This window comes from Trachypithecus francoisi, unplaced genomic scaffold, assembly GCF_009764315.1.
Source record: "Trachypithecus francoisi isolate TF-2019V2 unplaced genomic scaffold, Tfra_2.0 Lachesis_group5, whole genome shotgun sequence".
NCBI lineage: Eukaryota > Metazoa > Chordata > Mammalia > Primates > Cercopithecidae > Trachypithecus > Trachypithecus francoisi.
This window is the reverse complement of record NW_022681470.1, coordinates 69,702,582-69,965,407: the sequence shown is the minus strand read 5'-3', so window position 1 is coordinate 69,965,407 and position 262,826 is coordinate 69,702,582. Positions and strand designations below refer to the sequence as shown.

At 42.3% G+C, this 262,826-nt stretch overlaps 6 protein-coding genes, 1 long non-coding RNA gene, 1 other non-coding gene and 1 pseudogene across 15 annotated transcripts; 5 read left to right on the top strand and 4 right to left on the bottom strand.

The window, feature by feature from the left end:
* Positions 1–28,014: 28,014 nt before the first annotated feature.
* Positions 28,015–61,305, bottom strand: FLVCR1 (FLVCR heme transporter 1). Of its 2 annotated transcripts, XR_004433733.1 has the most exons (11): positions 60,343–61,305; positions 56,033–56,177; positions 46,822–46,962; positions 41,205–41,272; positions 39,221–39,324; positions 36,934–37,044; positions 36,335–36,440; positions 35,669–35,780; positions 29,821–29,888; positions 29,499–29,654; positions 28,015–29,258 (listed from the first exon to the last, which is right to left on the bottom strand). XR_004433733.1 is itself a non-coding variant. In XM_033196732.1 (10 exons), exons 1-10 carry the CDS (start codon positions 61,078–61,080, stop codon positions 29,580–29,582), a joined length of 1,668 nt encoding a protein of 555 aa, XP_033052623.1. In that variant the 5' UTR covers positions 61,081–61,305; the 3' UTR covers positions 29,455–29,579. The 2 variants fall into 2 exon arrangements, 1 of the variants encoding a protein (XP_033052623.1); XM_033196732.1 differs by lacking the exon at positions 28,015–29,258 and having other exon boundaries at positions 29,455–29,654.
* A 91-nt stretch (positions 61,306–61,396) lies between these two features.
* On the top strand, positions 61,397–62,997 carry LOC117075216. The gene is made up of 2 exons (XR_004433881.1): positions 61,397–61,768; positions 62,351–62,997. It is a non-coding gene; the product is annotated as an uncharacterized LOC117075216 (long non-coding RNA).
* Positions 62,998–63,681: 684 nt separating this feature from the next.
* LOC117075215 lies at positions 63,682–64,679 on the top strand (annotated as a pseudogene).
* A 9,999-nt stretch (positions 64,680–74,678) lies between these two features.
* On the top strand, positions 74,679–92,922 carry SPATA45 (spermatogenesis associated 45). Its single transcript, XM_033197370.1, has 3 exons — positions 74,679–74,935; positions 86,526–86,840; positions 92,798–92,922. Exons 2-3 carry the CDS (start codon positions 86,564–86,566, stop codon positions 92,815–92,817), a joined length of 297 nt encoding a protein of 98 aa, XP_033053261.1. The 5' UTR covers positions 74,679–74,935; positions 86,526–86,563; the 3' UTR covers positions 92,818–92,922.
* Positions 92,923–98,322: 5,400 nt separating this feature from the next.
* On the bottom strand, positions 98,323–99,565 carry LOC117074978 (40S ribosomal protein S5-like). Its single transcript, XM_033196946.1, has one exon. It carries the CDS (start codon positions 99,059–99,061, stop codon positions 98,633–98,635), a length of 429 nt encoding a protein of 142 aa, XP_033052837.1. The 5' UTR covers positions 99,062–99,565; the 3' UTR covers positions 98,323–98,632.
* A 7,447-nt stretch (positions 99,566–107,012) lies between these two features.
* TATDN3 (TatD DNase domain containing 3) lies at positions 107,013–134,394 on the bottom strand. 5 transcript variants are annotated; one of them, XM_033195572.1, is made up of 10 exons: positions 134,235–134,394; positions 131,383–131,415; positions 129,938–130,011; positions 129,331–129,415; positions 122,219–122,281; positions 120,558–120,667; positions 120,336–120,391; positions 117,346–117,458; positions 113,634–113,714; positions 107,013–108,640 (listed from the first exon to the last, which is right to left on the bottom strand). In XM_033195572.1, exons 1-10 carry the CDS (start codon positions 134,298–134,300, stop codon positions 108,497–108,499), a joined length of 825 nt encoding a protein of 274 aa, XP_033051463.1. In that variant the 5' UTR covers positions 134,301–134,394; the 3' UTR covers positions 107,013–108,496. The 5 variants fall into 5 exon arrangements, with proteins under 5 accessions (XP_033051463.1, XP_033051464.1, XP_033051466.1 ...); XM_033195573.1 differs by having other exon boundaries at positions 113,634–113,711; XM_033195575.1 differs by lacking the exon at positions 117,346–117,458.
* A 19-nt stretch (positions 134,395–134,413) lies between these two features.
* Positions 134,414–179,135, top strand: NSL1 (NSL1 component of MIS12 kinetochore complex). The gene is made up of 6 exons (XM_033195571.1): positions 134,414–134,692; positions 138,540–138,618; positions 142,542–142,672; positions 144,627–144,681; positions 176,736–176,803; positions 177,622–179,135. Exons 1-6 carry the CDS (start codon positions 134,459–134,461, stop codon positions 177,898–177,900), a joined length of 846 nt encoding a protein of 281 aa, XP_033051462.1. The 5' UTR covers positions 134,414–134,458; the 3' UTR covers positions 177,901–179,135.
* A 36,706-nt stretch (positions 179,136–215,841) lies between these two features.
* Positions 215,842–230,181, top strand: BATF3 (basic leucine zipper ATF-like transcription factor 3). 3 transcript variants are annotated; one of them, XM_033197237.1, is made up of 3 exons: positions 215,842–216,319; positions 219,313–219,417; positions 229,619–230,181. In XM_033197237.1, exons 1-3 carry the CDS (start codon positions 216,170–216,172, stop codon positions 229,805–229,807), a joined length of 444 nt encoding a protein of 147 aa, XP_033053128.1. In that variant the 5' UTR covers positions 215,842–216,169; the 3' UTR covers positions 229,808–230,181. The 3 variants fall into 3 exon arrangements, with proteins under 3 accessions (XP_033053128.1, XP_033053129.1, XP_033053130.1); XM_033197238.1 differs by lacking the exon at positions 215,842–216,319 and adding an exon at positions 216,369–216,678; XM_033197239.1 differs by lacking the exon at positions 215,842–216,319 and adding an exon at positions 216,370–216,669 and having other exon boundaries at positions 219,310–219,417.
* Positions 223,992–224,095, bottom strand: LOC117076966. The gene has a single exon (XR_004434575.1). It is a non-coding gene; the product is annotated as a U6 spliceosomal RNA (small nuclear RNA).
* Positions 230,182–262,826: the final 32,645 nt, after the last annotated feature.

Genomic DNA, 262,826 nt, shown 5'->3' with positions numbered 1-262,826 from the left:
AAACAAATTGGGAAGAAGGGAAGAACCTTGTGTAGAGTACAATGCCAGTGTGGAGAGAGTGCTAGAGTTAAAAAAATCATCATTTGGCAACCATTGCAATAAAGATTAGTTCAGGCAAGAATCAGGAACGGATCCTAAATCTAGGGGGGATATTCAGATGAAGAGCAGGCTACTCATGATATTAAAGTGTCTTCCTCCAGATTTCTTATTAGTTGCAAGGGGAAAAATAGTAACTATTCAGTTGAGTAGTAATACAACAGGTGTAACTTTTGACCGTGTAATCAAAATTAACATCACTGTTGATGGACAGATGGACATCGTACACAGAAGTGATGTCCTGAGAAGAACACAACACTCCCCATGCAATATTCTGGCTGAGAATCCATAGCAGGAATCTAACCATGAAAAAACATCAGACCAATCCAAAATAAGGACTTTCTATATTTTTTAAAAAGTGCGTATTTTAAAACTATCAATGCAATAAAAGACAAAAGCTGTCGAAATGTTTCAAACTGAAGAAGACTGAAGAAAGATAACTGAATGTAATAGATAACCGTAGACTGGATCCTGACCCGCAGGAAAAAATATAAATGATATCATTTGACCAGTTGACAAAAATTGAAATATACATATTAGATTAGATAAAAAGTACTGTGTCCATGTTAACTAGTAACTATCCATTTATTAATGACAGTAGTGATATAAGAGAATATTCTTAGTTGTAGGAAATACACACTGAAATATGTAGAGAAAAAGGAGCATGACATTTGCAACTGAGTAAAGGATATATGGGGTGTTCTTTGTACTATTCTTATTCTTGCCTCTTTTCTGTAAGTTTTAAATTATTTCAAAATGAAAAGTTTTAAAGGGTGGGGACTGAAAATACATAATAAATATCCACTATAATAACCCTGTGAGATACATATTATTCCTGTTTTACAAAAGAAGAAACTGAGGTTTAAAAATTTGTGTAACTTGCAATGTAATGTAACTAGTAAGTGTCAGAACTGGGAATTAGACCGAATCATTTTAATATAATTATTTCCTGTTTCCTTGTCTTTCTTTTCCTTTTTAATAGCAGGAAGAACATAGATTTAAATGGTAATAACAGACACTTCCCAGACATCCTGATGATCAAAGAGTTTGTACTGCCCTGTTGCTTCAAACTTTTGCTTCCAAGGGAAGTGCCTGGAATTTCAGATTCATCTACATCTCTCGTCTATCTCTTGGAGGGGGGATACCAGAGGAGGGGGGAAATGGTAGAGAATTAGAAACTAAATGACCACGGGCCAGGGGAAAGAGCCAAACTAGGATCTGAGTAATCCACTGGAGAGCCTCGGGCCTGGGTAATGGTCCTTCCTGCAGGTTTAGGGTTCTAGGGTGCTTTGAGGACATTTGGCGAGAGGGAGCAGAAATTTAAGCCTTTCTTGGATGACAGCTCCTCTTTGTCCAGAGAAGAGGATCATCTGCTGTAAAATGACTGCCTTCTCTTACAATGGCAGCCTTCAGGGAGAAACCTGCTGTCACCTTTTTAACAGTGCAGCCGCAGGCTCTGTGCCTGCCCTTCCTAGGAAAGCGGCCATCCTGCAGCTGCTCCAGGCTGGCCTCTGCGGGGGTTTCCTGGACAGAGTTATACAGAGAGGAGCTGTTGCCGGATACCTTGGGACAGCAGGGCTGGTGTGGGGAAGTTCCCCCTTTGGGCTCCCTGCCACTTCAGAAAGACAAAAATGAAATGAGCTTAATAAGATAGCATCTTTATTCCAAGGGAAATGAGAACACACTGCTACAGGCCTGTCTAGTCAGATGAGCAAGACCTCAAGCAGTTAAGCTGGAGGCATGGCATTGGGATTGTACAGGAGCCACACTGGGGAGTTTCTGAAGGGTCGGGAACCTGTGTGCTGTGAAGGGAGCTATACTTACTTGTCTCAGCTCAGCCTGCAATGTCCTGGGCAAGGCAGGTAGCAGTCCCTACCTATTTAGTGAATGCCAGAGGATTTGTATTATGAATAGGCAACAAAATTAGAGTCAGAAACTCTTCCCTGAGCACAATGGGTGCACCCCCTTCATGTCTGGCCACTGAACAGCATTATCTGAATTCAGACTTCTCCACTATTCCCCAGAAAACTATATACAGCTCAGATTCCTCCTGTATCAGTCAGGGGGCAAGCAGGGTGCAGGTGGAACTCTGAAAAGGGTGTAAGTGAAATAACTTTGTGAACGGAATGTTAACAGAGGTATAGGCAGGATGAAGGGAAACACCAAGGATGGGGAAGCATCCAGGACTGGAAACATCTGGAAAGCTCTCCCACCCAGGCCTAGAGGAGCCAGCAAGGGCAGGAGCCCCAGGAGCCCAGCCCGCTGAGGGCAGCCTCCTGTGCACAGAGCAGGGAAGAAAGTGGATTTGGGGAACAGACAGAGACTATCTCATGCATCCCCAATCTTCAGGACACTGGCACATATCCCATGCCTTCTGGGGGTGTTTTACACACAGAGATAAAAGGGAAAAACAGATCAGACGTCACAGGGCTGAATAATACATGAGGGACAACAAGGCATTGGTGTGTTCAGACTGTCAGCGCCAGCACATTCAGAGGTTGAATCTGCTCCTTGGTGTACTGGGTTGAGACTATGAGCCCATGGCTCTATAAGAAGGGCATCCAACCTTCTTTCTTGATCCTCCCTGAGCATCCGGTTTGAGGAACAGGTTCAGCAGTAGAAATGTGCCAACAGGCTGGGCACAGTGGCTCATGCCTGTAATCCCAGCACTTCAGGAGGCCAAAGGTGGGCAGATTACTTGAGGTCAGAAGTTTGAGACCAGCTTAGCCAACATAGTGAAACCCTGTCTTTACTAAAAATACAAAAATTAGCCTGGTGTGGTGGTGGGCGCCTATAATCCCAACTACTCAGGAGGCTGAGGGGGGAGGATCACATGAGCCTAGGAGGTGGAGGTTACAGTGAGCCGAGATCGTGCCACTGCACTCCAGTCTGGCTGACAGAGGGAAAATCTGTCTAAAAACAAAAGGAAAGAAATGTGCCAACAGGTCTTTCTTAATCGTAACACTTTTCTAGGCCTCATGAAAGATGGCAGCTATTTGGGGAGCAGAGTGAGCACCCAGGACAAATACATCTTTTGACAGAAGAGGTGCTGCAAAAGGCTCAGGAGAAAACCATTCCCCTCGATATGACCAGCATGTATTATTGCTGACATTCACCAAGAACGTACTGCATGCCAGACATGGTTCCCGTGCTTCTCACGGACTCACTCTATTCTCACACAACCTCCCTAGGAAAGGGTGCTGTTGTGTGCCCTCCCCTACCCCACATTCATGTGTTGAAGCATTAACCCCAGAGCAACTATATTTGGAGATGGACCCTCTAAGGGAGTAATTACGGTTAAGTGAGGTCATAAGGGTGGAGCCCTGATCCAATAGTATTGGTGTCCTTATAAGAAGAGACACCATAAAGCTCTTTCTCTCCTCTCACTGTGCCTCTCTTTCTATCTCTCCCTCACATTCTTTCTCTCTCTGTCTCTCCACACACATGCCATGTGAGGACATAGTGAGAAGGTGGCCATCTACGAGACAGGAAGAGAGCCCTTAACAGAAGCCAAACCTGCCAACACCTTGATTGTGGATTTCTAGCCTCCAGAACTGCGAGAAAGTAAAAGTCTGTAGTTTAAACCACTCAGCCTGTGGCACTTTGTTATGGCAGCCTAATACAAGCACTATCAATATTCCCCATTTATTAACGAAGAAATTGCAGCATAGTGAAGCTAAGTAGCTTTCTCAAACTCACCCGTTTGCCTTAGATTTTGGTCTCTTCGTCTCTCAGGGTCCTGCTTTTCTTACAGAAAAGGGTTGGGTGGAAACAGTTCAGGGGTCATAGCCCCAGATGTCAACAGGCAGGCAACGGATAAAGAAACAAGCAAAGTTGTCTGCACAGGGGTGTGGCAAACTGGAGAGGGGAGGCCCCCTTAGAAAGAGACGGTCTTTGGCCAGGCGCTGTGGCTCATGCCTGTAATCCCAGCACTTTGGGAGGCCGAGGCAGGCAGATCAACTTGGGGCCAGGAGTTCAAGACCAGCCTGGCCAACATAGTGAAACCCCGTCTCTACTAAAAATACAAAAAAAAAAAAAACAACAAAAAAAACCAGGCTGGATGTGGTGGTGCACGCCTGTAGTCCTAGCTACTCAGGAGGCTGAGATATGAGAATCACTTGAGCCTGGGAGCTGGAGGTTGCAGTGAGCCGAGATCGTACCACTGCACTCCAGCCTGAGCAACAGCACGAGACCCCGTCTCAAAAAAAAAAAAAAAAAAGAGAGAGAGAGAGAGGCAGCCTCTGGTCAGCGTCAACCAATCGCGGGCCAAGTGCGTCCTGTTCTCAGAGCTACACTTTTTCAAGACATCTGGATCTTTTTAGGAATTGTTCTGGTTTTTCAACTGTTAGCAAGGAATTCCACCACAAAACAGCGTACAGGCCAATGAAGACACATCTATGGGACTTCTCAGTGTGCAGTGGCCAGTTTGTCCTTTCTGGGCTAGATTATTTTTCTATACACCTTTCTCTTATTGCCTCTCCCCTTGGCCATCATTCTCTGCTTTCAGCATTATTCTTTTTTTCTTTCTTGCTTTTTTTTTTTTTTTTGAGATGGAGTCTTACTCTGTCGCCCAGTCTAGAGTGCAGTGGCACCATCTCGGCTCACTGCAGCCTCCACCTCCCAGGTTCAAGTGATTCTCCTGCCTCAGCCTCCTAGGTAGCTGAGATTACAGGCACCTGCCACCACGCCCAGCTAATTTTTGTATTTTTAGTAGAGACGGGGTTTCACCATGTTGGCCAGGCTGGTCTTGAACGTCTGACCTCAGGTGACTTGCCCCCCTCAGCCTCTCAAAATGTTGGGATTACAGGTGTGAGCCACTGCGCCCGGCCTCAGCATTATTCTTGCATGCAGATGCTAAGTCCCTGCCTTTGGGGAAATGAGAACCAAAATGATGCAGACTTGTTTTAAGGCATAATCAGTGCAAGCAGTAGACTTGGCCATGCCAAATGTCTTTGAGTCTGCTTCCTCTTTTAAAAGTTGGTGCAGTAACACCCACTTCACAGGAGTTCCATAAAGATTAAATAAGGTGCTGCAGAGGGAAGCAACTGGTGAACAATGAATTCTCCACAATACATAGACATTGCGCCTGCTGTATATCAGAGACATTGCGCCTATGCTTTCCATACATCATTAGGTGTCTGAGCTACGTACGTACAGTTGACTCCTGGTTTTTTTTTGGCTGTAATATGCTTGAAATAGACATGACTGACAAAGTTGTTTTTTTCTTTTTTTCTTTTTTCTGTTTTTGAGATGGAGTCTCACTCTGTTGCCCAGGCTGGAGTGGAGTGGTATGATCTCAGCTCACTGCAACCTCTCCCTCCTGGGTTCAAGTGATTCTCCTGCCTCAGCCTTCCAAGTAGCTGAGATTACAGGCACCCACCACCATGCCCAGCTAATTTTTGCATTTTTAATAGACATGGGGTTTCGCCATGTTGGCCAGACTGGTCTTGAACTCTTGACCTCAGGTGATCCTCCTGCCTCAGCCTCCCAAAGTGCTGGGATTACAGCCGTGAGCCACCATGCCCAGCCATGATTGGCAAAGTTCTAAAAGGCAGCAGGAGGTGTTCTACCAAGCACAGGGGCATGGTTGGGAGGTGAAGAAATTGTCAGGAAGGGGTGAGAGCAGCAGTGATCTCACCCATGGAAGGCAGGCACAAAACAGCCTCCTCCTCTGCTCATGAGGGATTGGGAGGCAAAATCAGTAAGAGCGTTTGTAATAACACACTCAAAGTCCTACTCAATGCTTAATAGCTGGGTGCAGAAATTCCAGTGGGTCCATTTTTAGTTGGGGCTAATGAGGGTTAAAAACTGTCCAGGCTGCCCAAAATACCCTCAGCAAGGCTCCCCAAGAGGGGTTTTATTTACCGCACTGCTGATTAAGGAACAGTTTATCTGCTCTGGATAATCTTTCACCAAAGCCTTTATCGGTGTGTTGTTTTGGCTGCTGATGGTTTGTTTTATTTTTTAAATAAATGAGAACAGATTATTTGTGTTCCAAGGCCATGACTCAAGTTAGCTGTTTGCCAGCTGTGAGGGAGACAGAGCCGGATCCTCTGGGGCCAGCCCTCCCTTTGCAGAGCCAGAGGGAAGTCAAAAGGATGAAGGAGTGAAAAATGAGGAGGCAAAAATTCACTTATTTCCAGGTCTTGCTGGGGAGCAGCTCAGTGGGGCAGTGATGATCTGGGGGGGACTAGCTCAAAGAAGAACGAATGGGTTAGAGGCCAGGTGGAGGAAGGAAGGCCAGAAACAAAGTGGCAAGGGACAAAGAGGTAGAGCAGAGGGAGGCATCCAAGGAGGCACATCATCGGAGACTTCTCCGAGAAACTGAATACATCAATGCACAGGATTTTATTTTATTTTATTTTTGAAATGGAGTCTCGCTCTCTCACCCGGCTAGAATGGAGTGGCGCAATTTCGGCTCACTGCAAGCTCCGCCTTCCAGGTTCAAGCAATTCTCCTGCCTCAGCTTCCTGAGTAGCTGGGACTACAGGCGCCCGCCACCATGCCCGGCTAATTTTTTGTATTTTAAGTAGAGACGGGATTTCACCGTGTTAGCCAGGATGGTCTTGATCTCTTGACCTCATGATCCACCCACCTCGGCCTCCCAAAGTGCTGGGATTACAGGCGTGAGCCAACGCACCCAGCTATGCACAGGATTTTAAAGGGAGGACAGCACTGAGCAGCGGGGAGGACCTGAGTGAAGCTGCACTCTCTGCTGGATTCAAACTAAATCTACTCTGGGCAGATCAAGGAAAAGCTTGAAGGCTGTGACTTAAAGAAGAACCTTCTACGGAAAGAGCCAGGAGACCCTAAAATGCATTTTCTGGACAGATAATGGAGATGCCTTTTGGGTAGAGAGCAGCATTTGCTGGATTTGGAGTCAGCCCCGTCAATAATCCGTGGATAATCCTGGGCATGCCCCTCCCCTCTCTGAAGTTTGGTCCAGAAAAGGAGGGGGCTGAACGACATCCCTTTTTCTAAAGCTTGGCTGCACATTAGAATCACCTGGGAGCTGCTAAAAAACTCTCGATGCTTAGGCTGCAACCCAGACCGTTTTGATCAGAATCTTTATGAGTGGAGTCCACAGCAGAGCTGGATGGTATCTAAAGGTCTCCATCAGCCCTGACATTCATTAAGTCTTTTTTTTTTTTTGAGATGGAGTTTCGCTCATGTCACCCAGACTGGAATGCAGTGATGTGATCTCAGCTCACTGCAACCTCTGCCTTCTGGATTCAAGCAATTCTCCTGCTTCAGCCTCCCACGTAGCTGGAATTACAGGCACCCACCACCATGCCCAGCTAATTTTTGTATTTTTAGTAGAGATGGGGTTTCACCAGGCTGGTCTCAAACTCCTGACCTTGGGTGATCCACCTGCCTCGGCTTCCCATAATGCTTGGATTAGAGGCGTGAGCCACCGCACCCGGCCTCATTAAGTCTTTAAGAAAAGGAAAGAGGGGGTGGCTGGCAGGCAGTCCTCAGTAGAAGCAAAGCATGGACCAAATGGCTTCTTGAGTGTTCCACAGTCCATAAGGTTCAATGATTTGAGACTCTGAGTGGATGGGAACTAGCTGACAAGTTCCAGCCAACTGTTTCTCCCCATTGATTCACTCCACAAATATTTACTGAGCATCTACTGTGCCTGGCACTGTCGTAGGCTCCAGGGATACAACAGGACTCTCTCCTGTGTTCAACTACTGGGAGAGACCTGAAACCATAAACTTAAAGAAGTGTGCAGGGTGGTGCAGAGAATGGAAGGGAAAGGGAAATTTGGGGATGTGAGTCACACGGACTTTTTCAAACTTGTACATTATTTTCTCAAATCCCTAAGGTTACTACGGACCTGTCCTCGTCCCATTAATCTCATTTTCCTTTCCTCCTTCAACTCTAGGGTCATATACATCTGAATTTAGCAAGCAACAGTAGGGTCAGAAAAATTCTGCTCCCTGATCCCAAATTCACGCTCCCAGGTATGTATCAGGTCTTCCCAATTGAAACATAAGCTCCTCACAGTTGAGGACTGGGCCTTGTGTCTTTGGGGAGCAGATGGTGTAGTTTAGCACGTGAGGGCTACAGACAGATGGCCTCTTACTAGAGACTATCGCTGTGTGACCTTGGGCACAATATCTAACAGCACCCAGCCACCTAACTCAGCTTGCATCTGCGAAACAGGGATTGTGATAGCACCACCTTTAACTAACTTTTAGACTGTTGTGAAGAGAATTGCCTGAATTAATACAGGCAAAACAGTTACTAAGAAAGGCTGACACATGATCAACACTCAGTTCGTGGTGACTGTTATTATCCTGGAGCAGAAGATGTTAAATGTGCTTGTGATGAAGCTAATGAAGTATGTCATGGTGGTATCTGCTCTTTCTCATTTCCCATCAGAGCATGGGGCTGATAATGTTGGTTAAGGTAATGGCAGATGCTGTAAGAGGTAGGCCATGAAATCCCAGTGGCTTCATTCAACAGGAGTTCACTCTTCTCTCATCTAAAGTCTGATGTGCCTGGGGAGGGGGTGCTGGGCTTCATGCAACCATTTAGGGTGCTGAGGTACCATCATCTTCAAGGCATGAATCCTGATGCATCGCAGGGCTTTGACATCCCAGTGACACACCACATGAGGGAGTGAGTACAGAGTCACACGGAAGGCCTTGGCAGGCCAGGGAGTGGCATCGTTTCCACTCACATCCCACCAGCCAGAACTCAGTCGTATGCCACAGGTGCCTGGGAAAGGTACCCAGGAGGAAGTGCAGGAGGGGCCGCTGTGGTCTGAATTTTACATTCCCCCAAAATTCACATGTTCAGATCTTACCCCCAATGTGAAAGTAGGGAGAGGTGGGTGTCTTACGGGGTCATGAGGGATTAGTGCCCTTATAAAAGTGATCCCAGAGAGCTGGCTCACCCCTTTTACCATGTGAGGATGCAGCAAGAAGCCTCTACGAGGAATGGGCTGTCATCATGCACCAAAGCTGCCAGCAACTTGATCTTGGACTTCTCAGTCTCCAGAACTGTGAGAGAGAAATGGCTGGTGTTTATAAGCCACTCAGTTGGCGGTATTTTTGTTACAGCAGTCCAAACAGACTAAGACAGGGGCCTCTAGGACTCGACCTCCAGGGTCTTCTTCGTGGGCCAGACTGTCTCCCATCTCAGGCGCCCAGACTCATGGTGGCTGTGCTGTCTGCAACTTGCTCTAGGGCCACTGTCCATGTGTGGGGCTCACTGCTCCAGTCTCCTTCTCTGGCCTTCTCCAGTTACTTTTCTCCTCTTCCTATTCTCTCTCCAAGGGCATCTACCCTCTATTGAGCTCCTGTGGTTGGAGAAAGGTTCATTGTTTGGCCATGGAGGCCTTTGGTGGAGAGGCGCCCTAGGGATTTAGCAACAAGGGATGTTGAAGGGTGGAGCTGGTAGAGGAACCTTCCAGGGAGGAGAGCCATAGCCACCTCCACCTGCTTCCTGTGAGACCAGGAGAGCACAATCCCAGGCTGCCAGGCTCCCAGGAGCCTGCAAGGGGCTCTTAGCCTCTGATGCCCTCCCTGATCCGCAGCAGCCGTATCACCAAGGAACTTAAGAATGCAAACTCTCAGCCCCCTCCCACACCAGCTAACTCAGAAACTCAGCTCAGAAAAGTCAGTAACCTGCCCAAAGTCACACGGCAAGTAAGAGACAGGACAAAAGCATTTGAGCAAGACTTTCAGGTGATTATGGTACACGCAGATCTGACAGTTCCTGCTGTGGGGATGGATGAGGCCCACGGGAAGGGTGCAAATGGAGAAGTGCTTCTTACTGCCCTCCAGTGGCCTTTAAGTGAACAACAGTCAAGCCTCCAGCTCTGGGGACAAACTTGGGGTTGAGGTGGCAACAATGATAACACGTAGATTAGGAAGTAGATTCTGGAAGGCACTGGAAACCCCACAGTACACAGCATGGGGCTAACCTGGGTCTGCCTCTTGGACAGTTTTTAAGATTTGAACTAGAGTCCAGCCCAGAGCCAGACCCAAAGTCTGTTTCCAGAAGGGTGAACCCACCTATACATTTACATTTCACAGGGACCAGGCACAGCTGGGTGGAAGAGGCATCTGTGGTTGGACCGATGAACCCATCAGGGGCCAGGCTTCAAAATGCTGCCGTCATCCTCGGGGGTACCAGGGCAGGCAGAGTCCTCTCTTCTCTGGGAGAGCACAGAACTCCAAGCTGGGGATGCAGAGTAGAGCCTGGGATGGGAAGCAGAAAGAGCAGAAAAGCTGCTGCCCAGCTCATCCAGAGGAAGGATGGATGGGGCCCCTGTAGCAGCATTCGGCAGCTCGGCCATCACAAGCCCCAGATGCCGGTGCCCATCCCCTGTGAGCCTGGGATGGTGGTCCTCGGATGCCCTACTGTTCTGGGTGCACCACGTGGGCCACAGCCCCTCAGAGTAGAGATCACTCAAAAGTAAGGTGGTTTTTAAAGATACATTTCCAGCCGCAGACTTGAAAGTATTTAACAGTTGTTAAAATAAACATGAGAAAGCATGAATGGATCTGTGCTTTAAACTTTATCCAACACAAAATTGTCATCAAAGAGCTTGACATAGATAACCTCAGGTTCTTTCCGGGTATCTGACTCAGGAGTTAGTAGGTATGGCATGCTGGCTTTTTGCCTTGCCAGAAGATCCCAAGGACCCTCCAGCTTGGGAATCACCAGTCTGGCTATTGTCATCATCATAACCAGAAGCCCGAAGTGTCCACCTCTCTACCCTGGTGTGTCTTCCCCAGCCCCTGTCACTGGCCAGATCCTCACTGTGAGTCCCCAAAGATGAGGTAGGCACAGAAAAGGGGGCACTTTGAGGGCACCAGGGTGGCTGCCCAACAGGTTGGGTGCAAAAGACCTCTCTTAAGGGTCTACACAGGCCCCTGCTCCATGGAGTAATCCAGGCAATCGTGTCTCAGGTCTTGGGAGGCAGAAGAGCCAGCAGCAGTTCCTTGCCAGGTGGAAGACAGCATACATCTGATGCCCTCAGATTGGTCATCGGCGCAGACTCCTCCTTGAAGACATCCCTCTGTGTCGTGGGTATTGACTGGCACCTGCCTGAGGCTAAGGCTGCTGCCAGCCACTCCCTGCTCAAGGTTGATCCAACCTTCCCTTTCCCAAGGAAGCCAAATGGGACAGGAAAGTCCTCCCCTGGGAATCTCAAGAGTGGGGCCCTTGTTCCGACTCAATTCTTTTCTAGTCATGCATCTTTTGGTAAGCCTGGGTCTGAGTTTACTTTTCTGCAAAATGGTTGTTTGAGTGAGGCTCCAGGCTTCTTTATAGGAGGCACTTATGAACACCAATGTACCCTAAAGAAGGGGAGTGGGGTGCTAGAAAATGATTTGGAAGCACAGGCACACTCTTTTGCTTAGTTTTTTTTTTTTTTTTTTTGGCTTTGCCATTTCTTTTTATTACAGATTGTTTATTATTTTTACACCAATACATCTGGTACAGGTGAGTCTTCAGTTCTTCAGAGAAACAGTATGAACATCAAATGCAAACAACATTATTCTATTTATGATTTGTTTTCATAATTGAATTCTAGATCATCATAACATTGCTGACATTTAGGCACACTCAGTATAAAATAGACATTCCAAACATTTAGGTATAGCCCAACAAGATATCTCAGTAGACTTATCTTTTGCTTAGATTATAGGCTAACTAGAGATGGCTCGGGAGCCTTGGTGACTGGGAACCAGGGCAATACTGAGCCCCTTCCACACATCTCTTGGTGCTGCCACTGTTTACATGACTCAAAGCCTGCCTCCCTATGGTCAAAAGAGATCATGCAGATGAAGATGAAGCCCTTCAGGCACTGTCATGCTCTCCACAGACAGAGAATATGCTTAGCCCCTCCTACAAAAGGATCCCAACCCTCTAGCCAAGAGCCTGACCAGCATTGCTTACTGATGGCACAGTGAATGATGTCCCCTGGGACCCCTTCTGCAGAAGAGTCACCAATGAGCACTTTCCCAGCCCTGGACCACACACCAGCTTGTTGCCTGGGGGCTTCTTCCCAAGCCAGGGACTTCATCAGATCTGCCAAGCCCCCAGAGCACTATTTTCAGGAGGAAACTCCCTACTCATCAACAGCCCAGGCGGTCCTCCAAATAGGTGACCAGAGCCTTCAAAAGCTTGAGGGCTTTATTCTAATGAGTCAGTAGTCCTCAAAAGGTGACCACTGCCCAATTATTGCAGGAACATGGATGCTGGTGAAAAATGAAATTCCAGGACCCCATCCTCGGTCTAAGGAATCCATTTTTGGGAATGAGCTTGAGCGATCTGTGTCTTTTTTTTTTTTTTTAATTATAAGCACTCCTGTTTATTGTTGTGCACACTTGGAAAGGAACTGTCATGAGATCTGGTCCCCTGCCCAGAAGAGACTTCTTGTGAACCATTCAAATTCCAGAGAATTTTTCCCATTTCTAAAGAGCCCACCTTATTTTGGAGGATAAGGAAGCGACGGGAATGCATAAAACTTATCAGCCAAGAGTCCCTTTGGGAAGTCAACTGAGACAGTGCAGGAAGAAAACATGAGATAAAAAGGAGGACTAGGGAGGTCAGATTTTAAATGCACTTGCAGCTTTTGTTAAGGGCAGAAACTCCTGTCTGTGGTAAAAGATAGAAAACTAGAAGAGGTCTCACTAGGGGGACAGGTGGGTGCCCCATCAGACTCAGACCAAACTTCAGCTCCGCCATGCCATTTTCTCCATCACTCCCTCCCCAGCACACTCACCCTTCCACAGAGCCGTCCTCGCTAATGTGCCACAGCGGGCCGTGTGGCCCCTCCTTACCACTTTCTCACCTTTGAAGTTCTCCACATGTCTGTCCTCACTAGGCTAAAAGATCTAGCGGCCGGGCGCGGTGGCTCAAGCCTGTAATCCCAGCACTTTGGGAGGCCGAGACGGGCGGATCAAGAGGTCAGGAGATCGAGACTATCCTGGCTAACACGGTGAAACCCCGTCTCTACTAAAAAATACAAAAAACTAGCCGGGCGAGGTGGCGGGCGCCTGTAGTCCCAGCTACTTGGGAGGCTGAGGCAGGAGAAGGGCGTAAACCTGGGAGGCAGAGCATGCAGTGAGCTGAGATCCGGCCACTGCACTCCAGCCTGGGTGACAGAGCAAGACTCCGTCTCAAAAAAAAAAAAAAAAAAAAAAAAAAAAAAAAAAAAAAAAGATCTAGCATGAGGTCTTGCTTGGCTCTGCAACCCCAACCCCTGGCCCAAAGTGCTATTAGATGTGTGTTGAAAGAACAAATGAACCAATTCCATAATCAACTTGTAGGATGAACACCCAAAGGAGAGAATCAATTTTAAGAGATAATTTAAAGAGAGAAAGAAGGTTGGGCGCAGGCGCTCACACCTGTAATCCCAGCACTTTGGGAGGCCGAAGTGGGTGGATCACCTGAGGTCAGGAGTTCAAGACCAGCCTGGCCAACATGGTGAAACCTCGTCTCTATTAAAACTACAAAAATTAGCCAGTCGTAGTGGTGGGTACCTGTAATCCAAGCTACATGGGAAGCTGAAGCAGGAGAATTATTTGAATCCAGGAGGCAGAGGCTGCTGTGAGCCGAGAATCATATCACTGTACTCCAGCCTGGGCGACAGAGCGAGATTCCTTCCCAAAAAAAGAAGAGAGAAGAATAAAAAAGAAGTCTTTATCATACAACCCATTATCTTTATAAATAGCATAATGGAAACAAACAAATCAAGGAAGGGTTAGACGAACCCATCATCAATAGTTCTAGAAGCAAATAATTCAGGGAAGTAGTGTCCTGTGAGTCTGGCCCAGTATGGCAGTCCTGGGGATCTCTAGGTAATTTGTGGAGGAAAAAAAAAAAAAAAATCAAGACTATGAACGTCTGTCTTTCCTGCCTCTACTCTCTCAGAAGAACGAGGGCTGTGGTTGAAGCGTAGGAATGCTCTCTGTTGGAGGCGGTGGATCTCCTTTGCAGTCTGGGAGGCAGAGGCTCTTCTCTCCTTCCCTGCGTCTTCTCCTTTTTGCTGCTCCCTCACTTGGTGGCCATCCCGGGACTGCATGGAGCGGATGTCAGTGCTGCCTTCACTAGGTGGGAAATCACTTTTATTACCTGGAGGCCAGGTTTTCCAACCTGCCTTTCCCCATCCTCCACTCCCTTCTCATATCCACTGTACCATTTCTGAATTGCCCCAGAGGATAGGGGAGGGGAGGAAGGTAAGGGTAGGGTAGGGGAGAGTGCTGGGCAGGCCCAGCGCCAGCCACTCTCGAGGAATCAGCCCGGCCCATGCGGGGGCGCCCGTGGGTGGCTGAAGTTTGTTTCTCCACAGAAACAGACGCCAGTGGCTTGTGGCTTCCACAGTCTGGAGACCGCCTGGCAGCACCATCTGTGTTCTTTCCCCACCACAGTCACAGATATACCCACGGCTTTGGAACAGCAGGGCTGCCTGGAAACTGAATCTCTATATTGTTCCTCTTCATGGGGGAAATACAAAAGCTTTCCGTAAAGAAAAGAACAGCCCGGTCATCTTTCCAATCAGGCCAGAGGGAATGTTTCTGGGACAGCCTGGGAGCCACGGTGGGGAGAGGCAGTGGCTGTTCTTGGCTGCCTGGGGCAGCTACTGCAGGAGGAGGCTTTCAAGGTGTGGTCCCAAATCAACAGCTCCAGCAAGATCCCAGGGTTCTTTGGGACCTTGTTAGGAATACAAAGTTGGGTCCCGCCTCAGACCTACTGTGTTCCTACAGGCCTTCCGGGTGATTCCAAGGCAGCTACAACTTTGGGAACCTCTGGGTTAAGGGATGCCATGTAGCGAGCCCTCGGCCCTGGGGTGGGAGGCAGGAGGTGGGGTACTGGAGATCATGCTAGGGCTCCACTCACAGGCCTCATCCGTTTACCCCAGTGTTGCAGAAATACACAGTACTCGTGTGTGTGTGTGTGTGTGTGTGTGAGAAAATCGTGTCCTTTTCTCCCTGAGAAGCATACAAAGGGGGAGAAACACTGAGCTGAGGAATGGTGCTTTCACTCTTCCAGGCACAGGAGAGCATCTCTCCAGACTTGGAGAGCTTGTTTTCACAGATTCCCAAGTAACCTGGCTCCAAGGCTAACACCGTGTCCAAATCCTGTTGCCCCACGTGCATCTGCTGTTTCAGCGCAGGGCCTCCATTTCTTGCTTGTTCATCCCGGGGACCGGGAATGGAGAAAGCATGCGGGTGTGACTGAGGGGTTCCTGTGGAAGGGAGCCGCTCACTGGGCCACTGGGTGGGGCCTGGAGCAGCACAGCCCAAGGGCACCCAAGGGATTACACAAAGGAGCAGCCTTTGGTGAAAAACAGCATGCTGTCTCCCGTTTCACAGAAGTGGTGTCCTGGACAACTTCTACCTCCAGTTAAGCTGAGTCACTGGGCTGTTCTCGCATAGACCATCCCATGATTTGGCTTCATGCGTCACTAGAAAGGTCATTGATGGCTAATGTTTCACCACTGCCCCATGCAATGTGACCTTCCATCCAGGCAGTGGCAGGTCTCTGTGTGCGTGCGTGTGCGTGTCTGTGTTTGGGGCAAGTGACTGCTACAGGTTTCATGATATGGCTGAAATGAACTGGCACATCCCTGTGCCTTATCCTCAACACCCCCCAACCCCCTCACCACAATCCAGTGAAATTTCAGCAATGAATCTGTAACAGTTCATGAAATGACCAGTAGAGAGGGTGCTTTCCCCATCTGTGGAATGGAAATGGCTCTCTCCAGGCACAGTGCCAGGTGAGGGTCTAGCTGCCAGATTTTCAGGGCTTAGAAAAAGTCAGATGTACTTGCAAGCCAAAGAGGCACTGGTCTAAGGCAGAGTAATTTTAAGGACACAAGGAGAGCCAAAACCTCACCCCGTTTGTCTTACTGGACAATGGAGGCTGGCTGAGCTGTATCTGTTCAGCCTAGATCACATTAAAATGCAAATACAACTGGGATTATATTTGAGGTTGTTGCCTGTCTTTTGTATCTGAGATGAAAGGAAATGAGAGAGTATTTTGACAAACTAGAAGGTGAGAATGAGTTCTGGGATGGACAGAGGAGCATAAGGAGCATAAAACAGTCAAACTGGGGCCTCCTGAGCAGCGCAATCCTCTGCTCAAATGATCAGAAAAGCCTTGCCTGATTCCAACACTGAAAACTGAGTCTGCTCCTGCATGTCTGTGTCTAGCAGGAGGGGCTGCTGTCCCCTGGGGCTCCCGTTTCATTTGCACGTGTATGTCCTCTTGGCAAGTGCTGTGGACTGAAATGATTTCTTTTCTTGTCTTTGAGCATCTTGAAAGAGGAACACTGTCTTTGCATTTCCAGCTCCTATCACAAACTGACAAAATTCTAAATGCTCAGTGTTGAATAAGTAAATGAATAAATGTCCACGAGTAGACAAGCATTAGGTAATGATGTTATGTCAGCTTATTGCAATACTATGTAGTTATGTAAAATAACGGTTCAAAAGGACAATTGGAAAATGCTTATGGTCTTATGTTAAATATAGAAATTGCTTTATTCTTATGTAAAATTATGCATGCATATAAACTAAAAAAGAACAAAAATTGAGTTGTGTATGGGTAGTGGGCTTGCTGGCACATCCCTGTCCCTTATCCTCAACACCCCCAACCCCCTCATCACAAAAAGTTTGTTTTTTAATTTCCTTTGTTGAGGATTGCACAATAAATATAGGAACCATTTTTCCTGCTCACAAAAGCAACTCAGTTTTGTTCTTTTGGTGCCCAAATCCCTTGGCTACTGTATCATTTGCCCATATCTCCCCTGAATTCAGGTATCTTCTGAATTCATTTTGTTTCACCATCTTTGCACAGTGCTCAGCACTGTACCCACATGCACATGCAAATGACAATATTTTGGGATAACAATAATTGTATTGGCAGCTGCTTATAAATAACGTCAAGTTTAGGCCTGGGGCGGTGGCTCACACCTGTAATCCCAGCACTTTGGGAGGCCAAGACGGGCGGATCATGAGGTCAGGAGTTTGAGACCAGCCTGACCAACATGGTGAAACCCTGTCTGTACTGAAAAAAAAATACAAAAATTAGCCGGGTGTGGTGGCATTCTGTCACTCAGGCTGGAGTGCAGTGGTGCAATCTCGGCTTACTGCAGCTTCAACCTTCTAGGCTCAAGTGATCCTCCCAACTTAGCTTTCCTGAGTAGCTGAGACTACAGGCGCATGCCACCACACCTGGCTAATTTTTAAATTTTTTTTGGTAGAGGTGAGGTCTTACTATGTTGCCCAAGCTGTTCTCAAACTCCCAGCTCAAGTGATCCTTCCACCTCGGCATCCCAAAGTGCTGGGATTACAGGCAGGAGCCCCTGCACCTGCCCTGTCTTTAATCCATTTGAGTTGATTTTTCTGTATGATGTAAGAATCCAATTTCATTTTTTTCTTTTTTGCATGTAGTTATCCAGGTTTCCCAACAGTATCTATTGAGGACTATCCCTTCCACATTGTGTATTCTTGTCACAGATTACTTGACAGTATATGTATGAGTTTATTTCTAGGCTTTCTGTTCCACTGGCCTATATGTTTGTTTTTATGAGAGTACCATGATCATGCTGTTTTGATTACAGTAACTTTGTAATATAATTTGAAATCAGGAAGTGTGAATCAGCTTTGATCTTTTCTCAAGATTGCTTTAACTATTCAAGTTCTCTTGAGATTCCACACAAATTTTAAGATTGTTCTATTTTTATGAAAAATGCCATTGGAATTTTGAGAGAGACTGTGTTTAATCTTAAGGTTGCTTTGGGTAGTACAATATTGATTCTTCTGATCCATGTACTTGGGATATCTTCCCATTAATTTGTCTTCAATTTCTTGCATCAATGCATTATAGTTTTCATTGTACAGATTTTTCACCTCCTTGATTAAACTTATTTCTGAGTACTTTATTCTTTTTGATCTTAGTGTAAATGAAATTTTTTGCTTAGTCTTTCAGATAGTTCATTAGATAATAGAAATGCAACAGTTTTCATATGTTGATTTTGTATCCAGCAACTTTCCTGAATTTATTATTTTTAAATGTTTTTTCATAGAATCTCTACAGTTTTTTATACATAAGATCATGTTATCTGCACACAGAGACAATTTTAATTATTCCTTTCAGATCTGGATGCCTTTTATTTCTTTTTCTTGTTTAATTACTCATGTTAGAATTTCCAATCCTACTAAATAGAGTGGTAAGAGGGGAACTCCTTGCCTTGTTCTGTATCTCAGAGAAAGAGATTTCAGCTTTTTCATCATTGAATATAATGTTAGCTGTGGGCTTTTCATAAATGGTCTTTATTGTGTTGAGGTAAGTTCCTTCTATGTCTATTTTTTTTTGAGGTTTTATCATGAAAGGGTGTTGAATTTTGTTAAATACTTTTTCTGCATCTATTGAGGTGACCATATAATTTTTACCCTTATGGTATATCACATTGATTGAATTGCATATGTTGAACCATTCTTATATCCCAGGGATAAATCCCATTTGATCATAGTGTATGATCCTTTTAATGTGTTGTTAAATTTGGTTTGCCAGTATTTTGTTGAGGATCAGGGATACCGGCCTGTAGTTTTGTTTTCTTACAGTGTCCTTGACTGGTTTTTGTGTCAGGGTAATGCTGACCATTAGTTTGGAGTGTTCATCTTCTGAAATTTTATGGAAAACTTTGAGAAGGACTGGTATTATTTTCTTTCAATGTGTGGTAGAATTCACCAGTGAAGCCACTGGGACCTAGGTTTTACTTCTACGGACAATTTTTGACTACTGATACAATCTGCTTACTTGTTATTGGTCTACTCAGATTTTCTCTCTCTTCATAACTCAGTCTTGGTAGGTTGTATGTTTCTAGAAATTTATCAATTTCTAGGTTATCCAGTTTGTTGAAGTACAATTGTTTCTAATAGTCTCTTATGATTCTTTGTATTTCTGTGGTATCAGTTGTAATATCTCCTCTTTCATTTACAATTTCAATTATTTGAGACTTCTCTTTTTCTTACTCTAAGGTTCATCAATTTTGTTTTTCTTTTCAAAAAATAAAACTCCTAGTTTCACTGATCTTTTATATTATTTTTCTAGTCTACATTTCATTTATTTCTGTTCTCATCTTTGTTATTTCCTTCCTTCTACTAATTTTGGGCTTCGTTTGTTCTTCTTTGTCTACTTCCTTCAGGTGTAAAGTTAGGTGATTTATTTAAGATATTTCTTCACGTAGGCATTTATTATTATAATTTCCCTCCTTGAACTGTTTTTGCTGCTTTCCATCAGTTTTGATATGGTAATGGAAATAGAAAGTATTTCTATTTTCATTTGTCTCAAAATATTTTTTGATTTCCTGTTTGATTTCTTCTTTGATTCATTGGTTGTTCAGAATCTGTTGTTTAATTTCTACGTATTTTTGAATTTTCCAATTTTCCTTCTGTTGGTGGGTAATTTCATATCATTGTGAAATAATATGTAGTTGTGTAATTTCCTATCATTGTAAGCATCAGAAAAGTTGCTTAATATGATATTATGTCTTAAGGAATATATGATTATTTCAATTGTATTTCTTATTTAAATGTATTTTAAAGACATTCTTTTGGGCCTAACATATGATCCATCCTGGAGAATGTTCCATATGTACTTGAGGAAAATGTGTATTCTGTGCTATTAAATGGAATATTTGATGCATGTCCATTAAGTCCATTTGGTCTAAGGTGTAATTCAAATCCAATGTTTCCTTATTGATTTTGGCTGGATGTTCTATCCATTGTTGAAAGTGGGGTACTGAAATCCCCTATTAATTCTACTGCTATCTACTTCTCCTTTCAGATCTGTTAATATTTGCTTTGCATAATTTTAGGTAGTCCATTGTTGGCACACACACACACATGCACATGCAACTTGTTAGATCCTCATAAAGAATTGACCCCATTAAGGCCAGCTGCGGTGGCTCATGCCTGTGATCCCAGCACTTTGGGAGGCCAAGGTGGGCAGATCACGAGGTCAGGAGATAGAGACCATCCTGGCCAATGTGGTGAAACCCTGTCTCTACTAAAATACAAAAAATTAGCTAGGCATGGTGGTGCAGGCCTATAGTACTGGCTGCTTGGGAGGCTGAGGCAGGGGAATTGTTTGAACATGGGAGGCAGAGGTTGCAATGACCTGAGATCACACCACTGCACTCCAGCATGGCGACAGAGTGAGACTCCATTTCAAAAAAAAAAAAAAAATTGACTCCATTATCATTATATGATAGTCTTCTTTGTCCTTTGTTAAAATTTTGTGGGGTTTTTTTTTTTTTTTGACAGAGTCTTGCTCTGTTGGCCAGGTTGGAGTGCAGTAGCATAGTCTTAGCTCACTGCAATCTCTGTCTCCCAGGCTCAAGTAATTCTCCTGCCTCAGCCTCCTGAGTAGCTGGGATTACAGGCATCTGCCACCATGACCAGCTAATTTTTGTATTTTTAGTAGAGACGGGGTTTCACCATATTGGTCAGGCTGGTCTCGAACTCCTGACCTCAGGCAACCCACCTGCCTTGGCCTCCCAAAGTGCTGGGATTATAGGCGTGAGCCACCATGACTGGCCAAAGTTTTTACTTAAAGTCCGTTTTGTCTGATTTAAATATAGCTACCTTGCCCAGGTGCATTGGTTCACAACTGTAATCCCAGCACTTTGGGAGGCCAAGGTGGGCGGATCACCTGAGGTCAGGCATTCAAGACCAGCCTGGCCAACACAGTGAAACTCTGTTTCCTAAAAATATAAAAATTAGATGAGTGTGGTGGTACACACCTGTAATCCCAGCTACTTGGGAGGCTGAGGCATGAGAATCATTTCAACCCAGGAGATGGAGTTTGCAGTGAGCAGAGATTGCACCACTACACTCCAACCTGGGTGACAGAATGAGACTCTGTCTCAAAAATAAATAAATAAAGCTACCCTGCTCTATGTCTGTTTCCATTTGCATGGATTCTCTCTTTCCATCCCTTTATGGCCTATGTATATCTTTAAAGCTAAAGTGACTCTGGTAAGCAGCATACAGTTTGGTTTTTAAATCCTTTTAGCCAATCTATGTCTATGATTGGATAATTTAACCCATTTACATTTAAAGTAATTATTGACAGGCAAGAACTTATAGGTGTTTTGTTAATTGTTTTCTGGCTGTTTTAAAGATCCTTTGTTCTTTTCTTCCTCTCTTGCTGTCTTTTGCGATTTGATGATTTTTCCTTAGTAGTATACTTAGATCCCTTTCTTTCTTTTTTTCTTTTTTGAGACAGAGTCTCGCTCTGTTGCCCAGGCTGGAGTGCAGTGGTGCGATCTCGGCTCACTGCAAGCTCCACCTCCTGGGTTCAAGTTCACACCATTCTCCTGCCTCAGCCTCTCGAGTAGCTGGGACTACAGGCGCCCGCCACCATGCCTGGCTAATTTTTTTGTCTTTTTTAGTAGAGATGGGGTTTCACTGTGTTAGCCAGGATGGTCTTGATCTCCTGGCCTCCCAAAGTGCTGGGATTACAGGTGTGAGCCAACGCACCCAGCCAGATCCCTTTCTCTTTAGCTGTGTGTGTCTACTACAGGTTTCTGCTTTGTGGTTAAAATAGGCTTACATAAACATCTTATTGTCTATTTTAAGCTGATAACAACTTAACTTTGTTCACATACAAAAACTCTACACTTTTATATGCCCCCATTTTATGCTTTTGCTGTCACAATACTCATCCTTTTATATTGTGTATCAATTAATGAATTACCAAAGCTAGTTATTTTTAATATTTTTGTCTTTTAGCCTATACATGAGTTAAAATGATTTACACATAACCACTGCAATATTAGAATATTCTGATTTTGACTATATATGTATCTTTACCAGAGAGTTTTATATCTTTTTATGTTTTCATATTAGCATTAGAATTAGCATACTTTTGTTTCCGCTTGAAGAACTCCATTTAGCATTTCTCGCAAGGTAGGTCTGGTGGTGATTTAACTCCCTCAGTTTTTGTTTGTCTGGGAAAGTTAATCTTTCCTTTTCTGAAGGACAGATTTATCAGGTAATGTATTCTTGGTTAGCAGTTTTTTTGTTGTTGTTATTTTTATCTTATTTAATTTAATTAATTTATTTTTTATGAGATGGAGTCTTGTTCTGTCACCCAGGCTGGAGTGCAGTGGCACGATCTTGGCTCACTGAAAGCTCCGCCTCCCAGGTTCACACCATTCTCCTGCCTCAGCCTCCCTAGTAGCTGGGACTACAGGCACCCGCCACCACATTCAGCTAATTTTTTGTATTTTTTAGTAGAGACAGGGTTTCACTCTGTTAGCCAGGATGGTCTCGATCTCCTGACCTTGTGATCTGCCCACCTCGGCCTCCCAAAGTGCTGGGATTACAGGTGTGAGCCACCATGCCTGACCCTATTTTTTTTTTTTAATTTCAGCATTTTGAATATATCATCCTACTCTTTCTTGGCCTGCAAGGTTTCTGCTGAGAAATCTGATAGCCTATGGGGTCTCCCTTGTATGTGGTAAGCTTCTTTTTCCTTGTGCTGCATTAAAAATTCTCTTTGATCTCTATACATTTGTCTATTTTAAAAATTTTTATTTATATATTTTTTCAATATATAAATTTTTATTTATATATATATTTAAAAATTATACTTTAAGTTCTAGGGTACATGTGCACAACGTGCAGGTTTGTTACATATGTTGTTACATATGTTACAACATGCATGTGCCATGTTGGTGTGCTGCACTCATTAATTTGTCATTTACATTAGGTAAATCTCCTAATACTATCCCTCTCCCCTCCCCCTAACTCCATGACAGGCCCCAGTGTGTGATGTTTCCCACCCTGTGTCCAAGTGTTCTCATTGTTCAATTCCTACCTCTGAGTAAGAACATGCAGTGTTTGGTTTTCTGTCCTTGCAATAGTTTGCTCAGAATGATGGTTTCTGGCTTCAACCATCTCCCTAAAAGGACATGAACGCATCCTTTTTTATGGCTGCATAGTATTCCATGGTGTATATGTGCCATATTTTCTTAATCCAGCCTATCATTGATGGACATTTGGGTTGGTTCCAAGTCTTTGCTATTATGAATAGGGCCACAATAAACATATGTGTACATGTGTCTTTATAGCAGCATGATTTATAATCCTTTGGGTATATACCCAGTAGTGGGATGGCTGGGTCAAATGGTATTTCTAGTTCTAGATCCTTGAGGAATCAATGAGGTGGTAGATGAAGGCATAGGGGAGTGATAGCTATGGGGTAAGGGATTTCTTTTTGAAGTGATGAAAATGCTCTGAAGTTGACTGTGGTAATGGTTGCATACATCTGTGACTATACTATAAACAAAGTTTTTAAAAAGTATAAAATTAACATATGCTTTAAATAGGTAAATTGTATGGTATGTGAATTATATCTTCATAAAGCTGTTAAAAATCAAAAAAATAAAAAATAAAAATAAATAAATAAATAAAAATTCTCTTTGATTTTTGGCTGGGCACAGTGGCTCATATCTGTAATCCCAGCACTTTGAGAGGCCAAGGCAGGTGGATCACTTAACGCTGGGAGTTTGAGACCAGCCTGGCCAACATGGTGAAATCTTATCTCTATTAAAAACACCAAAAAATCAGCCAGGCATGGTGGTGCATGCCTGTAATCCCAGCTACTTGGGAGGCTAAGGCATGAGAATTGCTTGAGCCTCGGAGGAGGTGGTTGCAGTGAGCCAAGATCATGCCACTGCACTCCAGCCTGGGGACAAGAGTGAGACTCTGTCTCAAAAAAGAGAAAAAAAAAAAAAAAGGAAAAATTTTAATTCTTTTACTTTTGACTGTTTGAGTGCAATGTGTCTTGGCAAAGTCTTTTTTGGGTTGAACCACATTGCAGACCTTTGAGCGTCATATACCTTAATGTCTGTGTCTCTCCCACATTTGAGAAGCTTTCAGCCATTTTTTATTAAATAAGCTTTCTGCTCCTTCTTTCTCTTCTCCTTTATTATTTCCATAATGCAAATGTTAGCTCTTAATGTTGTTTCATAAATCTCATAAGCTCTCTTTAATCCTTTCATTCTTTTTCTCTCCTCTAGCTGGATATTTTCAAATGACCTATCTTGGAATTCAGATTCTTTCTTCTGCTTGATCAAATCTGCTGCTGACTATTGCATTTTTCCTTTCTGATTGTATTCTTCAGCAGCAGAATTTGTTTTTTATTTCTATCTCTTTGCTGAACTTCCATTTTGTTCATGCATTGTTTTTCTGATTTCACAGAGCTGTGTATCAGTTCTCTTATAGCTCAGTGAATTTTCTTAAAACAATTTAAATTTATTGTCAAGCAATTCATAGATCTCAATTTCTTTGGATTTGTTACTGTAATATTACTGTGCTTCTTAGGTGATATCATGTTTCCATTTTTTGTTTGTTTTCTTGAAGTCTTCCATTTCTATCCTTGCATTTGAAGAAAATCACTTCTTCCAGTCTTAATTGACTAGCTTCAGGAGAGAAATGCCTTCATCAATCTGCCTGGCGAGGAATTCTGAGGCTCTCTCCTACCTTTCCTGTGGATTCACCTGCTCCACAACCCGTTCCCACTTGCAGCAGGGGATTCTTAGAAGTTATATACCTTCTCTCAATCCCACAAAGCCAGGCCAGGTCCTGACAGCCTACTATTTGTTTCCCCTAGGGGGGTGCCCTTAAGTACTCAAGTTTGTGTACCTTGCTCCAGTTCCACAATCAAGCCATCTGTCTCTATATTTGATGCTTGCAGTTGCCATCCAATGTGGCATGCTTGGGAAGCCAGCCTCACGGAGATGGGGGTGAGGTGCACAGAGCATTTGGGGTGGCCATAGGTCATGTGGGAGGTCCATATGCAAGGTATCCCAGTGGCTGGTGGGTATGCTTCCTGATGGAGTCTGTGGAGTGCTGAGCATGTTTCAGAGCCTTTCTTCCCTCCTCCCCGCCTTTCCCAACACTTAGCTATGCCAATCACCTCAGTATTTTAATTGGGGCAAGAAAGAGGTAGGGTTCTTAGGCAGCATCCCACACAGCTAGGGGCTGAGCACTCACTCACTATGCCATCACCTTCTCCTATGGGAGAAATCGTGGACTGAGGGGAGTCTCTCTTGCCACTAAGCTGTGCTAACTTCAAGGAGGAGTGATGCAGATAAAGTGAAAATGTTCTTTTTCCTTTCTTTAATGCATTTATTCTCAGATATTTCTGCTCCAAGGGTGTGCTGGAACTTCTACATTGGACTTCTGGATTCCTACAAAAGAACTATCATCTGAAAGTACTGGTAAAAATCAATGCTTCTGTGGAAGAATGATGATACAAAGCTCCTATTCTGCCATTGTGCTAACATCACTCTCTAAAGTTACTTTTAAAGGAATAAAATAGTTTAGTATCTATTTTAGCCCTGACCCTGGTAGACTTTGTTTCCCTATTTTATGTTCCATGCACTACCTCATTCCCTCATTCCCATTCTGAAATTTTGTAATCCCTTTAAACTCCCCATGTGTACCTAAGCATCAGAATTTTTCAAAAAGTCATAGCAAATTAACATAAAAAAATAAATTTATTTTGAGTCTGAAATATTGAAGAACAAGCATACAGATAAACAGTACAAAGAGCAAAAATTAGAACATGAGTAATGACTTACGACACAGGCATTTTTCGAGCTATTGCATACAGACACATTTTTACATATAAATTTTTTTACAGACATCTCTCCAACATTCTCAATAGGCAAGAGCTGTATTTGTGACATTTATAATAAATGCAACAGCTTTTAAAACATCCAGTTTCTTTCCTAAATCATTTGATTAACATTCACACAAGTGATGATTACCTATTCCATTTTCTGAAAATATGACATACAGTCATGTGCCACATAATGATGTTTCGCTCAACAATGGACCACATATGACAGAGATCCTATAAGATTATAATGGAGCTGAAAAATTCCTATCACCTAGTGATGCCACAGCCATTGTTACATTGTAGCACAATGTATTATCTGTTCTGTGTTTAGATTACACAAATACCATTGTGTTACAATTGCCTAAGGTATTCAATACATGAACATGCTGTACAGGTTTGTAGCCTAGTAGTGACAGGCTTTGCCATATAGCCTAGGTATGTAGTAGGCTCTACCACCTAGGTTTGTGTAGGTACACTTCATGATGTTCACACAATGATGAAATCACCTAACGACAAATTTCTCAGAATATAGCTGTCATTAAGCCACACATTACTGTAGAATTATAATTCTTGTTTGATATATTACAGACAACTTTCACTCAAAATACAGAAAAATTATCAATTCATTTTGCATTCTGTCACATATTTCACCTCCTTTCTAACAAGGAAAAATACACAAACATATATGTATATGCTTTTCAGAAATAAAGTATTCTAAATTTCATTTGTAATTTGTTCAAAACCTCAGGAACTCAAGTACATGATTAGTTTAAACAACACTGATAGTTTAAAAACAAAAACAATTATTTGGGGAGAGACCTTAAAATATATTTTTGGCTGTTTTTACCTGTAACGTAAATGTCAAAAGAAGTAATGATTGGACATACTCTGCTTGAGTTACCCTCAACTGACTGTTGTCCAGGGAATTTTTCTCTGGCTGGATTCAAGTTCCTGTGATATAATAATTTGGTCTATTCCATGATTAACAGCATTTAATATTTTGAAAAGATCTTTGAGATCAAACTGAACACATCCATTTCATGGATGAGGAAAATGCTGCCCAGAGAGGTTTAATGACTTGTCCAGAGTTATAGGAACGTACAAAAACACATTCAGGACATGGACACAGAGTTCCTGATTCTTAGTCAAATTCTTAAGGTAACACATTCCCCAGGGTCAGATTCTACATAATTTACAGTAACTTGATTATAAAGAATGTTATAATTTCAATATATATCAATGCATATATTCTGCCTGATATAGTTGGGATACTTGTCCCTCCAATCTCATGTTGAAATGTAATCCTCAATGTTGCAGGGTGGCCCTAATGGAAGGTGTTTGGGTCCTGGGAGTGAATCCCTCATGGCTTGGTGCTATTCTTGCAGTAGTGAGTGAGTTTTCACAAAATCTGGTTGTTTGAAGGTGTATGGCACCTCCCTGCTCTCTTGCTCCTGCTTCGCCGTGACATCTCTGCTCCCACTTAGCCTTCCACCATGAGTAAATCTCCCTGAGGGCTCCCCAGAAGCCGAGCAGACACTGGTGCCATGCTTACACAGCCTGCAGAACCGTAAGCTACTTAAACCTTTTTTATTTGTAAATTACACAGTCTAAAGTATTTCTGTTCTTTTTTTCCTGAAACAGAGTCTTGCTCTGTCACCCAGGCTGGAATGCAGAAGTGCAATCCCAGCCCACTGTGGCCTCCGCCTTCCAGGTTCAGGCAATTCTCATGCCTCAGCTTCCCAAGGTGGGACTACAGGCGTGTGCCACCATGCCCGGCTAATTTGTGTGTGTGTGTGTATTTTTAGTAGCGATGGGGTTTCACCATGTTGGCCAGACTGGTCTTCAACTCCTGACCTCAAGTAATCCACTCACCTCAGCCTCCCAAAGTGCTGAGATTATAGGTGTAAGCCATCGTGCTCGTGCTCAACCTCAGGTATTATTTATTTATTTGAGACAGTCTCACTTTATCTCCCAGGCTGGAGTGCAGTGGCGTGATTTCAGCTCACTGCAACCTCTGCCACCCGCATTCAAGTGATTCTCCTGCCTCAGCCTCCTGAGCAGCTGGGATTACAGGCGCCTGCCACTGTGCCCGGCTAATTTTTGTATTTTTAGTAGACACAGGGTTTCACCATCTTGGTCAGGCTGGTTTTGAACTCTTGACCTCATGATCCACCTGCCTTGGCTTCCTAAAGTACTGGGATTACGGGCATGAGCCACAGCCACAGCGCCTGGTTTATTTTATTTTATTCATTTTTTTTTTTAGTAGAGATGGGGTTTTACCATGTTGGCCAGGCTGGTCTTGAACTCCTGACCTCAGGTGATCCACCCACTTCGGTCTCCCAAAGTGCTGGGATTATACGCGTGAGCCACCACGCCTGGCCCAAGTATTTCTTTATAGCAATGCAAGGATGGCCTAACACACTGCCTAAATCAAAACTGCTATTCACTTCAAGGGTATTCGTTACCTGACTAGCTTTTTTGGGTGCATATGAACATAATGTAAATTCTATGGCTGATCAAATGTCATTACTATAAAGATACTCCCCATGAGCTCAGAGTCAGGACATCAACAATACTTAATCTCTCACTGTAAACATGACACAGTGGTAGGCACTGTGGAAATATATTTGGTCCTATTTTCCCTACCTGAGCATGTAAAAGAGCAGACAACTCCAACAGTGTGATGACGCTGCAGTGAAGAAAAGAATCCACTCCCTGGCACACTGATGGAGCATGTACCTGGAAATAGTATTCCTCAAAGGAGAATGGTCATAAAAATGATACGGCAGAATTCAAACAGCATTCAAGAGATCTCCACTAAATGGAGACATGTAGGCTATCTGAAGTTATTACAGATTTCCTTATTTCAGGAATCTTCAAAGCAAAATATAGGATGTGATACAAGAAATCATGAAATAGCCAGTAACATATATGATGAAATTGTCTTACTAGAAAGTTACACATCAGGAAAAAAAAAGAAGCAAGTTTAAGATAAAAAGGCAATGGGTACAAAACTATCTCAAGTTGGATGAAAAAAATACAGTGTTAGCATTTATCCATGATAGAAAGGCAGCACAGAAAAGAACTCAAGACAGAACGAGCCTATAATCAGGCTCCTTAATGAGAACATAATTCTAATACCAAAGTCTGGGTAGAATCTGTACACAGAATAGTTTTTGTAGCCATTGACTGCATGTGTTAAGAAGTACTTTGTAACAAGAGTACAATAAATGGGAAAAATCGTAGAGGTCATCTGAAAGCCTGATCCCAATGCTGTCCTTTGTGGGTGAGTAGTGTCATGTTGGTATGTTGTACTCATATGAAGTGGCTTGAACAGTTGGTCAGCACAGTGAAAAGGCAGCCAATTAGGAATATATTGTACATTTAGTTCCACTGGATATTTTAATATATAAACTGCATGAACAATTATATCTTATGGGGACTGAACACCCCATATTATCACTTTAAAAAGTCTTCTAAGCTTCCATTTTCTACAAAAAAGAAAAACATCGACTTTTAAAAAGCAAATGTCAAGAAGCTTACTTTCAGATACAATATAAGACTAAAAACTGGACACTGATTAGATAAACAATAGTGTTAACATGATGTAAACAGAAGAATTTTAAGAAAATTTCCCTTAAATTAACAATTAAGCAAAATAATAATGACGCATTTAGAGTCCATATGGTAATTTTCAAGTAAGTGTGTCTATTCCCCCACCACATACAAACCCAGTCTTGGTGCTCATATATCTCTCCAAGGATGATCACATTGTCCCCAATTACTACAGGATAGTAACTTTTCCTTTCTCTTCAAATTGCTGATTCTGACTGCGTGGACAACATAACCGTTTTTGATTCTTGGTCTGTGGGACTGTCAGCTGGTACCTATAAAAATAATCAGAAGATTAAAAATGTATAGCATCTGGCATATCCTATTATAACAGATCAACAGTTGACTCGGGGGAAAAATAGCTAAATAAAAAAACATGGTTTTACATTTATTCTATACATATTTCTCAACAGTATAATCATAAAAATATTCATTACTTACAGCTTTAACATCAACATTTGTAATTCCTATATTTATGTTGTGTCTTCGCAGATCCGACTTGATTAACGCTGAAACAGAGAGGCATCAATGGAGTTACTATAAACTGTTATGTGAAGATTTTTTCTAAAAGCAGCTCAAAGTCTTTCTTGGTATTGTCAAATTTAAAACACTGTAGTGTCATGATATTTAATAGCATCCCAATAGCCTGAAAAATAATAGTACCTCTCTAAAGTTGTTAACAATTAGTAAGTCATTCATTATTGAACAAACATGGGAATGCTAGCAACCAATGATACAAAAATAAAAAGTAATTCTTTTTTTGAAAGGACTCTCCAATCTAGGGAAACTTTGACATGTAAATAAGTATAACAGTGTATGATAATTGCAAGGTATGGTGGGGAAGTGGGAGCAAAAAAGTCTATGTCAGCCAAAGGAAATTAGAGAAGGTTTTCCAGAGAAGACATATTTGATACTGGAAAAAACTGAGTAATAACTTGTCAAGCAGACAAGAGGAGAGGAAGACATTGTAGGCAGAAGGGAATGCAGGTATATCTCAGAGATATTGTGGGTTCAGCTCCAGATCACCACAAAAGAGTGAATATTGCTGGGCACGGTGGCTCACGCCTGTAATCCCAGCACTGGGAGGCCGAGGTGGGTGGATCACAAGGTCAGGAGAGTGAAACCCCATCTCTACTAAAAACAAAAAGTTAGCTGGACATGGCGGCACGTGCCTGTAGTCCCAGCAACTAGGGAGGCTGAGGCAGGAGAATCGCTTGAACCTGGGAGATGCAGTTTGCAGTGAGCCGAGATCACGAAACTGCACACATTTTTTGGTTTTCCAGTGCATAAAAAGTTATGTTTATACTATACTGTAGTCTATTTAAAGTTTGCAATAGCATTATGTCTTTAAAAAAATCAATCTACATGCCTTAATTTAAAAACACTTCACTGGCCAGGCACGGTGGCTCATGCCTATAATACTAGCACTTTGGGAGGCCAAGGCAGGAGGATCACCTGAGGTCAGGAGTTCGAGACCAGCCTAATCAACATAGTGAAACCCCCATCTCTACTAAAAATACAAAAATTAGCCGGTATGGTGGTGGGCATCTGTAATCCCAGCTATTCAGGAGGCTGAGGCAGGAGAATCACTTGAACCCAGGAGGCAGAGGTTGCAGTGAGCTGGGATGGCACTATTCCACTCCAGCCTGGGCAACAAGAGCGAAACTCCATCTAAAACAAAACAAAACAAAAAACACTTTACTGCTAAAAAATGCTAATTATTATCCAAGCCTTCTGCAAGTTCTCTTTTTGCTGGTGGAGGGTCTTGCCTTGATGGTGATGGCTGCTGACAGATCAGGGTGGTGGTTGCTAAAAGGTGGGAGTGGCTGTGACAATTTCTCAAAGTAAGACAGTGACGAAGTTTGCCATATTAATCAACTCTTCCTTTCACGAAAGATCTCTCTGTGTGCAATACTTTTTTGATAACATTTTACCCACAAAACTTCCTCAAAATAGGAGTCAATTTTCTCAAACCCTGCCACTGCTTCATCAACTAAGTTTATATAATATTCTAAATCCTTTGTTGTCGTTTCAACATTTACAGCATCTTTACTAGTAGATTCCAACTCAAGAAAACACTTTCTTTGCTTATCCATAAGAAGCAACCCTTCATTTGTTCAAGTTTTACTATGAGATGCAGCAATTCAGTTACCTCTTCATATTCCACTTCTAATTCCAGTTCTCGTTATTCCCACCACATCTGCAGCTATTTCCTCCACTGAAGTCTTGAACCCCTCAAAATCATCCATGAGAATGGAATTAACTTCCTCCAAACTCCTGTTAATGTTTAGTTTGACCTCCTCCCATGAATCAAGAATGTTCTTAATGGCATCTAGGATGGTGCATCCTTTCCAGAAAGTTCTCAATTTACTTTGCCCAGATCCAAGAGAGGAATAATTATTTCTGGCAGCTACAGCCTTTTGAAATGTATTTCTTAAAGAACAAGACTTGAAAGTTGAAACTACTCCTTGATCCATGGGCTGCAGAAGGGATGCTGTATTTCCAGGCATGAAAACAACATTGATTTCCTTGTACATCTTCATCAGAGCTCTTGGGTAAACAGGTGAATTCGTCAAAGAGCAGTACTATTTTGAAAGGAATGTTTTTCTGAGTAGCAGGCTTCAACAATGGGTTTAAAATATTCAGCAAACCATGCTATTAACAGATGTACTATCAACTACAGGTTTCAGGTTCATTGTTCCATTGATAGAGCTTAGGCAGAGCAAATTTAGCCTAATTCTTAAGGGCCCTAGGATTTTCAGAATGGTCAACAAGCATTAGTTTCAATTTAAAGTCACCAGCTGCATCAACCCCTCACAGGAGAGTCAGCTTGTCCTTTGAAGCCAGACATTGATTCCTCCTCTATAGCTATGGTAGTCCTAGAAGGCATCTTCTTCCAATATAAGCCTGTTTCATCTACATGGAAAATTTGTTGTTTATTGTAGCCACCTTCATCAACAATCTTAGCTAGATCTTCTGGATAATTTATTTCAGTATCTACATCAGCACTTGCTGCTTCGCCTTGCACTTTTATGTTATAAAGACAACTTCTTTCCTTACCTCATGAACTGACCTCTGCTAGCTTCCAGCTTTTCTTCTGCAACTTTCTCACCTCTTTCAGCTTTCACAGAATTGGACAGTTAGGGCCTTGCTCTAGATTAGGCTTTGGTTTCCGGGGATGTTGTGGCTGGTATGATCTTCTAACAAGACCACTCAAACTTTCTCCGTATCAATAGGATGTTGTGCTTTATCATTTGTGTGTTCAATGGAGTAGCATTCTTAATTTCCCTTAAGAATTTTTCCTTTGCATTAGCAACTTGGCTAATTGTTTGGTGCAAAAGGCCTAGCTTTTGGGCTCTCTGGGCTTTTGACATGACTTCCTCACTAAGCTTAATCATTTTTAGCTTCTGATTTAAGATGAGAGATTTACTATTCTTCCTTTCGCTTAAACATTTAGAAGCCATTGTAGGGGTATTAATTCAGGGGTATTAATCAGGACCCTGATGTCAATATTGTTGTGCTTCAGAGAATAGGGAAGCCCAACAAGGGGAAAAGAGATACGGGAATGGCTGGTCAGTGGAGCAGTCAGAACACACAAAACCTTTATTAAGTTCACCATCTTTTATGGGTGTAGTTCATGATGTCCCCAAACAATTACAATAGTAACACCAAAGATCACTATCACAGACGACCATAACAGATACAATAATAACAAAGCTCTGTAGTAAAATACTCAACATATGAGAGAAATTAATTAGCATTTGAGATGGTAAAAGCATCAATGTAAAACTAATTTTAAAGACTTATTCTCACTTCTTAATTTTCAAGACTTGATTTGTTTGAATTAGAATTCATGAATCTCTTGTAAAAGTAATTTGAAAGGGGATTACAAAACTGCTCCCTTCTTTGGTATAACAATAATACTTTTTTTTGAGACAGAGTCTCGCCTTTGTTGCGCAGGCTGGAGTGCAGTGGTGTGATCTTCACTCATTGCAACCTCCGCCTCCCAGGTTCAAGCAATTCTTCTGCCTCAGCCTCCCAGGTAGCTGAGATTACAGGTGTGTGCCCCCACACCTGGCTGAATTTTTTTGTATTTTTAGTAGACACGAGGTTTCACTATGTTGGTCAGGCTGGTCTCGAACTCCTGACCTCAAATGATCCGCCTGTCTCAGCCTCCCAAAGTGCTGGGAATATAAGCGTGAGCTACCACGTCCAGCCAATAGTAATAGTCTTAGATAAGATATAGTACTTGCCTGGAAATTAAGAACCAACATGGAATTACTTATGAAAGAACAATAGTTAAATATTACATATTTATTTAATATATTGTTAATATATTACATATTTCACAGTTTTGTATGTTTTATTGTACTAATTGGATGGGGGAAAAACTCCCTTGTGATAAGATGCTTTTCTTTGAGGAAACAGACTGCACTCACTTTCTTTTAGCTTAATGAATGAATGCTCAGGTTCCTATCATTCATACAATAATGAGTGAGCAACCTTAGGTAGTTGTGTATATCCAAAATCTTTATCACTGGTGAGATTTCATATTGAAGGTTTCACAAAGAATGATCAGGTATTCAACAAACAGTAAAAGAAATTCTGATTCACATCTTTCTGATAGATTCTGTCCTCCAACTAAGTTATAACCAGATCAAAGAAGCACAATCTTTCTTGGTATCTGCAAGGGACTGATTCCAAGACCCCGCCTCAGATACCAAAATCCATGAATGCTCAATTCCTTTATATGAAATGGTGTAGTATAAGCTTGTTCAGTCTGTGGTCTGCAGGCCATATGTGGCCCAGGACAGTTTTAAATGTGGCCCAACACAAACTCATAAATTTTTTTAAAAACATTATGAGATATTTTGCAATTTTTTTTTTTAGTTCATTAGCTATCATTAGTATTAGAGTAGTTCATGTGTGACCCAAGATAATTCTTGTTCCAATGTGGTCCAGAGAAGGCAAAAGATTGGACACCCCCGGGTAGTATTTATATATAACGTACACACATCGTCCTACATACTTAAACCATCTCTAGATTACTAATATCAAATACAATGTAAATAGTTGTTATACTATAATGTTTAGGGAATGATGACATTTTAAATGTCTGTACATGTTCAGTGCAGATGCAACCATTCATTTTTTTTCCAATTAATTTCAACCCACAGTTGAATCCACAGATGAAGAACCCACGGGATACACAAAGGGCTGACTATAATCTCTCCTGAATATCCAAAGCTTCTGTCCCTCACGATGGTAAAGGGATACAGAAGGAAATTCACAAAGTAAAATAATACTACAAGCCAACATGCACCTGGAAATACTTCTGAACATAAGTCTTGCTTCCAAATCTATTGTATACCCATGTGCATGGGCAAACTATGGATAAAAATTCTTTGACATTCTCTTTCTCTGGAGATTGAGCACTATTTTCTTTCCTGCCCATGTCTATGATGACTATACCTAAGAAGTATAAGCACTAGCTAAGGATTCCACATACTATTTCCACCACTACCACTTGACTGCTTACCACCTCTACCACATTGTAACAGTAGAAACACGTGTTAGGCACCTCCCAGGTGCCAGACACTAGGAACTTTTCATGAACCATTTCAATTAATCCTCACGGTAACCCTATAAAGGAGGCTTTAACGCTCTATTATATAAATGAGGAAAGGAGGATGTGAGAGGTTAAGCAACCTGCTAAAGTCACACTCCTAGTGTGCAGCAGAATCGCAATTTGAGGCCAGGTCTTCCCAACTCCGCGTCTTTACTACTCTTTTTCTTGAGACAGAGTCTTGCTGTTGCCCAGGCTAGAGTGCACTGGTGTGATCTTGACTCACTGCAACCTCTGTCTCCTGGGTTCAAGCGATTTTCCTGCCTCAGCCTCCCAAGTAGCTGGGACTACAGGTGCGCGCTACCACACCTGGCAAATTTTAGTAGAGATGGGGTTTTGCCATGTTGGCCAGGTTGGTCTCAAACACCTCACCTCAAGTAATCTGCCCGCCTCTGTCTCCCAAAGTGCTGGGATTATAGGCGTGAGCCAACGCACCCGGCCTTTACTCCTCTTTTTACAACAGTTTTGCTTGCTATGCAGAGTAACTGTATTGAATTTGAAATCTGCAAAATGAATAGATTCATGTCCTTAGAAGAAAACAAATAATGTCCTGCTTTTTACCTCATTTTTTCCCCTTGAGTTCTGCCAAGCTATTGAGAAGCAATATACATGAAAATTAACACATGACACAAATCCTTTTGCCAGGCAAACGCCCTAATTTACCTGTTAAAATGATGCCTATAAACATCCAGACACAGAGAAAAATGTTTCCTGCCTTAGGACCATAGTCTGATGTGAGCTTTCCTTGAGCCAATGTGAACAAAATTCCAAATATCTAAAATACAATAAGAAAAATAATTTATTATTAAGTTTACTTATTTAAAACAAGTATAAAGTTTTCACCAGAACTTTTCTTAACTTATTGTTTATATGATTTGTTTTCTAGAAACATTCATTGAAAAGTTGAATTATTAAACAAAAACCATGGTCAGGCTGGGCACAGTGGCTCACACCTGTAATCCTAGCACTTTGGGAGGTTGAGGTAGGCGAATTGCTTGAGCCCAGGAGTCCAAGACCAGGCTGGACAACAAGGCGAAACCCCCTCTCTACAAAAAATAACAAAAAACATTTAGCTGGGCATGCTGGTGTGCACCTGTCATCCCAAATACTCTGGAGGCAGAGGGGGGAGGATTGCTTGAGCCTAGGAGTTTGAAGCTGCAGTGAGCCATGACTGCACTACTGCACTCCAGCTTGGGTAGCAAAGCAAGACCCTGTTTCCAAAAAACAAAATAACAACAACAACAACAAATAAAACCATAGTCAAACTCATTACTCACTAGAATATCTGGTATAATAATCATCTCAGGTTTAGAGAAATCAGAGGTTTACCTGTGCAGAAGCATTAAGAAGACCAGATGAAGTACCTTCAGATTCAGGGTAAGTGATTTCAACAGCAAATTCAAAACCCAAAGGGAGGTAACCAGTCATGAAGAAGCTAGGAAAATAAATCCAGAATTACAGAAAGAATTATCAGAAGGTCACAATCACATACTGATGCAATCATTTTGCATCTTAGGCTTATTCTAATGACCAAATAAGTGAATATTTTGAAGTTGTTACGTCAAAGTAAGGAACTATTATTATTGACCAATCAGCTCAAGATTACAGAACTGGAAGCAACTAATACCAAATTTTTTTCTGAGAAAAATTTACTTCCAGTTTTATAAGTCAACTGTCTTTGTAACCAAATAAAGTTACACAGATTAAGTAAGGCTTATCCATTTTTTTAACCTATGGTATACCAAAAACCAATTTAAAGAATTTTAATAGTTCTTAAGAATTACACGTTTATATGCACAGAATGAATCCTTAAAGTTTAAAATATTGAAGAACCTTTGGATGAACTTAAAAAATTAGAGACCAGAGTAATAATACTTCAGAATTATAACAGCATGCTATCACTCCTCCTAAACACATCTGATACTTACCCAAGCACCCCTCCAGTAACAAACACGATGATAATGTATCCAAGGTCCAATGTGAAAGTAAAGATAACCATTCCAATAAAAGACAAAATATAAACTATCAGAGTAGTCTGTCTAAAACAAAAACAACAAAGCTGTTAGTATTTTGTCTAATTCTCCTAGACATAAAAATCATCACTCTTATCTGTTCAGTAATGAATCTTTGTTTTTCAAATTTCACCCCTTCTTGTCTATGGAAAATGTATCCACCAAAGCATAAATTTTAAAGCATTTTTAATTTAAGATTCAGCAGCATCAGGAAACAAAACCACACCATATCGAATGCTCAGATGGGGATACTTTTTTATGAATAAAATCATTTTTATGCCACCAAATGGGATAGTTCCCTATTCACATTTCAAGATTCAGATCAAATTCTACCTCTTCCAAATGCCTTCTGTAACCACACCAGCTTATTAGGGTCTCTCTTTCTTCCAAATTCCTTTGTCATTTTGGTACTATAAAACTGATGACATCTATTTTAGTTTGTTCTGTTATTTAACTTTTCACATGTGAATGCCTTATTTGCTCCATTTAGACTACAAACATGTTAACAACAGGGATCATATACTGCTTGCCATAATTGTCATCTAAGAGAGATGCACACAACAGGAGTTTGGCAAATGAATGGCAGTTACCCTGAGAAGAAAGACACAGTGGCAAAGAACACACGTCTATGCCTATCAAGTTTTCTAAATGTAAAATGGATGAAAAACTTAAGGAATTTAATCCTTTACATATGCTTCCTTCATCTATAAATCAAGTAGGTTTCACTCTAAGCTATCAGTTTACAATAATGCTAACTAAAGCTAAGGTAAGTGTTATCTTAATTTATGGAAAAATTATCTTGGAGAATTTCAAGATTAGGGAGAATTTCAAGATTAGAGATATTTTTGGTAGGGTTTAGACTAATAATATCAAATATATCTTGAGCCTTGAAAGGTGCATGGGACACAGTTCCATATTTCATTCATTTATTCATTAATAGTTTCATTCATTCATTTCCAAGTACAGTGGGAAGTTTTGGCCTGTTAAAAAATGTGGTGATTCTTTTAACTCCCAGAGCAAAATATGCTGCCTCTGAAACCCTTTCTTAGTCTCCCAGTTGGTATCATTTATTTTCTTTGGTATTAGCATTTTGGTGGCTCCATATAATGTACAATTAACAGAATATATTCTTGCTTTCTTTTCTTTTTTTTTTTTTTTAGACAGTGTCCATGCTATCTCAGCTCACTGCAACCTCTGCCTCCTGGGTTCAAGCAATTCTCCTTCCTTAGCCTCCTGAGTAGCTGTTATTACAGATGCTCACCACCACACTCAGCTATTTTTTGTATTTTCAGTAGAGATGGAGTTTCGCCATGTTGCCCAAGCTGGTCTCCAACTCCTGGCCTTAAGCAATCGACCCACCTTGGCCTCCCAAAGTGCTGGGATTACAGGGGTAAGACATTTTATCAAGCCAGCACTTTCACATTATGCATTATATTACAGTTAACTGGTACTATAGTCTGGGGGTACTTTAGCCAAAAAGTTCTTAGCAAAATAAAGCCTTATGCTCAACGATAATTTTTTATCGGAAAGAATTACTTTTTTGTTTTTGTATTTAAGCCCACAACATAAGAAAAGAACAAGATAGGCCAGGCATGGTAGCTCCTGCCTGTAATCGCAGCACTTTGGGAGGCTGAGGTGGGTGGACTGCCTGACCTCAGGAGCTCAAAACCAACCTGGGCAACATGGTGAAACCCTGTCTCCAAAAAGTTAAAAAATTAGCTGAGTGTGGTGCTGCACACCTGTGGTCACAGCTACTGAGGAGGCTGAGGCGGGAGAATCACTTGAGCCTGGAAAGCAGAAGCTGCAGTGAGCCAAGATGGTACCACTGCACTCTAGCCCGGGTGACAGAGTGAGACCCCACCTCAAAAAAAAAAAAAAAGACAAAGTCTATCAAAAGTCAAATATTTCTCAGAAATGGCTCTTTTTAGAATAGAAATAATTCCTTCTGAAGTGGTAGGTATAAGTATTGTTAGAAAGAAGGGGTTCATAAGGTATCCAAGTTCTCAAAACTGAAATAAATGTGACCAATAAAATAATATAATACACAGAGTATTGAAACACTTAAGTGAAGAGAACCTACTAGTGTTTAGAATCCATATCTAAGTGATAATATGTTTTAAATTTCTTAAAATAAAAAGCAAATTGTCTTTTAAAATCAAAATACCTTTGGTTACACACCATACATGTATTTACTTTCACTTACTTGTATGTTTTGGTATAATCCAGCCATAAGCCACAAAGAATAGAGCCCACCATTCCAGCTACTACTAGTGTTAGCCCAGTCCTTCCAGCATTGACTTCTTCTCCCTGAAAACAATTTGCATCAGAAGTTGATCAAATAAATGGATTAACTGATTCAGACTCTTCACATTCCCACACCTTTTCACAGTTAATGAAAATAATTAGATAAAACTAAGCACACAGTAGGAAGATTTAGTACACGTGTTAGGGTGGGAGGGGAGAGCAGGTAAAGAATATACATAAGCATTACATTTTAAAACCAGAAAAGAAGCCTAAAATAATAGAAGAAATAAAAAAGGAAAATTTTCCTTAATCCTCTGTGGTTAGAAGTACAATGATTTTTGTGAGGATTCTTAAGTATAGATAGTCATGTGTTCCATAATGACATCTAGGTCAACACTGACTCATATATACAGTAGTGATCCCGTAAGATTATAATACCATATTTTTATTCTACCTTCTCTGTTTAGATATATTTAGATACACAATACTTACCATTGTATTACAACTGCCTACAATATTCAGTAAAGTAACATGCTATACAGGTTTGTAACCTAGGAGCAACAAGCTATACTACACAGCCTAGGTATGTAGTAGGCTACACCATCAGGTTTGCCTACTACACTGTATTATACTCACACAACAATGAAGTACACTGTATTATATTCACAACAATGAAACTGCCTAGTGAATTTCTCAGAAGGTATCCCTGTCACTAAGCAAGGTATAACACTGTATATATGTCTCAAAAGGAGGTTAATCGATAGCTTTTACATAGTACAACTGCTTTACCCTTTCAAAAGCAAAGACACGTCAATCGGAACTTGATATTTATTTATCTATATTTATGCTGAGTTCCCTTAAAATGTTTTGTCTTTTTCCATATAACCAAACATATTATTTCCTAAAAATAAACTTAGGTATCGTCACAGGGATAGTAACTTCTGCTTTCCACATTGTGTGGGTTTTTTTGTTTGTTTTTTTGAGATGGAGTCTCACTCTGTCGCTAGGCTGGAGTGCAGTGGTGCTATCTTGGCTGAGATTACAGGTGTGGGCCACAGTGTCTGGCGTGTTTTTTGTTTTTTTTTTTGAGACAGGGATTCGCTCTTATTGCCCAGGCTGGAATGCAATGGCACGATCTCGGCTCACCGCCACCTCCACCTCCCAGACTCAAGCGTTTCTCCTGACTCAGCCTCCCGAATAGCTGGGATTACAGGCATGCGCCACCATGCCCAGCTAATTTTGTATTTTTAGTAGAGACGGGGTTTCTCCATGTTGGTCATGCTGGTCTCAAACTTCCGACCTCAGGTGCTCCTCCTCGGCCTCCCAAAGTGCTGGGTTTACAGGCGTGAGCCACCGCGCCTGGCCATACTGTGTGTTTTATAAACTGGATTAAATATGTTAAATTAAAATGATAGGAGGCCATTGTTTTGGAGTGAGCTCCCACACTAGACCCAACAGACCAGACCACACAGAACAGTGTCACTAGTGCTAGGTGCCACATAATCAAACTGAACTTTAAAATGGGCCACTTTTCCAAACAAAAAGAGATACATAAGCAACCTGTCAGATGGGGCCTAGTCCCCTTTGTTTTAATCCTATAAGGAAAGTAACTTTGTAACAACGAATCTGCTCTTTGCTCCTTGTTTCTGCTTTCTTCAGTCTTTTTCTGTCTATAAAGCCCATCTCCTCCACTCAGCTCATCAGTACCTTTCCAAATTTAGATGGGATGCTGTCCAATAAAGGAATTGATAATAAAAGCCAATCAGATCTCTAAAGTTGTGGAAATTTCATTTTTTAACAAATATATTCTCAATTAAAACAAACGTAAATATTTGATAGCAACAATGTCATAATCCTTAATCTCATGACCCTGCTAACGACAGTTATATTGCTAAAGAAAAATTCTTGGCCAGGCATGCAATCTGACACAAGCAGAAGCTTACCTCATAATATGTCAATATCATTTGATTTAATAATGTTGAGACTGAATAAAAGGCACCAGTCATGATACCTACAATAATAAAGATGATGTTAAATCATGATATCTACAATAATAAAGAGAATACTAAAAGTGTGTCATTTACCAGTTCATGAAGTGACATGGAATATTATATGACAATTGTGGAAATATATTTCTTTTCTTTTTTTTTTGAGATGGAGTCTCACTCTGTCGCCCAGGCTGGAGTGCAGCAGCACAAACACAGCCCACTGCATCCTTGATCTCCTGGGCTCAAACGATTCTCCTACCTCAGCCCCACAAGTAGCTGGGACTAGAGGCACAGGCCACCCTGCCTGGATAATTTTTGTATTTTTTGTAGAGATGAGGTTTTGCCACATTGTCTAGGATGTGGGTCTCCTTTTATACCTTTCAATGTTTTATAATTTTCTCTATGAAGTTCTTTTGGTATATTTATTCTAAGATATCTTTATAGTTTTAGTTGCTATTATAAAAGATATCTTTCATAGGAATACAATACTTATAAATACATAGGAATGCAATTGATATTTTCACATTGTCAGCTATTTAGTAACTTTGCTAACTCATTCTTACTAGTTTTAATAGCTGTCTCTAGGTTCTTTCGTATTATTTTAATAGATGGATGATCACCAAACATTTTCTGTAAAGGACCAGGTAGCAAACCTTTGTTAGCTTTGTAGGACATATAGGTCTCTAATGTAACTAATGTAACTACTCAACTCTGCCCTAGTAGTTCAAAAGCAGCTATAGACAATATGTAGACAAACAAAACTTTAATATAAAAACAGGCAATGGCCAGATTTGGCTCATGGGTCACGGTTTGCTGACCTCTGATATGCATAATTATAGTATGAGCAGTAACATCTGTTTTCTGTTTCATATGCCTTTTATTTCTTTTTTCTTGTGTTATTGAGCCAGCCAGGACCTCCAGTTAGATGTTGAATGGAAGTGATGAGAGTAAATATCCTTAAGGATACTTCTTATTGATTCTTAGGGAGAATGGCTCTAACGTTTGCCTTTAGTATAATACTTGCTATAGGGTCTTTGTAGATAAGCTTTATCAGGTTCAGAAAGTTCATTTGTTGGCACCTAATTAAACTGAAGAGCCTCTGCACAGCAAAAAACAAAACAAAACAAAACAAAAACTATCATCAGAGTGAATAGACGACTTACAGAATGGGAGAAAAGTTTTGCAATTTATCCATCTGACAAAGATCTAATATCCAGAGTCTACAGGAATTTAAATTTACAAGAAAAAGACAACCTCACTAAAAAGTGGGCAAAGGACATGAACAAACACTTGTCAAAAGACATTCATGTGGCCAAACATGAAAAAAAGCTCAACGTCACTGGTAATTACAGAAATGCAAATCAAAACCACAATGAGATAGCATTTCATGCCAGTCAGAATGGCGATTATTAAAATGTCAAGAAACAACAGATGCTGGCGAGGCTGTGGAGAAAAAAGAACACTTTTACACTGCTGGAAGGAGTATAAATTAATTCAACCACTGTAGAAGACAGTGTGACAATTCTCAAGATATAGAAGCAGAAATATCATTTGACCCATCAATCCCATTACTGGGTATATACCCAAAGGAACATAAAGCATTCTGTTATAAAGATATATGCACATGTATGTTTACTGCAGCACTATTCACAATAGCAAAGACATGGAATCAACCCAAATGCCCATCAATAATAGACTGGATAAAGAAAACGCAGTATGTTTACACCATGGAATACTATACAGCCAAAAAGAAATGAGATCAGGCTGGGTGTGGTGGCTCATGCCTGTAATCCTGACACTTTGGGAGGCTGAGGTAGGTGGATCACCTGAGATCAGGAGTTCGAGACCAGCCTGACCACCATGGTGAAACCCTGTCTCTACTAAAAATACAAAAATTAGCTGGACATGTTGGCACATGCCTGAGGCAGGAGAATCACCCGAACCTGGGGGGCGGAGGTTGCAGTGAGCCGTGATTGTGTGCACTCCAGCCTGGGCAATAAGAGTGAAACTCTGTCTCAAAAAAAAAAAAAAGAAATGAGATCATGTCCTTTGCAGGGACATGGATGGAGCTGGAAGCAGTTATTCTCAGCAAACTAAGGCAATAACAGAAAACTAAATACAACACGTTCTCACTTATAAGTGGGAGCGGAATGATGGACTCATGGTGCACGAGGGTGGAAACAACAAACACTGGGGCATTTTGGGTTTGCGGGAGGAAGAGCATCAGGAACAATAGCTAATGGATGCTAGGTTTAATACCTAGATGATGCCTGAGGTCAGGAATTCGAGACCAACCTGGCTAACATGGCAAAACCCCATCTCTACTAAAAACACAAAAATTAGCCAAGTGTGGTGGCACTTGCCTGTAGTCCCAGCTACTCGGGAAGCTGAGGCAAAATAACCGCTTGAACCTGGGAAGTGGAAGTTGCAGTGAGCCAAGATCACACCACTGCACTCCAGCCTGGGTGACAGAGTGAGAAACCAACAAGACCAAGATTGCAATTAACTTAATCATTTATGTATAGTCAAGGTTTTTGTTTTTTTGTTTTTTTCTCAGATAGAGTCTCGATCCATCACCCAGGCTGGAGTGCAGTGGCACGATCTCAGCATACTGCAACCTCTGCCTGTCGGGTTCAAGTGATTCTCCTGCCTCAGTCTCCCGAGTAGCTGGAATTACAGATGCACACCACCATGCCCAGCTAATTTTTGTATTTTCAGTAGACACGGGGTTTTGCCATATTCGCCAGGCTGGTCTTGAACTGGCCTCAAGTGATCCACCCACCTTGGCCTCCCAAAGTGTTAGGATTACAGGTGTGAGCCACTGTGCCCAGCCCCAGTAAGTATTAAGCGATATGGTACAAAGACACCAAAACTCCACAGATACCTGAGTGTTCACTGAAGGCACAATCTAACACCTTCGCTGGTGCTATTTTCTTCCTCCCCTTTGTCTGTTCAAATCCAACCCACTCTTCAAGGCCCAGCTCAACCACTCCCTTCTGTGAGACACTCCCTGCCATCCCTAGGCCTTCCTTTCATTTATCCTTTCTCAACAATAGGCCTCAATGAAGGCCTTCAGCATGCACTTGCCATACAACTTATCTTGTGTTGTTATCCTTTTGATAAATATCGACTATATTGTTGCTTGCTTTTCAGACGTTTATATTATCTCCCCAGTTAGATGATCAATTTCCTATGGGCAGAAATCATATATCATGCCTCTTTCTAGCCACAAAACATCTAGAGCACTACTATACATTTAGTTGGTATTTGATAGCTATTGATGGAATAAATAAACAAAAGAATGAACACCAAAATGAACAATAAGTGAGGCAAAGATTAAGCTAGCTCTTGCAGGATTGCTTACAGAAAAAAGCACATTTCCGGTAAAAGAAATATTGGCACAAAATTACAGAGACTAGAATTAACAGTGTATATGCATGTGGAGATGTGTCTGTGTGTGTGTGCTTGTGTATGTCTGTGACAGGGGGTTGGTTATAAGTGTGGTTAAAGAGAATTTTGTATTGGGAAAGTGAGTGATAAAAGAGTGATAACAAAAAGCCAGGCCAGATGCGGTGGCTCACACCTGTAATCCCAGCATTTTGGGAGGCAAAGGTGGGCAGATTACGAGGTCAGGAGTTTGAGACCAGCCTGGTCAACATGGTAAAACCCCGCCTCTACTAAAAATACAAAAATTAGCCAGGCATGGTGGCATGCGCCTGTAATCTCAGCTACTAGGGAGGTTGAGGCAGGAGAATTGCTTGAACCTGAGAGGTAGAGGTTGCAGTGAGCCGAGATTATGCTACTGTCCTCCAGCCCGGGTGACAGAGCGAGACTCTGTCTCAAAAAAAAAAAAAAAAGAAAAGAAAAAAGCCACCTTAAATGACAGGCAAAAGAAATTAATTTGCTCTACTATTTAACAATAAGTCACTATATTTTCTCTGTATCTAATTAGGAATTTTAGGTTTAACCTAAACAAGGAGGTAACCAGCAAAATTAAGAAAACGAACTATGTCATGCAAAAGTATTAATATGTAAGGATGAGATGATACGGCATCTGGGATTTGCTTTAAAATATTCCAGGAAAGGCTGGGTGTGGTGGCTCACGTCTGTAATCCCAGCACTTTCGGAGGCCAAGGCGGGCAGATCACCTGAGGTCAGGTGTTTGAGACCAGCCTGGCCAACATGGTGAAACCCTATCTCTACTAAAAATATGAAAAATTAGCCAGGTGTGGTTGCGGGCACCTGTAATCCCAGCTACTCAGGAGGCTGAGGCAGGAGAAGTGCTTGAACCTGTGAGGTGGAGGATACGATGAGCTGAGATCGTACCACTGCACTCCAGTCTGGGCAACAAGAGTGAAACTCCACCTCAAAAAAATATATTCCAGGAAAAAAATGGAGGAAATAGATGAAGCAAGAATGGCAAAATGTTGATAACTGTTGAAGCTGGGTGATGGCATACACAGGACATAGGTATATAGGAATTTATTAGATTAAATGTTCAACTTTGGTGATGAGCAATTTCTACTAAAAAAAAAAAAAAAAGAACTAATCCTGGTAAAAATAGTTTAGGTCAGGACTTAATCTGCTATAACTTGTAAAACATTTATGTACCAGGGTTTGTATCCCCAAAAAATGTGAAACAGAGAATAGCAGTGAGTGATTTCTGGAGGCAAGTAAGACAGAAATAGGGAGTGCTGGTGTTCATGTAAATGGTGTTAACACAAGAAACAAAAATGAACTGTCAGGAAACTCTGAAGAAAACCAAGTGTGTTGGTGTCTGCAGTCAAACCTACAGTGTCAGGATGAATACCTGTCAGCTATCCCGAAATCTGGAGAGAGAGAATTTTCTTAGATGTCAGAACTGGTTAAGGTGAGTTCCTTAATGTCTAGTTTTGACTGAGTCGTCAAAACAGATGCCAGCTTGCAGTGTCAAAGAAAGGTATTGCTGACAGCATTTCCCACATGCTTACACCAGTATAACTATAGTTCACAAATGGCCTAAAACACTCCATGAGAACTTACAAAAGAAGACTGAGTTTCTCTATTTGAGAACTACTTTTCTTTCTTTCTTTTTTTTTTGAGATAGTCTCACTCTGTTGCCCAGGCTGGAGTGCAGTGGTGCAATCTTGGCTCACTGCAACCTCTGCCTTCCAGGTTCAAGCGATTCTCCTGCCTCAGCCACCCGAGTAGCTGGGATTACAGGTGTGTGCCATCACGCCCAGCTAATTTTTGTATTTTTAGTAAAGATGGGGTTTCACCGTGTTCACCAGGCTGGTCCCAAACTCCTGACATCAAGTGATCCACACACCTTGGCCAACCCGAGTGCTGGGATTACCAGCGTGAGCCATCATGCCTGGCCAAAAACTACTTTTTAAAAATTATTATTTTTAAAAACATGTAAGAAGATCCATCCTGGATTTTCTGCTTTTAGTTTAAAATTTAAATTCATGATTATGCTATCGAGTTAACAGGCCAATCTCATTGAAGTTCAGACCACTAGGTTAAATGAAAAGAATTCACAACGCTGAAAGGCTCACACAGACATTAAAGAAAGTACAAGAAAACCACTTACCATAAGTGATCAACAGAAGGACAAAAGGAATGTTTTTAAACAGGTTTGTTATTGATTTCTTATAGGAGTACTCTTCAGGGGGACTGTCTTGAAGAGCTGCTTGAGCCTGACTTGGTGGATACCGAGGTTTTTCTTTGAAGGCTGAGAATATACATAAAAAGGATTATGTATATTTAATATATGTACAATATGTTGTTACATATTACAATAAGTAATTAATTACATGTATCTTCCTTAGTGAGCAGACAGAACACAGTCTAAGTTTAAAGAGGTAGTATAAGTCTTTTATGGTGAGGGTTTTCATTTTCACTGATTTCTAAGTGAAGAACAGTTTAACACTGTCATCTCAGTTCTCTGAAACTGACTAAAACTCAGAGATATGGCCAATTTCACATAATGAACTGCAAAACCATCAATAACATGCCACGACCTTGCTGACTGATTATTCTATTTACCTAAGAAAGACTAATTTTTACTACATCAAACATTCAACAACTCTACTTTTAAATTCAGTTCAATTTGTAATTAGAGATAAACATGAAGGCTGGGCACAGTGGCTCATGCCTGTAATCCCAGCTCTTTGGGAGGCTGAAGCGGGAAGAACCCTTGAGCCTGGGAGGTCAAGGCTGCAGTAAGCTGTGATTGCGCCATTGCACTCCAGCCTGGGCAACAGAGCAGGATCGTCTCTCTCAAAAAAAAAAAAGGAAAATAGAAGAGAGAAATAAAAAATCAGATATGAGGAAGCCAATATACTACTGAACTTTTAAAGGACTTGAGTTAGTAACCATTTTCTTCTGAAATTTGATATAAAGTGTATCATCTGATCCAATTGCACCTCTGGGATTGAAAAACTTCAGGTGGATTCATGGAAGCAGAGCTAGGTCTTGCTAACTCACTTGAGCTGCATATGGAAAGGACAGGGGTACAGCTAAGAGACATAAAAGTGTAGTATATGGTGTCTGATACTGTAAGTTTTAGCACTGTCCATTTCTAGTTAGAAATTTCACAGCCATCCCAGGCAGACGTCTAGAGACCACCTTTTAGCTGTGCAGGAAAGGATCAACCAACTTTCCACAAAAGATGGCTAGAGAGAGATTTCTTTAGGATTAGACTAACCAGAAGTCAAGACTAATTCATAGGCCAGGCATGGTGCTCACTTTGGGAGGTCAAAGTGGAAGCATCACTTGAACAAGACTGTTGCTAGAAAAAAATTGTTTAAACTAGCTAGGCATGGCAGCATGCACCTGTAATCCTAGCTACTTGTGAGGCTGAAGTGAGAGGATTGCTTCAGTATCGCTTCACTGAGCCCAGGAGTAAAGGCTGCAGTGAGCTGGGATCATCATATCACTACACTCTAGCCTAGGTGATAAAGCAAGACCTTGTCTGTAAAAAACAAACAAAAAAACACAAAAAACTATTTACAGAAGGGCTGAACTGCTAAAATATGGTACAGCAGAAATTAAAATCTAGTCTTTGTATTGACTCCAAACTTTAAAGTGTCTCAAAATTGTTAACTACAATAGAAGGAAAATACTGTACTTCATTGAATCTAAAATACTCTAATGCTTGCAGTCAATGATCTTGCCAGGTATCAATAGAAGGTTTTCACATAACCATGTCTCAATTACCACAAATGTTAGATGCCACTGATCATTAAAGGCATCTTGATTTCAGAGATTTCATGAAAAAAGTATACCTCAGGATTGATGAAACAGGGTAAATTCAAAAAGAAAAAAGAAGGCCGGCACAGTGGCTCACACTTGTAATCCCAGCACTTTGGGAGGCCGAGGTAGGTGGATCATTTGAGGTCAGGAGTTCGAGACCAGCCTGGCCAACATGGTGAAACCCCATCTCTACAAAAAAAATACAAAAATTAGCCAGGCATTAATGGTGGCACATGCCTGTAGTCCCAGCTACTCAGGAGGCTGAGGCAGGAATTGCTAGAACCCAGGAGGCAGAGGTTGCAGTGAGCCAAGATTGTGCCACTGCACTCCAGCCTGGGCAACGGAGTGAGACTGTCTCAAAAAACAAAACAAAACAAAAAAAGAAACAGAAAGAAAAAAGAAGGTAAATGGATTCAGAAAATAATATTGTTTAGGGATATTTTTTAGAAATTAGGATTTTTCTGCCATCCTCAGCCAGACAGTAAGAAAAAACAATTTTTTAATAGAAATTAGGATTTCTTTTTTTTTTAAATTGGCTATTTCTTTCTTCCAACAAGGAAGACCTACTTTGTAGTTTGAAAGAGGGTTAGATCTGATGGACCTATCAACTGGAATCATTTGGAAATTTAAAAATAATAAAGATTTTGAGATTCTACCCAAGGCTCAATGAATCAGAAACTCCAGGATGAAGCCAAAGACACTGTTTTAAACACAAAACTCCCCAAATGCTTTTGAAAACCAACCAGGGAGAAACAATCACTGGGAAAGTAAGAAATGACCCTTAAAATTTCCATGAAATACTATAATTCTCTAATTTTCCTGTTTGCTGCTAAAAAAGTTTTTAAATTACATTTCATTGCTGACCAACACATTAACTGTGATATAACTAAAACTTACCAAACTAAAATATACTTCTATTTTTACAGATCTCACAACTAATTAAAGTGGAGATATAACTCATAAATATTTACTTTTTAATATCCTTACATTGGAAGGCTGGTACACATAAAAGGTTTAAGTTGCAAATCCTCCTCTTCCTTTCATTCTATCTGATCTTGTACTGTTAGGATGTCTGTTGTCCTTTCCTGAGTCTCTTTGTATCCTAATCAGATAGGAAATATCTCTTTTTACTAAGATTGGTAATGCAGAACTCACATAGTTATAAAACGAAGTTTCAGAAAGTAAAAACTATGCTTACTAAGTAGTCATGGGTACTTAATGAATCTTAAGTCTCTTACTTTCTTATTTACCATGGCAAAATAAATCTAAATGGCTCAAATCTGAACTGAAATGTAAAAATGAAAATACTTCTGACTTCTGGCTGGGCGCAGTGGCTCACGCCTGTAATTCCAGCACTTTGGGAGGTCTGAGGCGGGCGAATCACCTGAGGTCAGGAGTTGGAGACCAGCCTGGCCAACATGGCAAAAACCTGTCTCTACTTAAAACACAAAAATTAGCCAGGGGTGGTGGGCGCCTTAATCTCAGCTACTTGGGAGGCTGAGGCAGGAGAATCGCTTGAACCCAGGAGGCGGAGGTTGCTGTGAGCTGAGGTCGCACCACTGCACTCCAGGCTGGTTGACAGAGTGAAACTGTGTCTCAAAAACGAAAAGAAAAGAAAATACTTCTTACCAGTCTTTTTTTTTTTTTTTTTTTTTTTTGAGGCGGAGTCTCGCTCTGTCGCCTGGACTGGAGTGCAGTGGCCGGATCTCAGCTCACTGCAAGCTCCATCTCCCAGGTTTACGCCATTCTCCTGCCTCAGCCTCCCGAGTAGCTGGGACTACAGGCGCCGCCACCTCGCCCGGCTAGTTTTTGTAGTTTTAGTAGAGGCGGGGTTTCACCGTGTTAGCCAGGATGGTCTCGATCTCCTGACCTCGTGATCCGCCCGTCTCGGCCTCCCAAAGTGCTGGGATTACAGGCTTGAGCCACCGCGCCCGGCCTTACCAGTCTTTAAATCCACTACACTTATTTTTTTTGAATACAAGAGTTATCTTTTAGTTTCAGGAAGTCAAACTATCTTTCGGCAAAAATCAAGCCTGTATTTACCAGCTACATGTTGTAGGAAAGTCGAACTTAAGTCTACTTGAAGAAAGAGAAACAAAAGCCATGGATCTATGACCTTGTTTACGCCTAGCTGCTACTTTTAAAGGATGAAATATGGCTTCTTCTTTCTCCTTTGAAACAGAAAAATAATAGCTTTCTATTGTCTTCTCCCAACCAAAAATTTGCACCAATAAAACAATTGATTATTTGAAGCAGTTATTCTCCACTTCTGGCATTAGTCTTATAAAGTAGCCAAAATATTCTCGAGCACCACATTCAAACTTTTCCTCCTGTGATGAATATGTTGTAAATCTATTGCTGTTTAGGGCCACTTTTACTTCTTAAAATCATATTTTAACATGTTTTAAATTTCATTATTTGTCCCTGTGTGATTCAGGCATATATTACATATATTAGGTTATTAAAAGACAAATAAATGTTTGAATCCTGGCTCTGCCTCAGCTCACTGTATGACTCTGAGGAAGTAAATCCCTGTCTCTCGCCTTTACAGCTTTCTCATCCATAAAATGTAAATAACAATAACAAGCTGTTATGAAGATTACATGATACAATATATGTAAAATAATTCTGTAATTATCAAGTGCAACACAAAATATATTGTCTTTTTGGACGAATATTTATTTTAAAAAAATCAGAGACTGCCTCAGGAGCTTGAAATTCTTACAGACTAAGTTAAATTTATTTCTGTTAAAAGTATGCAGCCGGGCCAGGCATGGTGGCTCACGCCTATAATCCCAGCACTTTGGGAGGCCAAGACAGGCGGATCACCTGAGGTCAGGAGTTTGAGACCAGCCTGACCAACATGGAGAAACCCTGTCTCTACTAAAAACACAAAATTAGCCATGTGTGGTGGCACACTCCTGTAATTCCAGCTACTCAGGAGGCTGAGGCAGAATGGCTTGAATCCAGGAGGCAGAGGTTGTGGTGAGCCGAGATCGTGTCACTGCACTCCAGCCAGGGCAACAAGAGCTAAACTCTGTCTCAAAATAAAATAAAATAAAGTTTATTTGTTTTTTTTTTTGGGGGGGGGGAAGGGGACAGAGTCTCACTCTGTCGCCCAGGCTGGAGGGCAGTGGTGTGATCACGGCTCACTGCAAGCTCTGCCTCCTGGGTTCAGGCCATTCTCCTGCCTCAGCCTCCTGAGTAGCTGGGACTACAGGCACCCGCCACCACGCCCGGCTAATTTTTTGTATTTTTAGTAGAGACGGGGTTTCACCGTGTCAGCCAGGGTGGTCTCGATCTCCTGACCTCGTGATCCGCCCGCCTCAACCTTCCAAAGTGCTGGGATTACAGGGGTGAGCCACTGCGCCCGGCCAAAATAAAGTTTATAGATATCTTGAATTAAGAATCAAAAGCAGCTGGGCATGGTGACTCATGCCTGTAATCCCTGCACTTTGGGAGCCCAAGGCAAGCTGGGAACAGCCTGGGCAACATGGTGAAACCATGTTTACAAAAAATATAAAAATTAGCCAGGCATGGTGGCGCACACCTGTAGTCCCAGCTACTCAGAGGGCTGAGGTAGGAAGATTGCTTGAGTCTGGTCAGGAGATCGAGGGTGCAGTGAGCTGAGATTGTGCCACTGCACTCCAGCCTGGGTGACAGGGTGAGACCCCATCTCTTAAAAAAGAATCAAAAGTAAAATTATACACACATTATATGCTTATGTGTTTAAGTACATTAATATTAAATATTTTTATTGTGATTACTTTTGGCTTCTGTCATCCACTCAATTTAGTGAATCAGAAAAGTTTTTTTTTTTTATTTTTTTTGAGACAGAGTCTCACTCAGTCGCCCAGGCTGGAGTGCAGTGGCCCGATCTCGGCTCACTGCAAGCTCCCCCTCCCGGGTTCATGCCATTCTCCTGCCTCAGCCTCCCGAGTAGCTGGGACTACAGGCGCCCACCACCACGCCCAGCTAATTTTTTGCATTTTCAGCAGAGATGGGGTTTCACCCTGTTAGCCAGGATGGTCTCGATCTCCTGACCTCGTGATCCACCCGCCTCGGCCTCCCAAAGTGCTGGGATTACAGGTGTGAGCCACCACGCCCGGCCTGACAGGAAAGTATTTTAATTGACACATGAGTTAAATAACATAGTTTACTGCTCTGCTGCACAAGAACAGCTTTTAAATACAACAGCATTACCGCTAATGCAAGAATCTGAATTCGAACAAAAAATAGGCTCAGTAAAAATTAAAATGATATATTTTTATCTGTAACTTTTATATATGGAGTTAAATTGTCTAGGCTTAAATCTGACCTTCAGTGTTTACTATGACCTTGGACAAATTAGATTTAACTAAATTCTGTGTCTCAGTTTCCTCGTCTATAAAATGGGAATAATATTGGTACCTTTCTCATGGAGTCATGAGGATTAAATGATATACAGCATGTAGTAAGCCTCTAAACATGTTAGGCTATAATAGAGTTCTCCTAATAGGAATAGTATTAGTGTGAAATTCAGTGGAATACTTGGGTTAATTCCTGGAAACACTAGATGGATTATACTCAATATAAGCTCCATGAGGGAGAAGAACAGAATTACATGGCATGAACCTTTGAGACAACATTTTAAGTAGACTGCTGAGTATCAATTTAGTACATGTCACATTGCTGAAAAACCTTAACAAAATTAAATTATTTTGTAAGAATTTGGTGGGACTTCCAAAGTAACTATGGGTAGAATTTAGAGAGAAGTAAAATCACCTTTTAGTAATTAAGGAACTTTGTTTGGTATGGATTTTTTAAATAATCCAAAGTTTGTTCAACAGCAAATATTTGGGAACGAGGAAAACAAGCACATGTTCTATTTAAATGTCACAATTTTCAACTTAAGACTTTCATATCACAACTATATATTATCTTGCTTTTATAATATGTTTTGATCATAAAATTAAAATTAGAGTCCTCCAAGCAAAAATTGACCAAGAGCCTTTTTTAAAAGGCATTTTTCCCATTATTTTCCCCTCATTTCTATTTCCATTCTCTACCTGTAGGCCATGAGTACATAATTAGTTAAGTACATAATTAGCTCTCTCTTTTAATTTCTCAAATAACAAAGGGTAATATGCCAATAGTCATACCTATTATTATAATAACATTCTTGGTCTCCCTCCTTCAACAAGTAAAAATCTTATATTTGTAGTAGTTTAAACATACACACATCACATGTATGATTTTGTGATATCTTACATGCAATCTCTTACTTTCTCACTTCTTTCTGAGACAAGCAATTGAAGAGGATTAAAAAAAAAAAAGGAAAACTGGAATTTATGTGAAGACACAAAAGCAATCAAAAGAAAGAGAATTTTGGCCGGGTGCAGTGGCTCACACCAGTAATCCCAGCACTTTGGGAGGTCGAGGCAGGCGGATCGTTTGAGGTCAGGAGTTCGAGACCAGACTGGCCAACATGGTGAAACCCTGTCTCTACTAAAAATACAAAAATTAGCCAGGCATGGTGGCATGCGTCTGTAATCTCAGCTACTTGGGAGGTTGAGGCATGAGAATTCCTTGAACCTGGGAGGCAGCGGTTGCAGTGAGTTGAAATTGTGCCCCTGCACTCCAGCCTGGCTGACAGAGCAAGACTCTGTCTCAAAAAAAAAAAAAAAAAACCCCACAAAAAATTAGCCAGGTGCGGTGGCAAACGCCTGTAATTCCAGGGAGGGAGGCTGAGGCATGAAAACTGCTTGAACCCAGGAGGCAGAGATTGCAGTGAATCCAGATAGCGCCACTGCCCTCCAGCCTGGGTGACAGAGCAAGACTCCGTCTCGATTAAAAAAAAAAAAAAAAAGAGAGAGAATTCTATACTTTAAAAATCCCTATTGCTGGCCGGGCACAGTGGCTCATGCCTATAATCCCAGCACTCTGGGAGGCTGAGGCAGGTGGATCATTTGAGGTCAGAAATTCAAGACCAACCTGACCAACATGGTGAAACCCTGTCTCTACTGAAAATACAAAAATTAGTTGGGCATGGTGGTACATGCCTGTAAGCCCAGCTACTCGAAGGCTGAGGCAGGAGAATCACTTGAACCCGGCAGGTAGTGGCTTCAGTGAGCTGAAATCATGCCACTGCACTCTGGCCTGGGTGACAAAGGGAGACTCTGTATCCAAAAAAAAAAAAAAAAAATCCCTATTGCAAATGGAAGGTCCATTTATGCAAAATGTATTTCCTATTTTACCTAGCAAATCAAACATGGCTACCAGAAAAGTAGACTTAATAATTTTGGTGTTTTTTTTTTTTTTTTTAAGAATACAAATTTCTTTTAAAACTTTGCTAAACTGCTAAAATAGGATAGGAATAATGTGTCCTTTTTAGTAGTCTGCATATCACAAATATGCCATTCCCTAACTAACTGAAAACAAAAACCAACAAATGGATAAGACATGTTGGAATACTTCATATGATACCAAGAGAACATTCTGCTCATTATATTAAGGGAAATTAAGTACGTGGGCTGACCTTCCTGTACCTGGATCCTGTAGTTCATCTACCAAGGCAGTCTCTATTCAAACACTCTAGAATGTTCAGCATACATTTCTTTGAAAACTAAGGATTTTATATCTGGAGATCATAAAATATGAATTTTCCATTACTATTAGAGCCATTGTAAAAACGAGTATATAAATTTTGAAACTCCAGCTATAATGAAATTATAAATTTGAATGATTAAAAGATAGCATTTCAACTTTATTAGTTCTTTTCCTCTTCAAATCAATTTCAGATATGAGTGCCTAAAGGGCAATATTATAGTTATGCTAGCAGCTATATTACTTATATAAACCTTACCTATCCTTTTCCCTGAAATCAAAAGTTTCCCATTAAAAATAAACTTTAAAAAGCAGACCTTCCCAAAGCTTCTTCCAAACTGATGATGGCTGCTTGCAGCTGATTTTGACTGACTGCTTCAAGAGACAGGCCCAGACGAGAGGACTCAGTGACGGGTGGTGGCAGCCGTGCTTTGCTGGAGTGGCCTAACAAGTAGATAGTTGCCACAGTTTGAAATTCTGCTGAACAGCTGCTGCCCAGGACCATTCACTAGTCAACATTTTCAGATCCAGTTAATTGTTAAATTGGAAATCCTTGGGAGAATTTAGTATTACCAGAAAGACCATAGCCTACGGGCATCACTTCAAAGCATGGCAAGAACTTTTTCCTGGCTAGGTAGGCATAAAAGGCATAAAATGCAGATCATGTAGGCGAATATGGGAAGAGGAGGCAGGTAATATATTTGAAACCAACAGTTACCAAGAAGAAAAGTTAGTAGAGAGATAAATGAATTAGTCTTCAAACCCTTTACTATGTGAAAACAGATGTAGTGGGCCATAACATCCCTAGGGCTGTAGCATTCATTACCTGAGCAAGACAGGGCATGGAAGAATGAAACAAGCACATGACACTTGAGATATTATCAACAAAAATTTCCAGAGTTAGTTATCCTCAAATTTCTATCATGCATTCATTTAAGCTTTAGGGAAAGTAATTCACTTACCAATTGCTGTTAAAATAAATAAAAGTGTGGCAACAGCTGATGTTCCATAAAACATGGTGCTGATATTATAAGCCAGGAGATTTGTGTCATTCTGTGTGTTGGGTACTAAAACTGGTGGTAGCAAAAAGCCAACTGCAGTTCCAAGCTGAAAAACACATAGTCCTGTTAACAGCTATTATCATTAGAGAAAAAAGTAAATGCTGGCAATTAACAGAACATAAAGAGGACAGCAGGTGTTTATAAAGGTGCTTTGAAAATTAAACTATTATGTTCTCTTTTTTTTTGAGACAAAGGCTCACTCTGTCACCCAGGCTGGAGTGCAGTGATGCAATCTCGGTTCACTGCAACCTGTCCCTCCCAGGTTCAAGCGATTCTCCTGCCTCAGCCTCCTGAGTAGCTGGGATTACAGGCGCACACCACCATGCCCAGCTAATTTTGTATTTTTAGGCTGGTGTCGAACTCCTGACCTCATGATCTGCCTGCCTTGGCCTCCCAAAGTGCTGGGATTACAGGTGTGAGCCACTGCACCCAGCCTAAACTACTATGTTCCAATGTCTTTTTTACTATTGTATTGTTAAAGAGAAATTGCTGACCAATAGCTTTCCTATTCAAAAAACATTTACTGAGTTCCTACCATGTGAGTGATGCTGCTCTCAAGCTGTGTAATATACAGTCCTTGCCCTGTAGATGCTTACAAAAGGGGAATAAGAATACGCAAAATAAGGCTGACAAAAGATGACCTACAGAATGAGAAAGTATTTGTAAATTATATATCTGATCAGGGTATAGCTTCCAGAATCTATAAATAACTATTACAACTCAACAACAAAAAAGCAATATCCCAATTTAAAAATTGGCAAAAAACTTGAAGAGACATTTCTCCAAAGAAGATATACAAATGGTCAATAAGCATTTGAAAACATGCCCAAATCAAAACTATAATAAGATACTACTCCTCACCAGGTAGCATGGCTACTATAATAATAATAATAGCAATAGAAAAGTGTTGGCAAGAATGTGGACAAATTGGAACCCTTGAATACTGCTGGTGAGACTATAAAATGGTGCAGCCACTGCAGACAACAGTTTGGCAGTTCCTTAATAAGTTTAACATAGAATTACCATATGACCTAGCAATTCTACCCCTAGGTATATGTCCCAAAAACTGAAAACAGAAATTCAAACAAATAATTCTATATGAATGTTCACAGCAGCCCTATTCACATTACCACAAGAACCAAAAGGTGTAAATAACACAAACATTTATCAACAGATAAGTGGGTAAACAAAATGCTGTATATTCATACAATGAAATTATTCAGCTATTAAAAAGGAATGAAGTACTGATACAGTGCTACAACATGGATGAACTTTGCAAATAAGCTAAGTGACAGAAGCCAGACACAAAAGGTCACCTACTGTATGATTCCATTTATATGAAATATCCAGAACAAAACAGGTCAATCCACAGAAAGAGAAGGGAGATTAGTACTTGCCATAGGCTAGGGGAGGGGGCAATGGTGGCGAAGTGACTGTTCAGTAGGTATCGGGTCTTCTTTGGGGGTGGATAAAAATGTTTTGAAACTAGATAGAAGTAACAGTTGCACAACACTGTAAATGCACTAAATGCCACTGAATTGTACACATTAAAATGGTTAGTTTCATGTTACGTGAATTTTACCTTAACAAAAAATATGGCTAAATATCATAATCACAACAAGAATTAAAATCAAACTATTAGGAAGTTCAATGAAGGAAGGTTTTTAGGAGGAAGATTTTTAGGAGGAAGGGCGTGAAGAGGAAGGGCCCAAGAAAGGAGTCTGAGGCACAGAGAGTCACAATTATCATATATTTCATTTGCTGCCTTACAAAAAGCTGGATAGAGAGAATACAACTGGTAATTACAAGACAGTGTGGTAATACAGAACTGTGATTGAGACATAAAGAGTGCCAAGACTGGGAAGACCACGTAATTTACTATCCATCTAGAGCACTCTTCAGAATGAAAGGGACTTCATTAGTAATTATACCAGACAACAGGTGTACCACCTGGACTATCCCAGGCAAACTGGGACATATGATCATGGTAGCTAAGAGAGTACTTTGGGGGAGCACCTTACATAGAAATATTATTCAGCTATCAAAAAGAATGAAGTAAAAGAAATGGGGTTCAGAAAAAGTTCCTGGAAGAGCAAAGATCTGAATAAGAAATTGGAGTTAGTCAAGTGAAGAAATATTCCAAGCCAATAGGACATTACATACAAGGCCAGGAGGGAAAGGGCATGACTTTGTGAGAAACTGTAAGTATGCATAGTTCTGCATAGAGCAGAGAAAGCACACGTCTGTGGGGACAGGGGTTGTGGAGACAGATAAAGCGGAAGGGCTGGCAGGAGACAGATCTGGAGGGTACCATATGTTGCATTAGTGTTTGAATTTTATCCTAAGGACAACGGAAGCCACTGCAGGGAGTAAGGATGTGCCCTGAACAGATTCACACATTGTAAAAGACCACACTGGATGAATGTGGAGAACAGAGGGAATAGGGCAAGGGCTACAGATAGGGAGGACAATTAGCAAGCTCCGGCCCAAACCAAGACAGTGGCATTAGAGATAAAGGGAAATGAGCAAGGAGAAAGCAATTTTGAGTGATGTGTTCCCATGAGATATCCAAGTAGACTACCCAGCTGGCCAGTATCCGTATGAGTCTGAAGCTCCTTTATTTATTCAACATGGTTTTAAGGAGAGTAATAAATGCCGGTGATACAGTTGTGTACATTCAGACCACATGCCTATTTTCATGAAACTTACAATCTAATGGTGGGGATGAGAGAAGAGTAATAGGTAAGTGACATAAACATGTAAACAATAACATATAAGACAGGGATGAGTGCTATCAGGAGAATTAAAATAATGTAAAGAGAGTGACTGGGCAACTCTAAATGGGATCAAGAAATGCTACTGAATATTTAAAATGAATTTAAACTGAGAGATGTGTGACAAAAAGAATGTAATCATGGCCAGGCGTGGTGGCTCACATCTGTAATCCCAGCACTTCGGGAGGCAGAGGTGGGCAGAGAGCTTGAGCTCAGGAGTTCGAGACCAGCATGAGCAACATGGAGAAACCCCATTTCTACAAAAAAACAACAACAACAACAAAAAAACTTTATAATAGCTTCTGTCCAAACCTGCAGATGCAACCAACTCAAGTATCAGTCATAAATTGTTTTGGACACACAAACAACCATAGTTCAACCTACTCCATCTTCTGTACTTTTAGATAAGGGAAATGACCATAAAGCAATAAGCATGTAGATTCTCGTGCTTCGGCCACCTGAGTAGCTAGGATTACAGGCATGCACCACCATGCGCCGCTAATTTTTGTGTATTTGGTTTTGCCATGTTGGCCAGGCCAGTCTCAAACTCCTGGCCTTGGTCAAGTGATCCACCTGCCTCAGCCTCCCAAAGTGCTGAGATTACAGGCATGAGCCACCACGCCCAGCCCAGAACTGTTAGTTAGCAGTCATTTATGTGTTTCGTATGTGCCAGGCACTGTGTTGACTGCTAATATATGACATTAAAAGGGAGCTGTTCACAATGACCTCTCAAAATGGAAACAATCTTCCCAGAATCCAATACCTTCCTTTCACAAAGAATACACTGGTGACAAAAATAATACCTACCCAAGTCTTGGTCATTACTGCATTGACAAGTTCTCTATGTTAGGCATAAACAAGCCAATACAGTTAATTATTATTATTATTATGGTTACAGTTTATTATTATTATTATTTGAGACACAGTCTCACTCTGTCACCCAAGCTGGAATGCAAAGGTGCAATCTCCACTCACTGTAACCTCCACCTCCCGGATTCAAGAGATTCTCCTGCCTCAGCCTTCTGAGTAGGTGGGACTACAGGTGCCTGCGAGCAGGCCCGGCTAATTTTTGTATTTTTAATAGAGACGGGGTTTCCCCATGTTGCCCAGGCTGGTCTGGTACTCCTAACTTCAAGTGATCCACCCACCTCGGCCTCCCAAAGTGGTGGGATTACAGGTGTGTGCCACCGCACCCGGCCCAGTTAATTATTTTATAGGTAATTTTCTAAGCAAGATGACAAGGTGGTTTGGAAAATTATGTCCTTACAAAGAAATTTATAGCCCTCTTCAATCCAAGACCGTCCGGAAGTCTATTTAACGGCCTTATCTCCTCTTTTATGGCCTCCTGGGGCAGTTCATCCATACAGGCCATAGTTCTCACGGCCTATGACATTTTCTGTCTTCTAAGGATCTTTCATCTACCACTCCAGTCCTTACCTGATTGCCCAGCACGGCGGTGGCACAAGCTGTGGACACCTCTTTGGGCCCAAACCACACTGAGGCGATGCGGGAGGGCAAGCCCAGGATGAATACCTGGGCCACGGAGCACAGGCACTGGCCCAACATGGTGACCCAGAAGAGATGCTGCTGCACACTGCCGCACTTGATCCAGGCACCCAGGCAGTTGAGGCCGGAGCCCAGCAGGGCGGTGAGCCGCAGGCCTCTGGTGTCCAGCAGCCAGGTGGCCGGGAAGATGAGGGGCACGTAGGCCAGCATGTACACCATGGACAGCCAGTCGATGCGCACCAAGGTGACACCGTAGAAGCCCCCGAAGACGTTGCTGATGATGCTGTACTGGATCCACTGAAAGGCGTTTACCAGCGAGTACAGGCTGAAGATCAGGAGCACCACGAAGCGCTGCGGGGAGAGCGCCGTCCGGGGCAGCGGGGTGCTCTCCGCCCCCGGGGTCTCCGCTCCCGCGCCCGCAGGCAGCAGCCGGGCCTGGGTCTCCTCTTCTGGAGCCAGCGGAGTCTGAGGCCCGCCCAGAATTCCCGAGGCGGCAGCGAGGCTGTCCCGGGGGCCCCCGTTCACCGGGAAGGTGCCCGCTTTGGGCCCGTTCTGCGGCTCCACGCTCTCCTTCCCAGCGGGCGCGCCCCTCGGCAACGGGAGGTATCCTTTCGCGAGCGGGTGTCCGGGCGCCACCGCCGCCCCCTCCTCATCGTCTGGCCGCGCCATATCCCTGGCTCCCGGGCGCCACCTCGCTCCCCCGCCCCACTCCCCGACTCCGCTCCCCGGGTCCACAGCCCGCGGTCCTCCTGGGACCCCACCTCCACCCCCTCGGCCCACCGCTCCTTCCCCGGTAGCGCGCGCCACGAACCGCAATCCGCGCTGCCGCGTGAACAGGTGAAGGTGTCCTCCCCGGCACCGCGCAGCAGTCACCCCTTGTCTGGTCCCGCCCCTAGAGTCGCGCGTCCCGCATGACGACGGCCCTCCGGCCAGTCAGCGCACACCTTTGCCCGGCGCGAGAGCCAATCGGGGAGCTGCCGGGCGCGAACTGAGGGAGGCGGGGGAGGAAAGCGGGCTGGGAGCATTTGCTGACGTTTCCCTGCCCGGAAGAATGCGTGGCCCGGGGTCCCTTGCACCTGAGGGTGGGCGGGAGGTGGCCCCGCGGGTTGTGTTGCTGGAAGAAGGGGTCTCGATCCAGACCCCAAGAGAGGATTTTTGGGTCTACCGCAGGGAAGAATTGGAGGCGAGTCACAAGGCGCAGTAAAGGAAGCAAGTTTATTGGCATCTACTCCGTTACAGAGTCGCAAGTCCTCAGACTGCAAGAGGAGGAATTCCCGTCCTTCCGTAGTGTCACTACTTAGAGGCAACTGTGAGGTGCTGTGATTAAACGTGGAATGTGCTGATGTGCCCACTAAAGGTAGGGGCTGTTGGTGCACTAATGACCATTAATCCTTCAACCTAAGCCTGCGCATTGACGTTGTCTCTGAGTAGAGGGCTGGGTCGGGCTCAGTGGCCACTTCTGTAATCTCAGCACTATGGAAGGCCGGACAGGAGGCTCCCTTGAGCCCAGGAGTTCGAGACTAGCCTGGGCAACATACTGAGATGCCATCTATTTGGGAAAAAAAAAAAAAAAAAAAACCCAGCCAGGCGTGGTGATGCATGCCTGTAGTCCCAGCTACTCGGGAGGCTGAGGCAGGAGAATTACGTGAACCTGGGAGGCGGAGGTTGCAGTGAGCTGAGATAGCAACACACTGCCCTCCAGCCTGGGTGACAGAGTGAGACCTTGTCAAAAAAAAAAAAAAAAATTAGGACATCTGGACATTTCACAGACTTGGTGGGAGAAGTCCTGTATGGTCATAAATATTGTGTAATTATAATTGCTGGTCAGCTTAGAATGCGGCTATTTTCAGACTTTTAGCATTAACCTTATAGGTGTCCTGTGAGTGCCTAGTTATTCACTTTAATATGCAGTCGCTCTGGCTGTGTTTTATTAAACCAGATGCCTGGTAAGCAGTGGCTTCTCTAACAAGTGGGCAGCTTGGAACTGGGAACGAGAGAGCCACCGAAACAGAATGAGGGAGACAAAGAAGTGGGCATCACCCTCAGCTCCACAAGGGCTTCCCAAGGTCGCTGTACCGTACGCAGGCCCAGGACGAATTTTATTCTTGCCCCAGCATCGTTGTCCATCTCAGTGAGACCCTGGCTTTAGGGCAGACAGGACCACGTTTCATAAATTCATACTGTCCCAGCAGAGGAATAATGCCAGAAAGCGTTCCAGTACAACCAGAGAGAGAATCCATGAGAAATCTGCCCTTGTGAAGTTGGAATCCCCTCAACCTCACCCCACTGACTTGAATGAAGTGACTGAGACGGGCTGTGATGGAGCAGATCTGTTTGCTCGAGCTTCTCCCTTGGACCAACACATGTAGTTAATAGTTATTGGACATGCACATTCAGTGGGTCCAGTGGGTTCCAGGTACCAAACTTGTGTTGAATGGTATGTGCCAGACACTGTCTTGAGATCTGGGGAACAAAAAAATAAAAATGAGACATCCAGAGCACAGTAGCCTTGCGGTCTTCCTGGACTAGAGAAAATTCAGCCCTTCTGCTTCTTAGGAAGCTTTGTTCGGGAAAAGAAAAAAGAAAGAAAGAAAGAAAGAAAGAGACCCCAAAGAATTTGTTATTAAATTGAAGTTGAAACTAGGTGTATATAGTACAAGAGTTCTTACCATGCATGCATTTAATCTTAAAAAGTGCTGATATCTAGAACCCTAAAACCCTGCACTTTTTTATTGCCTCTTACATTATTATTTTGGTCATGTATGAAATATTTCAGGCATCTCTCGGTACAGGTGAAATGCTACATGTTCTAAACTAAGGAATAAGTGCATTATAATGTCTTCCTTGGCCAAACTGTATAAATTGCCACCCCCGACCCCCGCCCCGCCAACATCCCTTCCCTGCTTTTTTTCTTTCTTTCCTAGTGCTTACCTTCACCTAAAATGTCCTATATTTTTACTTATTTTTTTCTAGTTATCTTCCTTCCTTCCTTCCTTCCTTCCTTCCTTCCTTCCTTCCTTCCTTCCTTCCTTCCTTCCTTTTCTTTCTTTCGTCTTGCTCTGTCACCCAGGCTGAAGTACAGTGATGTGATCTCGGCTCATTACAACCTCCGCTCACTGCAGCCTCTGCCTCCCAGGTGCAAGTGATTCTTCTGCCTCAGCCTCCCGAGTAGCTGGAATTAAAGGCCTGCACCATCATGCCTGTCTAATTTTTGTATTTTTTTTAGTAGAGATGGGGTTTCACCACATTGGCCAGGCTGGTCTTGAACTCCTGACCTCGTGATCCGCCCGCCTTGGCCTCCCAAAGTGCTGGGATTACAGGCCCGAGCCACCATACCCGGCCTCTTTCTCTCTCTCTCTCTCTCTCTCTCTCTCTCTCTCTCTTCTCGGCTGACCACCAAGCCTGAGTGCTTTTTGTATTTTTTGTAGAGATGGGGTTTTGCCACATTGCTCAGATTGGTCTCAAGTGATCAGCTCACTTTGGCCTCCCAAAGTGCTAGGATTACAGGCATGAGCCATTGTGCCAGTCCTTTTTCCGGTTATTTTCTCCCTGTCCACTAGAATGTGAGTTCCATAAGGGCAGAGCTGAAAGTTTTGTTGCTTTTTGCTACCGCTACTATTTTTCAAGAATTTGTAACCAGTGTACTTTGTGCGAGTACCTAGCACATAGTAGGTGTTCAATAAATATTTACTGAGTACAGCTAATGAGCACTGAATTACCGTGAATATTTTAAATAATTACTTCCTTTGTAAAGAAATGTATTTCATCTCTCCTCCCAACTGCTGCTGCATTGTCATCATGGACACCAGCCATGTGCAGCCTGTCTAGCTGACCAGGGTCATCACGGTCCTGGGCAGAACCAGCTCTCAGGGACAGTACACGCAGGAATTTGTGGACGACACAAGCCACTCCATCATCCACAGTTTAAAAGGCTCCGTGCGCAAGGGCTGTGTGCTCACCCTGTTGGAGTCAGAGCAAGAGGCCTGGAGGTTGCACTGAGCTTGGCTGCTCACTGGGTCTTGAATATTGGGTTCGACCACTTGGTCCATGAGAGTGCTGTGCCATGACCTGCTCCTTTATTTATTTTTTGCCAGCCACACAGGAATTGAGATATGCATTTAAATAAAGTGTTTGTGTTCCAAATTAAAAAGAAAAGAGAAAGAGAGAGAGAAAGAGAGAAAGAAAGAAAGAGAGAGAGAGAGAAAGAGAGAGAGAGGGAGGAAGGAAGGAAGGAAAAAAGGAGGGAGGAGAGAAGGAAGGAAATCTTTTTTTTTCTTATTTTTTATTTATTTATTTTTTTGACACGGAGTTTCGCTCTTGTCACCCAGGCTGGAGTGCAGTGACATGATCTCAGCTCACTGCAACCTCTGTCTCCTGGGTTCAAGTGATTCTCTCTCCTTAGCCTCCCAAGTAGCTGGGATTACAGATGCCCACCACCATGTGCAATCTATTTCTTAAAAAAAAAAATATCTTGGCCGGGCGCGGTGGCTCACACCTGTAATCCCAGCACGTTGGGAGGCTGAGGCAGGTGGATCATGAGGTCAGGAGTTCGAGACCATCCTGGCTAACGTGGTGAAACGCCGTCTCTACTAAAAATACAAAAAATTAGCCAGGTGTGGGGGTGGGTGCCTGTAATCCCAGCTATTTGGGAGGCTGAGACAGAATAGTGACTTGAACCTGGGAGGCAGAGCTTGCAGTGAGCTGAGATTGCACCACTGCACTCCAGCCTGGGTGACAGAGCGCGACTCCGTCTCAAAAAAAAAAAAAAAAAAAAAAAGTCTTGCAAACTTCCAGAAGGAAGGGAAGGAGGAGGGAAATATCTTTCTTTCTCTTTTTCTTTCTTTCTTTTTTTTGACAGAGTTTTGCTCTTGGAGTCCAGGCTGGAGTGCAATGGCGAAATCTCAGCTCACTGCAACCTCTGCCTCCAGGGTTCAAGTGATTCTCCTGCCTCAGCCTCCCAAGTAGCTGGGATTACAGGTGCCCGCCACCACACCCGGCTAATTTTTGTATTTTTAGTAGAGACAGGGTTTCTCCATGCTGGTCAGGCTGGTCTCAAACTCCCAACCTCAGGTGATCCACCTGCCTCAGCCTCCCAAAGTGCTGGAGTTACAGGCGTGAGCCACCGTGACCGGCCGCCATTCTAATTTCTTAATCTTGTCTTCTTTCTCTGGCTTCAGTGGTAGATACTTATTAACCAGTTTAAACATGAGTCATAATTTATATCAAATGTTTGGATGTATAACATAGAATGAACCTTAATCTCTGTCAAAAAAGATACTGCTGGGAGCATCCTTTGGCTAGGAGTCAAGATGAGATTGAGCTACTTTATGGGTGTGGAATGCCAAGTTAGAGAGATCTGAATAAGTAAGACTTCAGCAATATGAGACCTGGACAGCATCCAGGAGCCAAGGTCCAAGATGCTAATAGGAGTGATGTAGCTGTCCCTGAACAAAGGTTTCCCACAGTTTACGAGCCTCAGAGGTTAAGATACAAACCAGAACAATGCTATTGGATATGCAATCCGTAATGTTTCATGGGGAGGTGGGTAGATTTGGGCAGCCTTGCCTTCAGTTTACTCCTGCTAGCACCAGACTTGGTCCACCTGAGCAGCAGAGGCTATATGGTTCTATTCTGTGAAAAGACCAAGTTGGAAATGGAGGAGTAGAGGAGAAGGCTGGAAATCAGAATTCTCCCACATGTATTCTTCCCTCCATTGAGACATTTTATTTGTATGTATTTATTTATTCCTAAAAAAAAAAAAAAAAAGTCCCAAGATTTTTTCTCCTATGTTTTTGTCTTGTTTCTTCTCGGTCCATGATGCCAGTTGAGGTCATCAGTACAGCAAAACCAAACTGGTGAGATGGCAACAAATTATTCTGTCACTTTTCTAATTTTTTTTTTTTTGAGACGGAGTCTTGCTCTTGGCACCCAGTCTGGAGTGCAATGGCAAGGTCTTGGCTCACTGCAACCTTCGCCTCCCGGGTTCAAGAGATTCTCCTGCCTCAGACTCCCGAGTAGCTGGGATTATGGTGCCCACACCATGCTCAGCTAATTTTTGTATTTTTAGTAGATATGGGGTTTCACCGTGTTGGCCAGGCTGGTCTCGAACTCCTGACTTCAAGTGATCTGCAGGCCTCGGCCTCCCAAAGTGCTGAGATTACAAGTGTGAGCCACTGCGCCCGGCCCAGTTTTCTAGATCTTTGAATTGCACATCAAATCTGAAGCTGATCACTCCACACTTGTTTAACCTGCCTATGAGGTTCACAACAATTTTCCCAGCTCTGAGATCATCAATGACTTTTAATTCACCAATATAACTATGCTTCATCATCGCAGTTAGAAACCAGACCATGACTTTGGAACATGACCTGATAAGAACCTGGCATTTGGGTATCTTTTTGGCATTCATGCACACCATTATGGTGGCACAGAAAGATGATGGAAACTATTTGTACGTTTTTGTGTAAAGCTACTAGAGATTTAATTCTGCAACAGCAGAGCTTCCTGCCCTAAAACATCTCTGAGGATTTGCTAAGGCAGATCCTGCCTTTCATGTCTGCTTAAAATTTACCTGTCGCGTTTAAATATAACCAATGTCAAATCACAACTAAATTTTCCATGTTACATCTGGTTCTTATTCCTTTGGGCATTATTTAATTTATCACATTAGCTAGTTGACATGTTGGCTTTAAAGATCATGAGATTCAGGCTGGCCAAGGTGGCTAACAGCTGTAATCCCAGCACTTTGGGAGGCCGAGGCTGATGGATCACCTGAGGTCAGGAGTTCAACACCAGCCTGACCAACATGGTGAACCCCTGTCTCTACTAAAAATACAAAATTAGCCACCCAGTACTAGCAATTTTAAAACTGTCACTTTCTTTTACAATTTTTAATTGCTTAATTTGAATGGATTGAAACGTACTATCTCTCTTCAACCCCACTTCCCATATCCAGAATTGATCCAGGTTTTTAGAGCCTAAAGGCTTAATTTGGGGACGGAGGTGTTATTTAAGAAACTAACATCAAAATTAAAATTTTAAATGAGGTTGGGTGTGGTGGCTTACGCCTGTAATCCCAGCACTTTGGAAGACCGGGGCAGGTGCATTGCTTGAGCTCAGGAGTTCAAGACCAACCTGGGCAATGTGGCGAAACCCCTTCCCTACCAAAAAAATACAGAATTTAGCTGGGTGTGGTGGCACATACCTGTAGTCCTAGCTACCTGAGAGTCTGAGGTGGGAGGATCGCTTGAGCCCAGGAGGTCAAGGCTACAATAGGCTGAGATCACGCCACTGAGATCACGCTACTCCATCCTAGGTAACAGAGTGAGGCCTTATCTTTAAAAAAAAAAAAAAAAAAAGAAAAGAGGTAGAGAGAGATACAAGCCTTCAGAGACCCTCATACTAACTTAATGGTAAATCTGCCTCTGCTCACCCCTCCCACCTGTAGGAACTAATGTCTTCATTTCCAGATTTACTCTGAAAAAACTGTGCAACTGCTTCACATGTTTCCTCTTCATTCACTACTTTGGAACTCACTGAAACTCTGATGAAAGAATTGAGTCAAAAAAAAAAAAAAATAGACCTCCTTCCCAGCCCTGGCCCCGTCCAGAGCATATACTACAAAGGAGTCTTTTTTTTTTTCTTGTATTTTAAGTTCTAGGGTACATGTGCACAACGTGCAGGTTTGTTACATATGTATACATGTGCCATGTTGGTGTGCTGCACTCCTCGTCAGCACCCATCGACTCATCATTTACATCAGGTATAACTCCCAATGCAATCCCTCCCCCTTCTCCCGTCCCCACAATAGGCCCCGGTGTGTGATGTTCTCCTTCCCGTGTCCAAGTGATCTCATTGTTCAGTTCCCACCTATGAGTGAGAACATGCGGTGTTTGGTTTTCTGTTCTTGCGATAGTTTGCTGAGAATGATGGTTTCCAGCTGCATCCATGTCCCTACAAAGGACATGAATTCATGCTTTTTTATGGATGCATTGTATTCCATGGTGTGTGTGTGCCACATTTTCTTAATCCAGCCTGTCACTGATGGACATTTGGGTTGATTCCAAGTCTTTGCTATTGTGAATAGTGCCGCAATAAACATACGTGTGCATGTGTCTTTATAGCAGCATGATTTATAATCCTCTGGGTATATACCCAGTAATGGGATGGCTGAGTCATATGGTATTTCTAGTTCTAGATCCTTGAGGAATCGCCATACTGTTTTCCACAATGGTTGAACTAGTTTATAATCCCACCAACAGTGTAAAAGTGTTCCTATTTCTCCACATCCTGTCCAGCACCTGTTGTTTCCTGACTTTTTAATGGTTGCCATTCTAACTGGTGTGAGATGGTACCTCATTGTGGTTTTGATTTGCATTTCTCTGATGGCCAGTGATGACGAGCATTTTTTCGTGTGTCTGTTGGCTGTATGAATGTCTTCTTTTGAGAAATGTCTGTTGATATCCCTTCCCCACTTTTTGATGGGGTTGTTTGTTTTTTTCTTGTAAATTTGTTTGAGTTCTTTGTAGGTTCTGGATATTAGCCCTTTGTCAGATGAGTAGATTGCAAAAATTTTCTCCCATTCTGTAGGTTGCCTGTTCACTCTGATGGTAGTTTCTTTTGCTGTGCAGAAGCTCTTTAGTTTAATTAGATCCCATTTGTCAATTATGGCTTTTGTTGCCATTGCTTTTGGTGTTTTAGACATGAAGTCCTTGCCCATGCCTATGTCCTAAATGGTATTACCTAGGTTTTCTTCTAGGGTTTTTATGGTATTAGGTCTAACATTTAAGTCTCTAATCCATCTTGAATTAATTTTCATGTAAGGAGTAAGGAAAGGATCCAGTTTCAGCTTTCTACTTATGGCTAGCCAGTTTTCCCAGCACCATTTATTAAATAGGGAATCCTTTCCCCATTTCTTGTTTTTCTCAGGTTTGTCAAAGATCAGATGGCTGTAGATGTGTGGTATTATTTCTGAGGACTCTGTTCTGTTCCATTGGTCTATATCTCTGTTTTGGTACCAGTACCATGCTGTTTTGGTTACTGCAGCCTTGTAGTATAGTTTGAAGTCAGGTAGCGTGATGCCTCCAGCTTTGTTCTTTTGACTTAGGATTGTCTTGGCAATGTGGGCTCTTTTCTGGTTCCATATGAACTTTAAAGCATTTTTTTCCAATTCTGTGAAGAAAGTCGTTGGTAGCTTGATGGGGATGGCATTGAATCTATAAATTACCTTGGTAAGTATGGCCATTTTCATGATATTGATTCTTCCTATCCATGAGCATGGTATGTTCTTCCATTTGTTTGTGTCCTCTTTCATTTCACTGAGCAGTGGTTTGTAGGTCTCCTTGAAGAGGTCCTTTACATTCCTTGTAAGTTGGATTCCTAGTTACTTTATTCTCTTTGAAGCTATTGTGAATGGGAGTTCATTCATGATTTGGCTTTCTGTTTGTCTGTTACTGGTGTATAAGAATGTTTGTGATTTTTGCACATTAATTTTGTATCCTGAAACTTTGCTGAAGTTGCTTATCAGCTTAAGGAGATTTTGGGCTGAGATGATGGGGTTTTCTAAATATACAATCATGTCATCTGCAAACAGGGACAATTTGACTTCTTCTTTTCCTAACTGAATATGCTTTATTTCTTTCTCTTGCCTGATTGCCCTAGCCAGAACTTCCAACACTATGTTGAATAGGAGTGGTGAGAGAGGGCATCCTTGTCTTGTGCCAGTTTTCAAAGGGAATGCTTCCAGTTTTTGCCCAATCAGTATGATATTGGCTGTGGGTTTGTCATAAATAGCTCTTATTATTTTGAGAAACATTCCATCAATACCGAATTTATTGAGAGTTTTTAGCATGAAGGACTGTTGAATTTTGTCAAAGGCCTTTTCTGCATCTATTGAGATAATTATGTGGTTTTTGTCTTTGGTTCTGTTTATATGCTGGATTATGTTTATTGATTTGCGTATGTTGAACCAGCCTTGCCTCCCGGGGATGAAGCCCACTTGATCATGGTGGATAAGCTTTTTGATGTGCTCCTGGATTCAGTTTGCCAGTATTTTATTGAGGATTTTTGTGTCGATGTTCATCAGAGATATTGGTGTAAAATTCTCTTTTTTTGTTGTGTCTCTGCCAGGCTTTGGTATCAGGATGATGTTGGCCTCATAAAATGAGTTAGGGAAGATTCCCTCCTTTTCTATTGATTGGAATAGTTTCAGAAGGAATGGTACCAATTCCTCTTTATACCTCTGGTAGAATTCGCCTGTGAATCCGTCTGGTCCTGGACTTTTTTTGGTTGGTAGGCTATTAATTATTACCTCAATTTCAGAGTCTGCTATTGGTCTATTCAGGGTTTTAACTTCTTCCTGATTTAGTCTTGGGAGAGTGTAAGTGTCCAGGAAATTATCCATTTCTTCTAGGTTTTCTAGTTTATTTGCATAGAGGTGTTTATAGTATTCTCTGATGGTAGTTTGTATTTCTGTGGGATCGGTGGTGATATCCCCTTTATCATTTTTTATTGCATCTATTTGATTCTTCTCTCTTTTCTTCTTTATTAGTCTTGCTAGCGGTCTATCAACTTTGTTGATCTTTTCAAAAAACCAGCTCCTGGATTCATTGATTTTTTGGAGGGTTTTTTGTGTCTCTATCTCCTTCAGTTCTGCTCTGATCTTAGTTATTTCTTGCCTTCTGCTAGCTTTTGAATGTGTTTGCTCTTGCTTCTCCAGTTCTTTTAATTGTGATGTTAGGGTGTCAATTTTAGATCTTTCCTACTTTCTCTTGTGGGCATTTAGTGCTATCAATTTCCCTCTACACACTGTTTTAAATGTGTCCCAGAGATTCTGGTATGTTGTATCTTTGTTCTCATTGGTTTCAAAGAACATCTTTATTTCTTCCTACATTTCGTTATGTACCCAGTAGTCATTCAGGAGCAAGTTGTTCAGTTTCCATGTAGTTGAGCGGTTTTGATTGAGTTTCTTAGTCCTGAGTTCTAGTTTGATTGCACTGTGGTCTGAAAGACAGTTTATTATAATTTCTGTTCTTTTACATTTGCTGAGGAGTGCTTTACTTCCAACTATGTGGTCAATTTTGGAATAAGTGCAATGTGGTGCTGAGAAGAATGTATATTCTGTTGATTTGGGGTGGAGAGTTCTGTAGATGTCTATTAGGTCTGCTTGGTGCAGAGTTGAGTTCAATTCCTGGATATCCTTGTTAACTTTCTGTCTCGTTGATCTGTCTAATGTTGACAGTGGGGTGTTGAAGTCTCCCATTATTATTGTATGGGAGTCTAAGTCTCTTTGTAAGTCTCTAAGGACTTGCTTTATGAATTTGGGTGCTCCTGTATTGGGTGCATATATATTTAGGATAGTTAGGTCTTCCTGTTGAATTGATCCCTTTACCATTATGTAATGGCCTTCTTTGTCTCTTTTGATCTTTGATGGTTTAAAGTCTGTTTTTTCAGAGACTAGGATTGCAATCCCTGCTTTTTTTTGTTCTCCATTTGCTTGGTAGATCTTCCTCCATCCCTTTATTTTGAGCCTATGTGTGTCTCTGCATGTGAGATGGGTCTCCTGAATACGGCAAACTGATGGGTCTTGACTCTTTATCCAATTTGTCAGTCCATGTCTTTTAATTGGACCATTTAGTCCTTTTACATTTAAGGTTAATATTGTTATGTGTGAACTTGATCCTGTCATTGTGGTATTAACTGGTTATTTTGCTTGTTAGTTGATGCAGTTTCTTCCTAGCATCGATGGTCTTTACATTTTGGCATGTTTTTGCAATGGCTGGTACCGGTTGTTCCTTTCCATGTTTAGTGCTTCCTACAGGGTCTCTTGTAGGGCAGGCCTGGTGGTGACAAAATCTCTAAGCATTTGCTTGTCTGTAAAGGATTTTATTTCTCCTTCACTTATGAAACTTGGTTTGGCTGGATATGAAATTCTGGGTTGAAAATTCTTTTCTTTAAGAATGTTGAATATTGGCCCCTACTCTCTTCTGGCTTGTAGAGTTTCTGCCGAGAGATCTGCTGTTAGTCTGATAGGCTTCCCTTTGTGGGTAACCCAACCTTTCTCTACAGAGGAGTCTTAAGGGGTTTGTATGCTTAGAGTTGAGAAATCAAATAGCTCCTGAAAACTGTAATTAGAGGAAATTCCATATGGAGACAGGCCACAAGGAGAACTCAAGCCCTTGTAAACCAAAAATGAAATATTCTAAGCCCCCAATTTACTAAACAGGTTCAACCTCCCAATTCCACCTCCCAAATAGCTGGGATTACAGGTGCATGCAACCATGCCCGGCAAATTTTTGTGTTTTTTGTATAGATGGGGTTTCGCCATGTTGGCCAGGCTGGTCTCAAACTCCTGACCTCAAGTGATCTGTCTGCCTCACCCTCTCGAAGTGCTGGAATTAGTGAGGCACTGCAACAGGCCTCTAAGACTTATTTCTGAAGTTTTTTTCTTCCCTGCTTCTCAGAAGCCCCTTCCTCCCTCTCTTGTTGCCTTAAAATACCTCCACCCTGGCTGGGCCCTGTTGCTTTTTTATGGGTTTTTTTTGTTTGTTTCTTTAGCCTATGTGTGCTCTTCCACCTGGGTTATACAAATGCAAAGTACATCCTAGTTCCATGCTGGGCCTTATTATTAGCAAGAACTTTCCTGAATCTCTCAAGATGTAGTGAAAGCAGGTACACGTGAACTATGTTGAACTATACTGTATTTCCTAAAAGTAAATAAATGTGTTGACTGGGAGCTATGGCTCAGGCCTGTAATCCCAGCACTTTGGAAGACTGAGCAGGAGGATAGCTTGAGCTCAGGAGTTCGAGACAAGCCTGGGTAACATAGTGAGACCCTGTCTTTACAAAAAATACAAAAATTCACGGGGCCTGGTGACACAAACCTATTCTTCCAGCTACTCGGGAGGCTGAGGTGGGAGGATGGCTTGAACCCTGGAGGCAGAGGTTGCAATGAGCCAAGATCATGCCACTGCACTCGAGCCTGGGCAACAGAGCAAGACCTTGCCACCAAAATAAATAAATAAATAAATGTGTTTTTAAAAATGCACTGCCCTCCTTTGAAGGCAGCAATGGCTCTATGAATGATCTGTAATTTCTTGAGTCAGCTTGTTTCTTGAGTTGTTCCTCCATGTAGTGAGTTAGTCAGTTAGTTTTGCCTTGCCCCCTTCCTCCACATTGGAAACACTCCAGAGTGACCTGAAGATTAAAAAAAAAAAAAAAAAAAAAACAACGAAAAACCAAACACTGGAGACCTCCTCTTCTTAGAAAAGAAATATATGAATAAAATAACTTTCCATGTAGCCTGGGCGATATGACAAAACCCCGTCTGTATGAGAAATTTAAAAATTAGCCAGTTGTGGTGGTCCATGCTTATAGTCCCAGCTACTCAGGAGGCAGAGGTGAGAGGATCACCTGAGTTCAGGAGGTTGAGGTTGCAGTAAGCCTCAATCACACCATAGAACTCTAGCCTGTCCGATGGAGTGAGATCATGTCTTGAAAAACAAAACAGGCCAGGGAGGCCAAGGTAGGCCGATCACCTGAAGTCAGGAGTTCCAGACCAGCCTGGCTAACTTGGTGAAACCCCATTTCTACTAAAAATAGAAAATTAGCCAGACGTGGTGGCGCATGCCTGTAATCCCAGCTACTCAGGAGGCTGAGACAGGAGAATCACTTGAACCGGGGAGGTGGAGCTTGCAATAAGCCAAGATCGTGCCGCTGCATTTCAGCCTGGGCTACAAGAGTGAAACTCCATCTCAAAAACCAAAATAAAACAAAAATAAACAATGACAACAAATTCCCCATGTAAAATATAAAGTTTTAATAAAACCAATAAAGTAGCTACCACTTACTGAGTACTTACAATGAATCTTTAGATTAGAACTCTTCTTCATGGGGGCAAGGACCTGTTTGTCCCCAGTATCCACAACAGCACCAAGCAGAGTATGTGCTGAAAACATATCAGTGCGTGTAATAAATTCATGCCAGGCACAATGCAAAAAGCTTTACATGCATTCCTAATTTAATCTCAACTCCCTCCTCATCACTTACCACACATACAAACACACAGCTTGGTGAAAGCAATATCTTTAGACCCATTTTACAGGAGATGAAACCAATATTATGAGGGTCGAATGGCTGGACCTGGTGATGCACACCTGTAATCCCAGCATTTTGGAAGGCCAAGGCAGAGAAATCGCTTGATCCCAGGAGTTCAAGAGCAGCCTGGCTGACATAATGAAACAGTGATTGCACCACTGCACTCCAGCCTGGGTGACACAGCAAGACCCTGTCTCCAAATTAAAAATAAAAGAGGATTAAGTAATTTATATTTATCCAAGGTCACCTGGCTGGTAAGTAAATGATCTCTCTGACTCCAGAATCTCTCTTAACCAGGCTTCTATGAATAGAACAAATTTGGAATGTCACTGATCAGAATATTCCATCACCAAGGCAGCATCCCAGTGGGCTAATCCACACCAGTGGACTTGAAACACGCTTTGGGTTGCTGTATGTTAGTATGTTAAAGGTAATTTATAATAATATACCTGTAGAAATAGTAATGTATTTTCTCATACAGTCAATTCTCATTATTATATGTTTATATATATAACAAATATATAATATAATATATAATTATATATTATATATTTGCATATAATTACATCACATGTATATATAAATATATAATGTATAAATATATGTAATGTATAAGTATATATATATTTATATATAAATATATAATGTATCATATATACATTATATATAATATAATGTATTTATATATAAATAGATATAATGTATTTATATATAAATAGATATAATGTATTTATATATAAATAGATATAATGTATTTACATATAAATATACATAACATTTATATTATATATATATCATATAGTCTATAAAGTTGCCACAAACATTAAATTAGCAAATAGTGAACCATTGCTCCTAGAAAGAATACAGCTGGCCCCCCACTCACAATGGTTTGACATACAATTGTTTGACTTTACGATGGCACAAAAGCAATATGGATTCAATAGAAACCATACTTTTGATCTTTTTCCCAGGCTAGTGCTACTAGTGCTATTTGGGGTAACAAATACGTTTTAGGGAGTAGCCACATTTGCAAATATGTAATCAATGAATAATGAGGGTCTACAGTATATACATGTTTATTATTTTCAAAACCTGGGCTGGGCACAGTTACGTTTGTAATCCCAGCACTTTGGGAGGCTGAGGCAGGAGGATCACTTGACCCCAGGAGTTCAAGACCAGCCTGGGCAACATGGTGAAACCACATCTCTACAAAAAATACAAAAATTAGCCAGGCATGGTGGTGTGTGTCTGTAGTTCCAGCTACTTGGAAGGCTGAGGTGGGGGGATCCCCTGAGCCCAGGAGGTTGAGGCTGCAGTGAGCTGTGATCAAGTCACTCATAGCACTCCAGCCTGGGTGACAGAGTGAGACCTTGTCTCAAAAAATGAAAAAAGAAAAGAAAAGAAAAAACAGTTTCAAAGCCCCTTTCCATCTAATGCTCTCCCAACTAGCTATTTTGGGCAGCTCTTCAAAGCCCCTTTTGTCACGCACATCCGTGTGAAGAGACTGCCAAACAGGCTTTGTGTGAGCAGCAAGGCTGTTTATTTCACCTGGGTGCAGGTGGGCTGAATTCGAAAAAGGAGTCAGCAAAGGGTGGTGGGATTTTCATTAGTTCTTATAGGTTTAGGATAGGTGGACAGAGTACATTCTTAAGGGTGGGGAGGATATTACAAAGTACCTTTTTAAGGGCGGGGGAAAATATATCCTATCAGGATGGGGCAGGAACAAATCACAATGGTGGAATGTCATCAGTTAAGGCTATTTTCACTTCTTTTTTGTGGATCTTCAGTTGCTTCAGGCCATGTGGATGTACACGTGCAGGTCACAGGGGATATGATGGCTTAGTTTGGGCTCCGAGGCCTGACATTCCTGTCTTCCTATGTTAATAAGAAAAACAAGGCCGGGCGCGGTGGCTCACACCTGTAATCCCAGCACTTTGGGAGGCCGAGACCGGCGGATCAGGACGTCGGGAGATGGAGACCATCCTGGCTTACATGGTGAAACCCCGTCTCTACTAAAAAATACAAAAAAACTAGCCGGGCACGGTGTCGGGCGCCTATAGTCCCAGCTACTCAGGAGGCTGAGGCAGGAGAATGGTGTAAACCCGGGAGGCGGAGCTTGCAGTGAGCTGAGATCCGGCCACTGCACTCCAGCCTGGGCGACAGAGCGAGACTCCGTCTCAAAAAAAAAAAAAAAAAAGAAAGAAAAACAAAACAAAATAGTGGTGAAGTGTTGAGGCAACAAAAATTTTTGGGGGTGGTATGGCAAGATAATGGGCAATGTTTCTCAGGGCTGTTTCAACTGGGATAAGGGGCAGTGTGGGAACCTAGAGTGAGAGAGATTAAACTAAAGAAAGATTTTGGGGTAAGGGGTGATATTGCGGGCTTGCTAAAAGGAGTATTTGTTGTATAGAATGATTGGTGATGGCCTGGATGTGGTTTTATATGAACTGAGAAACTAAATGGAAGGAAGACACAAGATTCAAATAAGAGAAGGAGAAAAATAGATATTGAAGGACTAAGAATTGGGAGGACCCAGGATTTCCAGTTAGGGAGTGCCCAAGGGGGTTCAGCATAATTGTTTGCTTGGTTGGCAAGTTTTTGGGCTCTATACGTGATTTTTTTTATGTTGTCACATACCAGGCCAGATTAATTTAGGTAAAAACAACACTCTCTATTAAAAAATATACAGATTCCTCTTTTTTTAGCAGTGAGTAAGTCGAGGCCTCAGAGATTTTGGAGGAAAGAGAAATGCAAAGCCAGCAATTGTTTGTTAAAGAAGGATTAGAAACAGCTAGGAGACAGTGAGATTGATAGTATGGTGGAGAAAGCTGGGGAGAGGTAGAGGGTGGCATAAGAATGGGAACCAGAATAAGAGTGAGTATAAAAGTAAAGAATAGGACTTCATCAGGGTGAAAGTATGGAGCGTACCTTGCCCCTGAAGATCTTCTATCCACTTCAAGAGAGACTTAAGGGTGGCGATTTGAGGTAAAACCAGGAGCCACTAAATACCAAGAGCCTGAGAAACAGCTTGGGTGATTTGACTAATAAAGGCCATCTGTTGTCAGCCTGTATATAGGTGGGAAGGCCAAACCAAGGAATTATGTCTGACAGAAGGGAAGAAATGACTGAGGTGGCCTTCTCAGACCCTGTGGGAAAGGCCTCTACCATCCAGTAAAAGTGCCTACCTAGACCAAGAGGTATTTTAGTTTCCTGACTCGGGGTACGTGAGTAAAGTCAATTTGCCAGTCCTGAGAGGGGGCAAATCCCTGAGCTTGATGTGTAGGGAAGGGAGGGGGCCTGAACAATCCCTGAGGGGTAATAGAATAATAGATGGAACACCAAGAAATTATTTTCTTGAGGATAGATTTTCAAGATGGAAAGGAAATGAGAGATTCTAAGAGACAGGCTAGTGGGCTTGTAACCTACATGGAAGAGGTTATGAAATGATGACAGAATAGAATGAGCCTATGAGGCTTGAAGGAGATATTTTCCTTGGTCCAAGAACCATTTGTCTTTTGTGGGAAGAGATTGATAGGTGGAAGTTTCAGTGGGGGAGTAGGTGGGAGTGACCGATGAGAAGAAAAACTGACCCTGAGGGACAGAAGTTGGAATGCTAGCTGCTTCTTTAGCTACCTTATCAGCATAAGCATTGCCCTGAGCAATGGAATCTGATGCCTTTTGATGGTCCTTGCAGTGAATGACTTCAGCTTCCTTTGGAAGTAAAGCAGCCTTGAGAAGAGTTTTTATTAAAGAGGCATTAATGATGGAGGACCCTTGCATAGTGAGGAAACCTCTTTCAGCCCATATCACAGCATGGTGGTGCAGGATATGGAAGGCATATTTAGAGTCAGTATAAATATTGATGTGTAGTCCCTTTGCAAGAGTGAGGGCCCGAGTTAAGGCAATGAGTTTGGCTTGCTGAGAGGTAGTGGAGGGGGGCAGAGAAGTAGCCTCAGTGACAGATGTGGAAGATACTATTGCATAGCCTGCCTTTGCTGGTAAGTGGCAATTAGGCCTGGTGGAACTGCCATCAATAAACCAAGTGTGATCAGGGTGAGGAACAGGAAAGAAGGAAATATGGGGAAATGGAGTGAATGTCAGGTGGATCAGAGAGATACAGTCATGGGGGTCAGGTGTGGTATCAGGAATAATGTGGGAGGCCAGATTGAAGTCCGGGCCAGGAACAATGGTAACTGTGGGAGACTCAACAAAGAGTGAGTATAGCTGAAGGAGCTGGGAGGCAGAAAGTATATGCATCAAATGTGAGGAGGAAAATAGATTTTGAAAGTTATGGGAACTGTAGAGAGTAAGTGGAGCATAGCTTGTGATTTTGAGGGCCTCTAAAAGTAGTAAAGCAGCAGCAGCCACTGCATGCAGACATGAGGACTAGGCTAAAACAGTAAGGTCTAGTTGTTTGGACAGAAAGGCCACAGGGCGTGCTCCCCGCTTTTGTGTAAGAAGTCCGACCACACAGCCCTGCACTTTGGCTGTGTGTAATGAAAAAGTTGGGATGAGTTAGGGAGAGCTAGTGTGGGAGCAGCTTTTAGGGCTGTTTTTTAAGGAATGGAAAGGGGAGTGGGGAAAGGATTTAGGATTTATGGGGTCAGCTAGGTTTACCTAGAACAGAATAATGGGTTGTGGAGGGAGGTATTGAGGATAGGAGAGTATATGGGTTTGGCACTATGGGGTGGATAGGCAAGACAATTTGGTTGATAAGGTGCAGATCCTAAACTAACCTGTAAGACTTGTCTGGTTTTTGGACCAGACCTTTCAAAGTCATGAATTAAACATATTACTTTCTCCACTTAAGAGATTGTAAAATTGAATACATTAGCAGTTGAAATTGGCCTGTTCCTATGTCACACACAGGACCAGTTTCACAGGCTTGAGACCCAAACAGGCACATAGGGCCCTTTGCTCAGAAGGGTCTCACAATTGGCTTAAAGTTTTACTGTCATTACCTTGAACGTCTCCATTGTTTGTTAATAAAGGGTCCAGAAATTTTATTTTCACTGGACCCTACAAATTATGTAGCCAATTCTAGTCACACAGCTAGTAAACAAGATTAGAAACTGGGGAGAAAAGAAAATGCTAAATTATTTACTTATCGAATTGAACAAAACTTTTTTCAAAGTGCCTATTTAATATGATAAAGTTACCACTTACTGAGGGTTGGTTGTATTAAGCTCTTGATATTTATTAGCTCATTTAGTCCTTATGACACTCTGTGAGTTTGATATTATTTTCTTTTTTTTTTTTTTGAGATGGAGTGTTGCTTTTGTTGCCCAGGCTGGAGTGCAATGGCATGGTCTTGGCTCACCACAACCTCTGCCTCCAGGGTTCAAGCAATTCTCCTGCCTCAGCCTCTGGAGTAGCTGGGATTACAGGCATGTGCCACTGCACCAGCTAATTTTGTGATTTTTTTTTCAGTAGAGATGGCTTTTTTTTTTTTTTTTTGAGACGGAGTCTTGCTCTGCCACCCAGGCTGGAGTGCAGTGATGTGATCGCAACCCACTGCAAACTCTGCCTCCTGGGTTCACGCCATTCTCCTGCCTTAGCCTCTGGAGTAGCTGGGACTACCGGTGCCCACCACCATGCCTGGCTAATTTTTTTTTTTTGGTATCTTTAGTAGAGACGGGGTTTCACCGTGTTAGCCAGGATGGTCTCGATCTCCTGACCTAGTGGTATGCCTGCCTCGGCCTCCCAAAGTGCTGCGATTACAGGCGTGAGCCACCGTGCCCGGCCGAGGTGGGATTTTACCATGTTGCCAGTCTGGCTTCGAACTCCCGACTTCAGGTGATCACCTGCCTAGACCTCCCAAAGTGTTGGGATTACAGGCGTGAGCCACCATGCCTGGCCTGGATATTATTTTCATTTAACACATAAGGAAACTGAGGCCCAGAGAAGGTAAGTAACTTAAACAAGATCATACAGTTAGGAGGCAGCACAGGTAAAATATTAATCAAATCTTTTTTACTTAAAAAATATGCTTGTACCACTAGACTCTTACTGTGTCTATTTTGTTTTATTTAGCTCCAGTTGTCAGGCAGCTTGTAATAAGAGTTTGAATTTTGCAATCTTCATGGTGACCTTTTTTTTTTTTTTTTTTGAGACAGAGTCTCGCTCTGTCTCCCGGGCTGGAGTGCAGTGGCTGGATCTCAGCTCACTGCAAGCTCCGCCTCCCAGGTTTACACCATTCTTCTGCCTCAGCCTCCCGAGTAGCTGGGACTACAGGCGCCCACCACCTCGCCCGGCTAGTTTTTTTTGTATTTTTTTTTTAGTAGAGACAGGGTTTCACCATGTTAGCCAGGATGGTCTCGATCTCCTGACCTCGTGATCCGCCCGTCTCGGCCTCCCAAAGTGCTGGGATTACAGGCTTGAGCCACCGCGCCCGGCCATGGTGAACTTTTAACTAAGGCATCGATGTTTTATTTGCAGTTCACCTATAAAATGGGCTTTTATTTTATTTTATTTTTGAAACCAAGTCTCACTCTTGTTCCCCAGGCTGGAGTGCAATGGCGCAATCTCAGCTCACTGCAACCTCTTGCCTCCTGGGTTCAAGTGATTCTCCTGCTTCAGCCTCCTGAGTAGCTGGGATTACAGGTGCCTGCCACCACACCTGGCTAATTTTTGTATTTTTGATAGAGACCGGGTTTCACCATGTTGGCCAGGCTGATCTCAAACCCCTGACCTTGGCCTCCCAAAGTGCTGGGATTACAGGCATGAGCCACTGCACCCGGCCTAAAATTGACTTTTAACAAAATATAAATTAACTCAAGCCAGGGGTGATGGCTTACGCCTGTAATCCCAGCACTTTGGGAGGTCAAGGCAGGCAGATCACTTGAGGTCAGGAGTTCAAAACCAGCCTGGCCAACATGGTGAAACCCCCTCTCTACTAAAAATACAAAAAATTAGCTGGGCATGGTGGTGCACACCTGTAGTCCCAGCTACTCAGGAGGCTGAAGCACGAAAATCACTTGAACCAGGAGGCAGAGGTTGCAGTGAGCCAAGATTGCGCCATTGCACTCCAGCCTGGGTGACAGAGTGAGACTCCATTTCAAAACTAACAAACAAAAACAGGCAATTGACAAACTGACCTTTTTATATTTTATTATTTTATTTTATTTTTTTGAGATGGAGTGATGCCCAGCCTGGGCGACAGAGCAAGACTCCTTCTCAAAAGAAAAAAAAAAAAAAGGTACCTCTCTTCTTTGCTTATTTAGGAAGGAAAAATTGATGGCTCTGGTAGCTTTCCTAAAACAATGTGTGTTTGTGTGATTTCTGTCACTTCAATGTGTTTCAAAGCGTTATTATAAAAATAAACTGAAAACAACCTAAAGTCTAGCAATAAAAAGAATAATTAATGTCAGGCACAGTGGCTCATACCCGTAATCCCAGCACTTTGAAAAGCTGAGGTGGGTAGATCGCTTGAGCTTAGGAGTTTCAGCCCAGCCTGGGCAACGTGGTGAAACCCTGTCTCTACCAAAAGTACAAAAAAATTAGCTGGGCATGGCGGTGCACGCCTGTGGTAGTCCCAGCCCCTCAGGAGGCTGAAGATGGAGGATCACTTGAGCCCAGGAGGCAGAGGTTGCAGTGAGCCAAGATCATGCCACTGGATTCCAGCCTGGGCGACAGAATGAGGCCCCCATCTCAAAAAGAAAAAAGAAAGATGGTGTCTCCCACTCCAAAAGAATTTAAAAGGACTTACAAACATTAGCTGGGTGTGGTGGTGCATGCCTGTAATCCCAGCTACTGGGGAGGCTGAGGCAGGAGAATCACATGAACCAGGGAGTAGGGGCTTGCAGTGAGGCGATATCACTCCACTGGACTCCATCCTGGAAACAGAGCGAGATTCTGTCTCAAAAAAATAAAAAAAATAAAATAAAGAATTTGAAAGGCGAGCGCAGGGCTGGCACCGTGGCTCATGCCTGTAATCCCAGCACTTTGGGAGGTCAAGGCGGGCGGATCACGAGGTCAGGAGATCGAGACCATCCTGGCTAACATGGTAAAACCCCCTCTCTACTCAAAATACAAAAAATTAGCCGGGCGTGGTGGCTGGCGCCTGTAGTCCCAGCTATTCGGGAGGCTGAGGCAGGAGAATGACATGAACCCGGGAGGCGGAGCCTGCGTGAGCCAAAATTGCACCACTGCACTCCAGCCTGGGTGATAGAGTGAGACTCTGTCTCAAACAAAACAAAACAAAACAAAAACAGGCGAGCGCGGTGGCTCACGCCTGTACAATAATTAGTTGGGCATAGTGGCGCACCTCTGTAATCCCAGCTACTTTGGGAGGCTGAGGCATGAGAATCGCTTGAGCCTGCACTCCAGCCTGGGCGGCAGAGCAAGACTCTGTCTCAAAAAAACAACACAAAATAAAAACAAAAGAATTTAAAATTAAAATTAATTTTGTTTGTTTGTTTGTTGCTTGTACCCCCTCCTGAATAGCTAGGATTACAGGCAGGTGCCACCACACGTAGTTAAGTTCTTGAATTTTTTGTAGAGACGAGGTCTTATTGTGTTGCTTAGTCTGGTCTTGAACTCCTGAGCTCAAGCAGTCCTCCTTCCTCAGCTTTCCAAAGTGCTGGGATTACAGGTGTGAGCCACCATGCCTAGCCTAATATTTCCTAGAGTTTATATGCATGAAATCATACACTATACATTCTGATTTGTCTGGCTTTTTTTTTTTTAACTCAGCCTAGTTATTTAGAGATTCAGCCATAATATTGTGTTTATCAACAATATATGAACACAACTCAAAATATAAATATTGATGAATTAGCATCTCAGATAAAAGGAATATATTATATACATACTATATATATAAAAATATATTTTATAACTCAGTGTCCATTGTGTACATATACCACAATTTATTTGTTCTGCTGTTGATGGACATTTGGATTGTTAGAACTTTTTGGCTCATGAAAATAAAGCTTTGGGCTGGGCCTGGTGGCTCTGCTCACACCTGTAATCTCAGTACTCTGGGAGGCCAAGGCATGAGGATCCCTTGAGCCCAGGAATTCAAGACCAGCCTTTGGAACATAATGAGACCTCATCTCTATGAAAAATAAAAACAAAAATAGCCAGGTGTGGTGGCCTGCGCCTGTATCCCAGCTACTTGGGAGGCTGAGGTGGGAAGACGACTTGAGCCTGGGAGGTTGAGGATACAGTGAGCCATGGTCACACCACTTCATTCTAGCCTGGGTGACAGAAAGAGACCCTGTCTCAAAAATAAATAAAAATAAAGCTGTGTAAAAAAAAAAAAAAAGTTTTTTAGGAAGCTGTGATGAAATTAATGTGTTAGTTTTCATATGTACTGATACATTTCTTTATGCATGTGTGTGGAGAATTTCATTGCTCTAGGGTAAATACCTAGGAATGGATCAAATAATAGGAGTATATTTAACTTTTTCAGAAGCTGCATGATTATTTTCCAAAGACATTGTTCCATTTTACATTCTCACTAGCAGCATATGAGAATTCCAGGTCATCCATATCTTTGCTAACACATGGTTTGGTCAATCTTTTTCATTTCAGTCATTCTAGTGGTATATAGTGATATCTCATTGTAGTATTGATTTACACTTTCCTAGTGACTGATGATAATGAATGTAATTTTTTTTTTTTTTTTTGAGACAGAGTCCTGCTCAGCTGCCCAAGCTGAAGTGCAGTAGCATGATATTAACTCACTACAACCTCTGCCTCCCGGGTTCAAACAATTCTCCTGCCTCCGCCTCCTGAGTAGCTGGGATTACAAGTGCATACCACCATGCTCAGCTAATTTTTTTGTATTTTTAGTAGACACAGGGTTTCACCATGTTGGCCAGGTTGGTCTCGAACTCCTGACCTCAGGTGACCCACCCACGTCGACCTCCCAAAGTGCTGGGATTACAGGTGTGAGCCACCACACCTGGCCCCATTTCTTCGTCTTCTGGCTTATATTTTTGCTTGTTGAGGAGTCAGCTGTTGGTTCAATTGCCCCTTCTTTTATTCTTGGTTGCTTTTAAGATTTTCTTTTCTTTTTAAATTCACTGTAATCTCAGCGTGGGCTTTTTAAAAATCCTGACTGCTATTGTTTGAGCTTCTTGAGACTGTTAACTATATCATTTGTCAGTTCTGAATATTTCTCTCTCTTTCCAAATCTTGCTCTGTCACCCAGGCTGGAGTGCAATGGCACAATCTCAGCTCACTGCAACCTTCACCTCCCAGGCTTAAGTGATCTTCCCACCTCGGCCTTCCAAAGTGTTGGGATTATAGGCGTGAGCTACTGTGCCTGGTCACTTTTTTTTTTTTTTTTTTTTTGAGACGGAGTCTCGCTCTGTTGCCCAGGCTAGAGTGCAGTGGCGCGATCTTGGCTCACTGCAAGCTCCGCCTCCTGGGTTCACACCATTCTCCTGCCTCAGCTTCCCTAGTAGCTGGGACTACAGGCGCCCACCACTGCGCCCAGCTAATTTTTTTTTTTTTTGTATTTTTAGTAGAGACAGGGTTTCACTGTGGTCTCGATCTCCTGACCTTGTGATCCGCCCGCCTCGGCCTCCCAAAGTGCTGGGATTACAGGCGTGAGCCACCGCGCCCGGCCACTTTTTTTTTTTTTTGAGACGGAGTCTCACACTGTCACACCAGCTGGAGTGCAATGGCATGATCTCGGCTCACTGCAACCTCTGCCTCCTGAGTTCAAGCGATTGTCATGCCTTAGCCTCCCGAGTAGCTGGGATTACAGGTGCCTGCCACCATGCCCGGCTAATTTTTTGTATTTTCAGTATAGACGGGGTTTCACTATGTTGGCCAGGCTGGTCTTGAACTCCTGACCTCGTCATCTGTCCGCCTCGGCCTCCCAACATGCTGGGATTATAGGCATGAGCCACAGTGCCTGGCCACCACTTTTTAAAAATAAAATCCCTTTGGATACTTATTGGGAAAGTAATACCCAAAATATTAATGGATGTCTCTGGAAAAAGAGTAATTTTAACTTTTCTACTTTATGTTTTTCTGTATTTTCTAATTATCTACCATGAATATGTATTATTTTTTATAATCATGTATTAAACATGTATTTTTTATCTATTACATTATTATTATATGTAATAAACATGTATTATTTTTATAATCAGAAGAAATAATAAATGCTTCTAAAAGCAAAGAACAATGCATAGTATAATTTACAAAAACAATAATATATCCTCTTACCATATCTTTTTAATCTTTGTTTCCCCTGAAGAAAACCTAAAATACAAAAAATTAAACCCTTAAGAAACAATAATAAAAAGTGAGGTGTGGCCGGGTGCAGTGGCTTATGCCTGTAATCCCAGCACTTTGGGAGGCCGAGGCAGGTGGATCACAAGTTCAGGAGTTCGAGACCAACCTGGCCGATATGGTGAAACCCCGTCTTTACTAAAAATACAAAAAAAAAGTAGCTGGGCGTGGTGGTGCATGCCTGTAATCCCAGCTACTTAGGAAGCTGAGGCAGGAGAATTGCTTGAACCCAGGAGGCGGAGATTGCAGTGAGCTGAGATTAACCCACTGCACTCCAGCCTGGGCGACAGAGTGAGACTCCGTCTCCAAAAAAAAAAAAGTGAGGTGTGCTGACCGGGCATGGTGGCTGTAATCCCAGCACTTTGGGAAACTGAGGTAGGCGAATCACCTGAGACCAGGAGTTCGAGACCAGCCTGGCCAACATGGTGAAACCCCATCCCTACTGAAAACAGAAAAATTAGCCAGGCATGGTTGTGCACGCCTGTAATTCCAGCTACTTAGGAGGCTGAGGCACAAGAATCACTTGAATCTGGAAGGTAGAAGTTGCAGTGAGCTGAGATCATGCCACTGCGTGCCAGCCTGGGAGACAGAGCAAGACCCTGTCTAAAAAAATAAGTACATAAAAAAGTGAAGTGTGGGGTGGGGGGCTTGGTGGTGGTGGTGGTGTTATTGTATAGAAGGAAAAAAGAGAAACTGGTCAATGTGATTGTGAATACTGGCTTCTGAGTCAAAAAGACAATCAAAAGTATTTTTTCTTTTGTTTGTAGGACAGCAAGAATCGCTTGACAATTGGTTTGTGAGCATAATGGCATCTATAAACAGAGCCACTGAAATAATTAAAAAACATGGAGTAAGCAAACAACATCTCCTGGAGGAGATAAACAAAAAGCGTGAATCCAACTGCTTGGTGGAACGAAGCAATCAAGTCAGCTTACTGAGAGTTCAAAAGAGGCACTTCCCGGGTGCCTGTCAGTCCTTTACTCATACCACAACCAAAGAGCCTATTCCCGACAGTGGCAGGAGCTCCTGGGTCAAGCTGAGTCTCCTTGCTCACATGGAGAGAAAGCACTTTCCACCAAAAAGTAAGAAGTTATAATAGGAATTTTTTTTTTTTTTGAAACGGAGTTTTGCTCTTGTCGCCCAGGCTGGAGCGCAATGGCACCATCTCGGCTCACTGCAAACTCCACCTCACGGGTTCAAGTGATTCTTCTGCCTCAGCCTCCATGGTAGCTGGGAATACAGGCGCCTGTCACCATGCCTGGCTAATTTTTTTGTATTTTTTAGTAGAGACGGGGTTTCACCTTGTTGGCCAGGCTGGTCTCAAACTCCTGACCTCAGGTGATCCACCCACCTCGGCCTCCAAAAGTGCTGGGATTACAGGCATGAGCCACCACACCCAGCCTATGATAGGACTCTTTTTTTTTTTTTTTTTTTTTTTTTTGAGACAGAGTTTTGCTCTTGCTGCCCAGGCTGGAGTGCAATGGCACGATCTCATCTTATCGCAACCTCCATCTCCCGGGTTCAAGCCATTCTCCTGCCTCAGCCTCTCAAGTAGCTGGGGTTACAGGCATGCACCACCACATCTGACTGATTTTTTTATATTTTTAATAGAGACGGGGTTTCTTCATGTTGGTCAGGCTGGCTTGAACTCCAGACCTCAGGTAATCCGCCCGCCTCGGCCTCTCAAAGTGCTGGGATTACAGGCGTGAGCCACCACACCTGGCCTATGATATGATTCTTAACCAATTTATAGGAAGGATTTGTAGGTATTCCTAAGAATTAGGAATAATTTCTGGGATTTAAAGAGGTACCTGAGTATTGCCCTGGTATAGCATAAAGACAATCTGTTTGAAGGTAAAAGTGTCATTAAACAGGCTAGTGGATTGTAAGATGTATTATAGACCAGAGACTCTCATTTTTTTATGCATACAGAGTCCCAGGCCCCAGCTTCAAGCCATCTCATTCAGTAGGCTCTAGGGAGATGCCTGGAAATCTGCATTCTCAGCAGACTAAGGTGATGCTGATGCCGATGGCCTGAGAACCACATTTTGATAAGAGTTGTTACAGTAATTACAATAGACCACAAAAACTTCAGAAACCTGCTATCTCATCAATTTTTCTGGCCTTTACAAACATTTCATGTGCAAAACTGAGGTGCAGTGGAGATCCTTTTTATAATAAACATCATACAAAAAGCCCTAATAAAATGTGGAGGGGCTGGGCACAGTGGCTCACGCCTCTAATCCCAGCACTTGGGGAGGCCGAGGCAGGCGAATCACCTCAGGTCAGGAGTTTGAGACCAGCCTGGCCAACATGGTGAAACCCCGTCTCTACTAAAAATGCAAAACTTAGCTGGGCATGGCAGCAGGCACCTTTAGTCCCAGCTACTTGGGAGGCTGAGGCAGGAGAATTGCTTGAATACTGGAGGTGAAGGTTGCAGTGAGCCAAGATCATTCCAGTGTACTCCAGCCTGGACAACAAACTAAGACTCCTTATAAAAAAAAAAAAAAAAAAAAAACCATGGAGGAAGGTTGTTGGGGGCAGGGGATGGCATGGTGGTGATGGTGGTGGTATTATTTTATAGAAGGAAGAAAGGGAGCTGATAAATACCTTCATTGTGAATACTTGTTTCTTAGTCTAGGCAGGCAGCTGAGATAGCATTTTTTCATTTATTTGAAAAAAAGAGAAGGGGATGTGTAACCATATCTAATACAACCAACAAGTTACTAATTTAGATCAGAAACAAAAGAATCACCACATTTGAGATTTCACTTATTTGATGTGGCTGTGACTTTACCCTTGCCCAGTGCTCTCAGGAAGTGGAATAGCATGTGATACAGTGTGGTGTAGAAAGCTGAAATTCTCCACTGTGTTTAGAGTTCATCTGTAAGAGTCATGTGTTCGTTTTATTCAAAAATAACTCTAGGGCTGGGCATGGTGGCTCATGCCTATAATCCTAGCATTTTGGGAGGCTGAGGTGGGCAGATCACCTGAGATGAAAGGAGGAAGTATTACATCTCACTTTAAATCAAAAGCTAGAAATGGTTAAGCTTAGTGAGGAAGGCATGGCAAAAGCCAAGATAGGCCAAAAGCCAGGACTCTTGTGCCAATCATTTATCCAAATTATCAATGCAAAGGAAAAACTCTTGAAGGAAATTAAAATTTTCCTTCAGTGAACACACAAATGATAAGAAAGCAAAACAGCCTTATTGCCGATAGGGAGAAAGTTTCAGTGATCTGGACAGATCAACCCAGCCACAATATTTCCTTAAGCCAAAGCTTAACCCAGAGCAAGGCCCTAACTCTCTTCAATGCTGTAAAAGCTGAGTCTCTCTGTCGCCCAGGCTGAAGTGCAATGACGTGATCTCAGCTCACTGCAACCTCTGCCCGCCGGGTTCAAGTGCTTCAGCCTCCCAAGTAGCTGGGATTGCCTGCCACCACGCCTGGCTATTTTGTTTGTTTGTTTGTTTAGTAGAGATGGGGTTTTGCCATGTTGTCCAGGCCAGTTTCCAACTCCTGGCTTCAAATGATCCACCCACCTCAGTCTCCCAAAGTGCTGGGATTATAGGCTTGAGCCACTGCGCCCTGCCAGAAGACCATTATTCTAAGTGAAGTGACTCAGGAATGGAAAACCAAATATTGTCTGTTCTCACTTATAAGTGGGAGCTAAGTCATGAGGATGCAAAGGCATAAGAATGATATAATGGACATTAGGAACCCCAAGGGAAAGAAAGGTAAAAGAGGGGCGAGGGATAAAAGACTACATATTGTGTACAATGTACACTGCTCGGGTGATGAGTGCACCAAAATCCCAGAAATCACTGCTAAAGAACTTAGCCATGTAACCAAAATCCACCTTTACCTCAAAAACTACTGAAATAAAACATAAACAAAAGAAACCACCCTATCTAAGCAGTACTCCTCAACACTCTACAATCCCTTACCCAGCTTTCTTTTTTACCACAGTGTTTTTTTTTTTTTTTTTTGAGGCGGAGTCTTGCTCTGTCTCCCAGGCTGGAGTGCAGTGGCCGGATCTCAGCTCACTGCAAGCTCCGCCTCCCGGGTTCCCACCATTCTCCTGCCTCAGCCTCCCAAGTAGCTGGGACTACAGGCGCCCGCCACCTCGCCTGGCTAGTTTTTTGTATTTTTAGTAGAGACGGGGTTTCACTGTGTTTGCCAGGATGGTCTCGATCTTCTGACCTTGTGATCCGCCCGTCTCAGCCTCCCAAAGTGCTGGGATTACAGGCTTGAGCCACCGCGCCCGGCACCACAGTGTTTTATCACTCCCTAATGAAGGCTAAGCTCCTTGAAGGCAGGGATGGTATCTGCTTTTTTCACTACTTTATCCTCAGTCCCTAGAACAGTATCTGGCACAAATTAGGAACTCAGGAAACGTTTCCTGGCTGATTGAATAAATGTTGGGACATGGAATATACTTTCCCAGAAGTAGTGGTAGAACTTACCTCATTCCTCTCGAGACCAATAGCTATGTCCTTGGGCAGTGGCTCACAAACTTAAGAATTTCTCGCAGCAACCTTAGTTGGTTGCTGTGGAATAATCTTTAGAAATGCAAGAGGATAATAATACAGTATATTTATCCAGCCTGACCAACATGGTGAAACCCCGTCTCTACTAAAAAATATAAAAATTAGCCAAGCATGGTGGCACATGCCTGTAGTCCCAGCTACTTGGGAGGCTGAGGCAGGATAATTGCTCGAACCCGGGAGGTGGAGGTTGCAATGAGGTAAGATTGCGTCATTGCACTCCAGCCTGGGTGACAGAGTGAGACTCCATCTCAAAAGAAAAAAAAAAATACAGTATATTTTGCTGGACATATTCCATAAGAATTGGAAGGCACTATATTCTTTTCCTTTGCATACCTGTGCGAGAGGAAGAAATACTCATTTACTCTTTATTCTTTCAACAAATACATGTGAGTGCTTACTTTATGTCAGGCACTCTTCTACGTGCTTGTCAATACAGTGATGAATAAAATTTTACCTCGGAAAGCTTAGGTTTTGGTGTGCTGGCTCACGCCTGAAATCCTAACACTTTGGTAGGCTGAGGCAGGAGGATCCCTTGAGCCCAGGAGTTTGAGACCAGTGTGGGCAACATATAGAGGCCCCATCTCTATTTCTTAAAAATAAACTTACATTTAATTGGGTAGAGCCGGATAAACAAGTTAAAAAATAGTAAATGTCAGCCGGGTACAGTGGCTCACGCCTGTAATCCCAGCACTTTGGGAGGAAAAGGCGGGTGGATCATCTGAGGTCAGGAGTTCAAGACCAGCCTGACAAACATGATGAAATCCCACAAAAATTAGCCGGGCATGGTGGTGCATGCCTGTAATCCCAGCTACTCTGGAGGCTGAGGCAGGAGAATCGCTTGAACTCGGGAGGAGGTGGTTGCAGTGAGCAGAGATTGCACCACTGCACTACAGCCTGGGCAACAAGATCAAAACTCCGTCTCAAAAAAAAAAAAGTAAATGTCAGATCAGATAGTGATACATGGGTAAGAGCTATGGGGAAACAGAAAACAGCAGGGTGGGGGATAGGAAGTGTTGGATGGAGGGTGTATTGCTGCCCATAGAACTTACTATTACTATCCAGGGCATGAGGGATGACCCAGGACTCCTGGGGTCCTTGAGGAGTCCAGTGTAAACAGGGACAAGGGACAAAATGAGATTAGTCCTGATGGTCGAACCTAGCAGTGGTCTAACTTGGTGGGGAGGCTTGTGTGTTGAGGGGAAGGAATGTTACAGATTTTGCCTAGAGTATTTGGAGTTCTGGGCGCTCCTCTTTGCTTCTATTAATAATGGCGTGAAGACTAGGAAAGAAGTTCTTCTAGAGATTTCCAGGCTCTCTTTTCAATCTTCCACTTGGAGATGTGGAGCCCCAAAGAGGGGCAGTTTATTTAAATACATAGAATTAAAAACACCTGGGTTCAAGTTTTGCCTCTGTCATTTGCCTCTGTTCAAGTGCTGGGATTACAGGCGTGAGCCACTGTACCCGGCTGACATTTACTATTTTTAAACTTGTTTATCTGGGTCTACCCAATGAAATAAAGATACTATACTAAAAGCATAGTATCATGCTTTTAGTAATTTGACTTTTTTTTTTTTTTTTTTAGGAGGCAGAGTCTTGCTCTGTCACTGGGGCTGGAGTGCAGTGGTGTGATCATGGCTCACTGTATCCTCAACCTCCTGGGCTCGAGTGATCCTCCCACCTCTCAGCCTCTCGAGTAGCTAGGACTATAGGCATGTGCCACCATGCCTGGCTAACTTTTGTATTTTTTAAATAGAGACTGGGTTTTGCCGTGTTGCCCAGGTTGGTCTCAAACTCTTGACCTCAAGCAATCTGCCTGCCTCAGCCTCCCAAAGTGCTGGGATTACAGGCATGAGCCACTGTGCCCAGCCATTTGGTGTTTTTTGTTTTGTTTTTTAATTTATTGAGTCTCACTCTGTCACTTTGTCACAAGCTATAGTGCAGTGGCCTGATCTTGGCTCACTGCAACCTCTGCTGGCCGGGGTTCAAGCGATTCTCCTGCCTCAGCCTCCAGAGTAGCTGGGATTACAGGTGTGTGCCACCACACCTGGCTAATTTTTTTTTGTTAGTTAGTTTGTTTTTTGAGACAGAGTCTCGCTTTGTCGCCTAGGCTGGAGTGCAGTGACGTGATCTCGGCTCACTGCGAGCTCTGCCTCCCGGGTTCAACCGATTCTCCTGCTTCAGCCCTCCTGAGTAGCTGGGACTACACGTGTGCGCCACCACGCCCAGCTAATTTTTGTATTTTTTTAGTAGAGATGGGGTTTCACCATGTTGGCCAGGATGGCCTCGAATTCCTGACCTCAGGTGATCCACCTGCCTCGGCCTCCCAGAGTGCTGGGATTACAGGTGTGAGCCACCACGCCCGGCCCATTCGGTGTTTCTAAACCGTAGTTCCTGTATCTGAAACACAATACTCTGCCCTCCAGGGTTATTTTAAAAACCATGAAATGTATTATAAGTTATATAACAAATACTTTTTATTTTTTATTTTTCAGATAATGCCATATTTGGATAAAGTGCATCTCCAGAGACAAAGACACACAGAAATACATTCTCTTTGATTCTTCTTCAGTGTCTAAATTATTTACAAATTATTAATTATAAACAAAATTAAACAAAAGTATTCACTAGATCCCTCAAAAAACATTAAGTCACATAAAACATATTACATCTTTATTCATTCCATTCTGTCATTTAGACTTAGATGATTTGAAGAGAGGATTTGAGTTTTTTAGATACTTTCAAAGATGAATACCTAAGAGTTTACTTTACAGTGATTTCCCCCTCCCCTCCCCCCCTTTTTTTTTGAGACGGAGTCTCGCTCTGTTCCCCAGACTGGAATGCAGTGGCACGATCTCGGCTCACTGCAACCTCCGCCTCCTGGGTTTAAGCGATTCTCCTGTCTCAGCCTCCTGAGAAGCTGGGACTACAGGCTCATGCCACCACGCCCAGCTAACTTCTGTATTTTTAGTAGAGATGGCATTTCACCATGTTGGTCAGGCTGGTCTTGAACTCCTGACCTCAGGTGATCCACTTGCCTTGGCATCCCAAAGTGCTGGGATTACAGGCGTGAGCCACCACGCCTGGGCGATCTTCTCCTTAGTAATCTAAAATGTTTAAATAATAGTTTATATTTGTTTCTATAACTCAGTGGAATATATTGACCAACCCCACTGATCAGGTTGAAGGCTAAAATGTTAACACTTGCTTCTAAATGATAGATTAACTTCCTCTGTTAAAGTTATAGTTTTGATGATTTGAATAAGGAGATATTTGAGAGGCTAATATAAGGTGCCTAGAGACAGGGCTTTCCGTTACATTACATTGTCCATCCCCACAGTGGTGACGGTTAGAATTATCTCATGGCCGCATCCTGTTTGGCTATTATCACATCTGTTTCATTGCTCCTTGGATCACAGTCTTTTCAAATCTTTTTTTTTTTTTTTTTAGACGGAGTCTCACTCTGTTGCCCAGGCTGGGGTGCAGTAGTGTGATCTTGGCTCGCTGCAACCTCTGTCTCCCAGGTTCAAGCAATTCTCATCTCAGCCTCCTGAGTAGCTGGAACTACAGGTGTGTGCCACCATGCCAGGTTAACTTTTTATATTTTTAGTAGAGATGGGGTTTCACCATGTTGCCCAGGCTGGTCTCAAACTCCTGACCTCGGGTGATCTGCCTGTCTCAGCCCCACCAAGTGCTGGGATTACAGGCATAAGCCTCTTCAAATCTTAACTTGGCTTATGTTCCTTTGTGTGGTTAAGAACCTAGTCCATATGCCAAGCAGAGCACTGCCTGGCCTGGAACCCAGAGCTTCTTGGCATTTGTATTTATTTCAATAAGACATTCACTTTTTATTTGGTTGCCCTCTACTTCCACAGGAAGCTCAGATTCATAGAAAGCCAAAGCATTCTGATATTTGAAGGGATATGGATAAGTCAGCTGGCTTAAAACCCTATGTCAGCCAGAACTATATAGTAGGGCACAGTGTGGATAAGACTCATCCACCATGAGAATATGTTTAAAAAAAATCATAATAAACAACACAGAACTACAGCTAATTTTTCACTTCCCAAAAGGCAAATACCTAGCCAGGCAGTGGTGGCAGATACCTATAGTCCCAGCTACTCAGGAGGCTGGAGTGGGAGAATCCTTGAGTCCAGGAGTTCAAGGCTGTAGTGTGCCAGGATCATGCCTGTGAATAGCCACTGCCCTCCACCCTGTGCAACGTGGCGAAAGTCTGCCCTTTGTTTTTTTTTTTTTTCTTTTTTTGAGGCAGGGTCTCATTCTGTCACCCAGCCTTGAGTGCAGTGGCATGATCATGGCTCACTGCAGCTGGACCTCCCAGGCTCAGATGATTCTCCCACCTCAGCTTTCTGAGTAGCTGGGATTACAAGGGTATGCCTGGCTAATTTTTGTATTTTTAGTAGAGATGGGGTTTCGCCATGTTGCTAGTCTTTAACTCCTGACCTCAAGCAATCCGCCCTCCTCAGCCTCCCAAAGTGCTAGGATTACAGGTATAAGCCACTTTGGCCTGTTTTTGTTTGTTTGTTTGTTTTAAAGCAAATACCTAGTGTCAAGAACTGTAAAGGATTATCCTGGCATGGCGGTCATGGGCACCTATAGAAGACATGCGGCTCCTGGTTCAGAGGCAAAGGATTTTACTACTTAGAGCATAGCAAGGAACATAAGCCTCATGTTCGGGTTGGTTCCCCTTGCCCTCCCCCACTCCCTCAAGATTCATGGGGCGATGTGAAGATATCCAGGTAGATGCCACACACGTGGAGGTTGTGCCTCATAGCTGAGGAATCCTGAGCTTAAAGAAACCCAACCTTTGCCCAGAAGGAGACATTATCTTCATTATAGTGGATGGTAAACAGACCTGCCCTCTGCTCCAGAGGGTCACGATCTTCCAAAGAGATTATCTGGAACAAAGTTTGTCAGTGCCTTTGCTCCCTAGATGTGCAGAAACATGGAAGTCCTATAGAGAATTATCTCCCCACACTCAGAAGTTCAAATAAAGACTATCAAATACAGTATTATTTCTTTGGCTCTAGCTGGGATGAATAATAGGAAATAAACACATAGGTGGTAAAGGAGTGTCAGGGTATGGACGGTACATTTCTTTTTCTATTTGAGACAGGGTCTTACTCTGTTGCCCAGGCTGGAGTGCTGTGGAGTGATCATGGCTCAGTGCAGCCTCAACCTCTACTGCTCAAGCAATTGTCCCACCTCAGCCTCCTAAGTAGCTGGGAAGACAGTTGTGCACCACCATGCCCAGCTAATATTTTTACTTTGGCTATGTTGACCAGCCTGGTTTCAAACTCCTGGCTTCAAGCAATCCTCCCACCTCAGCTTCCCAAAGTGCTGGGATTACAAATGTGAGCCACCACACCTAGCTGGACAGTACAATTAACACATTCTCTAACCTCAGCTCTCTCTAACCCTATCCACCCTCCTCCCCTATGTGCCTCTGGTTTTACAGAACTACTTGTGACTCTCTACTTGTGAACTTGCCTTATTCTGTTACCTCCTCTTTACCTAACTTCAATTTGTGCAAGATTTAATTTGATACCACCTCCTTCTGGAAACCTTCCCTCACCCTGATCCCACTGTTAAATGTAATGAACCCCAAGTTTCTCTTCAAAGAATCAGTATGTTAGCATGGTTTTTTTTTTTTTTTTTTTTTTTTTTTTTTGAGAAGGAGTCTGGCTGTATCGCCCAGGCTAGAGCGCAGTGGTGTGATCTTGGCTTACTGCCAGCTCCGCCCCCGGGTTCACGCCATTCTTCTGCCTCAGCTTCCCAAGTAGCTGGGACTACAGGTGCCCACCACCACACCCAGCTACATTTTTTTTTTTTTTTTTGGTATTTTTAGTAGAGATGGGGTTTCACAGTGTTAGCCAGGATGGTCTCAATCTCCTGACTTCGTGATCCACCCACCTTGGACTCCCAAAGTGCTGGAATTACAAGTGTGAGCCACCGTGCCCAGACTGTTTTTTTTTTTCTTGAGATAGAGTCTTGCTTTGTCACCCAGGTTGGAGTGCAGTGGCGCAGTCTTGGCTCACTGCAACCTCCTTCTCCTGGGTTCATGCAATTTTTCTGCCTCAGCCTCTCAAGTAGCTGGGATTACAGGCATGTGCCACCACACCTGGCTAATTTTTGTATTTTTAGTGGAGACAGGGTTTCACCATATTGGTCAGGCTCGTCTTGAACTCCTGACCTCAAGTGATCCACCCACCTCAGCCTCCCAAAGTGTTGGGATTACAGGCGTGAGCCACCGTACTCGGCCGAGTAGGTTATTATGTTCAGCTCTCTTATTCTTTGATTCTCCATTTTAAAGTTTAACTTCCTGGTTCTCTTCACCCCCTTGCCTCTAGTTTCAGTAAACAACTTTCCCGCTGGTCCTAGTTAGTGGTTCACATCTGTTCCCCTGGTCACCTGCTTCATCCTGACTCAAGTCACCTTTAGTTACTTGTTCCTAACCATCTTTCTTGCCAAACTACTTACCCTGCCACTCCAGCTCATACTCCTGCTCTTTTTAAAATAGCCAATTGTAATTAGCTTAGACTGTGCTGTCCAACCCTAGGCAATAGAGGAATGACACAGCAGTAAGGGCTACCTGCATCAGGAATAAGAACTCCTTCCCTTCCCCTGTCCAGGTGTGCTCTCGCCATTGTTCCATCTGTGAGGGGCAGCCTTTCTGCAGAAAGTAAAAATTGCTTTGCTGAGAAAATTAAATTTATGTTGGAGTGCTATTTCTTTGCGGCACTGGGGAACAAGCATTTGCATTTCTAACACCACCTTAGGCATTTTCTACTTTATCCTCCTCTATACACCCTACAACAGTCTCAGGCTAAAACCAGAAACTCAAAAGTCACAAGACAATATATCTGTTGGGACTCTGACCTCACCTGAAATGGCAGAAAGTCCACATACTCTCTACCCACTCCCAGGAGTGTTTCATATCTGTCAATGCATGGGTTTCCTCAGTAGTACTAAATCACAGACACTTTCCTCCTTTTCTGCCCTGGCTCCCTGAGAAGCCCAAAGGCAGTCTGCTGGCAGAATTCCTTCTTGCTTGGGGAGGTCAGTCTTTTTCTATTTCTAAGGACTTCAACTGATTGGATAAAGCCAACCCACTTTACAGAGGGTAATGTGCTTCACTCACAGTCCACTGATTTAAACGTTAATCTAATTTACAATATACCTTCACAGAAACATCTAGAATAATGTTTAACCAACTAGCTGAGTAATGTAGCCTCACCAAGTTGACACATCAAATTAACCATCACAGAAGCTGTCCCACAGAATAACCCTTTACCTTATACTGGGAGATTCTCTGGCATCTGAAAGACCCAGGCCAAAGCTTGTGATTTCCAATTCCCCTCTCTCTGAATTCCACTGGGGTGGATGGACTCTAGCCTTGAGAACCAGAGAGGAGTAGAGGGGGCCCCACATGAAACCCATTATCCTCAGCTCTACCATGTGACTCAGGAAATCCACAGGGCAGCCTCGGTAGGCTTCTGGGAAATTTAGTAAAGCGCAAGGCTGACTGGCACTCTGGAGGAATCGTAAGAAATTTGCTATTTGTGGCTGGGTGTGGTGACTCATGCCTGCAATCCCAGCACTTTGGGAGGCTGAGGCTGGAGGATGGCTTGAGGCCAGGAGTTCAAGACAAGCTTGGGCAACACAGCGAGACCCTGTCCCTAAACATAAATTAATATTTAAATAAAAACAAATTTTGTGTCTGGCCGCAATGGCTCATGCCTGTAATCCCAGCATTTTGGGAGGCTGAGGTGGGATGATTGCTTGAGCTCAGGAGTTCAAGACCAGCCTGGGTAACATGGCGAAACCCTGACTCTACTACAAATACAAAAATTAGCCAGGAATGGTGGCCTGTGCCTGTGGTCCCAGCTACTTGGGAGGCTGAGGTGGGAGGATGGCTTGAGCCAGGGAGGCAGAGGTTGCAGTGAGCCAAGACGGCGCCACTTCATTCCAGCCTGGATTGTCCATCTGTCGAGTGAGATCCCATCTCAAACAAACAAACAAACAAACAAATAAAAAACATACCCCCCCAAAAAACCCAAAGTACTATTTTATTAACAGCTTTAGATCTTTCTCTTTCTCTCTCTTTCTTTCTCTCTTTCTCTTTCCTTCTCCTCTCTCCTCCTCTCTCCTCTCCTCTCCTCTCCTCTCCTCTCCTCTCCCCTTCCTTTGTCTTCTCTTCTCTTCTCTTTTTGTGGGGCTGCCCCAAAGGGCCTCATGAGCGCCTGTGCACAAAGGCCAGATGGCCTAATTCACACAGCACAATGGGGACACGTCCACAGCCTCTCATCTCACGGTCCAGGCTCAGCTCGCCCAATGTTTGTGGAGTCCTCCTGGGGACTACTGTTGATAATGGCGTTCACCAGGACCTCCAGAGAATCCTCTCCTGTGAGCAGGTGAATGGTCTCGAAGGCATGCTTGGCGATGCGCGAGGTCACGAGTTTCTTGCCGTTGTTGTGGCCGTGTGTCATCATGGAGTGAGTGAGGTACTCCACAATGGGGCCCTGAACTTTGCAGAAGCGTTTGGCAGCATACTGCCCTGCACTGTGAGGCAGGTGCTTGGCATACTTCTTCACTGCAGTGTAATCCTGTAAGGAAACGTCGTCGATCTGCATGCACATCATGGGTGCTCCACTTGCCAAAGAGCTTGATGTCTGGGCTCTCTGTCCCCACAGATACTGCTCTCTCCTATTTGGTCCCTGAGGGCACAGCCTGAGCATCTCTATTGCTTGGCATGGACCGCGTGCTGCCCTGGCACAGACAGGAAATTAGATATTTCAATGATCGCTTTTAGGCTTCTTAACTTCTATCAATAATAAACGTTTCCATTTGGGTCTCAGATAAGAAAGTGAGAGGAAGCAGATTCAAATGATATTTGCATGTAGAGTCCTTCTATAGGGAGCTACTGATTTCAGAAGGCCCCTGTTAAAATGGACTTCCCTGATAATATGTGTTCGTCAGTCCAGTAAATTTCTGTTTGGTGACAGGATTGCATTGACAAGCTTCGTTGTGGTGGTGGAGGTAGCTGTGTGACATACCTCAAATCCAGAGAGGAACCTTGGTAAATGGGGTTATTGGAGATCTCTTGCGACCTTTGGGGATTGGGGAGAAGTTCCCCTAGGACTTGTTTTGTGTGGGGTTTTAGGCTACAATTTCAGACTCAATCCTTTGTTTGATTCCAGTGGGTGTATTCTTTCTGGTCAAATTAATTCCTGACTCCTGACTTTTCTTCTGAATTTCCAACAAAAGGATTTTTTTTTTTTTTTTTTACAGAGTCTTGCTCAGTCACCCAGGCTCAGGTGCAGTGGCTTGATCTCATCTTACTTCAACCCCACCTCCCGGGTTCAAGTGATTCTTGTGCCTCAGCCTCCTGAGTACCTGGGACTACAGGCACACCCACCATGCCTGGCTACTTTTTGTATTTTTAGTAGAGATGGGTTTCACCATTTGGCCAGGCTGGTCTAGAACTCTATCTCAAGTGATCCTCCCACCTTAGCCTCCCAAAGTGCTGGGATTAGAGGCATGAGCCACCACTCCTGGCCTCAACAAAAGGGTTTTTTATAATGACATGAGTATTACATAAGCAGTGAATTGTGGCTATTGATGAATTGCAAGGCATAACTACCCCTAAGGGTTTAATGGCTCAAGACCATCTCTGGGGTTGAGGTTAAGCAATTCCTGGAAAATTCAAAGTTCTTATTCCCTATCCTGACATTTTAAAATCAGGAAAGAAGCCTCAAAATACATGAAAGATGGGAGTGAAAGAGAAGAAGGTAAGTTTTGATCTTAGGAATGGTGGAGTTTTGTGGACTGATTGCCTTCTCTATCAGTCAGAGTTTAGTTGTAAGAAACAGAAACCAACCTTGACTAATTTAAGCATACAAATTTATTAAATATATTAGGTAGCTCACATAATCTCCAAGAGGGTCAAAAACCAGGTTTGTAGGTTATAGAGCTAGAAACAGTGCCCCAAATCAGGTCACAGGGCTGGTCCATGAAGACTCACTGCCTTGGGACACTGGATACAGCTACTAGGATCAATGCCACCACTGCCTCTGAAAATGGGTGCAGTTGGTACTTCCCACACCAGCACAAAGTCCCATGCAGTTGGTTTCTTTATATTCCTGGCTTCTGACTCAAAATCTGGGCTGGGTACCTCTGATTGGTGGAACTTAAGTCGTGTATTTGCCATAATAGTGAGTAACACTGGGAAAGTAAGTATTTGGCATTTTCAATTTCTAGGGTGGAAGATGGGTTCTGCCTCATAAAATGAGGGCTTTCTCACTTTATTATATGAAAAGTAGAACCAAAATATTAAAAAATGTTCATTGTAGTGTATCCCTTGGTTGCCCCCAAGTCAATATGTATCCTTCTTGCCATAAGAATTTAAGATGCTTTCACAAGTTTGATCAGCATCTTCCACAGCCTTCCAGTGTCACATCCTTTAAATTAATTGGAATTTTGCTGCCTGGAGACCTATGCAGGCCATATAACCAATGCCAGATTTCCCTGTCTTCCTTCTTTCCTATTTTCCTTCATTTTCCTAAGGGTCTCTTGATGACAACTACTTCAGGGTATTGATTTTTTCATTAAACAGGGTTCTTAAAAATGCAAGCATTGGCCGGGCGCAGTGGCTCAAGCCTGTAATCCCAGCACTTTGGGAGGCCGAGACGGGCGGATCATGAGGTCAGGAGATCGAGACCATCCTGGCTAACACTGTGAAACCCCGTCTCTACTAAAAAATACAAAAATTAGCCGGGTGAGGTGGCGGGCGCCTGTAGTCCCAGCTACTCCGGAGGCTGAGGCAGGAGAATAGCGTGAACCTGGGAGGCGGAGCTTGCAGTGAGCTGAGATCCGGCCACTGCACTCCAGCCTGGGAAACAGAGCAAGACTCCATCTCAAAAAAAAAAAAAAAAAAAAAAAAAAAAATGCAAGCATCATGACTGGGCATCACGCCTGTAATTGCAGCACTTCGGGAGGCTGAGGCTGGTGGATCACCTGAGGCCATGAGTTCGAGACCAGCCTGACCAACATGGAGAAATCCCATCTCTACTAAAAACACAACAATTAGCTGGGCGTGGTGGTGGGTGCCTGTAATCCCAACTACTTAGGAGGCTGAGGCAGGAGAATTGCTTGAAACCAGGAGGTGGAGGTTGCAGTGAGCCAACATCATACCAGTGCACTTCAGCCTGGGTGACAGAGAGGGACTTTGTCTCAAGGAAAAAAAAACAAACAAACAAGCATCAGAAACCAAATTTGGCTTTTTTTTTTTTTTACAGAATCTTGCTCTGTCACCCAGGCTGGAGTACAGTGGCACATCGCTTAACCTCCTGGGCCCAAGCGATCCTTCTACTTCAGCCTCCCAAGTAGCTGGGACCACAGGCATGCACCACCATGCCTGGCAAGTTTTTAAATGTTTTGTAGAGACAGAGTCTCCGTGTGTGGCTCAGGCTGGTCTTGAACTCCTAGGTTCAAGTGATCCCCCTGCCGTGGCCTCCGAAAGTGCTGGGATTATAGGTGCAAGCCACTGTGCCCAGCCAAATTTGGCTAATTTAAGCAGAAAAGGAATTTACTGAAGGATATTGAATAGTTCATAAAATCTCCAGGAGGGATGACAAAACAAACTCATGCCAGTAAACAAAAACCATAGAGACTCCACTGCCACAGACACTGGGCATAGACTGTGTGGCTAACACTGCCAACTTCTGCAAACTAGGCTCAGAATGTTGCCATCAAAATCCCTGCCACACTGCCCACGCTTGTGAGCATGGAGTATGCTCAGTCCTGGCTTTTAAAAATCAGTGTCCTGTTTGCAAGAGAGGCTGGAAAGTGATTGCTTGGCAGTTTTAACTTCTATAGTGGGAAGCAGGTTCTGCTTAATAAGGTGAGGCATTCCCCACACAAAGGGAACTCATATATGGGGTGACCAAAAACAAAACAAAACAAAAACAACAAACCTGTCTAATGTCCATCCATGTGAACTGCAAGATCCCTTCTCCCTCCCTAATACTTCCCTCATTTATTGCCTGTACACTCAGAAGCCAGCCCCCCAATTCAGAGTTCCTGATTTGCAATATTCTAAGGATGGCCTGTGAAGGATGTCACTTAAGCTCATGTAGATAGCAGACTGGGAGGCATTGTGATACTTAGAAAAGAGTGCTGGGATGGAAGTCAGGGTATTATATTTCTAAATGTACAACACATTAGCTGTGAGAATTTATACAATTTAAATTACTTGGGCCTCAGAAGTAATCCACAGAAAAGTCTTGTGCACGAATTAGGCTCTTAGTACTTTCTGTTCTTACATGCTATGCATGGTTCTCAACATGTACAACTTTTTTTGAGACTGAATCTTGTCTTATTGCCCAGGCTGGAGTGCAGTGGCACAATCTTGGCTCACTGCAACCTCTACCTCCTGGATTCAAGTGATTCTCCTGCTTCAGTCTCTTGAGTAGCTGGGACCACAGGTGCATGCCACCACGACCAGCTAATTTTTGTGTTTTTAGTAGAGGCAGGGTTTCGCCATGTTGGCCAGGCTGGTTTTGAACTCCTGACCTCAAGAGATCCGCCCGCCTCAGCCTCCCAAAGTGCTAGGATTACAGGCATGAGCCACTGTGCCCAGCCTCAATATGTATAACTTAAACTACTGAACTGAGAAATGAGACGTTATTTGTACCATTTTTAATACCTAAGGCATAAATACTACAGATTTTCATGAATTACAGGAATGCTCACCAAATAAGTCATACTTTTTGGAGATATGTGTGTTTCAGAATTAGCCAAAGAGGAAGGGTTTCCGGAGGTCTTATTAGGGTATGTTTGCTTGGAGTCCTATGTTTAAACTTGTAGCACTGGTAATCCTTGAATTATCTCATCTCTTTCCATTTTATCTTTTTGACTGACTCTGTAATTATCAGTACTGACTTTGTCATCATTTATAAAGGACAGTGAGATTTGCCTATGCTTGAAAAGCTAAGCTTTAACAAGCATAGAACAATCTCTGGAAACCCTTTCTAAGTTACTCTGATCCTATAAGTGAAATGAAAATTCACATACGCTGCTTTGAAGTATTCTGTCAAAAGCACAAAAGGGCAAGAAAGGGCAAAGGCAAGAAATTAAACTCTAAAGTATGAGTGTAGCTTGACCATGCAAAAACAGGATTCCTCTTTATGTTTAGTTTAGAAGGCGGGCTTGGAGAGGGGAAGGAAATGTATAACAGCAAAGTATGGAAGGGATTATGAAGGAAAATAGTGAACCAGAGGTAAAGAGCAAGCAGCAAAGTGATTAAATGAACAAAATAATGAAAGAAAGTTACAAAATAATGAAAGAAAAGAGCTGATAACACTTCTTTAAAGAAGAATACAATTTCATCTGATTCTTACTCAAATAAAGACAAGAGCTAGAGTAAGAGGGCAACCCATCTTTCTGGGACCCCTCTCTGATCCAGAGAGCATTCTTCCTTTCACTTATTAAACTTCTGCTCTAACCTAAAAAAAAAAAAAAAAAAAAGCTAGAATAAGAACCATTTTCTTTAGTAAGGAAGGTCACCATATGCTGGGGCGTGTGGGGAGGGAGGCAGCAGATCCCTTTTTGCCTTTCAGTTGAGGGGAGAGGATGTTCCTATAGAATGCAGAAAGACTTGTTCCAGGCCAAAAGAGTTTATTCCTATTTTTCAGAATGGTTCAACATTAGGAAATCTCTGGATGGTATTTAGTAGATTTACAAGTTAAAGGAGAAAAATATGTTTCTCAAAAAACTGTGGAAAGGAGGCCAGGCGTGGTGGCTCACGCCTGTAATCCTAGCACTTTGGGAGGCTGAGGCAGGCAGATCACCTGAGATCAAGAGTTCGAGAGCAGCCTGGTCAACATGGTGAAACCCTGTCTCTACTAAAAATACGAAAAATTAGCCAGGCGTGATGGTGGGTGCCTGTAATCCCAGCTACCCAGGAGGCTGGGGCAGGAGAATCACTTGAACCCAGGAGGTGGAGGTTGCAGTGAGCCAAGATCATGCCATTGCACTCCAGCCTGGGTGACAGAGTGGGACTCTGTCTCAAAAAAAAAAAAAAAAATTGTGGAAAGGTATATAATATCCAATATCCATTCCAAAGAGCAGATTGAAAGATAAAATATTTTTCTCAATTGCAGTCAGTTTAAGACTTACTGCTTCCATTCACTTATTTAAAAATATTTGAGACCAGATGTGGTGGCTCATGCCTGTAATCCCAGCACTTTGGGAGGCCGAGGGCGGATCACAAGGTCAAGAGTTCAAGACCAGCCTGGACAACATGGTGAAACCCTGTCTCTACTAAACATACAAAAAAATTAGCTGGTTGTGGTGGCGGGTGCCTTTAATCCCAGCTACTCGGGAGGCTAAGGCAGGAGAATCACTTGAACTTGGGAAGCAGAGGTTGCAGTGAGCCAAGATCGCACCTTTGCACTCCAGCCTAGGTGACACAGCCAGACTCTGTCTCAAAAAAAAAAAAAAAAATTGAGAGCATATCATATTGCAGGCCTTGTTTCAGACTATATAGAAGATGCAAAAACAAACCAAAATTGGTTTGTTCTCAAAAGGCTTGTAATTTCTAAAGTTGGAAAATACATACACAAGGTAGCTATAGTCAAAAGGATTATGTGATAAGTGTCAACGAATTGGTTTATAGTACTTTGTTGTACATTACTATAGTGTTGCTGGAAAAGAGACTCCAAGGGCCAGTCCTTGGGTCTAGCACAGGAAATAATTGGAGGGGTGTCACAGAGCACAGTGAAGGAAGCAAGTTTATTGGAACTACTCTGTTAGAGAGTAGCGAGTCCAGCTGAGTGCAGTGGCTCACGCCTGTAATCCCAGCACTTTGGGAGGCTGAGGCAGACGGATCATGAGGTCAGGAGTTTGAAACGAGCCTGACCAACATGGTGAAACCCTGTCTCTACTATAAATACAAAAATTAGCCAGGCGTGGTGGCGCACACCTGTAATCCCAGCTACTCAGTAGGCTGAGGCAGGAGAATCGCTTGAACCCAGAAGGCGGAGGTTGCGGTGAGCTGAGATTGTGCCACTGTCTTCTAGCTTGGGCGACAGAGCAACACTCCATCTCAAAAAAAAAAAAAAAAAAAAAAAAAAGTAGCCAGTCCTTAGAAAGCAGGAGGAACACACCATCCTTGGGTAGTGTCTCTACTTAGAAGAAACTATAAGGAGCTATGATTAAACTTGGAATGTGCATGCTCACTAAAAGTCAAGGCTATTGGTACTATAATAAACATTAATCCTTCAAACTAAGCCTACTCATTAATGTTATCTTTGAGTGAAGTGGGCTGCACTCAGGATATCTGGACATTCTGCAGGCTTGGTGGGAGATGTCCTACATGACCATAATTTTTTTTTTTTTTTTTTTTTTTGAGACAGAGTCTCACTGTTGCTCAGGCTGGAATGCAGTGGCGCCATCTTGGCTCACTGCAACTGCCACCTCCCAGGTTCAAGCAATTCTCGTGCCTCAGCCTCCTGAGTAGCTGGGACTACAGGCATGTGCCACCACACCCAGATTTTAAAAATATTAATATTTTAGTAGAGAAGGGGTTTTGCCATGTGGGCCAGGCTCCTGGCCTCAAGCGATCCACCTGCCTCGGCCTCGCAAAGGGCTAGGATTACAGGTGCGAATAGTTTGGAATTATAATACTTATGGCTATTTTCAGACCATAAGTATTAATATTATAACCGCCTTGTGAGTGCCTAGCTACTCACTTTAAGATGGGGTCATTCTAGTCATGTTTTTTTTTTTTTTTTTTTTGGCGGAGGGGACAGAGTCTTGCTCTGTCATCCAGGCTGCAGTGCAGTGGTGCAATCTCGGCTCACTGCAACTTCAGCCTCTTGGGTTCAAGTGATTCTCGTGTCTCAGCCTCCTGAGCAGCTAGGATCACAGGTGTGTTCCACCATGCCTGGCTGATTTTTGTTTTTTTTTTTGTATTTTAGTAGAGATGTGGTTTTGCCATGTTGGCCAGGCTGGTCTTGAACTCCTGACCTCAAGTAATCCGCCCGTCTCAGCCTCCCAAAGTGCTGGGATTACAGGCGTGAGCCATTGTGCCCGGCCTCTAGTCATGTTTTATTAAACCAGAGGCCTGGTAAGCAGAGGTTCCTCTAATAATAGCACTTCTAACATTGCTTTGAGATTACTTGTCCAGTTGGCTATCTCCTTGATTAAATTGTGAACTGAGGGCAAAGACCATATCTTATTCCTCTTTGTAACCTAGGGACCTAGACTAGTGGGCAACCTATAGGAGGGGCTTAATAACTGAAACAAACAAATGGATGAATAAACGAAGAAAATGGCTAAACAATTTAGAGGGCAAAGATCATGTCTGGCTGGGGTGATGAGGCAAGATGAAGTAATTTAACTTGAACCTTAAAGGATTTAATGGTAAGAGTCTGACAAAGGGTATGTGTACAGGAGGTAGGAAACAGGAAAAAGAAATAGAGTTGGAAGAGAGCTTAAAAGTCTGGTTTTAATATAATTTCCTGTTAAATGTAGGAATTTCATTTATAATCGTGCTGATGAGTCATGAAATACCTCATAAAATACCCTATTCTGTTTCTTAGTCTGGTTTGGACAATCTGCCCTAGTTTTGATTCTTCGATAAATGACTTCATTTCAAAATATTTATTGAAGATCTATTTCATAAAATCACATTGATTTAGGAAGTTTATTTTTTTCTATGACAGGTACTTTTTCCAGCATTTGCTGCTTATATAATTTAACAAGATTAAATACCCAAATTTTGATATTGACTACACCTGTTAAACTATATTTTTAAAAAAATTGTAGTAAAATACACATAACATACAATTTATCATCTTAATTCTTTATAAGTGCACAGTTCAGTGGCATTAAATACCTTCACATTGATGTGCTACCATCACTACCATCTATCTACAGAACTGTTTTTACACCTGAGATTTTTAATTTTTTTGAGATTTTTATTTATTGACTGTTTTTAGAGATAGGTTCTCACATCCCACTATGTTGCCCAGGCCTGACTCAAACTTGGGCTTAAAGGGTCCTTCCATCTCAGCCTCCTGAGTAGCTGGCACTACAAGCGAATGCCATTGTGCCTGGCTTACACTAACATTTTTAAACTTAAAAATACAAAATACTACTGTTCACAGAGAAGTAAGAAACACTTTAAATAATGCCATTTACATTCTAAATATGTTGACAAAATTCGGACCACAACTTAAAATTGGTGTATTAACTAAATATTTGGGCTTGGTATTTAATAATGATTGTTTAAACCATTGGCCTTGTAAGTCAAAAATCTAAGATCAGTGTAAAAACTTTATGCATTTTTATCTTAAAGAGAAATAATTCGAAGTACTGAAAGTTCAATTTTACAAACCTAGAAAAGAGATTTCTGATAGCATAGAAAACCAGACATTCTCCCTTCACTGGCTAAATCCTATGGGAAGAAAATTGGGTGGTAAGATCACACTTTAGGCCGGCATGTTGGCTCATACCTGTAATCCCAGCACTTTGGGAGGCCGAGGTGGGCGGATCACCTGAGGTCGGGAGTTCGAGACCAGCCTGACCAACATGGAGAAACCCTGTCTCTACTAAAAATACAAAATTAGCCAGGAGTGGTGGTGCATGCCTGTAATCCCAGCTACTTGGGAGGCTGAGGGAGGAGACTTGCTAGAACCCAGGAGGTAGAGGTTGAGGTGAGCCAAGATCATGCCACTGCACTCCAGCCTGGGCAACAAGAGCAAAACTCCATCTAAAAAAAAAAAAAAAACCATACTTTAGCCTACTCCATTTTCATCACAGGAGTGCTTATACTCTTCCTGTGGGAGCCACCCTTCCCATTCCCAGAAGCAATGGTTTCCAGTTCAGATGCTGGTTCTATATAAAAGGGCAATGTAAGAAGTAGCAGTATTTCCCCAATATCCTGCTAGAACTTAGCTAATTGAAAAGCAGCACAAGGCTAGAATCAGAACCCAGGGTTTCAGGATCCAAGACCAGTTTTATTTCTAAGAGAAATATTTCTCTACAATTATAATCTTCTATAACCCTATAAAACAGCTTTTTTAGTTCAGATTCTTCATCAGAACATTTCTATTTTTCAAATGCTGCCCCCTGCAGTTGATTAGATTTTGTAATGGATGGTTTTGAAGCTATTTCTGGAGCAAGTGTCGGAGCTTAGGAAACAGTTTGAATGCATTCTGTGTCGTCACTTCTATAACTTCTTCCACTGAGATCCCTTTCACCTGGGCGATATATTCTGCTGAAATAGAAACGTTCCAGGGCTCATTCCGTACCTGAAACAAGACAGCAGACACACCCTGTCAAACATGACACTGAAGGAAAGCAGATCCTTGGAGACTATAGATAAAACAGAAGAAAATGAGTTTGGTAAAAACAACTGATGGGTTCCTTTTTTTTTTTTTTTCTTTTTAGATGGGGATGAGGGCTGGGAGGGAGGCATGGCTGCAATGTTGATTGTAAATCTACGCCACTCCTGAAAAGAACCCTGAGGTATTAACAATTGAAGTCCCTAGCTCCTAGCACATGAAGCAGTCTGCAAACAGTGAACACTTGGTAACTTGCCTGACACACGGATTAACTGTCCTTTGGTTTGTTGCTTACACGAATGCTTGTAAAAGGTTACTGCTCTGCTGCTTGGCCACCTACCTCACAGGCTACATGACAGTTTGATTCAAGAATTGCCAACATGTATTGGAAAGATGAAATAGATTATGTACTGGTGTTTCACTGATTCTAAGATGCATTTCCTCCCCTATTTTAACATCTCTGAAATTGATATAGTATATTTCATTTAGATTCAGTGGTATTTCATAGTATAACTGGCAGTGTTTTTTCTGTCTTAATGGTCATAAAACAATGGTAAACAATGGCGCCTCTACAATCAGTAGCATTTAGATTTGATGAAATAAATTATTATAGTTACTATCAATAAGTATCTACTCAGGATGATAATGTTCAGAGGAATAACATTACTGTTAAAATTTTTAAAAACCCACTTTGGTAATGTAGCCTAAAAAAAAAATTAAAAATGGGCACAAAGATTTATGTTAATCATGTTGTTTATAATACAATCTAGATGACCAATATCAAGTAAAATATGGTAAACTCACATACTGGAATATTATGCAGTTATTAAACATAATGAAGAAAAGTATGTTTATTAATATACACAGAGGTTCAGCCAGGTGCAGTGGCTTATACCTGTAATCTTAGCACTTAGGAAGGTTGAGGTGGGAGGATCACTTGAGCTCAGGAGTATGAGACCAGCCTGGGCAACATAGTGAGACCTTGTCTCTATTGAAAAAAAATTAACAAAAAGATATATATACAGAGGTTTACCACATAAAGACCAGTTATAAAATAATGTCCAAATTAATCCTGTTTTTATGAAATATATGTGCATACATAAATGAACATAAAAAAGTCTGAAAGAAGGCTGGGCGTGGTGGCTCATGCCTGTAATCCCAGCACTTTGGGAGGCCAAGGCGAGCAAATCATGAGGTCAGGAGTTAGAGACCAACCTGGCCAACATGGTGAAACCCTGTCTCTACTAAAAATACAAAAAATTAGCTGGGCAAAGTGGCAGGCACCTGTAATCTCAGCTACTTGGGAGACTGAGGCAGGCGAATCGCTTGAACCCGGGAGGCAGAGGTTGCAGTGAGCTGAGATAGTGCCACTGCATTCCAGCCTGGGTGACAGAGTGAGACTATGTCAAAAAAAAAAAGAAAAAAAAAGTCTGAAAGAACACACAAACTTTAGTGTTTTCTGTAGATGAGGCATTGTTCTAAGCTTTTCACGGAATTTCCCATTTAATCCTCAAAATAACTCTGTGGTACTATTATTAATAGTATCCCTATTTTCATAGATAAGAAGGAATCCCAAACAGCTAGTAAGTAGCCTGGCTGGGGTTTAAACCCAGGCAATCTGACTTCAGAGTTTATGGACTTAGCTACTATATTATAATGGTAACCTTTGGGTGGCAGATGATTTATTTTCTTGTTTATGATTTTCTGTGTTTTCTAATTTCTGTAACAGACACATTTTACTTAACAAAAATAATATGCAGTTAAGAAATTCATTTATCAAAAATATTTATTGAGTACACGTTGAGTATCCCTTACCCAAAATGCTTGGAACCAGAAGGGTTTCAAATTTAGAATTTTAAAAATATTTGCATATGCATCTCAAGATATCTTGGGGATGTGGACCAATTCTAAACACAAATTCATTTCTCTCTCTCTCTTTTTTTTTTTTCTCTGTTGCCCAGACTGGAGGGCTGTGGTGCAATCTCAGTTCACTGCAACCTACACCTCCTGGATTTAAGTAATTCTCCTGCCTCAGCCTCCCGAGTAGCTGGGATTACAGGCATGCACCACCACGCCCGGCTCATTTTGTATTTTTAGTGGAGACAGGGTTTGTCCTTGTTGGTTAGGCTGGTCTCAAACTCGTGACCTCAGGTGATCTGCCCGCTTTGGCCTCCCAAAGTGCTGGGATTACAGGCATGAGTCACTGTGCCTGGGCTCATTTATGTTTCATATACACCTTACACACATCGCTTGAAAGTAACTTTATACAGTATTTTAAATTATTTTGTGCATGAAATAAAGTTTTGTTAAGTACTCATTTGTGGAATTTTCCATTTGTAGTGCAACACTGATGATCAAAAACTTTTAGATTTTGGAGCATTTTGGATTTAGGATGTTCAGATTAGGGATGCTCTCAACTGGTACCTACTTTGCACAAGGCACTATGCCAGAAACTCACATTTTTTGGTCAAATCAACTAAATATAAATATAAAACTGACTTACAACAGCCATCAAAATTTATTCCTGTTTAGGAAGAAAAATGCTAGGTCCTTTCCTTCCATTTTATACTAATCAAAGTGGCAATTTTGTACCATTCTGTTCTACACCAAAACAGGAAAAACTAGTGTGATCCTCTACTTTCCCATTCCTCTATATTTTACATTCTTTTTTTCTTTCTTTTTTTTATTTTGAGATGGAGTTTCACTCTTGTTGCCCAGGCTGAAGTGTAATGGTGTGATCTTGGCTCACGGCAACCTCTGCCTCCCTGATTCAAGCAATTCTCCTGCCTCCGACTCCTGAGTAGCTAGGATTATTGGTGTGCGCCACGACGCCTGGCTCATTTTGTATTTTTATTGGAGACGAGGTTTCTCCATGTTGGTCAGGCTTGTCTCGAACTCCCGACCTCAGGTGATCCACCCGCCTCAGTCTCCCAAAGTGCTGGAATTACAGGTGTGAGCCACCACACCCAGCTTTACATTCTTATAATAGCTGATTTATAAAAATATGTAATTGACCAGCCTGGGCGGCTAATGGAGGTGGGGGCTGAGGTGGGAGGATCACTTGAGCCCAGGAGGTGGAGGCTGCAGTAAGCTATGATTGCGCCACTGTACTCCAGCCTATGCCACAGAGTGAGAGCCTGTCTCAAAGAAAATAAAAATAAAGGTCGGGCACAGTGGCTCACGCCTATAATCCTAGCACTTTGGGAGGCCAAGACAGGAGGCTAGGATTCCTTGAGGCCAGGAGTTCAAGACCAGCCTGGGCAACATGGTAAAACCTCGTATCTACAAAAAATATAAAAATGGCCAGGTGCAGTGGCTCATGCCTATAATCCCAGCACTTTGGGAGGCCAAGGCAGGCGGATCACTTGAGGTCAGGAGTTCAAGAACAGTGTGACCAACACGGCGAAACCCTATCTGCACTAAAAATACAAAAATCAGCCAGGTGTGGTGGCACAAGCCTGTAATCCCAGCTACTAGGGAGGCTGAGGCAAGAGAATTGCTTGAACCCAGAAGGTGGAGATTGCAGTGAGCTGAGATTACGCCACTGCACACCAGCCTGGGTGACAGAGCAAGACTCTGTCTCAAACACAAAAACAAAAAAAACCAAAAAACCCCAAAACAACTAGCCAGGCATGGTAGCATATGCCTGATGGAGAATCATCTGAACCCTTAAAGTCAAGGTTGCTGTGATCACGCCACTGCACTACAGCTTGAGTGACAGAGTGAGACCCTGTCTCAAAAAAAAAAAAAAAAATTATTGAACATCAATTAGTAAAACTCACACTGCAATCACATATAATCATAGTTTCTGAATAAACTGATAATAACTGCTACTGTTCCCAAACCTCTAAATTTTGAGTGCCAATTCTCTGAATTTGGCAGGCATAGAGACACATCTGATGGGTAGTCAGAGGCACTTATTAAACTGCACATTGGGAGGTCATTGTAATAGGTATTGCCTAAAGCAAATAAAGCATATACTGTGGCTTACTTTCAGAAAATTATAATTTAAAATAGTAATATTAAAGAGAGTGAAATTTAAAATATGATTCTTTGTGGCTTACAATAACAAAAAGAGATACTAACAGCAAAGATCATATAAATAAACCCATGACTGTATCAATACTTGTATTGAAAGAAATAGAACTTCACTATAACATGCTAACTAAAAGAGGAAAAATGAACATTCCTTGAGTACCTACTGTATACCAGATACTGCTAGGCACTTTCACATACATTACGTCATATAGTACTTACCATAATTTTTTTTTTTTTTTTTTTGAGACAGAGTTTTGCTCTTGTTGCCCAGGCTGAAGTGCAATGGCGCGATCTCGGCTCACTGCAACCTCCGCCTCCTGGGTTCAAGCAATTCTCCTGCCTCAGCCTCCTGAGTAGGTGTGATTTCAGAGGCATGTGCCACCACACCCAGCTAATTTTTTTGTATTTTTAGTAGAGACAGGGTTTCTCCATGTTGGTCAAGCTGGTCTCGAACTCCTGACCTCAGGTGATCCGCCTGCCTTGGCCTCTCAGAGTGCTGGGATTACAGGTGTGAGCCACCGTGCCCAGTCCACCATAATATTTTAATGTATTTATTATTTTACCCACATTTTATAAATGAAAAAGCAGTTTCAGAGAGATTAAGTAGCTTGCCCAAAGTCAGCTAGTAGGTAGACAAGAGGATTTGAATTTGTCTTTCTGACTGCATACACTGTGCTTTTTACTATACTGGTTTGACTCTTATTATTACATACATTAGGACATGCTCCATTATTAAATAATATTCTCTGGAGCACAACAGCTATATTTAGAAAGACCTGAAATAAAGTTAATATAAGCCCTTAATCTAGCACTATATGAGGATTCCACTGTATTTACACTATAATGAGAAACACAGCTAAATTGAAAAGAGCTCAAAGGAAAGATACAATCTAAATAATACAGAAATTAGAAAACCATTTACCTGTTTTTCTGGTCCTAGTGCAGGTGAATCTGTTTCTAAGCATATAGAAGTTAAAGGCAACTGTTTCACAAGTTTCTGCTTCTTAGAGAAAAGAAAAAGCAGGTAAGTTTAAAACATGAGAAATAAAGAAAAAGAGCATTAAATTGACATGCTAATAATGCATTTTATTCTGCAAGAACTTAAAATTTATGCTTTAGGCTAGGCGCGATGGCTCACGCCTCTAATCCCAGCACTTTGGAAGGCCGAGGCAGGTGGATCATGGGGTCAGGAGTTCAAGACCAGCCTGACCAACATGGTGAAATCCCGTCTCTACTAAAAATACAAAAATTAGCTGGGCGTGGTGGCTCACGCCTGTAATCCCAGAACTTTGGGAGGCCCAGGCAGGCAGAACACAATGTCAGGAGTTCGAGACTAGCCTGGCCAACATAGTGCAACCCCGTCTCTAATAAAAATACAAAAATTAGCCAGGCATGGTGGTGGGCACCTATTAGTAATCCCAGCTACTCAGGAGGCTGAGGCAGAAGAATCACTTGAACCCAGGAGGCAGAGGTTACAGTGAGCCGAGATCATGCCACTGAACTCCAGACTGGGCAACAGAGCAAGACTCTGTCTCAAAAAAATAAAAAAAAATATAAATACAAATACAAAAATTAGCCAGGCAAGGTTGCAGTGAGCTGAGATTGCACCACTGTACTCCAGACTGGGCAACAGAGTGAGGCTCTGCCTCAGAAAAAAATTATTTTTTACTATTCAATTGATAGGCCGGTTGTGGTAGCTCACACCTGTAATCCCAGTACTTTGGGAGGCTGAGCTGGGTGGATCACTGGAGACCAGGAGTTTGAGACCAGCCTGGGCAACATGATAAAACCCCATCTCTACTGAGAATACAAAAATTAAGCTGGGTGTGGTGGCACATACCTATAATCCCATACTTTGGGATTTCAAAAAAAAAATTATTTTTTACCATTCAATTGATAGGCCAGTTGTGGTAGCTCACACCTGTAATCCCATACTTTGGGAGGCCAAGGCAGGCTGATCACTTGAGGTTGGGAGTTTGAGACCAGCCTGGCCAACATGGTGAAACACCATCTCTACTAAAAATACAAAAATTAGCTGGGCGTGGTGGCGGGCGCCTGCAATCCTAGCTACCTGGGAGGCTGAGGCAGAATCACTTGAACCCAGGAGGCAGAGGTTGCAGTGAGCTGAGATCACGCCACTGCACTCCAGCCTAACAAGAGTGGAAAAAAAAAATTAAAAAATTAGTCAGGCATTGTGGTACATGCCTGTAATCCCAGTTACTCGGAAAGCTGAGGCAGGAGAATCACTTGGACCTGGGAGGCGGAGATTGCAGTTAGCCAAGATCACATCACTGCACCCTAGCTTGGGCGACAGAGTGAGACTCTGCTTCAAAAAAACAATTCAATTGATAAATGCTAACTGGATGTTCTCATAATTCCACTACTAAAAGTTATGTTAAAATATAAACACTAATTCCTAGAAGTTATCCAAAGCTTCTAGGGAAACCAAAAAATAGTAACCACAGCAAAAATGAGGTACACCCAGCAAGCAGAAATCCAAACATCTGTTATCACATGCCAACATTAACAAGGAAGTGATTTCTGTTGTTTCTCCACCCTCATCACATTCAGTGTTTCTTTCTAACATCCACTTTAAGGCACTCAAAGCTTTATGTTTATAAATCTAAGATTTGTTTGTTTTTGAGACACAGTCTGGCTCTGTCACTCATGTTGGAGTGGAGTGGCACATTCTCCCCTCACTGAACCCTCTATCTCCTGGGCTGAAGCCACCCTCCCACCTCAGCCTCCTAAGTAGTTGGGACTACAGGCACACATCACCACACTTGGCTAATTGTTTTTGGTTTTTTTTTTTGAGATGGAGTCTCACTTTTCGCCCAGGCTGGAGTGCAGTAGCGTGATCTCAGCTCACTGCAAGCTCCGCCTCCTGAGTTCACACCATTCTCCTGCCTCAGCCTCCCAAGTAGCTGGGACTACAGGTGCCTGCCACCATGTCCGGCTAATTTTTTGTATTTTTTAGTAGAGACGGGATTTCACCGTGTTAGCCAGGATGGTCTCGATCTCCTGACCTTGTGATCCGCCCGCCTCCCAAAGTGCTGGGATACAGGTGTGAGCCATTGCGCCCAGCCTAGTTTTTTAAGTTTTAAAGCTGTAATTCACATACCATAATATTCACTCTTTAAAAGTATACAATTCAGTGTTTTTTGCTATATTCACAAAATTGTACAATCATCACCATTATCTAGTTCTGGAATATTTTCATCACCCCAAAAAGAAACCCCATACCCATTAGCTGTCACTCCCTATTATCCTTCTCCTCAAAATTCTGGAAACCACTAATCTATTTTGTGTCTATAGATCTGCCTCACCTGAACATTTCACATGAATGGAATAATACAAGATGTGGTTTTTTTATCTGGTCGCTTTCTCTTAGTATAATGTTTTCAAGGTTCATCCATGCTGTAGCATGATTCAGTACTTCATTTCTTTTCATGACTTTATTCCTCTTCATTCCGTTTTATGACTTTATATTCTGCTGTGTGGATATAGCACATTTTATTTATCCATTGATCAGCTGACAGACATCTAGGTTGTTTCTACTTGTTGGCTATTATGAATAATGCTGCTATAAACGTTTATGTACAAGTTTTTGTGTGGACATATGTTTCAATCTCTTTTGGGTATCTACCTAGGGGTGGAATTGCTGGGTCACGTGGTAATTTTATTACGTTTCTAAGGAACTCCCAAACTTAGTGGTATAAAGTGGTATCTCTCACTGTACCTTTGATTTCTATTTCCATAATGGCTAATGAGGTTGAGCATCTTTTTATGAGCTTATTGGCCATTTGTATGTTTTCTTTAGAGACATATCTAATTTAAATAATTTGCACATATTTTAATCAGGTTATGTCTTTTTATTGAGTTGTAATGGTGCTTTATATATTCTGGATACTAGACCCTTATCAGATACATGGTTTGAAAAGATTTTTTATCTTTCTAAGGGCTGTATTTTCACTTTTGTGATAATGTGCTTTGAATTATAAAAGTCTTAAATTTTTTATGTGAAAATTTTAAATTTTGATTATGTCCAATAAATTTTTTTCTTTGGTTATGATTTTAATGACCTATCTAAGACACCACAGCCTAATCAAGGAGTCACACAAATTAAGGCCTGTTTTCCTCTAGGAATTTTTACTATTTTTTTTTTTTTGAGATGGAGTTTTGCTCTTGTTGACTAGGCTGGAGTGCAATGGCTTGATCTCGGCTCACTGCAACCTCCACCTCCTGGTTCAAGTGATTCTCCTGCCTCACCCTCCCGAGTAGCTGGGATTACAAGCATATGCCAACACGCCCAGCTAATTTTTGTATTTTTAGCAGAGACAGCGTTTCACCATGTTGGTCAGGCTGGTCTCAAACTCCTGGCCTCAGGTGATCCACCCGCGTCAGCCTTCCAAAGTGCTGGGATTACAAGCGTGAGCCCCTGTGCCTGGCCTTATTTTGGTTTTATGTTTAAGTCTTTGATTAATTTCTGAGTTCATTTTTATATATATGTGAGGTAGAGACCTAAGATTAATTTTTGTAAAGTAACTAGAATAGTATCATAAGTATGTAATAAAAGCTCATGTTTTAAATTTTATTTCATAAAGTGTTAGATGAGTTTCAATGACAAAATTTACCTGTCCACTTCTTATGATAGAAGGGGGAATTGAGAAGAAGTACCCAGCTCTTACTCCTTCCATGGCTACAGATGGCCGACCATCAAATGCATGCAGTAGTACCTTGACAGCACCTTTCAAAAATGAAAGATAAGGCAGAATTCCATTTTATTTCCCATTAATCAAATTAAATAACAGAAGTCTGAAATTTTAAGTAAATGTTGGTCACTAGGATATAAACAAGAGGTTTTATAACTTCTAAAGGGTGGATAAATGTACAGTGTTCAAAGAGTGGAATAAAAATATAGTAAATTTTAAGCCAGGCACAGTGGCTAACACTTGTAATCCCAGAACTTTGGGAGGCCAAGGCAGGTAGATCACTTGAGCCCAGGAGTTCGAAACCAGCCTGGCCAACATAGTGAAACCCTGTCTCTACAAAAATACAAAATTTACCTAGGCATGGTAGTGCAGGCCTATAGTCCCAGCTGCTCAGGAAGCTAAGGTGGGAGGATCACCTGAGCCTGAGATGTCGAGGCTGCAGTGAGCTGCAATCGCACCATTGCACTCTAAGCTGGGCATTGGAGTGAGACTCTGTTTCAAAAAATAAACTAATAAAAATATATATAGGCCGGGCGTGGTGGCTCACATCTGTAATCCCAGCACTTTGGGAGGCCGAGGTGGGCGGATCACCTGAGGTCAGGAGTTCAAGACAAGCCTGACTAGCATGGTGAAACCCCATCTCTACTAAAAATACAAAAAAATTAGCTGGGAGTAGTGGTGGGAACCTGTAATCCCAGCTACTTGGGAGGCTGAGGCAGGAGAATCACTTGAACCTGGGAGGCAGAGGTTGCAGTGAGCCGAGACTGCACCACTGCACTCCAGCCTGGGCAATAGAGCGAGACTCCATCTCAAAAAAATATATATATATAGATAGATAGATAGATAGATAGAGAGAGAGAGAGAGAGAAAATTCTTAATCTTCAAAATAAAATTGAAATATTCAATAATGTTGGCCAGACACAGTGGCTCATGTCTGTAATCCCAGCACTTTGGGAGGCTGAGGTAGGAGGCTCTCTTGAGCTCAGGAGTTTGAGACCAGCCTGGGCAACATGGTGAAACCCAGTTTCTACTAAAACTATACACACAAAAAATTATCAGGGTGTGGTGGTGTGTGCCCATAGTCCTAACTAGTTGTGGGGCTGAAGTGGGAAGATCTCTTGAGCCCGGGAGGTGGAGGTTGCAGTGAGCAGAGATTGCCCCATTGCAATTCAGCCTGGGCAACAGAGTGAGACCCAGTCTCAAAAAAAAAAGGAGAAATATTCAATTTTAAAGACAAATATAAATTTCCCGCACCATCAGATCTTTTCTAGAAGTCTGTGAGCTGTCTAATTGTTTCTCACAGGAGGGTTTTAGGCAGTCAAATGGATTATCTTAACAAAAATGCTAGTGAAAGAAGAAACGGGGAACCAAGTGACACAAATTCCATAGAGTGGGCTTCATAAAACTATCCCCAGTTCTTAAAGGGTAGCTGCTCAGCCTGCATAAAAATCATGCTTTCAGTGACTTCAGAACTATTCATCACTGATTTCTAGTTGCAGGCAATTACATTTACTTTATTATTTGACAGAGTTTTTTCAAATGTTATGAATGACCATTAGAGAGTTATGACCATAAGTAAGTTATGAAACCAACTTAGTAGGTCACAACCAATAATGAGTGCTTATATGTATATATGTGTGTGTGTGTATGTAGCACACACACATACCTATACATACACATATATGGATTGCTTGTTAAACTTTTGTTAGCTTTCTTTAAGTAAATATGAGTCTCAAAATAAACTATATTTCTTACTGTAGATGGTACCTTTAAAATCTTGAAAAATAATGCTATAAGATGTAAATTTACTTTAGGAACAAACAAAAAAGACTGTGTTTATGTATGATGGCCAAAATCTGTATTTCTGTAAATTCTGCATTTCTGAAGCAGCACCTGGAAAACATACAAAACAGTGACCCAATGTGATTGCTGTGTGATAGCCCTTCTTTTTTTAACCTTTTCCTCATTAATCAGCTGACTGAGCTGATTAAGAAACTGGAGCTGCTGGCCGGGCACAGTGGCTCATGCCTGTAATCCCAGCACTTTGGGAGGCCGAGGTGGGTAGATCACCTGAGGTCAGGAGTTCAAGACTAGCCTGGCCAACATCGTGAAACCCCATCTCTACTAAAAATACAAAAATTAGCTGGTTGTGGTGGCGCACACCTGTACTGCTAGCTACTTGGGAGGCTGAATGAAGCAGAATAGCTTGAACATAGGAGGTGGAGGTTGTAGTGAGTCAAGATTGTACCACTGCACTCCAGCCTAGGGAACAGAGCAAGACTGTGTCTCAAAAAATAAAATAGGCTGGGCACGGTGGCTCACTCTTGTAATCCCAGCACTTTGGCAGGCTGAGGCGGGTGGATCACTTGAGGTCAGGAGTTCAAGACCAGCCTGGCCAACATGGCGAAACCCTAGATCTACTAAACATACAAAAATTAGCTGGGCGTGATAGTGGGTGCCTATAATCTCAGCTACATTAGAGGTTGAGGCAGGAGAATTGCTTGAACCCAGGAGGCAGAGGTTGCAGTGAGCCGAGATTGTGCCACTGCATTGCAGCCTGGGTGACAGAGTGAGACTGTCTCAAAAAATAAACAAATAAATAAATAAAAGAAATTGGAGCTGCTAATTTTGCTTTGCTTTGTTTTTTATGAAGCTGCTAATTTTTAAATTCAGGGACATAAATTATTTTATTCAACTTTTCATTTAATCTGTCTGGGCCTGGGAAATATGATAATTAACTGAAAACCTTGTAAACAATAGCCTGACCTGCAACATCATCTTAGATGATTTTCACCCCCCTTCTTGCCCCTGCCCTTCAAGAAATCAGATTAAAACATGGCTTGCTTTGTGAGAACATAAACTGGAATTGTCAAACTTGAAATTAGGCCTATTTTTCTCAGGAAATGAAATACCTTGCTCTTGTAAAAGGTTGATGGTAGGTCTTCCAGCAGAGCGTGAGTGCACATTTCTGTTTAACGACAACAACATTTCTTTTAAGTACCACCCTGAAAGTAGTGTTTTTGATCTACTAAAGTAGTTCAGAGAAAGATAAATGTAGAGTTCCATTTCAGGAGAACTCTGATCATTATTTAATTTGCTCTATAGCTATTAACATAAAAAAAAAATTAACCTACACAGGCAAATTTAGTCTTTTGGCTAATTGGATCTGTCTGATTAGGACTTGTCTTTGCTCTTCCTTCTGTTCATCAGTGCCAGCAAATCTAGGGGAGAAATCTAGTCCAACCTAGAGCAGAAAAATAAAAGATATTACATATTTAGGTTTAAGGAACCTTAAAGGAGATCTTTGGATTGATGCTATCCAATAGAAATATAATGTGAGGCAGAAAAGCAAGCCACATAAAAATATTAATTCTAGTAGCCACATTAAAAATATTCACAAAAACAGGTGAAATTAATCTTAAGATACTTTAACCCAATATATCCCAAATATTATTATTTTAAACATGTAGCCAATATAAAATATTGAGTTATTTTATATTCCTTTTTTTTTGTTTTGTTTTGTTGAGATGGAGTCTGGCTCTGTCGCCCAGGCTGGAGTGCAGTGGCGCGATCTCAGCTCACTGCAACCTCTGCCTCCCAGGTTCAAGCGATTCTCTTGCCTCAGCCTCCTGAGTAGCTGGGATTACAGGTGCCTGCCATCACGCCCAGCTAATTTTTGTGTTTTTAGTAGAGACAAGGTTTTACCATGTTGGTCAGGCTGGTCTCAAATTCCTGACCTCAAGTGATCAGCGTGCCTTGGCCTCCCAAAGTGCTGGGATTACAGGTGTGCCCAGTCTTTTTTCTTCCTTTTTGGTACTAAAACTTTGAAATACACAGTGTATTTTACACTTATAACACATCTCAATTCAGAGCAGTCCCATTTCAAATGCTCAGGAGCTGTTAAGTGGCCACTATATTGGACGGCACAGACTACAGATGACTCCTTCTCCTGGGACTATTTTGGCATGCATTCTATAATCTATATTTTGAATTTAAGTGTTATTCTTATCTTTTGTCTTTAATTAAAAATGGAATTTATTACCAAGTAATAAAAATATTTCACAATTGGCCAGGCGTGGTGGCTCACGCCTGTAATCCCAGCACTTTGGGAGGCCAAGGTGGGTGGATTACTTGAGGCCAGGTGTCCAAGACCTGCCTGGCCAACATGGTGAAACCCCGTCTCTACTAAAAATACAAACAAATTAGCTGGGTTGGTAGTGCATGCCTGTAATCCCGGCTAGTAAGGAGGCTGAGGCAGGAGAACCACTTGAACCTGGGAAGCGGAGGTTGCAGTGAGCTGGGATTGCACCACTGCACTCAAGCTGGGATTGCACCACTGTACTCCAGGCTAGGTGACAGAGCAAGGTTCTGTCTCAAAAAAAATAAAAATAAAAAAATAAAAAATCACAATTATGAATATTTAAATAAAAAAGTTCTTTAATGACAAACTCTAGCCCATTTAAAGTGTGTTTCTAAATTACTTATCAAGAATTATGGATACTATATTAACTCACCAGAGCAAGGACCCATATTTAAGCACAAGAAAAAAAAGCAAAGTATTTAGAAATGCTATTATTTTTCTCCAATTAAGGTAGGCCTATGGCAAGGCTTTTGATTGTTTCATCCCCAAGTTTTCTTGCTTATTAAAGAAGTATCAACAAATTATGATTTGGCTAAGTAGGGTGAACATAATTATACAAGTCAGTTATAATCACCAATACTGAACTAAAAATTATTTTCATATATCATATAGAAGTCTGATTAGAAGTCGTTTGATCAGCTAGTGGGTATTTACCTCTCCAATTGCCAACAACTGATCCTTATAATTCTCAATAATGGGCAAAGCTACATCCAAATCCTGGGAGAAAAAAAAGTAAAATTGTTAAAATGGAAGAAGGGAACTGCTATTTCACAAGCTCCTATTATGTGCTAGGTGCTATGCTATCCTGGTGCTTTACATACATGTAATCCATTTAAGCAGTCAAAGAACTAGCAATAGTAATCTTTCTATAATGGTGAGTACCTCTACCTGTAAATTTGAGTAGAAACATATCCCATACCCATTCAGGTTACAAGAATATGACTTTTTATGAAGAGCACCACTTAAACATTGCCTTCTGTTTAGGGGTTATTTCCTGACATTTAGGAGGCATTTGGACATTCTGAAATCACTAAGAAAAAGAGAGGCAAACCACCAGGGAGTCATCTTTGCATGTGAGCTTTGCGACTGCATTGTTGTGTTCTCCCCTTAGAATTCGTCTGGTTGGTGAGTTTATAATAATAATCCAATACTTTCTTTGCACTGTTTTCACTGATTTCATTTGTCTTTAGTCCTGCTTTGACTACTTGTCCTAAATGCCCAGCAATATAAACAATGAGTATCTCATATATGTTTGTTAAATATTGAAGTAGCTGTGTACCATTAGTTTCAATGATATTACCTTCTCCACTGAGGATAATTTGCCCTGTGAGGGTTCCCTTCTTAGGTAGGGAAAACAAATATATGGAAAATTGCTTCTAGATACCTTTTAGACTACATTGCACATTTTAGTTTCAGGATATATAGATTGCAAAGTATTTCTCCTGAGGATAATCAGAACAAGACAGAATTAAGAAAAGGAAGGTAAAGCAGATGATAGAGGAACCGGAGTAGATTTTACAACTATGAGAGAGAACAAAGATGAAGGAGGGTAAGTTAAGGCCTTGAAATATATTCTAGTAGACTTGAAATACATTCTAGTAGACTTGAAGAAGAATTAACATTGTCATGAAAAATGATGAGTATATGACCCTAGATGTCAGAAAAGCTATTTGACAACAAGCTAAGTAGGTTAAACAGTTCCAGGCAAAGCTTTTTCCATATCACACATCCAAACTATTCTATGTCTCTGAGATCTCAGAGGGACTGGAGAAGTAGGAGAAATCATCCAGGAAATGTCTAACACTTAGAAAGCCTGAGTCACAGAAATTACACACTTGGAGGAAGATCAGATGAAGAAAAGACCATGCCTCTTGGAATATGTATTATCTATGAAAAAGCAAAACAGATTTATAGTGAGACTATTCAAACTCCTAATAAAATAGATTTGGAAGCTTTCAGCAAGTCAAGAATGATAAATAAAAATTAATAGTAGAATATAATTCATATTACTTAATATGTACAAATGCATTTGTGTGTATGGTCTTTGTCGTTTCATTTTAGTAGGTGTAAACATATTTATGAGGCTATTTGTAGGTCTATTTCTGCCCTCAGTTCTATCCCCACTCCCTTCAGAAGGTCTCAAGTTCCTTAACAGCTAATGGTTCTATTATACTTTTGTGTTTTTTTTTTTTTTAAGATAGCGTCTCAGCTTGTGACCCAGGCTGGAGTGTGCAGTGGTGCGATCATAGCTCACTGCAGCCTTGATCTCCTGGGCTCAAGCGATTCTCCTACCTCAGCCTCCCGAGTAGCTGGCGCTACAGGTATGTGCCACCATGCCTGGCTAGTATTTTTAATTTTTGTGTAGAGATGGGGTCTCGCTATGTTGCCTAGGCTGGTCTCCAACTCCTGGCCTCAAGCAATCTTCTCACCTCAGCCTCCCAAAGTGTTGGGATTACAGGAGTCAGCCATAGCACCCCACCCTATTACGGTTTTTGTACAAAAAAGATTATATACCCCTATACTTTATGATTGGGCGTAATACTACTATATAATTATTCATCATTTATAAATGAGGAAATTCAGACTTGGTGAAGGTAAGTAATGTGCACAGATCACAGAAGTCCGTAGGCCAGGGCCCTCTGACTTCAAAGCTCATGCATGCTGTTTCCACCATGCTGCTGAAGGAAGAATGGAAGAAGGGACAAAAAAGGGAATGAATGAAAGAAGGAAGGAGGGCAAAAGGGATCAAAGCAAAGAGATTTATTCAGAATGATTTTAAATAATTACAATAGATTTTTTTATTATAGAAAATGTTTAGTCTTCAGAACCTTTAGAACAGGGATCAGGTGTTTAACAGAAATTAGTGAAGTGGGACAAATAGAAACAGTGGCTAACCAGAGAGCGAATACCCTGCACGCAGGTGCAGCAGAATGCCACCAGCGAATTGTGGTTCACCACAGTTCATTGTGGTTCATCCCCAGTGCCTAAACTGTGCCTGGTAATAATATTTATTGAATGAATTAATTAATTCAGGAATATGTTAAAATGATTTGTGTGATGCTAGGCAATTCATCTTATAAAACAAGTTAATTTGATGAATACTTACTACATACCTAGCTTTGTACCACATATTTTAGAAGCCTGTAGACGTGCAAAGAGGCATACTTCCTGTTTTAAAGGGGTTTATAATCTAATCAGCAGGAGAAAACTAAACTGCAGTATGGACTACAAGTGCAACTGGAATAAAACAGGGCTAACTCTGCTCATCTCTAGTCTATTCCAGAGGATTATCACAACATTTGATGGGTTCATATCTACTTTGATAATCAAGAATTACCTATCGGCTGGGCATGGTGGCTCACATCTGTAATCCCAGCACTTTGGGAAGCCAAGGCAGGCGGATCACTTGAGGCCAGGAGTTCAAGACCAGCCTGGCCAACATAGCAAAACCCCATCTCTACAAAAATACAAAAAATTAGCTGGGTGCAGTGGTGCATGCCTGTAATCCCAGCTACTCAGGAAGCTAAGGCATGAGAATCACATGAACCAGGGAGGCGGAGGCTGCAGTGAACTGAGATGGCGCCACTGCACTCCAGCCTGGGTGTCAGAGCAAGACTCTATCTCAGAAAGAAAAAAAAAAAAAAGAAAAAGCAAAACAGATTTATAGTGAGACTATTCAAACTCCTAATAAAATAGATTTGGAAGCTTTCAGCAAGTCAAGAATGATAAATAAAAATTAATAGTAGAATATAATTCATATTACTTAATATGTACAAATGCATTTGTGTGTATGGTCTTTGTCGTTTCATTTTAGTAGGTGTAAACATATTTATGAGGCTATTTGTAGGTCTATTTCTGCCCTCAGTTCTATCCCCACTCCCTTCAGAAGGTCTCAAGTTCCTAACAGCTAATGGTTCTATTATACTTTTGTGTTTTTTTTTTTTTTAAGATAGCGTCTCAGCTTGTGACCCAGGCTGGAGTGTGCAGTGGTGCGATCATAGCTCACTGCAGCCTTGATCTCCTGGGCTCAAGCGATTCTCCTACCTCAGCCTCCCGAGTAGCTGGCGCTACAGGTATGTGCCACCATGCCTGGCTAGTATTTTTAATTTTTGTGTAGAGATGGGGTCTCGCTATGTTGCCTAGGCTGGTCTCCAACTCCTGGCCTCAAGCAATCTTCTCACCTCAGCCTCCCAAAGTGTTGGGATTACAGGAGTCAGCCATAGCACCCCACCCTATTACGGTTTTTGTACAAAAAAGATTATATACCCCTATACTTTATGATTGGGCGTAATACTACTATATAATATTCATCATTTATAAATGAGGAAATTCAGACTTGGTGAAGGTAAGTAATGTGCCACAGATCACAGAAGTCCGTAGGCCAGGGCCCTCTGACTTCAAAGCTCATGCATGCTGTTTCCACCATGCTGCTGAAGGAAGAATGGAAGAAGGGACAAAAAAGGGAATGAATGAAAGAAGGAAGGAGGGCAAAAGGGATCAAAGCAAAGAGATTTATTCAGAATGATTTTAAATAATTACAATAGATTTTTTTATTATAGAAAATGTTTAGTCTTCAGAACCTTTAGAACAGGGATCAGGTGTTTAACAGAAATTAGTGAAGTGGGACAAATAGAAACAGTGGCTAACCAGAGAGCGAATACCCTGCACGCAGGTGCAGCAGAATGCCACCAGCGAATTGTGGTTCACCACAGTTCATTGTGGTTCATCCCCAGTGCCTAAACTGTGCCTGGTAATAATATTTATTGAATGAATTAATTAATTCAGGAATATGTTAAAATGATTTGTGTGATGCTAGGCAATTCATCTTATAAAACAAGTTAATTTGATGAATACTTACTACATACCTAGCTTTGTACCACATATTTTAGAAGCCTGTAGACGTGCAAAGAGGCATACTTCCTGTTTTAAAGGGGTTTATAATCTAATCAGCAGGAGAAAACTAAACTGCAGTATGGACTACAAGTGCAACTGGAATAAAACAGGGCTAACTCTGCTCATCTCTAGTCTATTCCAGAGGATTATCACAACATTTGATGGGTTCATATCTACTTTGATAATCAAGAATTACCTATCGGCTGGGCATGGTGGCTCACATCTGTAATCCCAGCACTTTGGGAAGCCAAGGCAGGCGGATCACTTGAGGCCAGGAGTTCAAGACCAGCCTGGCCAACATAGCAAAACCCCATCTCTACAAAAATACAAAAAATTAGCTGGGTGCAGTGGTGCATGCCTGTAATCCCAGCTACTCAGGAAGCTAAGGCATGAGAATCACATGAACCAGGGAGGCGGAGGCTGCAGTGAACTGAGATGGCGCCACTGCACTCCAGCCTGGGTGTCAGAGCAAGACTCTATCTCAGAAAGAAAAAAAAAAAAAGAAGTACCTATCATACTGTTGGCATATTAATTGCTTTGGTAAGTTAAGCAGTCCAATCAACTCTATATTAATGCCAAATATATGCCAAATCCAGTCATTTCTGTACCTCCAATGCTAGTACTCTGGTCTAATCCACCATCATTTGTAGCCTTCTAACTTTTTCCCCTTTTCATTTTTTGCCCTCTTCAAAACTCACTCTTCATACCAAAGCCAAGGGGATCTTTTTTTTTTCTTCACCAAACTCATTTTACTGCCAGAGCCAAGGGGATCTTTTTAAAACATAAATTACATCTTGGTACTTCTCACATTAAACCCTCCACTGCATGTAAACTAAAATCCAACAAGGTCCTGTATGAGATCTCCGCCCATCCCTCTTACCACTATCACTTCCTCTCTTCCTCTAGCCATATCAGCCCTCTTTCTGTTTCTTGACTACACTGAGCTTATTCCTACCTTAGGACCTTTGTGCTTTGCTGTTTCCTTTGCATATAACACCCTGATCCTCTCTCTGCATGGCCGATTCCTTTGTAACATTCAGGTTGCAGCTCAATTGTCACTACCAGAGAGTCCTTCCTTGATGACATCATCTAACAACTAGCATCCACAACACCTACTACATAAACTTGTTTTACTATCTTCAAAGCACTTAGTGCTATCGAAAGTTTTCCTGTTGATGTAATTGTTGACTGTCTGTCTGCACCATCTAGAATCTAGCTTCCATGAGAGGGATCTTACTCATTATTGGGTCTGCAGTGCTGACAGCAGTGCTTGGCATGTAGCAGGTGCTCAGTACACACTGGTTGACTACCTAACTAAATGAATGTCTATTAGTATAAATCCCCACATAAATGAAAGAAGCGCTGCCTTGCTATGATTCCACATTTGTAGAATTGTGACTATCTGGCAATGTAGCTAATTTTATCATATTTAACAATTCAGGATAGCTACAGGATAAGCATTTTTACCTGAAATGAATGGATTTTATTTTGTTTATTTCTATTTTATTTTTTTTGAGAGATGGAGTCTCACCATGTTGCCCAGGCTGGTCTTGAACTCCTGAGCTCAAGTGATCCTCCCACCTCGGTGTCCCAAAGTGTTAGGATTACAGGCGTGAGCCATCACACCCGGTCATGAATTTTATTTTGAAATAAGTAGAGCTACCTAAGGTATCTTAATATAGGAACAGAGATACATTATTATTATTATTATTGTTATTATTATTATTTTTTTTTTGAGATGGAGTCTCACCCTGTTGCCCAGGCTGGAACGCAGTGGAGCAATCTCGGCTTACTACAATCTCCACCTTCTGGGTTCAAGTGATTCTCCCACCTTAGTCTCCTAAGTAGCTGGGACTACAGGTGCATGCCACCACACCTGGCTAATTTTTTGTATTTTTAGTAGAGACAAGGTGTCACCATGTTAGCCAGGATGGTCTCAATCTCCTGACCTTGTGATCCACCCACCTCAGCCTCTCAAAGTGCTGGGATTACAGGCATGAGCCACTGCATCCGGCCTACGTGATTATTTTTTAAATGGCACTATATCTCAATTTATTCATAGGTAACAAAAAGTCATTACTTCTTTGAAATGGGGCTATCAAGCCCATTATGCAATAAAGCACTCATGAAACTGTGGATCTTCCTGATGCTGAATCAAGAGACAAGTGTGAAATATAAGACATATCGACTACTGTGAGTCAGTGAGACCGTGCAGGTAGGATGTTTTTAGAGCAGGTACAAAATCAGTACAATTTAATAGCTGGAGAGCAATCCTGTAACAATGGTTCTATGTTCAAAGATAATACTACTTACTTGAACTCATCTGTTCCCTAATAGTATATGGCACCTCTGAATTTGTATCTTTCTTTTTCTAGATATTCTATCACTTTTTTTGCCAAAGCAACATGACTACAGTACCAAAAAAAGTGAAAAAAGTTACACATATTTCTAACAGATCATCACAATTACTATCATTTCTGTGTTTTCTCTCCAGTCTTTTCCTTATGAATACATGCTTATGTAGATGTCACTTATAGTGAATATGCTATTTGGTATCCTGCTTTTCTCCCTATATTATACAGTAAGCATTTTCCATGTGCTATATACACTTTATAATCCTCATTTTCTATAAATGCATTATATTTAACACTCTACGACTTAACTAATGATTCCTTTATTTCTGAACCTCTAGGTTGTTTCTACTTTTTCTCTATTACGAATAATGTTGAAACAAATATCTTTGTTAAAGAACGTAGTGCTTCCTTCTTTTGGATTATTTCCTGAGAATATAAATTAGAAAGAGGAGGATTACTGAGTCAAATAATTCTTTTGTTTGTTTGTTTTTAATGGTTCCTGTTTTGTATGACTGTTACCTTTAGTGTGACACTTCTTTGGTCTTCTGGTGAAAGTCCTTGAACTGGATGAACACCCAAGCATGGCAGGACAAACCCATTATACCTAAAAATGTAGAACCAATTGAGAAAGCAAGAATAGTAGACTAGTATATTACAATGTATTCTAAAGAATAAGTAGAGGCCAGGCATGGTGGCTCATGTCTGTAATTCCAGCACTTTGGGAGGCTGAGCCAGGTGGATCACTTAAGGCCAGGAGTTTGAGACCAGCCTGGCCAACATGGTGAAATCCTGTCTCTACAAAAAACATAAAAATTAGCCAGGCCTGGTGGTACATGCCTTAGTCCCAGCTACTTGGGAGGCTGAAGCAGAGAATTGCTTGAAACCAGGTGGCAGAGGTTGCAGTGAGCCGACATTGCGCCACTGCACTCCAGCTTGGGTGACAGAGCAAGACCCCATCTTTCAAAAAAAAAAAAAAGAATAAGTAGAAAATAATCTCTTTTCAGGGCTATGCTAAAATGCTTTTTCCTCTTTATTCTCTTTACAAATGGATCTTTTATATTATAAACTGGATGTCATAACTGTGTTCTTATTAGCAACCCTTTAAAATCCTAATTAAAAGTAGCACCTTTCTGAAAGTTGCATAATCTTTTCAAATTCTCCTGAATGTTCGGCAACTGCCACAAGGGCCACAACATTGGCCTGAAAAAAAAAAAAAGAATAGAGTTCCAAACAATATACATTTAATATAAATATATCAAAATTTAACGTTTTCTCTGCATTTTAGTTATCCTTGTTCACCCATGCTTCATCAATACAATCAGAAGGGCTATCATTGAGTATTTACTATGTTTCGAGCCCTACGTTCAGTCAATATAAATATTGCCTCATTTAATTTACAGAAACCTGTAAAGTAGGCTGTAGTCTACTGTATAGATCAGGAGACAGAGTTCTGGATGTCAAATAACTTGCTCAGGGTCATCAGGTCTATATATGTCCAAAGCCCACATTCCTAATTAAGTGCCACAGTGGAAGTTACCTGTATGTAAAAATGCACTACAACCATTTCTGGCTGTATTATTTTCTGAGATGGTCACAGAATGCTAGTTACAGTGAATTTCATAAACACTTCCAAAAAATACTTTTTCTAAGCAAATCAAAACATTTCAGAAAACTTTAATAATATAACCCAGATCTCCAGAATCATTTGAATTTAAAAACTGAAAGATGGACCAATTTGTTCCATAGCGTGGTAGCTATAGGCACATGTTTTGAATTCAGACTAACTCATCTCTATCATTTCACTAGCATGTGTCTTCGGACCAGTCACTAATCTCTAGACCACAGATTCCTCATCTATAAAAATGGGGAATGGTTGGCTACAAATTAGTAATTTCCTCAGAAGGTTGCTGTGAAACATTGAATGAGGTAAAGTCGAGAAAGGCCTTAGTTCAGTGCCTGGCATGTAGCAAACACTTAATTAATGCTACTTAGGCTGGGAGCAGTGCCGCATGCCTATAATTCTAGCATTTTGAGAGCCCAACGTGGGTTGACTGCTTGAGCTCAGGAGTTTGACACCAGCCTGGGCAACATAGTCAGACCTTGTCTCTATTTTAATTATAAATAATAAACATTGGCTGGTCATAGTGGGTCACGCCTGTAATCCCAGCACTTTGGGAGGTTGAGGTGGGCAGATCGCCTGAGGTCAGGAGTTCGAGACCAGCCTGACCAACATGGTGAAACCCTGTCTCTACTAAAAATGCAAAAATTAGCTGAGCGCAGTGACATGTGCCTGTAGTCCCAGCTACACAGGAGGCTGAGGCAGGAGAATCCCTTGAACCTGGGAGGTGGAGGTTGCAGTGAGCTGAGATCACGCCACTGCACTCCAGCCTGGGCGAAAGAGCGAGACTCCATCTAAATAAATAAATAAATAAAATAATAAAAATAAAAAATGCTACTTACTATAAACTACTGAAACAACATCAAGGTAGTATATCTAAATTTCAAGCTATTTTTGCTTGAAATGATAGTTAAAATAAAAAACCAAAAGAGCAATTACAAATACTGACTTACCTTCTTGGCTTTCTCCAACACATCATCCAAATCCTAAAACAAGCATAAGAAATCACCATTATTTTAGATGAATAAGCAACTAATCTTGGACTGTATATGTCAATGACATATACAAAGAATGACAATGATAGCAACGAATGGAGTAGTGGAAAGCAAAGAGCCTACATTGACCCACCTCCTGTTTACTCCTGCTCTCAGTAAAGTCTGGCTTCTGTTCCCACCACTAAAACAGAAGCCTCTATTGTCAAATACACAGGATATTTATCTGTCCTCATCTTACTCTACTCCTCAGCAGCATTTGGAATCCCTCATTTGCTTACTCCTTCCTTCTTGAAATGGTTTCCACTCTTTGCTTCTGCAATACCACTCTCTCATTGGTGGCTACTTTTCAGTCTCCTTGACTGGCTCCCCTTCCTCTTTCTGGATTCAAGAACCTCTGCTCCTCTCTCTGCACTTGCCTTGAGTGATCTCACTTCCTCTCATGGTTTTAATATCATCATTATGCTGAGTCCCCAATTTTTTTTTTTTCAAGATGAAGTTTCATCTTGTCTCCCAACTGCAGTGCAATGGTGCGATCTCGGCTCATTGCAACCTCCACCACCCAGGTTCAAGTGATTCTCCTGCTTCAGCCTCCAGAGTAGCTGGGATTACAAGCGACCGCCACCACACCCAGCTAATTTTTGTATTTTTAGTAGAGATGGTGTATCACCATGTTGGCCAAGCTGGTCTTGAACTCATGACCTCAGGTGATCCACCACCTCGGCCACCCAACGTGCTGGGGCTACAGGCGTGAGCCACCGCACCCAGCCTGAGTCCCCAATTTTTATCTTTAGCTTATAATTCTCTCCTGAACCTATGACTCACATTAAAAAATTATGACATCTCCATTTGGATGGGATTAGGTTTCCCAATATGCCCCAAACATAAATCTTTATTTTCTCTTCACAAACCTATTCCTTCTGCTGACCTCCCCACCTCCACTTCAGACCTTGGTCTTCCCTTTTCTCAGTAAACCAGCACCACCATCTTCCCTATAGCACAAGCTAATAATCTGAGTCATACTTGATTCCTCCCTTTCCCTTGCTATCCACATTCAATTCTTCAGTACTTATTGTGGATTCTCTCTCTAAAATGTATCTTGAATCCATGCATTTATCTCAAACTCACCTGCTATCATCATAGTACCAACAGCCAATATCTCTTGCCTATATACTGCAAAAGCCTCCTAACTAGTCTTGTAGCTTCCACTCTTCTCCATCCATTTGCCATACAGCAGCAAAATGGTGTTAAAATGGATAGCATCATGCCTATCCATTTTTGTGTAATCTCAGGACTTTGGGAGGTCAAGGAGGGTTGATCACTTGAGGCCAGGAGTTCAAGACCAGCCTGGACAACATGACGAAACCCTGTCTCTATTAAAAATACAAAAAATTAGCCAGGCGTGGTGGCGCACACCCAATGATCCCAGCTACTTGGGAGGCTGAGACGGGAGAATTGCTTGAGCCCAGGAGGCAGAGATTGCAACGACCTGAGATCATACTATTGCACTTCAGCCTGGGGAACACAGGCAGACTCAATCTAAAAAATAAAAATAAATAAAAAATTTAAAAAGCCCTTTAATGAATCCACATTGTGCTTCAAATGCAATCCAAACTCCTTACTGACCCACCTCATCTATCCCCTGCAAACCTCCCCAGTTTTGTTTTATGCCTTTCTCTTTCTAGCTCATCAAGCTCCACTCAGCTTTTTGGCAACTGAAATGTGCCAAATTCTAGCTTGCCTGGGGGCCTGCAACCTGTTTCGCTAACTAGCATACACTCAGCCACTTGCTTGGGTGGCTCCTTGTCTTCTCAGCCTTAAGTGTCAGCTCCTGGGAGGATTTCCCCCTGAAATAAAACCCCCCTTACTCCTCTATTGTTAGTCTCTAGTTTCCCATGTAATGGGTAAAACAGTTTGTAACTGATTTTATGTGTGTATTATTATTTTAATTGAGGCAGGGTCTCACCACATTGCCTAGGCTGGTCTCAAACTCCCGGGCTCAAGCGATCCAACCGCCTCGGCCTCTCATAGTGCTAGGATTACAAGTGAGAGCAACCACACCCGGCCATGTATTTTTTTTTGTTTGCCTCTCTCCCCCATTTGTGAAATTTTTCCCCCTTCCCCCTTCCCCCTTTTTCTTTCTTTCTTTCTTTTGAGACAGGGTCTCATTGTTACCCAGGATGGAGTGCAGTGGCGTGATCTCAGCTCACTGCAACCTCCACCTCCTGGGCTCAAGCGATTTTCCCACCTCAGGCTCCCGAGTAGCTGGGACCACAGGCAAGCGCCACCATCCCCAGCTAATTTCTGTTTTTTTTTTTTTTTTTCTGTAGAGACTGAGGTGTCCACATGTTGCCCAGGCTGGTCACGATCTCCTAGACTCAGGAGATGCGCCGCGCCCCCCTCGGCCTCCCAAAGTGCTGGGGTTACAGGCGTGAGCCCGCGCCCGACCTCTCCCGGATTTGAACGCGTTTCGAGGACCGCTTCCCACGAAAAGTGGCATCTCAGCCAGGAGGTGACAGGCCCGAGGGGAAAAACAGGCCAGCCAAGGGCAGGTGGGAGAACGATTTCAGGAACTCAGAAGAGCAAACAAAAGCCTTGTGGAAAGAGCTTACCGCGACTGAATCAGGAAAAAAAAATCGGTATGTCTGAGGTTAAATAGGGAATAGGGAAATGAGGGGCAGGTCATATGGCCATAAACAACGGTCTGGGCGGGGGATATGGGGTTTCGTCCCAAGGGAGGAGAGCAAAGATAACACGAGGGGAAAGGACGGGGTCCTCCCCGCTCCCTCGGGCCCCGTATCGCCCTCACATACGCGGTCAAAGTCCGGGGCGGAGATGTGGCAGTGACAGTCCACCAACCCTACGCGCGCCGCTCCCATTGCGCCCCCGTGGCTGCGGCCTTAGACGCGCCCACAGAGCAGGAGCCAGAACGTTTCAGCTGTAGCGTTCTGAGTTTCCAGCCGGATGCATGCTAGTTACACCAGTGGGAACCCACTTTTCCGCTCCCAGAGTGCCCCGCCCCCCGTTCAGACGAAAAATGGCGGGGTCTTCTGAGTTGGTGGTCCTTGACCCGTCATGGGACAAGGAGCTAGCGACGGGGACAGAGAGTCAGGCCTTGGTCTCCGCCACTCCCCGAGAGGACTTTCGGGTGCGCTGCACCTCGAAGCGGGCTGTGACCGAAATGCTACAACTGTGCGGCCGCTTTGTGCAAAAGCTCGGGGACGCTCTGCCGGAGGAGATTCGAGAGCCCGCGCTGCGAGATGCGCAGTGGGTACGGGACCAGTTTGCCACTTCTTTACTTATCACCCCCTTACCCAACACCCAGGATCTTAGGATTCAGAAAGATCCCACGCCAGGCCTTGGCAGAATTAACGGTGTCCCAGACTACCGTAGAACCAGTCGGAGAAACGCTAGGGGAGAAAGAAATCTATGCTAATGTCACCTGGGTCTTATTAATTACTTAGACCAGCGCTGTACAGTGAAAATACGAGGCAAGCTAATCCTTATGTAGTTTTAAACTAAAAGTAAGAAATAGGTGAAGTTAATGGATATAAAACATTTTGTTTAACCCAATAAATCCAAGATATTTTAACGTGTAATAATATCAAATGAATGAGATATTTTACATTATTTTGTTCGTACTAAGCTTTTTCAAATCTGGTGTCTTGCATTTATGGCACATCTTTTGAACTAGCTACATTTAAGTGCTCAGTAACTACAAAGTGGCTGGTGGCTCACTTGTTGGACAGTGCAACCCTAGACAATGAGGAATTCTCCTGGAAAGGGTAATTCTGGAAGTCAGCCATTCACCCAACCAGCATTTGGTCTTTCCTTTTGCCTGATTGATTGATTGATTGAGACGGAGTCTCGCTCAGTCGCCCAGGCTGGATGTCGGCTCACTGCAAGCTCCACCTCCCGGATTCACACCGGTCTCCAGCCTCAGCCTCCCGAGTAGCTGGGACTACAGGCTTCCACCACCATGCCCGGCTAATTTTTTGTATTTTTAGTAGAGACAGGGTTTCACTGTGTTAGCCAGCATGGTTTTGATCTCCTGACCTCGTGATCCGCCCGCCTCAGCCTCCCAAAGTGCTGGGATTACAGGCGTGAGCCACCTCTCCAGGCCTATTAACCTTTATTTTTAATGTTTGCACTGTGGTCTTTCATAACTCACAAATGTGCTGTATTATGAGCTTTTAATTTTTTCCCCTACCGATAAGTAGATTGATGCCTGTTATAAGAAGCACACAATCCCTTTCTTTCTTGTCTTCCCAAAAAACTACCACCTTCAGGGCTTTGCAAAAGTATTTAAGAAAGGCTGGGGAAATGCAGTATAAGGGCAAATATGTAATCGTAGATAATAGAGTTTTCAACCAACACAATTTTTTTAAACGTATTTTAGTCTTGTAAAGAAAGTGTTTTCACTCTAAAACAGGCAAAAGGGGTCGTGCGGTGGCTGACGCCTGTAATCCCAGCACTTTGGGAGGCCAAGGCGGGCGGATCACAAGGTCAGGAGATGGAGACCATCCTGGCTAACACGGTGAAACCCCGTCTTTACTAAAAAAAAAAATAATAATAATACAAAAAATTAGCCAGGCATGGTGGCGGGCACCTATAGTCCCAGCTACTCGGGAGGCTGAGGCAAGAGAATAGTGTGAACCCGGGAGGCGGAGCTTGCAGTGAGCCGAGATCGTGCCACTGCACTCCACCCTGGGCAACATAGCAAGATTCCGTCTCAAAAAAAAAAAAAAAGGCTAAGTGGAAAAATGAAGAAACACTTCCTGGGTTGTGACTCTGTATGTAGTTTTGTATATAGTGACTCTTATGTCATTCCCTCCTTGCAAGCAAGGCAAGAATAGGGATATATCTCAGGACATCTGTTTTTGGGAGAAGACTTTTGTTGTATAATGATCTTAGAATTTGTCTGATTCTAGGAAGTGCTACGGTATTTAAAACATTTAGGTATCTTACAGAAAAAGAGGAACTTGGCTTAACCTATTATATCCTATTTAGTGGGATGATAAAGTGAATTACAAGATTAAGTTTCCAGGGCTTAGACTACCACAGGAATTCACTTGTGTTTTATTTTAAATAAAGCAGAAGCTTTATGTTGTATCTCTGTTTAAAACTGCATATTTAGTAGCAGATTTTCTTTAAAAACAGTATTGGTAGCAGTCTGCAATGAATATTACAAAGACAATATATTTTCTCAGCAATTCTTGAAAGTACTTCTAAAACATACATAGGCCGGGCGTGGTGGCTTACACCTGTAATCCCAGCGCTTTTAAGGCCGAGGCGGGCGGATCACCTGAGGTCATGAGTTCGAGACCAGCCTGGGCCAACATGGTGAAACCCTGTCTGTACTAAAAATACAAAAATTAGCCAGGTGTGATGGCGCTTCCCTGTAATCCCAGCTATTCCAGAGACTGAGGCAGGAGAATCACTTGAACCTGGGAGACAGAGGTTACAGTGAGCCAAGATTGTGCCATTGCACTCCAGCCTGCTTTGCTTGACAAGAGTGAAACTCCATCTCAAAAAAAACAAAAAACAAAACCATAAAATAAGGAATTTACTTTATGAAATCTTTGAAATGTAGAATATGTACTTTAACTTATAATTATCAGTCATTTGGTTTATGTTATTTTTAATTATACAAAGGGTACAAAATCTATGCTCATAAAAAATTCAAACAATAGCATAAAGCAAAATTCTTCTTTGAGTTCCCCTTCCCCAGCCCTCTTCCTTCTAGGACATAATGTACTATTTTGGAGAGTACCTGGGGAGAGAAAACTTTCTATGCCCCCTTTCTGTGGCTTTACCTCTTTCTCTCTGTTTATGTTTGTTTGTCTCCATTAACAGTGTCATGCTGATGAACTGTTACTGACCCGCCTTTTTTGAAACCAAACGTGTCTATTACTTGTTAGTGTTATGTAGAGATTGTCTTCATTCTTTTTAGGTACTGTGTGGTATGAATATTGTCTGTTTAACTCATCTAATTTTGAATTTAGGTTTTTTCTCACAATTAAAAAAATTTCAAACAGTGCTGAAATGAACATTTCTAGCACATTCTCTTTGTGTTTTTATGAGAGTAGTCCTTTAGGATACATTGCTAGAAGTGAAATTATTGGCTAATAGGAAATGTGTACTGCCAAATTCCTTTAGTCCTTCATTATTTAAAAAAAAATTTGATGAAGGCCAATTTGTCTATTTTTTGTTTTTGTTTTTTGTTTTTTAGTTCTTTATCTTTTAATGTATCGCGAACATTTTCAACCTTATAAAAAATTAGTTTAGTACAGTGGACACCCATATATCCACCACCAAACTCAACAGATGTCAAAAGTTTGTTACAGTTGCTTCTCCCTCTGTCTCCCAGGCTGGAGTGCAGTGGCAATCATAGCTCACTGTAACCTCAAACTTTTGGGCTTAAGTAATCCTCTAGCCTCAGCTTTTCAAGTAGCCGGGACTACAGGCATGTGCACCTGTGCCTGGCTAATTTTTAAATTTTTTGGTAGAGAAGGGTGTCTCACAGTGTTGCCTAGGCTGGTCTGGAACTGGCCTCAAGCAATTCTCTTGCCTTGGCCTCCCAAAATGATGGGATTATAGGCGTGAGCCACTGCACCTGGCCTACATTTGCTATTTTAAAGCAAATCTTAGATTTCATGCCATTTCATCCCTACATAAATGTTCATCTCTCCAAAATATAGCCCTTTATAAAATATAAATTAATTTTATTTTTAAGCATGTATATTTTTCCTCTTGTTAACATCAACAGTCATTCAGCAGCATATATAGTACTTATACTCTTGAGATTCAACTGAGCCTAAATTTGTTAGATTTTTTTCTTTCATTCTAGGAGTACTTTTTTTTTGTTTATAAGACTATTCCAAATTTTTGTATCAGATTTTCTCTTGGGTAGCATAATGGCTATGAGACCAAAAGTGCAGGTGGAATCAATGATTGAACTGGAATCTTCATTGAAAAGAATAAATATACTAATTAGCTATTCTGCTACTTTTCTTTATTTCCTCTGTCACAAATCTGGAAGTGTTATTTTGCCAAAACGTTTGAATTTAGTATTTAAAATTATTTTTAGTGACTTGACTACTGTGAATTTATTGCAGACTTTTGAATCAGCTGTGCAAGAGAATATCAGCATTAATGGACACGCATGGCAGGAAGCTTCAGATAATTGTTTTATGGGTATGTGACTTTTTCCTTCTATTATTAATTTCTGGGTTATTTTTGCAGCTAATTTTGTTTTGAATGCTGTTTTTTAATCTCCGTATTTAGTGTTATTTATTTTCAAGAAGTTCTTTACTAGGGGAATAATAAAGAACTGCGATTGTCTTTCGGCCGGAACTTCCATCTTCCAATAATTTGCCAAAATGATGAACACAAAGGGAAAGAGGAGAGGCACCCGATAAATGTTCTCTAGGCCTTTTAGAAAACATGGAGTTGTTCCTTTGGCCACGTATATGGGGATCTATAAGAAAGGTGATATCGTAGACATCAAGGGAATGGGTACTATTCAAAAAGGAATGCCCCACAAGTGTTACCATGACGAAACTGGAAGAGTCTACAGTGTTCCCCAGCATGCTGTTGGCATTGTTGTAAACAAACAAGTTAAGGGCAAGATTCTTGTCAAGAGAATTAATATGCATATTGAGCACATTAAGCACTCTAAGAGCCAATATAGCTTCCTGAAACGCGTGAAGGAAAATGATCAGAAAAAGAATGAAGCCAAAGAGAAAGGTACATGGGTTCAACTGAAATGCCAGCCTGCTCCACCCAGAGAAGCACACTTTGTGAGAACCAGTGGGAAGGAGCCTGAGCTGCTGGAACCTATTCCCTATGAATTCATGGCATAATAGGTGTTAAAAAAAATAAATAAAAGACCTCTGGGCTGGAAAAAAAATAAAAAATAAACTGAGATTATGACGTCAGTAGTCTTCTTTGTCAATAGTTTATTGGAAAATACTGTAGAGCTATCTCCAGATGACAAAAGAGGCCCAGGGAATTTCTGTAATTATTTACAAAGCAAGTTGTATTTTTGTAAGTCATCTCTAGAGTGAATAGTGAAATACCCTTGAAAGTGTGAAGTTAAGTTATACAACTACCATGTAAAGGATGTGGTTACATCTTTGTAGAAGGCTCCTTAAAAAGACAATTTTTTTTTTTTTGAGATGAAGTCTCACTGTCATCCAGGCTGGAGTGCGATTTCACAGTCTTGGCTCACTGCCTCCTCTGTCTCCCAGGTTAAAGTGATTCTTGTGCCTCAGCCTTCCGAGTTGCTGGGATTACAGGCATGCACCACCTTGCCTGGCTAACTTTTTGTATTTTTGGTAGAGGACAGGGTTTCATCATGCTGCCCAGGCTGATCTTAAACTCCTAGCCTCAACCTCCTAAAGTGCTGGTATTACAGATGTGAGCCACTGTGCCTGATCTTGTTCTCAACTCTTGGCTTATCGTAGGCACCTATGAAATATATTGAATTAATGAATAATTCTTTCCTGTTCAATTTTTCTTTTCTTTTTAGACAGAGTCTCACTCTTACCCAGGCTAGAGTGCAGTGGCATGATCTCAGCTCACTGCAACCTCCACCTCCTAGGTTCAAGCGATTCTCATGCCTCAGCCTCCCAAGTAGCTGGAATCACAGGTGCTTGCCACCACGCCCAGCTCATTTTTGTATTTTTAAGAGAGATAGGTTTTACCATGTTGGCCAGGCTGATCTCGAACTCTCAACCTCAGGTGATCTGCCTGTCTCGGCCTCCCAAAGTGTTGGGATTACAGGTCTTTGCCTGGCTCCTGTTCAAATTTTGTTATGCATTTTAGTTGTAGCTTTATCATTGGGTGGTGTTAAGAAAGGATTTCCCTCTCTACAAGGAAGATTTAGCTGGGAGACCTTTTTTTTTTGTACTAATTGTGAAATAGTACATTATTTTCTTCAGGCTAATTATTTAACTTTTTCAATGGATAAATGAAAATTTAGGGAGGGCTGCTTATATAGATAATTATTCAAAGTAAGAAATAACTGTTATTTCTTGCCCTCAAAAGAAGGGTACTTTCACAATGTATACTACTGGGTGATGAGTGCACTAAAATCTCAGACTTCCCCACTGTACTATTCATTCATGTAACCAAATACCACTTGTACCCCAAAAGCTATTGAAAATCAATCTGTGTGTCTATCTAGGAAAGAAAAGAAGGAAAGGAAGGGAAGAAGGGAGGGAGAATGAATGGGAAGGAAAGGGAAAGAAAGAAGGAAGGAAAGAGAAAGAAAAAGGAAAAAAAGGGTACCCTCGAACTAATTCAGTTAATATTTGTTACATGAATGAAAGACTATACCTGATATACTTGATTATCTTTATCTGATATGTATATACCAAAACATATCAGCAGTTTCTCAAAATGTTTCAAAAAATTATGTTTCAGATGTTAGATTTCTTCCTAATAAAGCTTGTGATCAATAAAATAAATAAGTCCATTTCTAGCATAGACTTTGACACAACAGGGCAATATGAGGACCATTTAACCTGAGAACTTCGCTCTTTAGTATTTGTAATGACTTAATATTTTTACTGTTTAAAATGATTTTCAAAATAAAGTTAGATGGCTCACCTACATTCCTTTCATCTAGGGTGCTTCGTTTCTGGGCCCCATCTCAGACTTACTGAATCAAAATTCTGTACTGCTGAAAACCAAACTGCATGTTCTCACTCATAGGTGGGAATTGAACAATGAGAACACTTGGACACAGGGTGGGGAACATCACACGCGGGGGCCTGTCGTGGGATAGGGGGAGGGGGGAGGGATAGCACTAGGGATATACCTAATGTAAATGACGAGTTAATGGGTACAGCACACCAACATGGCACATGTATATATATGTAACAAACCTGCATGTTGTGCACATGTACCCTAGAACTTAAAGTATATAGAAAAAAAAGAAATCTGTACTCCTAACATACTCGTTAGGTGTTTGTTTATTTATTTATTTTTTTTTTTTTTGAGACGGAGTCTCGCTCTGTCACCCAGGCTGGAGTGCTGTGGCTGGATCTCAGCTCACTGCAAGCACCGCCTCCCAGGTTCACGCCATTCTCCTGCCTCAGCCTCCCGGGTAGCTGGGACTACAGGCGCAGCCACCTCGCCCGGCTAGTTTTTTGTAGTTTTTTTTTTTAGTAGAGATGGGGTTTCATCGTGTTAGCCAGGATGGTCTTGATCTCCTGACCTCGTGATCCGCCCGTCTCGGCCTCCCAAAGTGCTGGGATTACAGGCTTGAGCCACCGCGCCCGGCCTAGGTGTTTCTTCTAACGTTTGAGAATCACTGTTTTAAAACATGAAAAAGCATATGAGAAAGTAGAGTTAGCTAAATGAAAGAAACTCTAAACTCACTGTGTCTTTCAGTTTTTCCTACCATCAATCCAGTTGAGTCCTATTTCAGATCTAGTTACTCCACTCACTGCTACTGTCATAGCTTTGGTTCAGTACATGATAAGTCAAAACTTCTTAGCATCCCTAATATTAAATACCCTTTACAGCCTGATTCTTATATATTTTATCATCCATTTTTCTTTTCCTTTATTCTGAAGCCATTTAGAACTTTTCTCAGGTCTCCAAAGATTAGGATCTTGCAAATACTGTTTCCACTGCCTAAAATGCTTCTCCTTATTCCTTTTTTCCCCTACCACTTTTTATCTGTTGGACTTACATTTCTATTTCAAGCTCAAATGTTACTTCTTTAAAATCTTACCTTTCCCAGTCAGTCAGTTTTCCATTGTTCTGTGTCCTGATGGCATTTTGTTCATACCTCTATTGCATTTCTCAGTTTGCTCTGCAATTATCTGTTTCTTTCAGCAAACTGTGAACTCTTAGAGAGTAGGAATCATGTTGTGCTTATCTTTGTATTTCTCTTGTTTAGGCCTAGCTTCTTATAGATGTTCAATAATTGATTGTTCAATGCATAAATAAATTAATTACCAAAGTGGGGGCATTCATTAACTTGTCATATTTGTTTTCCTTTATTATTTTGTGTTTTCTAAATTTAGTTTATAGCACATTTCCATACAGAATATAAACAATGAGTTTTAGGGAACTTTTTATATATACATTTTTTTCTCAAATAGATTCTGACATCAAAGTACTTGAAGATCAGTTTGATGAAATCATAGTAGATATAGCCACAAAACGTAAGCAGTATCCCAGAAAGATCCTGGAATGTGTCATCAAAACCATAAAAGCAAAACAAGAAATTCTGGTAAGATGATTTGCTTTTAAAATGTTATTGTATATTTTACCACAATAAAAACATTAAAATATAAGGCTCTACATGGAGATAAGTGACATTTTGTTGTCTTTTTCTTTCCTGCCTCAATTAGTATTGTTTGTCTCTTAAAAGACTTTCCTTTTCTAAATTGTACTATGACATAGTATAGTCATACTCTACTGTGTTTTGAACACACTGGTTCAAAAATGAAAAAAATGAAAGATATAGTGAGTGGTTAAAATTGAAATTGGCGATGGAAGACTGACAATGACTTTATGATTCTGAGACCAGGATGGAAAAAGAAGCTTTTCTTTCAACACTTTTCTTTGTTTGTCTTTGTTTTTGGCATATATTTGTATGTTTGTATATTTTGGAAGGCCCTTTAGTTAAATTGATGATGAGATTGTTTTAGTACCTATTCATAGCACTGAAATTTGCTTTATGAATTGGGCGTAATTTGTTTTGCTGCAAAAATCATAACCATCTGGGTCACAAGACCAGGAATTCAGCTCCTTCGGCATGAGCTTTTTAGACAAGCAGAGTCATAGACTTCCTTCTTATAATTACTGTAGATACCAGTGACCAACCATATTACACCCTCATCTTTTCAGATTTGTTAGGAAATCTGATAAAATAATCAGTAGGAAATAGGAAATCCACATGTAAATTGGACCCAAATCTTCCCTTGGTAGGGAGGGGAGGTTTGCTGGGAATAGCATTGTCCCTCTAGTGAGGTACATGTTGTGTTTAGATTATGCTATACTATTGCCTTTAGTTTTTGAAATTAGTACATACACATTCACATATAAATCTTCTAGTTACCTCGGTTTCAGGATTGTTTCAGGGCATTATATGCCCGGTTTAATATTGTGTCTAAAACATATTAGTTATTCTGTGAAAAACAAATTCATGAGCAGAATTTTTAACTTTTTTTTATAGCAGTTCTCAAATACCCCATTCCATCACTTCCCCCACCCCTCCCACTTGAAAGTTTTTTTCAGGAAAAACATTCAAAGTGTATTTTTCAGTGTCTCGCTTGTTACTGCCCCACTGCCCCCAAGCCCCCAAAGCTAGTCATCAATATTGCAGAAAAGAAAGATGGTTGACCTAGGTGAGGTACTGCTATGGTGGTTTAAAAAGTAGTGCAAAATGGATGAGGTGAGGATACCAAAGACCTTTTTAAAATTTTTTCCTGCCCTGCCCTGCCCTGCCATGCCCTGCCCTGCGTCTTTCCTCCCTTCTTCCCTGCTTGTTGCCCATACTGGTCTCAGACTCCTGAGCTCAAGACATTCTCCTGTGTGGGCCTCCCAAAGTGCTGCGATTACAAGTGTGAGTCACCACAGCTGGCAGAAGACCTTTTTTTCTTCTTTTCTTTCTTTTAACCTTTTTGGCTTCTGCTGGCTTTGGGCAAGAATAAGGAAGAGCACTTTCCTCTTTCTTTTTGCCTGAATTGTAGATTCTGTGCCAGTAATTCTGCTACTATAATTTCAGTGTGTCACAGGATATATGGGCTTAGTGTGGTGGTAATGTAGCCTCGCCACCTTTTAGAACCAAGTTTTCATGGAAATATGCATTTTGAGTTCCAAACGCTTGTCCTGAATGAACTTTTGAAACACAGTCAGTTCACAGTTGGAGACTACCCTGTACTTTAAACATAACATTCAGTCTCTGTGCTTTTATTTTGCTTGATTGCTTCTTCTGATACTTTTTTGTGGTGCCACTTTTCAGTGTATGCAGTAGGTGGCAGTACTGTAAAAGACGTAATTCAGACTTAGTTTGACTGGTTTTACCTTCTCTCCTCCTCTTCCCCGCAGACAGTAGGATTTAATTTTTTTCCTCAAAAGAATGGTACTATTTACTCTAGTATATTTGCCATATTAGCTGAAAGAGATGTTTATATGAAGCATTAAGTGATTAAATCTGTTTTAATTTATGTTATGTTTAGAAGCAGTACCACCCTGTTGTACATCCACTGGACCTAAAATATGACACTGATCCAGGTGAGTCGGTATCCATTTGTGGTAAAAATGAAGCATCTGCTTATAATTTTTATGGGTTTCTGATACTCTTCTAAAAGGATCAACATCAAGGATATTCTCCCTTTGATGCTTTAACTTCCTACAAGTTATTGATGTTTAGCATTTCAACTAGAATTAAGAGGACTAGCTTTACACCCGTTGACTCAGAATTCCAGGGGTGTTACCCCGGAATCTGAGCTTTTATAAAGTTCTCACCTGATGCAGACTATTATAACACATACCCATTTCTAACTTCTAATACCCTCCTCTCTCTGTGATGGTGCTTTTCAATCTTTGCATTACAGCCAAAGCTATACTATTAAAGCATTCTCTCATAGTGTCACACCTGGTGCAGTCATCATCATTGGTTTCTCATTATTTCTTTTTTTTTTTTTTTTGAGGCGGAGTCTCGCTCTGTCGCCCAGGCTGGAGTGCAGTGGCCGGATCTCAGCTCACTGCAAGCTCCGCCTCCCGGGTTTACGCCATTCTCCTGCCTCAGCCTCCCGAGTAGCTGGGACTACAGGTGCCCGCCACCTCGCCCGGCTAGTTTTTTGTATTTTTTAGTAGAGACAGGGTTTCACCATGTTAGCCAGGATGGTCTCGATCTCCTGACCTCGTGATCCGCCCGTCTCGGCCTCCCAAAGTGCTGGGATTACAGGCTTGAGCCACCGCGCCCGGCCGGTTTCTCATTATTTCTAAAATCAAATAAAAATACATTGAATTTAAGAAGAGATAAGTATACTCATTATGCCTTTGAACTCAGTTTTGTTTCCATTTAGATGTATCCCATACAACAGGGAGAAAGAAACTTGACACAAACAAATTTATGTAAATCCAGCAACAGAACTAGCATTGCTAAAAATGTAGATTATGTATATTTTCAAATGCCTGTATTCTCACATTTAAAAATTTATTACAGTTTTTCTAAGAGTCCTTTTGGAATTTCTCTTTGACATTCAAAAATGCCATTTCTGAACTGTTAGGATAAAACAGTTAAATCCCCGATTTATTTATATGGGATATTTATACTTAAAGCTTTGAGTACTTTGTTGAATTCTGAATTACTCTTTAATATGTTCCTCCACCTTTCCCAAATATCCTAAGCTAATGGGATAAACTGGGTGGGGGGGGGGAAGTATAAGCATAAAGCTACTCTGAAGTTGATTAAAATCGCATCACTTACTGTGTTTGACATTAAAAATTGACCTAGGACCTAACACTTATCAATTTCCATGGTTCACTAAAAAGGGGTAGTTGCCAATATACAGTGGTTGACATATACTTGTTTTGGTTTTGAATAACATAAAAACAGTAATTGAAACTTGTGGTATTATGATATACTGAAGTATTACTTTTTAGATACAGTTAATTTCCCTCTAAAGAAACTTGGTTACCTTTTTATCCTAGGTAAAACACACTTAGTTAAATTATCCTTTGAAATGTGATTTTACTTTCACTGTTCTGATTATGTAGTATTAGTGGAAGAATCTTCTGTATCATATGATTCAGACTTCAAAAGTAAGCAAAAGAATTAGAGTCTATCTTTTGGATAGATTTTGAGTTTTTTCATTATGTATTTTCATAATGTTAACAAGCTTAGAATAGCATCAGTTCCTTAAGGACAGCAAAATTAGCTTACAGTTATTAACTTTATATCTTTGGCCAAGTCCCCTGACTTCTTCAAGCATCAGTTTCATTAATAGTAAAATGACGAATTATAGATTTACCGTCTAATGCTTTCGGCATGAATTCCAGCTCTGCACTAAATATTACAGAATGTCCTGCCTACTTATCAAGGTTGTAGTATAACCAAACCGCATAAGGGACTGTATAAACTATATAACCAAAACAATACATAACTAGTAGTTTATAAGGATATACTGTGTAATAATAACGCTATTATAAATTGCATCCCATTTATAATAGTATACTGTGGGGAAAAGAGAGATCAGACTGTTACTGTGTCTGTATAGAAAGAAGTAGACATAAGCGACTCCATTTTGTTCTGTATTTGAGATGCTGTTAATCTGTGACCCTACCCCCAACCCTGTCCTTGCAAGAGACATGTGCTGTGGTGACTCAAGGTTTAATGGATTTTGGGCTGTGCAGGATGTGCTTTGTTAAACAAGTGCCTGAAGGCAGCTTGCTGGTTAAAAGTCATCACCATTCTCTTAATCTCAAGTACCCAGGACACATACACTGCGGAAGGTCGCAGGGACCTCTGCCTAGGAAAGCTAGGTATTGTCCAAGGTTTCTCCCCATGTAATAGTGTGAAATATGGCCTCGTCGGAAGGGGAGACCTAATCGTCCCCCAGCCTGACACGCATGAAGGGTCTGTGCTGAGGAGGATTAATATAAGAGGAAAGAAGGCCTCTTGGCAGTTGAGATAGAGAAAAGCATCTGTCTCCTGCCCGTCCCTGGGCAATGGAACATTTCGGTGTAAAACTCAATTGTCTGTTCTACTTACTGAGAAAGGAGAAAACCGCCTTAGGGCTGAAGGTGGGATGTGCTAGCGGCAATGCTGCTCTTTATGCACTAAAAAGGTTTATGGAGATGTTTGCATATGCATATCAAGGCACAGCACTTTTCCTTAAACCTATTCATGTCACAGAGATCTTTATTCATATGTCTTACTGCTGACCTTCTCCCTATGATCCTATTATCCTGCCACTTCCCTTTTTCTAAGATGATAAAGATAATGATCAATAAATACTGAGGGAACTCAGAGACCGGTGCTGGCGTGGGTCCTCTGTATGCTGAGCGCCGGTCCCCTGGGCCCACTTTTTCTTTCTCTATACTTTATCTCTGTGTCTCATTTCTTTTCTCAAGTCTCTTGTTCCACCTAACGGGAAACGCCCACAGGTGTGGAGGGGCAGGCCACCCCTTCAGTATACATTATAGTATTGTATACCTTATAATCTACCGAACTGGTAGAATCATATGAAACTGATTTAAATGGCTTAGTAAGAAAGTGGAAAGCATAAATTTCTATGGGCCTTAAAAGTCTGAATCAGCAGCATAGGAAAACTTTTTGGTGGGAACTTCTTGAAAGGTTTTTTTTCCTTTATTGTGATATTAAGTGATACAAAATTTCTTTGAAAACTGACACTCTTAAAGAGGGTTGTCAGTTTTTCAAAACTATTTAGGCAGTGTGTATAACATTGACTCAATTTAGTTATATTATGAACTTTGGGGAATACAAAGATAAAGTAGACAGATTCTCCCCATAAAGAGCTTATGTCTGAGCAGGAGAAATAAAAGATGAACATAAAACAGGATTCAGTTAGGAACCCCTAACTGGTTCCTTTCCCAGCTTTCCCTGTTTGAGTAAGTGGCATCTATACCTACATGTTGCTTTAGCTGAAGTTAACCTTGGTTCCTTCTTCTGTCAAGCTCCTCATACCCAGTCCATCAATAAGTCTCATAAATTGTTCTTCATATAATCTCACATTCGTTGACTTCTCTTCATTTTGCTATTGCCATCTCTATTCTAGGTTACCATCACTCTAGCCAGGATTTCTACAAATGCTCTCTTAGAAGGTCTTCTTGTTTCACTCTTGCTCTCTTCCATTTCATTCTGCATACATAGGGCAGAGTGATTTATTTTATTCTTTGAAATATTTCAAACATATAGAAAATAAAGAATGCAGCATAATGAACATCTCTGTTCCCACCACCCATATTTAAGTGTTAATCACATTTTGTCATACTTGTTTCAGACCTTTTTAGAAACTAAAATGTTCAGATATAGTTGAAACTTTCTTTGTGTCTTCCACTATTCCATTCCATTCCCTCTTACCTCAGAAGTATAACCAGAATCCTCAAGCTGTGTAAATCCTTGCTATTCATGTTTTTACACTTAATTTATAGGTACATATCCATAAACAATGTATGGGACTTAAATTTTTATATAAATTGTATCATACGGATCATATCATTCTGCAACTTTTTTCTCCATCAACATTGTGTACACACAGAGCTCTCTATTCATTTAGCTATTGTATATAGTATTCCAGTTTATGAATATGCCACTGTCCGTTCCTCTATGAGGGGACTAACTTAGATTGTTCGTTTTTTTCTTGACATCTTGTTCTAGGTTCCATTTTTTTTTGAGACAGGCTGAAGCCACCCAGGCTGAAGTGCAGTGGTATGATCATGGCTCATTGCCACCTCAATCTCTTGGGCTCAAGTGATCTTCCAGCCTCAACCTCCTGAGTAGCTGGGACTTCAGGCGTGTGTCACCATGCCTGGCTAGTTTAAAAAATTTTTTTGTAGCGATGGGGTCCCACTGTGTTACCCAGGCTGGTCTGGAACTCCTGGGCTCAAGTTCTTCTCCTGCCTTGGCCTCCCAAAGTGCTAGGATTACAGGCATGAGCTACTGCACCAGCCTAGGTTTTGTGTGTGTGTGTGTGTGTGTGTGTGTGTGTGTGTGTGTGTGTGTGTGTGTGTGTGTTTTTTACTTAGTCTTTTCAGAGAGTCAGCTTTTAGTTTTGTTGCCTTTCTCTAATTTTTTTGTTTGTTTGTTTTCTGGTTCCTTGATTTCTGATCTTTAGTATGATCCTCCTGTTTTTGTGGGGTTCCTGTTATTTTTAGTTTCTTGAATTGAGCACTTAATTCATTTTTTTGTCTTATTTTTTAATAAATTCATTTAAGGCTACACATTTATCTCTAAGTCCTGATTTAGCTACATACCACAAGCATTGACATGTAGAACTTCCATAGTTCAGCTCTATTTTTTAGTTTCCAAATACTGTATCAAAAGTTTTTGTTGTTGTTGGTTTTTGTTTTCTTCTTTCTTTTCTTTTTCATTTTCCTTTTATTGCTTTCCATTGTGTTGATTGAATTTTCTTTTTCCTTTTATTTTTCTCTTTCTCATTTCGGAAACTATATACTATGTTTCTATTCCATTTGTGTTTCCTGTAAATTTTATTTTATTTTAATTTTATTTTACTGAGATGGAGTCTTGCTCTGTCACCCAGGTTGTAGTATAGTGGTGCAATTATAGCTTCACTGCAGTCTTGACCTCCCAGGCTCAAGCAATCCTCCCACCTCAGCCTCTCAAGTAGCTGGGACTAGAGGTGCAAGCCACCATGCCCAGCTAATTTTTATTTTTTATTTTTGAGACAGAGTTTCTCTCTGGTTACTCAGGCTGGAGTGCAATGGCGTGATCTCAGCTCACTGCACCCTCCGCCTCCTGGGTTCAAGCAATTTTCCTGCCTCAGGCTCGCAAGTAAGTAGAGACAGAGTTTCACCTTGTTCATCAGGCTGGTCTTGAACTCCTGACCTCAGATGATCCACCTGCCTCAGCCTCCTAAAGTGCTGCAATTACAGACAGGAGCCACTGTGCCTGGCCTAAGAAATATTTTAATTTTCTTCTTAGTTTCTTTATTGACACAGTTGTTCAGGAGCATGTTGTTTAATTTCCATGTATTTGTATAATTTCCAAAATTCCTTTTGTTACTGATTTGTATTTTTTTTCCGTTGTGGTCTGAGAAGATACTTGATATGATTTTGAATTTTTTTTTTTTTTTTTTTTTTTTAAGGCAGTCTCATTCTGTTGCCCAGGCTGGAGTGCAGTGGCATGTGTGATCTTGGTTCACTGCTGCCTCCTCCCCCTGGGTTCAAGCAGTTGTCATGTGTCAGCCTCCCAAGTAGTAGCTGGAATTACAGGTGTGCACCACCACACCCAACTAATTTTTGTATTTTTAGTAGAGACGGGGTCTTATCATGTTGGCCAGGCTGGTCTTGAACTCCTGGCCTCAAGTGATCTGCCCACCTCGGCCTCACAATGTGCTGGGATTACAGGTGTGGGCCACCATGCTCAGCCTGATTTTGAATTTTTAAAATGTATTGAGACTTGTTTTGTGGTCTAACATACCTATCCCTGTATGTCAGAATGTTTAATGTGCTGATGAAAGAATGTATATTCTATAGCAGTTGTGTGAAACGTTCTGTCCATGTCTGATAGGTCCATTTGGTCTAAAGTGCAGTTTAAATTCAATATTTCTTTGTTGTATTTCTGTCTAGATAATCTGTTTTATGTTGAGAGTGGGCTGTTGAAATCCTCAACTACTATTGTGTTGATGTCTCTCTTTAGATTGATAATATTTGCTTTAGTCTGGATGCTCTAGTGTAGGGTATATATATATTTAGAATTATTATATCCTCTTTCTGAATTGATCCCTTTATCATTATGTAATGATCTCCTTTGTCCTTTTTTACTATTCTTGACTTAAAATCTCTTTGATCTGATACAAGTATAGCTACTCCTGCTCACTTTTGGTTTCCATTTGTGTGGAATATCTTTTTCCATTCTTTCACTTTTAGTCTGTATGTGTTTTTACAAGTGAAGTGAAGTTCTTGTAGGCAGCATATAGTTGGGCCATGCTTTTTTATCCATTAAGCTATTATTTGTCTTTTAAGTGGATAATCTATTTACACTCAAGGTTATTATTATTGATATGTGAGGGCTTATTCCTGTCATTTTATTAGTTGAGTTCTGGTTATTTTATATATCCTTTGTTCCTATCTCCCATTGTTTATCATTGTGGTTTAGTGGTTTTCTATAGTGGTAACATTTGAGTTTTTTTCTCTTTCTCATTTGTATGTCTGTTCTTCCAGTGAGTTTTATAATTTTATGTGTTTTCACATGATGGTAGATACTGTCTTTTTGCTTCCAGATGTAGAACTTCCTGAAGCATTTTTTGGAGGGCTGGTCTAGTGGTATTGAATTTCTTCAGTTTTTACTTGTCTGAGAAAGACTTTATTTCTCCTTCATTTTTGAAGGATAGCTTTTCTGGGAATAATATTCTTGGCTGACAGATTTTTTTTCTTTCAGCACTTTAAATATATCATTGCATTCTCTCCTGGCCTCTAATGATGCTGCTGAGAGATACACTGTAGTCTGAAGGAAGCTTTCCTTCTATGTGACTTTAAACCTTTCTCCTGTTTTTAGAATATCTTTCTTTGCCTTTTGATAGTTTGAGTATAATGTGCCTTGGTGAAGACCTTTTGGGATTCAATCTATTTGCAGAATTTTGAGCTTCCTGTATCTGTATATGTATATCTCTTGCAAGATTTGAGAAGTTTTCAGCTACTATTTTGCTAAATAAATTTTCTTTTCCTTTACCCATCCCTTCTCCCTCTACAATACCCAGAATTCAAGTATTTGGCCAGTTTATGCTGTCCCAAATGTCAGTTAGGCTTTCTTCATGTTTTTTTTTATTCCTCTTCCATTTTATTGTCATTGTTTGTTTGTTTTGAGACAGGGTCTCACTCTGTCACCCAGGCTATAGTGCAGTGGAGTGATCATAACTCACTGCAGCCTCGAACTCCTGGGAGGCTCAAAGAATCCTCCTGCCTTAGTCTCTTGAGTACTGAAGTTCTGAAATTATTTATTCTGCTTGATCTAGTCTATATTTTTAAAATTTTATTTCAATAGTGTTTGGGTCACAGGTGGTTTTTGGTTACATGGATAAGTTATATAGTGGTGATTTCTGAGATTTTAGTGCAGTCCTCACCCAAGCAGTGTACTCTGTACCCACAATGTAGTCTTTTATTCCCTTAACCCTGCAACCTTCCCCCAAAGAGTCCCTGAAGTCTTTATCTCATTCTTATGCCTTTGCATCCTCATAGCTTAGCTGCCACTTATACATGAGAATATACAATGCTTGGTTTTCTGTTCCTCGGTTACTTCACTTAGAATGATGGACTCCAACTCCATCCAGGTTGCTGTGAATGCTATTATTTTGTTCCTTTTTATGACTGAGTAGGATTCACATTTTCTTTATCCACTAGTTGGTTGATGGGCATTTGGGCTGGTTCCATATTTTTGCAATTGCAAATTGTGCTGTTATAAACGTGTGTGCATGTCTCTTTTTCATATAATGACTATTTTCCTTTGGGTAGATATCCAGTAGTGGCATTGCTGGATCAAATGGTAGTCTTGCTTTTAGTTTTTTAAGGAATCTCCATATTGTTTTCAATAGTGGTTGTACTAATTTACATTCCCACCAGCATTGTAAAAGTGTTCTCTTCTCAATACAGCCATGCCAACATCTATTGTTTTTTGACTTTTTAATTATGGCCATTCTTGCAGGAGTAAAGTGGTATCTCATTGTGGTTTTAATTTGCATTTCTCTGATGATCAGTGATGTGTTGAACATTTTTTTCATGTTTGTTGGCTGTTTGTACATCTTATTTGAGAATTGTCTATCCATGTCCTTTGCCCACTTTTCAATGGGATTATTTGTTTTTCTTCTTGCTGATTTGTTTGAGTTTCTTATAGATTCTGGATATTAGTCCTTTGTCAGATACATAATTTGTGAATATTTTCTCCCACTCTGTGGGTTTTCTGTTTACTCTGCTGATGATTTCTTTTGCTCTACAGAAGCTTTTTAGTTTAATTAGGTTCCATTTATTTATTTTTGTCTTTGTTGCATTTGCTTGTCATGAATTCTTTGCCTAAGCCAATGTTTAGAAGAGTTTTTCTTTTCTTTTCTTTTTTTTTTTTTTTTTTTGAGGCAGAGTCTCGCTCTGTCTCCCGGACTGGAGTGCAGTGGCCGGATCTCAGCTCACTGCAAGCTCCGCCTCCCGGGTTTACGCCATTCTGCCTCAGCCTCCCGAGTAGCTGGGACTACAGGCGCCCGCCACCTCGCCCAGCTAGTTTTTTGTATTTTTAGTAGAGACGGGGTTTCACCGTGTTAGCCAGGATGGTCTCGATCTCCTGACCTCGTGATCCACCCGTCTCGGCCTCCCAAAGTGCTGGGATTACAGGCTTGAGCCACCGCGCCTGGCCGAGTTTTTCTTTTCTTTTCTTTTTTTTTTTTTGAGACAGAGTCTTGCTGTGTCGCCCAGGCTGGAGTGCAGTGGCCTGATCTCGGCTCACTGCAAGCTCCACCTCCCGGGTTCAGGCCATTCTCCCGCCTCAGCCTCTGAGTAGCTGGGACTACAGGCGCCCGCCACCACGCCTGGCTAGTTTTTTGTATTTTTAGTAGAGACGAGGTTTCACCATGTTAGCCAGGATGGTCTTGATCTCCTGACCTCGTGATCCACCCGCCTTGGCCTCCCAAAGTGCTGGGATTACAGGCTTGAGCCACCGCGCCCGGCCTAGAAGAGTTTTTCTAATGTTATCTTCTAGAATTTTTATGGTTTCAGTTCTTAGGTTTAAGTCTTTGATCAATCTTGAGTCGATTTTTGTATAAGGTGAGAGATGAGGATCCAGGTTCATTCTTCTACGTGTGGCTTGCCAGTTATCCCAGCACCATTTGTTGAATAGGGTGTCCTTTCTCCACTTTATGTTTTTGTTTGCTTTGTCAAAGATCAGTCGACTGCAAGTATTTGGCTTTATTTCTGAGTTCTCTATTCTGTTCCATTGGTCTGTGTGCCTATTTTTATACGAGTACCATGTTGTTTTGGTGACTATGGCCTCATAGTACAGTTTGAAGTCAGGTAGTCCAGATTTGTTCTTTTTCCTTAGTCTTGTTTGGCTGTGTGGGCTCTTTTTTGGTTTCATATGAATTTTAAGATTGTTTTTTCCAGTTCTGTGAAGAATTATGGTGGTATCTTGATGGGAATTGCATTGAATTTGTAGATTGCTTTTGGCAGTATGGTCATTTTCACAATATTAGTTCTACCCATCCATGAACATGGGATGTGTTTTCCATTCGTTTGTGTCATCAGTGGTTTCTTTCAGCAGTGTTTTGTATTTTCCTTGTAGAGGTCCTTCACCTCCTTGGTTAAGTATATTGCTAAGTTTTTGTTTGTTTATTTGTTTTTGCGGCTGTTGTAAAAAGGGTTGAGTTTTTTATTTTGATTTGATTCTCAGCTTGGTCATTGTTGGTGTGTAGCAGTGCTATTGATTAGTGTACACTGATTTTGTACTTTGATACTTTACCAAATTTATTTATCAGATCTAGGAGCTTTTTGGATGAGTCTTCAGGGTTTTCTAAGGTATATCATCATGTCACCAGCAAACAGTGACAGTTTGGCTTCCGGATTCTCTTCATTTCTTTCTCTTGTCTGATTGATCTGGCTAAGTACTATGTTGAATAGAAGTGGTGAAAGTTGGCATCTTTGTCTTGTTCCGGTTCTCAACGGGAATGCTTTCAACTTTTCCCCATTCAACATGATGTTGGCTGTGGGTTTGTCATATATGGTTTTTATTACTTTGAGGTAAGTCTCTTCTATGCCTATTTGTTGAGGGTTTTTTTTTTTTTTGTGATTGTCATATATGTTTTTATTACTTTGAGGTAAGTCTCTTCTATGCCTATTTGTTGAGGGTTTTTTTTTTTTTTGTGATTGTCATATATGGTTTTTATTACTTTGAGGTAAGTCTCTTCTATGCCTATTTGTTGAGGGTTTTTTTTTTTTTTTTTTTTTTGTGAGATGGAGTCTCACTCTGTCGCCCAGGCTGGAGTGCAGTGGCGCGATCTCGGCTCACTCAAAGCTGCGCTTCCTGGGTTCACGCCATTCTGCTGCCTCAGCTTCCCTAGTAACTACTAGGTACTAGGGTACTAGTACTACTAAGTACTAGGGTACTACAGGCACCTGCCACCACACCCAGCTAATTTTTTGTATTTTTAGTAGAGACAGCGTTTCACCATGTTGGCCAGGATGGTCTCAATCTCCTTACCTTGTGATCTGCCTGCCTCAGCCTCCCAAAGTGCTGGGATTTTACAGGTATGAACCACCACGCCGAGGGTTTTTATCATAAAGAGATGCTGGTTTTTTTGTGTTTTTTTGGTTTTTTAAGACAGAATCTCACTCTCTTTCCCAGACTGAAGTGCAGTGGTGCAATCTTGGCTCACTGCAGCCTCCACTTTCCAGGTTCAAGTGATTCTCCTGCCTCAGCCTCCTGAGTAGCTGGGATTGCAGGTGTGCTAATTTTTGTATTTTTAGTGAAGATGGGATTTCACCATATTGACCAGGCTGTTCTCAAATTCCTGACCTCAGGTAGTCCTCCTGTCTCACCCTCCCAAAGTGCTGGGATTACAGACATGAGCCACTCTCCCCAGCAGAGACACTGGATTTTGTCATATGCTTTTTCCATCTCTGTTGAGATGATCATATGGTTTTTGTTTTTAATTCTGTTTATGTTATGTAGCATATTTATTGACTTGCATATGTTAAACCATGCCTGCATCCCTAGTTTGAAACCCACTTGATCATGATGTATTATCTTTTTGACACGCTGTTGGATTTGGTTAGCTAGAACTTTGTTGAGGATTTTTGCATCTATGTTCATCGGGATATTGGTCTGTAGTTTTCTTTTTTTGTTATGTCCTTTTCTGGTTTTGATATTAGGGTAATACTGGCCTCATAGAATGATTTAGGGAGGATTCCCTCTTTCTCTATCTTTTGGAATAATTTTAGTAGGATCGGTGATAATTCTTCTTTGAATTATCTGATAGAATTCAGCTGGTCCTGGACTTTTTTTTGTTGACAATTTAAAAAATTGCTGATTCAGTGTCACTGCTTGTTATTGGTCTGTTCAGGGTTTCTGTTTCTTCCTGATTTAATCTAGAAGGGTTATATATTTCCAGGAACTTATCTACCTCCCTAGATTTTGTAGTTTGTGCACATAAAGGTGTCATAGTAGCCTTGAATGATCTTTTGTATTTCTGTGGTATCAGTTATAATATCTCCAGTTTCTTTTTTTCCTTTTTTTTTTTCTTTTGAGGCAGAGTCTTCCTGTGTCACCCAGGCTGGAGTACAGTGGTGTGATCTCAGCTCACTGCAACCTCTGCCTCCCGAGTTCAAGCGATTCTCCTTCCTCAGCCTCCCAAGTAGCTGGGATTACAGGCGCCTGCCACCATGTCTGGCTGATTTTTGTATTTTAGTAGAGACAGGGTTTCACCATGTTGGCCAGGCTAGGCATGAACTCTTGACCTCAAGTGATCTCCCTGCCTTGGCCTCCCAAAGTGCTGGGATTCTGGGCGTGAGCCACTGTAAACTGAGCTTATTTGTATCTTCTCTCTTCTTGGTTAATCTTGCTAATGGTCTATCAATTTTGTTTATCTTTTCAAATAATCAGTTTTTTGTTTCATTTATCTTTTGTATTTTTTTTTCTTTTTTTGAGATAGGGTCTCGCTCTGTTGCCCAGGCTGGAGTGCAGTGGCACAATCTCGGCTCACTGCAAGCTCTGCCTCCTGGGTTCACGCCATTCTCCTGCCTCAGCCTCCTGAGTAGCTGGGACTACAGGCACCCGCCACCACACCCGGCTAATTTTTTTTTTGTATTTTTAGTAGAGACAGGGTTTCACCGTGTTAGCCAGGATGGTCTCGATCTCCTGACCTTGTGATCCACCTGCCTCAGCCTCCCAAAGTGCTGGGATTACAGGCGTGAGCCACTGCTCCCAGTGCTATCTTTTGTATTTTTTGTTTGTTTGTTTGTTTCAGTTTCATTTAGATCTGCTCTGATCTTTGTTACTTCTTCTACTGGGTTTGGGTTTAATTTGTTCTTATTTCTCTATTTCTTTGAGGTGTGACATTAAATTGTCTGTGCTATTTCAGAGTTTTTGATATAGACATTTAACAATGAACTTTCCTCTTAGCACTGCTTTTACTGTATCTCAGGTTTTTATATGTTGTGTCACTATTATTCATTTCAAAGAATTTTTTAATTTACATATTGATTTCATTGTTAACCGAAAAATTATACAAGAGCAGATTATTTAATTTCCATGTATTTGTATAATTTTGAGAGTTCCTTTTAGAGTTGATTTCCAGCTTTATTCCACTGTGGTCTGAGAAGATACTTGATATGATTTTGATTTTCTTAAATTTATTGAGACTTATTTTGTGGCTCATGATATCACCTATCTTGGAGACTGTTCCATATGCTGATGAGGAGAATGTATATTCTGCAGTTGTTGGGAAGAATGTTGTGTAAACATCTGTTAAGTTGATTTGTTCTAGGATATAGTTTAAGTTTGTTGTTTCTTTGTTGACTTTTTGTCTTGATCTATCTAGTGCTGTCAATGGAGTATTGAAGACCCACACTATTATTGTGTTGCTGTCAGTCTCATTTCTTAGATCCAGTAGTAATTGTTGTATAAATCTGGGGGCTCCAGTATTAGGTGCGTATAAATTTAGGATTATAGTATCTTTATGTTGGGCTAATCCTTTTATCATTGTATAACTTCCTTCTTTGTCTTTTTTACTGGTGTTGCTTTAAAGTCTGTTTTGTCTGATATAACTATTCCTGCTCACTTTTGGTTTCCATTTGTATGGAATGTCTTTTTCCACCCCTTTACCTTAAATTTTTGTGAGTCCTTTTATGTTAGGTGAGTCTCTTGAAGAGAGCAGATATTTGGTTAGTGGTTTTTTATCCATTCTGTCATTCTGTATCTTTTAAGTGGAACATTTAGGCCATTTACATTCAATGTTAATGTTATTGTTTTTTAGGCCTCGTGAGATTTATGCTTTCAGGAGGTTCTATTTAGGTTCATGTCAGAGCTTTTGTTTCAAGATTCAGAACTTCTCTTAGAACTTCTTTAAGACCTCAGGCTCCTGGGATAATGTGCCAGAGAGTAGTTAACTGCATCTGCTGCATAGAAGAGTTCCCCAAGGGAGTGGAGAGTAGTGGGCAACAGTGAGCCTCACCCAGCTCTTTCACAGTTGGTGAGGCTAGTCTCACTCCCGCAGTGCTTCGCTCACTGGATTTAGATCCAGGCAGTCTGCGCACAGAACTCAGACCTGCCCAAGGCCGTAACCATGACCCTCTCCATCTGCCCATAAGGCCGGATGCCCAGCTCGTCTTTACACTCACCCCGTGGGTTCTGTTCAAGAGAGCTCATCCCTACTAAAGATTATATTACAAAATTCACCTGGGAGCTTCTTTCACCCTGTGACCCCTCCCTGAACTCATTGACTGCTTCTCCGAGGGCCCCATGAGATACAGTCAGGAATGGCTTCCCTCAGTTCATGCTAGAGACTGGGAATGCCTACAAGGCACTTCATGCTGCTGCATCTACTTTTATATTTCACATAGACTAAATCCATTCCAGCTCTAGGTAGGGTTAAGGCTTTCTCCCATGGTCTGGGTTTTCAGAGTGCAGGTGGGGATGTGTGCTCCGAGACATGCTCATTCTCCTGCTTACACTCTGGGAACTTAGTTTTTCACCTGTCTTCGTGCAGTAGGCTCCAGCCTGCTGCTTCTTTCAAAGGGTTTTTGGATTCTTTCTATCTTCCTGTGGTGGTTCTTGGAAAAAAGAAAATTCACAGTGTGACTCTCTAGCCACTATTCTGTCCTTCCAAGTGGGAGAGGCATGCTAACACTGCCTCTTATCTGTCATCTTGGAAAATAAATAAATAAAAGATCTAATTCAAGCTTATCTAACCTGTGACCCATGGGCCATATGCAGCCTAGGACAGTTTGAATGTGGTCTAACACAAATTTGTAAACTAACTTTCTTTTTTTTTTTCTTTTAAGACAGAGTGAGACTCTGCTGCCCAGACTGGAGTGCAGTGCAGCGATCTCGGCTCACTGCAACCTCCACCTCTCGGGTTCAAGCGATTCTCCTGCCTCAGCCTCCCAAGTAGCTGAGATTACAGGCATGTACCATCATGCCTAGTTAATTTTTGTACTTTTAGTAGAGACATGGTTTCACCATGTTGGCCAGGCTAGTCTCAAACTTCTGACCTCAGGTGATCCATCCACCTCAGTCTCCCAAAGTGCTGGGATTACAGGCGTGAGCCACCATGCCCAGCTGTAAACTTTGTTAAAACATGATTTTTTTAATGTGTTTTTTGTTTAGCTCATCAGGTGTCATTAATGTTAGTGTATTTTATGTGTGGCCCAAAACAATTCTTCCAGTGTGGCTTAGGGAAGCCAAAGGATTGGACACCCCTGATCTAGTCTCAAACTCCTGACCTCACGTGATCCACCCACCTCAATCTCCTTAAGTGCTGGGATTACAGCTGTGAGCCACTGTGCGGGGCAGGTTAGTGGCAGTTTTTTTCAGCCTCCTTTTCAGGGTCGTTAAACTCTGTCTCAGCCCTCGGTTTCAAACAGTGAATCTGACTCTTTGTTTCCTGTTCCTGTGGAGCACTTTGAACACCTTTTATCTTGTAGGAGGCAAATTCCTGGCTACTTCTGCCTACCAGTAGGCCTGCAGCTTTAGCCTGACTTGCAGCTTTTTCTCTTCTCCTTTTTTCTGGTTCACTGAAATGTTTATTTTGTATATGCTTTAGGATATGTCATTTTAATTTTCTATATTTACTGATGCTTTTGGACAAAGGAAGGGAGTTTTATGAACTTCTGAAATCAACTTGACTAAGAAGTTTAAGATACTTTAAAAAAATGCAAATCAGTTTTCAGTCCTCTGCTTAAAATCCTAAACTCTACTTAAAATCCTAAACTGTAGAGTTTTAGCATTCCCTTAGGTGATCTGGCCACTACCTACCTCTCCAGATTTACTTCAAGCACTTTCCTGTTTGCTGCCAGACTTTCAGTTCTTTGAAAGTGCCTAGCTGTCACACATACATGCCCCCTCGCCCAAGTTTGACATCTTCCCAGTTTTCTTTTCTCATTTAAATGTTACCTCCTCAGAGAGATCTTACCTAACCACCCTCATTAAAATACTTCCCCCATGACACCTGTTTATTTCCTTAATAGCACTTGTTACAGCTTGTAAGTATTTGTGTTTATTTTCTTGTTTATGCTCTCTCACAAAACTGAAAGCTCCATGAGTTTTTTAATATTATATTTATATTATACGTAGCCAGCATATAGCAGCATGCCCAATAAATACATTGTGAGTGACTGTTACTCATCTGTCCATTCAGTTGTATATATTGAATGTCTACAGCATGGCAGAACTGTTCTCAATGTGCAAGATGTAATATTAGTGAGCAGCACAAAGTTCTTACTCTATATTTTAGTGGGAGAAGAAAAGCAATAATTATAAAAATAAATAAGTGACATCAGTGCTTTAGGGTGGTGTGTTTAGGTGATGGGGAAACACTTTTCTGAGGTACTAACAGGAAGGAATTTATCTGGTGATGATCAAGAAAAAGAGCTGTCAAGCAGAGGGAAGAGCTAGAATAAAGTTCTTAAATCAAGAATGAGCTTGATATTCATGGAACAAAAGACCACAGAGGCTGTATTGGAGTGAGTAGAAGGAGCATTGCAAGACAGTGTCAAAAACTTGGCTGAGGCCAGATAATACGAGCAAGGGTCAGGAGTTGGAAAGTGTGCCTTAAGAGAGGTGCAACATGGTACTGAAGGAAGTGGTGAGGTGTAGGTGGGAGGGTGTGCTGCAGAGGATTTCATCTACTAAGCAAATGGGTTCAACACATCTCTACGTCTCTATAAATTGTAGCAAAGGGTTATATTTCAGAAAATCATAAATCACTGCTGAGTTTTTGGTTTCATTTTCACCAGGGATGCTGCTTTCCAATTCTTGGTTCTAATGGCTTAGTTACCTCTTTTTTTTTTTTTTTTTTTTTTTTTGAGATGGAGTCTCGCTCTGTCGCCCGGGCTGGAGTGCAGTGGCTGGATCCTGGCTCACTGCAAGCTCCGTCTCCTGGGTTCACGCCATTCTCCTGCCTCAGCCTCCTGGGTAGCTGGGACTACAGGCGCCCGCCACCTCGCCCGGCTAGTTTTTTTTTTGTATTTTTTAGTAGAGACGGGGTTTCACAGTGTTAGCCAGGATGGTCTCGATCTCCTGACCTTGTGATCCGCCCGTCTCGGCCTCCCAAAGTGCTGGGATTACAGGCTTGAGCCACCGCGCCCGGCCGGCTTAGTTACCTCTTTAGAAACCAGTAGAAGCCACACATCCGATGCTGTGCGTGTTTGCTTGTTTATATTCATAAAATACATTGGAAATAGAAAGGAAGTAGTCAGTGTTTTGTGTTTTTTTTTTGCTGAATTTCTGAATTTGGGCAGGCTTTTGCAAGTTCATGTTTCCTAGTTTAGTCAGTACAGTGACCTGAAAGCAAAACTAGGTTGATTACTCAATCTTTCATTTCCACTTTTTCATTTCCCTATGTTTTAGAAAGCAAGTGACTAGGGAAGGCAGTGTTTTCAAGAGTGCCTAACTTCCACATTTTTAAGAGCAAACTCTTTTTAAAAATATCCTTATAGCAATCTCCTGTTGAGCTGTCTACCTATAAGATGTGGTCTCATTTGACAGTTACAACCTTTTATAATTCTATTGTAATGAATAATTGCTTCCATATTGTCTTTTTTTAAAGTTCTTTGAAATTAACTGAAGAGACTCCCTTTTTTCCCTTGTCCTTCACTAAACACGTAGCGATGGCAAGGAGCTATTTTAAGTTTCTGTATGGTAAACTTAATGATACTTCCAGTTCTTTTGCTGACCCTACAAGCAGAGGACTCAGAGGCAGTTCCTCTTCTTTCCTAATAATGCTGTCTTGCTTAAGCCACTGTCACAATATTTACAGGTAGCCACTCACAAATAGTTATGTTTTAAAAATTCATATAAGTCTGAGTTTTGGAATTTGAAATACATTTCCCACTGGGAAAAAAAAGTACAAATAAATAAATAAATATGTTTCTAGGCAACCCTTTACAGGCTTATTAAACCTTAATCTATAGTGTAGCTGAAATACTATACATTTATGATGAAAAATTAGGAAAATCATATTTCAGATGCATATTAGTTCCACTATACAACATTTAGGATTTTATATGGAATAGTTTGGCTCCTTTAACACCATTTTTGGTGGTGAGAAGGGTAAGTAGTGGTGTCATGAGGTGCTAGAGAGAAGGCATTGAGAATGGTCCTCGAGAAAGCCCATCCCATCTCCTGCATGGCATGGACCAGCCATCTGCATGTGAGACATTCTTAAGTCACGTACTTGTATATCAGGAGTATTGTATGCTCTTACTAGTTGCAAAATGTGAAAAAAATCATTTAGAATAATCTTGAGTGAAGGAGTGAAAAGTATATATATTTTGAAATTTCCTAAGCAGATATTGTTGGAAAATGGCTTTTTCATGCATTTACAGACAATATATTAATATATTTAGTGACCATTTTTAGTTGTGTGTGTTTTCCTTCTTTTGTCTTAAAAAAATGGTTTTATTAATAAAATTATTGGTGCTACTTAGTTTTAAATGCAAAGGACTTAATTCATTCAACTAAAAAGAAAAAAAGATACCATAAAGTTAACAGTTAAAACATTTAACTCTATAATTGTTCTAGAGTTTTAATGTTTTAATTCTTTACCAGGCACAACTATTTTTATTTCGAGAGATTTTCATTATGTTGAAGCTAACTTTACCGTTAGTTAACTTACATTCTTGTGAGGACAGTATAATTGCTGACAAAGCAATATTTTAGAAAGTTATAGAATGTAGAAGAGTGTGTGCTTTGGATTCTAGGAGGGAGATGTGAGTTCTTATTCAAGTCTAGATACATTTCTCAGCTTCTGTTTCTTTATCTACAAAAGGAGGCTGATGAAATCCACTTGCCTCCCAGAGTTGCTAAAATTGGGTAAGATTGATTAAGAATGTATGTCAGCCCATACTACTATAGGAATGGGCTGTCCATGGAACAGGTAGGGAAAGCTTTCATGCCATTGTGTTTTTCTTCCTTGTACCCTTCTTCCTTTTATAACTAAGTTTCTCAAATGAATAATCTATACTCAGTAGCTTCACTTATAATCTCTCACTCTTGTAAAAAAAATCAGTAGTATTTCATATTTACATTGTTATGACTGTATAAGTGTTCTTCAATCTGAGTCAGGTAATTATTATTATTTTGTTCCTGAGTCAGATAATTATTACTATGAGTGTATTCTTTCTTGAATAGCTTTCTACACCTTTTGGAACAATAATTGCTTTATTATTATTTTTTTCCTTTGAGACAGAGTCTTGCTCCCAGCTGGAGCGCAGTGATGCAATCTCGGCTCACTGCAACCTCCACCTCTCCGGTTCAAGCTATCCTCTCGCCTCAGCCTCCCTAGTAGCTGGGATTACAGGCGCCCGCCACCATGCCCGGCTAATTTTTTGTATTTTTGGTAGAGACGGGGTTTAGCCAGGCTGGTCTCGAACTCCTGACCTCAGGTGATTTACCTGCCTCTGCCTCCCAAAGTGCTGGGATTACAGGTATTTTTCTATTTGCTTTGTTTTCTGTTGTGTCTAACAGAACTGTAAAATTCATCTCAATATGGCAAATACTTAAGGTTATCTCTCAAATCCATTTTTAAACTTTTTCTTTTCCTTGGAGATGCTTCTCTGGGAGCCCTCCATCTTCCTATTGCAGTCTGGACTGGCTGCTGTCTAGGCCTGGTGCAAAACTTTTATCCTGCCTGTTCCTTTCATCATCATCCTGGGAATTTCCCTTCCTTCTCTCATGTTTTGAATCGTGTTTCCTGGTTTCCTGGTTTCTCCTCTTTCTTGATTTATTCTCTTGTCTTTGATGTAGCACTTCCTCTACCACCCACCTCCTACTCCAACGGACCCCCAGCTCACCTAGCACCAAATCCTCTATTAAGGCAGTTTTCTTACATCACCTATGAAGATTTCCTTCTCCCTTCAGTTCCCTTGTTAGATTGATCTCCCCCTCCTTTGTGCCTCCATGGCACCCTCTCTCATAGCCTTGGTCCATCACGACTATTGAACACCTACTATACACGTCAGGCACTGTGTTCAACATTAGGGATTCTAAGATTAAAAGAACGAGGTTCCTGTTCCCAAGGGAGTTCTGGAAGATAAATAAGAACGCCAGGGTTCTCACTGGAGTTAGTACTGCCCTCTAGTGGACCCTTTGAAAAAGTGAAAGAAAGTTTTTGGTTGCCATATTAATGAGAAAGTGTAGCTGGCACTTTGTAGTCAGGGGCCAGGCATACTAGATGTCTCATATGTCCAGCACAACTTTAGAATATCTCACTAGACATTCATGTGTTAAAATATGTTTATAATTATTCAGCCTAGGACCTAATTCCATTTTACACACAAACCCAAACTACTCAGCACTTTTTACATTGTCATTGCTTGTACAACCGATAGAAAACAGCTGTTGTTCAGCAATGTGAGTTTATAGACAACTTTCTTTTTAAGGTAGCATGAGATATTTTAGGAATTCTTTATATTGGTCATTGATAGCCCTTAGTCTCTAAGAATCCTAATGAGAGGCTTCACAAATCAGTGAATATAGTTATCAGTGCTGTTAATTAACAAATAAAGCATAGGCTGGGCATAGTGGCTCACGCCTGTAATCCCATCACTTTGGGAGGCTAAGGCAAGAGGATTGCTTGAGTCCAGGAGTTTGAGACTGCAGTGAGCTATGATTGTGCCACTGCACTCCGGCCTGGGTGACAGAGTGAGACGCTTGAGCCCAGGAGCTTGAGGCTGCATTGAGCAGTGATCACATCACTGCACTCCAGCCTGGGTGACAGATGGAGACCCTGTCTCAAAAAAATAAAACAAAAAAAACCCAGAATCCCTTAAGTGATGGATTATTTTGTAAAGTTTGTAATGTAAACAATGTAATAACAATGAAGAAGAATATTTTACCTTACCCTATTCATAAAAGATAACTTTTCATATTAAATGTTAAGAAATATTTTGTTCATTATTTGTGTGTGTGCACATATATTGCAGTATAACACATAATGTACAGTTTTATGAATTTATATACATGCATACACCTACGCAAATGTAACTGCCACCATGATCTAGAAATAGAGTATCTGTGTAGTTGGAAAATACAGGACAAACTTATTTTTAAACAGTATATTGGTTATATTTTTTAAATACTGTGCCTATTGTGTTTTCATGTATACAATAAATACAATTCAGAGTGTCCAAAAAACCTGGAAGCATAAAGAAAACAGTGTGTTTATTGTATTTTTAAAAATATTCACAATTGGGGCCATTGCTTTAAATTTAGAAGTATTTTACTTGCAAAATATATTGAGGTTGAAGAAAAAGATATTGAGCATATTATTTGAAAATGTAACTAACACATATTTATCCTGTTCTCCAGCCTTATGGATACCCTGTATAACGTTTCCAGTACCCCAAAATGTTGCCCATACTCCTTTTTAGTAATTATACCATTTCTACCAGGTATAACCACTATTCTGACTTACATCATCATAGATTTTTGTCTTTTCTTGAACGACATGTAAATGGAATCATACAGTATGCATTCTTGTGTTACCTTCTTTAAATCGGTGTTATTTCTATGAGATTCATCCACATTTTGAGTGTAGTAGAAGTTCTTTTTTATTGTTGTGTAGTATTCCATTGTGCGTCTATAGACAATTTATCTCTTCTGTTGTCACTTGGTTTGTTTACAGATTTTGGCTATATGAATAAAGCTACTATGAACATCCTTATACCACATTTATACTCATCTCTCATAGATATATATCTAGAAATAGAATTTTGGGGTCACATGTAGGCATATGTTTGGCTTTTATAGCTACTACTAAAAAGTTTTCTGAAGTGGTTATTTCAATTTATACTTCTAACAGCACGTATGATAGTTACAGTTGTTCCATATCCCTAACAACACTTTATAGTGTTATTATATTACATAATATTCAATCAGTGATAAGTAAAAGTTTAACAGATGTTATCATATCATTAGATATATTTGAAACTGCAAGAAGATGATATAAATCACATTAAAGTGAAGGAATTATAGTATTTATCTACAATCATATATTATTTGAAAGTAAGGCTGGTCACAGTGGCTCATACCTGTAATCCCAGCACTTTGGGAGGCCAAGGTGGGAGGATCACTTGGGGTCGGGAGTTTGAGACCAGCCTGACCAACATGGTGAAACCCCATTTCTACCAAAAAATACAAAAATTAGCCAGGCATGGTGGCATGCACCTGTAGTCCCAGGTACTCAGGAGGCTGAGACATGACAATTACTTGAACCAGGAGGCGAAGGTTGCAGTGAGCCGAGATCGCACCACTGCACTCCAACCTGGGTGACAGAGTGAGACCCTGTCTCAAAAAAAGAAAAAAGAAAATAAATCTCACTAAGAGTTTTATTTCTACCTAAGATAGGCCTAAATTTATTCCTTTGAAAATATATTGCTCTCATGTTGTATTAGTTATCTATTGCTGCCTAACAAATTATCCCAAAGTTGAGCTGCTTAAAACAATAAATGTGTTATCTCTTGCTGTTTCTGAGGGTCATTAATCTGATAGCAGCTTAGCTGGGTAGTGCTAGCATAGGGCTCTCACAAGGTTGTAGTCAAGATGTCATCTGAAGCTGCAGTTATCTCTCAAGGCTCACCTGGGACTGTAGGAAATCCACTTTCAAACTCACTCACATAGTTGTTGGCAGTACAGCCCTGGCTGGTTGTTAGAGACTTTAGTTCTTACAACATGGGCCTTTCCATAAACTTCTTGTAACGTGTCAGCCTACTTCACTCAGGATGAATGATCTGAAAGGCATAGAGAATGAATGAATGAATGAATACCCAAGACAGAAGTTGTAGTCTTTTTTATAACTTAATCTTGGAAGTGATTTACTATTACTTGAGCTGTTAGTTACTGGTCATGCAGGCCGACCTAGTACACTGTGGGAGAGGACTGCACAAGGAGGCATAAATACCCTGCACAAGGCAGAGATCACTGGGGGCCATCTTTTTTTTTGCTCTGTCACCCAGGCTGGAGTGCAGTGCGATCTCAGCTCACTGCAACCTCTACCTCCTGGGTTCCAGTGATTCTTGTGCTTCAGCCTCCCTCATAGCTGGTACTACAGGCACGCACCACCATGCCTGGCTAATTTTTGTGTTTTTAGTAGAGATGGAGTTGTGCCATGTTGGCCAGGCTGGTCTTGAACTTCTGGCTCAAGTGATCCACCCACCTCAGCCTCCCAAAGTGTTGGGATTACAGGCCTAGGCCGCCGCAACCTGGCCACAGGGGCCATCTTGAAGGCTAACTGCCACACATATGGATACTTATTTTTTGTTGTGGCAGTGGCAAAGTACACATAAGATTTACCATTTTAACCATTTTGAACTGTATGATTCATTGGCAGCACATTCATAAAGTTGTGCAACTCATCTAAGCAGTTTCTTATAAGACAGCAATGAAGTTTGCCACATCAATTGACTCTTCCCTTCATGAAAGATTTCTCTGTAGGATGTGATACCATTTGATAGCATTTGTACCCACAGTAGAACTTCTTTCAAATCTGGAGTCAGTCCTCTCAGACTCTGCCACTATTTTATCAACTAAGTTTATATAATGTTTTAAATCCTTTGTTGTCATTTCAGCAATGTTCATGGCATCTTCAGATGGAGTAGATTCCATCTTAAGAAACTACTTTCTTTGCTCATCCATAAGAAGTAACTCCTTATTTGTTCAGATTTTATCATGAGCTTGCAACAGTTTAGCCACCCCTTTAGACTCCACTTTCTAATTCTAGTTCTCTTGCTGTTTTCACGACATCTGCAGTTATTTCCACCACTGAAGTCTTCAACTCGAAGTCATCCATAGAATCAACTTCTTTCTTTTTTTTTTTTGAGACGGAGTCTCGCTCTGTCACCCAAGCTGGAGTGCAGTGGCCAGATCTCAGCTCACTGCAAGCTCCGCCTCCCGGGTTCATGCCATTCTCCTGCCTCAGCCTCCCGAGTAGCTGGGACTACAGGCGCCCGCCACCTCGCCCGGCTAGTTTTTTGTATTTTTTTTTTTTTTAGTAGAGACGGGGTTTCACCGTGTTAGCCAGGATGGTCTCGATCTCCTGACCTTGTGATCCGCCCGTCTCGGCCTCCCAAAGTGGAATCAACTTCTTTCAAACTCCTGTTAATGTCAGTAGTTTGACCTCCTTTCAGGAATCATGAATGTTCTTAATGGGATCTAAGATGGTGAATTTTTTCCAGGTTTTCAATTTGCTTTGCCCAGATCCATCAGAAGAATCATGATCTATGGCAGCTACAGCTTTATGAAGGGTATTTCTTAAATAAGAAGGCTTGTAAGTCTAAATTACTCCTTGATCCATGGGCTACAGAATGGATATTTTGTTAACAAGCATGAAAACATTCACCTCCTTGTCCATCTTCATCAGAGCTGTTGAGTGACCAGGTACATTGTCAATGAGCAGTAATATTTTGAAAGGAATCTGTTTTTCTGAGCAGTAGGTTTCAACAATGGGCTTAAAATATTCGGTAAACCATGCTGTAAACAAGTGTGCTGTCATCTAGGCTTTTTTTTTTGTTCAATTTATAGCACACAAGCAGAGTCAATTTAGCCTAATTCACAAGGGCCCTAGGACTTTTGAATTTCTTTCAAGAACTTTTACTTTGCATTCACCACTTGGCTAATTGGCACAAGAGGGCTAGCTTTCAGCCTGTCTTGGCTTCCAACATGTCTTCCTAACTAAACTTAATCATTCTAGCTTTTAAGTTGAGAAACCTGTACTCTTCATTTCACTCAAACACTTAGAGGCCATTGTAGGGTTAATTGTTCTAACTTTGATACTGTTATATCCCAAGACATAGGGAGGCCCAAGGGGGGGGGGGGGAGAGAGAGAGAGAGAGAGAGAGAGAGAGAGAGAGAGAGAGGTCGAAGAACAACTGGTAAGTGGAACAGTCGGAACACACATATTTGTTGATGAAGTTTGCTGTCATACAGGTGCCATTCTGCTATGTAGCTGACACCCCAAAACAATTACAGTAGTAACATTGAAGATCACATATCACCATAACAGATATTATAATGAAAAAGTTTGCAGTATTGTGAGAATTATCAAAATGTGACACAGAGACATGAAATGAGCACATGCTATTGGAAAAATGGTGCTGATAAGACTTGCATGACACAGGGTTGCACAAACCTTTAATTTGTAAAAAATGCAGTATCTGTGAAGTGCAATAAAATGAGGTATGCTTGTATATTTAGGGGCTCTGTTGTCAGGTAGATGTTTATAATTGTTAGATCTTCTAGATGGATTGGCCCTTTCATCAGTATATTGTCTCTTGTAACAATTTTTTACTTACAGCCTGTTTTGTGTGATATTGGTTACCTTTGGCATGGAGCATCTTAGTTTATTTTTTCATTTTCACTCTATGTTTGTCTTTGGATCTAAAGTGAGTTATAGACAGAATATAGTTGGAATCATGTCTTTCGTATCCATTTGCCAACTTTGGTCTTTAATTGGAAAGTTTAATCTATTTACACTTACTGATAAGGAAGGACTTTTGCCATTTTGGTATTTGTTTTCTGTACTTTTTTACTTCCATAATTCCTCCATTACTGTCTTCTATTTTGTTTAATTGAGCTTTTTGAAGTGTGCCACTTTTATTATTTTCTGTATATTCTTAGGGTTTTTTTAGTGGTTTCCTTGGGGATTACAATTTGCATCTGAAATTTATAACAATGTAGTTTGAATTAGTACCACTTTAGTTTTAATACTGTATAGAACTTCTGCTTCTATACAGCTCTGTTTCTCCCGCTTTATGTTGTCATCATCACAAATTTCATCTTTATACATTATATATCCATGAATGTAGATTTGTAATTGTTGTTTTATGCATTTGTCTTTTAAATTATGTAGAAAAAAAGGAGAAGTCACAAGCAAAAAATACAGTAATGCTAACTTTTATATTTACTTATGTAGTTACCTTTATTGGTATTCTTTATTTCTTCGTGTGGCTTCAAGGTGCTGTCTAGCATCCTTTCATTTCAGCCTGACACACTGTTAGCACTTTTTTAGTGCAGGTGTACTAATTATGAACTCCCTTAAGTTTTTTGTTTTGTTTTGTTTTGTTTGAGACGGGGTTTTTCTCTGTCACCCAGGCTAGAGCGCAATGGCGCCATCATAGCTCGCTGCAGCCTCAACCTCCCTGGGCTCAGGTGATCCACCCACCTCAGTCTCCTGAGTAGCTGGGACTACAGGCCTGCGCCACCATGCCCAGCTGATTTTTTTTGTATTTTTGGTAGACATGGGGTTTCGCCGTGTTGCCCAGGTTGGTCTGGAACTCCTGGGCTCAAGTGATCTGCCCACCTCAGCCTCTCAAAGTGCTGGGGTTACAGGCATGAGCCGCCATGCCCAGACAATTCCTTTAATTTTTATCTGGAAATGTCTTAATTTCACCTTCATTTTTGAAGGATATTTTTGGCAGATAGTGAATTCTTGGTGGACAGATTTTTTAAAAGTCTTTCAGCACTTTAACCATATCCTCCTGCTGCTCTGTTCTTCATAGTTTGTGATGAGACATTGACTGTTAATCTAATTGAGGATGTCTTACATGTAATGAATCACTTCTCTGTTGTTGCTTTCAGGATTCTGTCTTTGGCTTTCAGCAGTTTGATTATTATGTGTCTTGATGTGACTCTCCTTGAGTTTTTCTGCTTGGAGTTTGTTGAGTTTCTTGAATGTGTAAATGCATATATTATCAAATTTGGGAAGTTACTGGCCATTATCTCTTCAAATATTTTTTCTGCCCCGTCTCTTCTTTTCCCCTTCTGAAACTCTTGTTATGCATATGCATATATGTATATATTGTTTGTTTGTTTGTTTTGAGATGGAGTCTCACTCTGTTGTCCAGGCTGGAGTGCAATGACGCAATCTTGGCTCACTGCAACCTCGGCCTCCCGGGCTCAAGCAGTTCTCCTGCCTCAGCCTCCAGAGTAGCTGGGACTATAGGCATGTACCACCACGCCCAGCTAATTTTTGTATTTTTAGTAGAGACAGGGTTTCACCATGGCCAGGCTGGTCTCGAACTCCTGACCTCATGTGATCCGGCTGCCTTGGCCTTCCAAAGTGCTGGGATTACAGGCATGAGCTGTGGTACCCGGCCTTGTTATGCATGTATTGATGGGCTTGATGGTGCCCACAGATCTCTTAGACTTCATTTGGCGTACCTTCAAGTTCCCTGATTCTTCTGCCTGCCCAGATCTGTTGTTGAACATTCCCCATCTCCCCTCTGAGTTTTTCATTTCAGTTATTATACTTTTTAGCTCCAGAATTTTTTTTGTTCCTTTTTATAATTTCTGTCTGCCATTGGTATTCTCTGTTTAGTGAGACACATCATTATTTAGGATTTCTTAGTTCTTTGAGCATATTTAAGATAGTTGATGGAAAGTCTTTGTCTGTCTAGTCAGTCCAGTGTCTGAACCTCCTCAGTGACAGTTTGTTCATTTCCTTTTTTTCCTGTGAATGGACCATACTTTCTTGTATTTTTGCATGCCTCATAATTTTTTGTTGAAAACTGCACATTTTAAATATTTGAATATGGTAAGTCTAGAAATGAGATTATTCCATCTTCCCAGGATTTGTTGTTGCTGCTTGTTGTGAGTTGTTGTTTAGTGACTTTTCTAAACCTTTTTTGGAAATATTATGTTTTTTGTTGTTTGTAGTCACTGAAGTCTCCATTCCATTAGCTTAGTGGTCAGCTAGTGATTTGTCAGAGATTTCCTTAAATGCCTGGAGCAAAACAAAACATTAAACTCTGTAGGTGTATGTTGGGATATGCCTTCAGCTCTCAGCCAGGCAGTTCATAACTGCCTTTGCCTTCCCATCCTGCTTGTTTGGAGCTTTTCAGCAAGCAGTTTGTTTGTCCCAGCTGATTTCCTGTGCTCCATGCTGCATCTGCTGGTTCATTACCTTTCAATGTTTTTAACAGATAACCTCCAAGTAGCCACTTTGCCACCTGAGAGAGTTCCAAATCAGGTGAAATAAAGGCAAGCCTTTTACATTAGTCCTTCCAAAGAGCCACTCACCAGGTCAAAACAAAACAATTCTTTGAGAGCAGAGTCTACTCTGTTATCTCCAGCACCAGTAACCCACTCTGAGAATTATTGCCACCGAGCCAGGAAGAAGGGAATGGGGCAAGGGTAAATTAAAATACACCAAGTTCTCCTATCAGATTTCACTTGCTCTTGCCTTGATTAAACATTCTCTTGATTGGTGAAAACCCTTGACTGTTTTCCAGATTTTTGATAAAGTTGATTGTGACAGATTTTGCCAGCTTTTTTCTGTGGAGGGATGGGCCTTTGGAATCTCCTGTGCCACCATTTTTGATGCTGTCACTCCTATGCACGCTATTTTTAAGATAGGGTGATTATATTTAAAGATTGTATGTACAAGGTATTTAAGAGTAAGAGACACATGAATTTGAAGTAGACATGGAACCTGTTAATGAACATGTGGAGGAAGGGAAAATTGAGCTAAAAAAAAAAAAAACAAATAGGCCAGATGCTGTGGTTCACGCCTGTAATCCCAGCACTTTGGTAGTCCGAGGCGGGCGGATCATGAGGTCAAGAGATCGAGACCATTCTGGCTAACATGGTGAAACCCTGTCTCTTCTAAAAATACAAAAATTAGCTGGGCGTGGTGGTGCGTGCCTGTAGTCCCAGCTACTCGGGAGGCTGAGGCAGGAGAATCGCTTGAACCTGGGAGGCGGAGGTTGCAATGAGCTGAGATCACACCACTGCACTCCCCGCTGGCGACAGAGGGAGACTCTGTCTCAAAAAAAAAAAGAAAAATAAAACACAAAGTAAACAAAAATCTTTGCAGCTAGAGCTGCATTTAATTAGTAAATGTTTTAGATTCAATTGACTTTCATACCTCTTTTTTCCTAATGACATTGAATTACTTAGAGCATTTCTGACAATTTTAATTAAAAGGGATTTTAATTAAATGCAGTATTTAGTTATTGCAAAAGCAGCAAAGCTGATGGAAAATATGTAACAAAGTTTGAGAGTCCTTTTCTTAGGACTAGAAACAGATGTTACTGAATTAACAGAAGCACACAAAATACAGGGATCTCATTTTTTTTAAAGCAAAAGTGGTTTAGGTATATTTGCTATTGTCAAGCTAAATATTAAAAATTATATTTTTGTACCACAATGATAAGAAATTATGTGAAGATTTAAAATGTTTAAAGTATTCTAATTATAGTTTTGAATTGCCTGTCTTGAGTCTTACTCAGATTAACTACAGAGGTCAGCCACATATCATCTCTATAGTTTCTTGTATTAATATTTTTGCCTAATCCATCCTCTATTTCTCATCACCTTTCAACAGTATGATCTCTGAAGTCTTTTTAAGTTAATATACATTAACTTAATGTTGGCTATAGTCTAAATTATGAGAATTTTGAAGCAGGAGATATGTTTTCTGTTAGACTTTAATCTTGCACTTTTTCATGTTATAGAGGATAATTTTGACACTGCACTTTTAATAAGGCCATCTCATTTGTAGAAATAATGTACATCCTAATTTTCACCATTTCAACAGTCAGTACTTTGTCTTGGTATGTTATCTTTGTTTCAGTTTTTCTTCCTCTAATATTCAAATCTAATCTGTTATTTCTTATGTAACATTAAGTTTTATTCAAGTTCCATCCATACTTCTGGTCTTCTGTTTTCTGTATAGAATGACTTCAAATGTAAATTTTCTTAAGTCCAAGCTTACTCACTATAAGTAGGCCCAAGTCTGAGAGTACTTCATTATGTTTTCTGGTATAATTGGGTCTGAGCATATTTAAACATATTAAGTACATATTTTGATGAATATTATTTCATTTATATTTATATGTGTAGAAATATTACCTATGAATTTTGCTTTAGAATAGTAATGGGATCTTTACAAAATATGTTCTGAAGTGGGGGGTGGTGTTGGGTTGGGTCTGATAGGGTTGAGAAATTTATTCTAAACAAATTAGTGCAATGATGTCTTCCAGGCATTGTACTAGAACTGTGCAGGATCCAGTGGGAGCCTGTAGCAAGGCAGGGTCCATACAGGCAGGAAGTGAGGTATGTGTTAACCGAGATCATGGAAACATGAGACTACCCAGGAAAAGTTTGAGCTAATTTTGAAGAACTTCCTGTGTGTTTCTGTGTGTTTGTCTCTTCTAAACTGAATGTTCCTTGAGGGGCAGGGACCATTTTTACTTATTATAAGTACCTACTGCTCAGCTGTATTAGTCTGTTCTCACACTGCTGTAAAGAAATATCGGAGACTGAGTAATTTATAAAGAAAAGAGGTTTAATTGGCTCACAGTTTTGCAGGCTGTACAGGAAGCATGATGCTGGCGTCTGCTTAGCTTCTTGGGAGGCCTCAGGAAACTTATAGTCATGGCAGAAGGCAAAGGCAGAGCTAACACCTCACATGGATGGAACAGGAGGAAGCTGCTTTGGGGGTGAGGTGCCACACACTTTTAAACAACCAGCTCTCACGAGAACTCATTGACTATCATAACACAGTACCAAGGGGGAAATCGCCCCGTGATGCAATCACCTCCCACCAGGCCCCACCTCTAACATTGGGATTACTATTCGACATGAGATTGGGTGGGGACACAGATCCAAACCATGCCATAAGCCTAGCCCATGGAAGATACATCATAAATGTTCGTTGAATGGATAGCTCCTACACAGGTGTGCAAGCTTGAAGAGAGAGTAAGTGTGGGCCTGGGTAGAATCCATATTGCCACAGGAGAACCAAAGGATGAATTATTTATTTGCCATACCACAGAGAAAATTTAACAATTGTTATGCGCCTGAGTACTTTTGGAGAATCTCCTCAAATCGTAAATAATAGAAATTATGATATTCCAAGGCAAGGGTCCTTAGAACCCTCCTGTGAACTTGTATAGGAAAAAAAGTACATTTTTATTTTTACTAGCCTCAAACTGAAATTTAGCATTTCCTTCCATTTTGAATGTAGGTAATAGTGGTGATGTTATCAGTATCACTAACTTTCTTTCTGTTACTTAAAGCCACAGATATTTTCATTTTCTGTTGTTGTAGATACCTCACACTGTTGTTTACACTCATTGTTTTTATATTATGGCAATCATTATGCCATCAATTTTGTTATTTAAATCATCAATAAAGAAGCACATGTATTACCTATCACAATTTTCTACTTACATTTTAAATTTTATTTTAAAACATTCTGAAATTTTAGAATAAGCAAAAGTAATATATAGTGATTAAAGTCAGATAAATGGTTGCTTCTTATGGAGAAAATTGATGGGGAATGGGGCACAAGAGAACTTTCTGGGGTGAGGAAAATGTCCTGTGTCTTGGTATACACTTGTCAATTGAATGCTGAACTTACTGTCTATACATTTCACTGTATATAAATTATACCTCAATTTAAAAAACAAATACATTAAAAAATTTTTCTGAGAAGGTGTTCATAGGTTTCACCAAATTGCCAAGAAAATTTCTGATACCAAAAAAAAAAATCCTTTTCTGAGATTATCCTGTTTCCATTGTCTGTCTCCTTTGAGTGCCGTCTTTCAGTAAGCTGTTTTTGTGGTTCATTTCCATTTTTCTGAATGTGTTCTCACTTTTTAAAGATGAACCTAAGACAAGTCAGAAAAGAAAAAGAGCAGTTATGAAAGAAATATTTTGCCTGGCTCATTGACCATTCTCTTCTAGCCCAGAACTGTGACCCTCCTGATGTAGTTATATACTTGCTTTGACTCTAAGAAATTTCTAATGAGAACTACTCTTCTAAAAACTAATTCATAGATCATTTCATAATGGAATGATTTTTTCTTATTTTCAGTTTTGTTTGGAGTTTTAGTAAGATTTTTACCCTCTGTATCATTGAATATGCAGTTCTCTTATGGAATAACTATAAACATTTATAACAAAGATTGGAAGAAGAAAATATGTATTAGGAAGTAAGGAAAGAGAAAGTAATATTACTGATAATCTGTTCCAGATTAATTCCGTCTAGGCATGATCTCAATGCAGTGTGATTGTATATTCTAAGATCAAATATATGTTACTTTTATAAAATTCAGAGTAATATAAAAAGTATTAGGTTATATTTATTTTAAAATGTGATGATAGTGCTCAAAGATGTTAAACATAGTGGTAGGTAATGCATAGAATGAATATTAAACTGTCTTTTAGGGGCACACAGTGTTATGACTACTCACAATAGAATTTTGTCTGCCATCTTATGCTTATAACTTTTAGTTTTACTCTATTATTATAATGGTCTCACTCTAAGAAAGATTAAGCTGAGGTGAATCGTCCTAGCAGATTTTTGTCCAGATAGCATCTATATGCCTTTCATGATTTGCTATTAGATAAAAACCTAATATACTGTTTGGCAATTTTTTTGCAGCCCCTCATATGGAAAATTTGAAATGCAGAGGGGAAACAGTAGCAAAGGAGATCAATGAAGCCATGAAGGTAAAAGCTATGTGCTCAAAAATTATAAAATGAACAAAATGTATGGCTAGGTATTTGCATTCAACATTCATGTTTTTAAATCTGCTGTAACAGGGATTCTCAGCGGTCTTTTAAATCTTTAATGAGTGTATTAAGCAACAGTCACATTCAGAATAGCTACCATTTATCAGGTGCCTACTGTGTGCCAGGTAATATACCTGACTTCTTTAAAGTTTGATTATATTTTTGTGTTCTGGGTGTTAGCAGTTCACCAAACAGTTTTGGATAATAATACCAGCTAAAATGTATTGAATAATTGGTATTGCCTCATGTAATCCTTACATCCTGTGAGACAGATACTGTTATTTCTTCTGTAGATGAGGAAGCTGAGGCACAGAAAGGCTAAGCAGGTTGCCCACATAAGTAACCTACGATCCAGCATTTAAAACCTAATTTGGCAAGGGCACAGTGGCTTATGCCTGTAATCCAAGCACTTTGGGAGGCCAAGACAGTCAGAACACCTGAGGTCAGGAGTTCAAGACCAGCCTGGCCAACATGGTGAAAGTCCACGTCTACTAAAAATACAAAAATTAGCCAAGTGTGGTGGTGCACACCTGTAGTCCCAACTACTTGGGAGGCTGAGTTTGAGGCAGGTGAATCGCTTGAACCTGGGAGGTGGAGATTGCAGTGAGCTGAGATCGCACCACTGCCCTCCAACCTGGGCAACAAAGCAAGACTTCTCAAAAAAAAAAAAAAAAAAAAATTAGAGTATTGTGTCCATCTTTGTCTGTGTTTCAGCCTGAGATTAATGTTGAATATTACTATTTGTTTGTTTGAAGTCCTTGCCTGCATTAATTGAAAAAGGCGAGGGATTTTCCCAAGTTCTCAGGATGCAGCCTGTTATCCACCTCCAGAGGATTCACCAAGAAGTCTTTTCCAGTTGTTATAGGAAACCAGATGCTAAACCTGAGAACTTTATAACACAGATAGAAACCACACCAACAGAGACTGCTTCCAGGAAAACCTCTGACGTGGTACTGAAAAGAAAGCAAACTAAAGACTGCCCCCAGAGAAAATGGTATCCATTGCGGCCAAAGAAAATTAATCTTGATACATGAGCTCTTTCTGTTTATTTTGGGAGTTGAAAATAGACGCCATCAACATTTAGATTACAGCCTAATTAATACCTAGATAAGACTTCATTTGAAACAAGAAATAACTCTTTTACTAGTGATTCATTTATACAAATATAGTGTCTCTGTGCAGGGATATGATATAATATTATATTTCCTTGCTGTTTTATCTATTGTAAATAAAAAGCATTTTAAAAAATATTGACACAAAGCCCATCAGTGGGTATTAAAAATATTAAAAGTGCAGCCTTTTACTGTCCTTAAGTGTTATCAACTCTCAGCTCCCTTGTAGCTTTTGTGGGATTTAACAAGTAACAAATTCTGTTGTGTTTCCCTGGTATACATCTTTCCAGGAAAAAAAATAAAAGAGAGAGAGCTGTATAATGATATTTCATTTACGTACTGAAAAGTAGTTATCACTTCTGCGCAGCAGCGGATGCAGTGTTTTTTTTTAAAGATGTAGTGTGATTTATCAAATTAATGTGCAGATGATAATACTGGCTTTGACTTTGTTACTCCATGTTCAGCTCATTTAGGTTTGTGAGATTAATTTTAGGACTTTTTGTTGTGTAAGACAATGATGACTATTATTTGTGCAACATTACTCTTTGAAATAAAAATTGGCATGTAGCCAATGTTTCCTGCCCGCACTTTTTCCTATAGACCATTAACATAATTTGACTTGGAACTAATGATTTCTTTTTAGGGTTTCTTATTTCTTTCTTTATAGATCATTCCAGTTCAAAATATATATCAGATTAATACACTGGCAAAGTGTCATTGTGTTATTGAACTATTTTACATTTGAAGATGTTTATATATCAGGTATATAATCACTGGGAGAAGTCTGAGAAAGCGATATTGCCTTTACTTCTAACATTTAACTGTAGTTTCTTATAGCTCTTATTGTGTGTCTTACATTATACAGTGTAGGCAGGGCCATCGAACTTACCAACTGTTTCCCCTTTTGATGACTCTGATACCTTCATTCATTTTCAAATGAATTTACTAATCATGAGGTTAGAAAATCTGTATTTCTCTTGCTTATTATATATTAATAGTCATAAATGTCTAGATTCACCAGAAGTCACCAGAAGGTCTGTCTCAGCGAAGAAAACTTATACAGCCACTTTACTGCATTTTGTGTTTCAATGTTACAATTTGAGATCTGTGTATTTGTACACAGCCATGTGTTTTTCATTAAAATAATGTACAAAGACTGATCTTGATGCTGTGTATTTTTGTGAGTTGTCTTAGGCATTCCTGAGCTCAGCTTCAGTTGGATGGGGGGTCAGCACCCTGCGTTTCTGAACATACTAGACTACAGTTTAAAACTGCATAATATGTTGCTGTTCTTACAGTGCTAACGTTTTGATGGTATTAAAATTCTGTATGATTTGTTTCACTTCAGAGGTCCCCAAACAAAAGAATTATTGTTAATTCTATTATATGAGCTAATTGCATTTTGATTATATAAGAACATGGTCCCTCCTCCCTTTTAAGAGAGGTATATTGTGCTTCATAGAGTTTTTAAATGACGTGATAGATTTGCTCTGAAATATTCAGCAGAGAAGCAAGAAAAGGAATCAATTAAGGAAATGTGACAAAAATCCTGTATGTTGAATCTGTGTAATGAATATATTCTACTTTGTGTTGGAAATTTTTATAATTTTTTAAAAAATGGTTATATTTTAAAGTCCCCAGGCAGACAGCTGAGATTTGAAATCCTCTTGAGAGCCCAAAGTTTTACTCCACAGTTATAGCAGAGTTTAAAATAGAAATACCACTGGGAAAGACAGTACATATTAGCATTATTAACTAAGAAAAGTATGAACAGTAGCAGTAATAATATTGAATAAGTATACTGTGTAAGAGGAGAAGTTGCATTTCTGCATAGGCCAAGAACTAGTAAGCTAAGAGGATTAAAAGCAAGAAAGTCTGTAGTTTTAGGGAACTGGAAAGGTTGAAGGAGAAAATTGAAAATCAAATCTTGATCTGTGATAAAAAGAAGCCTGGATTGAATAGGGTCTTAAAATTCTTTTTCAGAAAAGAAATAGCCAGGTGCGGTGGCCTCATTCCTGTAATCACAGCACTCTCGGAGCCTGAGGTGGGCAGATTACTTGAGCCCAACCTGGGCAACATAGTGAAACTCCATTTCTACAAAAAATACAAAAATTAGCAGGGTATGATGGCACACATCTGTAGTCCCAGCCACCCAGGAGGCTGAAATGAGAGGCTCACTTGAGCCCAGGAGGCAGAAGTTGCAGTGAGCCAAGATGGCACCACTGTACTCCAGCCTGGGTGACAGAGTGAGACCCTGTCTCAAAATAAGAAGAAGAAGAACACAAGAAGGTTAAATCTAGTCCCAAAGAATAGAGAACACTGTCAAAGCTGGTTTCCGAAAACTGGTACCAAAATCTACTTAGTTTATTTAGGCTACTATGACAGAATACCACAGGCTGGGTGGCTTAAACAACAGATACTTATTTCTCACAGTTCTGGAGGCTAGAAGTCCATGAGAAGGTGCTGGCAAATGCAGTTTCTGGTGAGGGCTCTCTTCCTGGCTTGTAGATGACCACCTCCTTACTATGTCCTCACATGGCCTTTCCTCGATGTATGCATGTGGAGAGAGCCAGAGTACAGGCTCTCTGGTGTCTCTTCTTATAAGGACACTATATCTATGAGATCAGAGCCCCGCCCTTATGGCCTCATTTAACCTTAATTATTTCCTTAGAGGCCCCATCTCCAAATAAAGCTACAGGCACATGGGAGTTAAGGCTTTTGGGGGGACACAAACATTGAGTCCATAACACAAGCCCATAGAAAATCTTATACTAGACCTCTTTCTCTAGCCCTTTATGGCTTGGGCTCTGTAGAAAACAAAGTGAATAAAATAAAATTTTTTATTTGCTTCAAACAGTATGATTTCATCTTATAAGATGTACTTTTTTTTTTTCTAAGACTAAATTTGTTTGATTTCCATTGAACACCTATCTTCCCTATCCACCTTCATTCATTTATTCAACAGTTCAACACATACAGTTGGACACCTGCTCAGATCAAAAGTCAGAAATCTTAAGAGCACAGCCTCTGAGCCACATCATCTGGGTTCAGATTTCAATTCTACCATTATTAGTTCAGTGACATTGGACAAGTTACTTAACCTGTCTATGATCAAAAGTCAGAGATCTTAAAGAGCGTAGCCTCTGAGCCAGATCATCTGCATTCAGATTTCAGTTCTACCATTATTAGTTCAGTGACAGTGGGCAAGTTACATAACCTGTCTGTGCTACAGTTTTCTCATATGCAAAATGGAGATAATAATTATGCCTACCTCATAGCGTTATTCTGAGAAGTAAATGAGTTCATAATGTGAAGGCCTTAGACTAATAATTGGCACATATGAGTACTCTATGATCACTGTTATTACTTCTTTTGATAAAGGAAATGAAAACAGGGCAAGTGTTGTCTTCAGGAAGCTCATATTCCAGTGAAGAGGATGAGTGTGCAAACAATGATAATGCCATGCAGCAAGTGGTATGATAGATGTATGTGTGGAACTTAGGGGAGAAGTCATGGAAGTCTTTGTAGAAGAGGTGACATTTGAGCAGTCTTGAATGTTTTAGGCAAGTAATCAGGGAAGAAATATAGAAATAAAGAAGAACAAATTACTGTTATAACAATGTGGATCAATATCAAAGATACTATATTGAGTAAAAGAAGCAAAGCCAGGCACAAGAGAATACATACTGTGTATGGAATCATAGAATGGGCAAAACTGAGCCATGGTGGTTCCCTCTGGGGAGAGGGGAAAAATTAACTAGGAATGGCACGGGAAACATTTTTGGGTCAGCAAAATGTTCTCTATCTTGATCTGAGTGGTGCTCACATGGCCATATGCATATGTAAAATTTTGTTGAACTATACACTTAAAATTTCTGTACTTTATTTAAGTTTTGTATTTTAAAAATGCACAAAACGGATTCACCAAATATTTGAGGAGAGTCTCCAGCATCAAAGACAGACCAAGAAACTGTGAGTCCCTTAATGGCAGGAATCTTTGTGCCATCCATCTGGAATAATTGCTGGCACATGATGGGCCCTTGATGCATAGTGGTTAACTGAGTGAATTAAAACAAAACCCAAAGAGAATAAAGGAACTCAAAGAAAACAGATACATACAAAGCAAAATCTCAGAATGACGACTGTACTCCCAGAAAGAAGAGAAAATCATACATTGTTTAGAAAACCGGAATGCTATTAAATAATGTTCAGTAAATAAGAAAAAGGTTTTGAAAATTAAAAATTAAAAATATGAAAGTTGAAATAAAAATGCAGTGGGAGGGCTGGGAGAGAAAATGAAATTTTCCCAAAACTAAAACACAAAGATTAAGAAATGGCAAATTAGAAAAGTAAGAATAAAGACAATAAGTTCATAAAGTTCAAAGTCTAATTGATACCCATTCCAGAGAGAGCATGCAGAAAAAGCAGCAGAGCCAAAATTATCAGAGATCATGCAGTTACCATATGGCCCAGCAATTTTACTCCAAGTTCTAAACTAAGAGAATTGAAAACATGCTCACACAATAACTTACACACAAATGTTTGTAGCAGCAGGTGGAACGTTTATCAACTGATGAATGGATAAATAAAATGTGGACTATCCACTCAATGGAATATTATTTGACAATAAGAAGTGAGGTACTGGTAAAGGCCACAGTGTAGATGAACCTTAAAACATGCCAAGTGAAAGAATCCTCTCACCAAAGACTGCTGTCTTTTTGTAGACTCCATTTCAATGAACTGTCCAGAATAGGCAAATATACAGAAACAAAAACTAGATCTGTTGTTGCCTAAGGCTGGAAAGATGGAGAGGGTGGAAGGAATAGGAAGTGACTGCTAATGGGTGTGGGACTTTTTTTTTTTTTTTCCTGAGACAAGGTCTTGCTGTGTTGCCCAAGCTGTAGTACAGTGGTGCTATCTTGGCTTACTGCAACCTCTGCCTCCCCGGCTCAAGCCATCCAAGCCTCCCAAGTAGCTGGGACTACAGGCACACACCATCATGCCTACCTAATTTTTGTATTTTTTTGTAGAGATGAAGTTTCGCTATGTTGCTGGTCTCAAACTTGTGAGCTTAAGCGATCCACCCACCTCTGCCTCCCAAAGTGCTGGATTACAGGTGTGAGTCACTGTGCCTGGCCTGGGATGTCTTTTGAGGGTGATGAAAACCCTCTAAATTGATTATGGTGATTCATGACTGCTTGTTGAATATACTGAAAACCATTGAACAATACACTCTAAAAGGGTGAGTGAGATGGTAAAAAGAGAGTAAAGAAGCAGAAATAATACAAGAAACATTCCCAGACCTGAGGAATACCAAGAGGAATTGGAATGGTATCAGATTACTAAACAACAATCCTAAAATCTAGAAGCATCTGGAGCAATATTCTCAGCATAAACGATTTACAACCTAGGATTTTACTCACAAACTAATAATCAAGTGCATGATTAGCTAAAAGATATTCTCAGATATGCAAAGCATCAAAAAAAAATTACCTTCAAGGCATCCCGTTTGGGGGTTCTACCAGGGGCTGTGCTCTATTACAAAGGGTAAGCCAAAAAAGAAGCAGCCATGGGATCTGGGAAACTAAGGCTCCCAAAACACAGCACACTCAAGTCTACAGGCTACTAACTAATCAGCAGATTTGGAGAATAGGCAGACCAGGTTGGAATAAGACTATGTAGGCCGGATGCGATGGCTTAAACGCCTGTAATTCCAGCACTTTGGGAGGCTGAGATGGGCAGATAACCTGAGGTTGGGAGTTCGAGACCAGCCTGACCAAAAACTAAAAATACAAAATTAGCTGGGCGTGGTGGCACATGCCTGTAATTGCAGTTACTCCGGAGGCTGAGACTGGAGAATCGCTTGAACCCAACAGGCAGAGGTTGCAGAGAGCCGAGATTGCGCCATCGCACTCCAGCCTGGACAACAAGAGAGAAACTCCGTCTCAAAAAACATAAATAAATGAAAATAAAAAATAAAAAAGACTATGTAGGACTCCAAAAGAGATATTTTCAGAAAAAAAATAAAAGTGATAACACCAGTGACAATGTTTAACTATGAAGAAAATTGCATAAAGGAGATATTTTGTAATATGATTAAGATGTTCAAAGAAACAAAATATCAGGCAATTATTCACTACAGTAAAGGTAGAAAGCTATACAAAAAAAGAAATGTAATCAGGGTTACAAATTAGTTCTCCAGTGAACAATATTTAGCCATAATAATAAAAATCCTGAATCTGAATTCAGGAAAAAAAAAAAAATTGGGGCAGTTACACTGGGAGGCTAAAGGATGGGAATTAGCAATTAGTACAGCACAGGCACTGAATGGTCAGATGGACATTGGTTAGAGCACTAAGATGGGGTGTGGAGGCCCTTATAGCTGCTGGGTCCTGGGGCAGTGTAGTGTGTCCGAGGACATGGTGCTGGAGCAGAGTGGCAGGGATAGTGAGGAGGCTTCTATGCCAACCAGTGCAATCCATATGGTTGTAACGGTGTGACTGTCTGAACACCAGCTTTGACATGGCAGTGTTGGGGAGTGAAATCTTCATCCACCACAATTGGAAGTCAGTGGATAATGTCTAAAAAGCTGATTCAAGATCATACAATATGGATATTATTTAGTGTAGCAGAATAAAGAGCTGACAAAGTGGGAAGTATTAACTCCATGGATGAACTTAGGTGGGGAAAGTGGGCCAGGTACTGATAACTTTTGATAGAGACCTTATAGATTTGATTTTTAAAATTAAGTGCATATGGTAATGAAGGGAAAATAAATTTGGTTTTAAAATCATTGTAGGACTGTCTCACAAATACAAGTTAACATGAATGACCTTCTCACTATCTTTCACTCTTCATATCATTGAGAATTAGGAGACAAATCATCCCCTAGAACCTTTCTCAGGGTTTCAGTTTTTCAGGGTTTCAGGTTTTTCAGGGTTTCAGAAGCTTTCTCAGGGTTTCAACACAGGCACGTGCCACCGTGTCTGGCTAGTTTATTTTTTTTTAGAGATGTCGTCTTGCCATATTGCCCTGGCTGGTCTTGAATTCCTGGGCTCAAGCCATCCTCCCGCCTCAGCTTCCCAAAGTGCTGGGATTACAGGAATGAGCCACTGCACCTGGCCTATCACAGTATATTTCTGATGAGACTTCTATTCTCTGTTTTTGGCTGATAATTGTAGTTTTGGTTTCTTTGTTTTTTTTTTTTTTTTTTTCTCTCTCTGACCATTTGTTTTGCAAATAGATTATATTATGAAAGCCTCTGTTTACAAAACTGAAGAAAACACTATCTCTCTAGAGAACCACTGAAGGGGGTTCTTGGGGATTTTATATGAAAAGATTTGAGAAAAGTAATGTTATATTCATTTGAAGCTTCAAGGGTGAAGAATCCCTCGTAATTCATTGCTGTGTCTCTACATTGCTTGTACTCTGCCCATGGGATCCCCACTAATATTAGTTGAACGAATGAGTTCATATTGCAAATTTCTAACTTGTCAGTTTCGCTGGATCACAGTCTCACACATTAATGGATTGTGGCATTTATATTAGTTAATTGAACTTAGAAGGTGAGTGTGGGGAGGGGAGAGGTAAAAACCTGAGGAAAGATCACTGGGAAACTGACCTGAATTAGGACTCCAGAGTCTCCAGGCTACTAGAAGTAGGTCTAATTCCCATACCCCTGCAGGACTTAAAAGCAGAGGATGGCATTGACATCCCTCAGTGACATCACAGTGCTAGCAGGTATGGTTGCCTTCTGATCACCTTTTCCTTTGGTCACATCCTCAGACTTCTGGGTGGCCTGGGATAGCTAGAGAAGAAAACTCGACTTCTCCCTGCAGGCCTTCTGCTCAGCTGACTCCTGTGCCTGTGTAAAAGACTGGGCATTTGTATCATCACCTTGACTAGCCTTACTCAGAGAATGGCTCCAATGCCTTTGGGCTCATACTGAGTTGCAGATTTTAAGACCTCCCTTGGTGCCCATTCATGTGGCTCTGTGACCCACATCTTCCACAATGATGGCAGTAGAGTTCTTTTGTCCAGTTCTGCTCCTGATGCCACCTCGATGGAATGCTACCCTCCACGCAACTCTTCACCAGTCCATAAATACCTGAGACTTGAGCATTTAATTCTTTTTTCTTTTTTGAGTCTCTGTCACCCAGTCTGGAGTGGAGTGGAGCGATCTCAGCTCACTGCACCTCCATTTCCCGGGTTCAAGAGATTCTCGTGCCTCAACCTCCCGAGTAGCTGGGATTACAGGTGCGTGCTACCACACCTGGCTAATATTTGTATTTGTAATACAGATGAGGTTTTGCTATGTTGGCCAGGCTGGTCTTGAACTCCTGACCTCAGGTGATCCACTCGCCCTGGCCTCCCAAAGTGCTGGGATTACAGGCGTGAGCTGCCACGCCCAGCCTATTTCATTCTAGAAAAAAATAAAAAAATAAAAAATTCCTTCTGGAGGTTTAGTTCCTCCACAAGGCAGCTTCTGGTTACCTGCCCCCTCAGGGTCCTTGCTGGCTGGGTCACCCCAGCAACCCCTTCATCCATACATCACTGCCCTTTGCAGCACCAGCTGATTACATTGCTTTTTCCATGTTCCAGCTGTTTTTCTTTTGAGCCATTTCATAGCCGAGCATCTCCACCAGAAGAGCAGATAGGAAAAAGGAAAAGAGAGGAGGCTTTGAACTTGGTATCTTGCTTCATTTCCTTCTCTGACAAAAATTTGATGAAGACAAGGTTAAAATAAGTGTTCGAATTCTCTCTGACTTGTCATATTCTGTCTATGCCCTGTGTGCCTGCCTCTGATCCTGAGGAAGTGTAGAAATGAGGGGATGACACTGGCAAAATAATAAAAATGAGCAAAGTTGTAGGGCACCCCTGCTCCAGGTCCCACACACCCCAGCCCCAGAGCCTCAGGATCTTTCCCAACCACGTGCCAAACAATATTGTAAAATTATTTTTCATAGCTACACCTTTTATTACACAGATACTCGATGAATCTAAATACTGTGCTTAGAGTTGTGTGGATGTACACCTGTAAACCAAGGCACAGACCCTGCCCTCAAGCAATTTGCCATCAGTTATGGGAGCCCTCAGTAGTATCTAGGGATCCATTAGAGGGAAAAGAGGGAGCTGAGGGAGAGGCTAGGAGCCCAAGCAAACCTGCATTTCTGCTCCTAGAGGGAACCTGAGAGTGAAACTCATGGGTTTGGAAACTTCTGTGGAATTAGCTGCTTGCAAGAAATGATTTTGTCTGGTTTTAGAAACTATGATGGAACACTAAGCTATTCCTGTAATTGGCAAGTTTTAACACTTACTGCAATTTATTTTTTGTTGTAAGCCCAACCTGAGAATTCTTCCTTTAAAAAAAAATTTCAGATTGACAAATGACTGCTTCTTTAGAAATCCTCCTACTAAAATTACTCCTCATTTCTTTTTCTTTCATATTCAAAGGGAACAAACTTTCAAACACACAAATAAACACTGCTCATTGCCAGAGTGGTGGACTCTGTGGCCTCGCCACCCCCAACACTCCCAGTCTTGCCCTCCTGCAAACACTAGACTTAATTTTCTCTGCGCTGAGGGCCCTCCTTGAGTCAGAGTGAGAGGAAACAGAGAAGGGAGAAACTGTGAGACGTGGCAACAAAGGCGACCGTGATCAGGTTTATCCCCAGTGTTGTCTGTGAAGGTATTCCATTCTCCAGAGATCTCATCAAATGGTATATGTGATGTACAGATAAGCCTGTGGTTCCCTTCACTCATCAGGTCCGAGCCTCAGGATTCTCAGAAACCATTTTTTTCCTAACACAAAACTCCTTTTCTCATTTATATCCCTCTGTAAATCTGATTTGAAAAAATTGTTTGAACAAACCCACAATGTCAGATTTGTTCCAGCTATATGAGCTCATGATTCATCTACTCTTGGTAGTTCAAGATAAAAGATTACCCAAAGAAAAGGAAGAGATTGAGTAAAGCCACAACTGTAATAGTGTCCCAGATTGGGTAAAAGGCCATTAATAAATAGCGTGAATTGTAGAAGTGTTTAAAACAGCATATTTTAAAAACAGGCATATAAAGAATCCACTTTATGCCTGGAATTGTACAAAAATACTTTAAATAAATGTTTACATATATAATGTTATCAACTTATTTGCTGAAGGTAATAGCAATGTAATACCAGTAGTTACCATGTATTGTGCTTACTACATGCCATGATCATGCTAAAAGCTTCACGTGCATCATCTCTTTTAAGCCTCAAGGCAATCCATGAGTTAAGGGCTATTATCATGCCCATTTCATGAGAAAGAGGTGGAGATGAGAAGGCAAGTGCCTGGCCACCTTCCCAATGGTCCATAGACCGTGTAGATTAGAGTGAGGCCTTTTGACCGCAAGCTCTGCTTCCACCTTCTCCCTGTGGTTTACAGCAAAGGCCTTGTCCAGAGTCTCAGACGCCCTCGCCACTACACCACAGCGACCTCGCTGGTTCTTCTTATTTTTTTTAATGACACAGCGACAGAGAGTATCAACAAACATTTTAAAATTTCCCAGCAGTTAATGAATAGTGAATATTACCAGGTAATACCAGCATCTAAGAAAGTTCCCAAAGTTGTTTAAAGCAATTTATTATCTTAATGAGGTTAAATATGAACTTTTGCTGTTAATTTCTTGGGAAATATAAATCATCATAGCTAGTCATTCTTTCATAGTGGGAAGTTAACAGTCCTGACTGTTCAGGATTATAATTATAATAAATTCTGAATTGGTGATGTGTGAATTTAAGAAGGTTACAAAACAACTTCCAGACAACTGAGTCATATAGTTTTTGAGAGAAGTATGTGCCACATGTCTAATTCATTGTCTTTTCTCTCCAGTGGCATAGTTACGATATTAACCTAAATTGCAAAAGAAATCATTTTAGTTGACTGCTGCTTGAAATTGTATCACTTTTCCAAATTTAGGTAGTGTCTGTTACAAGGAGAATGTTTTGGAAACATTAACTTCACTGATATTCATTTCCCCAGTTAAGGGACCTTCCTGCCACGTACCGAGCACCGTGGCTCACTGCCCCTCAGTAATTTGGAAGGGGATCCTGGACCCTGCCTGGAACAAAGGATTGTGAAACAGCTCTGAGTCTCAAGGCAAGTCTTGAAAGCCATGTATAGTTTTCAGAAAAAGAGATTTTCTTTTTTTTTTTTTGAGACGGAGTCTCGCTCTGTGGCCCGTGCTGGAGTGCAGTGGCCGGATCTCAGCTCACTGCAAGCTCCGCCTCCCGGGTTCACACCATTCTCCTGCCTCAGCCTCCCGAGTAGCTGGGACTACAGGCGCCCGCCACCTCGCCGGCTAGTTTTTTGTATTTTTTAGTAGAGACGGGGTTTCACCATGTTAGCCAGGATGGTCTCGATCTCCTGACCTCGTGATCTGCCCGTCTCGGCCTCCCAAAGTGCTGGGATTACAGGCTTGAGCCACCGCGCCTGGCCAGAAAAAGAGATTTTCTAAATTCCATTTACCCCCATTTAACACATTAGGAGCCAGGCCTGGTGGACTAGCTCTAGGGGCAGTCTAGGAGAGAAGGGGATGGGGGAACCTTCATCCCTTCTGCCACTGGTGAACTGCGCAAGAAGAAGAGGATGAAGCTGGGTGACCCAGAGCCCGCCCTCCCTCTCTGGACAGTCATCTCTAAGGCCAGAGTAGACTGGACTGGAGGGTCTCTGAGAGGACACAGCCAGAAAGCACACTGTCTCCGTGCTCTGCACCCACCATGAAGAGACAGGACAGGAAAGTCCATGCTGTGCTGGTGTCCATCAGAGGGAGGGACACCATTCAGCCCCTGGGACCGGCCTCAGCTCTGTTGTTGCACAGAAGGCATTTGGAGATCCCCACGTGCCACGTGGAGGATTGTGGGAGGAGCCCACCGAGGTGGCCGGCAGCCTCTCGTGGACACCACAGAGAGTGACCCAATCATCCTGTATTTGAGGGCTGCAGAGTGGCTCACCGGTCTGGACATTGAAGAGGAGCCAACTTCAGGAGTAATGCAGTGCCGCTGGGAGCTGAGATGAGCCAGGTGGTCGGTGGGGGACACAAGCCCAGAGCAAATTCAATAAACCAGCCACAGATGTTATCATCAGATGTGCCCAGAGACAAGGTGGACAGGGGCATTTTGCTATGGAGACCAGAGGGCCAGAGAGAGTACAGGACCTGGGTAGATGGCTCCAGCACCTCCTCTTCTCCCTACACCCATATGCCATCTTGATAAAGAGCATGGGAAATCTGAAAAATACCAAGTCTTCCAATAGAGACAGTGTTACCTCCCAAAAACTGTTTGAATAATTGGCTTGAACTGGATTTTCTGAACTGAACTAATGCTATTATTTTTGTGGGGTTTTTTCTTCCTGCTGAGTAGAGTAGTCGTTTATGGGGGACATCTGATCCTTTCATTTTCTTCCAGAAAGTTAACCACCTGTTCTGACACCATTCTGGTACCAAATAGTACCTCTTTTACTCCACTGATGTGAGAGGCCACATTTTTCATCTAATAAAATCGAATATATACTTACATCTATTCCTAGCCTGTTCTTTTCATATGCTCATACCGTGCTGCTTTAACTTGTATAGCATCATGATAGATTTATTTTTTCTTAGGACTATCTTCCTCCACTTGTTATTACTATTTTTCCATAAAGTTCCTGGCTACTTTGGCTTATTTATTTCCCTATATGAAGTTTAATATCAGCTTGCCTGAGATGCCAAGGATATCCTGTTGGTAATTTTGGGAGATTGCATTAATTTCATAGTTTATTTTAGGGAAGGTGGAGTTGGTAATTCTTATCTAAGAACTTGATATGGGCTAGGGTTTTGTTTTGTTTTTTTTTGTTTTTTGTTTTTTTGTACAGGCGAGGTCTCACTGTGTTGTATAGGCTGATCTCGAACTCCTGGGCTCAAATGATCCTCCGGCCTTGGCCTGCCAAAATGCCTAGGATTACAGGCGTGAGCCACCACACCTGGCCTCTGCTTGATTTTAAATGTCTACACATGTATTCTATCAAAGTATCTTGAAACTACTTTGGAAGATCATATATTCCTTGCTTGTCTTCAGAAGTAATGAGATGTTTAAGTTACCAGTTGCTTGTATTTAAAAAAAAAACCCAAACTAGTGGCTTAAAACAACCAAATGGTTATTTGCCCACAATTCTACAATCTGAACTGGGCTTAGCTGGATGGTCTGCTGGTCTTGCTGGTGTTCACTCATGTGTCTGTATTCAGTTGGGTTGGCTGGAGACTGAGTTCTTTGGAACACTGGAATGTCTGAGCTTCTCTCCCTTTCCCTGTAGTCTCAGGGCCACTCCCTTTCTGACTGGACTCCCCACATGATTTCTGCAGCAGAGTAGCAGGTCTTTGCTCATGGTAGCTAAGGGATCTCAAAATCGCAAAAGCAGAAACTGCCAGCTCTTCTTGGCCTTACACCTGGAATTGGCACAACACCACTTCTACTATATCCTGTTAATTAAAGCAGATCACAGCCAGCTCAGATTCAAGAGGGGTAGGAGATTACACAAGGGTATAAATACTTAGAGACACAGTGTGGGCGACCAAATTGGTGGTCCACTACAATAATCTTAAACATTTCAGCCGGGCACAGTGTCTCATGCCTGTAATCCTAGCACTTTGGGAGGCTGAGGTGGGTGGATAACTTGAACTCAGGTGTTTGAGACTAGCCTGGGCAACATGGTGAGACCCAATTTCTACTAAAAATACAAAAAAAAAAAAAAAAAATGCTGGGTGTGGTGGTGTACACCTGTGGTCCCAGCCACTTGGGAGGGAGGATCACTTGAGCTGGCAGGTGGGATGGGGGAGTGGGGGGAGTGGAGGTTGCAGTGAGCCAAGATCACCCCACTGCACTGCAGCCTGGGTGACTTTTATATATAGATGTGTTATATGAAATTTGCCTGAAATTACTTACTTTAAAAATGACATAAAGTTCTAGGTCTTGGGAGCTTGGTAAAAATAAAATTTCTCAAAGAAAAATTCAATGGTCACTACATCTCCAGTACCTAACAGTGCTTGGCTCATAGAAGGCTCTCAATAAACATTTGTTGAATGAATACAACTGAAGGATCTGGCTAATGTTGCATGTATAAGCAGCACCACTGGAAAACAGAACAGGTTCTGAAGGCAAAGTCTGAGCAATTACTTGTAAAGTCACACCTGTGGCAACAGCCTTTGTTTGCTGCTGATATGTTGGGGTCATTTGCACATTAAGCTGGACACCATCCTACTTCTCAGAAGTCATCATCTGCAAGTATATCCTTCCTGAGAGTCTAAAAACACGTGTTAAACTAATAAATAAATTGCAGCATCTATGTTCTGTGAAAACAAAAAGGGAGTTATTTAAGGAGAGTGATTAGTGTAGAAGGAAGCAAGGAAGTTTCATTATTCTTCTTAGTCAGGGAAGATTTCCTGGAAGAAGTAGTTTCAGGAGCCGTGAGAATGATAAGAGAAGATAGAGGTTGATTGGGGGTGTTCTCAGCAAGCGGTATGAGCTTAAATAAAACGTCAGAGACACAAGAGCAAGATGAATAACAAGGGAGGGGTGAATAACTTTCCAAAGAATAAAAGGCCAATTTTGGAAGGTGTTTGACAGACTAGTCCAGGCACTTTCTGCAAAAGTAAAGGCCTTGAGTTCTTCTGTAAAGGTTGAATATTGATGAGCCTGAGCTCTCAAAAGATGATCATTTTGGCCCCATCACTCCACTGCTAGGGCTCCCTCCCACTCTGGCTTCCCAGTTACTTCTGGAGAGATTCCATGTGAGGCACAGAGTGACCATTTCATAGGTTCACTGGCACTGGGGTGCAGCAATACACAGTCTCAATGCCATCACACTGAAAAGTGGCTTCCTTAGAAAGAAACGAGCAAATGAGGAGTCCACTTGAGTGAGCCCCTCTACCTAGATGCTCCCTTCCAAGTTGAGTGAAAGCTGCCCCTAAGAAGCCTGAGCTCCTTGAGGAACATAATCCGCAGGACACGCTCCCTGCTAGGGAACACGTTGCCTGGGGTCTCTGGGGTCTGTCATACGGTCTTTGTGACCATGCCTCTGTGACCAGGTGCATATATGGAGAAGTGGCTAGGAAATGGGCAGGAAGCCTGCATTATTTTCCCTGCTGCATCCACCACTACTGAGTAACCAGCAAATTCCTGGAACTGCTTTTACTGTTTTTTTTTTCTGTGACTGTTATTAGGAACCACACTCATGAGTCATACAACCAGTAAGACTTACCAAATATTTGCCACAAGCAGAATCCTAAGCCAGGTCCTGAGAGGGCCCACAAAAAGTCAGAACTGAAAGGAAGCCCCCAAAGTTATCTGATCCAGCTTCCTGCTTTCAGGTAGGTGAATGTCAATACAGTGAGCTATTTGTTAGAAGAAATATGCCTTGCGCTCAGCCTCTCAGAAGGTTCAAGGGATGCCCCAAAGTGGTAAAACAATTGGAGAATGAGACTCACATGCCAAGAGGAAAGACACTGAATTGATTCACCCCTGAGGAGAGCAGGTTAAGGTATGGTAGTTTAGTTCTGTAGAAAAATCATAGGCAGAGCTCGAGGCCAGTGCTTCTCTGCCTCTGTTGGGGAAAGAACAAGAGGAAATGGGTTTGAAGAACAATGTGTGGGACCAAAAATAAACACAAAGAACTGCCAATCATCAGTGTTGTTAAGTTCTAGAACGCTGAAAGCAGTGCAGAGTCCTTCATTAAAAGAAAAACAAAAACCAAACCTCAGGTATACTCTTGCCTAGACATAAACCAAAAAAGATTTAGGACAATCTCTCTAAGATCTATGTTATCAGCAGTTGTCTCTGGGTAAACAGATTATTGGTGGTAACAATAACTTAATTATTTTGACTATGTATTAATTAAATAATAAATTATTGTTAATGATCAATAATTATCTTTGCTGTTTTCTGAATTTTTAAATTTTCTGTAATGTCCCTTTTTATAATAAGATGAGAATCTCTGTTTTTAGGAATCTCTTCTAGTCTTCTGTGACTTAAAAATTTATGATTCAATTTTTAATAAAGTCTGGAATTGCCTGGTATGTAAAATTGTACCCATGCAAAATATAAAAATTCATGGCTACTTATATATATAGATATGTTGTATGAAACTTGCCTGAAATCACTTACTTTAAAAAAATGACATAACATTCGAGCTCTTGGGAACTTTGTAAATAATAATAATAATAAAATAATAATGATATAAAGGTGTATTTAGACTTATTCTTTGTAAATCCCTTTATATTATGCAGACCACTGAAACTATCAGCTAATAATCACTCCAAAATCTGCCACGAACTAACTAGCTTGAAGATACAGAAGTTCAAAATTCAGTGGAATGTTGCCCACTTTGACTCACAATAAAAGTCAGACTTTGTTTTTGAGACAGAGTTTTGCTCTTGTTGCCCAGGCTGGCGTACAATGGCGTGATCTCGGCTTACGAGGATCTCGTGACCTCTGCCTCCCGGGTTAAAGCAATTCTCCTGCCTCAGCCTCCTGAGTAGCTGGGATTATAGGCATGCGCCACCACGCCTGGCTAACTTTGTATTTTTAGTAGAAACGAGGTTTCTCCATGTTGGTCAGGCTGGTCTCAAACTCCTGACCTCAGGCGATCCACCTGCCTCGGCCTCCCCAGAGTGCTGGGATTACAGGCGTGAGCCGCTGCGCCTGGCCAAAAGCCAGACTTTTAAAATAGCTTTTTTGAAATGCTCAATACCACTAATCATCAGAGAAATGCAAATCAAAACCATGATGAGATACCATCATCTCATACCAATAAGAATGGCTACTATTAAAGTAAAAACAACCAGATGTTGGTGAGGTTTCATGGAAAAGGGAATGCTTATACACTGTTGATGGGAATGCAAATTAGTAATGTTCCTGTGGAAAGCAGTTTGGAGATTTCTCAAAAAACTAAAAGTAGAATTAGCATTCAACCCAGCAATCCATTACTGGGAATATACCCAAAGGAAAATAAGCCATTCTGTCAGAAAGCTATTTGTATTCATATTACCACAGCACTATTCACAATAGCAAAGACATGGAATCAACCTAGGTGCCCATTAATGGTGGATTGGATATTGAAAATGTGCTACATACACACCACGGATTACTGTACAGCCATAAAAAAGAATGAAATCACATCCTTTACAGCAACCTTTACAGCAACATGGATGCAACTGGAGGCCTTTATCCTAAGCAATTTAATGCAGAAACCCAAAATCAAATGAATTATCATGTTCTTACTTATAAGTGGGAGATGAACATTGGGTACATATGGACACAATAAAACCTGGGGATTCCAAAAGGAGTAGGGGAGGGAGGGGGAATGGGCTGAAAAACTACCCCATGTACTATGTTCACTACTTGGGGGACGGGATTCTTAGAAACCCAAACCTCAGCATCATACAATTTACTCATGTAACAAACCTGCACACATACCCGAATCTAAAATAAATAAATACACATATAAAATACATTTTTTCAGTTGTTTTGCTACTGATAGTTCATCTCCCACATCTAACTGACATGTATGTGGAAATCACTTCATAGCATGAGTTTATCAGCATTCTGAATAATTTATTCCTCCAGTCTATCATATTAGTAATATTTCTGCTGAACAAGCTGGCAGTTTGCCCAATACAACACTTTTGGTGGATATAGTCATTTGAGATGGAATTTTAACAATGTTCACTACATGAGTTAGAATATTAACAAAAGAAGCCAGGCAGCACAGTGGCTCACGCCTGTAATCCCAACACTTTGGGAGGCTGGGGCAGGCAGATCACCTGAGGTCATCAGAAGTTCGAAACCAGCCTGGCCAACATGGCAAAACCCCATCTCTACTAAAAATACAAAAATTAGCAGGGCATGGTGGTACACACCTGTAATCCCAGCTGCTCGGGAGGCTGAGGCAGGAGAATTGCTTGAACCCTGAAGGCGGAGGTTGCAGTGAGCCGAGATTGCACCACTGCACTCCAGCCTGGGCGACAGAGTGAGATTCCATCTTAAAAAAAAAAAAAAAAAAAAGAATATTAATAAAGGAGAGGCACTTTGCTACAAGCCAATAAAATAGATGTAAAGAAACAATAAGACACTTCTGTTCTGAATCACTGAGACCACCCACTGGTTTCCTAGATGTGTGCATTATGATACCAAACCATGCAGTCATTATACTACAGATGTTCTACAATCTGTTGTTAAGAGGAACAAGGCAATCACTTCCAGCTGGAATGATCAAGAAAGTCTCCATAGAGGGAGCATTTGAGCCACATTTAAAGCACAAATAGGATTTTGGTTGACAGCACTGTAGTCAAAGAAAATGACATGGCCAAAAGTGTGGAGGCAGGAACAAACTGAGCTGGGAAATAGGGAGGCATTGACGCAGCTGGATTAGATAAATTTATTTTTATTTATTTATTTTTTATTTTTTATTTTTTTTGAGACGGAGTCTCACTGTGTCGTCCAGGCTGGAGTGCAGTGGCGCGATCTCGGCTCACTGCAAGCTCCGCCTCCCGGGTTTACGCCATTCTCCCGCCTCAGCCTCCGAGTAGCTGGGACTACAGGCGCCCGCCACGTCGCCCGGCTAGTTTTTTGTATTTTTAGTAGAGACGGGGTTTCACCGTGTTAGCCAGGAGGGTCTCGTTCTCCTGACCTCGTGATCCGCCCGCCTCGGCCTCCCAAAGTGCTGGGATTACAGGCTTGAGCCACCGCGCCCGGCCTGGATTAGATAAATTTAAAGTGTGCCATATATAACTTAAAAGTCAGCCTAAAGTTTTGGATTATTTTTGTCACAATATGGGGAATAATTGAAGGGTTTTGACCTAAGTATGTATCTAATTGCTTGTAGCACTGTCCCAGATAGAGATACACAAGGAGAATTACCCATCTCTATTCAGATCCATTGGCAGAGGTCACTACATATGTAAAAACAAGAACAAAAACAAAACAAAAACAGGAAAAAAAAAGGAAAAATAAAGCAATAAATATGAATAATTATTAGGTTGGTACAAAGTAGTGTGGCTTTTGCCATTACTTTCATGGCAAAAACCGCAATTACTTTTGCATTAACCTCATATCATTGGTAAAGTATCAATGATATATTTTTAAAAGTACAATTAGGGATAAAAATATAATTTGATAACCAATCTCACCAGAACTCAAGGAAATGCAAATTAAGATCACAATAAGATAAGATTTTACACCTCCGAGATGGGCAAAAATGAAGAAATCTGACAATGGTTGATAGAACCACTAAACAAAAAAACCAGCAAGTCTATAGATCTCAGCAACATCATCAACAAACAGGATCAAATCTATATTTATAGAACACCCAATGACAGAAGAATACACATTCATTTCAAGTACCCGTGAAATATATACCAAAATAGACTATATCCTGGGCCATAAAACAAACCTCAATAAATTAAAAGAATTAGAATCATACTGAGTGTATTCTCTGACCACAATGGAATGAAACTAGAAATCAATAACAGAAAGGTAAGAGGATAACAAGATAACACTCTTCTAAATAATCCATGGGTCAAACAGGAAGTTTCAAAAGAAACTTTTTATAAAATACCTTGAACTAAATGGAAATGAAAGCACAATATATCAAAATTTGTGCTACAGCAGTGCCAAGAGGGAAATTTATAGCACAAAATGTTTCAAAACGTTCACCACAAGAACCTAGAAAAAGAAGAGCAAAATAAGCCCAAAGCAAGCAGAAATAAGAAAATAATGTTAAGAGCGGAAAGCAATGACGTTGGTAAAAAATAAATAAATAAAGCAAACCACTGAAACAAAGAGCTGATTCTTTGAAAAGATCAATGAAACCTCTAACAAGATCAACAAGGAAAAAAAGAAGACAAAGGACACTAATATCAACAATAAAACAGGGACTATCACTAGAGAACTTGCAGATAACAAAAGGATAATAAAAAGAATACTAAGGACAATGAAACACACATAGATTTGACACCTTAGATAAAATGGACCAATTCCTTGAAAAACACAAACTATCACAACTCACTCAATATGAAATAATTTTAATAGTCCTATTACAGCTAAAGGATTTGGGCAATACATATAGAATTCAGCAGTATATATATATAAACTGGCCGGGCGTGGTGGCTCACACTGTAATCCCAGCACTTTGGGAGGCCGAGGTGGGTGGATCACCTGAGATTGGGAGTTCGAGACCAGCCTGACCAACATGGAGAAATCCCATCTCTACTAAAAACAAAATACAAAATTAGCCAGGCATAGTGGCGTATGCCTGAAATCCCAGCTACTCGGGAGGCTGAGGCAGGAGAATCGCTTGAAGTTGGGAGGCGGAGGTTGCAGTGAGCCGAGATGGCACCATTGTACTCCAACCTGGGCAACAAGAGCGAAACTCCGTCTCAAAAAGAAAAAAGAAAAAAGAAAAACAATTTGTAATCAAGCAGAGTTTATTCCAGGAATGGAAGTGTGGTTCAATTTTTGAAAATCAGTGTAATCTACCATATTAATAGGCTAGAGAGGAAAAATCACATGATCATATCAATTGATACAGAAAAAGCATTTGAAAACAAAATCAACAATGATTCATGATAAAAATTCCCAGAAAAGTAGGAATACAGGGGGAACTTCCTCAATTTGATAAAGGACAGCTACAAAAACCCCCACAGCTAACATTATTATACTTAATGATAACAGATGGGATGCTTTCCCCTCTAAGATCGGGAACAAGGCAAAAATGTCCACTCTCAGAAGTTTTATTCAACATTGTGCTGGAATTTCTAGTTGGTGAAATAAGGAAAGAAAATAAAATAAAAAGTATATAGATCAGAAAGGAAGAAATGAAACTGTCCTATTTGCAGAAAACATGATTATCTATACAGAAAATCCCAAGGAATGCACCAAAAACTCCTAGAACTTACAAATGAGTTTAGCAAGGTCACAGGACATAAGATACACCTACAAAAATCAGTTGTATCTCTCCATACTAGCAATGAACATGTGGACACAGAAATGAAAATACAATACCATTTGCAATCACTCAACAAAAAGTGGTTAGGTGTAAATCTAACAACACATGTATAGGACTTAACATGCTGAAAGCTACAAAACATTGATGAAGGATGTCTAAGATATAAATAAGAAGAGACACAACATGTCCATGGATGGAAGACTCAATCTGGCCAATATGCTCCAGATTTAGACACGTTTAATGTAATTTCTATCAAAATCCCAGTAAGTAAGTAAAATCCCAAAATATACACACACAAGATTATTTTAAAATGTATATGGAAAGGCAAAGGAATTAGAATAGCTAAAACAATCTTGAAAAAGAAGGAAGTAGAGGGAATCAGTCTATCCAATTTCAAGACTTCTTATATAGCTATAATAATGAAGACTGTAGGATATTGGCAGAGCGGTAGACACACAGATCAAGAACACACAGAATAGAGAACCCAGCAGACTCACACAAATATGGCCAGCTGAGTTTTGTCAATGGGGCAAAACCAATTCAAGGAGGAAAGATAAGTCTTTTCAACAAATGGTACTGGAACAATTAAGCATCCATGGGTAAAAGAAACAAACAACCGCCAGGTGTGGTGGCTCATGCCTGTAATTCCAGCACTTTGGGAGACTGAGGCAGGTAGATCCCTTAAGGTTAGGAGTTCAAGACCAGCTTGGCCAAAATGGCAAAACCCCGTCTCTACTAAAAAATAACAAAAATTAGCCATGTGTGGTGGTGCATTCTTGTAATCCCAGCTACTTGGGAGGCTGAGGCATGAGAATTTCTTGAACCCGAGAGGCGGAGGTTGCAGTTTGAGCCTAAATCAGACCACTGCACTCCAGCCTGGGCAACAGAGTAAGACCCTGTCTCAAAAAACAAAAACAAAAACAAAAAACAAAACAGTAAGGAACATCCACCCAAGTCTCATGCTTTATGGAAAAATTAACATGGGTCACACAATTAAATATCAAATGTATAACTGAAACATTTAGAAAAAAATGGAGAAAATCTTCAGGATCTAGGGCTAAGCAAAGAGTTCTTAAACTTGACACCAAAAGCATTATTCATTTTTAAAAATTGATAAATGGGATTCTTTAAAATTAAAGATTTTGCTTTTTGAAAGATGTTGTTAAAAGGATGAAATGACAAGCTATAAAGTGGGAGAAAATATTTGCAAACCATATATCTGACAAAGGATTAGTATCTTGAATATATAAAGAACTCTTGGCTAGACGTGGTGGCTCATGCCCGTAATCCCAGCACTTTAGGAGGCCAAGGCGGAAGGATTATTTGAACCCAGGAGTTCAAATAGTGAGACTCTATCTCTACAAAAAGTAAAACAAACCAAAAGAAAATTAGCCAGGAGTGGTGGCACACAGCTATAGTCCCAGCTACTTGGGAAGCCGAGGTGGGAGGATCACATAAGCCCAGGAGACTGAGGCTACAGCAAGCTGTGATTGCACCACTGCACTCCAGCCTGGGCAAAAGAATGAGACCTTGAAAAAAGCAAGCCTCTCAGAACTCTGAACTGCAAAACAGCAAGCAACATAATTATAAAATGCACAGCAGACATAAACATTTCATGAAAGAGCATATATGGATGGGAAATAAATACATGAAAAGATGTTCAACATTAGTAGTCAATAGGAAAATGCAATTTAGAACCATAATAAGATGTCATTACACACCTATCAGAATGAATAAAATAAAAAATCATGACAATATCAAATGCTGGAGAGCATGTAGAGAAATAGTATCACTCACATATTGCTGGTGGGAATTAAAAATATACAGCCACTCTGGAAAACACATTGGCAGTTTCTTAGAAAACTAAATGTTCAACTAACAAGTGTCCCAGCAGTTGCACTCTTGGGCATTTATCCCAGAGAAATGAAGACTTATGTATACACAAAACTCTGTACACAAATTTTTTTCAAGACAGAGTCTCACTGTGTTGCCCAGGCTGAAGTGCAGTGGTATGATCATGGCTCACTGAAACCTCCACCTCCTAGGATCAAGCAATCCTCCTGCTTCAGCCTCCTGAGTAGGGTCTCCAGACACACACCACCATGCTTGGCTAATTTATTTATTTATTTAGTAGAGACAAGGTCTCACTATATTGCCCAGGCTGGTCTAGAGCTCCTGAGCTGATAAAATCTTCCTACCTTGGCCTCCCAGAGTGCTGGGACTTACAAACATGAGCCACCATGCCCAGATACACACAGGTTTATAGCAGTTTTATTTGTAATAGCCAAGGACTAGGAAACAGCCCAGATGTCCTTGACAAGGTTAAACAAACTGTGGTATATCCATGCCATATACGGAATACCACTCAGCAACAAAAAAGGAGCAAACTATTGATACAGGCAACAACTTCCATGAAATCTTCAGAGAATTGTGAAGAAAAGCCAATCTCAAAAGGTTATGTGCTGTAGGATTACATTTATATAATGTTCTTGAATGACAAAATTACAGAAATGGAGAACAGATTTGTGGTCACCAGGGGTAAAGGAGCAGATAAGCAAAGCATGAGCAAGAGGTGGTTGTGACTAAGAAAGGGCAACAGGAGAGATCCTTGTGGTGATGGAAACATTTTCCATCTCGGTTGTATCAATGTCAATATCCTTTCTGATTGTGATGTCATATGGAACACAGGTTTGCAAGATTTTACCATTGGGGGAAACTGAGTATAGGGCATGTGGGATTTCACTGCAAGAGAATCTACAAATATGTCAAAATAAAAAAGTTTAATTTTTAAAAAGTGACAAAAGTATAAACACAAAATTTAGGATAGTCAGATGGGGAAAAGGCGCTGGAATAGTGAAGAGAACAGAGGTAAATAAAAGGGATTGTCGGTGTTCTGATTCTTGGATTAGGTGATGGGTTTGGAGATGTCTGTTATTAACAAGCAAATGAGTAATAAACACAAGAAGTACATTCATGAAACAACGATTTCAGAGTATCAGGAACCAAGGATAAAGGTTAATTCAATTTTGCCTACATGAGGTCTATTAGAGGGAAATAACAAACTGGCTCTGCTTTTTTTGAAAAGAAGACTGAGATGCTCATTTTTTTTTTTTTTTTTTTTCCTGAGCCAGAGTCTCTGTTGCCCAGGCTGGAGTGCAGTGGCATGATCATTTCCTCCAACTCCTGGGCTCAAGCGATCTCCTGCCTCAGCCTCCCAAGTAGCAGAGACTACAGGTGTGTGTCATTTTTTTGTAGAGATGGGGTCTCACCATGTTGCATGGCTGATCACAAACTACTGGGCTCAAGCAATTCTCCTGCCTGAGCCTCTGCAAGTGCTGGGATTACAAGCGTAAACCACTGGCCTAAGGCTCTTTCTGTCCTAAACTATCAAAGAGCACGGGTTATTGTTAAGAAAAAAAAGAGATTTCTTGAAACAGCCCCAGTCATCCACTTAGAGTGTTAGGAGGACCACCAAAGTTGTTAGTGTGTTTCTAAGGAAATCTGCTGCCCGTAGAAGTCATTCGTGGTTTATTCATTCAGTAGATGTGTGACCAGAATTGTGAGCTCAGCTCTGTGCCAGGCACAAGAAGTTGAAAATGGATCCAAGGAAATGCAAATCAGTTGTAGGTGGTAGTAGGTCCTACCAGAAATGAGTGAAATTAATTTTTTAAGTACGTCAAAAATGACACGTCTTATTCATAGTTTAAAACAGAATAACGAGCAACCTCTTCAGATACTACACTACCATAATTCCTATGGTGTGACATTATTTAGGGCTTCAGTAGAAACCAGCATTGCAAGACTTTAGCAAAAACACGTTTTTGCTAGGTGCCTCTCCCTTAGAAACAAAATTGGGGGAAATAAGAACAAATAAGTTATTGCTGGGTGCGGTGGCTCATGCCTGTAATCCCAGCACCTTGGGAGGCCGAAGAGGGTGGATCTCTTGAGGCCAGGAATTCGAGATCAGCCTGGCCAACATGGCAAAACCCCGTCTCTACCAAAAATACAAAAATTAGCCAGGCGTGGTGGCACACCCCTGTAATCCCAGCAACTCAGGAGGCTGAGGAACAAGAATCACTTGAACCTGGGAGGAGGGGGCTGCAGTGAGCCGAGATCCCACCACTGCACTCTAGCCTGGGCGACAGAGCAAGACTCTGTCTCAAAAACAATATAATGATAATTTCTTAATTTTTGAATGAAGTATGCCACTGTGATGCATGTAGAAATCATTAAACATTCTCATGTGTATTTTGATAGTATGTGCTGAACCTCTTTTTGGGGTGACTCTTCTACTAATCCAAATGTTATTTACTGCAACATGACTATGTATTCATTATCGACCAATTAAAACTTTATTAAGTGCATGCTCTGTCTAAGTTTGGATCCCAGCCCAGTCACTTCTCTGGGTAACCTGGGCAAGTTTCTTAAATTGTCTGTGCTTCAATGCCATCATTTCTAGTGCTGGTTATTACCACAGCTAGCACTGGGTTGGGAGGGGCCAGCGTAATGAAGACATTGCTTTTTCCTCATATGGTTTGTAATCTGGGAGGAGGAGACAGATTTGTAAATGAGGAGTGTGTGTATATATATATATATATAATATAAAATCTGGAAGGATACACACCAAATTAATGACCAGAATTGAAAGTCATGATCATAGCTGGGCACGATGGCTCACCCCTGTAATCCCAGCACTTTGGGAGGCTGAGGCAGGCGAATCCCTTGAGGCCAGGAGTTCGAGACCACCCTGGCCAACATGGTGAAACCCCGTCTCTACTAGAAATACAAAAATTTAGCCGGGCTCGGTGGCGGGCGCCTGTAGTCCCAGCTACTCAGGAGGTTGAGGCATGAGAATCGCTTGAATCCGGAAGGCAGAGGTTGCAGTGAGCTGAGATTGCACCACTGCACTCCAGCCTGGGCAACAGAGTGAGGCTCCATCTCAAAAAAATAAAAAAGTGCTGATCACTTTCAATTTATCTGTAATAAATTCCATTTTATTCTGGGAATGCATTAACATATTTATTTTTTTAAAATGTTTTCTGTACTTGCTTCCTTCACATATATTTCTTATTAAATAAAAACAAAAATTTTAAACTTTATAACAAAGTAGAGTAGTGGAAAAAAGAAATATGTGGTTAATTCTACCTGATTGTCAATGAAAAGCTTTCTGGAGGGAGAGATGTTGAAGCTACTTCTTCTTGAAAGAGGAGTACATGTTCATGAAGCCGACTGAGTTGGGGTGGGGAAGAGATAAGCGCAGAGAAAAGAAGAGGGACCGAGAAAAACAAAAGCCATAGAGAGTAGAGACATCTTGACGAGGTCTGGAGGTTCCCAAGCAGTCGTTCTATTTCATGAGCATGAGGGTGAGGCGAGTCAGGGGAAGGGAAAGTCTCTAGAGAAAGCCTTGGAGGCCAAGCAGAGCTGCTGGGCTACATCCTGGCGACAAAGGGGGAGCCATGGAAGGGTTTTAAACACTGGAGTCACATGACAAATTTGGGATGGTCCAGAGGCCCTTGAGAGCAGAAGGAAGGCCTGTCACAGGGCTGTTGCTGTGGCCCAGATGAAAGGAGGAAGGAAGGAAGGAAGGAAGGAAGGAAGGAAGGAGATGAAAGGAAGAGGAATACAGATGTTGTGAAGATAAAAGTGAAGATGGACTCACTGTGAAGCTACTCATGTTTAAGCTTCAGCCCATCCATCACTTAAAGCCACTTTCCAGGCCCTGGGACAAAAATTATTTTTGCAAAATTTGCAAAAGAACGATACTTTGACTACAACAAATTAAGACTGCTGTCTCTTTCCACTCCAGCTTTCCCTTTGACATATATTCTTTCAGGGCAGGTGGCATGGGTGGCCATGGGCATTTTTGAGAGAGTGAAGGGGAGTTGAATTGGTATGCAGTGAGTTTGGGTTTCACTTGGGAGTAGAGCTGCTATTGCTAGGATACTGGTGAAAGCGAAGCTTCCAGGATACATACTCCTAATGAGAGGTGAAAATGTGCTAGCAGCCCTCACTCTCAGCGCCTCCTTGGCCTCAGCATCCACTCTGGCGGCGCTTTAGGAGCCCTTCAGCCCGCCACGACACCGTGGGAACCCCTCTCTGGGCTGGTTAAGGCCGGAGCCGCCTCCCTCTGCTTGCGGGGAGGTGTGGAAGGAGAGGCGCGGGTGGGAACCGGGGCTGCGCGCCACGCTCGCGGGCCAGTGCGAGTTCCCGGAGGCGCGGGCTCCGCGGACCCCGCACACGCAGCCGCCAGAAGGTGCCGCGGGCCCAGGGCAGTGAGGGGCTTTCCGCAGCTGCTGGCCCGGGTGCGGCACTCAAATTCTCGCTGGGTTTAGCTGCCTCCCAGCGGGGCAGGGCTCGGGACCTGCAGCCCGCCAAGTCTGAGCTCCTCCCGCTGTGGTGGGCTCCCACGCGGCCTAAGCCTCCCCGACGAGCGCCGCCCCCGATCCGGTGGCGCCTGGTCCCATTGACAGCCCAAGGGCTGAGGAGCGTAGGTGCCACTCGGGACTGGCAGGCAGCTCCGCCTGCAGCCCCAGTGCAGGAGCCACTGGGTGAAGCCAGCTGGGCTCCTGAACGGGATGGGGACTTGGAGAACTTTTATATCTAGCCGGAAGATTGTACACGCACCAATCAGCACTCTGTGTCTAGCTCAGGGTTTGTAAATGCACCAATCAGCACTCTGTGTCTAGCTCAGGGTTTGTGAATACACCAATTTGTACTCTGTATCTAGCTAACCTAGTGGAGACTTGGAGGAATAGCACTCTGTGACTCTGTGTCTAGCTCAAGGATTGTAAATGCACCAATCAGCACTCTGTGTCTAGCTCAGGGTTTGTAAATACACCAAGTAGTACTCTGTATCTAGCTAACTAGCACTCTGTGACTGTGTGTAACTCAAGGATTGTAAGCGCACCAATCAGCACTCTATCAAAACGGACCAATCACCTCTCTGTAAAGTGGACCAATCAACTCTCTGTAAAATGGACCAATCAGCAGGATGTGGGTAGGGCCAGATAAGGGAATACAAGCAGGCTGCCCGAGCCAACAGTGGCAACCGGCTGGGGTCTGCTTCCACGGGGTGGAGTCTTTATTCTTTCGCTCTTTGCAGTACATTTTGTTGCTGCTCACTCTTTGGGTCAACACCGTCTTTATAAGTTGGAAGACTCACTGCAAGGGTCTGCAGTTTCATTCCTGAAGGCAGCGAGACCACGAACCCACCAGAAGGAAGAAGCTCCAGACACACCTGAACATCTGAAGGAACAAACTCCAGATACCATCTTTAAGAACTGTAACACTCACCCTAGGGTCCGTGGCTTCATTCTTCAAGTCAGTGAGACCAAGAATCCACCAATTCTGGACACATTGACACACCAAGCCAACTTACCTGGCATGGAGATGCCGAGGTGCAGGGCCAGAGATGATTGGATATGAACGTGTCCTGCAGTGCCAAAGCCAGAAGTAAGCGGGCAGTGGAGGTTTGAAATATATGTGGTGGAAGTTAGCTGGTGGCAGAGGCTTCTAATAGCTACGTAAAAATCTAGGATTCTGATTTTTTTTTTTTTTTTTTTTTTTTTAAGATAGAGTTTCACTCTGTTGCCCAGGCTGGAGTGCAGTGACATGATCTCGGCTCACTGCAACCTGTGCCTCCCAGGTTCAAGCAACTCTCCTGCCTCAGCCTCCTGAGTAGCTGGGATTACAGGCACCTGCCACCATGCCCAGATAATTTTTGTATTTTTAGTAGACACGAGGTTTTACCATGTTGACCAGGCTGGGCTCGAACTCCTGACCTCAAGTAATCCACCTGCCTCCGCCTCCCATAGTGCTGGAATTACAGGCATGAGCCACCACGCCTGTCCTAGGATTCTGTTCTCATGGAAGCCTAAACAGCAAAAAAGTTCTCAGTTGCCTGGGATACACTTGACAATGTAGCTGATACAATTATAAATGCATATACTTAAAAACATTTTATTTTTAGACAGGGTCTTGCTCTATCACCCAGGTTGGAGTACAGTGGTGCAATCACGGCTCACTGCATCCTTGACCTCCTGGGCTCAGGTGATCCTCCTGCCTCAGTCTCCTGTGTAGCTGGGACCACAGTTGCGTGCCACACGACACCCGGGTAAGTTTTTGATTTTTTTTTTTTGGAGACATGTGGTCTCACTTTGTTGCCCAGACTGGTCTCTGAACTCCTGGGCTCAAGCAATCCTCCTGCCTCAACCTGCCAAACTGTTGAGATTATAGGTGTGAGCCACTGTGACTGGCTTGTATATACTCTTTGATGGCAATCATAGAAAACAGCATTGATCAGAATTCCTGAATTTTGGTGAGTGAACAGCAAGCATATCTCTGGGTAGAATCAAGCACATGATTTATGTAATCTCAAATATCAAAAATACAATTTTAATCACAAGAGTTATCTTTCTATTCTCTCTATAAAAATAACTTTCAAAAGCATTGTTATGTGAAGAGGTGTTCAAAGAGTGTGCAGCCAAAAACAGACACAGTGGAGTGTGTTAACCATTAATGAAAAAAAAGTATGCAATCTTCTGGAATTTTATATTTGCAATATTTTGTTAAGATTTGTTTTTCCATTCTACTTAACATTTGACTTGAATATCCAGATTTGAATGATTTTTCTTAAAGAGGCGGCTCCTGGTAGTATCAGCTTTAGGCCCCACAAAACCTGGCTCAGCCCCAGAGTAGGTGCCGTAGCTATAGAGACTGAGTGTGGGGTCCACAGAAAAATGTGGCCATGCCCTCTGCCCTGGTGGTGGGCAGCCGTTGGCACAGGTCCCTGGGATGGTGCATGAAGAGGAGCGTATTTGGTTTGATAATAAACTTAATGCTGAGCATGCTGAGTCTGAGATGTCGGTGGGATATCCTAGGAGAGGCCCAGGAGAAAGGTCAGTCTCCTTGGAGACAGGGAAGGAGAGAAAGAGGAAGGGAAGGAGAGGGAGGGGGAGGGTCAGAGGGAAGGAGGGAGAGGGAGAACACCAGGATAGAGAACCAGTCACTTAAACTTCCCAGTCTCTATTCCAGAACTTTCTATGGGCCAGGTAGAGTCACTTGCTGGCATCCCACCATGAATACCTTCTTTACTGTCTTCTTCCCCCCCGCCACCCACTTTTTTCTCCTTCAGATTTTTCTTTTTTCTTTTATGCTTTTCCATAACCAATGCAATGCATAGAAGAGGATAATAACCTGACCTAATGTGATTAAGTGTTCTTCCCCAAGTCCCTCCCCCATTCTTTAGCAGAGGTGAGATGAACACCCAGGTTTGACTTGCTTTCTTCCTAGTCTTTCCTCTGTGAAAGTGGGAGAGAGAAGCCTGCCAGATAAGAAGTTTGGATGGAGCAAATGTGATGCATTTTGGATTAGGCTGCAGAACTGAGAGAGTCAGCCTGGGTTGCCTGCCCCCCTGGGAAATCCTGGGCTCCAGGGACACAGCCTCAGGGAGTCAATGTAGAACTGCCTGTGGAAGTTGGATGGGGGCGGAGGGTGGGGAGGTCCCCATCGTGTATTTATCTGTTCCTGTTTTCTTCACCTTCATCAAGATTCAACAAGTGATCTGAGAAACAAGTTGAGTTCTTCTGATCTTGAAATGTAGCCCACCTAAAAATGTTACCTAATTAGCTAGTAGGATTTTCACACAGTGCTGGCAGGACTCTTAATTCCAAGGCCGTTTGGTAATATGTGTCCAATACCTTGAAAATACAAATATTCCTTATTCTCAGCAATTCTATTCCTAGTGATTAAACCTAATGCTTGCCTGGGTGTGGTGGCTCACTCCTGCAATCCTAACACTTTGGGAGGCTGAAGAGGTTGCATTCCTTGAGGTCAGGAGTTTGAGACCAGCCTGACCAACATGTCCAAACCCCGTCTCTACTAAAAATACAAAAATTAGCCGGGTGTGAAAGCATGTGCTTGTGATCCCAGATACTCAGGAAGCTGAGACAGGAGAATTGCTTGAACCCAGGACAGTGGAGGTTGCAGTGAGCCAAAATCATGCCACAGAACACCAGCCTGGGTGAGACTCCGTTTCAAAAAAATAAATAAATCCCAGCACTTTGGGAGGCCAAGGCTGGCAGATCACAAGGTCAGGAGTTCAAGATCACCCTGGCCAATACAGTGAAACCCTGTCTACTAAAAATACAAAAGTTAGCCGGGCATGGTGGCAGATGCCTGTAGTCCCAGCTACATGGGAGGCTGAGGCAGGAGAATCACTTGAACCTGGGAGGCAGAGGTTGTAGTGAGCAGAGGTTGTGCCACTGCACTCCAGCCTGGGCAACAGAGCGAGACTCCATCTCAAATAAATAAATAAATAAATAAAATAATTTTTTAAAAACCCCTAAGGCCATAATCAGACAAGTGCAGACATATGTGAGTACAATGATATTAACAATGTTGTTTCATCATATGTAAAAATTAAAAACAGAATAGTAAGGACTTAGACCATCTATGACATATCTCTGCTATGGAAACTACATATTTAAAATAATGACAGATGTATATTTATTGTCATGAAAATATGCTCTATAACACTAAGTGAAAAAGCAGCTTAGAGTATGATTTCTTTTCTTTTCTTTTATTGAGATGGAGTTTCGCTCTTGTTGCCCAGGCTGGAGTGCAATGGCGCGATCTCAGCTCTCCATAATCTTTGCCTCCCCAATTCAAGTGATTCTCTTGCTTCAGCCTCCCGAGTAGCTGGGATTATAGGCACGTGCCACCATGACCAGCTAATTTTGTATTTTTAGTAGAGATGGGGTTTCTCCATGTTGGTCAGCCTGGTCTCGAACTCCCGACCTCAGGTGATCCACCTGCCTCGGCCTCCCAAAGTGCTGGGATTACAGGCGTGAGCCATTGTGCCTGGCCTAGAGTATGATTTCATGCATATAAGTACATATGTAGTATATACTTACATAGAAAAAAGTGGGAATGCAATAAAATATTAGCAGTTATCTCTGTGTGGATGCTTGGATTATGGAAAATCTTTTTCTTCTCTATGCTTTTCAGTTGATTCTAGATTGTACTATTAGGTATAACCAAGTATCCTAAAAATATGGACCCTTATGGCTCACATCTGTAATCCCAGCACTTTGGGAGGCGAAGACAGAGGGATCATCTGAGGTTGGGAGTTCGAGACCAGCCTGACCAACATAGAGAAACCCCGTCTCTACTAAAAATACAAAATTAGCTGGGTGTGGTGGCTCATGCCTGTAATCCCAGCTACTCAGGAGGCTGAAACAGGAGAATTGCTTGAACCCGGGAGGCGGAGGTTGTGGTGAGCTGAGATCACGACATTGCACTCCAGCCTGGGCAACAAGAGCAAAACTCCATCTCAAAAACAACAACAACAACAAACAAAAAGAATTGTCAGATTTGGAAAAAACTTCCATTACTTTTTTTATTTATGAGTTGTAACATTTCAGGGTATTTCATATTTTTCTTTTCCAGTGATTCATTTTAAATATGCTTAGAATTGATGACACTCATTAACCAATTTGTTATAAATGTCCTCATTGTGTTCGCATATTATGAGCTTGGTATTATCCTCATCAGTGTCAGTATTTCAGCTGAGAGCAGTAATAATTGTAAGTATTTTCCCATTGTGTTTATATGATCCATCCTTCCTCATTATCGAATCATCAAACAACCCAAAATCCTGTTCATTGCTTCCATTTGACATTTATCTTTTTCCCTGAATAAAGCAGTGCTTCTAGTATAATCTGAAATATGTTACAAATTGTTTATTAATATCAGACATATTTCTATTGATTTTAATTGTTTATCCTTAGCTCTTTCTTACATTTCATTAATTACATATGTTTTTTCTTTCAGTTCTTTAACACACACATACATTTAGAGATGAAAAAGGATGGTGTTCTTCATATATGAACAAATGTTTCACAACACATTTCCAATAGCGGTTAAAATTTCAAATATGCAACTCCAGATAACAAAGAAAAAAACCCTCTGGGTTTTTCAAAATGCAATTTGTAATTGTATAAGTTGTATTGTTGCTTTCATTACCGACAGGAGATAATTTGGTTTTGACTAGATGCAAACAAGAAATGAATCTTCTGTTTAGAACTTAGCACGTATGTTGATTTGAAGGATTTTCACAGACTGCTTCTGGGGCTCCCCTCCACCACCTTGATACATATATGTGTGGTGCAGGGCAGTGTAGGATATATTTATGTCTTAGTACAATAGATGTTGTCGAGTGAGTTAGCACAGTGGGTAGCTGGAATATTCCTGGCGGTCATACAAAATGTGTAGCAAACATGTGACCGTATACAGGAGTTCCTGAAACCCACATACCCTACTATATTAACATATCTGATTAAACTTTCCTTTGCTGGGTCCCTCAAATGTCCATAGCCATTGCAATACCACTAGATACGAAGAGACTGGGGGATGCTGGGGTGAAAACCAGTGGCCTTCACAGCTTATGGTTTAAATATCCTGTTTTTGCAAATTTTATTAAAACATATCACCATGTGGACACATTGCTACAGCCCCTTCTGAGCTGTCGTGACAGGGGCCTGTGTAAGTGAGGTGCCCGGAAGCTTAAGCTCTTTAGCTTCCTGGCAAATTTGCCTCGGCCTCTCCATTCCCAACATCTTCCAAGCCCCTATCCCAGCTATCCTGGATTATTGCTGTCATTTCCTGTTTCTTCCTTGCCCCTCTCAGTCCGTTCTTAACACTGCGACCAAAGCGATCTCATAAAAAACTCAAGTCAGATCACGTCATACCTCAGCCCAAAGGCTTCCAGTGTTTTCCATCTCATGCCCAGTAAAAGCAAGTAGCCCAGGAGGCTCCTCAAGACCTGGCTCTTACTGCGTTTTTGACCTCATCTCTTGGCCTCCACCCCTTCCTCACTCTACTTTCAGCCACATGAGCCTCCTGCAGTTTCTGGAGTGGCCAGGCAGGCTTTCACAGGGCTTTTGCATTTGCTGTTGGTGCAGCCTGGACCACTTCTTCCAGGTATCCAAAGGGCTGCCTCTCTCACCTCCTTCACAGAAGCCTGGCTGGACCTCCCTGTTCAAAAATGCACCTCTCCCCACACCTAGTCCCTATTCCCTGCTTTGTATTCTGCCATAAAATGTACCACCCTCTGACACACTACTAAATTTTGTTTATTGTCTGCTTTCCTCCACTGAAACGAGAGCTCCGGGAAGTGTGGATGGTTTTTTGTCCACTGCTGTATCCCAGTGCCTAGAACAGGGCCTGACACGCAGTGGCTGATTTCTGTCAAACACAGCGGATTCTGCCTTCAGCTTTCTATTCTCCATCCCCACCAGCAGCCCACAGGACCACCTTCTAAGGAAGGGCAATGAGAGTACAATGACTGAAAGGCCAATTTTCCTAAAAGAGAAGAGCAAAGGTGAACTAGTGACAGTGTTTGCTAGCACTGGAGTGATGCATTTTTATAAAGAGCTGTCTTTTGTGAAGTGAATCACCAGAGGGTTTGGTCACTGAGCTATAAACCTCTGGCACTTCCTCCCCGCCTTCCCAAAGATGTAATCCAGGGTAATTGTGGTATTAATCAGAAATTGCCAAATCATATAATTTCTCTTCCCGGTTCAAGGAAAATAATACAAATTAAAAGAAAATAAAAGGTAGAAGAAAAGGAGACTTTTTTTTTTTTTTTTTTTTTTTGAGACGGAGTCTTGCTCTGCCACCCAGGCTGGAGTGCAGTGGCCGGCTCTCAGCTCACTGCAAGCTCCGCCTCCCGGGTTCACGCCATTCTCCTGTCTCAGCCTCCCGAGTAGCTGGGACTACAGGCGCCCGCCTCGTCGCCCGGCTAGTTTTTTGTATTTTTTAGTAGAGACGGGGTTTCACCGTATTAGCCAGGATGGTCTCGATCTCCTGACCTCGTGATCCGCCCGTCTCGGCCTCCCAAAGTGCTGGGATTACAGGCTTGAGCCACCGCGCCCGGCCGAAAAGGAGACATTTGAAATGCTTATTCTTTATCTTTTCTTCATTTTTTTCTCCTTCTGACTAAAGAGAATAAAACAAACCAGAAAACATTACAGAAAAGCAAGGAGAAGTCTGTTATTAGAGCAAACCACTTGATCAGAGAAGTGCTGGCATTCTGGTGTGGTCAATGAGCTTAGTGCCATACAAATATATTTATATCGCTTATACATATGAAATGTTTTAAGATGCTAACAAAATAAAAACAATTTTTCAACAAGGACAGGTAAAAGAAATTATAATGTCAACATTATGCGAGAAAGGCTACCTTCAGGGTACGTTTTCTTCCAATCTTTTCATGCATACATTCGTACATACTGTTCCTGTCATATATGTGCTTTTTGTATCCTGATTTTTTTCTTACTTCAGATCAAATAAACATTCCATGTGGCAAATTTGTCTGTATGTTTGTAATTTTTTTTTTTTTTAAGAGGGTGTCACTCTTGCTCAGACGGGAGCGCAGTGGTGCAATCATGGCTCACTGCAGCCTTGAACTCCTGGACTCAAATGATCCTCCCACTTCAGCTTCTGGAGTAGCTGGGACTACAGGCGAGAGCCACTGCATCCAGCCTGCATGCTTGTAATTTTAAAGATGCATAACATTCTATCCTGTGGCAATAACATATTTTGTTTAGCCATCCAACTATAATTGGACATTTATGTTGCTTACATTTTTCACTCTTAAAATGTTATTATGAACTTTTAGTACATATAGTATTTCTCTCCCTAGTATTTTCAATGATCTTCCTAGGATGATTTTCTAGTAGTAGGAAAATTGAGTCAAAAGTGATGACTCCTTTATGGTTCTTGAAAGTGAGAGTAAAACTGCTTTCCAGCAGGTTTGTGCCAATTTACAATGAAGCCAGTGAAACGTGTGAGTACAAATTTCACCATACTCTCGCCAGCATTTGATATTACTACTTTTTATTTTGCTAATTTAAAAAGGATTCTTATTTTAATATGTATTTTCCTGTATCTATTTTCCTTGATTATTTCTTCTGCTGGGAAATGCCATTTCATGTCCCTTCTGCAATTTACCTTTGCAGGTTGTCTCAATATTCTTATTTTTTTAATGGGCTGTATATTAATCCTTCCTCATATGCACTGTATTTATTCAATCTGTTTTACATTTCTGGTTATACTGTCATCTAAAACAATTTAGCCCTTTTACACAGTTCAGATCTTATCAAGTCAGTTTCTCCTATTACATGTATTCTTTTAAAATCCTCTCCTTATCTCCACAACTTTATTTTATTTTATTTTATTTTATTTATTTGAGATAAGGTCTTGCTCTGTTGCCCAGGCTGGAGTGCAGTGGTGCAATCATAGCTCATTGCAGCCTCAAACTCCTGAGCTTAAGTGATCCTCCTGCCTCAGCATCCTGAGTAGCTGGGACTACAGGTGTGCACCACCACACTCCGCTAGTTGATTTCTTTTAATTTTTGGTAGAGATGGGGGTCTCACTATGTTGCCTTTGCTTCCGTGACTTAAATAAGAATTTAATTCTGCTTTAGCTCTCTGATTTTCATTTCTGTATCTACCTATTTAATCCATTCATTTTGATATATGATCTTTACATTGATCTCTATCCTAAGTGCTAACTAGTTAACCAAGACTAAATATATTTGAAGAAACCCTTGTATAACACAAGACAGTAGACTATGCCTATATAAAGAGTTCGTGTGTGCTGGGGCATGGTTCCAGGTTCCCTGGGGAGAGACAGGGAAGAAGCAGCCCCCAAGGACTTAAAATGTGATGTTCAGTGAGAAAAGTGGGTATGACTAGAATAAAGCATGGGAGTGCACGGGAATGTTCCCGAGGTGTTTCTACCTTGCCCTTCCGTGCATAAACAACACTGGAGAATGAAATCACTTCCGAAAATGATAACTCCTTGACCCAGAGGTTTTCCTAGCTCGGTAGAGTCCTTTTAGTGCTTCAGGAATGAGGGCTCTCAGCTGACCGAGTGCAATACATATACTGAGCACCCATTGAGTGTATGTAGAGTGCTATGCTAAGGACCTTGTGTGGGTACCTTGTGGGATGCAAAATAGTCCTGGGGCAACCACGAATGAAGCTGAGTGATGAAATAACGGAGATGAGAAGATTAATCCGGGCAGATAACCCAGCGTAGCGCTGGCTCTGCTGCGCAGCCTTGCTGGTGTGGAGTGAGTGTGGCGCTGCACCTCTAAAGGGCTGCGTCCACCCTCTTGTCTTCCTAACTCTCAGTTGGCCGAAGCTTCTCATCACACAGACAAGAATCTTTCCTGCTGGCCGCCAGGAAGCCAAGTTCACTCAAGTTCTCTCAAAGCTTTTGCAAGAGTGGGTCTTAAATCCTGGCGGGGGGCACGTGTACTCATTTAAGATTTAAAAAGGCATCGGAAATGCCTGGCCCCCATGCCCACTGCTGGCCACAAACCTGAAGACCCAAGCGACCACACTTGGTAGGCACTTCTGTCCTTCTGGTCTGGTTCCCACCCGCCCATCCCGAATCGCGGTTATCTTTCCCGGTGCTCACAGCATGCAGACCGCAGCCTGTGGCCGCTAGTGTTTCCTTTGCTAGGACCACGTGTAACTGTCTTGGCTTCACATCTTTTGACGGGCAGGCAGGTGGACAGGGACTTGCCCTATCTCAACCCGGTCCCCAGTTTGGCAGGAGCGGATAAATCTTGAAAGAAAAAGGATCTGAGCCATTTAACCGTGGCATGGCGGGTCCAGATCCCCAAACCTGTCACCAGTGACGTCCCACGTGGCAGATTCGCTCTCGGGGAAGCCCGTCACCGTTTCTGTCCGGGACACCCTCCCCCTGCCCACCCTCCGCTCCGGGAATTCACCCTCGGGGCCGCCCCGCCTCGCTCCCTCACACAGCCCAGCGGACCGGGGACGAGAAGGGCAGGCGCTCCCTGCAGAGTCCCTGGGGCGCCCGTGGCTCGGGGTGCGCGGTGGGACTCGGTGAAGCCGCCGTCCTCGTCCCAGAGCCGCGGCTCCGGGGCCGCTGGAGGAGTGAGAGTGGCACCCGGATGACTGATCGCCGCGGAGAAAGTGCCCCGGGACTGTGACCCCCGCGCCGGGAGGCGGGCGCAGGGCGTGGCTGAGACGCAGGAAGATGCCGCGAGGGGACTGGGAAAAAACCACCGACCCCAAAACACCCACTGTGTTTCTCAACCTGACTTCCCCGGTAGCGGCCGAAGGACCCCAAAGGCTGCATGGCGCCCCCCTGGCCCCCACCCGCCTGGGCGTCGCCTCGCGTGGGTGGGCTTCGCGTTCCCTCTGGGGTTTCAGAGCCACCACGTGACTTCCACGAAGCTCAGGGCGCCGGCGGAAAGTCGCAGCAGGGGTGGATTTGGGACCCCGAGGTGCGGAGAGAGGGCGGGCAGAGGAGGAAACGAGGCGGGGGTGGGAGAAGGAGGGCGGGGCAGACGTGGGACGGGAAGGACTGCTGCCCGGACTGGCGCGCTGGGACACCCGGGCCACGCGCGGAGGAGCTGGGAGAGCGGGAAGCCCGAGGGGGCGGGGCTGGCGCGGGGCCGTGGGTGCGGCACGAGGATGCCCGCGGCGGGACAGCGCCCGTAGGCAGCCCCGTGGGCAGGGCGTGCTGGCGGGCCGGGCCGGAGGAGCGCCCGGCATGTCGCAAGGGCTCCCGGCCGCCGGCAGCGTCCTGCAGAGGAGCGTCGCGGCGCCTGGGAACCAGCCGCAGCCGCAGCCGCAGCCGCAGGTAGCGGGCGGGAGGCTCAGGGAGGGTCGTGGGGTGCAGGGAACAGGTGCAGGGAACAGGCGCGCCGCGGGGGACGAGGAGGTGGGTGCCGGAGTTCCGTGGTGGTGACTGCGGAGGTGCAGAGGTTGCTGGTGCGGCCGGAGACAAGCAGAGGTAAGGGCGTGGGGGTGTGGGGGTGTGGAGGCGTGGGCGCGTGGGGGCGAGCCAGGGACCCCGGCGTGCGCACAGTGTCCGCGGCGCCTGGAATGGCTCCTGCGCCGGCTCTTGCGCCCTCTGGGAGGAGAAGCCCGAGGGCGCCCACGCCTGGCTGGGCCGGGCATGGCCGGTGCTCCCCGGCACGTGGGCTCCGCACTGCCCTGGGGGCCGCCCCATCCTCGCGCAGCCAGCGACTACCACCCCACCGCCCGCTACTGTAGCCCCTCCGGGCTTCCCCAGAGGTGGGCTGCCGATGGAATGGAGAAAGCGGGACTGGTCAGCCTGGGCGGGGGGACCTACAAAGGGCCGACTCCGCCCCCAGCTGGTGGAAACCCTTTGCCCCTTCCCAGTTCGCTGTCCCTTAGCAACGTTTACAGCTGAGCACTCAGGAAACAGACCAGGCTGGCCACAGGGACGGCCATCTGGAAACTTTGCCTGGGTCTTGGCCACCTGCCTTACGACGAAGACTGGGTCTTTTCATCCTTACTCCCCACCTTCCCAATTCAGCGCTGGGCACATGTCATCAGGTGACGCTGGAGTGTCACAGAGATCTGAGTTTGGGCTTCGGCTTTGCCACACACAGGCTGAGCAGCCTTGAGCAATTTGTTTAACCTCTCCGACCCTCCGTTTCCCCATCTGTAAAATGAATATAATAACATCGATCTCTCAGGATCTTTGAGACTGAATCAGATACGGTTAATAACGTAATACTATCTCTAACTTTTGCTCACCTCTTTCTGTGTTGACTAAATGTTTCTGCTGGGTTGGCAGGTGTGATCATGGTGATGAGTCCAGTTTAGAGTCAGCTCCCCGAGGGCAGTAGGCAGGCTGCTTTCTTGTGCTAGTGACTTTTTGATTACAGAGAGCAGAGGCATGAAAAACACTATGCAGAATACATTTTTTTTTTTTAAGTAGCAACTTCAACAAAGGCAGGTAACTTCTTGAGGGCATACTGTGTGCTGGGAGCTTTAGGACAAAATCTCATTTCATCGTATCCCAATCCTAAACATTAGGCTGTTAGCACCAAGTCTGCAGAGTTCACTGACCCTTTGTTTAGGGCTTGTATCCCCAGTGTCTAGGACAGTGTCTGGCACATGGTGGGTGCTCAGTTAATACCTATTGAAAGAATGAATGAATTATGCCTGCAATAAATGAGAAAACTGAAAATTTAGAGAATTTAAACCATTTACACAAGGCCATGTTGACACTAAGAGACAAAACTAGGATCGGTGTGATTCTAAAGCTAAAGAGCTGTCTTCTAACCACATGTTCCCCTGTAATGTTCTGGTTTTGTTTATCAAGACTTCTTTGCCTCTCTAGAAGATTGTATTTTCATACTTTGTCTCTGTTCCCTTAAGCTTCTATTTGCTATGTATGTTATTTATTCTTCTCCTTTTTATACTGTTATAAAAAATTCTTACCTGCAGTAACTTGGGAAGATGTGTGTCTTATTTGGAATACAGGACAAGATCAAATGATAACTGAAAATATCCGTTTTTGTGTTATTAACATTTGCATTCCATGAATATTAATAACTGAGTGGTTTTCCTGTATTTGTACCTCTTGGCTCTTAAACTCTGTAAGTGTGGTATTTTTCCCGCTTGGTGATGTCTTCTCATGGGGTTCTAGAAAGCAAATACTGCTCTACTTTTTCATGTTTTCTATAACTGGAGTGTTTTTACCACGGTTGGTACATTTTTCCGCCTGCCTGTTTCATGATCACTCTTGAGGGATTTGACTGAATTTGGTTAAATCTTATGTATAGCTAACAGCTTTCAAGACACATCAAAAATTTGCTTTCTGATTCACTCTGACTTCTGAAACAAAATGTCAGCCAAGCATTGTTCAAATGAGTACATTGTCAGTGGGGTTTAAGATCATTTGGTGTGTTGGTAGAGTTATGTGGTTGCAATTAGTTATAAGTGTAATCATGATTTGCATGCAGCATCAAAAGTACCTTTCATGTGTGGTGGTGTAAGGACTGGCAAACAGCAAGTTCCAGATAGCAGATCTCTCCACCACCCCCTGCCCCCGCCCAGCTTTCCAGTCTCAGATGGACAACATTGACACTACAGCTCTTCCAGGCACACGCCCTGTGGGCTAGAGGTTTATGAACGTTGGTTTGGAGACCAACAGACCTGAGTTCCACTTCCCACTCACCCACTTGGTGGCTGTTATACCTGGAGCAAGGTCCTTAACCCCTCTGAGTTTCTTATTCCTCATCTTTTAAACAGCAGTCACACCACACACTTCACACACTCACATGGTGAGTGCTCCTGGGCAAGGGGCTGTTGTGAGCCCATTGGTGTAGCAACGAGTGCTGCTGTCTACTGCAAAGCAAATGGTGAAACTCTGTGAACAACGCTGAGTGACGAGACAGGGCAGAGAAGGGTAAGGCGAGGGGCCACGACATCACGCCCACCCAATGTTTTTCCCCAGAGCCCTGAGGATGATGACAGGAAGGTCCGAAGGAGAGAAAAAAACCGAGTTGCTGCTCAGAGAAGTCGGAAGAAGCAGACCCAGAAGGCTGACAAGCTCCATGAGGTGAGACTGTGGTAGGGACAAGCCACCTGAGAACCACACCACCTCTGCCCTTGCACGGGAGTGGGGGTGATGGTATCACTGTTCTCTTTATCATGATTTCAGCAACATTCATATCTAATTTCTGCCAGGTCCTTCCAGCCCAGTGTTCTCACTGTTTGCTCACACACATGTTCATTTCTCCCTCATCCACCAGGTGCTTCTCATGTTCAAGTTTCTTTCATTATAAAACAAAACAAAGCCTCTTCTGGACCCTGATTCACTTTCAAGTTCTTGCTCCATTTCTTTCCTTCCCTTACATCCTTGCTTCTTGTTTTGCTTTTTTTTTTCCCTCCAAAGTAATCCCTTAACATCCTTGCTTCTTAAAAGAGTAGTTACACCTGTTGTCTCTGTGTCCCCGGTTCCTGGTTATTCCCCAATCCTCTGTGATTTAATTTCTGCTACCTCCTCTCCACCTGACACACATATATGCACACATAGACACACACATCCACACATGTACCCAACGTGCATGTGTACACACACACACACCCTACAGAAGCTGCTCCCACTGCAGCCACCTGTGCCCTGGCACTGCCCTATCCAGGACCCTCTTTCTGGTCTCATCATCCTTTACCTTGTTAGAACATTTGACACTTTGGACCCATCTCTTCTTAAAGCTTTCCCCTCTTTTGCTTCTAAAAGACCACATTTCCTAGTTTTCCTGATCCTCTTCACCAATTTTCTTTTCTCCATTTCTTTGTTAGCCTTCTACCCTCTATTTCCTTAAATGTTGGTGGTGACGAGTGTTTCAAACTCTGCCCTTTGTTTTTTCTCACCCTGGGAGACTTAATCTATTAATCTGTTCTCCCAGCATCAGCTCCCAACATTGATTACTCCAGGCAGGCCCTCTGTCCTGGACCCTAGACCCCATAACTTCAGCGTCTGCTGAGCTGTTTCCCCATGGGTCCACTGCAGGCTGCTGTGATGTACCACATCCATAAAAGAGTGTTATTATCCATTTACCCGGAGACTTTCTCTTTTCATTGTCTTCAAACTGTAATTAATGGAGCGAACCATCTTTCTTATCACTCAAATCAGAAGCCTAGGATTTATCCTAAGCCATTCCTTTTCCCTCCACCCTCATGCGTACACCTGCATAATCCTGCAGTTGGGACCTGGGGCTGCTCCATACCAGGAACTGGCCTCAAAAGCATCCAAGGATCTTTTTGATTGGAATGGGCCACGGTTCCATGTTCTTGTCTTTGTCGGGGTTGGTGTGCATAATTAAAGATTTTAGTTTAGCTCTTTCCTGCCATACTTTATTTTTTTGAGACAGGATCTTGCTCTGTTGCCCAGGCTGGAGTGCAATGGCATGATCATGGCTTGCTGCAGCCTTCACCTCCCAGGCTCAAGCAATCTTCCAACCTCTACCCTTAATTTTGTCTTTTGTTTTGTTTTGTTTGTTTTGAGACAGAGTCTCACTCTGTTGCCCAGGCTGGAGTGCAGTGGCACAATCTCGGCTCACTGCAACCTCTGCCTCCTGGGTTCTAGAGATTCTCCTGCCTCAGCCTCCCGAGTAGCTGGGACCACAGGTGCCCGCCACTATGCCCAGCTAATTTTTTGTATTTTTAGTAGAGACGGGGTTTCACCATGTTGGCCAGGCTGGTCTCGTCCTCCTGACCTCATGATTCGCCCACCTTGGCCTCCCAAGTGCTGGGATTACAGGCATGAGCCACCGCGCCTGGCCATTTTTGTAGTTTTGTAGAGATGGGGTTTTGCCATGTTGCTCAGGGTAGTTTCAGACTCCTGGACTCAAGTGATCCACCTGCCTTGGCCTCCCAAAGTGTTGGAATTACAGGCATGAGGCATTGTGCTAGGTCTTCTGCCATGCTTGTCTCAGCAAGGTCATTCTGGGGCACTGGCAACGTGAAGACTCTGAGATGTGTTGGGGAGAGGAGAGGAAAAGGGCAATCTTAAAACTCTAACAATAAACAAAGAACAAATTTAGAATGCACATACTCCACGGAGAGGTGACCTTCTGATATAAATTCACAGTGTGGCATAAATCATAAATGTCAGATTCTTTCCTGAAGTAAGAAGGCTGGGCCCTCGAAGGAGGCTGGGATCTCTAGACTAGTGTCACGGAAGGTCCCTCCCAGCCTTCATCCTGAAGAATTTCCACAGAAGAATGGTAATGCCCTTTGCCTCCTTTCTTTCTTCCCCATTGCTCCTGAAGCAATTGTGATTCTAGCATCATGTTACCAAAATAGTCCCCAGAGGGGACCTGTGGCTTCCAGTTAGTGCATGGCCCTATATTCAGACCACATGTGCTGCTGGATGGCCACGGCATTACTCCTGAAGAAGCTCCTAGTCCCAGCCAGGTGCATTAATATTTTTAAAAACTAGTTTTAAAAACATCAGTTGTAAGTCTGGACTGAATATGTATCCAGAGGACAAGGTCTTGGACAAGATCTTTCATGGAGCACGGTCAAGTAGATCCATTTCACAAATACCAAGCATTGCCATTGGGTCACAAAGAGAAGAAGAAGATCTCATGCCTTGCCTGTCGGTGGGAAACCTAGAATTTCCCAAGGAAACGATGTTAATTTCCTACTGCTGCTGAAACAAACTGTCACACATTGGGTGGTTTAAAATTTACTGTCTTACACTGTCTTACAGTTTTGGCAGTCACACATCAGAAGTGGGTCACATTGGGTCAAAATGAAGATGGCAGCAGGGCTGCCTTCCTTCTGGAGGTTCTGGAGAAGATTCGTTTTCTTGCTTTTTCCAGCTTCTGGAGGCTTCAGTGTTCCTGGGCTTATGGTCTCCTTCCATCTTCAGAGCCAGCAATGGCCGGTCGCATCTTTCTCAGGCTGCAATACTCTGGTGCTGTTTCCATTGTCACATCTTCTCTGACTCCCCGACACCCTCTTTCACTTACAAGGACCCTTAGGATTGCATTGGGTCTGCCTGGATAATTCAGGATAGTCTCCCCATCTCACGCTTCTTAATCATATCCGCATAGTCCCTTTTGCTATGTAAGGTGACATAGTCACAGGTTCAAGAGATTAGAATGTAGACTTCTGTGAGGGGTGGATCGATTATGCTGCCTGCCACAGAAGGTAATGTAAATACAGAACTTTACCACATTATCAAGAAAAGTACCTGTATGAAGCGTTGGCTCTCTCGCACTTTCTGTCACTGCTGCATTTGATAACCAAGTGAACCAGGTGCCTGGGAACTTCAGAGTGGTGCCACATTTACCCCTATCTGATCCCTCTTGGAACTGTGGGGTGGAGACCCCTTCTGTAGGGTCTCTGGCCTGCTCTCCAACCCAGAGACTGTGTTGCATGACAGTCATGCCAGCTGCCCTTTCCAGAAATGGGGCGGGTTGATCTGAAGCCCAGACCCTCCATGGAAGAGCACCCCTTCACCTGTCTCTCTGTGGGGCTGAAAGAATGGGTCAGGATTACGCGCCACTGGCAGATCACCTCAGCAAGGCCAGTTTTATTGAGAAACACAAGGTCAAAGAGGCTAGGACAGTGGCTCTACCTGTATACAGACCCCAGAGCTGTAGCCCTCACCTTAGCTTCACTAGCTCCACACAAGTGTCGCTGGTCACAAGTGGGTGTGAGGAAGCAGGCAACTGGCTTAGGAAAATGGAAATATATCCCAAACCTTCTGCAGAACCAGAGGAACATCATTTCTGAACCGAATCATTACTCACCATGTGAGTAATCCCTTCCCTGTTCCTTCCAGGAAAGCATTGTAGCTGTAGGGATCATTGGATGATTAAATCTACTATTGGAGGCAAGGTATCTGGTTTAAAAATGGTGTAAAGAACCCTTTTGCCAAGCTCCAGTGAGTTGAGCACAGAGCGCCTTGCACACTGTTTCTGGCCATGACAGCTCCTTAGGACCCCTGGACCTCCCAGGCCAATCTAGCATGGGGACACCATGCATAGGAACCTCCTCCTCAAATCTGGAGTGAGGCCAGCTCATTGGGAGACACCAGAGGGCCCAGAAAACAGCCACTGACAGCCACTGCCTACTGCTCCCTGGAGACTGTGGTGCATCAAAAGGGCTTTCTTCAGCTGTTCCTCTATCCCACACTGCAGGGATTGCATTTCTGAATATCTCAAAGTAACTCAAGCTCTTTAGTTGCATTTCTTGCATATCGTGAGGGGGGATATTTGGAGCAAACGTGTTTAAAGTTTCCAGTTTTTGACCAGGCACAGTGGCTCATGCCTGTGATCCAAGCTCTTTGGGAGGCTGAGGTGGGTGGATCACTTGAGGCCAGGAGTTTAAGACCAGCCTGGCCAACAGGGCGAAACCCCATTTCTACTAAAAATAGAAAAATTAGCCAGATATGGTGGCGTGTGCCTGTAGTCCCAACTACTCGGGAGGCTGAGGCAGGAGAATCGCTTGAACCTGGGAGGCGGAGGTTGCAGTGAGCCAAGATCGCGCCACTTCACTCCAGCCTGGGCAACAAGAGTTTCCACTTTTCTCTGCTCACCTCACTCACATACTCCACCTGCACTTGAGCCTCTGGTTTTTGGGGTTGTTTTTTACTCTTTGGTCTTCCTGGTTTTTAAAAAAAAAATGGAACACTTTATGAATTTGCATATTATCCTTGCGCAGGGGCCATGCTAATCCCTGTATCATTCCAATTTCAGTGTATGTGCTGCTCAAGTGAGCACTTGAGCCTCTGTTGCCTCCAACGCCCTGAGAAACTTGCTCCAACTGCAGCTCTTAGGAGTTTTTTGGCCACCTCCCTCCCCTCCTTGTTCTCCATCTCCAAAGGCCTAGGAGTGTCCGTCAAGGCGAGACCTCTCTAGAGGGAAGGATGGGGGAAGAGGCTGCACAGGCCAAGCCAGAGAGGCAGGGGCTGGGGTTCCCCTTCACGTAGAGTTTTCTGGGCAGCGGTTGCTGGCCGTTGGACTATGGTGATGAGAAGCGGTTCTTAGCATGTGTCTGTAGACCTCAGAGTTCACTGTGGGCTTTCAAATCATCCCTCCAACCCGCTCACACCTCCTGTGGGGATTTCGACCTGCATTCATCTCTGAACACTAGGCGCATGCCAAAGTCCACACTGACAAATGAGAACCAAAGTGAATAGGCAGGGTCTCCTCTCACCCAGGCTGAAAGGTGGCTCAGAAGTGGGTCAGACTGGTTCGACCAGACACCCCAAAGGTGTAAGACTGAGAAAGAATTTTGAGTCAGAAAAGGAAAGCAGCAGTGCCATCCTGAGGAGCCCCAAATGTCACAAACTGATGAATGACTTGGGCAATGTGATTGTGTTGTGTGTCGCCATGGTTTTTTCAGGTATTGCATGTTCTAAGAGGAAGCTTCATGCCAGCACCCATGTGGCTTAGAAACTGATTATGACGCTCATTTTTACAGCCCTTGCTGGTAACACAGTTTTTCTGCTGGGAAGTGCATCAGTGAAGGCTTGGGAGTAGACTTATTGTAAAGTACTGAGATCTTACAGCCTCTTACTTCTGGTAACCATCATGGGGAAATCTGGACCCAGACCCTGCCAACTAAACGCAGAATTGTTGATGCTACAAGAGAGCTGCAGTTGACCTTGAAGTTAGGAGTCAGATCCCAAGTCTGTGTGACCTTGGAAAAGTCACTGTACCTCTCAGAGCTTTAGTTTTCTAATTTGTGAAATGGGGTCTGTGTGTGGCTGTGGTCTCCTGGTGGCCTGTTCCTACTTCTTTCCTTATCACTGTAGTTGTCATCTCTGCTCCCTGGTACTCACTTCTTTACCAGTCTTTGATCCTGTCTTTAGCCTCAGAGGCACCCTGGACCCTGCGTATCCCTAGACAGCCCCTTGATCCCAGTCACTTGCTCCTAGATGCCCAGAACAGGGTTTCTCAGCCTCAACACTGTTGATGCGTGGGGCAGCATAATTCCTGGTTGTTGGGGATCTGTCCTCTGTGCTGTTGGACGTTGAGCAGCATCCCTGTCCTCTAGCCACATGATGTAGTAGCACCCCCCACTAACTGTGAGAACCCAAACTGTCACCATACACTGCCACTGTCCCCTGCTGACTGCCACAGTTGCCCTACTTGAGATCCACTGCCTTAGGCAGCTTCATTTCTGAGGCAGAACTGGGATCCACAGTGATTTCACCACCTCTAATTTTTAGGTGTCTGCTTTGAAACTGTCCTGGCAAATACCCAGAGAGGGAGTACAGCAACCTCAAACCCTCGTGTAGCAAAGGATTTGGAACTTGGCAGAATTAGAGCTAGATGGGTCATATTTTTGGAAATAATGAAGGGTTTAATGTTCTTTGCTTGCTTTTTGTTTGCGTTTACTCCAGGAATTTCTTCTGGGTGTGAGGTGGGTTTCATTTCTTCCCCCTTTTGCTGCTATTCGGTGTTCTCTGGCCTCTTCTTTCTTCCCTCCCAGCTCCTCTTTTTGTTTTCATAGGACTGGTCTCACCTATTTTGACTTCTTCTCTTCTTGTTATTCCCTCAGCTCAATAAAAGTCCCTTAGCCGGTTTATAAGTAAAGCTTAAATCCTGGAAGAGAAAGTCCCCGTGGAGAAGGCAGATGAGGGGCCCATGGGGCACCTGTGACGGGAAGCTCTGACGACTCTGAGCAGGGGTTGGGGGAGGGCAGGGGACCTCAGGGAAGCCTCAGGCCACAGGGCTGCGCACACGGCTTCCAGAGACAAAGCTGCGAAGCTCAGAGCCTCTTGCTGTGGAATTCAGTATATGTAGAAAGGCAGCTTGGAATATTCTACCAAAGGAAGAGGGCTTCTTGTCCTTCGGAATCTACTTAAAATGTTAACATGTTGGAACTATTCACATGTAGTCTCCATTTTACTTGAAAGTGAAGGGCATTTCCAGCTGCAGGGTGGAGTGTATGTGAGTGTGAGTGCTTATGTGAAAGTGAATGTGTGAAGTGTGGATGTGAGTCTGTGTGTGTGACTGAGTGTGTGAGGTGTGTGTATGTGTGTATGACTGTGTGACTGTGTGACTGTGTGTGAGTGTGTACATGTGTGAGAGTGTGTGTATGAGAGTGAATATGTGTTTGCGGATGTGTGTCAGTGTGTGGCTGTGTATGATTGTGTGTGAGTGTGTATGTGTGCGAGAGTGTGTGTGTGTGAGAGTGTGTGTGTTTGTGGACACATGTGTGACTCTGTGTATGTGTGTATGAGTGTGTGAGTGTGTGTTTGCAGATGCGTGTGTGTGCTGCAGCTTTTCTCATCCCTCTACTGCCTGCAGGATTCCCTTGACGCCTCAGCTTCCATCCCATCCTCCCATCCAGACTCTCCCCTTGCCCATGGAGGGCTTGTTGCTGGGTTTGTAGACAGAATTCTGACTCCAGAACTAGAGCTTGTCAGAGGCCAGAGGAGGGCGTGAGGGCTTGGGAGTGGGAGGCAGGGAGGAGGATGGACGCAGAATGGGGCCGGTATACTGGTGAAGCCACATGTTCCCAGAACAGCCTGCTGCCCTGGAGAGTGCTCCAGAACACCCTGGGAGCCTGCCTGGGGAATGGCTCAGATAGACTTTACAGGCAGCCCTGCCAGACCCCTTGCTTCTGAAAGGGAGGAAGATGCCGAGAGTCCATTATGAAAGGAAAGGATGGAGTTAAAGAAAAAGCAGAGGATGAGGGCTGAGGAATCACTGAGCATGTAGATGCTGGTGGTGTGGTGCATCAGGTGGAGGTAGAGGAGAGGAGTAGCAGAAGTTCCTAGGTCCTTTACATTTCTGATCTTTGGGGAGAGACATTACTTAATATGAGTGAGATTGAATATGATACAAAATAGAATAGAACACATAATAAAAGATGTGGTTCCTGTAGGTACTGTGGTCAGGGAAGCCTTCCTAGAGGTGGTGGGCTTGAGCTGAACCCACGCAGAAAAGGAGGAAGGCAGTCCAGTTGAGGATAACTGCATGAGCAAAGGGGCAGGATTGATAATTTGCATGTGTCTTTGGGGGCTATAAGATCAGATTTCTTTAGTGATACTCCCTTAAAATTACTACTCAGAGAGAAAGTGTGAAGAGTAACACAATTGGGCCCTGAGTTTGGGAAATGCATGGTGTGCATGATACAACAAAGCCTTACTATAAACTAGAAATGAATGAAAACATTTCAGCAAGATTTAAATGAGATTGCCAGCCTAGAGAGGGTCTCTATTGGCATGCCGTAGAGCTCTGCTATTGGCTATTTATTGTAGAACTTATTAATGACTTGGATGAAGAAAAGGAAGACCTGCATGTTAAGTTAGTGGATGGCTTAAAGCTGTGTGCTATCATCATTCATGAGACAATGCAATTGAGATTCAAAAAGATTTTGCGATTTTGCTGGGCTGGAAGATGTCCAAATAAGGAATGAAATTCAGTGGAGATGGATGTAAAACCCTACCCTTAAGCCCCGTAGCATCCATCATCATCCAAGGACAGACAAAGAAGCAGCACAGGCAGACAAATCTTGCATTTCTCTGCAGGCTCAGGGAGAATCCTCAGCAGCTTGGGCCCAGCACAGGAGAGGTCACTGCCACACGTTTGCCCTTGGCATGGTCTCCAGAACCATGCATTGCATCCTGGGAGCAACATTTTCTGAGATATTCTGGCAAATTGGAGTGTGTGTTGGTGAGGGTCCCCAGAAGGGCAAAGAAAAGCCTGATGCAAGGAACTCAGAGGACCTGAGACAACTGAGTTCAGAGAATATGTAAAGGGAAGTGGTACGGGGCTGTATCCTAACATTTTAAGAAGTGCGATGTTGAAAAAAGCATTGGATCTACTAGGTGTGGTTCTATTAAATAGAACCAAGCCCAATAGGTACATTTGAAAGTGGGAGAGTTTGGATCAGTACAAATAAGAGCTTTTTCTTTTCTTTTCCCTCCCTCCCTCCCTCCCTCCCTCCCTCTCTCCCTTCCTTCCTTCCTTTCTCTCTCTTTCTTTCTTTCTTTCTTTCTTCTTTCTTTTTTGTGTTGCGAACTTTCTCTGTTACCCAGGCTGGAGTGCTGTGCTGTAATCATGGCTTATTGCAGCCTCGAAATCCCAGGCTCAAGCAATCCTCCTGGCGGAGCCTCTCAAGTACCTGGGACTATAGGTGTGCATCACCATGCCTGGCTAATTAAAAAAAATTTTTTTAGAGATGGGGTCCCACTGTGTTGTCCAGGCTGGTCTCAAACTCCTGGCCTTAAGTGATCCCCCCACCTTGACCTCCCAAAGTGCTGAGATTACAAGCTTGTGTCACCATGCCCAGCAAAGAGGATTTGTCTTTTTTCTTTTCTTTTTTTTTTTTTGAGACGGAGTCTCGCTCTGTCGCCCAGACTGAAGTGCAGTGGCGCAATCTCAGCTCACTGCAAGCTCCGCCTCCCGGGTTTACGCCATTCTCCTGCCTCAGCCTCCCGAGTAGTAGCTGGGACTGCAGGTGCCCGCCACCTCGCCTGGCTAGTTTTTTGTATTTTTTAGTAGAGACGGGGTTTCACCGTGTTAGCCAGGATGATCTTGATCTCCTGACCTCATGATCCGCCCGTCTCGGCCTCCCAAAGTGCTGGGATTACAGGCTTGAGCCACTATGCCCAGCCCCTAAAGAGGATTTTTCTAGTAGAGCAGCCCAGAAATGACAGTCTGTCCATTGAGGGCAGGAGTGCCCAGAACAAGCTGGATATGGATGGTTTCTACATTGTGTGGATTGGGCTAAGGTTTCTCTCTGATCCCCTGCAGTTCTACGCCTCTGTAAACTCTGATGGGGAGGACACTGAACAGGTGAGTGCTGGAGCAAAGCCAAGGCAAGGGATGTTTTCGTTTGTTTGTTAGTGCAATCAACAAACATTTGTTGTGTTCCAGGCACTGTTCTAGGTGCTGGGAGTACAGCTGTGAACCCAATAGAGATCTTTGGAAGCACATCAGCATTTGGGGGAACTAACTGCACAGGGGCATGAGGGAGCTTTTTGGAGTGATGGCAATGTTCTGTGTATTGATCAACACAGGTGTATACATTTGTCAAAACTCACTGGATCATACTTAAAATAGATACATTTTATTTTATGTAAGTTATACCTCAATAAATAGTTTCTCCCAGTGGGAGGGGAGAGACACTCATCAAATAGACAAATACCTGAATATCTGAGTGGTGGAGGGGACATGCGTAACGAGACAGCTTTCATGGGCAAGAGGCAAGCAGTGCAGCACAGGAGGATGGAGGAAGGGAACACCACATCAGAAATGATGTTGCTCATTCTTTGTCTCCTCCAGGAATATGAGTGCCTGGAGCAAGAAAACACCATGCTGCGGAGAGAGATCGGGAAGCTGACAGAGGAGCTGAAGCACCTGACAGAGGCACTGAAGGAGCATGAGAAGATGTGTCCGCTGCTGCTCTGCCCCCTGAACTTTGTGCCAGTGCCTCCCCGGCCGGACCCCGTGGCCGGCTGCTTGCCCCGATGAAGCCAAGGACACTCCCCTGCCCAACGAGGAGCCTTGGTCATTTTCATACCAGGGAGGAAGGGTTTCCCTTCACAATTGTATACAGGGGGCACCTGTGGCCAGGCCTGCTCCTGGGAGCTCCAGGACTAGCCAGCTGTGTCCCCTGCAGACTGGGCTCAGCATGACATCCAACAGGCGCAAGACTCACAGAGCCCTTGTGCAGATCCAGCATGGAGGCCACCCTCAGGAATGACTTCTCATCCACCCTGGCAGCTATTAGGTTCTGCTGTTATGCAGAGCCATTTCCTCTAGAATTTGGATAATAAAGATGCTTATTGTCTCTCCCTTCTCCAGTTCTTGGAATTTAGAGGCACAATACACTTCCTTTTCCTGGAGAGGTCATCTTTTGTCTCCTCCGGGTGTTCTGTGGCTCATGGGTCTTGCTTCCCTGCCTGGCTACTCTCCCACAGCCACCTCCATGGCAGACAGGGGAGGTGGCTTTAGGGGGCTGTGTTGGAGCATAAACCAATGGGACTTCCTCGCCACTTCTAGGCCTTCAGAAGTCTTTGACCCAGCTGGGTCACAAAGGTGCATGCTGGGTGTGACCCGTGTCTTTGTCATGCTCTGCACAGCCTTCCACCTTGGCCAACTCTCACACCCATGCTGGACTTGCGTGGGACATTTTCTATTCCAGGTTGGTTTTCTCAACTGCACCGTCCACTCTCAGGCCACCTTCTTGTTCTATAGTAGGTGTAGCATGGGGGAGAAACTTTGTATTAGTCTGACTCACAACTGAGTGGAGAAATTTGTCTCTTTATTTAAACAAATATTTGGGTGGATGAGAAGAGCAATTTCTTTTCAAAAAGCCCTGTCTGCCCGACTCTCGTCTTTTGGGAAAAGCAGAACCAAGCCAGGTTGAAGTTGGCCCCAGCAAGGAAAGCCAACTGGGAAGACACTTCCCATCCTCCAATTCTCTTTTTCCCTGGAAGAGACGTGGTTCTGGAGGGTGGAGCCATTCCATCATAGAGGGAACAAGAAATGGGAACAGAAAGGAAAGTGCTTGGTTGTAAATGTAGATGGTTAAAGAAGAAAAGAAACAAGAAAGAAATAGAAGGCAGCCCCCTCCCAGGGGTGAAGGACTTGCTGACTCTGGGCTACTCCTCTCAACGCCCCCTTTCCTAGGGAGAGTTCCCCTTCCTACTGGAGGCCTGCCTGGTCTCTAACACTCACAGGCTGAAGGCTGCAAACTTGCCCTTGTCAGGCGTGTTGGAAGGCTGCTGTTAGCGAACAGAACTCTTGCCTGCTGGGAGTTCAGGGGCAGAAAGCATGATGCAAGATTTTAAAACAAGAGACATTAAAATAATTCATTCTGAACCCTCCACTTTGCAGAGAAGGGACTCAGGTGCAGCGAGGGGAAGAGACTTGCTCAAGGTCCCCCATGGGTGAGCAGCAGAACAAGGCTGAGACCTCAGGTGGTCTGCCACCTGATCCTCTGTGAATTGAGTCAGGTTGATGCAACAAGGAGATAAACTGGGTGCAGCTCAGCTAGTGTCGAAATGTGGCCTGTCTTTCCTTCTGCACGGTTCAGATGAGCACCCTGTCTGTGGTGGTGGACTTAGAGCCAGGGCCCCGGGGGTCTCTGCAGCGGTGAGTAGGAACATACGAAGTGTGCCTGGCACATGCAGGAGTTTTGCTGCTGTTGACTTTCAACTCCAGGAATTTGTGGCCTCCAGGAGTCTCAACTTGATCCTGCAGAACTTCCAAGTTCTCTAGGCTTGTGGACCCCTCTGACTGACCCGACTTCCAAAATCCAGCTGTCCTGACTGTCCACTGACCTGCTCTGACCCTTGTGGTCATTGCTGTTCTACTGTATGCTCTCCTACTCCACTGCTAACTCCAGGGTGTCCAGGCCTGCTGGCCCCATTGGCCTGCTTGTCCATAAGCCCTATCCAGCCTGACCTCAAGTAATCCCCTGGCTCCACGTCATAATCCTCATTAGTCCCCTAGCTTCCATTTGAGTAGAAGGCCTTGCCGTCCCCCAGCTCCTCTACTCTGGCTGGGAGGCTGGGGAGGAGAGGGTCCATGCGGGATGAGGCAAAGGACTATGTCCTGGAGGTGACGGTGCATCACTTCCCCACAGTTCAATGGCCAGAACTCGGTCACCTGGCCCCATCCAGCTACAAGGGAGGTCAGGAAATGAAATTTAGCCAAGCGCTCAGTAGGAGGAAGAACTGGGTTTGGTGAATATCTGTCAGGCTCTATCATAGGTTCCAGCCTTTTCTCCCACCCGCTCACTGAAATTGCCTCCTTGGAGTTTACCAGTAAGCTCTGGTTAGTAAATCTAATGGTCACATCTCACGTCTTATTTTCCTTTACTTCCCAACAGCCTATGACAACGGCTTTTACCTTTGTTCTTTGTTCTACCTGCTTCTTCTTAGCTACCGTCTATCTCTACGCTGATAACTTTCCCATCTGTATCCAGAGCCCAGTTATCTCTCTAGGGGGCAGCCCTGTGGATCCATCCAACTGCCTGTTAGGTGTCCCTCAGAGGATGTTTCACGGCACATCCCACTCAATGACTCAACATGGCCCAAGATACACTCATGATCTCATTGTCTTCCCCTCAAACATGCTTCTTAATCTGTTTTTACCTATTTAATCAAGGGTCCATCACCCACCTGGCTAGAAACCTATTGATTTCTCTATGTTCCCAAGCTAATCTACCAAGTCCTGTCCAGTGTGTCTCCTAAATGTCTCCCAGATCCAGCTACTTTGCTGCAATATGTTAATTGCTTTATCTGTCTGTGGTCAAGAACTTTATTCAAATTGGCCACTGAATCAGGCATCCTCCTCCCTAGCTGCTGTGTTGAGCTTGAGGTTGAGCTTGAATTTTGGGAGGATCAAGACTGCCTCTACTTTCAATGTGAAAACAATACATTTGGAAGAAGGGAACCAAAACTAAGGCAGCCCATGGTGCTGAGGGTCATATCCCCTCCGAGATAACTGGAGACGGGACCAGAGTCCTAAAAAACAAATGTCCCCTGGGCTACTCCTACCTGAAAAAGTAAAAATTCTGCAGAGTATAAGCCTGAGAAGGTGCTGTATTCTTCCAGGAGGGACTAGGGGAGTAGACAAGCCGCTGAGGACTGGATTTGTGTGGTTCTATTCGTACTGCCGCTGGGCACCAGGCCTTGTGCTGGGCATCTGTATCTCAAGTCTCAGAGTGGCTGCCTGCTGGGTTTGGAAGGAAGGCAGCCTGAGAAAGGCCCCCTCGGCATAGAAAGTGTCAGAGAGGGAGGAAGTCCTTCCTTCACACCCACACAGTCACACCACTTCCTGTCCGCAATCCCGCCCTATATTGCACCAGCCAGCCTTGAACCTTGGGGTTTCCATTCAGTAATCAGGACCCAGTTTTGACCCCAGATCTTGGTAAAGAATGATGACTCTAACAGACAGGAAAGCGAGAGTCCCAAAAGCCCCTCTCTTCTTTCCCACCAATGCTAGGGTCTCCGCCACCCGGGGAGGTATTTACTGACACAGGGCTGTGGGCTTTGCCCCAGCAAGAACTAGAAAAGAAAAAAGAAAAAAAAAAAGGGAGGCCCCAGCTCTCAGTGAAACACCTTCCCTCCCTTGAGGTCCAAGAAGTCCTGGCAGGGTCATCTGTGCTGCATGAAGGAGGCTTGTAGAAGAGAGCCAGGGAGCAAAAAGAAAGAAGGAAGAATGGAGAGGAGGAAGGGAAGGAAAGAGGGATGGAAAAGGGAAGGAGGGAATGGGAATCCTTGTTCTCTGAATCTAACTCATCCCTTCTCCTGGGGAGGTTTTGCTGAATCCACAAGAGGGTGTGCTGGGGGAAGTTCCTCCACACTCCCATAATGCTGCATAATTTGAGATTTGAGGATGTGGCCAACCAAGGCCCGAATCTCTGGAAACTGCTGTATGCTTGGAGTCATGGGAACTTTTCTGGAGTGCCCATTTGGAAATGGACTACCTTGATGAAAGTATCCCACCCTATCTATGTGAGACAAAGGAGATAGGTGTGGTCAACACCACCACCATGGACATCGTCGCCATTAGCGTGATCCACACCAAAAGTTTGTATTTAGCAGTGGTGGTGCTCTTGGCATGGTACGCTTGAAGGGCTTGAACCCCTAAGTCCAAGGCTGTGTTCATTACAAACTGCCCCTTGAAACAGCTCACCTGCTTTCTTGGCTGTTCTAGCATCACCTTTTTCTGGTATGATATTCTTAAGAAGACCGGAAATATCATCACAGATCAGAACAAAGGCTACTAGACCAGAATTCTAACCACAGCCCTGAGGGAAAGTGCAAGGGAGAGTCCATTGTTTGCATTCTACCACACCGTCCTGAAAGGCCAGAGATGGGCTCTGGAACTTCCCTGATTTCCCTTAATAACCTGCTACTTATCTATTCATTTCTTCGTCAAGACTCATCTAGAACTGGGTTTTCAGTTGCCTTGTGTAGGATATAAGCTTCTGCTGTGCTCTGAATTGGCCCCTGTGTTGTCTGAACTTGAGGGTGGCAGGTTATTGGACAATGTGTAATCATTACTGTTGCCCAGAAGCCTGAGAGGAAGGACCATTTTCCAAGCATCCTCAGCTTTCACAGAGCTTCCTTAGGCTTTCCTTCATGCTAATGGTAAGACCAAAAAGTACCTTCCAGAATGTCACAAACCCAGAGAAGATTCAATTCACCAGGCAGTACTTTCTGAAATTGAGAAAGCAAGAAAGTTTGAGAAACAACAGTGGCGGCCAGCAACCTAAGGCTGAGAGTGGAAAGAATAAATGAAAGTACCTCCCAGAAGTTATTTAATGGTTACAGCTAATTTGCAAATTAGCTGTAACCATCTGGAATATGGAATCTTTATTAGTAATAAATTATTTATGCTAATCATAAATCATATTAATTATAAATATTTAAATATTAATCATTTATGCAAATTATAAATAATCATATTACTTCCAATAAACTAATTTTTATAAAAATAAATACTAATAATATAAAATAGTTAAAATACTGATTAGTTATTCATTTACAAATTACTGTTCAAACAATGAAAGGTTAAGTCCCCATTGTGTACATCATGGGGAAACAAGACACACAAGATAAAGACACATCCCTCACCCACATACACCTGAAAGGGCCCCTTGTCATACCGCTTCCAAAATCTCACCTCCAGACCTGTCTCATTTTGATTAGAGGAAATCTAATGCTCTCCACCATCTGGTCTGAACAGGGAACATGCCTACTGAGATTGTAAGCGACAGGTCAGAGAGTGTTTTATTCATTCCTATATGCCTAGTTGCTTAGCACCATGCCTAGCACATGGTAAGCACTAAAAAAAAAAAAAAAAAAAACTGTGTGACTGACTGACTGAATGGGTACTCCCTCCCTAGTTGTCTTCATCCCCAGGTAAGCCTTTACCCCCTACTCCAACCCCTACAAAATCACTTTCATATTTGTGATATGAATTTCTCATTGTTGTTTCCCCATTTAAGAGCATGGACATAACCTACTTTCTTTGCTCCTAGAATTCATCATCCAGGTCAGTTTGCCTGTTGTAAATGTGGCGTTCCCATAAATTAGCGAAGACATTGCTTAAGAAAGGCCTTGTAATAACAGTGACGAAAGTGACAATAGGCTGATGATGACGATGGAGATGTGAGACAGAAATAGACACAGGACACAAATCTCTTCAGTTGTTAACTTTAATTTCATTTAAATGCTGTAAATACAGTTATCACATTTCTATCTGTTCTACATCATTACCGTGTAAGTCCTTAATATTTGCTTAGGATTACTTCATTTATCATGTGTGCACAGAGGAGTTGGGTACACAAATCACCCATTGGTCCTGGCCAGAGGAGACAAAAAGCAAGAGAATTTGACAGGCTGGCCATGTAGGGAAAATGTGCAAGAGGTAACTATGCATTGTCTAGAGGACACCCCTCAAGTTATCTGATAAGAGTCTTGCAGTGTCTTTGAGCTTTGACAACTCTGTCAATTGTAGCTGATTCATAACAATGCAAAGTCATTATCTATAGACATGCAAATTATGTCCTCCCGTAGATGATCAATTTATTTCCCTTCCTCTCCCTTGGAAAGACCAGTTTGCCTCCATTTGCACATTCATGTTGATATTCCAAATCTGGAAACATGCCTGTTTTTCAGATTATCTTTTGAACTGGTTACAACTGCTTGGCTCCCTCATTGATTAATGATTTCCAATAAATAAAAGTCTTAACACTTGTATATTTCTTATATAAATAAGAGCATGATTTTGCCTTTTTAAAAACATATTTTTAAACAGTGTCAAATGAACCTAGTGTTTTTGGAAGATGTTTATTTACCCCCAAATGCACAGAGACACCGAGAAAGTCAGGGCATCATGTATTGACTGTGTAATTTCCAAGGAGCAGAGAGTCCCTGGGCCACCTCACCTGTTCCGCTGTCCTGGGTTGCCTTATCCTGAATTAGGCCCTCCTGTCTGCTATTCCTCCCCCTCATTTCTGTCCAACTCCTAAGCACCTTTAGGGCACAGGCTAGACGCTGCTTCCTCAGAAGACTTCTGTGATCTCTGACAAATTTGATCAGAGGCTTTTCCCATGTGCTTCCCTTGACTCTGAATCACAGCATGCATCCCATTATATTGGTTGGGTTTTTTTGTTTGGTTTGTTTTGCTTTGTTTTGTTTTGTTTTGAGACAGAGTCTTACTCTGTCACCAGGCTGGAGTGCAATTGCACGATCTCAGCTCACTGCAACCTCCACCTCCCGGGTTCAAGCGATTCTCCTGCCTCAGCCTCCCAAGTAGCTGGGACTACAGGTGCGCGCCACCATGCCTGGCTAATTTTTGTATTTTTAGTAGAGACGGGGGTTTCACCATGTTGGTCAGGCTGGTCTTGAACTTCTGACCTCAGGTGATCCACTTGCCTCAGCCTCCCAAAGTGCTGGGATTACAGGCTTAAGCCACCGCACCTGGCCATATTGTTGTTGTTTATTTAAGTAAATAAGTAAACAAATGACTGTGTCCTGATGTGAAAGATGCCACAGCATCTTGTATCCACCTCTTCCAGTGTCTGGTGTCTGACTTCAAGGAGAAAAACGCCTTGGGCCTCAGTGAAATCTTTGTGGTAGCATTTCCCTTTCCTCTTCCTCAGGGGACGCATCACCTTCTTTGTTTATTATGTATTTCCACATGCTTGGGAACCCTTACTAATCATCTGTTCCACCTTTTCTTTTTCTTATTTTTCTCTTTGTTGTTCTTGTTTCCTTCCTTTATCCTCTTTAAATAAACTGCAGAACACATATTCGAACATGTATTTGTGACAAAATACTTTGAAGGCAGCAAGATCCCAGTCTCTGTCTGTCCTCCCAGAGGCCAGGGACACTTCATGGGCACAGTAAAGGAGCGAGCAACTCCCTGAGCTCGGCCTGTGAGTGACCTTGAAGCCAGTGTGAACAGGCCCTTCCCACCTGCAAAAGAAAACAGTAGCATGTGCTCCTGTGAGGCATCTGACCCTGTAGAAACTAGGAAGGTACAAAATTGGAGAAAACTAAGAGGCTCTCTGGGACCCAGAGCTGACTTAGCAAATCTGTGCACTTACCTGGACCAATTCTTTACATTGATAAGGAGAAAGATGACACATTTTAGAAATATCGGGACCCCCTTTCAAACCGGATTCCAGAAAGGCTCTGCGGTGCAGCCCCATTTCACCCCAGGGCTGTGCAAATGTGGTTGGTGGTCACTGAAGCTTCTTTGCCTCCAGCTTATTGGGTGAGAAAATATGGAATCCTGCGTCTTTAAGAACTGAAACCATCTAGAAACAGGATTTGATACAGGAGACTTCCCTTTTGCTGTTCAAGTTTCATCTTCAGTTATCAGGAACTGAGCGGGGGCACCAGGACTTGGAGCTACAGCAACACAGGTCTGTGAAGCTGCTGCTCTCTGGAGATGAATACTCTTGTTTCTTTTTGAATGTACCTCACCACCATGAAAAGTACGTTTAAGAAAAGTCCCTGGTTGACTCTGCATGTCCCATGGGTTTGCTGGAAAAGAGGAACATCAGCTCTAGTCCCAGATGCTGGCCAGTCCCAGGCCTCCCTGGCACTCCCCTTGCCCAGCACTACTCCTGTCTGCCTGGGGTTGAGCCACAGTCTGTGCTTGGTGGGAAGGCCAGCTGACTTACAGCAGAGTCAGGGGACTCTCTGTGGAAGGCTACAATGTTCACTCAACTGAATGGTCCAGCCTACTCATTTTGCAGCCAAAGCAGTCGAGGCCTAAGATGCCAGCAGCATGCCTCCCAGGACACTCAGTGTGCGTGGGGGTGGGGATCCAAGAGTCCTGACTTCTGTGCTATGGTTTTTCTGTCATTCCTCCAAGTTACCCATGCCCCTGCTTTTACACAGGCTGTGTTCCAGGGTGGCTGTGTTGGTATCTTGTTTGCCCCTGACCCTACACACCTGGTCCATTCTCCACTCTTCTTTGCTCATGCTCCCCTGATCGCTGGCTTCCAATCACCATTAGCCAGTGGGAGGCACCAGTTGGAGACTGAGGGATAAGGAGGGTGGTGATGGGGTGTATTTTTTGTCTGCGCTCACTTGATTCAGAGGCTTGGCCTGGCAATGGCTGCATTCTTCCAGGAGCCCAGCTCCTCCTCTATGGCTCCAGTCTCCACTGGGCCTCAGTAATACCATCCTCTCCCTCTGCCCCTTCTGGCCTCCATGTGGTAATAGCTTCCACTGTGGAGAGCTCCTGGGTGCCTCCACATCCCTGGTCGGCTCCCTAGCCTGGCTGTCATCCCTGGAAATATCCCTTTATTAAAATCTCTTCAGTGGAACAATGTGAGCAGAATCCTGGAACTAGACTCCACGGGTCAAATTTGTTCCGGCATTCTAAACCAAGGGACAATTGTCTAGGGGCTAACAAATTCTATGCTAAACAACAAAACCATGGAGAAAATTGCTTTATAGTAGCTCAGAGCCCTAATATTCAGCAGCTGTCCAACAAATGCTCAGAGCACACCTTTCTCAGCAGCAGGATCTGCCCCATGGAGGCGAAACCTAAAGGGCAGCTGGGGTCAGCCTGTCTCCAGCTCTCTGCCCTGCTGGACCCACTTGGGGGGACTGAGTTTCTGAGCTCTCTGGAGGGTGTGTAGAGATCATTTTTCTCTCAACCTCTCTCTCATCCCCACTGCCATGCATAAAACTAATCTGCTTTCCATTTCCCAAATCCTGGAATATGAAATCATTATCTACCCAGCTGCCCAAGCTGGAAACCAGAGTTAATTGGATTTTTTTCTTCCACCAAATCCAGTTGGTGTTCATATCCATCCTCTCTTCCAACTGTTCTCCCTTCTCTGTCCCCACAGGCACCACCTTGTTTGAACCCGTAGTTCTCAACCAGGATCAAGCAGGAAGTTTGTTTTTTTTGTTCAAAATTCAGATGCTTACCTGAACACCCAGATGCCGGCACTGTTCAGTCATCTCCTTTGAGGCGCCTCCCTTGAGTCACCTAATCAGAGCTATTCTTTCTTCCTCTGTGCTATTGCAGAACCTTATGTGTGTCTTTGTCACAATCTTGGTCTTATTTTTTTCTATTTTAGATTCATTGTATTATTTTTAAAATTCTATGTAAATTTATATGTCAGAATCAGCTTGTCAATGTCTAAAAACTCCAGCTGTTTTCACCCAGGATTATGTGAATATAGATTCTATATTGAATCTATAGATCAATGTGGGGGAAACTGACATCCTGCTAATAGTGAGTCTTCACTATTCATAGACGGTGATACAGTTATTCGTGTATTTAAATATTCTTTAATTTTTCTCAGTGATTTTTTTTTTTTTTTGAGACAAGTTCTTGTTCCGCCACCCAGGCTGGATGGAGTGCAGTGGCATGATCTCCTAGGCTCAAGCGATTCTGTCGTCTCAGCCACCAGAGTAGCTAGGACTTCAGGTGTGCACCACCATGCCTGGCTAATTTTTGTATTTTTTATAGAGATGGGGTTTCACCTTGTTCGAGACCCAGGCTGGTCTCGAACTTCTGTGCTCAATCCATCCACCCACCTTGATCTCCCAAAGTGCTGTGATTACAGGCATGAGTCACCATGCCCAGCCTCAGTTATATTTTATAATCTTCAGTGTAGAAGTCTTACAAATCACTCATTAAACGTATCCCTAAATATTTCATGCTTTCCAAGGCTATTGTAAATGGGATTTATAAAATTTTAATTTTTCAGTTGTTTGTTGCTAGTATATTCATTTTTGTATATCACCCTGGTATCCTTTAACCTTGCTAAATTCTCTTATTAATTCTAGAAGGATTGTGATTTTTTTTTTTTTTAGATTCCATAGGATTGTCCATGTAGATAATCATTTTAACCTGTAATTAGAGAAAGTTTTACTTTTTCTTTCCTATCTTTTATGCCTTTTATTTCTTTTTGTTGCCTTAGACATTGCTAGGGGTTCCAGCACAATATTTCATAGATATGTTCAAAGCAGTTATCCTTTTATTGTTCCCTATCTTAGGGGAAAGCATTCAGTCTTTCACAATTATGTTGTTAGCTGTAATTTTTTTCAGATTCGCCCCTTGTCAAGTTGAAGAAGTTCCTGTCTATTCTTAGTTTGCTGAGAATTTTTATCATAAAGAAATATTAATTTTGTCAGATGCATCTTCTGCATCAGTTGAGATGATTATTTGATTTTCTCTTTTATTCTGTGGAGAATTATTAATACATTGATTTTTTTTTTTTGAGATGAAGTCTCGCTATGTTGCCTGGGCTGGAATACAGTGGCAGTTCACAGGAGTGATCATAGTGCACTACAGCTTCACACTCCTGGGCTCAAGTGATCCTCCTGCCTCAGCTTCTCAAGTAGCTGGGACTACGGCCATTGATTCATTTTTTAATGCTGAGTCAACCTTTCATTTGGTCATGCATATTCATTTTATATATTGAGGATTCAATTTGCTAATATTTTGCTGAGAATTTTTGCATCTCTGTTCGTGAGGGATATTGGTCTGTAATGTTTTTCTTTTTCTTTCTTTTTTTTTTTTTTTTTTAGACAGAGTCTTGCTCTGAAGCCCAGGCTGGAGTGCAATGGTACGATCTTAGCTCACAGCAGCCCCTGCCTCCTGGGTTCCAGCTATTCTCCTGCCTCAGCCTCCTGGGTAGCTGGGATTACAGGTGCACGCCACCATGCCCGGCTAATTCTTGTATTTTTAGTAGAGACAGGGTTTCGCCGTGTTGGCCAGGCTGGTCTCGAATGGACCTCAGGTGATCCACCCACCTCAGCTTCTGAAAGCACTGGGATTACAGGCGTGAGCCACCGCGCCCAGCCTGTAATGTTTTTCTTAAACGGTTTTTGTCAGATCTTAGTATAAAGTTTTATTTTTTATGTTACAATTTAATTTTTGATCAAAAAATGCATAATTTAAAAATGCATTAAGGCTTATGAAATAATTAGAATTACTTTTAGCAACAAATAACAGAAAAACCCAAAATATTTGTGCTTAAACAAGATATGTATATATTTTCATATAAAAGCAGACTAAGAAGAAGAGAGCCAAGCTGGGAGGGCAGCTCCACTGTGTCATTAAAGGCCCAGGCTCATTTTCTTTTCTGTTCATCCTTAAGGTCACTACATATTCCAAGATGATTGCCAGAGCTCCATCCATCAGGTCTACATTCCAGGGCAACAGCAAGAGAAAGGAGAAGAAAAAGAAAAGGGTGTCTGCTCCTCACTTTTACAGAGGCTTTTCCAGAAGTCTCACATGACATTTCTATTTATGCTTCATTGGACATCATTTTGTCATATGGCTACATCTAGTTGCAAGGAAGGCTGGGAAGTGTAATCTTTCAGCTGAGGATATTGCCCAGGATGCAGTTTCTAAGGAAGAAGGAGAGGATGGATGTGATATTATGCTGAGCAAAAGGAGCCAGGACACAAAAAGAGTACATAGTATATGATTCTAATTCATAGTGACAGAAAATAAAATCTAACTTATAGTGACAGAAAACTCATCGTTGATTGCAGACCAGGATTGAATGAGACAAAGTACAAGGAAACTTTTTGGGATAATGGAAATGTTCTGTGTTTTGATTGTGGTGATGGTTATATGACTATATTAATTTGTGAAAATTCTTCCAAATGTATACTTAAAATAGATGCATTTTTGCATATAAACTATACCTCAATAAAGTTGATTTTTATAACTATGGAAAATCCCAATGCTGTAACATAACTACTCTTAAATTTTGTTCATTTTTCTTTAAGTCTTTTTAAAATTTGCTTATTTTTACATAGTTGAAATTGGAATGCACGTACTGACTACAGATGTTTGCTTTTCTCACTTTACATCATAAAAATTTTTCATGCTGCCATATTAATCTTCATAACCATAATTTTTAAATGACTGTATAATCCTTTGGGAATTTAAAATGTAATATATACATTGCATTTATATTAAAAAAAATCAAAAGTACCAAATAATACACTGTGAAAGTAATTCTCCCAGGTCCGGCCTTTAAGACCCTTTACTTTGTGGCTCACGACTGTAATCCCAGAACTTTGGGAGGCTGAGGTGGGTGGATCGCTTGAGCCTGGGAGTTCAAGACAAGCCTTGTCAACATGGTGAAACCTCGTCTTTACCAAAAATACAAAAACTAGCGGGGTGTGATGGCGTGTACCTGTAGTCCCAGCTACCTGGGAGGCTGAGGTGGGAGGACTGCTTGATTCAGGAAGTCGAAGCTGCAGTGATCCATGTTCATGCTCCTGCACTCCACCCTGGGTAACAGAGTGAGATCCCATCTCAAAAAAAAAAAAAAAAAAAAATGCCCTTAACTTAGAAGCAGTGGCTATTCCAGGTTCTAAGATATACAACCAGCAATATTCTGTGCACATAAAGACTATACATGAAGACCATTTCCTCTTCTTTTAGGCACAAATAAGGTGATACTAGATACAGTTGGCCCTCTGTATCTGAGAATTCCACATCTGTGGATTCAACCAACTGTGAATTGATAATATTTTAAAAATCCAATATAATAATAAATAATACAAATAAAAAACAACATAGTATAACAACCACTACATAACATTTACATTGTTTTGGGTATTATAAGTAATCTAGAGATGATTTAAAGTATATGGAGGATGTGCAGAGGTTATATACAAATAGTATATACCATTTTATATAAGGGACTTGAGCACTTTCAGATTTTGGTATTCTTGCATTGTTCCTGAACCAATCCCATGTGGATAGGGAGGGACGACAGTATTTGCTTTCTCATGTAATACATCCTGGACACTATCTCATGTTCACACATCGAGACAGGCCCTATTCTTTTTAACTACTGCCTAATACTCTATGGCATGGACATTCTATAATTTATTGAACCAATAATTGGTAAACATTTAGGGTTTTCCCAGTTCTTTTTCTGTTATACATGCCACAAGACATAATATTGAAGTTTTGAATCAGCTACCAAGTTATAATAGATGCTACTTTCTAAAGGAAGTGCTAGGCTGTATACAAAATTTACTACAAAAGAAGTTTAAGACTGGTTACCTGACTGTTGAAACCTCTCAGTTACACTGAAGATATAAAAGAGTGGAGACAGGAGAAGATTGCAAAGAGATTCGTGAGGGCTTCCTCCTTTCCCTGAAGTCAAGAAAGGGGTATCCAACAGGTAGCTCAAGAAATATCCTTGTTGCTCCTACTGATCTGGAGGCCAGCTGCCAGGGTCACGGTGTGTGAACCCACCCACTTGATCTGTTTTTGAGGCCAAACCCCAACAAGGTCTACTACCAGCTGTCCTCAGAACACTGCCACTTGCTCAGAGAGAACCAGCCCTTCTAGCATCATTGGGAGCAAAGCAAAAACTCTGCAAGTCAAGTCATTGCCCATGAGGACAATATCCAACAGGTGCTTCTTGAACTTCAATGTGCCTTGAAAGCACCTGGAGATCTTGCTAAACTGCAGCTCCTGGCCCATCAGAATCAGGAACTGAAGAGTCTGCAGTTCAATCAAGCTTCCAGGTGATGCCAATGCTGCTGGTCTGCAGACCAAACTTGGAATGTAGAGGACTTACAAATAATCCCAAATAATACATTCCAAAGCCAAAGTCACTTTATAAAAGCATTCTTTTGGGTTATCTCATTCATTCAGAATAATTGAGGTAGGGAAGATATTCTGAAAATTTGAGGAAGTAAATTATTTAAAAATTGTAAAACACAAGTGCCTTTATTTTATTTTTTTTGAAGGCTATGTATTTTCATTGCAGAGAGTGACAGAGGTTGACAAGAAGGGGGTTCTGTGAATCTACCTCAATAAAGAGAAAAGAATTATTTGAAATTTCTAAGTCTGTTTTTTTACTAAACTCAAGACCCTTGAAACAACTTGAAAATGCCAAATTCTCTCCCACAGGCTAAAGTGCTACAGCTGATATTTCATGCTAATAGCCATTTTTAGGGTTGTTTTTTTTTTAAGCTCTCCTTTATTGTGTTCGCATGTACACATTGAATAAATGAGCAAATAGTTGAGATCCTTTGCTTATAGATTAGTTCCCTCATAAATGGCACAAAAGTAAGCTTTGGTTCCATCACTAAGTTGTTGCAAAGTCTGTGCACTGTCCAGATGAATGACACTTTTCTAAGACCTGAGCCAGCCTGACACCAGTTTCCTTCCCATGCCCCACACCCCCAAGAATTAGCCAGGGATGGGAGAGTGTGTTCTCCTGAACAAGGCTGAGTAATCATTTTTGCTGCCCCTGCAAAGACAGCTGGTAAGAGCCTGCTTATTATCACCTCCCCCTGCCTGTGTGGGGTGCGGGTGGGTGAGGTGGGTTGGCAGGGAAGTGAAGAGGCTGCTTCTGGAGCCTGCTAGGTAGATTACTGTGTGGCTTCTCCCTGAGTCATCAGGGCAGGGATGAGGCTGGAGGAGTGGGGTTTTCCTACTAGTATTTGAGTTTTCTTTAGGTGTGAGAGGACACAAATGGTTCCAGCAACCAGGCCCACAGCTGCTGCCTCATTTGCATGATGATTTATATGGAAGCCCAAGGGTAGGCATTTTTCTAGGGTGTTTAGGCAGATTCATCCTTTATGCATATGTATACAAGTTAGGAGTTGTTGGGGGTGAAGAAGGATCAGGGCACTCTGTTTTTGACGGTTTCCCCATTTCTGCATTTCCACCAGCAGTGCCAGCTGCTGATGTCATCCTAGCTGTGAAGCTCAGCATCCAACCAGAGCCTACCTTACCAAAAGCTTTATGTGGGGCTCTTGGGGTTAGAGAGGAAGGACGTGAAGAGAACTAGTGAGCACAGCCTTGGCTTTTGAGGAACTGACAGGCGGGAGCAGAAGCAAATACAGATCCTGAGAACCCTTATGAAGGAGCTTCTGTGCAAATGGGTGTAGAGAGCACAAGGGTGGTGACCACATAGAAAACTTGGGTGCTATGGCCTGGGGAAAAGCAGAGATGAATTCACTGTGGCCTCTAGGTCTCAATTTCCTCCTGCTACAGTGAGACTAATAATACCTACTTTGCTCTGTTGCTTTGAGGATTAAATAAGATCATGAATGTAAAATGCCTGGAACAGTGTCTGGCTCTAAGTGATATCTGTCATAATATTAATTATTATTAATAAGATGAAACCATAGAGAAACCAAGATCCTGTCTTGCATATCCTACTTCTTTGCTGCCTTTTCTATTGTGAGAAAAGCCTGCCCTGCGCCCTCACTCCTTCAAACCTTGGGTTTTCTTTGGGATCTGCAAGTATCAACAAATGGCTGGACAGACTGCAAGGTGCCATCTGTGGCCCCCAAACAGGACAGGCCAAGGTGTGACCGAGTGGCTCACTTGAGGGTAAAACCTGGGACTTCAGCCTCAGGGACAGCGTAACTTCCCACTCTGCAACCAGCAGGCTGTAATGAGTTGGGAAATTGGGGCTCCATGGGTAGAGTAAAAAGAATGCAGAACCAAACTATATTCAAATCTCGGCTCTGTTACCAGGTGTATAACTTTGAGCAAGTTGTTTAACCTCTTTGTGCCTCGATTTCTTGATCTGTTAAATGGGGATGATAATAGTACCTACCGCAAAGGGATGTTGTGTGAATCAAAAGTGTTAACACATACAGTTGTCTCTCAGTACCTTCGGTGGATTGGTTTCTTTGGGTAAAGAGAACCCAAAAACTGGCAGGAAAACCTCGCTCCTCCAACTTCATCCCTGCCCTGATGACTCAGGGAGAAACCACACAGTAACTTACCTAGCAGTCTCCATGGACATCAAAATCCAAAGATGCTCAAGTCCCTGATATAAAATGGCTTAGTATTTGCATTAACTTATGCACATCCTCCTGTTTACTTTAAATCAACACCAGATTACTTATAATTCCTAATACAATGTAAATGCTATGTAAATAATTGTTATACTTTATTGTTTAGGGAATAATGACAAGAAAAAATGTCTGTAGATATTCAGTACAGATGTTTGGTTTTTAAGAAATACTTTCTATCCACAGTTGGTTGAACCCACAGACATGGAAGGCTGAATGTATGAAGTACTTGGAAAGGTACCTGGTCCAGAGTAAACGCAAGACAAATGATCAAATTTGGCTTTTGAAAATTTTTGATTGAGGGGTGATTAGGGTGTGAAGGATGTGTGGTCAGAGGACTGAGGACAGCTGGGTGGGCAGACAGAGACCTCCACTTGCCATGGTTTATGCGTCTTTAGGGAAGGAAAGGACAAAGATGGTGGCTGGGATGGAGAAGGATGCGCTTCTGCAAAGTCAAACAAAACTCCAAGGGATTCTCACTAATATCCTAGGAGCTTCCACAGGATATCAGGGCTCTGCCCAGGCCACCATCTCCTCATCCTGCAGAGGGAGGATGGATTCTGTCTGTGTGACCCTTCTGTGAACCACACCTGCCAGCTGCAGCCTGTGCCACCCAGCCCCGCTGGCCTGCTCCTCCTCGGGTACATTGGTGCATGAACCTTGCCCTGGGGATGTCTGACTTCTCTACCACTATTTTTCCTTCTTTCCATTACTGCTTTGCTTAAAAAAACTTGCTGAATGATTTGTATTAATATTTGTATAAGCCATCTTAAGTTATTCCTGGAATAGGCAGAGAAATAAAGAAATAAACCACCTAGTTCCTAGTGTTTTTAACTTTCTTAAAGTTTTTATAGCAGTGGTTTTCAAATTTATTTTTTTCAAAGGATCCCCCTTTTAAAACATGAAATCTTTTCTAGAAACCCTAACATGTAAACAACCTGATCAGGTTAAAGCAGGGAAAAGGACCTCAGCACCCACCCGCTGCTCACCCACTGGCCACTCCCTGCCCGCCTTGCCTACCCCCTTGTCTCCCAAGGCGTCTTTACCAAGTCCTATCTCTGAGGGGCACTGTTTGTAAACCATGAGTCTCTTCCATGGAAACCACACTGCAATGTTTGGTATTTCATTTTGGTGCAAAAATAAGGAAGTGAGATGGTTTCCTATGACCTTTTGGACAATTTCCTAATTATTGCTGCTAAACAGCAATATCTATACCTGCTATGTCTATGTCTGCTATATAGACATTAACTGCTAAAGAATGAATATTAGTTAACCTCTAACAGGAAATAACAAAATGAACAAAAGCAAAAGTCCTGTTTACCTTTCTATTACAGAAGATAATCATTTGTGAGTTTAAGTAACAATTGAGCTTTAATTATCACTGACAGAATGAAAATAAGTAACAGCTAGATGCAGATCTTCAATGTGAAATACAAACAAAACACAATTCAAAAGTAGTTTAGAAACTGAGTTTTAACTAATAATCAGTACAACTTCTACATCAGCTACCCCCAGTCTCCACCAGTACAGGGAATTCTCCATTCCTCAAATTGTCTCTACTTTCCCATCCTTTCGTGTTTAACCCTTTCCTCAAATCCCAGCTTCTTCGTGAAGCCTCATGTGATCTACCTAGTCCAAGCTCAGTGGCACTTTATTAAATACAGTCTGCTCTAGCTTAGGGTGTGGGCTGGGTCCCCTCACTGAGGGGGCTGACTTGGCATCCGGGCCACTTTCACACAGTGGTCAGCCCTGCCGAGCGCAGTGGACACCCAACCACTGTTCCTTCCATTCTCTCTCTCATTCTCCCTGGTACTCAAGACGGTGCCTGCTTCCGAAACAGTTAAACTTTATATGACTGTGTTGGTAGAAAGACAAATACGTTAAATTCTCTTTCAACATCAAGTTCATTTTCTTCTGATTTTAAAAGAAGTTAAAATATTTACATAAGCCCCTAAAAGCATGATGGGCCCTTGGTGATGCTACTGTGCACGTATATAAAGCTGCCACTTTACTAGCTATGTGGACTTGGTCAATTTACTTAACCTCTCTGGGCTTTAGTTTTCTCATTTGTAAAATGGGGATAATGATAGCGCCCAATCCGCAGAATTAAATGTCAGCTATGACTTGCCTGCATTGCAAAGTTAAAAATAGGGAAACACAAAGGATAATATCTTCTTGATTTCTTTTTATGCTCTGATCCAATATCAAATTAGCTTTTCAGCTTATTTTTGGCAAACATAAACTTCCTATTTCAAAGGAAAAGCACTAGAAAGAACAAATGAAACCAAACCAAAAGCTCTTCCGAGATATCCAAGGACTCTCGCCAAACTGCAACTTGATGAGTTCACAGCAAATGAATCAGAAACATATGGTTTAGATTCCCCGCTCAAAGTCCTCAGAGGGAAACAGGAAGGCCAAGGACTCCAGGGAGCAGCTGGCCGTGTCATCCCCACTCTGCCAGCTGAGCAAGAGATTACAATGCCCTGGAGCCTCTCAGGCATCTCCCGGATGGTCCTTTCCCCTGGGCTCAACTCATGTTTCTCATTTGACTCTGTCTTCCTCCGGAAAGAAGATGTCACCCAGGAACTCTAACTGGAAACCGGATAGTTACCAGGGCACCCAAAACCCAGTATTTGATTATTACTTCATCCTTGGCCTTCATTCCATTCATTCCCAGCTGCAGACAGTAGGATTTCTAAGGAAGAGTTAAGAGGGTAGAGGTGGTAGACTGTCTCTCCGTGACTGTTGTTTTCCAGGAACTCAGCTTGTTGCCAGAGAGAGGTCACACACTAGAATGTTCCCAGTTACCAGCAAGGGAACTCTGGAATGACTCATGTGAGGACCTGCACCAGGAAAGGGAGGGTTATGGCCTAAAACCGCACCACCCCCCTCATGGTATCAAACTGCATCCTTTTCAGTGACAACTTCAGCCCCTGCCCTTCCCCCACCAGGAAGCCTTCCTAGATGAACCAGAAGCACTTTCTACCCCAAGCCACCCTCACACCTCCAACACTTCATTTGCATATGTGGTTAGCTTTTTAATGATATCAGAGCAATCTGTGAACAGCTTCAGCAGGGGGCCCTCCGACATAATTGAATAAATTGGATGGTTAAAGATCTGATTGAGGCCAGGTGTGTTGGCTCACTCCTGTAATCCCAGTGCTTTGGGAGGCCTAGGAGGGAGGATTGATTGAGCCCAGGAGTTTGAGACCAGCTCCAGGCAACATGGCGAGATCCCCATCTCTAAAATACAAAATAAAAATTAGCCAGGTGTGGTGGCAGGCACCTGTAGTCCCAACTACTCAGAAGACTGAGGTGGGAGGATCGCTTGAGCCCCAGAGTTTGAGGCTACAGTGAGCTATGATTGTGCCACTGCACTCCCGCCTGGGCAACAGAGTGAGACCCTGTCTCAAAAATTAAAAAAATATATATATGACTGAGAGCCAGCTTGGTAAAGCCTTCAGAGCCAATGAGTCTGGCAGTCAGTCAACACACATGGAATGATTGCGCACTGGGGAACTGCAGTGCAAGACAGAGATGTGGAGGAAAGACCTGACTCTCAGAGATAGAAAAGTCAGGAAAGACACAAATAAAAACCCCAAAGAACTCCCAGACACAGACCTCTACAAATTGACTTGTTAACCTTTTGGACCCGATCACAGCGGAAGCAAGGGCTTCACACCATAGGAAACTGGGTCAAGGCTAAGGTGTCGGGGCAGGTTCTTCTCTGCTCTAGCAGGCTTTATGTGGCGCACACTCTCTCCAGGACACAAAACAAGCACCATACCCCCACCACCCTGGCCCCCGTCACCCTCTCAGAAGGGGCTCCCTGGCCTAGCAGAGAGCAAAAGGCTACAGCTCTCACCACTCAAAGCTGGGCACGACCCGCCCCAAAGCAGAGAAGTGGAGGTGAGGACACTCGATAACTGCGCCAGCAGGGCTGTGCACGAAGCCAGCACCTGAGAGAAGACAGGAGGGAGGCAGAATTGAAGCCAGAGGCTGTGGTTTGTGGTGGTCACTATGGCCCACTCTGATTACTATGCACCAGGCGAGAGCCTGTGCTGGGTGCTCCTAAGCATACAGATATGCAAGACACGGCCCTTGGGGGTGGGATGTCCTATAGGAGAAATTAGCCAAAACACAAGGCTGCCTGCATTGAATGCCAGATGATGGACACACACCGTAACTGTCAGAGGAAAAGAAATAATATTTACTGAATACTTACTACGTGTCAAAGCACCTCTAAATGGTTTAGATGTATTTAATTTTTCCAACAGCCCATGAAGTGATTACTAGTATTATTTCCACTTTATGGATGAGAAAATTGAGGCTCAAAGAGTCCTAAAGAACTTGCTTGGTGTCACACAATTTTTCATGGTAGATCCAGATTTTCAACTCAAAATTCTACCTCTCCATGTGCGCGCGCGCGGACCCACGCACATGCATGGTTTTCCTGATGGGAGAGGACTCTGGCTTCTACGCATAATTTATTTTTGACACAGAGGGGGAACTTCGATGGCTGAGTTTTCAAGCAGAGGTATGTCTTCTTTTTTTTTTTTTTTTTTGAGGCGGAGTCTCGCTCTGTCGCCGGACTGGAGTGCAGTGGCCAGATCTCAGCTCACTGCAAGCTCCGCCTCCCGGGTTTACGCCATTCTCCTGCCTCAGCCTCCCGAGTAGCTGGGACTACAGGCGCCCGCCACCTCGCCCGGCTAGTTTTTGTATTTTTAGTAGAGACGGGGTTTCACCGTGTTAGCCAGGATGGTCTCGATCTCCTGACCTCGTGATCCGCCCGTCTCGGCCTCCCAAAGTGCTGGGATTACAGGCTTGAGCCACCGCGCCCGGCCCAGAGGTATGTCTTCTAACGAAGAGTTCATTTTTGATGTTTAGTTGTGCAGTCGTTAAGTCCGCGAGTTGCGATCCTGCTTCAGCCGTGCTGTGGGAGAGCAGTGGCCCAGGACTGACTGGCAGGGCTGGGGAGGAACACAGGGAAAGAGGAAGGGAGGGCATGGGAAGGGAGAAGCAGCTGTCCCCGGCTGCCTAGGAGTCACTGGGGAGTCCCAGCCCGCCCTTGGGCCTAGGGCTCCCTGATGGTGCCTCCACTCTTCGCAGGGCCAGGCGGCGAGGAAGGAGGAGGCAGGGAAGAGGAATCCCAGTGGGGAGTGGGAGAGCGTCCTCCGCAACCGCTTGGGTCCTCCGAGGGGCAGCCTCGGAGAGGGTGGCTGCAGCGCTCGGAGTCTCCTGGATCTCAGCGCCATCTCGTGGCTGCTGGCAGGTCTGCCTTGGGCCCTCTTGGCGCACACAGAAAACCGGAGCTCTTCCCATCAGCGGCAGATGCTCTCCGACCAGCGGTGAGTCCCAGGGGGCTTTCTCCTGCGTCACGGAGCCAGGAGGGGAAGCGGGCATGGGTGCTGGGACCAGATTTGCCTGGCTCTGTGCTCCTGGGTAAGGACTGATTGTCAAGAGTGGGCCTCCAGTTCTACCCCAGGCCCTGAGGGCCTCTTGTCCTTTTGCTGGGAGCCCCCACCGTTCTCCCCTACTCCCTCCTGTCTTCTCAAAGGATAGCATAATGGAAGAAATCATCCTTCGAGTACGCAGGCCAGAACCCTGCCCCGTTGCTTGTAAGCTGTTGTTCGCGCCTCTCTCTGGGTCTCAACGGTGTCATCTGTTAAAGGGCATAGTAACACCAGGAGGAGAATATATTGTAAAGCCTCTGGCACAGTGCCTTCAAGTAATAGGAACTTAATCCATCCTTGAAGGCGACATCATCTTCAGTGGTTACAACAGGTCTCAGTGTTGGGGAAGCTCATGCTTAGCAGATGGTAAGTGCTCTGGGAATATTGCAAACGAGTAGCCATGCCTTCTTGGCTCCAGCCCAGGAATGGGACAGTCCTAGTGCTAGATGTTTGCCTAGTCCCATAGATGATAACAGTCCAGCTGGTCTTGCAAACCTAATAAAAATAGCTGTCTATTCTACCCATCAGCCCGGGAGAATGCTCCAGTGTCACTAGTGACTCCTGCTCCCACATCTGCCTGCAGGAAGCCCTCTTGGAACAAAAGCGTCTCACTTCTAGGAGGCATCAAGGTAGTGAGGGGAGAGGGCAGTGGTGTGGGTTACATAGACCTGGGGCTCCCTTACCAGGTGAGGACCTGGGACAGGCCACTAACCTCACCAAACCCCATGTTTGTCCTCTGTAAATCAGGGATATTATTATACTTCCCACCTCTTTAGGCTTTTATGGAATTAAAAGAGATTATTCATGTAAAACACTTAGCATGGTAGTTTTAGTGTGCATCAGCATCACCTGAGGATTTATTAAAACAAGAGTTGCTGGGCCCCACCTCAAGTTTCTGAAGCAGTAGGACCGTGGTGTGGCTCAATAATTTATTTGCACTTCTAATTTGCATCTCGGGGGATGTTGGTGTAATCTGTCCAGGAACCAGGCTTTGAGAAGGACTAATCTAGCACATACTAGACCTTCAATGAATTTTTATTGTCATTCCCCACTTAAAAATCAAAAGAGAAAATGAGGACATACAAGGAAATGCAACCCAAATCCAGTCAAGTAAAACTATGAAACCCACATCTAGCTAGACATAAGAACAGTTCAATTTACCAAATGTTAGTTGAATGCCTTTTTCTATTTCTTCCATATATTTTGTTGGGCAGGGATTCACTCACATGCCCCATCTCTTCAGATGCTCATAACAATCTTGTGAAGTACATTGAGAGGTGAGTGACTTGCTTACAGGCACACAGCTCTGGAAGGCAGAGTACAGTCTCAGTTGGAATCTGCTGACCCAGCTGGGTCCTTTGTAGTGCGTCTCAGACACCTCTGCATGCTGGTGGAGGCCGGCTGGGCTGATGTCAATGTGTCTCAGGCACTGTCTTCTGAGGGCTTCCGTCTTGACTGACTTTCCTGGCCAAGCTCACTCTCTTAACCAGCTCACACTGCTTTGGGGTCAAGTGTGGATTGGTTTATCCTTGCCAGGCTCACTTGTTCTCTCTTCTCATCCACTGAACACTTGGTACTTTCAGAGCATGGCTCCCAGCAGAAGGATGCGGCCATCAGGGCCTGGGGTAGACTGAAGGCTCACCCTTGACAATCATTCCTTATCCAAGACCTCTAGGTTTCAGGAAGAGTCCCCTTCTCCCCCATCCTGGGCATCTAAGAGGCCTCAGTAGCAAGCCACCTGGAGACGTGGGAGGAGCTGCCATCCTTCCCTACTCCGTGCCTCCTTTGCCTCTCCTAAGTGGGGTGAAGGAAGGGAAGTGCACTAAACCTGGGTGGACTCTGGGATGCCAGGATTTTCTCTTCCAGTTTCCTCCTACAGAACCCAGATGGTTTGGGTATTTATGGTTGGTGGAACGAAATGGCCTTAAGAGCAAAATGACCTGATTTGAACCAATGCCACGTCTCTGCTACCGAAATACTTGGTGGTCGTTAGGAAGTCCCTTAACTTCTTTATGTTAGTTTCATCAGCAAAAATAGGCACAGGAGGACTTGCCTTTCAAAACTGCTGTTTGGTTTGAGTGGCATCTGTGTGTTAAAGTTGCTGGCACCTAACGAGCAGTGTCTTAGTCCATGCAGGCTGCTGTAACGAAGTACCATAGAGTGGGTGGCTTACATAAAACCGGAATTTATTGCTCACTATTCTAGAGGCTGGGAAGCCCACAGTCAAGGTACTGACAGATTCAGTGTTGGGTGAAGCCTGCCTTCTGGCTGTGTCCTCACATGGTAGAAAGGGTGAGAGGTCCCTCTTCAGCCTCTTTTATAAGGGCACTAATTCCATTCAAGAGTGCGCCACCATAATCACCTCCCAATGGCCTATGATTGGGAGGTAATCACCTCGATAAGGCCCCATCACCTAATACCATCATATTGGGGTTAGGATCTCAACATATGAGTTTTTTGGGGGGTGGAGGGCACAAACATTCAGACCGGAACAAACACCAAATAACTCTATTTTCCTTCATTTGGTATTTACTAAGCACTTACTGTGAGCCTATCTGTGGGGGTACACAGGTGAGTAAGCCAAAGTCCTTGCCTGCTGGGAGCTTCCACCCCATACCCTTGGCCTGTGTGGACAATGAGGCAGGCCTGAGACCAGATCTCACTGGGGGAGTTGGGTGTAGGAGGCAAGGCTGCCGGTCTGGGGGTGGGCGCTCAGGGTGTGAACTCTGCAGCCAGGGCAACTGAAGCTTGCTCTGGGCCTGCTGGACTTGATTCACAGCTAATGGTTTTCACAGCTTTGCCTTGGAGGCATGGAGAGCCCCATGACTCACCGAAGCCTCCTCCACTCAGCAGGCTCTGCTCTGGCATCCTTTGTTACATGTCCATTTTCCCAGTCATTCATTCATTCCTTCCACAAACATGTGTCAGGAACCCAAAGTGTGCTGGACCCTGGGGTCTGGAGTGTGGAAGACAGACTTGACAGGGAGGCTGAGCGGGGATTATACCCCACGCATCTTACCTCTCCTCACCAAGCCCTAAGAGGGGTTGGGGGTAGGGGAGTAGGAGCTTGTCTCCAAGTTCTCAAGGCTCACCTCATGGGGTTCAGGGAAGCCTGATGAAGGAGAAGTTTCTGAGGTTAATTGGGCTGGATGTGGCTCTAGAAGGGATATGGGATGAGGAAGGAGGAGGCATCGTGCTGGGGGACCAAGAGAGGAAGGTACCACTGACACCTGGCTTGGAGGAAAGGAAACCAATTTGGGTTCAGTGTAAGTGTTCCCTTGAATTTCTTTTCTTTTAGAAGATGAAAAAAGAGTGAAGAGGCACAGAGTGGGGAATTGGTGGATAAAAGTGAGCACAGAGAGAGGGCGAATGCTTCCAAGGCCCTGCTCCCTCGAGCCCTCATGCCCTGTCCCTCTGTCTCCTCCACCTCCACAGGCCATCCTCTACTCTCTCATCTCGTCAATGTCCCCCCTACCCTCCAGACTATGTCTGAAGCTCCCAAGGAATAACTGAAAAGTGCAGTGACCCCTAAACCTGCTCCCTCCCATCCCACTCCACCTCTGCATCCAGATTTTGCTTCAAAGTTCTGTCCCAAGACTTATATCCAGAAAAGAAGTCCTACTAAGAAAAACAAGTTGTCTTGATCAGAGGGTGGAAGGAGCAAACAGCCTCCTTCACACTGAGTTACGGGTTACTCTGCTAGTGAGCTTGTGAGCTGTTGTTAGTGGGTTGTCAATGCCAACTCCAAACCCCATTTAAATCCTGGGGAATAGGGAAATTGCTCTTAGAGGTCTCGTTCAAGGTTAGCTGACGGATGGTGACAGTTGAGTGACTTGTCTAATGATATGCCATAAAGATTCGTTCTCTCCTCTTCCTTCTCGAATTTCCTTAGGGAGGTCCCAGCCATTCTTAAGAGCTCCCTTGTTATCTCTGTGGCCACAGACCAGCTTCTGACCTCTTCCCCAAGCACCAGAGCCTCATGGTGCTTAGGAGTTTGGAGTCAGGGGCCTGGGTTCTTATTAGCTGTGGGAACTTGGGCAAATACTTAATCTCTTGGAGCTGTAATGTCCTCATCTGTAAGATGGGGATAAAAATATCTACCCTTTGGGATGTTATGAGAATTAAATGGGATAATGCATGTGAAGGGCTTAGCATGGTGCCTGGTAGAGAGTAATCTCTTAATGTTTGTCAGCCAATACTAATGACAGTAATAACATCTCCACTTGGATGACCTACAAGTACCTTAAACTCGGTATTTCTTCCCTATAAACCAGCTTTCTGGCCTCCCTTTCTAGTTCCCTGTGAGGGAATCAGCATTCTTCCTACAAGTCTTTGGGGACAAGGTCACCTGGATTCTACTTTGTGCCTTTCTTGTGACCTTTCTACCATTCCTTTATCGCCATGTTCAGCCCTTCATTATGTCTTCCCTGGAGTCCCTGATGCCAGTCTCTCCATTCAATCCTGTCCACATAGCCACCATATTTGGCTTTTGGATTATGTCGCTCTCCTCTTTAAGAACCTTCAATGGCTCTCTAGTGTCCACTACCAAAGTAACCACATACTTCTTACACTTCTCTCCACAATATGCCCCAATACACCTGACCACCCACCTCCATGCCCTTCCCCTTGCCCAGCTTTTCTCCCTGGAAGTTTATATAATTGTCTCCACCACCCTCTTGTTCTCCAGTATGTGCATCACCAGCAGGACAGACTTGCAGCACCTATTCTGGGTGAAAAAGAGATTCTTTTGGGGGTACCCTCAACCAACCTGGTCCTTTCTCCACTTGGATTCTTCTCAACATTGACCCTCTTGAAAGGATCATAAAAACTCACTTTAAGGCATATATGAGGAGTTTTGTCTCCCAGGAAGGTTTGCATTGTATCTCTAATGGTAGAGTCTCAGGCACTGACTTCCCAGGTGAAGGAAGGGTGCTTTTGGGCTGGGGATGCCTTCCTGAAACCTCTGAAGAAACAGCACACCAGCACCTCAGTCAGCCAGCTGCATCCAGGATCAGTGTTCCCCCTAGATCTGGTTCACTCTTTTGAAGCTTTGTAAGTACCAGAAGTGAATTCCTAGCCTTTCTTTGAGCTGTCTTTGTCCAGGCATAGCTGTAGAAAAAATTGTGAAGTGGCGTGAAAAAAGTGAAGGGTTTAGTGTAGTAAATTCTGCAATTTTTCTTTAAAAAAAAACACTGCATTTTAAAAAATAAAAATACTATGTCCTATTGTAAGGTAAATGTATTTCTACATACACATATACACAAATATACTTAAGGGATAATTCAGTTGAGAGTCGTTATACATCTTTACCATAAAAATCCTTGGTTTACCCAAATTAATGTTTCTCCTGAAAATGAGAATTCTTGAATTACATTGGCTTTGGGGTAACAACTACTAATCTATAGGATGTGAGCATCTGGTAGGTGCCCAATATATTTTTTATACACCTGCATATAAAGTGCAAATACGCTGGGCTGGACAACATGGTTTTCAGTTGCCCGTGTGCACATGTGCGCGTGTGTGTGTGGTAATACATTCTTATGCATTCTATCCAAATGGTATTCTGAAATAATACTGTGGCTTTATTTGATGCACTTGTATTTTTTTCCCATTATGGTTGGTTTTGGATATACCCACAATTACCGTTGTCAAAGCAGTTCCCATTTCACTCTATAAATGTAGATTCATACAGTGGTGAAATTTATACAGTTGTGATTTCACAGTGATGAAAATCGACACTGAAGAGCTGTTTCAGCCCTGTTCATCTCACCTGCTGACTACAGGTGTACAGGAAGAGTGCTGATTTCCTCTGTGCCAGCCTGGGCATGACTGGTTATCCAGACTGGGCTTCCAAGGCAAACTCCACTGGTTCTAGTTTGTAAACTGTAAATGGAAACGGCTTTACTTCCTTACATATACATTTTCTAAATAAAGCCCTAAAAAGTGGAAAAAAAGAAAAAAATAAAGGGCATGAAACCAACCAGAAACTACAAAAAGTACTCATCCATGAGAGGAAGAGGACCTTGCTGCCAGGCTGTTGGGGAAGCAGGAGATCCTAGAGACTCAGGGATGCTGAAAACTGGAACCCAGGGCAAAGGTTGGTGTGTGTCCACGTGCACACACACACATGCACACACTCAGGCATACAACAGGAGCCCCGATAGAAAGAGCTGGAAACACAACTCTGGCATCTTAGGTGTCTCAGCCCACAGCCTTGCCCAAGCCCAGCAGAGGCTCACTCTGCCCCTTCTTATTTGCCCCATTGCCCATGATTCTCAGATGCCAGAATCCAGGCTCTATCCCCACGGCTCCCTGTGGAACGTCCTGGGCACCTCCTCAGGGTGCTGGGGAGACCACCATAGGGCAAGGCTCATCACAGGATAAGACTCAGGAGGCCTGGGCTCTCCCTCTGTTTCTGCCTCCATATCCGACTCAGATTCTTCTATTACAAAGAAACTCAAAGATCTCCCAGATCTCTTCCAGCTCCAACAGCAGATGATTATTTTGGAAAATAGTGAAATTCAGAGAATCCGTTTTTCAGAATGTTTTGGCTGCAAATAACAAAACACTTAGTATAAGATAACTAAATGACAAGGGCCGATTCATCACAGAAAATCCACAGTTCAGAGGGAGGTGATTCCAGGGTCATTGTGGTGGCTCTGAGAGATCAAGGACCCAGGCTCCCTCTGCCTTCTTTAGGGCTGCTGCTGCCTTCCTTCGTGGTGGCACGATGGCTGCAGTGGCTACAAGCTTCTCTTCTCATGTGGCGGCTTCTCAAGCAGGAAGACAATCAGTGAGGAAAGCCTTTCCCAGAAGCTTCCAGTGCTTCCCCTCAGGTCTCTTTGGCTAGAGCTGGGTCACATGCCTAACCTTAGACCTGTCACTGGACAAGGGGATAGGACTGACCAGTCATGGTCCCTATACTTGGGCCAGGTAGAGATATGAAGAAATAAAAACTTGGGGTTCTATTAGCAAGAAAGGGAAGGGGAGCAGCCATTGGGTGACCAACAGTGCCTGCCATAATCAGGGGGAATGCGTTCAGGAGCAAGAAACCAAGAATATCTGGTTGTTGTAACCAGGAAGGACATTTATTGGAAGAAACGTGTCGTGTGAGTCTGGAGGAAACAGTCTGGAAAAAAACCAGGAAGCACAATAAATGCCTTTTAGCTGGAGTGGCTTGGTGCAGATTCCTCATCACAGTGGAAGAGTTCTAGTGCTTCTGGGCTATGTGTCACTCATTCAAGATTGAAGTCTTGGCAGCAATATAGTATTGGCTCTGGCTGGGGTTCAGGCGTATGACCTGGATAGCTGAGTGCAGAGAGAAGGAAGACTTGGCCTTTTTAGTGTCCAAAGTGGCCACCCACCAAGACCTTATATAAAAGGAGATTTCCCTCCAATAGGAAAGAGGAGTTGGATACTACTCGGCCAAAACAAAGCCAGATGGCCCAGCTAATATCCAGGAATTTGAAAAGCCCTTATTGAGCCTGTGGCCTGGGAAATGGGAAGGCAATGGCTGGACTTACTTATGGCCACCATGATTAATTGCCAGGAAGCAAGTCATGACTATATGCTTCATACGATTTTGCAAGTTTTATTAACAGCTAGGTAAGTTTACTTTGATTATAACATGACTATCTGTGTCCACCAACTTTGTAGTGTGGCTAGTTGTTTACAATTTTAAGAAATTATAAGAATACAGTTGTTAAACAAAAAAAGACTTAGAAGGAACATTTAAAAAGTTACTTAGTCTCAGAGCTTGCCAGCTGGATACATCACACCTGAGTGAAGCTGTGGAAAGGCTCCGAGACACCAAAGCTGGAAACAATGCACTCAGCTCCTGAACACGCTTGTGAGTCCCTGGAAGATCTGTGGTTCCTTTTTAAGCGAAAGGATAAGTAATGCCTTTTCACCTCAAAGTAAGGCCATTAAGCTCCAGATGATCCTCAATAAGGGACACCGTCCTCTCAATATTCAAGAATCACCTTCTACAGGGGCCGCTAATCTGCCCATTGTGGGATATGACCTAGGTGAAATCCTGCTTCTGTATTCTTTGGACCTGGCTGCATACCACTTTCAGCAACTCATGGAGCCAACTCAGCCTAGACAGTGAAAGGCTAAGACCTACAGAACGACCACCGCCCCTTGTCAGCAGGAAACAGTTACAGAAGACTGGACTTTATCCACTTTCCACCAAAGATTTGGGGTCTTGGACTCTTAAGGCAGGGGTAAATGTTACAGTAGGTAGCTAGTCAGGTATGAGCAGGGCAGGAGAAGGCTCCCCACCCACACACACACCAAAGTGTTGGGCAACCATCAGTGATGGCCAGGTGGTTGTTAACAGTTTGTTTAAAGTAGTAATCGGTCACAGCTGGCGCCAGGGAAAGGCAGCCTCCTGATAGATAGAAAACACCTGAAACTGATCAACAGCTTCCCAATAAGATCCTGGAAGTATGCCAACAAATCAAACCCCCCCCCCCCCAAGTCAAGATGTCAAGCTGTGTACTTGGTTTCTTGAGTCGCCTGATTGGCCCTCTTTCAAGTTGTACTTTCCTTCTTTCCTTTCCTTTTTTTCCTTACTGGCCTAAAGCTTTTAAAATAAACTTCCACTCCTGCTCTGAAAAAAAAATTGCTTAGTCAAAATTTATTTCAAGGCCTGAAAACATTCAGACTAATCAAAGTGGCACTACTGTAACCTCTTTTTTTTTCTTTTTCTTTTATTTATTTATTTATTTTTTTGAGACGGAGTCTTGCTCTGTTGCCCAGGCTGGAGGGCAGTGGCGCGATCTCGGCTCACTGCAACCTCTGCCGCCTGGGTTCAAGTGATTCTCCTGCCTCAGCCTCCTGAGTAGCTGGGATTATAGGTGCACGCAACCACACCCGGCTAATTTTTTGTATTTTTAGTAGCGACAGGGTTTCACTATGTTGGCCAGGATGGTCTTGATCTCCTGACCTCGTGATCCGCCTGCGTCGACCTCCCAAAGTGCTGTGATTACAGGCGTGAGCCATCGTGCCCAGCCTTGTAACTTCTTATAGTAGATAATTAATATAAAACTTTCAAAAATGTAGATACAGTTAACTAACCTCTACTAACCTCTATGCACCATACCATCCATCTTAAAAGCAATGGCTATTTAACAAAATGGAAGGTGACAATAAAGTATCAAAGAACATTCACACACTTAAAGAGAACATAATTAACAGCAAGCTAGTCAGACTAAACAAACACAAATGTTTTCAGATTTTTCGTGTTTATTTTTAACTTTGCTTCATGAAGCCACGTATAACTGAGACTTCTTTCAAGTATAGGATTTCTAATATTAAAAATAATATTTTCTACATAGCTCTATAAAGAAATGAAAAAAGCCACAAGCTGCATTGTTTGCCGTAAATTCATACACCAAAAAGTAAAACGCAATCCAATTAAATTTATACATGTTTCCCTTTTGTCCAACAACTGCTTCAGATGTTTTTCTATGTACTTTCAAAATATTTTTATTAAAGTCAGTTCAAATTCATTTATGCAGATTAGGAAAAAAATGATCCATAGTGAATTATTTTTAAAATTACCTTCTATATACTTCTATCCCTCCACCAAACCAACCACCAAATCTATTACTAAAGTGAACAATAATGCAATATACTGTTTGAAGGGGCCCAACGCAATCTGTAATCTTAATTTTCTAAATATCCAAAGATTTCAACTTTCTGCCAATATCAACAAAAAAACTCAAGTGGCCAAAAATCACAGTCAGTAGGAGGAAAAAAATCTACAGTATGAAGACTGTTTAACAAAACCTATGCCTTTCTCTCAGACTACAAGCATTCTTAGACTAGCATTAAATTACATTGTGTGTATACAACTACACCAGTTTAGATTTGTCCTGGAACATATAGTTACATTAACAATAAATAATTTTCTAAGTATTTTATAGTTTAATTGGCTCTTAGATAGTTAGGCTAGAGGGAAAACAAGCATTTTTGTGTGTGTGTGTGTGTGTGTGTGTGTGTGTTTTTAAGAAACTGGTGCATATAAACGAACGGCTATGTGTTCACTTAAATCTTTTTTTTTTTTAATGTGTTCACTTAAATCTTGAGGAAACCTAAGGATGAAGTCTGTTGTGTCTTTGTTTTTCCTAAAAAAGGAAAAAAAACAAAGTCAACGGGAGGCTGAGGCAGGAGAATGGCAGGAACCCGGGAGGCGGAGCTTGCAGTGAGCTGAGATCTGGCCACTGCACTCCAGTCCGGGCGACAGAGCGAGACTCTGTCTCAAAAAAAAAAAAGAAAAAAAAAGAAAAAAAAAGTCAAGAAAAATGTTAAAGTCTTACAGATATCTACAAGAATATCTACTCTGAAGAAGAAAGAAGTATTATCCAACAAAAAGGAGATCTATAGATTAAAAAAAGTTTATCCTACTGTCTTAACAACAATAAAGATCTGCAGAGGGAGTCCAGACCACTTAGAACTGAGGCAGCTCTATACAGAAATGAAAATGGTGCAACGATGTGACTGCCCAGATAATGACTAAAGCCAGGTGCAGTGGCTCAGGCCTGTAATCCCAGCATTTTAAGAGGCTGAGGTGGGAGGATTGCTTGAGCCAAGAGTCTGAGACCAGCCTGGGCAACGTAGGGAGACCCTGTCTCTACAAAAAGATTTTAAAATTTAGCTGAGCACAGTGGCTTACCCTGTAGTCCCAACTACTCAGGAGGCTGAGGTGAGAGAATTGCTTGAGCCCAGGAGGTCAAGGCTGCAATAAAACCTTGATCACCACTGTACTCCAACCTGGGTGACAGGGCAAGACCCTGTGTCAATAAATAAATAAATGAAAGAAAGAAAAAAAAAAAGAAAATGACAAAAAACAAAATTTCACAAATGTCTTCATGATTATAATAATATATTAATGCATCATCTATCACAAATACAAAGTCTGTAGTTTTCCCCTTAGGCTTACAATAAACTATAAAACTCCTATTTAATATATTTACTTTTTAAAGTCTTCTCTGTTTAGGAGTATATGCTATACAAGTACATACATGCTGGGTTTTTGCCATGAGAACTATAGTTCTCATCTCAGATTAGTGACTTGCCTTTTAACCCATACTTACATACATTTCATTTCCGTTACAAGACACTTAATACCCTTCTAGTGGTACATTCTAATCAACACATTTTGAAAATATTGATTTTTAAATAAAGCTTGTTATGTATTTAAATAAATGAAATCTGTTAATAATTTAACAGTTG

Coding starts and splice junctions, on each gene's coding strand:
- FLVCR1 (XM_033196732.1), bottom strand. CDS start 61,080: ATGGCGCGGCCAGACGATGAGGAGGGGGCGGCGGTGGCGCCCGGACAC. Junction 41,273..46,821: donor CCTTCTGTTGATCACTTATG/GTAAGTGGTTTT, acceptor TTATTATTGTAG/GTATCATGACTGGTGCCTTT. Junction 35,781..36,334: donor TTCTTAATGCTTCTGCACAG/GTAAACCTCTGA, acceptor ATTGTATTTTAG/ATATTTGGAATTTTGTTCAC.
- SPATA45 (XM_033197370.1), top strand. CDS start 86,564: ATGGCATCTATAAACAGAGCCACTGAAATAATTAAAAAACATGGAGTA. Junction 86,841..92,797: donor AAAGCACTTTCCACCAAAAA/GTAAGAAGTTAT, acceptor TTTATTTTTCAG/ATAATGCCATATTTGGATAA.
- LOC117074978 (XM_033196946.1), bottom strand. CDS start 99,061: ATGCTCAGGCTGTGCCCTCAGGGACCAAATAGGAGAGAGCAGTATCTG.
- TATDN3 (XM_033195572.1), bottom strand. CDS start 134,300: ATGGGAGCGGCGCGCGTAGGGTTGGTGGACTGTCACTGCCACATCTCC. Junction 122,282..129,330: donor AAAGAAGTGTCACACTAAAG/GTAACAGTCATA, acceptor TTTTTCTCCCAG/GATTTGGATGTAGCTTTGCC. Junction 120,392..120,557: donor AAAAGACTAAATTTGCCTGT/GTAGGTTAATTT, acceptor GTCGTTAAACAG/AAATGTGCACTCACGCTCTG.
- NSL1 (XM_033195571.1), top strand. CDS start 134,459: ATGGCGGGGTCTTCTGAGTTGGTGGTCCTTGACCCGTCATGGGACAAG. Junction 134,693..138,539: donor CGCTGCGAGATGCGCAGTGG/GTACGGGACCAG, acceptor AATTTATTGCAG/ACTTTTGAATCAGCTGTGCA. Junction 142,673..144,626: donor AAGCAAAACAAGAAATTCTG/GTAAGATGATTT, acceptor TGTTATGTTTAG/AAGCAGTACCACCCTGTTGT.
- BATF3 (XM_033197237.1), top strand. CDS start 216,170: ATGGCGCCCCCCTGGCCCCCACCCGCCTGGGCGTCGCCTCGCGTGGGT. Junction 216,320..219,312: donor GGTGGATTTGGGACCCCGAG/GTGCGGAGAGAG, acceptor GTTTTTCCCCAG/AGCCCTGAGGATGATGACAG. Junction 219,418..229,618: donor AGGCTGACAAGCTCCATGAG/GTGAGACTGTGG, acceptor TGTCTCCTCCAG/GAATATGAGTGCCTGGAGCA.